The sequence below is a fragment of the Dromiciops gliroides genome, chromosome 5 (assembly GCF_019393635.1).
Source record: "Dromiciops gliroides isolate mDroGli1 chromosome 5, mDroGli1.pri, whole genome shotgun sequence".
Lineage (NCBI taxonomy): Eukaryota > Metazoa > Chordata > Mammalia > Microbiotheria > Microbiotheriidae > Dromiciops > Dromiciops gliroides.
In genome coordinates, this window is record NC_057865.1 from 201635361 (window position 1) to 201923718 (window position 288358).

Here is a 288358-nt window from a genome sequence, read left to right on the forward strand (position 1 = left end):
GTAAAGAATGAAACATGCAAGTACCACACACTGTTTCAATTTTGCACAAAGGAGACTGTAGGTGAGAACCTTACTACAAGTAATGTATTGGTGGTATCAAGGTGCCTCTCCAAAGCCTCGAATACCTTGGGCTGTATTGGGACAGAGGCTATGGCAGGCCCAGCCTGGTAGTCTAACGATTATTCTTGTACCTGGAATTCTTGGGGCAGTGAACTAGAGGGTTATTGTATGTGTTTTTTTAGTGGGAGTAATATATCAACGGACAAGGGAGTGTGAAAAGGTCCAGAAGTGCCCATCTTCACAAAGTTTGGATGCTTCTGTGGGATCTTGCTTTCTTGTCTTAGCAGATGTTGTTAGTGACACTTCTAAGAACTAGAAATCACCTCTTTGAGAAAAGGTCTGCACGAAAGCAGTATATGCAGGGGCTGTAGGAGATGATGGGGAAGAAAAACTTTGGATTTAGCACTGGGGCAACGTGAGTACTTTCCTGGCAGCCTGTCTGATTTTTGTGGTGTTGCTTATCTTTGGATGGTGAGCTGCATCAGTTTCCTATATCCTTTTTCTGGGATCTCTGTGACACTTAAAAAACCCTTCTGTGTGGAAATCACCACTCTAGTCCTACCTTTTTTCCCACTGAGAGAATGAGTACTTCTCCCTGGTGTCTTGGTTGACGGAATAAAACCAGTCATCAAACCAGGATTTATTTTGTCCTGGTGCCTCTTAAACTCATTTGCATAAATGGTGAATGCCCTTCAATTTATAAAGATGGTTTTTTTTAACCTTTGGCATACTCCCTTCCTGAGCCCTTTTCTTGAAGAGGAATATCAGCCATACCATCTTAAATCCAAGTTAATATTCACCTTCCCTTCTCTGGAAAACAGCCTGGCCCTCTGTCTTTAACACTTGTTAAACCTCTGTTTTTAGGGAAACGTTCTAGGGAGATTATATAGGATCCTTGAGATAATGTCCTAAAAAGGAATCTTAAAATAGAAAAAAAAAATGTATGGTTCCTGTTCTGGCATGGGTAGTGTCAAGGAGAGTAGGTGAAGTTTTATAAAAACTGGGGCTTCTGTTTCAAATAAATTCTCAAGTGGCTTGTTTAACAGGTAGAAATCTTAAGTTGCTTAGAACTTTGGGATCATGGGTATTGGAACCAAATGATTAGGCACCAAGCAGAACAGCTAACTTACTGTAGTAATGTTCAGTGAAGCAGGAAAGACTTATTTGGTAGAAAGGTTTTTTTCTGTGTGATTTTGCTCTCCTCTCCCCTTCTGACTCCTGGATCTCTGAAGATGCCTTACATAAAGTGAGCAGAAACTGGAGGCCAAGGAGAGTGGATCCATGGTAGGACCTGGGAGAAGATTAAAAGTATTTGGTTCTGAACAAGGTCATTGCCCTGGGCACCACCAGGACTGAGCACAGAAAGCTCAGGTGAATGGCGTATGTCCTGAGGGGATGAAGAGCAGTATTAATCCCTTTGAGGAAATGGGGTCTGTGAGGACAAGAACCACCTGGAAAGAAGCTCATTCAATTCCACAGAAGCAACAGTACATGACAGAAACCCAATTCTTCTGTAATGCACTTTGAGTTACAGTATAACAGGCCCCTGTGTCACATAGTCACTGGTGCCAGTCACCCTGTGCACCTTAAAGGAGGGAGGTGAGCCTGGTCTGATAGAGCACAAACCCCTGGGGGAAAGAAATTCAAATTCTACCTATCCACAATCCAGTGGAAGCTGGCTCCCCCTTTAGGGTGTGTGTCAGTGTGTGTGTGTGTGTGTGTGTGTGTGTGTGTGTGTGTGTGTTACCAAGAGCCTCCATGTGCATTTTGTTCTACTGTGCTAGCTGAGAACTCTCACCAGGTTGGCACCTGAATGCCTTACTCTCAGCAATCAGAGGCTTCCTTGCTCTGTGTGAATTTTAATTTAATTTAATTTTGGTCATAGATTAGGACCTCTAAAATGTCTTTCTTTTCCCCATTAAATAGTGGCCTTGTTCAGTATGTTCCCCATCCCTTTAAATTACTGAAGCCACAAAGCACATTCTTGGGGATCATGGAGGGTGGGGGTTCCAGAGCGGCGTCTGTGATGTTTCCATTCACCATGGGATCTCTCAACTTGCTGTATTCTTCATTTCTGCTAATAAAAGAATAAAATGAAAATGTACTCAGTCCTGTGTATTCTACCCCTTCCTCCTCACTTGTCTTTTTGTGAGTTCCTTATTCTGAGACACTGCAGACTTCAAATTTTCACAGACTTTCTGCTCTATTGAACACTGCAGTTATAAGTGCACATGTGCTTCCCTGGGCTTATCTCTGTGTGTTAACTGGAAGTGTTAAGAGGCAAAGCAGGGCCTTCATTAGGGAAAAGAGGGAAACAAGTATCTATACAACACTTAGCATGTGTCAGTCACTGTGCTAAGCACTTCTACCAATAGTATCTCACTCCATCTCCGTAACCCTGCAAGGTCAGTACTTTTATTATACCCATTTTACAGTTGAGGAAACGATTAAGTGACCTGTGCAGGCAAGATCACACAGCTAATAAATGTCTGAGGTTGGATTTGAACCCAGGTCTTCCTGACTCCAAGCCCACGAGTCTCTAAACATAAGTGCCTCCTATTTTCAAGCCACCATATTACACTCTGGGAATTCAGACCAAAAAGAAACCCTCCTTTCAAGAAGCTTCCGTTCTGCTGAGGCAGCTTAACATACACAGATGAAGACAAAGGACAAAACCAGGCTCTCTGAGGAAGTAGAGGATACAAACAACTGGAAAGGTCAGGTAAGGCTTCATGGAAATGGTGTGATCTGAGCAGGACCTTCAAGGAAGATGGAGGATACTGCAAAGTTATGACTTGGTAAGGCTTGTACAGATGTGTGGAAGTGGGAGAGGTCAAGTTTGGGAATAGATGAAGGGCAGTAACATGAAGTAAGGCTGGAAGGGCCGATTGCAGACTATATGGGGAATGTGAACAAGAGTCCCCGTCAGTGAGACTGTAGAAGGGTTTAAATGCTGCGCTAGAGGAGATAGTACCCTTGGAGTGGAGAGAAGAAGATCTCTTAAGGGTCCTACAGTTTATTAATGTGTTCAGGTATTTTCACTGCCCACTAAGGTAGACTCGGTAGTTGTTTTATTTTTTAAGTCACCTGTTCAGGTTTGTCTGGTAAAAAGGTTAAGTATTTATTTTTTAAATACCTCTTCTGCTTATGTAGTTCCCCATTCCTGAGAATCAAAAATTCTCCTATACTTAGGTGAAAGTTTTTTTTAAATGGGGGGGTGTACCTCGTATCAGTGTAGCTCAGTCCCTATCTGGTTCCACTTATCTCTTTAGGTTTAGTTTCTCAAGGAGAAGGTTCTTTGATTACCCCAGAAACCTTCTGGGGTGGCCTGGGCCCATAGCATTTGGATACAGATAAGGGCAAAAACATGGTCCCTGTCCTCAAGGGGCTCCCATTCCAATGAGAGAAAGACTACATGTAAAAAAAAAAAAAACGTGTCTGTGGAAACCATAAGCAGGTGATAGGGGGAAAGACGTTCTGTAAAAATGGCATTTGAGCTGAGTCCTTGAAGGAAGTCAGGAGTCTGAGAGGAAGGGGTTCATTCTAGTCATGGGCATCAGCCAGTGAGATGGTGTGGATTTAAGAAAGTATGGTATATGAAGGTCAGTAAGGTAAGAGGCCAAAGGGGATCCTTTATATTTGATCCTGGAAGTAATAAGGAGTTCCTGGAGTTTGAAAAAGGCAAAGGTCACATGATCAGACCAGTGCTTTGGCACTTGAGTAGAGGATGGAGTGGGGACTCGACAATGAGATCAATCAGAGGGTCGTTTCGGTTGTGAGTAGAGACAAGGTATATATGAGATTTAAAGGTAAAAGGGACAACACTTGGCCACAGATTAGATATGTGTGGTGACTGCAAGTGAGTCAAGGATGGCATCGTTTGCAAGCCTGAGTGACAAGAAGATGGTGGTGCTTTCAATAGCAATAAAGTAGTTTGGAAGAGATGGGGGTGGGGTGGCGGGTAAGATAATGAGTTCTTTTAGGCGTGAGTTTGAAATGTCAACAGGGTCAAATATTCAAAAGACTGATGTAGCACCTACTCAGAATAGAGAATAGAGGCTGGGAATAGATATCTGGGGCTCACCTGCATAGAGATGACAATTGAATATGAGCTGATAGGATTGCCAGGGAGATAAAATGGAGAAGACCCAGGACAGAGCTTTGGGGCACACTGGTGTTTAGTGAGCTAATAGAGACAAACAACCAGCAAAGGGGAGATCAAAGAGTGGTTAGACAGGAGGAGAACTAGGAAGAGAAATGTTCCAAAAACCCGAGAGGAGAGAGTATCAAGAATTTGATAGTATCAAAGGTTGTAGAGAGGTAAAAAAAAGTTTTAAGACAGGCCTTTAAGTTTGGAGATGGTGTAGTCTTGGTAACTTTTGAGTTACCAAGAAGTTGAGTATCAGAAGCCAGATTGTAGGGGGTTAACAAGAATAAAAGGAAAAGTAGAAGTACCTAGTGTAGACAGCTTTCTCAGGTAGTTTAGCTGAGAAGGGAAGAAAATCTATAGGATGGGAGGGAATAGTAGTACTGAGTTTTTTAAGGATGAGGGGAGACATGAATTTGTAGGCAGCAGGGGAAGGAGCCAGGAGATAGGGAGAGACTGTCGGGATAATAATGGAGGAAATCTGAAGAAGATGGGAGGGGATAGGATCAAGAGTACATGTCAAGGGGTTTGCCTTAAGGAGACCTCTTCATTTGAGACAGCAGTAAAAGTAATAAGGAAAGTTTTTTGAGTGATTTGAGGGGAATAGAGGCAGCTCTAGCAAATGACCTCAGGTGTCCCCCCCTCCCTCCCCACACCCCCCAGTTAATATAGGTGCTCAGCTGAGAGAATTAAGGGAAGAAGAGGTCCCTGGTGAGGTGTAAGAAGAATGAAAAGGTTTGAAATAGGATCTGTGGTGAGTGGCAAAGTAAATCTATTAGGGAGGCAGAAAAGGATTGCTTAAAGGCTGAGTGGAGATCAGGTCACACGTTTGCAGGGGACCCCATCAGAATAATTTTGGGACTTTCTCCAACTCCTTTCAATACATTAATAGGAGTGAAAGCTGCTGCTGCTGGGGTTTGACAAGGCGTGACGAAATAGAAAAGACAAGGGACTTGAGTGTGTAAGATAGTTGAATGGTTAAACCACGGGGTTGGTTGAGATAAACCAGTATGGGAGGGATGGAGGGGTGGAAGGATTGGAGAGCATGAAGAACAGGGATAAGGGTTGTAAGGCAGAGGGAAATTTGGAAAGGTAAAAGATGATGAGAATGTGTGTGTGTGTGTGTGTGTGTATAAAACCCATATCAGATTACCTATCTAGGGGAGGGGGGAGGGAAGGGAGGGAGAAAAATTTGAAATTTGAAATCTTATCTAATGTTGAAAACTTAAATAAATTTAATTTTTAAAAAAAGATGATGAGAGATGAAAATTTTATAAAATGAAACATGGGAGTGGAACACTCGTGGGTGATGGCAAGATTAAGTGTATGACCATTCCGTGTCCACTGAAGCAGGGTGGGAGAAGTAGCTCATGGAAACTGAATAGATGGATGAAGTGAGAAATTAGTGTTTGAGGTAGTATGTTGAAATCCTCTAGTATGGGGGCAGAAGTTGGATTGTAGAGAAAAATGTTTTTTTCTTTGGTGGCAGCTTTAATATTTGTTATTTTGCAGCATTCATTTTTGATGATTTTACAGTGTTTGTTTTTTTCCTTTTACACCACTGTGGTCATGTGTGGTGTCTCCATAAATTCTTTTTGCCAGTGTAGACATGGTTGTTTGTGTCTCAGTCATTATAGGTCTACTCTGGATTCACAATCTAGTTTAGAAAGCCATAGTCTTGTCTAAAAGATAAGGCTCCTCCTCCTTCTCTAAATCTAGTCAGTCACAGGAAAAGATACTTGCTTCCCACCTATGAGGGCATTAATTTGGTGACTTTGCAAATCATAGAAAGTATGGATGGATTTTTACTTCATGAGGCCTGAAAAAAATGTGTGTGTATGTACCAATGGCTTCTAGCAGGACTGCCTTTAAATCATTCCAGAAAAAGAATGTATTTTTTCCTTAAAAATCTTCCTCAATTTAGCTTTCCTTCCCTCAGCAGACATTAACAGCTCACTATCATTTGTACCATACTGTGAAGCTTTTAAGATTCCCATTCCCTGTCTCCCATTCCCCACTTGTAATTTGGAGAACAAATTCAGTAAATTTAGTCTGTTCTTGCCACCCCCTCCAAAAAAAACCACACCAAAACCCCACCACCACACACATACCCAGCTCCCCTGACACTATTAATAGCTGACAATTTACAAGTTGCTTCATACTAATATGTTAACATACTAAACAACATTACTTAACATCTATAGTTGTTCCAACTGTGAAACATTTATGATCTGTGCATGTTTGGTTTCTGGTCACTATCTTCCTGGAGATGACTGAATTCCTGCTTCAGAGCTACTTCCCCCAAAGCTAAGGTTGATGTCACAGTGAGGAGCTGGTGCTACTGCTTTCTGGTGTCCCTTAGTGGCAGTTTATGAGCCCCTGAAGGCAAAAGGGAGAGAGCGCCTACTCAGATTCCAGCACTGAAGTGACTTCTCTTTTGGTTGTCCTGGGCCTGGGGCAAAGTGGGAAAGTAGTGAGTGCTTCCTGACCTTTTCCAGTTTCTAAATTTGCCTTTGACACCATGGGTGGGTGGGAAGAAATCAAAAGAAAACAGACTCCCAGATGAAAAAGAAGAGTGGCCATGGCTAGCGGGAACTCTGTGGGAGGCAAACCTTGAATTAAGTTTTTATTTGGGAAGCTTTAGACTGGAATGAGGATAGTTTATGCCAAGAGGAATTACTGCAAGAATTTTTAAATCATTTTTCAATGACACACCCAGTTAGGCCTTTGCAATGACTTGGTTAGGAAACAGTAAGCTAATGATAAAGTAGGCCTCTTTCTTCCTGGAGGCAAGCTACTTTTTACTTGGTATTTTTTTTAACATGTATTAAAAATAAATTTGGAAGGCAGCTAGGTGGCGCAATGGATAGAGCACCGGCCCTGGATTCAGGAGTACCAGAGTTCAAATTCGGCCTCAGACACTTAACACTTACTAGCTGTGTGACCCTGGGCAAGTCACTTAACCCCAATTGCCCTGAAAAAAAAAGTTTTTTTTTATTGATGTCTTGATTCTATGTTTCTATGATTGATGTCTATGATTTCTATGTCTATGATCCTAAGTTTCTCCAAGTAATCCCCCTCTTCTCTTCCAGAAGGCCAGCCTATATAACAATATATTTAAAAGAAAAAGGGAGAAGGGGAAAAAAATCTTTGCTTAATACTGATATCCTGCTTCTTTTTTCTGCCTTGCTACCCTTATAACTTGTAAGGTTGAATTAGCCTTAGGGGAGAATTGGGTTTTTGTTCAATGACTTTTTGGGCTAATGTGTCACTGCAACTTGGAGTCTTAAAGAGTTGCCTAGAACAGGGCTTCTTAAACTTTTTCCACTTACAACCCCTTTTTGCTTGAGAACTTTTATGTAACCCTGGGTATAAAGGTATATAAAATAAGCATACAAATCAAATACTCACTGCCAAATTTTTCACAACTTCCACATTCAGTTATGTGGCTCCATATGGGGTCTCGACCTACAGTTTAAGAACCTTTGTCCTGGAACACTAGTAATTTAAGTGACCTTTCCCTTGGTCATACTGCCAGTATGTGCCTGATGTGGTTCCCAAGTCAGCTTTCTATCCACCGTGCCATGCATGTGAATACACATACATATGTATGTATATATTATGTGTATGTAAAATGAGCTGGAGAAGGAAATGGCAAATCATTCCAGGATCTCTGCCAAGAAAACCCCAAACAGAGTCACCAGAGAGTCCAACAGGGCTGAAACCAATGGCTTAACAACAACAAAATGTATGTATGTGTCATATGTGCATATACATGCCCATGATTATAGACGTGCATATTCATTTACTGCTCTTCCACAGAAGTGGTTTTGATTGTTCCATAGAAATTGGGGCTACCAGTGGCTTCCAGTACTCTTGGGCAATAACTGTAGGCCCGGGGGCTTTTCTCAATTTACTTGCTGTGTGACCTACTGCAGTCATACCTCTGAGGTGTTTTCTCCAGCAAACATATTACAAGCAATTTCCTTTCTCAGGAGGCAGAATGAGGACACCTCTCTTGAAGATGGTGAAAAAATGCCCAGGGAGAGATCCTGGTGTAACCTGAGTTATAGATGAGGCTGGAACTATAGGCTTGACTAGGCCTAGAACTTGAGGAGCTTCACTTTTAGGACAGAGATGAATTAGTCTGTTAACAGGAGACAATGTCATAGACAAGGAGGAGCAGGACTATGGGACTGCACTGTGTATACAAATGTTCAATAAACCCAGCCACCTTCAGAATTGGTTCCTTTCCTTCAGTCATCATTTACCTGTCCGCCTGTCTCTGGGACAGGTCTCATTATATGAACTATTCCTGGGAGTCTTCCCAAGAGTCCGCCCTGCCTCTTACATACAAATATTTTGTGTTGGGGCACTGCAATCTGGACCCATGGCTATTCAATGATAATAATAAAATAAGTAATAATAATAGCCAGCATTTCTATATCACTGTGAGGACTGCAAAGTGCTTTATATATTTCACTCATTCGATCCTCCCAAAGACCCTGCGAAGTAGATGCTATTATTGCCATTTTATAGACTAGGAAACTGAGGCAAGCAGAGATGAGCTCACTGAAGAGTCACACAACTAGTCTGAAGAAGTGATGAAGGATTCAAACTCAGTTCTTCCCAACTTTATCCACTGCACAACCAAGCTGCCTGGGTAGGTTTTATGGTAGATTTGATAGAAAAGTATCTTTATTCAAGATAATTTTCTAAAACCCTCTCATTTATAGTGCAAAATGCTTTCCCTGAAGCAATTCTGTGGGATAGATGGTGCCAGTATTTCCAATACACACATGAAAAGATTGAGGTCTAGAGATTGTGACATGTTGGTGCAAACATGAATCAGTTTAAGCCTGGGTTTGGACTCCGGTGTTCTGACTTGGAGTTCAGGACTCTTTTCCACTATATCACACTGCCTCTTAGTGTCCTAATAAAACCAGTCAGGACCCAAGACTCATTATCTACCCTAGTGTCCATCTCCCTCCATACCAGCCAGTAGTTCAGGGCCAAAGACCCCTTCCCCTCCAGCCCTCCAGCCCTTTACCCCTCCCTTGCTGATAATCAAATCAGCATCACTGTTGTTTCTTTAAAGGATTTGACAATCAACTGCCTTATGATCTCTAACATTGTGAGTTGCAGACTGCCTAAACTGAAGCTTGTCTCAAGTGATATTCCCCTGGCCTTGTGCCCACAGCAGCTCTACCCTTTGTGTCTTCCTGCACCACTTGGCTCTGTCCTTCCACTGTGCTCTTTCTAGACCCCATGCTCCATATTAGATACATGCTCACCTCTTGGAAATTACTTTATGTATATTTTGTATTTATTTGGCTCCATATAGGCATTCTTCCTGCCTAACCACCCTTACCTAATTGTTACCCAAAGGCAGGGACTGTTTTATTTTTGTCTTTGTACCCCCAGACCCTTAGCACACAGTGAGCGCTTAATACATGTTTATTGATTTGAAGCTGTGTCATTGAAATTCTCTATTATACTCCGTCTTTTGTAGGTGTGTAGCCATTACCCAAAGGAATTTATGGTTTTGCCCTTCTCGGGTCTTCCTCACTTTCCCTTCAGTACCTACCCAAGTATATACCGATGTTCCATACCCATGTCTATCAGAGCTTGAGCAGGTCCCTGGGGAATGAGGTGTATCCCGCTGTGATCTTTACTTCCCTCCAAGTTTCTCTTCTTGTAGTATTTCTTCTGTGCATTCTGTATGCCCTTCCCAGGACCTGTCAACCTGTGATTTTCCTCTCTGAGCAACCTGTTAAATCAAAGTAGTCAGTTCTTCCCTTGACCAGGCCAGGAACCTGGCACCTATGGAGATGAATGGGAGTGAAATCTTCACTCGGATCAGGAAGGGGTGGTTGGGAATTAGCAGAGAACTGCTCTGAACCTTGAGGCAGGTAGGACTGGGCCACTGCAGAGTCTTTAGGAAGGGGTTTCTAGAATCAGAGTGGTCTTTTTCTCCCAGCCGGACAACCTCTTCAGAAAGTAATTCCCAACAGCTGAAAAAGGGAGGCTGCCATGGTGCCCGTGGAGAGGGTTGGAGCTCCAGTCAGTCCTAGCGTTCTGGAACATCTGCTTCGGGTCAGCCAGCATTGCCTACTGCACTGTAGTTGAGGTTGTACAGTCACTGAAACAGCTCCGGGGCTCCCAGCAGCAACAGGAGCAGGGCTACTGAGGCAGAGTTCTCAGCGGTGCCTCCACAGTCCTGGGCATTTTCCTATAAAAACAGGGGGAGAGATGGTCAGTGATACCCCCACTAGAGGATCCCCTATAATGGAAAATTGTCATTTGTATTTCGATAGAAGGCTTTGAATCTTCATTTAATACACGAGATCATAGGATCTACAGCTAGAAGGGACCTTTGCCCTTAGAAAATTGATGATAATAAATATCCATATGCCATGGAAAGTAGAACTTTCTACTTTATACATACATACTCTTAAAAAAAAATTATAGGGGGGCAGCTAGGGGGCGCAGTGGATAGAGCACCGGCCCTGGAGTCAGGAGTACCTGAGTTCAAATCCGGCCTCAGACACTTGACACTTACTAGCTGTGTGACCCTGGGCAAGTCACTTAACCCCCATTGCCTGCAAAAAAAAAAACACACACACACACACACACAAACATATCTACATACACGCCCTCCTTCCCAGGCAGTAGTGTATTCCAAAGCCAAATAAGAGAAGACTTAGCAGGAACTTGATGTCTATGTTCAAGTACATACTGTTTATCTCTTAGAGGAAAAAATTGGGGAAAATGGATGGAAATGACTGAAGAATGGATTTTGACTCCGTTCAAGGAAAAACTTACTATCAGAGCTGTCCAAAAGTAGAATAGTTTGCTTTTAATTTTTTAATTTTTTTGGGTCCCAAGCTGTGATTTCACTGTGTAGGGTATGAGGCACTCAGTTGCAAATCAGCAATTGTTCTTCATTTTTCTTAAGAGCCTTAGCATTGCTTTGGGACACTGAGAGATTAAGTGATATTGGCCCATGGTCACACAGCAAGGATGTTTGGTGATGCTTGAACCCGGCTCTTCTTGATTCCTAAGCCCCTCTCTAAGCCTTGTTGTCTTTCATGGGATAGAAATTCTAGAGAAGTGAATTCTATGAAGTGAATTTTGGAGTCTTCCAGTGGAGTTTGGGTGGTGGCTTCTAATGGATGTGGGGCTCGGGGGAGCTCATGTTCAAGTATTTATTGGACTAGATAGCCTTGGAAATTCCTTCTAACTGAGCCTGATGATAGGATTTCTGAAATAGAAATTCTGTTTGGATTATCAGTAATTTTGAGTTATTAATACTCCTGACCCTCCTAATGACTGCAGAGATAAACAGCTGAGTGTAGCAGGGACCAGGAAAGCCCTGAGGCAGTTGATTTCTTGCTAACTTCAGGATCAGGCCCAGGGAGACTTGGTGAATTATGTACCAGCACACCTTCTGACCCTTCTTTTTCATATACTTATATGGGAATACAGGTATACTGATATGCACAAATAATCATGGACAAATGCATGCACATACATATGCATGCATATACATTTGTTCTTCACAAGTTCACACACATCCATGAATGCATGTGCATGACCATCTGACATCCAACATCACACTCCTAACTGAGAATTCCCTCAGCAAACAGGGCATTTGGTGGAAAAAAGAATTACAAGATCCTACCCACCTGTCTCCTAGCTTCTGTTGGCCCTACCCCAGGGCCTTACCCAGCACTGGGCCCTGCTTTGCACCACTGTCTCCTGATTGAGCTCCCATACTTCTTTTTTTTTTTTTTTTTTTTTTTTAGTGAGGCAATTGGGGTCAAGTGACTTGCCTAAGGTCACACAGCTAGTAAGTGTTAAGTGTCTGAGGCCGGATTTGAACTCAGGTACTCCTGACTCCAGGGCCAGTGCTCTATCCACTGCGCCACCTAGCTGCCCCAAGCTCCCATACTTCTTGCTCCTGCCTTGAGGGAGGACCTTGAACAATCTAATGACCTATCACTTTCAGTAGTTCTCTCCAGCTGCTAATATTCTTCCTGGACTCCCTCCTTTATAGTTAGCATGCTCCTATCTTCCTTCTTTCATTCTGCCCATCCCAGTGATTCTGGACTGCTAATATTCAAATGCTGGTCCTTATCTCCAAGTGCCTGCTCCCTTCTATCTCCATTAACCCTACCTAATCAATGTGCCACTCCTGATGTGCCCCATCTTTCCCCTATTCTCTCTGGAATTCATTTCATCATAAACTTCTTCCTTTCTTACTCCTTCTAACTCCTGGCAAGATCAAGAGGATACTTTCCCATGTGACCTTTCTAGTTCTGGGTTCCTTTCTATACCCCCTGATTCAGTAATTAAAGTAGGAGACTTGGAATATTCCTTGTTCCCTATTTCCATTTACAGATTCTTCCCCCATTGCTATCACTCAGTAACTTCTCTTTTGAGGTTCATGCAATACCTAAACCAGAGCCTAGTAGCTATTGTCTGCCAACCCCTAAAACATTCTCCTTCCTTCTTCATTGAAGACTACTCAGTATTCTCTCTGCCACAATTTCTGCTCTCATACTAAGGAATTTCAACATACATTTTGATGCTCCCTCAAGTACCCTAACTTCCCAGTTCCTCAATTTGATTGATTAGTTGCCATGAGTGTCTGATACACACAGAGATGAATATACTCTTTTTTTTTTTTTTTTTTTTTTTGTGAGGCAATTGGGGTTAAGTGACTTGCCCAGGGTCACACAGCTAGTAAATGTTACATGTCTGAGGCCGTATTTGAACTCAGGTCCTCCTGACTCCAGGGCCGGTGCTCTATCCACTGTACCACCTAGCTGCCCCCGATGAATATACTCTTGATCTTGTTGCAACCCACAAGTGCTCCTCTTTGTGTTCATAATCTTTTATGGTTAAATATTTCCCTATGCCACATATTATTTCCCTTAACCATGTTCTTCATTCTCACTGTGACCTCCATTTCTTCTACCCCTCAGTTCTTTCCCAAGCATCCCCAGTACAGTGGTTGCACTTTCTTCCTTTATAATTCTCAGCCCCTTAATACAATATTACAAGGGACAGCTAGGTGGCGCAGTGGATAGAGCACCGGCCCTGGATTCAGGAGGACCTGAGTTCAAATCCAGCCTCAGATACTTTACACTTATTAGCTATGTGACCCTAGGCAAGTCACTTAACCCCAATTGCCTCACCCAAAAAAAAAAATAATAATAATACAATATTACACTATCTTCTGGTATAGAATCTCTTGCTGCCCCCCCCCCACACATTTTTTATCACCAACCATACTTTACCAGATCCCACCACTGAATTATTTCCTATCTTGTGCTACTAAACAGAACTGGAGAAAGTCATTAAATGATTGAGTATTCTACAGATTTATGGTATCTAATCTCAATGCAGCAAGGCAATTCTACAGCTCTCTAATTGATTCTCTCTTCCACTCTCCACAGTGACTCTTCCAAACCTTTTTGTGTCTAGTCAAGTCTCCTTAGACTCCTTTTCCTGACCCCTTGCTTCAGATTTTACTCATACTTCATTGATAACATTGAGGTCATTAGTTGGTACCTCCCTCTTCTCTCTTCCTCTCATTTCAAATCACTCAAGATATCTTTCCCTATTATTGTTTCCTTTACTCAATTCTTGAATGAAGAGCTTTCCCTTCTTGCCAAGGCAAATAAATCCCTTGATATGCCCCCTTGATCCCATCTCTTCCCATCTTCTCCAGCAGATTGCCCCCACTCTATAATTTTCCATCTCTCTCTCTGCTGACTCGTTTGCTTCTATCTACAATGCACCCATGTCTTTTCCATCCTTAAAAAGTCCTCTTGTGCTCCTACCATCCCTGCTAAGTGACCATTCTATATCTGTCCTTCCCTTCTCAGCTGAAAGCCATGTACATTAGGGGGCCCCACTTCTATTTGCACTTTTCCTCTTCCTCTTTTATAATCTGGCTTCCACCCTTATTGTTCAACTTAACTTACTCTTGCCAAAGTTGCCAATGATCTCTCTCTCTTTTTTTACTTTAAAAATATTGTAGCAAATGTTTTAATTTCACTTTTATTTGCATGCTCATTTCACATTTACTCCCGTGCCATAAGCTTTTGTTTCTTCAGTCTCTTTTGAGCAACCTCCTCTTTTTTTTTTTTTTTTTTTTGCAGGGCAATAGGGGTTAGGTAACTTGCCCAAGGTCACACAGCTAGTAAGTGTCAAGTATCTGAGGCTAGATTTGAACTCAGGTCCTCCTGAATCAAGGGCCGGTGCTTTATCCAGTGTGTCACCTAGCTGCCCCCTCCAATGATCTCTTTTTTTGTTGTTTTTTTGTTTGGTTTTTTTAATTTTTGGTGAGGCAGTTGGGGTTAAGTGACTTGCCCAGGGTCACATAGCTAGTAAGTGTCGAGCGTCTGAGGCCGGATTTGAACTCGGGTCCTCCTGAATCCAGGGCCGGTGCTCTATCCACTGTGCTACCTAGCTGCCCCTAATGATCTCTTAATTGCTGATTCTAATGGCAGCCTCAATCCTCATCCTCCTTGACATGTCTATAGCATTTGACACTATTAAGTTGTAGAAACTTTCTACTCTTTGGTTGTCATACCTATCTGACTTTTCCTTAATCTTCTTGGACAGTTCTTCGTTCGTGTTAGCCCACTAATTATGGATCCCACGGCTCTGTCCTGGGTTCTCTTATCTTTTCCCTCTATGGTATCAACTCCCAAGGATCCAAATATAATCTCTGTGAAGATGAGTCCCAGAGCTCTATACACGGTTCTCTCCTTAGCTATGGGCCTGTGAGTACCAAGTGGATAGAGTTGGATAGACCATAGGTATATCAAATTTGACATGTCCAAGACAAAAGTAATTTACCCTTTCCAACTCCCACCCCAATCTCTGCTCCTTTTTCAGATATTCCTTATTACTGTTGAGGGTTTCACCATCCTTCTTGTTAGCTAGGGTCATAACCTTGGATTCCTATGTGATTCCTCCCTCTCACTCACCCACATATCCTGTCCATTGCAAAATCTTCTTGTTTTACCTCCAGAACGACTCTCATGTATATCCTCATCTCTACTTATACAGCCACTGTATAATGTAATTCAGACCCTTGTCACCTCTTGCCTGGACTTCTACTTGGTCCTCCCTGCTTTGTCTCTCCTCACTCCAATCCATTTTCCATTCAGCTACCAAAGTGATTTTCCTAAAACTTCAGAAAGTAGAAGTGCCCACGTCACCCACTTCTTCCCCTGCCCCCAATAAACTCTTTATTAACTCCTTGACCAAGTATAAAGTCTGCTTTTTGGCATTTAAAGCTCTTCACCACCTGGCTCCATTCTCCCCTTCTGTTTTCTTTACTCCCCTCCATTAACTCTAGTTAGCTACACTGGCTGACTTATTTTTGCTTGGACACAACACTCCATCCCTCATTTCTGTACTTTTGCACTGGCTGTCCCCCATACCTAGAATGCTGTCCCTCATGAGGGACTATCCCTGGCTTCCCTCAAGGCTCAGTTCAAATCCCAGTTCTTTCAGGAGGCCTTTTACAGTCTCCTCAGCTGCTAGTAGTGTCTTCCTCAGATACTCTCAGATACTTTCCATTTACTTTGTTCTGTTTTTTGTTTTGTTTTGTTTTTGTTTAAGTGAGGCAATTGGGGTTAAGTGACTTGCCCAGGGTCACACAGCTAGTAAGTGTTAAGTGTCTGAGGCCAGATTTGAACTCAGGTACTCCTGAATCCAGGGCCGGTGCTTTATCCACTTCGCCACCTAGCCGCCCCTTTCCATTTACTTTGGATGTATCTTGTATGTACCTGGTTATTTATATGTTTTATCCCCCATTAGAATTACTTTCTTCAGGGTAGGGATTATTTTTGCCTTTCTTTGCATCCTCAATGCTTAATGCTTAGTGAGTGCTTAATAAATGCTTGTTGACTGACTGATCAGCTCTACATCTCCCCAGGATACATACCTCTGGATGAAATGCATGGCAGGTATCTGGTCGCCTTCGGAGCTTCTGGGAGCGCATCCTGTCACACTTGACAGATGCATTATGTATACCAATGTTAAGGTCAATAGTAGGAGCCCAGAGGCTGGGGATAGACAGGGAGTCTAAATTTAGTACTGAAGATAAGGGCCCAGAAGAGCACTGACTCCTCTGGTGACAGTTTTGCTTTCTGAAGCAGCAGAGGGTAGCCAGAGGAAGGGGTACCAAAGAGGGAGTGCATGAATCCAGGGAAGAGGTTGGAACTCAATGACCTAATGTGGGAAAAGAAGACACAGGAAGGAAGGAGGTATTCAGCACCAGGAATATGGAACATTCCAGGTCACATATGCCCGTTTCTGCCTCCATTCCACCTCAGACCAGCATAGGAAGAATAGAAGGATATATTTGACTTCCCTGGCCTCTTGAAGGACAGGTGGGAACATGCTGCAGTCACAGGTGGAGTCAGTCACTACAAGAAGGAGGTTACTATTGGGAATCCGCTGAATCACAAACATCCTGTAGAAAGAGTGACAATGTAGTCAAATGCACAAATTGCCAGGACACTGGATTGGACTTGTAGGGTATAAGAAATAAGTAGTCATTTGTGAACTTTGTAGGTGATTCATATGTTGGCTTGAATTCTGACTTTGGGGGCCTGTTTTGTATTTCATTCTTTTTCCTTGGTTGGGGGAAGGAAGAGGACAGGTTAACTCAAAACATACTGTGCCATCAGTAGCTTTTCTGATTGGTTGAGTGCATTTTGTGTCATTGAATGGGCGAATAAAGTTGGCCCATAGTTCCTATGTGGCCAAATCCCCAAAACATCCTGGGGAAGGGTTGGGGAGAAGAGTTATTCAGGGGCAGAGAGCACCATTATCATTTGAGGGAAGCCACAAAAGCGTGAAATCTCCAGAGTAGAAAGATAACGAAAAGAGGCTTGGGGAACTTAGGTTCTCTTCCTTATATACCTCTTAAAGGGTTCAGGTAGAAGTGAAAAGAGGCCACCAGAAATCTAGAAGACCTCACCATCTCCAAATACCCCCATAAGAAGCACCCTAGTTTGGAAGGGTGAAAAATCATATCTCATTGGTGCTTCCATCTATCCCCTAGATTTTCTAGAGCAGGGAATCTGAAGGGTACCCCTCCTCCCACCCACTTGCCTGGCAGATAAAGCTCTGCATCCCCACCTCCCTTCCGTGGTCTTACTTCCTACAACCTCCACACTCCATGATCCCATTGGTCTCCTGGACAGCTTCCTGGTAAATGAAGACAGGGTACTCTGTGTCACAGGGTTGCAATACATCCAGCTTCTTGTGCTTGTGGGCTATGGAGAGAGACACAGAGATAAGATACATACCCAAACAAACCCAAGGAAGATGACAAGGCAATGTAGGAGCTGAGGCAAAAAGGTAGGAAGAGAAGAGGGAGGGGAGGAATTGGGGGGGGGGATTTGGAAAGAGAGGGCAATTGAAACAGTGCAATAAAAATATAATAAAAGAAGGGAGTTAAGAGACCTAGGTTTTCATCTTTCCTCTACAAACGAATTAGTTAATTAGTTTGTGTGACCTTGGGCAAGTCATTTTACTTCTTTGGGGCCCAGTTTCCTAATATGTGTAAAAGGTATTGAGGAGGGCTGTAGAGGGAGCATGTTTGTGTTTGGAGGTGAAGAATCCTATTATGGAGGGAGAATCTTTGAGAAAGAAGAGCCTTAGAAAGTAAACCTTCATGGTAACACCCAATATATAGTTGGGAAGGGATGGGGCTTGTGAAGCCTTGCTCTCTGCAAGGAATAAAATGGAGTAGAAAAATAGAAAGGATCTCCTTCTGTGACTGTGATATCTGATTCCAGGCTGACATGGAGTAAGTTGAGAAATGCTGAATGGTTAAATTTTCCTCTTCCGTACCAGCCCTGCATGCAGAGCACAGGGAAAATGGGGCTTTGCCCTAGAGTAATGGCATCTTTGGAGGGATAGTATGCTTCCTCCCCAAAGCAACTGCCACCCCAAAGTCCTCCAGAAGTGTGGGCAATTTTGCCCCCCCTCCCTGATTTCTGTGCTGCAGTGCACCTCTCCCCCAATAAATAAATTTGTCCCAAGTGCAGTTTCACTTAATTATGTTTCTTTCTATCAGCATGATAGAAATGCTCTTCTACCTGTGGTGTGGATCTTCTTGAGCATTAGATTTTTAGGGTTTCCCCTCTTGTTGTCTGGGAGAGAATACAAACTTTGCTAATTGTTTTCATTCTCATCTAAAATTTATTTTTAAAATATCTGATCTAATGACTTGAAGCAAATGGGAAATCAGGTGACTTTACAGGTTTCCAGTTGATCTGGGCTGGAGACTGAGCTGATTAAGGAACACGTTTTGCCAAAAATCTGCACGTTGAACCCAATAATCTATGAGTACTCCAGAATGGGGTGAAGTGGGCTGAAATGTGGGTAAAAAGTAAAATGAGGCATTAAATGATATTTAAAGTCCCTCCCAGCTAACTCTAAGGGTGGTGGAGAAGGGTTTGTTTGTTTGTTTGTTTTTCCAGTTATGAGTTAGTTCAGGTGAGCATTGAGGTCCCTTTGACTCCTAAATTCTGTGATGACGATTCTTTGGTTTTATGAAAAGAGCTGAAAGCAGAATGGAGTAGCCAGTAGGTGGCAGGGGAGAATCACCAGAGTAATCCCCACGGGTAAGGCAGGACACTTTTCAGGAACAGCTGATCACAGTTCTATGCCTCAGGGTCCTCTTGAGTTAGAACCATGGAGAGAGAGAGAGAGGGAGAGGGCTCCTTGATTAGTGTTGGTAAGACACTCTTTATCCTTCATAGGAAAGCGCCAAACTGTAATATGTGGAGGCATAATATGGAGGAAAAGTGCCATACATATAGGGACCATTTTACTCGAGCAACCCTGCAAATCAGCAGGCTGAAAAAAAAATAATGAAAATGTTATTAATATTAATTCTCTGGTGAAGTTCTATGCTGGCGCCTCATCATAGTACAGAGGTGAGCCTGGATTCTCAAATGCTATCAGAACTTCTTGTTAAGTCGTTTTTGAGACCTGTCTGATTCCGACCCCCATTTGGAGTTTTCTTGGCAAAAGTACCTGGGTGGTTTGCCATTTCCTTCTCCAGCTCATTTTACAGAGGAGGAACTGAGGCAAATAGGGTGAAGTGACTTGCCCAGGGTCACACAGCTAGTAAGTAGCTGAGGCCACATTTGAACTCGGGAAAATGAGTCTTCCTGACTTCAGGCCTGTTGCTCTAGCTACTGTGCCACCCAACTTAGCACGCTAGAAAGGCTTTAAATATGTCTTTTCAAAGACCAGCTTAACTAGGTTAGGAGAAATCTATCAGAAGATTGGCCCTAGGTTGAGGCCCTAGGTTTAGCTCCTGCATTGGTAAAGTGCCCATTTTAGGGAAAAAATGAATCCTCAAAATTAACATCATCACCTTTGTTAATCTTATTCTTCTCTTTTAAAAATTGGGTTCAGATAGAAATAAGCCCCACTTTTTATTTCTCTAACCATATCTGAAAGACAATGACTTAACCATTTGTTCATTTCTTCTTTGTTAACCTATTATTGGTTGAATTCATGGATCTTAACTACTCCATAGGATCCACCCACAGATAAATTGCTTTTAGTCACATTTTATTATTCTGTATACCTGTTGTCAGACTTTTTGAAGTGAGGTGTATTTGTTCCAAAAGTATTTTGGTATATTTTAAGTTTGTTTATTGTATGTTCTAAGAACATTTATCAATCATTCTCCTTTTTGATAAGCAAGTATTACTTTTTCTATAGCTGTCAGTATTTCATTAATGTTGTATACATTTTAGTTTCTATACCTTCTTAGATCTGTCATCCATTTGCCATGCTAAATGTGTACAGAAAGACTATAGGTTTTGCATAGGTATTAATTGTTCTTTGTTTCTCCCATTAAGCTTTTACTACAAGTTGACAATCGGTCTCAACATACACAACATTAGTTTTCTGTTGGATGGTCTTATGCTCAATGTATCTTGCCTAGTGAAGAACAAGCTATTTTTAAGTATCATTACGAATATATCAGCTCAGTTTGACTTCCAGATTCAAGCTCAAAGCCTTTATTTTCTATTCTTACTTCTGTAGCCAATATTAGGTATTCCTGAAGGTCAGGGAGAAGGTCCTTCTGGTGGATGTAGTCTTTTCAGTCCTGGAGGACTGGGGAGCTATCTTGGATTGTAAGCTAGAGTGTGGAGTTTCTTGATGCAGTGGTTACTTTTGAATCTTCTTTGAGAGGTAGTCAGAGGTAGCATGGGCAGTAGCAGCATTCCTCTGGCAAGGAACTATGACCAAAGAGGAATGGGGGTGGGAGGGATAGTAGTGGCAACTGGAACTCTTGCAGGAATCTTGCATTATGAGTCCCTGGATTAGAGAGGAAGCAGATTTTGGCTTCAGCAGCCCAACTTTTGTTTGTTTGTTTGTTTGTTTTTTTTTTCCGGTAAGGCAATTGGGGTTGACTTGCCCAGGGTCACACAGCTAGTAAGTGTTAAGTGTCTGAGGCCGGATTTGAACTCAGGTACTCCTGACTTCAGGGCCGGTGCTTTATCCACTGCGCCACCTAGCTGCCCCCAGCAGCCCAACTTTTGCCAAATGGAGCAAAGAACTTAAGACTTCCAGGCTACCCAGCCTTTAAGAATTGAGAAAGGCTGTATTTTCTCCCTCTCTCCCTTCCACTTCTGTCCAAAAGGATGGATGTTTCCATTTTAAGTTCCCAGTTTCCTTAAAACCACTTATTTGCTATTTTCAAAGTATTTTAAAAGCTGGCTAATCTGAATAAAGGTAAAGGCGATCTTAACTGCTCTGGGGTCCAGGTGGTTTTTAATTGAATACAGTGAGTGTCAATGGAGGTTGTAGGGGACATACTAGTTGCTGGCTTGAATACATAAGAAGTTAAATAGGTCACAGTTCTAGACCCATTCTGGTGATGAGACTTCAGAATCTGATCTGGTGACTTAACAAGGTGAGATTATGATTTATTAAGAACACGTATTAAAAACACTCTAGAATTACCAAGAAAGGATTCAAGTTTTCCTTTGCCCTAAGATAAATGGGCTATGATTGTTAGGTTTGGCTGATATCTGAATGCATGAGCTCTGGGCAACACCTTCATCCTCTGATATAAAGAGAAGGGAAGTGGAGGGAGTGATGACCAAAGGAAAAAGCAAATCCCTGAGCCAGCTCAATAGAAGGAAAGAGGCTCTTTCGGAGAGAAATCTGCACTGCCCCTTTCTGTGAGGGAAGGGGGTTTTAAAAAATAAAAGTAAAAAAGAGCAAGTACTCCCTTGCTAACCAGCTGCTTCACAGCAACATCTACTGGTTATACTTTAATTAAGAATTTTACACTTATTAAGTCCAAACAGTATCTTAATACCACTGGAGAAAGTTTTCATAAGATAGCTCTTTAATATGCTTTCAGCTTGCTATGCCATTAACTTGATGCTTTCTATGCATATCAAGTATTTAATATGATATTTTGGCATGGAAAAACCTATACTTATTTATCGTATCTGATTTAAAAGACTCAGTTGTATTCAGAAGTGATACAATAAATTATAGGTTTGGGGCTGGGAAGAATGGTAGTGAGCTACACTTGTTTTCCTGGAAGATGCCACATTTTAGATAATTTGTTTCTGACTTTATCCTGCTGTTGACATATTTTAAGTATAGGTAATTTTCCATGTGGACATCATATACTTTAGTATAGTTCCAATTTAGTGCTAACTTTGCTTAGCAAGCAAAGTTATACTTAAGCAGTGAATGCACATAAACATTTTGTTGTTGTTAAGTTGTTTTGGGAGACTAGCACACTTTGTGATCGCATTTGGGCTTGTTTTGGCAGAGATAATGTAGTGGTTTGCCATGTCCTCCTCCAGCTCATTTTACAGATGAGGAAACTGAGGCAAACAGGTTAAGTGACTTGCTCAGAGTCTCACAGCTAGTAAATGTCTGAAATTTTAACTCAGGAAGACTTATCTTCCTGACTTCAGGCCTGGCACTCCAATCCATCTTACCACCAAATGCCCTCACATAAACATGTAATTGCCTATATTTGAATGGGTCTCTGATGTTCTCATCTTTCAGTAATAAACATATAATTATCTATAAATATCAATACAAATATAAATATATAAATAAATGTGATAGCTATATAAAGGTGAGAACAAGCTTACACCAGAGAGAAACTTGGTAAAATGCTTTGCTAATAGTTCATATACAATTATGAAGCATCTGAGTTAATGATTAGGATCTTACTGGACTCCCTTCCCTTTTCCAGTTTTTCAGAAAAGCTAGCATTTTAGTAATCCCTCTTGATATAAACATCCTGTCATTCATTATATATCTTTATGCAAACTTTGTTTCACATTTTATTAAAATTGAGCTTTTAGTTTTTGTACTTCTCTTAATGACCTGAAATTTTCCATATCCTCCTTCTTTAGGGGTTCTCTCTTCTAATTTATTTGCTTCCCAAGTCTTTATAGCATAGTTTTTGATCACTACTTACTTGTGTATTTTGCTCCTTGTTCTGTATGACTCCATGTATCACCTTAACCTTTTGGCTTTCACTTTTAATTGTTTATAAGGCTATCAAGAATTTCCTATATACCTTTGTATTCTGAATTCTATTCTGCATATTTCTTTTTTTTTTTTTTTTGGTGAGGCAATTGGGGTTAAGTGACTTGCCCAGGGTCACACAGCTAGTAAGTGTTAAGTGTCTGAGGCTGGATTTGAACTCAGGTACTCCTGAATCCAGGGCCAGTGCTTTATCCACTGCGCCATCTAGCTGCCCCTATATTTCTTCTTTATTGCCTTTATTTGGGTGATAAGGTGTTCAGGTTTTCTATTACACATACCAGCTTGATATTGATTTAATTTTTCAATGTCTTTCCATAGCTTGTCAGAGCTTTCTAAAAATGCTTCTTCCATGGTAGTATTTGACCCCTGTCCTTAAGACTATTCCTAGAGAGAGCTGTCATTCTTCCCATGATCCTTCCCATGGCAACAACCACAGCATATTCTGTTATGCGCACTTGTTTTACACTTGCTGTCCAATATTGGAAAACGCATTTGCTTATGATAATAAAAATAATGAAATATAATAAAATGATAATAAAATAGCAGATAGCTATTTTTAAAAAATTACTTCATGTTGCTATAGTTTGTCTATTAGATGAATTTGTGTCATTAAACTCAAAAAGGATTTTTTGAAATTCCAGTCTAAATAGGCCCACTTTCTTTCAAAATAATTTAAGACAATGGCATTTCTCATATGTTTTGTTATTAGTGTTTCTGGAGTAGAAATATAGATTCTCAAAGGCATTAGGTTCTTTAGCTTCTTCCTTCTTTAATCAGCTCCTCAATTTCTACTTGTATTTTATCTAATCTGATTTTAGGAAGGAAAATGTTTCTTGCAAAGCATTGCTGTGTAACTTGTAGCTTAGTATATTGTTGACAATAATTAGTATGAAGTCTTTGCCTGTAACTGGTAAGATCAGATTCCAATTTTATTGATGTAGTTTTGAAACATTTTTTTAAAAAAGCATTCAAATCTTCAATTAATTTTATTCATACTAGTGGTTTGCCCACATTTGTGGATTTCAGTCATGTGATACTGAAGCAATTCTAGCAGGTTAGGTATTGGTATTTCAGTTTTGTTATTAGTTTTCTTGCATCTTTGTGACACCAGAACATTAGGGAGCACCACTCACTTCAGTATCAAGCTAATTATCATATTGGTCCCAAGTAGGTTCAGCTGAAACTCCATGTCACTCTATCTCATAGTCATAGGAATATTTATATGACCCTATCACCCTGTTGGATATTTAAGGGTTTTTTCAAAGCCTTCCCAGCTATGGTAGTGGTTTTACGGCACATCACCCCACCTGGTGGTACCCTCTTATTTTGCCCTTCCTACAATCCCAACTGAGACCTTGGATTGGACTTTCACAGAGTTGTTGTTGTTATGGTTATTAGTAACAATAATGGTGATGCCCCTTTGCATTTGTACAACCCTTTACTTTCTTGGTATCCTTTTTATCTTTAATCTCAATTTATATTCATTGCATATCTAAGATAGGCATTTTATTGAAAGGGAAGCAAGGACTTCCTTTCTTTAGATGTGACTTCTAATGACAGAGCTGGGTCTTCTAATACCTAGTCCAGGCTCTTTCCAATAAAACCATGAACCCAAGAGAGGATGTCAAGGTGCAGTCATGTAAGGTACTAATTACAAGTTTAAAATGCATCCATCAGCAGTAGGATCTATCCTTCAGCTAACCAACAGCTTGATTGTCAGGTGTAGAAGTATAAGGGTGTTCCCTTTACAGATAAAATCATAGGTCCAGACAAAATAATAATAGCTGGAGATAATTCTAGACTCTCTCCTGTCCCCAGCACTTGTTAATCCATAAGTAATTGCTTCAGATGTGGACTGAGGAAGCATCAGGTCATGTTTGTTTCTCAGACTTTTTTTTTTTTTTTGGTATTCCCCAACAGTGCCTAGTAACAGTATAGTGGGAAAAGCACTGAACTTGGAGTCAAGAAAACCTATACAGTAGAAAGAGGACCTATGTTCAGACTCTGACACTTGCTATCTGTGTGACTTTGGGTGAGTCACCTAACTTCTCTGGAATGGTTTGCTCATGTATTAGATGAAGGAGTTATAGCAGGTAAGCTTCTTACATTTCTGTCAGTTCTAAATTCATGATTCTATGACACTGCCACTTCCTCGCTCTGGAGGCAAATTGAAAACTCGTTGGGTTTCAGTTCCTCTGTAAAATGGGGATGAAGGATGGTATCTGCTTTGCTTCATTCACTCTCCGGCAACATTATGAGGTAATGGTTGTGGAAATGCTGTGAGGAGTGGAAGGTGTTATTACTAATATATGCTCTTTACACAGTATATGCTGATATCAGCTCCTTGCTGATAGAAGAAGACAGGGAGGGCAAGAATGACCTTCCAGGAAGGGAACTATTAGGGAAAGCTTTGGTGAGGAAATCAGTCTGAATGTGCCCGATGTCATTTTTGGTGTGGTGGGGATGGTGGGGATGGTGGAGATGGGGGTGATGTTGGGGATGGTGGGGTTGATGAAAGCTGACATTTACACAGTGCTTTAAAGTTTTCTGCAAAGCACTTTGCAACCAGGATTGTGTTTGATCCTCACAAAAATCCTGTGAGGTAGGCACTATGTATTATTATTCCTATTTTACAGAGGAAGAAATTGAGGCTCAGAGGAATGTTGACTTGTCCATAATAGCATAGCTAACTCTAAGTGTCAGAGGAAGGATTGGAAGCTAGGTCTTCTTTCCAGTCCAGTGCTCTTTCTTCCTGTCTTGATGGTGGTGATTGCAGAGAGAGAAATGGAGTGATCTGGTCTTTAACTATGGTACAGTGGAAAGAACAGTGGATTTGGAGTTAGAAGAACTAGATTTTAACTCTGAGCTCTGCCTCTTACTAGCTATGTATCTATGTGCAAATCACATCATTTTTATGAGTCAGATTCCCTATCTGTTAAAAAAAATGGGGATAATACTTGCAACATTCCAGGGAGTTGCTACAAGAGCCTTAGGGAACCTTCCAATCTGCCTAGGGTTGTGGTGTATTTGTGTGATACCACTTAGAACTTCTCTTAATTCTAGTGCCTTCCCTCTTCTAACTTTTTCCTATTAATGGTGTTTATACCTTGTTTGTACATCTTGTTTGTTTGTTGTCTCCCCCATTAGACTGTGAGCTCTTTGAGGGCAGGGACAGTCTTTTGCCTCTTTTGGTATCCCCAGTGCTTAGCACAGTACCAGGCACTAGTGGGTGCTTAATAAATGTTTGTTGCCTACTGAATGCTTCTCTACAGTTTGAGCTAAGGGCACGCTCATCTCCTGACAGGATGTGCTAAAGTGGTAGATGGGCAGGGCTCTTGAATGGGGAATATCTCAAGACTTCAGCCTTTCCTTCTGCAAGCTTGTAGTCAGTATGAGACAAGCTTTTAATATCTCATTAGTTGGTTTTACTTACAGTGATGGAAGATGGCTTTGGCTGCTTGGGTCATGTGACCAGCACAAAGTGGAGATGGAATCATGGAGTCACATTTCACAAGATGATGGAACAGGAAGGGGGCAAAGTCAGGTAGAATGAGGGTGTCACAGGATGCAGTGATGACAGGATGCAGTGATATCACATGGTGATGATCCAAAGTAGTAGAGAGATGATGTCACACAGGGAGGTGATAGGTTTAGGAGTTGGGAGGAAGGTAGGAGAAAAGTCTATGAGGGATATGATATAAAGCATGGTTTAGTGGTCCCTGTCCCCATGGAATTCCACCTCAGTAAATTGCCAGCAAACATTCCATTAACCTCAAAGCAGAAAGCTTCTACTTCCATATTTCTGGCATTGAATTCTCCCCTGAACGCCAGCACTTTTAGCTTAATATGTCCCAAATTGAACACAGCAGTCCTATGACCTGTAAGGTCCCTCCAAAATTCACTATCCTCTTAACTTCTTTATTTCTTTTAGACTGCCATCCTCCCAGTGCTCAAAGCATTGATTCCCCCCTCCCCTACCCCAGATTCCCCAGGTTCACTCAGTTACCAAACCCTGGTAATTTTGCCCCTTAAGTAAATCTAGAATATGTCTCTTTCTTTCCATTGCCAATGCCATCACCCTAGGTCAAGTATGACTTGCATCTGAGCTGTGCAGTATATACACACACATACACATGTATATGTATATATCTATAAATATACAATATTATATAGACATATAAATGATATGGCACGATATGATATAACAGTTTAGCAGACACCAACACATAAAAGTCTGATGCTCCACACACATGTATGGTGTCATGCACATATACATGCATGTTATATATGTATCTGCATCTTTACATGTAGGCACAAATATATGTGCATGTGTATGCATATACTACATATATGTAGATATCACACATATATAGACACACATATATACATATATGTATATACACACATATATTCCCCACTTCTATCAAGAACTAACCTTAAACTTCTAGAAAAAAGTGTCTTCACTTGCCCAACACTCAATCAATTCCTTGCTACTGTACTTCCACCCCTACTAGAAAACTGCTTTCTTAAAGGTCCTATGTCCTATGATGTGGTTTTTTTTCAGTTCTCACCCTGTTTGACCTCTTTTTAATATTTATTGACATATATTTTTCTCCCTCATGACTCCTGAGTTGCATTGTTCTCTTAGTTCTCTTTCCTCTCTAGTCGTTTCTTCTCTGTCTCCTTCACTGACTCCTTCAGTAAGTGTATGTTCTCAAAGGTTCTGTTCTGTGTCCTTTTCCCTTCTCTTTCTCTACACTCACTTCCTTGGCAGATAATTCCCAAAGGTATAGTATATTTCCAGTCCTTTCTTCTGCATTCCAGACTTGCATCTCCACCTGCCTGCAGGGCATCTTTGTCTGTCTGGACATACCATTGGCAACATGTCCAAAACCAAGCTCATCTTTCTTTGATTATAAGAGATTAGTGTACAGGCCCTCATTATTGCTATCTATTTGGGCCATTGCCATCCCTACCTAGGAGTTCTTCAGGCCTTCACTCCCTTCCTCCTTTTATTCCATTCTTAATACCACTGCCAGGTTAATCTTTATGTACAGACTTGGCCATATCAGTACTCTGTTGAAAAATCTTCAGTGTCTCCTTTTAGTCTCTTGGGTAAATGTTCTGTTCCTTAGATTCAAAACCCTGGCCTCCAGAGCCCTTTTTCATTTGGCATCACCTTATTTTTACAGCTTTATTTCACATAAAACCCAACTCAAATGTTATATCTCCTAGGAAGTCTTTCCTTGACCTCAGATAGCATTGTTCATACCTTTTAAAATAGACTTAACATAAGTTTGTGTATGTGTCAAGCCCCCAAGCTCCATGAGGGCAAGGATCCTATCAAAACTTCACATCTTCCCTATTGCCTAACACAATACTCCTTCCAGAGGAGATGCTTAATGCACATTGGTTGTATCCCCATTGCCCAGCATTGCACCCTTCTATGTAGATAATTAATAAATGTTTGTTGACTTTAACTGAAATTCAGGCACTTGATGCAGTTCCTGCAAAATGCCTGTGATTATCCTGTCCTGGCATGGTCTTCCCCAACCCCTGAAAATGCTGTGTACTCACCCTCTGCCCTGCTCTCCCACTGCCAGCAGCCCCATGTACCCCACTCTAAGAAGAACCTGTAAGAAAAAATATAGGAGGTGTGTGTGTGTGTGTGTGTGTGTGTGTGTGTGTGTGTGTGAGATGGGGATGGGGGGTGGTAATGGATAGGAAGTTTTAGCTGCTTTCTCTCACCCTCTTTACAGTTTCTTTCTGTAGCTTGACAGGAAATAGGGGGCGAGGAGTCTCACCTGCTCCACGGAAAAGGAAGTAGACAGCTCTGTACCAAATACCAGTGGCTGGCAGCCAGTCCTTTTCTCCTCTTTTCCTTGGATACTCATTGGTCTCTACCCCATGTTGGCTAAGATCTAGGTTACAGCAATGCACAATGTTCCTTGGTTGCATCCTTGGACCTTGGGCAGAGCAGCCTGCTTTGGATGCTGCGCATATTGTGGGAATGCCATCTATATAGCTCTGATTACCACATAACTGGGTTCTCTCCTCCCCATTGTGTGTATGAATGAGTGCTCTGGATAGAGCCAGAATTCCCAGGAAAGGGTCCCGATTGTGATCCCAACCCGGTATAATCTCCCTCCCTTGCCCCCAAAGAAATCCTTCAGACACCCACACTCACATGAAGAGCTCACTCATCAGCCATTTGGCAGCAGTCACAATCGAATTGATGGGCTAGAATGGTAGAGTACATCATTAAGATCCAAGGCCAGATTCCCCCTTAGCCTCTAGACCTTAACAGCCAAAGCACCCCAAAGACTGTGTATTTTAAATAATATGCAAATTACCCAAATACCCGCCACCTCAGCTTCTATTTCACCCTTAAGGAACAGTTAGTTACTCAACACCACTTTCCTGTAGGAGACATTTGAGGAGGCAGTGTGATATAGTAGAAGGAACACTGGGGAGTCAGGAAACGAGTTCAAGTACCAGCACTGCTACTCAATAGAAGTAACTAAACCTTTACTGATAAAATGCTGGTGGTGGTAGAGTGAGGAACAGAAGATGCCGGCCTAAATGGCCTTTAAAGTTTTTTCTAACATTCTTGAATCTCCTGAGTAATTCCTATTGTAGGTTAGATACTTGTCGGAAGCTAGGACAATTTCCATATTGACTATTAATTGGAACTTCTAGGGGATATGGCAACTGCTACTGTAGATTTGGGACATTTGGTCTCATATTACCAGGAAGGTGGTGGGCAGGGAGGGGTTTAGAACAGGGAGGAGATAAATCTGCTGGTGAACACTGACTCGGGAAAAAGCACTAAGGGCTTAGGAGGCCTCTCTGATCTGAATCAATGAGTCTTGTATGGAGCAATGTGGCCAGAGAAGTATTTAAAGTAGTATTTAGTAGTAAGGGGAGAGAATCGTTAGGTAAATGGATTTAATTAGACTAAAAACCTTTCTGAGTAATTGTTTTCCTGCTTGAGGCCCTCACACAGTACAGCTAAGAGCAACTGTTTGCATTAGGACTTGGCAGGAATCTGGAAATGGCTAATCAAACAACTCATCATTGAGCTAGCATTCCATCACAAAAAGGCTGGAAACCTAAGAGAAATAAAACAATTAGTCAGTTAATCAGTTAAATCTTGACTCAGCTGCCCCTCAGTAAAAGAAGAGGATTGGCCAACAGCAATTGACTTAGGGACTAGAGCTACCAATGTAACAAAAGATTGAGAGGATTTTGTTTCCAGCAAGTATGAAGGGCAAGTTGAATTTTATAGTGATTGAAGAGACTGTGCTATTTTTGTCTTTTTTAGTGCAACACTGTCACTTGATGACCATATAGCTTTCATTCTCTCTCCCCCCCCCCATTTTCCCTGTCTCATGGTTTGCCCCTCCTTAGGCAACCTAGTAGCCTGCTCCCAGGGGGATTCACTATATAGCTGCTAGCCTTACTATGGCCACCAAATGGCTTTTAGCCCATTCTACCTCAGAGCTCAAAAGATCTATCAGCCTCAGCCCTCCCCCAGTAAGCATGCCCACTTCTGGTTTTAATTTGATAATTATTTCTATGAGATGACTTCTAGCTCTTTTCAGTCTTTTCTTCTGAGCTCCTGTCTTGTTTTTACCTACTGCTTACTGAACATTTCAAACCGGATGTCCTATAGATATCTCCAATTCAATATCTAAAACAGAATTCATTGTATTTTCCTGCAAACCAACCTCTCTACCCAAATTCCTCATTTCTGTCACAGATACCACCATTCTTCCAGTTTCTCAGGTTCGAAATCTCAGTTGGCCTTGACTCCTCACTAGACAAATCCATTCAGTTACCAAATCTTGTCATTCTACCTCCATAACATCTCTCACATCTGACTCCTTCTCTACTCCCATTTTTGGGCCAGGCCTCCAATCACTTCTCACCTGGACTACTGCAGTAACCTCCTAATTGTTTTCCCTTCTTCAAGTGTTTCCCCACTCCAATCCATGTTCCAGGCTTCCCAAGTGATTTTCCTAAAATGCAGGTCTGACCATATCACTTCCCTACTCCGTAAACATTAGGCCTCTAGGATAAAATGTAAATTCCTTTGGCTTTTAAAGCCTTTCACAACCTAGCTCCATTCACTTTACTTTATTTTGACTTATCTTTCCACAAATTAGGCCACTGTCACCTTACATACCCCTTCTCCCCACCCCCCAATTCCAACTGCCCTTTATGCGTTGTGTTCCTCCTAGGAGGAAGGGCAAGGGCTGTGCTTGCTTGTATGTATATCCCTAATTGCCAACATTTTCTAGATGATGGAGAAAGCAAGGGAGTTCAAGAAAAACATGTACTTCTGCTTCATTGACTACACTAAAGCCTTTGTGTGGATTATAACAAAGTGTGGCAAGTCCTGGAAGATATGGGCATATAAGATTATTTTACTGGTTTCCTGAGGCACCTGTACGTGGGTAAAGAAGCAACAGTTAGAAAGAACCAAACATGGAATAGCTGATTGGTTTAAGATTAGAAAAGAAGTATGACAATGCTGTATATTGTCACCTTATTTATTTAACTTATATGCAGAGTACCTCATAAGAAATGCCACACTGGATGAATTAAAAGCTGGAATTAAGGTTGTTAGGAGAAATAGCAACAATCTCAGATATTCAGACAATACCACTGTGATGGCAGAAAGTGAAGAATTAAGAAGCCTTTTGATGAGGGTGAAAGAGGAGAGTATAAAAGCTGGCTTGAAACTTAACATCAAACAAACAAACAAAAAGATCATGGCAACTGGTCCCATCACTTTCTGGCATATAAAGGGAGAAGAAATGGAAGCAGTGTCAGATTTTATATTCTTGGGCTCAAAGATCCCTGCGTACAGTGAATGCAGAGTCATGAAATTAAAAGATGCTTGCTCCTTAGAAGGAAAGCTATTGTTGTTTTGTCCTTTGTTTTAGAAAAGGACCAATGCCATCATTGGGTGATGTCTAAATTTAATTTAAGTGAGGCAGAGTTGCACAAAGTTGTCAGCCTTGCTCTCTCCTCCAGAGTCACTTAAGTCTAGTGGCAAGACAAAAGTCAGGATGACTGGCAATGGCCAGAGAGACAGCACATGACCTTGGCATCTTCAGTGTCTGACCAAGCTCTCAGGGCTCCCTGCTTCAACCATTTTTGTGGCCATTGAACAAATCGTTCTCATCTGCTTATTCCAATGCAGGGAAGTCTTCACATACTTGGGGTAGACACCCCCCAATTCACTGATGGGTTTGAGGTCCATTGGTTTCCTTCAACCTGGTTGCCTGTCTGCTAGGTTGTGGCCGCTGTGAATGCTATAGCTTCTTGGAGTCACAAGTGAGAGTTAGACACCAAAGGTAGATGAACAGCCCTGAAAAGGACTTGGCAAATCCTCACACCAGATGTGCTAGTCTTCCTTGAACACCTACAAATCTGGACAGCACACCAAAAAAACAGACATCATTCTGCTGACAAAAGACTGTATAGTCAAAGCTATGGTTTTTCTAGTAGTGGCTGTGAGAGTTGGACTATAAGGAAAGCTGTACATTACAGAATCAACACTTTTGAATTGTGGTGCTGGCAAAGACTTTAGAGAATCCCTTGGACAGCAAGAGGATCAATCGGTCAATACTTAAAGAAATTAATTCAGACTATTCATTGGAAGGTCAAATACTGAAGCTAAAGGGTAAATACTTGGGTGACATAATGAGAAGATAAGATTCATTGGAAAAGACCTTGATATTGGGAAAGATTGAAAGCCAAAGGAGAAGGGGGTCACAGAGGACAAGATAGATAAAGATGGAAGCAACCAACAAGAGCCTGGACAGACTTGGGGAGACAGTGGAGGACAGAGGGGCCTGGAGTGCCATGGTCCATGGGGTCCTGAAGAGTTGGACACGACTGAATGACTAAACAACATCAGCACTTAGCAAAGTGCCCAACCCATAGTAAGCTTTTTTTTTTTTTCAGGGCAATGAGGGTTAAGTGACTTGCCCAGGGTCACACAGATAGTAAGTGTCAAGTGTCTGAGGCCACATTTGAACTCAGGTACTCCTGAATCCAGGGCTGGTGCTTTATCCACTGCGCCACCTAGCTGCCCTCCATAGTAAGCTTTTAAGAAATGTTCTAGCTATCTTATTATACATTACTTCTGTTCACACGTACACTATGGTCCAGCCAAACTGGCTTGTTGCAGTTCTTCACACATAATGCTCCATTTCCCACTCCCTGCCTTTTGCATTAGTTATTTCCCGTGTCTGGAGTGTTCTCTTCTCACCTCTGCCTTTTAAAAACTCTTGTTTTCTTTAAGACTCAGCTCAACAACCACGTTCTACATGAAATCTTTCCAGATTTCTCCAATTATTTGTGTCTGTATGTGTATTTCAATATATATTCTGTATAAGGGGGAATAGGGACTGAATGTGTTATTTCATTGGCACAGGGAAATCCCTCTCAGTAACTTTACTGCACCTAGATGTCAGGAGCACTGAGAAGTTAAGTGACTTTCCCAGAGTCGGTGGTGGAACTTGATTCAAATCTTCCTGACCTCTAGATCAGCTCTCTACATCATGCTGTCTTCCATATGTAGTTCATATATACTTATATATGTATCTGCTGTCTTTCTGATAGAATGAGGTACTTGGGGGTAGGTACTGCATTCTTCGAGTACAATTGTCTGCCTGACACATGCATCCCGCTGGCCTTTCTCTAAGGTAAGCTGGAAGAAAACTTTTTTGGATTATCAGAAAAAAATGAGGTCTTCTTTGAAGGTGTAGAAAGAAAAGTGGGGAGGAGAGAGGAAGGAGTTGAAGTGGCAGGAAGGTTAAGGGTAGAAAAGATGCCGGAGGAGGTAGGAAAAGGACCATGAGACCAGTTTCAAGACAGATCGGGAGAAAACAGCTTTATGTGCTCTGAGAATAAACATTTTACAACCACTGGCACCATCAAAAATGTGGCCAGGCGGTGATGCTGAGGAAGGAGATTCCCACTGTTGTCTTGACTTTTCAAACTTGATGACAACTGCCCTCTTCTGGTGATTAACCAGAAGCAACCCAGGAAGTATTGCTTGATTCTGGAATCTTGGGCAAGAAACTGAAGGAAGACTTGGGGGGGGGGGGGGGAGGGACTGGTGTTTTGTTTTATTTTAATTTTAAATGCTATTTAAATTCTTTGTTTTCTTAAAGTTGTTGCTGATTGACGCTGCGGGCTTCAGAAGAAGCAGATTTGGTAACTGAAGAAGACAGCATCTATAAAAGAAAGGATTTGAATTTCTGAGCCCAAGAAGGGCTGGTCAAAAATGTTTTCTTGGATGGAGTCTGATCAAGAAAAGAGAAAGAAAGGGGTGGGGGGCGGACTCCATCCTCTAAGGGTCAACAAGCCAGATGCCACAGAGAGTAAAAAGAGGCAAGGAGACCACATCCCAGACGGGAGCCCGCAGTGATGCCCCTAGCTTCGGGGAGCTCGCCATCCTAAGCTTCACAGGCATCGCTGGGACGGGACTCATGACCGGTGTGAGGGCTCTGCAAGTGTAATGACGAATTCAGAGGGAAGAGACGAGACCAGAGTGGTGAGGAAGGCTGAGGAGATCCAGGGACTTGCTGGAGAGGGGAGAGCTTGGTGAAGGGAATTTGTCTGGAGGAGCATCGTGAACGCAGCATCCCCGCCCCCTCCCAAGCGCCGCGGTCATAGAGAGGGTGGAGGACTACAGGGCTAAATGGTGCACAGAGTGCCCACGCCAGCCCGGTTCCGGTAGCCGTCAGAGGAAATTCCGGCCAAGTTCTGGGGGACCTATGAGCCATGCTGGTGCACCTGCTTCTCCGGCAAGGAGACTCTGTCCCTGCGGCCCCTGGCACGCACGCGGCAGAAAGGAGCCAAAGTGGAAATGAGCGAAGCCCAGCCTAAAGCTTCGCGGAAGGAAGCACGGGGACCAGCGAAGCCTGCAGGCCTCTGCCTACTCGCTTCCTCATGACGTCATCCGCAAACCAAGCCTCGGCGGAAGTTCCTCTCAAAGACTTCCCCCCTCCCCGGGCGCTCTAGCCCTGTGGTCTTCCACGGCCTCCGTGGCAATATTTAAATAACAGATATGGGGGAGGGGACATTGTGCTTCAATAATCTGACCACACACAAGTCATTCTCCCAGTAAAATGCGGAAGGGCTGGTCGTGATAATCTCATTATTCCAAAAATGGAGGAAGTGACAGAATTATTAGTCGGGCCCCAATTGTGACCGACAAACGGGGAACATCAATTTTCTATTGAACTGAAGTAGAAATGGGTTGGGGCGGGGGATGGCATCTTAGAATTTGTGACAAGCACAATTCAGGTGCCATCCCCAGCACGAGGCCCTTCCGGTAGATCGCCGGCAACCATTGCTTTGTATTTACATAATAAAGTATTCTTAGAAAGGTCTCAGTCCTTCCCGACCCTTCCTGGACTCGTGAGCCCGGGCAACTGGCTTCACGTCCCAATATTGCCTCTAAAACCAAATTACAGACACATCTGGAACCTGCATTTACTGCATCGAAGGACTTCCTTGTGCCAGTCGGTCAATCAGCATTTACTAAGCACCTGCTTTGTCCGTTGTCAATCACAGGTCTAATCCCTAACCCTATACTTTGTATTAACTTAATTGCTTTCCTGTTGTATTATTCTCTTTCTTCCTTTCCACCCCCATGTAAACTTCTCCAGGGCAGGGACTATTTCATTTTTGTCCTTGTATATCTAACAAGGTCCTTTGAATGCAACTAAGTAGCGTAGTGGACAGAGAGTCCTGGGCTTGGAGACCTGAGTTCAATTCCTATCTTAGCAGGAACTAGCTATGCCACCCTGGGCAAGTCACTTAATTTGTCTCAGCCTCAGTTTCCTCATCTGTAAAGGGGCAGGTTTTAAAAGGTGGTGGTGGTGAACTCAGTGGCCATTAAGGTGCCTCCAAGCTCTAAAGTTATGATTCTATGATCCTATTAAGTTGTCATGACAATGACTTTGGGAATAGTCTGGTTGGCATAGAGTAGATTTTTAAAGGTTCAAAGGGGAGATTTTACTGGAGAAACCTCCCTAAGACAGTGGAAGCTTTCAAAAATGGAATTCTGAAGGAAGAACCAAAAAATGTAGATAAAGAAAGGGGACATTGCCTAAAGAGATCAGCATTAAAACAGGGAACTCAACATTTTTTGTTATTTTTCAGTTACTTCTGACTTTTCATGACTTCCTTTAGGGTTCTTTTGACAAAGGAAATGGCAAACCACTCCAGTATCTTTGTATTTCCAGCTCATTTGACAGATGAGGGAACTGAGGCAAACAGGGTTAAGTAATTTGTCCGGGATGACACAGCTAGTAAGTGTCTGAGGTCAAATTTGAACTCAGGAACATGAGTCTTCCTGACCTCAGGCCTGGCACCCTGTGCCCTATGGTGCTGCCCCCATTGATGTATTAAAAAGACATATTAGACAATGTAGGGTGGTATGACATAGTAGAAAGAGAGCTAGCTTTGGGGAAAGGGAGAACTGGGTTCCAGTTCTGTTTCTCTGACACAGAAGCTGTTTGACCAAAGTCCCTTTAGCTTCTGTTTGCCACCAGGCAGCTTTCTAAGAATTTCTAAAATGACAGATTTGTTGCTAATCTTCATCACTTCTGGGCACTCCCACCCAGGAGACCCCTACACTCATAAAATCATAGTTTGCAAGTCAAAACAAAAGGTGTGTGTTGGGGGGAGTAGAAACAAGGATAGGTAATAGAGGATGAATAAAAAAACCTGCCTGTACTATGAGAAATATCAGGAGTGCCTAAGATTGGAATGAGCTGACTGATAGTGAATGAATACTAAGGACAACAAAAAGGTTTTCTTAAACTAAATTGAAAGGAAGAGAATGAAGGGATGGGACCATCGGTTGGAATAGGTAGATAGGGAAAAACTAACTATATTTAGCTTCTGTCTTTTCCACCAAGGACAATGCTCCTCACAGAGAAGGATTAAACATAAATGATTAAATTGGACTTTAAGATCACGATGGAGATAGTAAGAGAGCACTATCCTCCTCAGTGAGTTGTTACCAGGACTAAACTAACTGCAACCCAGAGACCTGAAAGAACTAGTAGAAGTGAATATTTAGTAATTGGACCTTTGAGAATTGTGGATGATGGAAGCAGTGTCACAGGACATAAGGGCAAGTGCTGTCCTGAGTATTTTAAAAGAGAAGAGGATGGCATTTGGAAACTATATTTAGGCCAATGAGTTTGGACCATATTAGAGACAGGGCTTAGGAGCATTTAGAAAAGGTATTGATGATTGCTAAGAGGAGCGTCATTGAGAAGAGTTTGTGCCAGATTAACCTCATTTCCTTTTGTGACCGTGTTAGGGGAATGCCACAGACATAGTAAACCTAGATTTCAATGAAGCATTTGACAGAGTTTCTTGTGTTCTCTTTGTGGGCAAGATGGAGTGCTGTGGCCTAGATAACAGTACCGTTAAATGAATTTACAATTGGTTGGATGACAGAAACAAAAGACGACATCTCATAACTAGGATCTCTGGTAGATTGCCCCCAAAGAATACCTCAGTAGAAAATAACCTCTTTGAAGACAAGAAGTTTTTCACTGTTTCACAGGGTGGTCTAAACCGTCATTGTTACACAGATGATTCTCAAATCTACTCTTCCAGCTCTAACCTCCCTCCTGTTTTCCATTCTCCCAAGCCCAACTGCCTTTTAGACATCTTAAACTGGATGTCCTGTAGACATCTTAAGCACAATATGTCCAGAACTGAACTCTTTATCTTTTCCCTGAAACCCTCTCCTCTTCTTAATTTCCCTATTACTGTAGCGGGCAACATCATCCTCCTAGTTACAAAGGCTGTTATCTTCAATTCCTCATTCTCCCCACCTACTCTCCATATTCAACCATTTCCCAAGTCCTGTCATTTCTACCTTTGTAACATCTCAAGTGGACTTTGAACACTCTGGAAGAGAGAGTGAGGCTGACAACTTTGCATAGCTCTGCCTCACTTAAATTCAATTCACATGTAAGTCAAGACTTTACCCTTGTAATGTCATTGGTCCTCTTCAAGAAGGATGGACAAAGAACATCTCGTACGTGTCCCCTTCCTGTCTGTCACTGGCACCACTCTGGTTCAGGCCTTCATTGCCTCATACCTGATGTCTCCCTGCATCAAGTCTCTCCCCACTCCTATCTATCCTCCACTCTTGTCAAACTGGACTTCCTAAAATGTGGGTCAAGTATAAAATCCTTGATGATCTAGTCCCATCTACCTTTCTAGTCTTTTTACACTTTACTTTTCCCCCCACTTTCTATCAACTCTCATAGCCAATAACCTTCATGCCAATAACCTCAATATCCCAACATTGTCTCCTGATGGTGCATTTTTACTGGCTGTCCCCCATACCTGGAACTCTCCCTGCCTTCCTTCGAATCTCAGCCATAGTCCCACCTTCTGCAAAAAAGCCTTTCCCAGCCCACCTTAGTCTTCAGTCTGCCCTCTGAGTTTATTTTCAGCTTATCATGTATAAATCTTGTTTGTATGTTGTCTCTGCTCATTAAGCTGTGAGCTCCTTGAGAGCAGGAATTGTCTTCCCCCCCCTTTTTAAAATCTCCAATACTTAGCACAATGCCTGGCACATGGTAGGTGCTTAATAGATGTTTATTGATTTGATGACTTTTATTTTTGTCTTGTGGATATTTGTTGAATTCTTGCTAAATCTGCCCTTGGATTATTTTATTTGTAGAATATATCATCAGGAGAGACAGCTGACATGATAGCTCATTATATCCATGTTAGAACAGTGGAATGCCTGAGATGAAATTTGATAGGGGCAAATATCATGTCATAACCTTGAGTTCAAGGAATCAGTTGCACAAAATGGGGGGGGGAGGCTTGGCTAGATTGTTTTCCTGTGAAAATGACCTGTGTGGTTTAGTACACTACCTGAATGGTGTTTATGAAGAGTGTGGCACAGGAATCACAAAAGCCAACGGCATCCGGAATGAGGGGGGCACTGATCATCAAGCATTTTTCTCTGGTCAGTTTACATCTGTACTATTGTGTTTAGTTCTGAGCACAACAGTTTGTAAAGGACACTATGGGATTCATATGGAAGAAGATGACTGGGATGGTGAGAGGACTGAACTTCATTCCATTGCCTATAAGAGTCACCTGAAGGATCTTTAGCTTAAAAAGAAGATCTGGGTTGGGGGTTGGGGGATAGAAGGGCAGAGAGCCATGGAGGAAACTTCAAATATTTGAAAAGTTGTCATGTGAAAGCGGAATTAAACTTTCAATCACTGTTAGTCCCCATGGGTGTAAGTTTCAGAGAGACGGATTTAGGATTGATGTAAGGAAAATTGAGAACTGGCCCAAAGTGGAATGTGCTGCCTTGGTAGGTGGCATGCCCTCCCTCAGTGGAGATCTTTTGTCAGGGATGCTGCAAAAGGGGCTTCTTGTTTGGGTGCAGACTGGACTGATGGTTTCTGAGATCTCTTCTCACTGGCTTTTTTGTATTTTGTGCAGAGGGGGTAGATGGGACTAGTTGCTAAGGGAGTCTATGGGCTCTGTTCCTTGTCCACATGTGGAGGCACTAGTGAAATAAAACTGGAGCCAGCCTAATCCCTCTATGAGTGTGTTAATGCAGAGAGCACTTTTCCCGGAGTGAATTGGGCTAGCCATTTCTTCTGTCTGGGCTTCAGTTTCTTCATCTGTGAAATGAGCTATTGGTCTAGATTAGAGGTGTCAAACCCAACCTGGGCAAAACTCTTCAGTACATCCCCCAAAATATTAAAATGTAACTAGGAAAGGTTTAACAAAATAAATAAAAATACAACACAACATAGATAATGTTAATCTGTGGCTTTCTAAGACAGTCAGCCTGCAGGCATATGTTTCTGTTTGAGTTTGATACCACTGGTCTACATTATCTCTAAGGTCCCTTTATACTCTGCCTATAAAACTTGTATAATCTATAGGTCCAGGACCTCCTGGATGAGATTGTCCTAAAGCTGTTACCTTCATTTGGAGAGAGTGACTGAAAAGGGGAAGGGATGATGTGATACTCACACTGAGAAGGTGCCGTCCCCCGCTGTGGTGGTGGTGGGACATCTTGCACATGGCCTGGTAGTCATACATGGTCACTCTGTAAAACAAGAGAGCCTCGTGTGAAGAAGCAAATGGTGAACTCCTGTGGCTCAAATGTAGGATGCTGTACTTGACATTTAAAGCCCTTTACAGGCCGGCATCTTCCTAGCTTTTCAGTCTTTTTACATTTTCCTCTTCTTATACACTCTTCTATCCAGTTCCACTGGCCTTGACCATAACATTTAAATCTCCTCTTCTCATTTGATACCTTTTTGTTGGTTTTACCCCAGACCTGGAATGCTCTTCCTCCTCACTGCCACCTCCTGGCTTCCTGGCCTCCTTCACAACTGCTTCCAAAACTAGTTTCTGCAAGAGCCTTTTCCTGATTCCTGCCACTGCTAGCGCCTTCCCTCTGAGATGATTTTCCATGTATAATGGGTATAGCTCATATGTATAATAGGGGTCTGCCACATACACAGAACTGATTGGCTTGCTTAAGTGACATCATTCATTCACATTTTTATTCTGGGTTCAGGGAAGGGAATCTTGATCAGGAGGGCCAGCCACAGGAATCCAAGCATCAGAGTCCATACTGGGGGTTGCCTCCAGCCCAGCATCAATACCTCAAGGAGATCTTCAGGGAAGACTTTCTAGCTCCACGTCCAAGAAAGTTGAAACTAGGGTGTGATGCCACCTATGGCTGTGAACTTAGTGGGATCAGTACTATGTAGGAACTGAGCTAAGTTTTGAGCCTACTCCAGAGACTGAAATGGAATGAAAGAGACAATTTCATCAAATTATTGGGGGAAATATTTGTGCATTTGTTCTTATTATATATGTGAAATAAATGCCCCTTTTTAAAGCTATCCAGTGTTAGGTTTGGGGGTGATAGTTACTGGCCCCCTAACAAAGGGTAGGAACACAATGGTTGAGGGTTTGAGCTGATGAAAAATGCCCCATAAACTCATTGTGGGATCTTGAAACCCTGAGGGAGGAGAAGTTCTATTGCAGGCATAGCCCTGAGAAAGTAAGGCCTGAGTAGACATGCTATAGAGCACATAGTTATTTGCATGTTATCTGTACCATTCATTACATGTGAGCTTGAATGTAGGGATCATGTTTTTTCCATTCTTTGTATCCCCAAACTTTTTTGGGGGGTGTGTGTGAGGGAATTGGGGTTAAGTGACTTGCCCGGGGTCACACAGCTAGTAAGTGTTAAGTGTTTGAGTCTGGATTTGAACTCAGGTCCTCCTGACTCCAGGGCCGGTGCTCTATCCACTGCATCACCTAGCTGCGCAATCCCCAAGCTTTTAACACAGTCCCTGGCACAGGGAGATGCTTGTTGACCAGCTGATACCCAGCCTGTTTTTTTGTTTGTTTGTTTTTAATACTAGCTCTGGTTGAACTTACCCTGCTGCTTTGAGAGGAAAGCATATAATCCCCCTGAACTCTACCCTAGAGGAACTTTTCAGCCCACCCTTCTCCCTCCACAGAATGTAGGTTCCTTTAGGAAACAGTTTATTTTTGTCGTTGTCTTCCTAGTCCCTAGAAGTGCTTTGTAGCAGTCATTTAAATGCTTGTTGAATTGAATTGACTAGAGGTAGCACATCCATTCTAGGCAAACAAGAAGAAAGCAAATGTTTAAAGTGGCATTTCGGTAAACCCCAGGCAGGGGAATGGAGAAATTAAGTTACAGAAAACAATTTAGATTTGAGTAATTTTGGGAAAAATGAATAAGTAAATATAGGTCTTGGCAGACATCCATAGCAAAGTAGGTTAAAGTGCTTTTGTAAACCTTAAAGTGCTATATAAATGTGAGTTTAGTAATAACTAGAGAGATCTGGAGGATTCTACACCAGTTCAGTGATTCCCTCCCCCCCCCCCCCCCCGCCCCACATGCCTATTCCCTGATGTGTAAAAGGGAATTTTTGCATTCTTTTGGGGCTTTCATCACTGGCTCCCCATGCCAGGCTTTTTGTTTTGTTTTTTTTTTTTTTGCGGGGCAATGGGGGTTAAGTGACTTGCCCAAGGTCACACAGCCAGTAAGTGTCAAGTGTCTGAGGCCGGATTTGAACTCAGGAACTCCTGAATCCAGGGCCGGTGCTTTATCCACTGCGCCACCTAGCCACCCCCCCCCCCATGCCAGGCTTTTGAGAGCCATCTGGGCTCTTTTTTTTGAGGGTCAATGAGGGTTAAGTGACTTGCTCAGGGTCACACAGCTAGTAAGTGTCAAGTGTCTGAGGCCAGATTTGAACTCAGGTCCTCCTGAATCCAGGGCTGATGCTTTATCCACTGCGCCACCTAGCTGCCCCCCATCTGGGCTCTTAAATACCATACTTGCCCATGTCTGTAACCCAGGATGAGAGAAAGAGACCTCAGGGTTAAGGGGGTTCCCTACTTACTGGCTGAATACTCCCATGTTGAGCAGGTAGGTCATGACTGAACCATCCACTTCCCCCAGGAATCTTCCAGTCTGCAAAAAGAGAAGAGAGAAAATACTAAGAAAGCAGGAGAGGAGGATGTATTTGGAGGCGTAAGTAAACGCTTGCTGAGTTTCCCTGCAGAGCTGTTCTCCACGGGCCTCAGGCTCTGTCCTAAAATTAATTTCTGAATAGGAGGGCCCCATTTCCCTATAGGGGTGAAGCAGGTCCTGAGAGGAGAAGGCTTAAATGAGGAAATCAAAGCAACAAGGAGGCATGAAACATACTTAATTATTATCTTTCCTCCACAAACTCTTTATTTACCTGTAAATGCTGATGATACTGACACTATCTACCTCAAAGGTTCCTGAGCAAAGACCCTTGTAGACTAGAATAATAAATATAAATGAGAGTTATTATCATTAAAAAACCTTGGAGTATGGAAACAATCTAGCTAAGTTCAGAGAGGCTTATCCCTAGAAGACTGGTTACTAGGTGAGAATTAGGTCATTTGGGGGCCCATTTGGGTGATAGCAACTACACTTTGTTAACCATTCACTTGATTATTATAACTCAAGCTAGTGGTGGCTTACTGGACAGAAGAAATCCAGGCTCTTTTGAAATATCCTACCATAGTAGCATTATAATGGTAAGCATTATTGTAATAGTGGTGGTGACTGCTACTACCACCGCTACTACTATGCCTATCAGTACTAATTATTACTACTATTATTACTAAGACATGGGTCCCTGGCAGAGAAATAAATGTAGCAAATAGAGGCTATACTAGGGAAGGCAATGAGTATCTGGGTTCCTTAGGAGGTATCCCACGTGCTAACCACACACTTAAGAATGTAAGGATTCGGGGCAGCTAGATGGCGAAGTGGATAGAGCACCGGCCCTGGAGTCAGGAGTACCTGAGTTCAAATCCGGCCTCAGACACTTAATACTTAACTAGCTGTGTGACCCTGGGCAAGTCACTTAACCCCAATTACCTCACTAAAAAAAAAAAAAGAATGTAAGGATTCATTACACACTGGTGTAAAACCAAAATGGCAAGGAAATTTGTCTTTTGAGGATAGAGGATGGTTGTCCACTAGGTTAATAATGTCCATGGTGTTGACATCCTAACATCTCACACTTGTAAAGAACAAATAAACACAGAGGATAAAGCATGGGTTTGGGGTCAGGAAGACAGGGGGTCATTTGACAGGGGGTCAAGGAGCTGTAAACAAGGTGTCCATCTGTGTCAGAGGAGGGAGTTTTTATAATTGGAATTCTCTAGGTGGGATGACTTAAGTAGCTTGAGCCTTGAATACCAGAGCTACATCCACCCCTAGCCCTGAACTTGATAGAACCTACTGAAGCTTTTGTTCTTTTGGCACAACCATGGTTACCCTCATGCCACGATGAGGGTGCTATAGCAGAGGGCCCCAGGTTGCATAACTAGTAAACACTGCAGCCAAAATAAAGACCCAAGTCTTTGGCTCCTAGGCTGGGATTCTTTCCACTAGACCATGTTTCCTTTTCTATAATATATCTTATAGTCAGTGGATAGAGGACTTGTATCTGAAAATCTACATGTGAGGTCAGGAAATGTCACCCTCTGAAAGCAAAGCTAGCATGAATCAAAGGCTAATGGAAAAAAGTAGTTGTGATTTGAAGATCGACTATTCATTTAAGATTAAGGTGCTAGGAAGTAACTACCCCAAAATGTAACCGTAAAGTCATAGTAATCATCTGAATATTTTACATTTTTTAGTACATTATCTCATTTGGGTCTCATAACCCCATGAAATAGGTAATCTATTATTCTCATTTTACAAATGATGAAACAGTGTAGGTAAGATGAAGTAGTTTGTCCACTATCACACAGTGGCAAGTGGTACTTTCCAATTCCAACTCTAATATTTTTGCACTCTACTTCATTTTTTCTATTAAAAATTATAAAATTCATAGACATATTTTACTTATATAGTTATAAAACACAGCAGCTCTCTATGTGGTGGCAGAGAACTGCAAATTGAGGAGATGCCCATCAACTGGGGAATGGCTGAATAAGTTGTGGTAACTGATTGTGATGGAATACTGCTGTGTAGTAAGAAATGGGGAGCAGGTTGATTTTTGGAAAGACTTTCATGAAATGATACAGAATGAAATGAGCAGAACCAAGAGAACATTATATATAGTAACGACAATATTTTTTGAAGAGTAACTGAATGATGAAGTTATTTCAAATCAACCCCAAAGGACTTATGAAGGAAAATGCCTTCCACCTGCAGAGAAAGAACTGATGTATGAAAGCATGTATCGTATTGTTCCATGCATGCACACGACACACACACGCAGGGTTGGGAGGGAACTCAAAATGTAACAAAAATAAATATATTTTTTAAAAGTCTTCATTTATGGAATGTTTTTTTGTTTTTGTTTTTGTTTTTTTTTAGTGAGGCAATCAGGGTGAAGTGACTTGCCCAGGGTCACACAGCTAGTAAGTGTCAAGTGTCTGAGGCTGGATTTGAACTCAGGTACTCCTGATTCCAGGGCCAGTGCTCTATCCACTGTGCCACCTAGCTGCCCCTGGAATGTTTTTAAAGTTTATTTTTATGTCTTTTATTTTTATGTTACCTTCATTTCAAAATGTATTTTCCCCACCCATCCAGGTACCTAGCTATCCCTAATAATAAAGAAGAAAAAAAAAAAAGGAAAAAAACCCCAGTTCAGTGAAACTAACAAACATGGAGACCAAGTCTGACAACATGCAATGCTCTATACCCACAGGCACCTCTTCAAAGAAGGGACATACTTCTCTGCTTCACAAACTATAACTTTGAAATTTGGGATACATCAAAGATAAAAGCCAATAAGTTCCAAGGAAGCTAGGAGAGGGAAATTGGAAAGTATCACTTTATCACTGTTTCTTCAGCACTGTCCAATTGAGAGAGCCTGTCTTTGTGGTATACTGAAGTCTCTAGAGAGGTAGATCCTATGATAGTCAAGGGACTCTCTAGCACAATCTGCATGATATCTCTTCCAAGACCATCTAACTCCCTTTGTGGGTGCTGGGGCATCTAAGCTTTCTATTCACTATTACCAGGTGACTAGCCTACTTCATTTTCTAGACACACATGTCCTAGAAGTGTCACTTTCCTCACCTATGAATTGAGAGGTCTAAGATCTCTTTCAGCTCTACATCCAAAGATCTTGTGCCATTTCTGCATTCAAGTCATCTTTGGCAATAGTCTTTGTCTTTCTTAGACCCATGGTGACACATCTTTCCATTGTTCTTTGGGTCATTAAGAAGACACTAAAGGGGCAGCTAGGTGGTGCCTTGGATAAACCACTGGCCCTGGAGTCAGGAGTACCTGAGTTCAAATCCAGCCTCAGACACTTAACACTTACTAGCTGTGTGACCCTGGGCAAGTCACTTAACCCCAATTGCCTCACCAAAAAAAAAAAAAGACACTAAAGTAAAATACAAAAAACATGGCATGTTTTCATATCACAAGGAATCCAAAAGGTTCCAGAGAAGGCTCTGTTATTGGGAGCTTCCAGATAGATCTATGCCAGAAGGACCCAGGGAAAGGGGCCTAATCATGCTGCCCTCAATCCTCTCCTCAGTTGGAAATGACCAACTGAGTAAATGAATTATAAGTGGATTGGATAAAGAGGATCCTAGGGGCAGCTAGGAGGCGCAGTGGATAGAGCACTGGCCCCGGAGTCAGGAGTACCTGAGTTCAAATCTGGCCTCAGACACTTAACACTTACTAGCTGTGTGACCCTGGGCAAGTCACTTAACCCCAATTGCCTCACTAAAAAAAAAAAAAGAGGATCCTAGATTATATTTATATATGACATATATTTAGTCTAAAGAAAGGTAGCCAGGATTTGGGATGGCCGTGGGGCAAGAAAGGGGGTAACATGAGGATGTCTGACAGAAGCTCTACACAAACAACCAGAGGCTGGGAGCAGATGGAGAAGAAGTCAAAACTTATTAGCATTTTGCTGTCCCACTGCCTATTTCCCTTTAGGCCCCGGGGATGGGCTAATTTGCCTGCCTATGCTAGGTAGCTTCTCTTTAATAGGTTGTGGTGAAGCCCATTTAGAAAAGAAGGGAATCCTGATGTGGGCTAGCAAAGCCAGTGTCCCATTGCTCCTTGATCCAGGGATAGCTTTAGGTCTGTTGACTTCACTCCGTTTCACATTTGCAAACTAAACTGCCTGGTCAACTGCCTGAAAATAAGTGTCTGTGACTACAAGCCAGAGCATAAGAGAGGATGTGAATAAAAGCTCAGTGCAAACCCATCACCACTCTTGGAAAGAGCAAAGCTCATGTCCTCCTGCAAGATGGCTTTTTTATTTTTTGAGACAGACCAGTGATAGTTTAGTCTATAGTAGTCATCATGATGATAATAGTCAAACTTCAGTGAAGTCATGATTCATCGAAGTGGACATTCTGTTGGTAGAGATCACAGCCCATCCAGACTTCTCATATGGTCAAACTTTTAGTAGTCACATCTCTCCAACATGCTGGAGACCTTTCTCTGAGTCCCTTAACATTCTATGAGTACCAGTTGTGTATCTATCTGTTAACTTTTGCTCTCACCCCCTAATTGGCCTACCTTCTTTTCCAATAAGTACATATCCTCCGTGATGTCTTTTATGCTAATTCTTGTTCCAAAGATCACTTTGTATACCACAGTCGGCTTGCATCCACCATGTATCTCTGTTGCTTTTTGAGTTATCCATCATTTTATTTATGATGGCGATATGACATGATTTGTAGGAAAATACTGGTGTTAAAGAGATAGGCCTTAACTTCATCTACAGGCACTCAAAAGAGATCAGCCTAGCAATCCATACAGGAAAAAAATAATGTAGATGAAGAATATATATTGTCCAGATTAAAAGAGGAAGTTGGACAGACATCCCACTTAGTTACTTAGGCACAGATATCCTGGACAAATAAAGAGAAGAGAACAGGTTGGATTGCATTTGGAAAATCTTTCATAACTTTCAATTATTCCAAGCTCCTCTTTCAATATAAAATAGTAATATTAGCTTAAATTCCGTAACACTTTGTAGCTTACAGTATACTTTTTCTACAACAAACCTGTGAGGTAGACAATGCATATATTATTATCCCCATTTTATAGAAAAAAACTGAGCCCAAAGTCATACAGCCAGGAAACGAGCTAAAGTCACACAAATAAAATAATGTGTGTGATAGGGTTAAAAAATATAGGAGGCAATGGACTAGAGATGCAGAATGAGATATACACACTCAAATGCAGCCATGTTCATTTGTTTTGATTGACTACACATTTGTAAGCATCTACGGGGAGAAAGAAAGGTGATAGGTTAGAAAGTAGTGATAGATATGAATAAAAGAGCGTCCAAAACCCCCCCAAGAAACAAAAACCAAAAAAGGAGCATCAATAAAACTTTTTTTTTTTTTTAAGTGAGGCAATTGGGGTTAAGTGACTTGCCCAGGGTCACACAGCTAGTAAGTGTTAAGTGTCTGAGGCCGGATTTGAACTCAGGTACTCCTGACTCCAGGGCCGGTGCTCTATCCACTGCGCAATCCAGCTGCCCCAAGCTTTTTTTCAATACACAGAAGAAAACAAGTAAAGAAGGGAAGGAATATGGAGCTAATTTGTATCATGTATGGTATATAGACTTCTTAAAAAAAAAAACAAACAAGTTCACAGTTTCTTATACAATTCTCTTTCCCTTTGTATATTGAAATAATAAATATCAAGATGATAATGAAAAAGAAAGTGTAATTAATTGTTAAAAGCGTAGGTGGCATTGGGGGAGGCCCTTGAAGAGATAGATATCAGTTCTTAATAAAATTGTCTAGAATTGGAGGAGGTGGAAAGGGAGCATATGACGCAACATAGCTTGGGGTGGAAGAAGGTCTTTTCCAGGTACCTAGCGTGATATGAATGACAGAATGAAATGATGAGTGGGAGGAAAAGACAAAGAGAACTGGGGAAAAGGTGAGGTAAGGGAAAGGATGGGGGTGGAGCAACCAAAACTAGAACAGTCACAAAGTTAGGAAGCCTAAGGAAAGCTCTGGTCCTAGAGATGTGTAATCAGAGGGGAGGGCTTCAAGGTCCAGCTTTCTATAGCATATTCATTGACTGCAGTCAAGTCACAACCTCCCTAAATATCAGTTTCTTCAGTTTTAAAATGGGGATAGCCATGTTAATTATAGTAACAACAGTCACGCTAGTACTTCCGCTCTACTTTTCAGGGTTATTATAGGGAATGCTTGAACAGATAGGAGAAAACCTCAGGGTGGGGATTTCTCCCCATGGTGCAGATTATCTTTCATCCACATCTTCTCATCCTAGGAGATTCCTGTCCACGTTCTCACATAAATCCCCCAGAGAGGTTCTCTCTAATGTGATGGAGACCTTTCTCCAGAGATTTAACATTTCATGGGACATATAGACCGTCTACACAGTACCAGCCCACCTTTTCTGGTCATTCATTTCTTGAATGATGCTTTTACATCACTTCTTACACAGGAGGAAGAGAGCCGGCTGGAATGCATTTGGGAAGATCCATGGCACTGTTTGCCCTCTCGAGCTGCTGTTTGACATAAAAATCGAGCACCAACATTCTTCAGGAATGTTGGGTGTAACTTTTGTGGAGAAGCTATGGAGGAATATAGACAAGAGGACCCAGAAGGCCTACAAGTTGGACAGGAGCTAGAATTTTTGTTAATTAGGCTTGGGTATGTCCTCCCCACCCACAACCTGGCTCCTTGGTTGGCTGGTCAGCATCAGCATTTACTTTGGAAAGCAGGGAGGTAGACAAGATGGCCAAAGGGATCTGACTCAACTTTGGCCACCTCTGGGAAGCTCTAAGTAATCCCAGGTTCAGAGTAGCACACCATCACTTGTGTGTCACAGTCACTGCTGCATCTGTCCTTTGATTCCTCCTTGCTGAGATGGCTATTATTATACCTGCTTGCCCAGCGCTGCTTGAACTTGTGTACCCTTTGGGACAATAGGAAAGTGGACTAGGTGGCGGTGCTGAGAAACCCAGGTCAGGTCAGCCAGGAAGGCACCAAATTTTGTGGTCTTGGCTGGGTGGTATGTTGCCAACTAGGCAGAGACTCATAAGTCTACAAGAACATGTGAATTAAAGGTTAGGGCAAGACCCTGTAAGAATCCAAATGACAAATCAAAGGCATGCATTGGATATTGGGGAGCACCATGGCATGGAAATCAGGAAGGAAAATGAGAAACAGGAGAGCCCAGGTAATAAAAAGCAAGGCAAGACAGTCAAAGGCTGGGAAGGAAGTTAGACATCAAAAGGTAGGAGATCGACAAAGGCAGGATCAGACAGTCAAGAAAACAAACATCCCAGGGAAGGAGACCTTGATATAGGGGTCATCCCCTGTCTCAGTCAGGGTCAGGTCAGGAACCAGTCTCAGGCTTATCCCACTAGGTTAGGGTCTGTATGGAGAAGCAGGTAAACACCTTACTGGAACAGGGAGCTTGAGGGTGGGATGGGGAAGGAGGTGGGAATCAAGGCAGAGGACAGCACTAGGTCCTTTCTATGCCCTCTGGAATGGTGGCCTTTGTCAAGCTACAAAGGGGCAGAGCAGGAAGGAGATAGAATCTTCTGCTGAAGCAGAGATGTTTAGCTTGGAGAAGAGGAGACACCAGGAGGATTGATGATGCTCTTCAAGTATTTGAAGGGCTGTCTCATGGGAGAAAGATTAGCCTTGTTTTGTTTAACTCAAGAAGGTAGAACTAAGAGCAATGCTGAAGTTGCTAAGAAGCAGACTTAGGAAAAATGTCCTGACCACTAGGACTATCTGGTACCTCTGGAGCTGGGATGCTTTTCCTTGGCCATTGCTTGATGACCATTTGTTGGCTATGTCATAGTGGGGACTCCTTTCAGGTATGGGTTGGACTGCATTGTTAAGGCTGTATAAGGAAATTGTCATTACCACCCTTGTCGTTGTTCAGTTGTTTCAGTTGTATCTGACTCTTTGTGATACCATTTGGGGTATTTTTGGCAAAGATGCTTGGAGTGGTTTTCTATTTCCTTCTCCAGCTCATTTTGCAACTGAGGCAAACAGGGTTAAGTGACTTGCCTGGGGTTACAGAGATAGTAAAAGTGTCTGAGGCTGAATTTGAACTCTGGTCCTCCTACTTCTGGGCTGGCCTGCCACCTAGTTGCCCAATTATCACCTACCCATATACAGGGTGAGCCAGAAGACATGAAGGGGTTTCAATATTTAATAACGTCTTTGTTTTTTGCTTTTAATGTGTAATACCATAGAATCTTATAGAGTATATATAGAAAATAAATTTACATTATGTGTGAAAAATCAAATCTCATAAATGGTAGAAAATAAAGAAAAAATAATTTTCAAAAAGTTATTAAAACATTGTGACTTTTGGCCCACCCTGTACAATAGTATCCAGACTGATTTTCTGGTCATGTCACTTCTCTTCTCAGATCTCTCCAATAGTTCCTTGTTGTCTAACAAACACAGTGTGAACTCCTTAACATGACATTCAAGACCATGTCAAATTTCCTATCACCTTTTACCTTCCTAGCCTTTTGTCATACTGCTTCTCTCCATGTATACTATACTCTGATAAAGTTGGACAAGCTCTCTCTTGCAAATGTCCCTGCTCACAGTTTGCTATGTTTGAAACATTCTCTCTTCTGCTTGTTAAATTCCTTTCTTTTCCTTATGCTTGCTCCTCCAAGATGTAATTGCCTTTCTCCTTTGTACCTCTCACAATACTTTGTTTACCCCTCATGTGTGATTTTCTATTACCTGTGAAATTTATCCTGCATTGTAAACTCTGGGAAGGAAGAAATCATATCTTACCTAACCATTTTATCTTCCCTCTGCCTAACACAGTGCTCTGCACAGATGCTTAATAACTGTTTGTTGAATTGAACTATACCGGTACAGTTAGGGGGTTGGACTAGGTGATGTTGAGGATACTATAGAGAAAAGAGTGCTTGATTTAGAGTCAGTGAACTCTAAATCTTGGCTCTTCTACTTACTATCTGAGGTACAAAATGAGAGGGTTGGAATAAGTAGTTTCTAAGTTTCCTTTCAACTCTAAATCTGTGATTCCAAATCAACCAGTATGTGGAAAAGAAGGAAGAAAACAAGCATTTCTTTTTTTTACAAGCTTTTCTATAACACTTATTAGGTGCCAGGCACTCTGCCAAATGCTTTACTGATATTACCTCATTTGATCCCCACAATAACCCCTTTTATAAGTTGGGGAAACTGAGGCAAACAGAGCTTAAGTGACTTGTCCAGGGTCACACACCTGGTGTTTGAGGCAGGATTTGAACTCATCTTTTCACCTAGCTGCCTCTCGTGCTCTTTGTAACTGTCAAGAAAATATAAATGTCCGCTATTATTCCTTGCTTCTGGTTCTCCTCATTAGCTACCTGACAATCTATTCTTACTCCGCAAGTAGTATCTCTCTCCTAGCATTTCACAAAGGGTTTTATCAGCTTTTGCATTTGATACTGTAGACAGCTGCCTCTTTCAGGGAGGCCATAACTGTTAATTACAGGATTAGTCACAGATGTTGGATCAGATGTTAATTGCATTCTTTGCTATCACCACCTGTGCAGCCCCTCTCATCTTCTTCACTACAACCCTTTGGGGGGTAGATGGCGCTGGCATTATTATTCCCCACCTTATATAAGAGGAAACAGGCTCAGAAAAGCTAGGTGATTTGACCAAGGACAAGAGCTAAAAAGTAACTAAACCACCAGAGGTCAGCCATCTAGAAAGAACCTTCACGTGCATTTTGGAAGAGGATGAAGAAGGAGCAGACAGAAGACTGATTTAATTGTTAAGACAGAGCAGACCAGGTAACAAAAGAGAACTTGTAATGTTACCATATCTGCCTGAATAAAGACCACACTTTTTATGCCGGTTTTCTGGCAATGAAATAAGCGATATGGCTGCCACTGTCAAGAAACTTCCAGTGGACAATGAACTGTGTGTTTGCAACCAGGGAACACCTGGCAGCAGGTAATGAAGAGGAGAGAGCAGAGAATGTGGTGGGAGGTGGAAGTAATGATGATAAAATGAGAATAAAAATGGCAAGAGGTAGAAGACATGGGAAGGTGGAAAGGAAACATTTTCTGGCTTAATAAACACACTTATTCAACCTCTTCTCTTGTCATTTTTTTTCCACCCAACTCCCAAATAAGAATATGGCAATGATGTAAGAGTGATTGTTATACCAGTAAATATAGGGTGTCTAGAAAAGAGTCAAAAAATCATAGAATCATGAAGTTGGAAGGCACCTAAATGATCTCTTACTCCAATTGCCACTCAAAACCATGATCCCCATCCTTGACAGTGATTATCCATCCTCTCGGTGACAGAGAACTTACTCCCCTTAGAGACATGTCATTCTGTTTTTGGACAACTTTCATTGTTAGAAGTTTCTTTATTACATTGAGTTAAAATCAGAAATCCATTTCCCATAATATACAAAGGGCTTTGCTAGGGTAGGGCCCCCTGATACCCCAGTGAATTGTGAATTTGCCAAATCAAAATGGGTCCTGCCCTTCTCTCTCTTTTCCAGATTGGATTCAGAAGGCTAGATCAGTGACATTCAAACCACTGCTGTCCATCAATGTTTCAGTTTCTCCATCTTAAGTTTCCTCTACCCATAGAGTTTTATGCTCATTGGGACCTAGGATAATAATGATGATAATAGTCACATAATAACAGTGCTTTGTGGTACTGTAATGATTGGAATGATGCTACCTACTGGAGACTTGCTGTGGGAAAGCTCCGCCATGAGGAAAATGCCTCAGAGGCATTGTGGCTTTTCCTTGGCGTCAGGAAATGACGTTTACTCATGGGTGCTATCAAGGCTACTAGCCAATCAACTTGAGGAGCTTCCTATTTTCTGGGAGGAGACAGGAAGGAGGAAAGGGAGCCTGCTCGGAGAGCTCTCGCACTTTTGGGTTCCTGACTTGATGGTGGTGGCGGCAGAGGACTTCACAGGAAATTTGAGGAAAGATAGGAATGCCAGGCTGTTGGAATTCTGTTCTCAATCTTTTTCTTTCTATTTTTCAATAAACCCTTAAAAACCTAAACTTGTCTTATCAGTGATTTTAGTCAGTTTCCCCCAAAACTGGGGGAACAGATTAGAATCCACATTTAGAATTTTTAATTACACAGTACTTTTAAAATTTATTCTATTTTAATTATTTTATAATACATAGTGCTTTATGGTTTGCAGAGTGCTTAAATATATCATTTGATCCTCACAGCAGTCCTGTGAAGTAGTTATTGTTACAGGCATTATTAGTTCCATTTTACAAATGAGAAAACTGAGGTTCTGAAAAGTTAAGTAAGTTGCTCAAATTCATCCAACCAGTCTACACTTGAGGTAGGCTTCCACTACATCGCACACCTATAAGAAACCTAAATCATAGAATCTGGAAGTGACTTTAGAGATTATCTAATCTGAGCCACTTGTTTTACAGATGGGGAAAATGAGGCTCAGAGGATCAAAGTGGCTCAACCAAGGTCTCATAACTAGTATGTAGTAGAGCCAGGATTTGAACACAAGATCTCTGCTTTTAATTCCAGTAATTTATCTGCTTCCATATAGTCTCTCTATGAAAGACAGCCCCCATAATAGTCTAAATATTGATAATTTTAATAATAATAATAATTTGGTTTGATCCTCAAAATAGTCTAGTAAGGTAAATAGGGCAGATTATTATCACCCTCATTTCACTGACGAGGAAATGATGCTTTTGATTGGGTCATGGATTCAGAGCCAGAAGAGATATTAGGGGTCATCTGCTCCAACCTAAGACATCGAGGAATTGATGCTAAGAGAGGTTAAAGTGACTTGTTTAGGGCAGCTAGGTGGCGCAGAGGATAGAGCACCGCCTCTGGATTCAGGACCGGAGTTCAAATCCTGCCTCAGACCCTTGATACTAGCTGTGTGACCCTGGGCAAGTCACTTAACCCCAATTGCCTCACCTCCCCCCCCCCAAAAGTGACTTGCTCAGGGTCAAACAAAGCTAGTCTGAGGAGGGATTTGAACACAGATCTTCTTGACTTCAAGTACAACACTCCATAGATATGCAGTGCTTTCCTCTCAAATAGGGAGAGTAAGGACTCAGTTTAGAAATGAGGAAACCAAAGGTCCTAAGAAGAGATCAAAAGACTATTAATGACTAAAATCACTAGATAACTGTAATGTTAGGTAGGGTGTGCCAGGTGTAGACTTCATTAAGGTTGAAGGTCTTAAGAGGCAGAAACAAGAACAGTCAAGGAAACTTTCAGATGCAAAGAAAACATTTCATACTCAAGAAAAGTTGGAGGCTTGACTAGCTCAACTGCATATGAAGAGATCAGCAAAGACAATGGGTTCATGCTTGGGCATAGACGACTTCAATAGCACCTTTCTGCTAGAGCTATTAACCAGCACGAAGATGGACTGATGACTTTATTTCCTGTGCCCTCCCCCCCTTTTTTTTGCAGGGCAATGAGGGTTAAATGACTTGCCCAGGGTCACACAGCTAGTAAGTGTCAAGTGTCTGAGGCCGGATTTGAACTCAGGTACTCCTGAATCCAGGGCCGGTGCTTTATCCACTGTACCGCCTAGCTGCCCCCATCCTGTGCCCTCTTAAAGAGTAGGGAAGAAAATGAAGAGAAAAGGCAAAGAATCACAGAATCGGTGATTTTTGTTCAGATGGGTACCAATGGGTATAAGGCAGGGTGTGGGCAGCACAGTGTTTTAGAAAGAATACAATGACTTTAAGCCATTGACAAAAAGTGTTAAACACCATTCAACATCAGAGCCAGGATATCTATATTTGAACCTAGCTCTGTCACTTCTCAATGGTGTGATTCTGTGTGTCTTTTAAACTTCCCTGAACTTCAATTTCTTCATCTATGAAACCTCCCCCGTCCTTTCTCTCTCTTCCTCTCCCTCTCCCTCCCCTCCTCCTCATTTTTTCCCTGCTCACCTTCTTCCCTCCCTCCCTCTGTCTTTGCCTTTGTCTCTGTCTGTCTCTCTGTCTCTGTCTCTTTCTCTTTCTCCCTCTCTCTCCTCTTTCCCTGCTTTGGTTTTTCAACATGTCCTGGTTCACCTCTCCAAAGGCAGCCTAGTATTCTTCCATTCCCAAGGGATTGCCATATTCAAGGACTTGTAGGACTCACTTGCAGACACTTGACTGAGTTTACCTACTGTAACTCAAAATTCTGGAACTCAAGGGATCCACTAGCCTCAGCATCCTTCAGTAGCATTTTCCACTACCAGGCCTGGCCTAAAAGGGATCTCCTAGAGATTCATGAGAGTTCAGCCTAAATAGCTACGAAGGAAAAGCCAAGTGGATGAAGAGATAAAGAATGCAGACCTGTATTATTGGAGAACATACCCACATTAGTGAAATCCCAGCTCCATTGAGTTATCCACATATAAAACAAGGATGACAATACTTGCCTTATCTGCCTCTCAGGATTATAGTGGGGGAAAAGACTTTGTAAATGCTAAAGTGCAGTTTGAATGAGTGTTATTATTATTTTCTCCACTTCTACCAAATGACTTTGCTACTTGGTGGCAGGTAGGTGGGCTGGGTAGGTATTTTTTTGTTTGTTTGCAAAAAGATTGGGGGGGGGGTGACTTGCTAAGAAGAGGGTGGAAAGGGGTAGAAGATTTGTTCAAAGGAAAGATGAGTAAACTAGGTCCAGGAGTAATAAGAAATCAGTAGGACAGTGATTGGAGTTTATTTCCCTGTCACATTCTGCTTTTATGTCTATACTGGGCCATGACTTCTTTAAAGAGACCCAAGCTAGATAGACCTCTTTTGGCTAGGCCAGAGTATTGGCTCAACCAGCACAAAGTTGATACTTGGTCAAGACTTTGATACACATAAAGGGGTGCTTCTCTACAGTTCTCTCCATGCTAGGCCACCAATAGAATGAACCCAGAAAAGCTCCTTACCTAGACCTCACCCCAGTTTGGTTTGTGTCCAGAGAATATTTTGGTGCTCTGATTTTTGTCATATTCAGTGGTTTTAGAGAATGCAGAGTTTGGGTTGGTATGGTTGATTAGGTGCAGGGGGTTTACTTTTTTCTTGTGGGGGAAAGTATGGCTCCAAGTTTAGATCAAGTCCCTGCTCCATCCCTGTAGTCCCAAGAAGGGAATTCACATTTTTAATCATTTCTGGAGTGAACCAAAAGGTATTTTTAGTGCTTCCTTTGAATATGCCTAAGCTGGTGAATACCTCTTTTTGCCCCATAACCCACTTTCTACTTCCCTCCTCCTTTCAGGTTCTTGCTTCCTCCTCTTGCTTACCTCTTGGGATCTCTTGGAGATAAGAATGAATCCATTGTTGTCTATGACAAAGCAGTCCAGATCCTGGGGGAGGGAGAAGAAATGCACAGAGATGGTCAGATTTGGCTAGGAGAATTCTAATTTCCCAATTCCTTCTACCCTGGTATGCATTTAGAGCTCTGGAAATGAGTTATACCCCTCTCACCTCATCCCCCTAACCAGCTGTACAGCTTTGGAGTGGATGCAGGGGGATTCAAAGAGGGAACTTGGCCTCTTGTGGATGTTTGCATCTATGTAACTCATAGCAATTCTATGAAGAGTTCTACTCCATACAGCTCTGGAAAATTCACAGGAAGAACTTACACTGTCCTGACAGCTCAGGGGGCAGATCCCATCCACTTGGCTGCACTAGAAGAAAAAAAAAGGAGGCGTGTATGTTGTGTGTGCTTGTATCTCTTCAAGTGTTATACATGTGCTATATTAGGGAGATGTGGTAAAATGAGGCAAAGGACTCTCCCTGTGGAAGTCAGCCCAATTCTTGAGAACCAGCCTTATCTTAAACCACTGTGGCCCATCCTGAGAGATGATGGATGGTTTCCACTAATGAGCTATTCTCATTCGCCAAGGACACCCTGCCATCAAGGTGACAATCCATGATGTGAAACTTGTAGGATTAAGGCACTTCCCCTGCTATTCAAGGCTGATGGGATGAGTATATCTCAGTTAAAATAGGCTGTTTCATTTCCTTATCTTATCCTCTTCCCCCTCCACACCTTTGACCATTTATTTCTCTATAACACAAGAGTCTCTTAAACCTTCCCAAAATGAGGGCTAAAAGCAAATACCTCCAGAATCTTTGGAGCAAATGGAAGAGGAGAGGGAGAAAACTGATGGGGAAAGACACAAGGGCTAAGAGGAAGCTGGAGATGGAAGGAGCCCTGATGTGTTGAAGGAAGATGAGACTCATATGAAGGTTGAGGGGAAATAAAAATAGGAAAATAGGTGGACTGATAATGGATTGTGGGGAACATCAGAAAGGGTGGGACACATGAATCCATGGAAGGCTAAAGGGAACATTTTTACTGTCACCATCCTTTGGTAAGACACTTGGTTTTCAGGCATGGAGATGAACTCAGGGCAGGATTAACACCTCGTCTTTAATGTACAGAGCAGTGATGGGACGTGTTGGATGCTTATAAATGACATATGGAAAAGATCTGGATGCGTTCTAAAGCAGAAAAGAGAGGGGAATTCAGTCCTTAACTCTGTATACTTACATCCAAGTTACTGGACTGGGTAAGAATAAAAGGATTCAAGGAACCAGAGGCCAGGACCAGAGAGAGCCAGAGAGATGGGAGAGAGAAAACTCATTAGTCACTCTCCAGGGAGCACCTGTCTGAAAAGCACTGGGAGAGAATAAAGGTCATTCTTTTGACAAGAGCTATTGACTATGACAAGTGAAGAGTGGAACTGGGGGAAGGAATAACAATAAAACCTGAAAGTGGACTTTGTCCCCAAGGCATACCCTGCTCTCCCCATTCTAGTACTTTTGGAGATCATGATGGTTGGCTTTCAGATGAGGGGAAGATCCCCACAACATTGAAAGACAACACAATTACTTTCTACACAGTGACTCTGAGGTGGCACAGTTTGGGCTAGACCAAGCTATCTATGTATGGCCTGTGTTTTCATCAGACCTGGAGCTGATTCCTATTAGGTATCACATTTCCTCCCAACAGGTTACATGAGTATCTGCTCTTTTTGTTGTTGTTGTTCAGTTGTATCTGACTCTTTGTGACCCCATTTGGGGTTTTCTTGGCAGAGATCCTGGAGTGGTTTGCCATTTCCTTCTCCAGCTCATTTTACAGATGAGGAAACAGGCAAAGAGGGGTAAGTGACTTGCCCAGGGTCACACAGCTAGTAAGGGTCTGTGGCCAGATTTGGACTCAGGAAGCTGAGTCTTCCTGCCTCCAGGCCTGGTGCTCTATCTATGACACCCCACTGTCATCTTCACTTAGGAGTGTCTTTCACCATCATTCAGAGTTCATCAGCAGAATGAAATAGCAACAAAGCTATCTGAGACTTCTGAGACATAGAATTGAGGAATCTCTATCACTCTTTCTTTCTTTCTTTTTTTTTTTTGGTGAGGCAATTGGGGTTAAGTGACTTGCCCAGGGACACACAGCTAGTAAGTGTTAAGTGTCTGAGGTCGAATTTGAACTCAGGTCCTCCTGAATCCAGGGCCGGCGCTCTATCCACTATGCCACCTAGCTGCCCCGAGGAATCTCATAGTACAAAGGGATCTCAGAAGCCATTGACATGGGGCTAAATTAGAATATTAGGATAAATTAGGACATTAAGAAAACTCATAATTTTTCTCCTTGAGAAGCAAAACTAAAGGACAGACACACCTAAGAATTAAGGGGAGATAAGTCCATTAGGCATGGCTACTATTTGAGCAGCGCCAGGGACAGAGATAACTCCAGAAGTCAGGACTACCATCCCTCATTCAAGCTTTCCCCACCCCACCCCCAAAAGGAACTTGTTGTCAGGTGGTCACCCCATCTATCCTCTATAAAAGTTTTGGCTTCCCTTCTGTTCTGGGAGGAGAAAGATGTCTCAGACATCTCCTCCCCTTAAGGCTAAGTCTTCCACTTCCCTCTCTGTCCCTTTCTCTAGTGCCAAATAAAAGATAATTTTAATTCTAATTGAACTGTGTGCGAGAGTATAATTCTTTACAGAGGAATACCTAAGGACCCACCTCTCCCCCACTACTTCTCCCCCCCCCACCCCGCCACCCCTTAACACCATCTAGTCCAATTCCTATCTGAATAGGAACCCTCTCTACAACATCTAGACATCCCAGTTCCTGGGATTTTGCTTCTCAATTTAGAAAACAGAGACCATCCTTCATGAGCTTCCTCTTCTCCCCTATCCTACACTCAAACCCTCTAACAGCATCCACCATTCTCTTTCTTTGTTCTAGTTTCTGAGAAAGATGTGGCTCTTGACCTTGGCAAGAACAAACTTTCCATTACAGTCTTGTTCCTACTTTCCTCCCTGCGTCTCTGGGAGTTTGCTTCTTTTATCATGCTCCCATCACACTCCTCCAAACAATCCATCTCTTTTTATATACAGGCTCCCCCTTGTTGCCTACAAACACACCCAGATCTCTCTTACCCTTGAGAGCCCTTCCCTATATCCTACCATCCCCTCAATCTGTCTTCCTTTTGCTCTCCCTTTCATAGTCTGGGTCCACAGATGCTCACTCTGAGCTTTTTTTCCCTTCTCCCTCCCATTCCTCAACCCTGGCGCTCTGGTTTCTGACCACTATCATTCCACAGAAACCACTCTCCCCAAGGTTACCAACAATTTAGTTTAAATGGCCAATGATGGCATTTTCTTAGTACTCATCCTTCTAGGCCTTTCTGTAGATGTTGGTCCTACTTTTTCCTCTTTACTTTCATGATATTGTTGGACTTCCTCCTATCTTTCTTCTAGCTTCTCATTTTCTTTGCTAAATATCACCCAAGTCTTGTCCCATGGGTATGGGTATCCCCTAAGGACTTATCTCAGACTGCCTTCCCTCTATACTTTCTTCCTTGGTGCTCCGTGATTTCTCACCAATTAAATTATCATCGCTATGTAGATGACTCCCAGATCTATATATCCAGTGCTAATCTCTTCCCTGATCTACTCTTCTGTACATCTCCATGTAGATGTCCTGTAAGCACCTTAAACTCATATGTCCAAAGAGAGCCCATCGAATTTCACCTTAAACTCACCCTATCTCTAGACCTTCTTCCTTCTGCCCCCAACCCCACTTCTACTCCTTGAGTAAGGTTATATATCTAACTATTGCTAAACCCAAGTCTAGTCCCTGGGACCATAGTACTTACCTGGTTCACTACTGCCCAGAATTTTCTTTGCAGTAATTCTAACTTCATTTGCACACCCACCGCTATAGGAGCAACAGGAAGAAGGAGGGAGGACAAGAGGTAAATATGGGTGTAGTTGAGGATTGGGGGCAGGAAAGGGAAGATTAGGAGGTTTAGGGTCAGGTAGAACAAGGAAGGATGAGAGAGAAAAAAAGAAATGTAAAGTAAGAAAGGGGGTGACTCAAAAGGAAATTCTAGGACAGTTCATATTCCTAGAAGAAATATTATGAGGAAAAGCTGAGTCAGACTGTTGAGTAAAAAGTCAAGTTGGTGCTTATGGGTAGGGAGAAGGCAGAAAAAAACCCTCTAGTTACAGTCTTCCTCCAGCTGAAAAGGGATGAGCAGGAAATTTTCTCCAAGAAGATAGTTGCCAAAATTTTAATTAACATGATGTGAATCTTTTCATCATTCTGGTAGTACCTGACTAAAAATTAGCATCTCAGAGCTTTAAAGCTGGAAGGGCCATTACATATCATCTAATATACCTCCCTCCTCCTGAATTATACCATTGAAGAAACTGAGGTCCCTATACGTTATGTGACATTGTAATTTATATATTTCACTCAGGTTCACAACCTTGGAGTCATCCTCAACTCTTCATTATTTCTTTTTTTTAATTTTGTTTTGTTTTGTTTTTATTTTTTTGGTGAGGCAATTGGAGTTAAGTGACTTGCCTAGGGTCACACAGCTAGTAAGTATTAAGTGTCTTGAGGCCGGGTTTGAACTCAGGTCCTCCTGAATCTCAGGCCGGTGCTCTATCCACTGCGCCACCTCACTGCCCCCATTCTTTCTCTTTCTCTTTCTTTTCTTTTCTTTTCTTTATTTTTTGGTTGGGCAATGAGGGTTAAGTGACTTGCCCAGGGTCACACAGCTAGTAAGTGTCAAGTGTCTGAGGCACTGTGCCTAAATCTTTTTTTTTGTTTTGTTTTTGTTTTTTTGCGGGGCAATGAGGGTTAAGTGACTTGCCCAGGGTCACACAGCTAGTAAGTGTCAAGTATCTGAGGCTGGATTTGAACTCAGGCACTCCTGAATTCAAGGCCGGTGCTTTATCCACTGTGCTACCTAGCTGCCCTGTGCCTGAATCTTGTTGCAGCAGTCCAGTCTTCTTTGCCTCAACTGTCCTTGGATGATTGGTGGCAAGAACAGATACATGATGAAGGAATCCAAGAAATAAAGGCAAAGGTGGATCCTCAGAGCTTACGTTTCATTCCTTGGAAGGAATGTTATGATGGCAGAAATTGGAGCTGCCCAATGGAGGGCAGTACTAAACTGTCACTGATCCTTCACATAATACCAGGAAGCAATCAGTACTGTCTCGTACACTTTATGTGTGTCCATGAAAGCTTTGCATGACATTTGGTGAAACAATGGTGGCAGACATGAATAAGATGGGTGCAGCTTCTGCTCAGTCTATCCAAAGGAAATTCTATTCATTCATACAGTTATTGTTTCTCCTTTGTTTTCAAAAAGGACCAATGACATCATGGGGTGATGCTTTGACTCGTGCATGAATTGGATTTAAGTGAGGTAGAATTGTGCAAAGTCATCAGCCTCATTTTCTCTTTCAGTCATCGAAGTCCAGTGGCAAGACAAAAGTTGGGATGACCTTGGCACTCTCAATGTCTGACCAAGCTCTCAGCATTCCACAGCACCTGCTTCAGCTGTCTTCATGGGAGCGGTAACAAATTATTTTTATCTGCCCATTCTGCCAGAGGAAGTCTTCACATGCTTGGGGTTAGACATCCCCCCAATTCGCTGATGGGTTTGAAGCCTGCTGGTTTTGACCCATCTTTTGAGACAGTTTTACTGGGGTCTGGCCACGGTGCATGCTACAGCTTCTTGGAGCCACGGGTGAGAGTTGGGTGACAGGTAGACCCAAAAGGTAGATGAACAGCCCTGGAAAGAGCATGGCAAACTCTCACAGCAGAGGTGTTAGTCGTCCCTTAACACCCATATATACTTTGAGAACATAAACACAAGTAAATTGTCGGACTTTGTGTGCATTGCCTTTTTGTCCATGGAATGAGACAGAGTGTGAGCCATATCCTTGTGGATATAACTTTACTGCTATGGTGGTAATTTCTTAGTATTTGGGCAGGTGGGTAGTGGAATGGGTAGAGAAGTGGGCAGTAGATTAAGGCAAACAGAGGTTAAATGACTTGTCCAGGGTCACACAGCTAGTAGATGTCTAAGGCCAGATTTGAACTCAAGTCTTCCTCACTCCAGGCCCTAGTTGCCTTTGTTCTCTACCACATGAGTGGGTGTAGCCTCCTTCGATTGGCTGTGTAACCAGAACAGGCTTTTTTCTTTTTTTTTTAAGTGGGGCAATGAGGGTTAAGTGACTTGCCCAGGGTCACACAGCTAGTAAGTGTCAAGTGTCTGAGGCCGGATTTGAACTCAGGTACTCCTGAATCCAGGGCCGGTGCTTTACCCACTGAGCCACCTAGCTGCCCTAGGCTTTGTCTTTAAAACTGATGAGACTGAAAGGATCCCCAATATTTTCTTCTGTCCTTTCCATTTGTCCAGAAGGTAAAGATCCCAGTTCACCCATACTGCCGAAGCCGTGACCTGAACTGCTGGGAAGGGAAAGAACTTAGTTCTCCTGCTCTGAGGAATGGGCCTGGGTTGTTTGTTTTTGTCCTCTGCTGCTCGTTCTTGTTTTTAGGTGCCAGAAGTGATCCGTAGGGGACCTAGGAGTACAAGCAGTGATGATTTGGAGCCAGGATTCCAGGCAGGATGCTGCAGCCCAGCATGGAAGCCCTGAGAAGTCAGGGTGCCTGGGACTTGAACTCAAGCAATCTTGGGACTTGAAACTGGGACTGTGCTCTATAGGAAATGAGCTAAACTACCAATCTAATCTCCTTTCCCTTCTCAGAGACTGAGATGATGCAAGGCATTGGGCAGATTATGCCTTTCACCTATTGGGGGAGTAAGTTTGTATGTTTGTGATGATACTTTTGTTTTGTTTTGTTTTGTTTGGTGGGGCAATGAGGGTTAAGTGACTTGCCCAGGGTCACACAGCTAGTAAGTGTAAGTGTCTGAATCTGGATTTGAACTCAGGTCCTCCTGAATCCAGGGCTGGTGCTTTATCCACTGGGTCACCTAGCTGCCCCCTGATGATACTTTTGGAAATAAATATTTCTCAGTAAAAGCTCATTCAACTGTTAGTGGTTAATGTAAGTGGAATGCAGGGGCCGACTTCCTGCAATGGAGGGAACAGAATTGTTGGGGACTGGGGCTTTTTGCACACAGCCTAGAGATACCCCAATCCCCCTCAAGGGTAGTGAAGAATCCTGGAGGGAGGGGTAAATGTAAACCATCTGACCTTCTAGGTCATGAGGCCCACAGTAGTCAGTGTTACACTGGTGTCTTCTAAACTTCTCTGACTTTGTCATTTACGGGATCTGCCTTAATGAATGCAGAAGGGCCCTCTTCTTACTGAATGACAATTAATACAGCACTGCATGTAGTTTGTAATTTACATTCTTTTTTTTTTGTGTGTGAGGCAATTGGGGTTAAGTGACTTGCCCAGGGTCACACAGCTAGTAAGTGTCAAGTGTCTGAGGTTGGATTTGAACTCAGGTCCTCCTGACTCCAGGGCCGGTGCTCTATTCACTGCACCACCTAGCTGCCCCTTGTAATTTACATTCTACTTGACCCTACTCACCATTGCCACCCAACTCTCTTCTACTGTCTTTCACACATCTATCTATTGTGTACAGACACAATAGGAAATGTGTCTACAATGAGCCCCAGGAAAATATGGGAACAGGATGGAAAAACTAAGTGGGATTTTTTGCTTTTTTGGTGGGGCAATGAGGGTGACTTGCCCAGGGTCACACAGCTAGAAAGTGTCAAGGGTCTGAGGCTGGATTTGAACTCAGGTCCTCCTGAATCCAGGGCCTGTGCTTTATCCACTGTGCCATCTAGCTACTCCCCCATCTTTTTACAATTGAAAAAACTGAGGCCCAGAGAGGTTATTTGCCCAGGGTCTAATAGTTAGACGATGTCTGGGGCAGATCGTTATTCCAAGTCCAGTGACCTACTACCAGCCCACGTCTGTAGCTCTTGGGCCCCTCTCAGTTCCATCTTTCTAGGCTTCCCTTTAGCTACTAGCCAGATGGATCCATACTCATCTTTGTGGGTAAACTGGAGTTAATAGCATGTGGAGAATAATTACAACTTATGTTCTTGTAGCATTTTAAGGTTTACAAAGCACTTTCTTTATAATAGTTCTGTGAGGTAAAGAGTACAAATTTCCCTATTTTACAAATGACAAAATTGAGCTCCAGATATGTGACATGTGACATGTCCATCAACATAGAACTAGCAGGTTTTAGAGATGAGATTTGAACCCAAGTCACGGCTTGGGATCCAACATTTTCTGCTACACCAAAAAGCCTTGTTTGTAGTAATCGGAAGCTATGGGAGGGTAAAAAAATGAAGAGAATTTCCAAAGTTAGGGAACATATGGCCATGGACCATGCTCTCCTTATAGGGTGTTCTTTGTCCTACCTCTTGCCTAGAGTCAGTTCCCCTAAGACAGATGTCAGATCTAGTAACATGTAGGGGATTTCTTAGAGAAGGACAGGTGGTAGTAATGATGCCAGACGTCCTTGTTGTTCCTTGAACAAGACCCTCCAACTCCCAACTCTGAGCATTTTCACTGGCTGTCCCTTTTTGCCTGGTCTCCCTCATCATCTCTCTCTTCTGACTTCCTTCAAGTCCCAGCTAAATTCTTACCTTCTACAGGAGGTATTTTCCAATCCTCAGCACTAGAATAAATTTTAGTGCCCTTTCTTTCTTTCTTTCCTTCCTTCTTTCTTTCTTTCTTTCTTTCTTTCTTTCTTTCTTTCTTTCTTTCTTTCTTTCTTTCTTTCTTTCTTTCTTTCTTTCTTTCTTTTTCTTTTCTTTTTTTTTGCGGGGCAACGAGGGTTAAGTGACTTGCTCAGAGTCACACAGGTAGTAAGTGTCAAGTGTCCAAGACCAAATTTGAACTCAGGTCCTCCTGAATCCAGGGCTGGTGTCTTATCCACTGCGCCACCTAGCTGCCCCCTGTAGTGCCTTTTCTGTTGATTATCTACCATTTATCCCACATATAACAATATATAGTACATAGTGGTTTGTATTGTTGTCTCCCCCATTAGACTGGGCTTTTTGAGAACATGGATTGTCTCTTGCCTCCTTTGTATTCCCAGTGTTTATTTAGTATGGTAACTAGTGCCTAGAAGATGCTTCATAAATGTTTTTTTGACTGACTGACTAAAAACATTAAACAGCTAGGGACCAAATATAGATACCTATGGTACTCTACTAGGGACCTCCTGCCAAACCAACACTGCACTATTAATAACTACTCTTTGAGTCCTGCTATCCAATCAGTCCATTCAATTGTATTATCATTCAATGCAAATCTTTCTGTCATCTTCACAAGGATAGTAGGAGGTAATTTATCAAAATATTTGCTAAAATCCAGTTAAACTGTATCCATAGCATTCCCCTCATCTACTAGTTGAGTAATTCTGTCAAAAAAAAAAAGAAATGAAGTTAGTTCAGCATGACTTGTTCTTGACAAAACCATGCTTTCTCTTTGTAATCACTACTTCCCTTTCTAGGTACTTGTCAACCACCTCTTTATATGATCCTTTCTGGAGTTTTCTTATGAGTCAAAGTCAAGTTCATGGGACTATAGTTTTTGAATCTGTTCTCTTCCCATTTTTTTGAAAACTAGGATATTTGCCCTTCTATAATCTTAGGGTACTTTTCCCGTTTTCCAATGATCTGTTAAAACATCACTAAATCTATATACATACATACATATAGAATCATATGGAAAGTGCTCTGAATCATTATTGATCAAAGAAATGCAAATTAAAACAACTTTGAGATATCATCTCATACCCATCATACTGGCTAAAACGATAGAAGAAAACGACAAATGTTGGAGGGGAAGTGGAAAAATTGGGACATTAATACAACTGTTGGTGGAACTGGGAACTGACCCAACCATTTTGGAGAGCAATCTGGAATTGTGACCAGAGTCAGACCCAGCAAGACCATTATTAGATCTGTTTTCCAAGGTGATCAGGGAAGAAAGAAAATAACTTATATGTCCTAAAGTATTTATAGCAGCCCTCTTCGTGGTGGCAAAGAACTCAAAAATGCGGGGATGCTCATCAATTGGGGAATGGTTGAACAAGTTGCGGTATGATGGTGATGGAATACTATAATGCTATAAGACAAGATAGTTCATTTTAGAAAAATATGGAAAGACTTGCATTAAATAATGAAGAGTGAAATGAGAAGAATCAAGAGAATGTTATATTATAGTAACAGCAATATTGTCCAAAGAATAATTGTGAACAACCAAGTTATTCTGTATATTATAAATAACTCAAATCAACTACAAAGGACCTATGAAGGAAGATGCTATTCACCTCCAGAGAAAGAACTGATAAATAGTAGTATGCATAGTATGATTTTACATATATATAAATATAAATATATACACATACATACATATATGTGTCAAAATTCTCTAGTGTGGGGTGGGGAGGGAGGAGACAGCGTGGAACTTAAAATGTAACAAAAAATAGAATAGATTATAATTTTTAAAATATGTAACTCATTCAACTGTCAAAAGGCAGAAAACAAAACAAAAAACTACATAGGGAATAAGGAGGGATTAAAAATGGATACCTGGCAACAACTCTTCCTCCAACCTTCCACTGAAAACCCTCAGGCTGCATCACCTCTTATGACCTCTCATTACTTTCAAGGCTGCTTTTTATATTATTTTTTTTAATAAACTTTATTTTCTGGGGCAATGAGGGTTAAGTTACTTGCCCAGGGTCACACAGCTAGTAAATGTCAAGTGTCTGAGGCCAGATTTGAACTCAGGCCCTCCTGAATCCAGGGCCAGTGCTTTATCCACCTAGCTTCCCCCTTTTTATATTAATTTTAAACAGTTTTTACTCTATATTTTGGAGTAGAATGTGTGTGTGTGTGTGTGTGTGTGTGTGTGTGTGTGTGTGTGTGTGTGTGTGTAGCACAAAATGTGATTTGTTACAAGTCAGAATTTTTGCTAGGAATTTCTCTGACCATCTGTCAACCACTCTTTTCTGGATTCTCCATCTGCCCTTATCTTCCATGACACCGTTCTCTGTTGGCATTCCTTCCATCTTACCACTCCTTCTACCTTCTTCCTAGATGCCCTTCTCTGCTCTCTTTGCCCTCTTTCCCTTGGTGATGTCATCAGCTCCCATAGTTTTGGTTATCATATCTATGCAGGTGGCTTCTAAATTCAAATTTACATAGAAAGTCTTGAATCTTCTCCTGAACTCCAGTTGTATAGCACTAACTGCCTGCTACATATACCTGAATTCCCATAGGCACCTCAAACTTTCACAATAGAACTCATTATATTCCTGCCTAAATCATCCCTCATTCAAACTTTTTGGTTTCTATTGAGGATACGATCACTTTCCAATCACTCAGGTTCAAAGAATCATCCTAGCCTGATTGGTGAGTATGTCACATGACCCACTATATTTAGCTAGTCCCAAGCCATGCTTTGTATTTTGTCTTGGATATTTTCTTGCTATTTGCCCTGCTTGTTACTGTGTCTTTCCTCCAACTCTGACCCATTTCCCCCACTCTTGAAAGAGAATATTGGGGGCAGCTAGATGGCTCAGTAGATAGAGCACTGGCCCTGGAGTCAGGAGTACCTGAGTTCAAATCCGGCCTCAGACACTTAACACTTACTAGCTGTGTGACCTTGGGCAAGTCACTTAACCCCAATTGCCTCACTAAAAACAAACCAAAAAAAAAAAAAGAGAGTATCAATCAACTTTCCTATGGTCCCATTTTATCATACCTTTCCAAATCAAAATACTCCTCCCTGACCACCATTGCCCTATTTGTAATTTTCCCCTTTTCTCTTCAAGGAGGATTGGATCTCTTTGTTTTTGTATAGCTAGACCTTAGTACAGTACTTGGTACATAGTAGATGCCTAATAAATGCTTTTTCATTGATTCATTTTTTTTCTCCAGACTTCTCCATCATGACTCAATTGTCTTTTCCCTTTGCTCTAGTGGTCCCTTTCTCCCATTGGTGAGTTCTTTTCAGAAGCTCCATTTCGAGGAAGGGCCAGAGACAGCCATTCATCATACTCTACACTTCACCACCATGACCTCTGAATGGTACCACCTTCCCCTTTCCAGCTCTCTTTTACTTGTTGTCTTCCCCCATTAGAAAGTAAGTTACTTGAGGGCAAAGACTGTTTTCCTTTTTGCTTCTATTGTTATCTCCAGCACTTAGAAAGAACGATGCTTGTCACATATCAGAAACTGACTGAATTAACACATGCTTGAATCTCCCCTTCCCTCTTTCTCACCTCTCAGATCTAATCAGTTGCCAGGTCTTATTGATTCTACCTGTACGATATCTCTTTAATCATTGTTAGGAGCCTAGTATAATAGATGGCCCAGTGGATAGAGCACTGGCCCTGAAGCTGAGAGGACCTGAGTTCAAATCTCACCTCAGACACTTACCCTGGGCAAGTCATTTAACCCCCATTGCCTTAAATATCTTGGGCCATCTCCAGTCATCCCGATATATATCTTGCCACTGGACCCAGATGGCTCTGGAGGAGAGAGTAAGGTTTATGACCTTGCACAGCCCTCCCTCACTTAAATCCAACTCACTGCAAGTCATGGCCTTACCCTCCCGATGTCATGGTCCTCTTTGAGAACAATATAATAGATTTAAGGTTAAAAGAAACCTTAATCGTCATTTATTCCAACACCCTCTTTATTTTATTTTATTTTTTTGTGGGGCAATGAGGGTTAAGTGACTTGCTCAGAGTCACACAGGTAGTAAGTGTCAAGTGTCTGAGACCAAATTTGAACTCAGGTTCTCCTGAATCCAGGGCCGGTGCTTTATCCACTGCGTACCCTAGCTGCATATGACACTGTCCCTTACCTCCCTATTGCAAGGCACTAGGTTTTATTATTTATTCTCTAGGAGCTTCATTGTTTTTTTTGGTTATTTAGAGTTAGATTTCCTTTTAGTGATTTAAAAATTCACATCTTTGTAGTCATTGTCTATATTGTTCTATTGCTTCTGTATGTTTCACCCAGAATTACTTCTTCTTCTTCTTCTTCTTCTTCTTTTTTTTTTTTTGGTGAGGCAATTGGGGTTAAGTGACTTGCCCAGGGTCACACAGCTAGTAAGTGTCAATTGTCCGAGGCTGGATTTGAACTCAGGTCCTCCTGGATCCAGGGCTGGTGCTTTATCCACTGTGCCCCACATCACTTTTGAAAAACTGTTCATATCCTTTGACTGACTGGGGAATGGTCCTTAGTGTTTGGATATCAGACTTTTATACTTTCCCCACCTTATTCTTCTAGTTCTGTTTATTGATTTTATTCATGCAAAAGATTCTTACTTGTATGTAGCCAAAATTGTCTATTTTATCTTATATAATCTCCTTTATCCCTTGTTTGGTTAATAACTCTTTACCTTGCCATAGTTGTTAAAGGTACCTGTTCTCATTCTCTTATAATTTTTTTTTTAAATGATGTGACCTTTGACATTTAGGTCACATCTATTTTGAGTTTATTGTGTTATATGCTGGAAGCTGTTGATTTAAAATCAACTTCTTTACAGTTTTCCCAGAAGTTGTTGTCAAAAAAGAAATCTATCCCCCAGTAATTTATGTTCTGTGAAAAATTGGGCTACTATTATTGATTGTTTCCCTTTCTTGTTTATCTAGCCTATTCTACTGATGATGTACTTTTTTGATTTTTAAACAGGTAGCAAATAGTTTTGATGACTATTGCTTTATTTCATTTTATTTTTTTTTTTTGGTGAGACAATGGGGGTTAAATGACTTGCTTAGGGTCACACAGCTAATAAGTGTTAAGTGTCTGAGGCTGAATTTGAACTCAGGTCCTCCTGACTCCAGGGCCAGTGCTATCTGCGCCACCTAGCTGCCCCTGACTATTGCTTTATAATGTGATTTGGGGTCTGGCAATGCTATTCCATCTTCATCTTTTTCTCTTTTCTCATTGTGTCTCTTGGGATGCTAGAGATTTTGCTCTTCTAAATGTATTTTGTTATTCTTTTTTCAAATTTTAAAAAGCACGACATAAATAATTTGATTAGAAACATGTACAAATTAATTTAGGCAATATTGTAATTTTTATTGTGTAGGCATAACCCAACCATAAATAAATGAATATTTCTCCAATTATTTAAGTGTCCTTATATTTCTGTAAACACTGTCATATCTGTCTAAATCTAGTGTGTATCTTAAAAGGTTAACTCTGATGGTTTTTTTTTTTTTGCATTTTGTAGTTATTTTTTAATGGAATTTATTTTATTGTTTCTACTTGGTTATTTTTAGCACATATAATTGTCCTTCTGGAGAGTCTTAGCCTAGCTACCTTGCTAAGAGGCCCAAGTACCCATAGACCCTGGGAGTTGTATTTCTTCCTAGCATAAGAAGAGATGATTCTTATGGTAGCAGTGGGATCAGAACTGCAGGAACAAGTAGAGGGGAAGTTTAAAACATCTCTCTGCAGTAGGACAAGAGAGAAGAGTTGGAGATGGAGAACTCTTACCAGGAAATTAACTCTGTCCCTTATAGTGTTGGAGTCTTTCCCTGGTTATTAGTTCAGCTTATTGAGAAAATCCAGCAGTGACTAAGTTCTGCCTTCTCGAAGAAAGTGTGGGAACAATGGTAAATCCATTTCACTCTGTTTTTCCCTTTTATTTTATTGCTATGAGTTGAAGCAGGGCTTCCTGGGAAAGCTCTGGAATGAAGAGGGCAGGGATGGATCGCCTACCCAACTGATATTCCTAAAGGGCAGAATTGACCATCTCACTCACTACTCAAGAAGCTTCAGTGGTCTCCTTTTGCCTCTAGAATAAAATAAAAAATTCTCAGCCTGGCTCTAGCAATCTAGTCCCCACCTTCCTTTCTAGTATAAATTCATGAGTCATTTGATTGCAGTCAAACAGGCCCACTCTTTTCCATGCAGGAGATTCCATCTTTTACTCTCTCACCTTTGCAGGTGTCCTCAGTGTCTGGAGACAGAAATACTCCCTTCTTTCCTTTACCTTTTAGAAACCCTAATTTCTTTCAAAGCACAGGTCAGGGGTCACCTTCTACATGAAGTTTTTCCTGATCCCTCTAGTTCTTAGCTTCTCTTCTTCTTGAAATTACTTCAAGATATTTTTTAGTGTATTTATCTGGATACATGTTTTATTCCCCTAGCAGAATGTAAGCTTCTTTTTTTTTTTTTTTTTTTTTTTTTTTTTTTGCGGGCCAATGGGGGTTAAGTGACTTGCCCAGGGTCACACAGCTAGTAAGTGTCAAGTGTCTGAGGCCGGATTTGAACTCAGGTACTCCTGAATCCAGGGCCGGTGCTTTATCCACTGTGCCACCTAGCCGCCCCAGAATGTAAGCTTCTTGAGGGTAGGAACTGTTTCACTTTTGTTTTTGTATGCCTAGCTCCTTGTTGGTACTTAATAAATATTTGTTGTTTATTCAGTCACAGTCAAATTACAGAATTATATAATTTAGGGGCTAAAAGGAACCTGATAGAAATAATTTAATTCATTGCTCTATTTCATTTACAACTATATTCACATTATGATAGAAAGAAGCCAAGTTTATTTCTCTTGGTATTTTAGCTTCAAATGCCCACAGAATCAGTGTTAGAGCTGCAAAGGACCTCAGATAGGTTCTAGTCCAGTTTCCTTATTTTACAGAGAAAGAGAGAGACACAGAGAGAGAGAGAGAAACAGAGACAGAGAGAGAGACAGAGAGAGACAGAGAGACAGAGAAAGAACCAGAGACACAGAGAGACAGAGACACAGAGAGAGACAGAGAGAGACAGAGACACAGAGACACAGAGAGAGGAAGAGACAGAGACAGACAGACAGAGAGAGAGAGAATGACTTTCCCAGGGTCACATAGCTAGTTTATAGGAGCAGAACTAGAAGCAATCTGACTGCAAATTTAGTCTCTTTTGATTATAGCTCTCTTCTTGATACCATCATGGGAATGTGGAAACTGAGGCATAAAGAAGAGTCTGCAGCTTATCTGGATCATCTATATTTATCCACTGAGAGGCAATGCACCTGAGATGCTGGGATAGCTGCACTCTTTTCTCTCCCCCAAGAGCTAAACAAACAACAACATGATCCAATGAAAAATGGGGTGGAGTGGTCCAGGGGTTTATGAAGATATCATTTTTTTTTGGCCTTTTAAAAAAATTTGTAATAAAGTCTTTTATTTTTTCCCATTACATGTAAAGATAGTTCCCAACTTTTGTTTATACAAGCTTTCCAATTTCAGATTTTTCTCCCCCCTCCCCTCTCTCCCCCTCCCCTAGACAGCAGGTAATCTGATATAGGTTTTATATATATATATATATATATATATATATATATATATATATATATATGCACACATAATAACATTAAACATATTTCTGCATGGATATTACCTTTTAAAATAAGATGCATGGTAGAGTGGGCATACTTTAGAGGGTGGTCTTTCTAAAGGAAAGGTGTTAGAAGAGAGACAGTGGGGTTCCCTGGAAAGATACCTACATTGGAAATTAAGGGACTTGGGTTCTAGTTCAACCTTTATCACTTTATTATTAATTGATTGACCTTGGGGAAGTCATTTAACCACTCTGGGCCTCAATTTCCTCATATGTAAAAACCTATCTGTGGTTTTGAACTAGATGACCCCTAAAGTCCTTCCCAGCTCTGAGATTCTGTGACCCCTAGGAGAAAACTTCCTATCTTGGGGTTTTCTCCATTCCTTTGGAATATAAAAGTCTCACACTCTCATCTCACACTCCAAATCTTAATTTCCCGTCACAGAAACAGAGACAAGTCAGCTGTTTGTGCCAACACCCAACACCATGGTCTCCGGACCATGTCAGCTTAGGAGTTTGCCCTGCTTCATGTTCTGTTCCGGTCATTTTCAGACTTTTGATAGCGCCAACCACCTTGGTGGAATCCAAGGTTGTGCGTAGCCCTTCCTCCCGTGTGTTTGCTGTGCAGAGTAAAGATGGAATACATCATTTGATTATCTTCAGAGACAGGCTAATAACTCTCAGTGCAAGAGAAATCGAGTTTCTTTGGCAAAAGGGCTTTGGGGATCACGAGGCACCTCTCTTTCTGGACTCTGTTTTCTCCCTACCCCCCGGTGGGTTGTTAAGAGAGACTGATCTCTCCAGCCTGGGCATGCTGGTGGTGGGCTGTCAGTACTCCAACACCACTTCCCAGCCTGTCAGCGTGCTGCTGCAGGAAGACAAACATCTGAGATTCTTTCTCCTCTCCTTCCTCTCCCCAGCTTGCTCCCCTGGCATTTGCTCCCCCTGCCTGCCCTCACCCTTCGGCCTCTCTCTGATGGTTCTCATTCCTTCATTTGAAGCCACTTTCCCTTAAGATTTCATCCCACTCCCTGACAACCTAACAAAAGGCTCCGTAAGACCAGAGGCGGCAGACTGCTTATCAAGATGTGCTTCTTTGCCGTGTTCCGGCTGTCACCTCTCTCCTCCGTTGTCATTGCAGATGGCAAAACAACACAGCTGGGCTTGCACCAGCAGAAATGACTTCTGTCAGAGGTGATCACCAGGAGGAGTCAGTCAGCTCTATTTATCTCCCTCTTCTCCTTTCATTTCCCTTGGTCTTCCCAGTCATTGTTTGTGGATAAACCAGTTCAACAAGATTATAGTCTAATTAGTCTCCTTATAAGCCTAGATTGTCTTTTTATATCCTCTCAGGTACCCATCCTGTGTGCTCAGCACACAGTCCATACTTAATGGATAAGTATTGTTCATTCATTCCCTTAATAAACATTTATTGAATACTTACTATGTTCAAGGCACTGTTAGGCGTTGTGAGGAATATAAAGGTGTCCCTGCTCTCAAGAATCTTATGTTAGCAAGGGAATAAAATATATCCACCACTGCATGCAAAGCTAAACACACTAAGTGTCATTGATTATATAAACAAAGTTCTGTGGGAGTTCAGAGAAAGGTGGGTCACTTCTGGACTGGGATGATTAGGAAAGGCTTTAACTGAGGAGTTGACATTTGAATCAGGTCTTAAAGAATGAGATAGGTGAGGAGAGTATTGTGTTTGGAGCACGTAAGGAGCCGAAGAAGGAGAACTATGAAAAAAGAGATTTAAGATGGTTTCAGAAATAGGAAAAAGGCCAAAGATTGAAATTTGGCAGTGGGGATGGCGGATTTAGAAGGACCTAAGGGGAAAAAAATGGAGAAAGAAAAGAAGGAAGAGAATTCAGATATAGTTTACCCAAGTCTTAGCAAAGCATTTGACAAAGTCAAATGAAAAATAGTGAAAATAGAAGGATTGCCTTGCTATAATGAGGGCTTATTTGAGATTAAATAAGGAGCTATTCTTGTGAACAAGATAGAGAGAAATAGGTTGAACAATAGTACAGTTAGATAGACTCAGACATGGCTGGCCCGCTAGAATGTTGGTGTAAATAAGCCTCTTCCCCTCTTACTAATTCCTAATAATTACTTGATTTTTGTTTAGAGGAATTGGTGCTCAGGTCTGGAGAATTTTAAAAGCTAATGGCTCAGGGGCAGCTAGGTGGCGCAATGGATAAAGCACTGGCCCTGGATTCAGGAGGACCTGAGTTCAAATGCGACCTCAGAGACTGGACACTTACTAGCTGTGTGACCCTGGGCAAGTCACTTAACTCTCATAGCTCCACTGCCCCCCCCCCCCAAATGGTTCAATACTGACTTGGAAGAAGATCTCTAGTGGACCAATCCAGGATCTTCTTTGTCCTTGTGTTGGTGAACCTTTTTTTAAGCCGATGACTTGGTAAAGACATAGAATATTTTTCATAATTACAGATGACACAAACCTAGGAAGGATGGCTATATTGTTGGATGACAAAGTCAGGATCCAAAATAATCTCAACATTAAAATGTTGGAGTGAATCTAATGAGATGAAATTTGATGGTGATAAATGTAAAATCTTACACATGGATTTAAACAATCATCTTCACAACAAGATGAAGGGAATGATTCGATGATAATTCATCTGAACAAAATCTGAAAGTCTGTATGAATTGCGAGATCACTATGTGCCAACAATGAGTTATGGCAGCTAAAATGATTAATGCAATCTTAGGCCAACTTCAGAGAGATGTAGTATCTATGATTTAGGGAAATGACGATCAATCTGATGGAGAAGGCTAAAAGGGTTAATAGATAACCTATCAATAGTAGGGTTTTGTTTTTTTTTTGGCAGGGCAATGGGGGTTAAGTGACTTGCCCAGGGTCACACAGCTAGTAAGTGTCAAGTGTCCGAGGCCGGATTTGAACTCAGGTACTTCTGAATCCAGGGCTGGTGCTTTATCGACTATGCCACCTAGCTGCCCCCAATAGTAGTTTTCTATAGTACCTAAAAGGGTTACAGAGAAACTAAGGTTTGTGTTCTTTTCTTTTTTCTTTTTTTTTGGTTTGTGTTCTTACTGTAACTAAGAGGGTTTGTGCCTATCAACCCTCACTATCAACAGACAGTAACCAGGGACCATTAACCATTAATAGCCATTAATATTCCTAGATGACAGGACACCTAGAAACCAGACCCTCTGAGATTGACTAGTTTAAGCATGCCTTTAGGAGCATGCACAGAAAAGGCCAAATTTGTCTTGAAGTTCACCTTATGACGTGTGAACCCCAAAAACACACCTCCAAGGTACAAGGTACCTGCCTTGGAGGTTATCTTAGGAACCCAGGAAGTCCAAATCAGGATAAGACCTCCCATGAACCTTCAACAAGGAGAAGATTAAGATAATGAAGAGATAACCTACTTTTTCTTATTATAAATATAACCATTTTCCTCTCCCAATTGCAGACAACTCTTTCCTTGGGTGATTCTTCCTGTGGTCAGCACAGTATTTCAATAAAACTTGGGAAACTGAGTCACTGAGCCTTGTAATTCTTTGGGATGTCTCACGAGCAATCCGATCAATTACCCCCCCCCATACACACACATATCAAATCCACTGACAAAGTAAAATTTAGACTGTTTCCAGAGCTAAGGCCCAGCAAGCAAGCTGCATCCTGAGCTTGGCAGGACAACAATCCTTTGTGATCACCCTCTGGATTATCTCACCCTTTGGGCTAGTCACACAATTCACCAGGTGTTCTCTGGTCAAAGACAAACATTGGACAAAGTCGGAACATCCTGCAGTGAATCAAACTTGTCACATGCTTGCTGCTCCCTCATTGTTAGGGCTACAACTCCCTGAGTAGTCACTAGTGTAAGTATTGAGATTTCCCAACACTGTCCCGGCCCCCCTCCCTAGGGTTGGGGCCCTGTCACATGTGTCTATAGCTCCACCTTGTTTGCAAACCTTTTTCCTCACTTAGAAAATAAACTTTCTCTCTAATTCCTGACACCTGTCTTTGGCCTATTCCATTCATCTCTGGCCATACATAGGTTAGAGACTGGTTCTGGAAAAGTCCAGTCGAAACCACCAACAAGAATTCATTAAATTCTTGTTATGTGCCAGGAAGTGTGCTAAGCACTATGGGATATTCAATTTGAAAAGTATATTTATAGATATGGATATACATACATATACATATATGATATACATTTTACACACACACACAACATCTATGAGATCACTGAGAGAGTTTAGAGAGGAAAGAGATCCTAGGAAAAAGCCTTGGGTTATACCAACAGTTGGTGGGCATGACAAGAATGAAGATCCAGCAAAGGAGGTTGAAGAGTGACTAGACAGGTAGGAAGACAATCAAGAATGAGCAGTGTTACAAAACTGCAGAGAGGAGAGAATATCTTGAAGGAAGAGATCATCAACAGTGTCAAATTGCAGCAAAGAAGTCAAGTATGAAGACCAAGAAAAGACCATTAGATTTGCCACTCGATAGTTTATAACTTTGTAAAGAGCAGTTTCGGTTGAATGATAAGGTTAGAAGCCAGATTGCAGAGGGTTTATAAGAAGATAGAAGAGCTACTGAGACAGATGACACTTTTTTTCTAGGAGTTTAATTAAGAAGGGGAAGAGACATATGTGTTTGTATGCATGTATATATGTATGTTAGCTAGTGGGTATGATGAGGGTTTTCTCCCCCTGAGGATGAGGGAGAATTGGGTGTATTTGTAGGCAGCAGGGAAGAGACTAGTGAATAGGGAGAGATTAAAGCTTGGAGACAGAGAAAGGGAATAATAGAGGCAACCTGCTGGAGAAAACAGGAGGGCATAAGATCAGTGGTACTTGTAGAGAGTTTGGCCTTGACAAGGAGTAAGGGTCACCTCTTCTGAGAATGGAATAAAGGAGGAAATAGTGGGGAATGATGTCAGCAGGGTCAGATGAGGAGAGGAAGAGAAGACAGAGCTTTCAGCAAATGGCCTCATTTTGTTTTGTGACGTATGAGACAAAATCCCCAGGTGAGAAGGTAAGGGCAGGTGGTACAGTGAGAGGGTTAAGGAGAGAAGCGAAGCTTTGGAATAGCTGTTGTTTTGAGTGGTATAAAGACTCAGGGAAAAATAGGATTGCCTTGGTACAGTGAGGGCTCATTTGCAATTAAATAACAGATTTATAGCAGACCTAGTCAGCAGGGTTGCATGGTTTCCTCCGGCTCTATCCAAAAGCACATAAATAGAAGCAAAGGAGGCAGATGATGGGAACAAGCCAGAACTGGATTGTGGCAAGGCATGAGGAATGATAGGATAAGAAAGAGAAGAATTCAAGAGTAAGGGATAGTTTACAATGAACCAGTTCCCCAAGGAATCAAGGTTGGGATGATAACCTGAGACTCATTGATGGAGAGAGTGGAGGCCATGACAAGAATGAGCAAAGAATCTCACAGTATAGTCTCACTGGACTCTGTCCCACATCCAGGGTTTAATTCTGGACATCACATTTTAGAAAAGACATTGGTAAGTTGGAGCATGTCCAAAGGTGAACAACCAGAGTAGTGAAGTGCCTCCACATCATGCTATATGAGGATTCATTGAAGCATGAGGGAATATTTAACCCAAAGAAGAGTATATTTAGGGGAAATAATGATCTGTGTTCAGGTATTTTAGAGGCCCCATCTGGGTCTGACATTCTGTGAAGAGCATAAGCAAAGACACTGAGGTAGGGCACTTCAAGACTTCTTCAGGGATATAAGATGGTAGATGTATAGGACATGATTAATTCAGAAAGGACTGATAGACATGCCAAGAAGCAGACAAGACTGAGAAGAGATCCCTTGTATCCCTCCATTATCTACCCTTCTTTTGTCCAGCCAAGTTATAAACCGCTAAATTACACAGTTCAATAGAGAGCATGGAGTGGTGGAATATCTTAGTTTAGGGGGAGCACAGTCCTCCCAGTTCCCATCTTCCTTCTTCTCTCCACTCAGGTGAGATATCTGCTTCACATTTCACTGAAAAAAAATTGAGACCATTCACTGAGAGCTCCCTCTTCTCCCCTCTTGTGTATCTCACTTCACTCAGATGCTCTTTCTCCACTATCTCTTCCTTCACCCCTGTCTCACAATGAAGAGGAGGTGGTCCTTCTTGCTAAAGTTGACTCCTTTACATTCTCAAGTGATCTTATCTTATTCTATCTTCTCTAGCAGATTTTCTCCTCCCTCATTTGTTTTCCCCTCACTCTCTCCCACTCTTTCATTTGTTTTCAATCTTTCCCTATGTGTTGGCTGCTTTCCTGTTACCTACAAACATTTTTGTGTCTCCCTCAAACTCAAAAAAATTACTTACTTGATCCATCCATCCCCAATACCTATCATCCCATACATCTCTTCCCTTTTGTAACTATTCTCCTTGAGGCCAGCCCACAATTGATACTTACACTTCCTTTCCTCTCAGTCTCTTCTTAACTCTCTACAAACTGTCTTCCAAGTTCATTCAACCAAAATTGCTCTCTCTACAGTTACCAATGATCTCTTAATTCCCACATCCTCAATCCTCATCCTTCCTGACCTCTCTGCAGCCTCTGACACTGTCAATCACCCCCTTCTCCTTGATACTCTCTTCTCTCTAGGTTTTTGTGACACTTACCTATCCTGGTTCCCTCCTACCTGTCTCACTGCTCCTCCTCAGTCTCCTTTGCTGGATCTTTATCTAGGTCACATCTGCTAACAGTGTTCTCCAGGGCTCTGCCCTGGGCCCTCTTCTCTTCTTTGTCTATGCTAGTTGACTGGATGATCTCAATAGGTCCTATGATCTCAATAGCTCACCTCTTTGCCGATGATTCTCAGATCAACATACTTCTCTGCCCTAACCTTTCATCCCCAGCTGCTCATTGAACCCCTCAAATTGGATCTCCCATAGACATCTTGAACTCAACATATCTGGAACTGGACTCATTATCTTTCCCCCAAAATCGGCTCCCCTTTAGAACTTCATTATTACTCTTGAGTCCCCTTCTGGGCCCCTCAGGCTGACAACCTAGACGTCATCCTTGACTCCTCCCTCTCTCTCATTCCCATTCTGCTCCTTCTCTATTTAATCTGTTGTCAAGTGCTGTTGATTCTACCCTCAAAGTATCTTCTATATATGCTCCCTTCTCTCCTCTGATATTGCCACCATCCTGGTTAGGCTCTCATTACTTCACATCTGGACTATTCTAATATCCTGTTTGATTTCCCTGCCACAAACCTCTCCCCACTCCAGTTCATCCTCCACTCAGCTGTCAAATTAATCTTCCTAATTGCAGTTCTGACAATGTCACCTGCCCTATTCAATAAACTCTAGTGGTTTCCTATTACCTCCAGAATCAAACATAAAATCCTTTGTTTGGCTTCCTACCCTTCCAGTCTCCTCATACCTTACTACCCACCTTCCCCCTTCAGCCCTCCCTCTCACCCCCGGCTTGAAATGCTTTGATCCAGTGACACTAACCTGGCTGTTGCTCACATGTGACACTCCGTGTCCTGCCTCGGGGCATTTTCTCTAGCTGTCCCCAAGGCTGGGTATTTTCTCCCTCCTCATCTCTGCCTCCTGATTTTCCTGGCTTACTTCAAGACTTAGCTAAAATCCTACTTTCTTCAAGAAGCCTTTCTTGATCCCCTGTAATGTTAGCTCCTTCCCTCTGTGGATTATCTTCAATTTGTCCTGTATATTGCTTGTTGGTACATATTTGCTTGCCTGTTGTCTCACCCATTAGACTGTGAACTCCTTGAGAGAAGGGACTGTTTTTGTCTTTCCTTGTATCCCCAACATTAGCACAGTGTCTGACACATTTTAAAGTCATTTTTAAGTCGTGTCCAACTCTCTGTGGCCCCATTTGGGGTTTTCTGCCTGGCAGAAATACTGGAGTGGTTTGCCATTTGCTTCTCCAGCTTATTTTACAGATGAGGAAACTGAAGTAAACAGGGTTGAGGGCCTTGCCCAGGGTCACATAGCTAGTAAGTATCTGAAGTTGTATTTGAACTCAACTCACGAAGTTTTCCTGACTCCAAGCCTGGTACTCTCTTTACTGTGCCACCTAGCTGCCCCTTGGCACATAGTAGGCACTTCATAAATGCTTATTGACTGACATCTCCAGATAATAATAGCTAACTTTTATGTAAGCATTTGATCCTCACAACAACCCTGTGAAGTAGATGCCCCTACTTTACAAACAAGGAAAAGAGAGGTTAAGTCACTTGCCAAGGGTCACAGACCTAGTAAATGTCTAAGACAAGATTTGAACTCAGGTCTTCCTGACTCCAAGACTCATAAGACAAAAACTAAGAGATATGGAGAACTGGAGTAGGAGAGAGACTCAGTGATGCCAATATATAACACTGATTGTATTAAAAAGGAGAAAAAGGGCACCTCTTAAAGATCAGTGCCCCAGAATGGGAGGCAGAACTCTGGAGTTACATTTCTGGTTTATTCACTGATTTATTTTGACCTTGCAGAAGTATACTTTAATCTTTCCATTTCTAAATTTCCCAGACCTGTGTCATGATAATTGAGATTCTTGGATCAAAATATTTCTTCTCCCTTTTGTTCACTATCCTCCCCCTTACCCCCTTTCTCCACCATAGAGCCTGTTTATGGATGGAGGCAAATTGGAATTACAATACATGAAGGAATCTACCACCATTTCTGGAGCTTTCTAGTAACCCAGAACTCTGTGTGGCTGCCATTTTGCCAGACTCACCCATGAGAAGCATATCGTAGCACACCTGTCCTCTGTCCAAAGTCCACAGCTCTAATCTCATCATCAATAACAGCCACAGTGGTCCCTGCCACAAAATCCAGATCCTAGAATTGTGGTGCAATGGAAAGAGCCTTGGATTTGAGGTCAGAAGGCTCAGGTTTGTATCCTGTCTCTGCCACCTACCACCTGTATGTGACCTTGGGCAAGTCACAACACTTCTGGGCCTCAGTTTCCTTAACTGTGAAATTAATGGGTTGGGCTCCATGATTTCTCTAGAGCCTTCCAGCTCTCACTCCATGATCCTCTAGGTGGTCATATTTTGGAGTAGTTGGATCTATGGATGTCTTATAACCTTTGTCTGCCAGGTTCAGGGGCCTTTGCCTGTTGTCCACACATCAATGCTACTTTCCTTATCTTCTTATTTCCCCTTACTTCTCTGTGACTTACCCTAATTAGAATTCTGTGGAAAGATGATCTTGCTTTGTCCAAGAGAGGAAAATAAATGTTGGGTTCAGGCTTTTCCTCCCTCCTGCATGTCTCTGCAATTAGCTCCTCCCCAAAACAGATTAAATGTGTACTAAAGTCAGCCCCTTGGGTCTGTTCTTTGTGGCTTGGTCACCTTTCTCCCAAATTAGCAGGGTGGAGGGATTAGAAGGAGAGCAGGAAGAAAGAAGAGATGAAGGGGGTAGAAGAGCGTGGAGAGGGGAGGGGAAACAAAATGAAAGGTAAAACTGCTCCTTTTTTTCCTGGGCTTGGAAATAATTGCGATGTATCAGGGCTCATTTCTACCGAAAATATGGATATTTTAAGGCTGAGCCTTGGATGCCTCCGGGGTGTGTGTGTTTGTGTGTGTGTGTGTGTGTGTGTGTGTGTGCATGCGCGCGCATGTGTGTGTGTGTGTGTGTGTGTGTGTGTCTGCGCGTGCCTGTGTGTGCTGCTGTTGCTGTCATCACAGATGTACCCCCAGCTGTCACTCCATTGCCCGGTCTCTTTCGCTTGAGCACACGCTTCTCTCACTCTCCCTCTCTCTCTGTTTGTTATTGACCCAGGAGCCCCATCCCCCTTGCATGCTGAAAGACTGTCATTGCATCTTCCCTGTGCTGCGTGCTGGGAGCCAGTGTCCCGCTCTTGTGGCAAGGGTGGTGAGAAAGGCTGGTGGGTCAGGGAAGACCCTGGCATTAATTCTGCCGAGGCTCTGTCCGCCGGTGCCATTCGGATTTTTCCAGGGATCCGGGCAAGGTTTCATTCGAAGGTTTAGCTGTGTGATCTGATGAGACCGCAGGCCAGTTGGAGGACCGTAAGTGCTGGGAGGCAGTGGAGAAGGCTGTCTGGTGGGGTGAGGGGTGGGGATGACCGCCTCTCCTGTGTATTCATACTCTGCTGCTTATGTCTCTTGTGGCTTCTGCCTGCCCTTGGACACCTGCTGGGACCGCTGAAATCCAAGGCCACTGGACACCCAGAGGGCAGAGGGAGGGTGGACACCTCAGGGAGGGGAAAGGGGAATGGGCACCACAGGTCTGGGAATGCATGTTCGTGGTGGCAGTGGTGGCTGTGGGAGGTGAGGAGGGGGGAGAGCAGGGGAGATGGCAGCAATCCCTGCCTGCCCTGGGTGGCATAGAAACCAGTCTCTGCAGCACAGAGCTCAGAGCCAAGAGCTGTCACAGAGCGCACACTAGGTTCCAGCACAGATGAGCCCTGAGGACCCAGGTGCTGTTGAGATGGATGTGGAGGTGGGGGGCTATGGGGTAATAAGACTGGTAACGAGAATACCAAGGGAACTGGGAGAGACTTGGGGTCAGGGTGGGGAGAGAGGACAGCTGAAGAACAGGATAGGGAGACAAGACCATAGAACTCTAAGGATCCCTGGAGGCTGCACTGGGTATGGGACTTTGGTTTCTGAATGGTCTGAATTTGGGCTCTGGAAGCAGGAGGAATCCTCCCCTGGCAAGACATGACCCATATGGCCATGCCATTGGAAAAGCCTCAAACAGATAGGGCATGGCTATAAAGGGATCCAGGAAACAAAATCAAGGCTCTCTGCTCTCAAGTCTTAGTCCACCAGGAGAGGGAGATATGAGGGATGTATATAGGACTCTGTTCAAAGGGGCACAAAACTTGATCCCAATTAGGCTTTTCATCTACGGGCCAGCCCACCTTTAGGCTGGGAAGACAACTCAGTGGGCCCATATTGGTGTATGAAGTCAAACCATGCCCAACCTTATGTCCCAGCAGACCAAGAAGGATTGGAAAACCAGTGCCAGGAGACAGTTTCTGCCAGGGTTATTTGGCTCTTTGGGAACTGTGCAGAAGAGAGAGTGGGCCAATACTGATTTCTCTGATTCAGATTCCTCACTTTCCCCTTGACTTTAGGTTGGGTTCTATTCCAGTTGGCCACTGAGTCCTCATTTCCCCTGAAGTGGTTTTGTTTCGATGGTAACATCCATCTGGCACAGTTCATTGGATAATGCCTGGGTGTCTCTGATCATGTATATACACTTCTCTGGGGAGCAAGGAGGAAAGGTAGAGGGTGGGGCTGAGGGTTATTGATATGGAGAAATAAAGATGAGGTGGGAGAAGTCTAGCTGGCAGAGAAACTCAGTAGCAGCTTCTGCCTCAAATTCTACTACATCACAGAGGGCCTGGGTCCTCCATTTGGCAGGGAGCTCTCTGGAGCTGCCAAATGAGAGAAGCCAAGAAAGCTGGGGATGGGGGTGGAGAAATAGGGTTTTCTCAAGCAGCAGAGCCGGCTTCTCTTGAGATTTGGCTGGGAACCATCTCTGGGGCCCAGGATGAGGAAACCCCTCATCCCATCTCCTCAGCTCTGGTTCTGTGTAAGTAAGCAGCCTGATGGGGCTTGGGGATGGGGGATGCTATGGGCACCGGTTGTATGCAGTCAGGAAGGAAGGTGGGGAAGGCAGTTGTCTTTTCACCTGACATCAATGGGGTAACATTTCAGCGGTGAGCAAGGGAGTCAGTGGAAGAAATCTTCTCTTCTTGCTGGCCTCTCATCCACCTTCCATAAGGATCTTTCCAACTCTAGCCTTAGTCCCTCCCTCCTGAACATAGGACTCAGGTAGTGAGTGAGTGGGAGTAGTGTCTGAGCTGCCTTAATGAACACATGGAGTTCATTCATAACAGAGCTGCTCCCCACCAGCAGTTAGTGACTCAGGGGGACTTTCCCCTTCACTCCTTCTGGGACTGGCTTGTGTGGGACAAGAAGAACTGAAGGAGGGCTTGAGATAGAGGGAGCTGGAGTTGGGTGGTAAGTGGTAGTTTCAAGGAGGTGTCACTGAGGAAGTTACTTGTTCTTTCCAAGCCACAGAGATGCTTTTTTTTTTTAAACAAGAAGTTTTCCAACTGCTCAAGAACTGGGATGTATTTTGAGGTGAGGATGAGGAAGAGATTTTGGAGGTATCCTGGTATGAGGCCTGTGATATACATCTTAGTTCTTGATGAGTGCCAGGGCTCAACTTCAGGAAAGCCATTTCAATCTCATCTCTGGGCTTCAGGCAACCCAAGTGTGATGCAGGGTCCCATTTCCCCTGGAGAGCAAAAACTCTCCTGTTGCTTAATCAGCCCAGCTCTCCCCCATACCCTGGCCTTGGCACAGAGACCCCCACCTGATCCAGAAACATCTGACCAATGTAAAAAAAAACCAGTGGGGAAACAGAACACACTAAGAGCAGTGGGAGTCAAGGGAGAAACTGCTGCACTGCGGTGGGAGTCAGCAGATGGGGCACCCCACTTCTTTGGGGCTCCATTTCCTCATTTGTAAATTGAGAATTGTAGAAGATTCTAAATTCTATGATTCTATATCTACTGCATTTATGTTGGGAGAGAGGAAGAGAGTCTTGGCTCCCCCCTTTCAGACTGAGGGTCTGAAAGGCTGTGAGCCAATCTTGACCCCAGGATTAACCTGGCAGAAAGAAATTAAATCAGAGGGAGAGGAGGTTGGGAAATAAGAGTGTGGTGATGGGAAGGCCAAGAACAAAGCAACCTTGCTCTCTTTTCTTTCTATACATAAATGAGAAAATGTATCCCATCCTTACCCTCTGCCTGGGCTGGGAGCAGGAGGTTTTGCTAGGAAATCTGTCTCCTGGTCCTCTTTCCTCCTAGATCTGTAGGGAATTGTATAGTCTATCCAACTTCAGGTACATTAGAGATCTCTTCTGGACTCCCCTTCCTCTTGCTCCCCACCCCCAACCTCACCATTTCAGTTCCCATTTCTCTTAGGTGTACCCTGGGAAGTCCCCATGATCTCTAAGGTCCCTTCTAGCTCAAAGTCCTATGATTTTGTTTCTTCCAGCTGCCACCTTCCAACATCTCCTTTCCCCTCTTCTCTATATTTTTTCCCTGTAGCCGCAGTCATTCTAGAGCTCTTCTATTTTTGCTTCCCCTCCAGAATTGATGGGCTTCCCTAACCTTCCTCTTCTCTACCCTTCTCTTTGATCTCTCCCATTCTCAACCCCTAAACAGAAGGAAGTTTTCTAGAAAACACTCATTATTGACATCACTAATGCTGGGAGGGTGAGAGGGGGTGCATTTTTCATTTTAATCTCAGTAATTCCTCAACCTTCCTCTTCCCATAACTCTGAGACCCCCAAAGGGAAGTCAGTTTAGGAGCAGAGTAAGACTAGGAGCCTGCCTCCCTTCCCAGAGTACTCCTTGGCACCCCACTGTAGGTTCCAAACAGCTTGGTAGGCTCCCTCCACGTCAAGTCTATGACACATTATTAAGGTCATATCAGGGGTTTTAGAAGATGCTTCAGGTTCCAGAGCTGGAGGAAGGCACCTCACCTGCCTAAAGCTACTTAATCTTTCCATCACTGTGCCTTCCCATAGGCTATCATTCATGCCTGGAGTGCTCTCCCTCCTCATCTCCACTCCTCAGAATCTTTATTCTCATTCATGGCTTTCTAAGGCACTATTTTCTAAGTGAAGCTTTTCATGATTTTCTTCTCTCTCTTTAGTTGTTAGCACTTTGTCCATCCTCAAATTACTCTGTGTTTCTTGTCTAGTTATATGTGTGATCTCTTTTGCAGAACGTAAGCTCTTTGAGGACAGAGATTGTATTAGTTTTGTCTGGATGTCCCCAGCATATACATAGTACCTTTTATGTAGCAGTTAAATAAATGTTGAATTGAATTGAACTGATTCAACCAGTCAGCCCTTATGCAAGCCCAACTGAAGTAGGCACAGAATCAATATTGGGGTCACAATCCTCCCCCATCTTTCATAATTCCTGGAAGCCAGGTGCAGAGAGTTAGGTATTTTGACATGCCTGAGGACTGGAAGTAGTTAAAACATCTTGGAGCCGAAGGATTTGAAGGGAATTGAGAGGAGAGACTCTTCTAACAGTAGCCCTCTGATCCTGTGCCTTAATCCCCACCCTGGCTGTGGATTTCCCCTTCAGACTGTTCATTTATTTCAGCAGCTGGTCAGCGCCTGCTGCAGCAGCTGCTCTCCAAGCCTCCCCAATGTAGGTCACCCCCTTTACTAATGAGGCTGGATGATATTGGGGCAGGGAGGGTCCTCTAGCAGGAGGCATGAGGGTGGGCAGCCATGGATTTCTGGGTTCTATTCCTCTATCTCTCCAAGGGACTTTTAGATAATGTCGTCCCCTGGCATTACCCCAGTTGGAGAGTAGTGTTAAATTAAATCCTTTACCATTTCCCCTCACCAGAAAAGCCTAGACATCTCATATTAGTTTACACAAGGTATGGGAGTTAGACTACATCAGAGGGTAACTGGATATTTTCCCAGGGGTTTGTGGAGGCATTTTTAATTTTTCACATCTTTCCAAAGAAAGGAAAGGTTAAAAGTCTACCCTGCTGGGTAGCTAGGTGGCGCAGTGGATAGAGTACCGGCCCTGGAGTCAGGAGGATGTGAGTTCAAATCTGTCCTCAAACACTTGACACTTACTATCTGTGTGACCCTGAGCAAGTCACTTAACCCCAATTGCATCACCAAAACAAAACAAAACAAAACAAAAACCCAAAACAAAACCAAAGAAAGGAAAGGTTAAAAATCTACCTGCTGAGCAGCTAGGCAGCTCAGTGGATAGAGCACCGGCCCTGAATTCAGGAGGACCTGAGTTCAAATCTGGACTCAGACACTTAACACTTACTAGCTGTATGACTCTGGGCAAGTCACCAATTGCCTCACCAAAAAAGAAAAAAGTCTACCTGCCACTTCTTGAAAGAATGTTCTAAAGGTTTGGCATCAAGGCTACTGTATGTAGGTTTTCACACCCAATGTATGGATGGAGAGAAGAGGGAGGAATGTTAACAGGAATTACTCTAGTGGCATGCCCTCTGTTCAAGCCCTTTGGGTTTCTTTCCACATGGTACCTTACCAGGATCATGGGGGAGACTGGTTGAAGGTTTGACATTTCTCAGGTGGATAGAACAGACCAGGAAGAGGGAATAATTCCAAATTTGCTTGTAGGGGATGCCTTCCTACTACAGCAATTATTCCATTACCTGGACCTGAGCTTGAAGTCGGGAAGAGTGGGAAGGGAAGTTGAATGAGAGAGAAGAATATGCTTAGTAGCTCCAGTCTGAGCTAAGAGATTTTCTCTGGCTTCTGACAACCTGTGGGGGTTTTCTTTGGACCTCTTTTGCCTGGTAGTCTGCTGATTCCTTCCTTACTGAACTCTGGGCTGGAGCTGGCCCTGGACACCTGCCTGCTGAGAGGATTTAGAAAACTGGGAAGCTCCTTTCTTTGCTGTCTAAGTGTTGTCATCTAAGGGTGGGTGTTAGAAACTAGCTAGCAAGCTTCTGTGTGTGTGTGTGTGTGTGTGTGTGTGTATCTGTAGCTTTGTGTGGGTGTGTGTTTGTGTCACGTGCTTATGTACAGAGCTGCAAGCACGTGTCTGGGGAGGCCCATGTGTGCACCCCACTCTGCACAGATTTTGCAGATGCCAGTAAATGATGATAGGCACAGGGGGCATATGCTAAGCTGTGTCATATGTCATTGTGGAGGGGCTCTCTGGCTCTGTGTCCTGGAACTCACTTCCAGTCCCATCCTCTTGAAATGGAAAGGATGATGAACTGCAAGTTAATATACCTGATTTCTGTTCCCAGCTCTTCCACTAACCAGCTGTGTGAGCTGGTTGGCAGCTTAGTCTCTCTGGGTCTTAATCTCCTCATCTGCAAAATGAGGGAGTTGAACTCTTTCATGTACCTTCTAGCTAAAAAAATTATATGAGACACTTTAACTTCCTGTATAACTGCAGATAATTTACCAGGTGTTTTCTGAGGTCAGCTTTAACACAATGATTCAAGTTAATATTCTCAAGGTGCGTTGGGCCCTTGGGCCAAAAATTCCTGCAGGAACCGTAGATTTTTGATCACTCTCAGTGTCTGACAGATGAAGTAAACATAGATGTTTGTCTCTGAGAAGTAAACATATCAAAAGACCTTGTATTCTCATCTACTTGGACAAACATGCATTAAGGTGACCTTGATGTGTGTATGGCACACGTCTGTGAATGTCTTTCACAATTTCCTGTAGAGTGCACGTTATGCCAGGAGGCCAGGTATGGGGAGAGAGGTGAGCCCATGTTTTGTGCACATGTCCCTGAGCTTTAAATTTCTCTGTCCAGAAAGAATGTCTTAACAACCTGCTGCAATTTAGGGCAGAGGGCTAAAGCTTTCCTGTGGCTCTTGGTACAGAGCATCCTCAGAGGAAGATGAGCCATGGTGTTTCTGGGTGCTATGGGAGGGGAAGGTCGATAAGCTCAGATATTTTCCTAAATCTTCTGTTCTGTGCTTGCTGGGAGGAGGCAGCAGGCTGTGCTGAATGGAGCTCAGCATCTGGACCCCACACCTCACGCCAGGATGTGGACAGTAAGGGTCATAGGCTTGGGGAACATATCTCATTGTCATTGTTACCCATGAGGCTCCCTCTGCAGGGAGAACAGATGTTGGGAGATTGTTTCTACCGCTCTCCAGGAGGGGAGAGGGCAAAAAATAAGAGAAGGGAAAGAAAGAAAAGGGGAAAAATAAGAGAAGGGGCAATAGTTGGGTCCTGGAGCCTCTCTTTCCTAGTCCTAATTAAGGGCTTCCTCTCTAGAGCAACATAAAGCTATCCAGGTAAGATTGTTCTCAGCCAAACCACTGGTGGCAGGCAAAGGCAGTGATATTAACAGTAAAGGCAGCTACACTAGAGGTTCAAGGAGCAGAGCTATCTGTATAACTTGGCAGAGGGAGAGAGGGGAGGAGAACAGGGAGGGAGAGAGCTACAGGAAGATCCTAATGCCTGGGGGAGAGACAGGCTTGCTAGATGTCGGGATTTCTAAGACAAGGCCTCAAGCTTCCTGGCTACTGGATCCACCTCCTTCCTTGGCTGTGAGCTTAACTCTGTTGTTGGCTCTTCAGGGGGAGAGAATTAAATGGGGCTGGAAGGAGAAGTAAAAGGAACAGGAGCTGGAGCTTGAGAGGGGAAGCAGCAGCCAGGCATAACCCAGGGATGTATATACCAGGCGAGCAGGGAAGATAGGACCCCTCTGGGTAAGTGCCCACCTGCCTCCTTTTCTGATGCCTGAGCTATTTTTTTTACTGAGATTTGGAGGGGAGATGGGAGAACTAACCAGAAGGAAGTCAACCTATGTTCATGTGACATTATGAAGTTATTTTACTTCAGGCTGGACTTTTATTTGGGCAGAACAATAAGAGGTGTGGGAGAATTTTGGTATCATCTCGATTCTTTCCTCCCTATAGCTCACTTTACACACACACACACACACACACACACACACACACACACACACACACACACACCTGTAGTTGTTCATCCTTGCCACATCCCTGCAGGACAACCGTTCTTGGCCACAACTAGGAGGAAAGGGGGAGCGCAGCAGTAATGGGGTACCTGTTATTCCTCTAACTCAGCTGTTATTGATGGGGCTAGTGGTGGGGTATATCTTTGACTCTCTAGAAAAATTGAGAAAGGCACTCCCCCCCCTTTTCCCTATTTGAAATGGAAATATTGCCTCTCTGCCTTCCCCTTCCCCCATTTCCTCCTCTTCTCTTTGCCCTGAGACTTATTCTTTTACTCTGTGTGTTTCTCCCTCTTTAGAGTGTGCAGCTGCTGCAGCATGAACCCCTAAGCTGATGAGCCTTATTATAGACTTGTTTGCGGAAGACAGCACATTCCAGTTCACCTCCAAAGAGACAAGGGGAGCTAGAGGCTGTCCCTGGGGCACGCCTCTGCCCCCCTCTTTTCAGCTGAAGCCCTGGGAAGGGCTGAATCACTGCCACCTCAGTGCACATGGTAGGAGGGCCATTCCAGTGGGGAAAAAAATGTGAGGGGTGGGGGTGAGGAAGTGGGGGAGGGTTGTGCCTGGATACCGCAGAGATTTTAGTTTGTTTTTCCCTTTAAAATGGGGATGCTCCAAACCCCGAAGCATTATGTAAAATCCAGAATATATTTTATTGGTGAGTTCTCAGATTGAGAACTAGTTAGCAAAGACAGGGTTTAGGGGATACACTGGGGGTGGGGGAGTTTCTAAAGGGCCTGCACAATGCCACATGCATTATTTGTCCTCTTTGGGTTTGTAAGCATCTCAGAAAGCCCTGATACAAAGTCAGGGCACTTCCTCAGTGACGTGGACAGTGAGTGAGTAGCCTCTCCCCCCACCCCCAACAGCACTGTCCTACAGTGGCCTAGAGATTCTGATGCGCCAAACACAATCACTCTTGCTTTCCTAGATTTCTCTACTCTCAACCATCATTCTTCATTCTATACACAGTGCTATACTTGCCCACCCCCCCATACTTTATCTCTTGGAGCGGAGATCTAATAAATGGTTCTTTGAATAGAGCCTGATCAATGAAACATCCCCCTTGGCTGTTGAGCTTTGCCCAGCCTCCTCTGAGACACCTGAGAGAGCTTAGGCACTGCTTCCTTATACTCCCCATCCCCACCACCTAGCAAATGAATAACGAATTAGTGGGGAGTGTAAAAAGACACCAGGGTCCTCTCCTTAACCCCTCATGCATCAGTGCTAGGAAGACGACTCAAATACCCTTCTCTTCCTTCCTCTCTTTCAGGACTGACAAGGCAGGACAAATCGGGGCTCCACTGTCTCCCAAGAGATCAGGGGCCAAGAGAAGCTGTAGGGTTCAGCACCATGCTGGCACTGGGCATTGGGCAGTGCTGGAGAAGCAAGCTTTCCCTGAGGTGGAGACAGCTCTCCTGTGAGTACAGTCCTTATCTGATGGAGGGGATGGGTGGGTAGGGGCACCAGGTTTGGCATGGTGTGACATTCTGGACCTTAGTGAAGTCTAAGCAAGAGCCACCTCGAATGCACTAGGTATTGCTCTGGGCATTAGGAGCCCTGCCAATCTCCCTCTTTTCTTAGAGCCCATCATGACTAACATACCCCAACTCTACGTCAGGTGTGGTACCTCTGCCTTACTATCTAAGTCTGAATAAATCCATTCCCTTTTCTGTGCCTCAACTCTCTACTTATGCATAGTAGGGAGAATGACTTTGCCAGTCTCTCCTCCACGAATGACTGCACCATACCACACAATCATGGGTCCTCTTCTGGGCTAGACTCGTGGAGTTTAACAGAGCAGAGATACAACTGAGTGGGATTATACAGTTCCCCTCCTCATTCTGGTTTATACCCCAACCATGCTAAATCCTCAGTTTTAGGATTCAAACATCCTTGTTTGATTGGGAGTTCAGAGACTTCCAGAACTAAGATAGTTCTGTTTTAACTACTAACCAGAGAACTTTTTTTGTGAGGCAATTGGGGTTAAGTGACTTGCCTAGGGTCACACAGCTAGTAATTGTTAAGTGTCTGAGGCCGGATTTGAACTCAGGTCCTCCTGACTCCAGGGCTGGTGCTCTATCCACTGCACCACTTAGCTGCCCCAACTAGAGAACTTTTAACCACTTTGTACCTCACACGTTCCAACTGTAAAGTGCAAGAAGATGGTAATATGATTTTAGATGGATAGGATCTCAGAGATTTTATTTTACAGATAAATAGAAATAATATAATATGCCTCATTTTATAGTTGAGCAACCTGAGGTCTAGAGAAATTAAGTGACTTACCTACCCATGTATCTCCCTCTTGGTCCCTACCTCACAAAGCACAGTAAAAACAAAGATATATACCTGTGAGTTCTCTGGGGGAGAAAGAAATCTTAGGGGGTCATGTTAGGTGACCAAGGATATGAGTATGGTGGGGGGGGGTTGTCTCAGGTAAAAAACAACAGTCTACACATGTTCACAACTTAATAAATTACAAAGTGCTTTCCCTTCACAACAGCCCTCTGTGGTGGGTGCTGCCAAGACTATTTCCCCCATTTTACAGATGAGTGAACTGAGGTTCAGTTGGCTCAAAGACGTCTGTCTCTACAGTGTCTCTGCTTGGGCTGAGGAGTGGCGGGTTCTCTCAAACCCAGGTCTTCTGGCTCCACGACAGGGATGTCTCCTGAGTTACAGATGGGTATGGGAGGTTCTGGGTGTTGCCTTTCTGGCCTCTGCAGTTCATCTTCATTGCTCCACAAACGGCCTGAATTATTCACTGAGGGATGGTTGTTGATCTCTGAGCCACCCAGATCCTCTTTCATTCTCATTTTAGTTGCATCATGTTTTCCCGACCCCACAGCATGAGACACCTGGTCCGCTGCCCTGCCCTTCTAGGGAAGGGTCATGGGGAAGGTTCAAGGCACATTCAGCCCCCTGCCTGGGAAGTGGCTTGGGGGGATGAACACTCAAGCTTCGGCCTGTGCTCACTTCTCAGGGGCTCAATTTTTCCTGAGGTTGAGCTGATTTCCAAGGGTTACAGTAACAATATCAGAAGAGGAGATGGAGTCAAAGGCATGAAGGTAAATTGATCCAGCAGCACCAGAGATGAGGTGATTTCTAGAGATGCTTGATCTGTCTAGAAGGGTGTAATAAGGTGGGGGTGGGAAACAGGTGACCCTAGATGGTCTAAAGAAGGCCTCCACCTGGCTAACATTACCCCTGCCTGCTCTTACCTACTTCCTGCTCAGGACAAAGAGACTCAGGTGTCAGCCTCCCACTGTGGCATCCAGGCTGTCATCAAGCCTGCCTGTTACACAGACAGGAGAGGGAGCAGGTCCTATCCTCCTTCTAATCCACCCTCCACCCTGATCCACCCTCTACATGATGTCAAGACAGCCAGTCTCCTTCTGGCAAGGGCTTGTTGTATCATCCCCACCTACACACACAGGCTAAAAGGGTTAATCACTCCTCTTTGGGTGGGGTCAGGGAGGAATGAAGGCTCACCTCCTTGCACCTCCCATCTCCTTTCCCCTTGGCTCTGTGCTTCTGATTGGCAATTATCAGCCAACATGGCTTGTAGAGGAAGAACATGGGGACCAGTTGTGGGTCTATGCTCAGTGCAGGGAAAGAAACAGAGGTTGTGATGAAGAGATTTAGGCAGATGGCTTTGATTTCGGTGGTGTGTGTGTGTGTGTGTGTGTGTGTGTGTGATTCTTTTACACATTTATCATCCTTTGGTATTATAGATTATTCCAGAGGATCCAAAACTAGGACCAATAGGTTATGGTTGAGTGGATGTACACTTTGGTTCTACATAAACATTCTAGTCATGAATGCAGACCAATTGTGGTCAGCTGTATGAAGTAATGAGCTTCCCTGCTACTGAAAGTATTTGAGCAAAGACTAGATGACTATGTCAGGGATGTGTGGGAGATCCATTTTGAGTCTGAGAATCTATGGTTTCAAGAGTTTGTACTACTTCCCAGCCTAATCCCTCTCTTTATCCCATCATTACTCACTTATATAGCATCTGAGAGTTCTTACCAGACAATTCTGTAAGGTGGAGAATGCAAATATTATCACTCCCATTTTACAGATAAGGAAATTGAGACTCAGAAATGTTTAGTGACTTAATAACAAGGTGCCACAACTTGTTGGAGCAGTTTTGAACACAGACCTCTGAGCCTTGCACTCTTCCAGGCTCCTCTATGGCTGCTCAACATTATGGACCTCTCATGGTTGAGTGAGATATGGAGAGTGGAAATGACAGAAACTTCATCAATGGTCCACTATTGGGAAATTCCTCCCCTTTTTCTGGGCTGCCTGAATTGTAGGATGTTGAAAAAAGCACTGGGGTTGGAGTCAGAAGACTTGGATTTGAATCACAGCTCTACTAGTTATATACTAACTGTGTCATCTTGGCCAAGTCACTTTATTTCTGGCCTCAGTTTCCTAAATGAAGGCGTTAGACTCTATGATCCCTAAGGTCTCTTCACAGATCTAAGTCCTGTGATTTACAAGAATCTCATCCTCCAAGCATTATTTGCTTGGTGAAGCACTATGCATCTCACATGCCCCACTCTCATGATGCCCAAGGACATCTTCTGTTAGAGGTTGGGCTTTACCTATACATGAGTAAATAAGGCAATTGGCCTCTCAGTTGGGTCTTTGGCAAGTTTATCAGTGGTGGGGTGAGTATTATGTAAACCTTAACTTAGCTTCCCATTCTTTGCATGGCTCGCCTCTAGGTAACTATGGGGGAGGGGCCAGGCAAAATGGCAAGGAGACAGGAATTTTCTTTTAAGCAAGTATCCCCTTCTTGGCAGTGATTTCTGAATGGCATTGGGGAAATAAGCAAGAAGAGAATTTTCTGACACCTTTAAGTGCTTTTCTTTGCAGACAGCTGTAGCTCCCTGCAAAAGGTGACTCTCACGGAGCTCAACTTAAATGAGTTTTCATGAGGCTGGTCCCACATCCTCTGGGGCAGTTTTGATATTCCTCCATGGCATAGCAAGATTCTGCATTAGTCACTGCTTGCTTCAAGCTTCCCTTTTGCCTTTGTGAGGCAGTTCACCCTGCCCGTAACTCTTCAGTGCCATATGGGAGATGGTACTGCTTGGACTTTAAAGGGACCGTTCCCTGTTAGACCTTGGGCACTAGAGACTTTGTAAGGAACTATTGAGCTACTTGATGCCAGTCAAAGGGGAAAATCATGACAAGTTGATTCTTCCTTTGAATATTTCCTTCATCTATAGTGAAGAGTCAAAGGATCTGGGTTCAAATCCTGGTTCTGCTACTTGCTATTTCTGTAATCTTGGGCAAATCTTTTAATCTCTTCGGACCTCAGTTTCCTCTACTGTAAAATGAGGAAGTTGAGCTAGTTGTCTCCAATGTCCCTTCTAGCTCCATATATATGACCCTCAGGTAGTCTATGGTCATTTTCCCCTCATTTCCTGACCCCCTCCCCCATAGTCCAGGTCCTTATCTCACTCTTCGACTAGAACTACTATCTAATTGGTTTCCCACTTGAATGAATCCTACACACACCAGTCCTAAAACAATGTCACTCCCCTGCTCAAAAACTCTCAATGACTCCCCTTTGCCTACAGGATAATGTTCATATTTTTTTTAGCTTAACATTCAAGACCCTTCACAACCTGGTCCCTAACCTGGCTCACTAGTCCCCAAATGAACCATTTGGTCTAGTCAGACTAATTTGTTCACTGTCCATATTCCCTTGTTGTACCTTTATTCACACCAGGGCCTCTCCTTGAAATGCACTACTTCCTTCTCTCCTAGCCCACTGCAGAGCACATAGTATGTAATCAATAAATATTTACTCATTGATTAAGGTTGATGCCACTGGGAGGTAGGTATGGTGCAGTGAGAGAACACTAGATTTGGAGTTAAGAGTTTCTGCTTTTGAATTGCAATTCTGCCACTTAACTGTTATCTTAGGCAAGTTACTTAGCTACATAGAGAACTCAGTTTCCTTATCTATAAAATAGGTGCAATAATACTTGTACTACTTACCTTACCCGATCATCATGGGGATCAAATAAAATGATGAATGTAAAGCACTTCGTAAAATAAAAAGAAATATTTAAAATCCACAAATTAGGATTACCTAGAGGAAACACCAAGGGCAATGAGCCTATTAACTAGGGAGACAACACTTTCCAGGTATTTCTCAGGTTCTCTTTCTGTTTCTGACTCTGTTTCTCTATTTTCTTCCCCTGTCACTTACTTTCTAGAACTTCCCATTTCACTTTTCTGTCCTCTCCTTTCCTTAGGGATTGCCTGCTGGATTTCCCTGTATGCAGCAGAGACTCTCCCCACCTGCCCTTTCTCCTGTAAATGTGACAGCCAAAGTCTGGAAGTGGATTGCAGTGGCTTGGGGCTCTCCACAGTGCCTCCAGACGTGCCTGCTGCTACCCGTACCCTTTTACTCTTGAACAACAAGTTGAACATTCTGCCTAGTTGGGTTTTCTCCAATCTGTCAAGCCTTCAGAGGCTCGATCTGTCCAACAACTTCCTGGACCAGCTGCCTCACTCTGTATTTGGGGACCTGGTGAACCTAACTGAGCTTCAACTTCGCAATAACAGCATAAGGACCCTGGACAGGGATCTCCTGCAGCACGCACCCCTCCTCCGACACCTGGACCTGTCCATCAATGGCCTGGCACAACTGCCCCCTGGCCTCTTTGATGGACTCCTGGCCCTGCGTTCTCTCTCACTCCGCTCCAACCGCTTGCAAAACCTTGACCGGGTGACATTTGAACCACTAGTGAGCCTACAGCTGCTTCAGGTTGGGGACAACCCTTGGGAATGTGACTGTAACTTGCGAGAGTTCAAGCACTGGATGGAATGGTTCTCCTATCGCGGTAAGCAGAGCTGTCTTTAGGATACATCAAATTAGGACTAATGCCACACGTTTCCAACTTCCCTCTCTCCTGAGCTAGGTTCAGTTACTCGGGGAAGCAGCCGTCAGGGAGGAGGTGGTTTTGCCAGCTGGTGCTAAAAAAGATCTGAGGCTCATCTCTATACACTCAGCCTCTCTTACCTCCCCACCCCCTTGTCCGCCTCCCCAGCCATACATCAGTGAGACAAAGGAGTGGGACTGCCCTTCTGCCTTTCTCCCCTACCCATTTCAGGCTGCTGTTTTGTTACTTTTTTCCCTCTTGAAGGTTTCCCTTGAAGTTAATTTTAACCTGATTTTACCTATATGAGAATGTTTGTCAGAGGTAGTGGTAGGAAGCTGTGAGTAGAGGCAGCTTAGTGTGGTAGAAAGAACAGTTGACCATGGATAGATAATTCATCTTTCTGGGGCTCCATTTCCTTGTCTCTAAAACAAGGGGACTTAGCTGGATGACCTCTATGGTCCCTTTTGGCTCTAAATCCTATGAAACTGAGGCTTCCAGGGAAGGGAAGTGACTTGCCTATGGTCACACAGCTAGTTAGTGGCAGTGTAATCTTCTTTCCATAACACCTTAGTTGTCCTCTTTGGGGGAAGGGGCAAGGAAATGATCCTGAGGATTTGTGGGGGAAGAAGGTGTTTTTTTTCTTGGTAGGCGAATAAAGCTATGGTAGAATGCAAAAGGGAGGCAAAGAGGAAGGACAACCTGCCTCTACTTTATAAACAACTGCATCAATTTCTCAGTTATCCATAATAACAGGGAAAAAGGGATTAAAATTCCATAGCCAACAGCTACAACCTTCTCTCCCAACACACTTTATATCAGATCTATAATAAGGAATCAAATGGCTTAAATTTTACCTCCTTTTGCATACCTTTCCCATATTTTGAGCTTAGAGGAAGGAAAACTAACACTTCCCAGGAAAAAATTCTAACATATTTTAAAATGATCTAAAGGAAAGAAGAAAGAAAGGAAAGAAGTTCCTGATACCAGTGAAATTACAGATCCAGTCCCTACCCATATTCTAATAATTGGGAAAGATGTTCAGACCTACTCCTCAACTCCCATAGTCCCTCAAAGAGCCTAAATTGGCATTCACACCACCAGTTTAGAGAAAGAATGATGTCTATTGTTTAGGACACCATTAGCAGCTGGGCTTGGGGAGGGGGAATGCCCAGGACCTGAACCTGGACCTGGAATCTACTGCAAGTTGTTCATTATATAGGTGTAGAACTTGACTGGAAGTATGAAGAGGGAAAATGATCATATCCTAGAATTTTCAAATCAAAAGAACCTCAGCAGCCCAAACAATGCATAGAAGGAATTCCCACCATGACATACTCAAGAAATGTTTGTTCAGCCTCTGCTTGAAGATCTTCAGAGAGGGCCCCTTCTGCATTTGGTCAGTTAGGAAGCTTTCCCTAACACCAAGCTCAGTTTACCCCTTTGCAACTTCCTTATTGATCCTGGTTCTGCCCATTTGGGCCAAATAGAACAAATCTGGTTCCTCCTTCACATGCCTTATATACTTGAACACAGCAATCATGCCCTCCCCACCCCAGCCTTTCTTTTCCAGGCTAACTATATCAAGTTCTTTCAACTGATCCTTGTGTAAAGTGGTTTGAGGTTTGAGGAGGGTGGCATATAGTGGAGCTATCACCTCCCTATTCTTAAAGCTATAGCCCTCTTAATGCAGTCCAAGATTAAATGAGCATTTTTGGCTGTCACATCCCATTGCTGACTCCTATTGACATTTAAGTCCACTACCCCCCCCCAGATCTTTTCAGTACTATTGCTATCTTTGCATCCCTCCTTTATCTTATATTTGTGAAATTGATTTTTTGTACCCAAGTGCATAACTTTACATTATCTCTGTTGAATTAGATCTTATTAGATTCCCCCATTGCCCCAGCCTGTCAAGATTCTTTTGGAGCCCGACTCAGTCATCCACTGTGATTGTCATGCCCTCCAGCATTATAACATCTCTCATGGAGTATCCAAGCATATATTCTCACTACCCACACTGTCCTCTACCCACTTTATTTATAGCCTTTGTATGTCTTCATAATCATCATCCTACCTCTGACACAGACTGGCTTAATTACCTTGGGCAAGTCACTTAACCTCTCAGTTGGGGCACTAACTAAGATTATACATTGTAGAACAGGTAAGGATCTGCATTGGTAGGGGGAATTTCCTCAGTGGAAGTTCCTCAGATTTGGTTTCCTTCACTCTATCCCCCCCCAATACCCTCATCATCAATGAACCTCTATCAGCCACCTGATACCCACGTCTATCCAAAAAATGGCACTCCTCCCATTTGGAAGCACCCACTCATAACTACAGGACTTTCTATCAAAGTGCCTCTGAGCCAAATACTTTGGTAGGGACACAGGAATAAACTTGGGAAGGAGAAGAAAACTAAGGCTAGAAAGCTCCTCTCCTGTTCTCAAACTCTTAGGAAGAGCTAGTATGCAATAACTGTGCCAAAAGGTCAATGTGTCATTACATATTGACCTTTTCCTTTTGCTTCAGGAGGTAGTTCCCTGGCAGGGGAGGTCACTTTTTTTTTGGTGAGGTAATTGGGGTTAAGTGACTTGCCCAGGGTCACACAGCTAGTAAGTGTCAAGCATCTGAGGCCAGATTTGAACTCAGGTCCTCCTGAATCCAGGGCCGGTGCTTTATCCACTGTGCCACCTAGCTGCCCTCCCCCCCCCCAGGTCACTTCAAGAGGAATAATGCCCAGCAGCTAAAGGCAGAAATTAAGCAGCCAATTGGGGAAAACAACAAGAGCAACAACCACAATAACAAAGTCTTTGAGAAAGAGGTTACAAAGGAGAGAGTCCCCACTAAGCCTTTTCTACCTGGGTGAAAGTCTCATTCATTCAAAGAGTACTTATTAAGGACCTACTATGTGCATAGCACTGTGTGAGGTGCTGTGTTATGTCCTCTGGCCCAAGCTGACTATAAATCTGGCTTTCTCAATGTGTCTAGATTAACCAATTGTCTCTTCCCAAGATGACACTTCTAGGGCTGCCACAGTGTTGGTTGGCAATTGTACCTTTTGGATCTCTCATTCTGGGAACTTTGGAGCAGGGAGAGGGGTTTCTTGGGCATGGAAAGATGAGCACCCCATTCTTTTCTCTCCCTTTGGCACAGGGGGACGCCTAGACCAGCTGGCCTGCACGATGCCCAAAGAGCTGAGAGGGAAAGACATGCGGATGGTTCCCATGGAGATGTTCAACTATTGCTCTCAACTGGGGGAGAGCAGCTCAGCTGGGTTGGAAGTGTCTGGGCCTCCCTGTACCAAGGCCAGCCTAGAGCCTGTTAAGCCCAAGCCTGGGGCTGAGCCAGAACCAGAGCCCAGCACAGCCTGCCCCCAGAAACAGCGATATCGGCCAGTTAGTGTCCGTCGGGCCATTGGTACTGTCATTATTGCTGGTGTGGTCTGTGGCATTGTCTGTATCATGATGGTGGTGGCTGCCGCTTATGGATGCATTTATGCCTCCCTCATGGCCAAGTATCACCGGGAGTTAAAGAAGCGCCAGCCCCTGATGGGTGACCCAGAGGGTGAGCATGAAGATCAGAAGCAGATCTCCTCTGTGGCATGAGACCTCCCCACCCCCATCTGGCCTTAGTAGGAAGAGCTGGGAAAGAAAGCCAGGGACTTTAGCAAGCCCCTCTCTTAGGCAACTCTCCAGCACCCCTTCCTCTCTATCCCGAGTTTCTGTTGTTCAGTTCCTGTCTCAGTCTGATCACAGAACACTGCTTTCCTGGATCCCACCTTCCTCCCGTGCCCAACCAGGCAAAGAAACCACAGCCCAGCTGCCTCAACGAACCAGAGTCCTTGGAATTTCTCTGGAAACTCTCTCAATTTACTCCCTCATCAGACATTTGTGTGTAATTTCCAAAGGTTCTGCCTAATAGGAAGAACAGATGAGGGCAGAGGGGAAACCTCTGGTGAAGAAGGGAGGTTTTTGCAATCATGTTTTACCCTTCCTCTCACTCTCCTCTGGGTGGAATCATGGCTGTGATTCTTCCAGCATTTTGCCTTCAAGATGCTAGAGGAAGGGAGTCATGGGAATGGGGGGAGGAGGGGCTCAGAGGAATATTTCTGCTAATCTGTCTTTTAGGTTTGGAAAGATACGTTTAACCTTCCTTCAGGGCAAAAGATGGTTCCATTTTTTAGGCTCTGGTACAGCCACAGGAATAAAACCTACCCTACTCTTATCAATACAGCTATATGAGTATATACATCCTTCTTACACTGCAAATGTAGTTATGACCCTAAATCTGGCATAATCTTCAAATACTCCCTGCCCTCATTGCCCCCGAATTCACAAAGACAAACTCACATGCTCATAGCAATATGAACAAAACTCTGTTGATTTAGGAGTCTTCACACGGGACAGATTCATGCATACACCTTCACACAAAGATACAGTGTAGCTGAGATGTCACTTTCCCCACAACAGAGAGTCATCTGTTCAACCAATGGGGGAGAGAAACCCAAATCCAACAGCACAAGGATTCTTTTGCTATCTGCTAAAGTGGGATAAAGTATTGTTTCTGGACCAGACTGCCTATCACCATGGTAACCAACTCAAACCTAGCATGTTGGATATTCTGGGGACACCTGCCCCAGAGGCCTCAAAGCTATAGTGCTTGTGGCTGGTGCAATATTAGGAACTCAGACTCATATCACAGAATACTTAATCAGTTCAGACTACACAGATCAGCACTGCTAGGCACAGTTAGGACACTCACCTCTGCATACTGCAACCCAGTTTCTCCTCTAGAGTCTGAGTTCTGAAAAAGGAAACTAGCATGCCTCTTACTTCACCTATGCTCCGATGTGTGATTTTGGGCAAAGGAGCAGAGCTGGATCATCCTTGGATAATGCTGTTTGGCCTGGTGATGCCCCTTTGTGGGGGAAGCAGGGACATGGAACTGGGAAAGTGAGTGTCAGGTAGAGAGAATAATGTTCCTCACTGAAGCTCACTGCCAACCTGAGTGCCCAAGGGGGATATTCCCCTACAATCCCTTCTGGTGCTTGGAGAAGGGTGCGTTCCTCTTCCAGGCATAGGTAAGCATGGGTCCACTGGGGAATCTGACTGTTTGGTCTTGTTCCTCAGAGTCTTTAATTACAGCTAAACTAAGGACCAGAATCTGAGCCAGGAGGCTATAGATTTGGATTCTTAATGTAGCCAATAGTAATGGGATACATAATATACTAAGAATGTATGAGTAGAGTGGGGATGGAAGAAGAAGGTCGTGGAGGAATTATGGGAACCCTAGTATTTCTCCCTGCTTTTCCTCTTCTTCCTCCTTTATTCTTCTTCCTTCTCATTATGAGTTTGATGCCTGGTGATGTTTTTCATCATTCCCTGGGAATACCTTGATCTTCTCTTTTCAGGTCAGTGGTTTCCCAAGGAACATCTGAGGGGCTAGAAGGCACCCAACTGGTTAATGGGGTGTCTTAGGAGGATAATATAAGGAAAAAGTGCATCTAAAGCACAGGCAAGAAGAGGGATGGGGGAAGATGGCAGGGTATGACTGGGCTGGTCCTGGTTGCCTTTCACCCACTCCCCCAAATCTGCATATGTAGGCTATGGGGAAAAAAGGGAATGAGATGTAAGGTGGGCATAGTGGGGGAGGCATGTTTGAGAAGGTGCTTCCCCCAGCTAAACTGGGGAGTGGATACCATTGGCATAAGCTCAATCAACCCTTCCCTTGGGTAGGTGGGCCTTCCCTCTTCTATATGGGTTGGCAGTAGACCTGATTGTTGTTATTATTGTTTTTAATAGGGGTGGAGGGGTGGGGGAGGGGATTAAAAATGGCGGTGTCTTCAGCACAAGGCAGGAGATTTTTAAAGGCAAAATTATATTTCTTGTTTGTTGTTTCAGAAGAACAATAAAGACTGTATTTTCCTATAGCCTTCCTAGTTTTATTGGCTAGGGAGGGAACGTGGTCACTGGAAGGACTGATGGACATACAATTTGGCCTCCCCTACCTTCTTTTTCTCCTTCCTTTACCTCATTTTCTGCTCCTTCATTTCCTCCAAGGCATTTAGGTATAGTAGCTAAGGTATATCATACCAAAATATGAGACAAATGGAAATCCTAAGGTTCACAATGTTCCCAATCCTGGAGCACATGTAGGGTATTCAAATAAACATTTGTTGAGTCTCTCAGGTATTATGCTCAATGGAAGGAATCCAAAGGCCAGAAACAAAATAGTCCCTGCCTTCAAGCAGCTTACATTCTACTGGGAAACTTGGTGAAGAGTCCTGGATTTAGACCAGGTAGCAGAGGCAAGTTGATGGGAACAGTTCCCAGGTTTGGTAGAACTTGGGGTGATAGTCTCGAAATAGCTCACTCCTCCTTCCTGTAAGCACACATGGTTTTCCTGGGCTATGGCATGGGTTTCCTGGTGCAGATGCTGGTTTAGGGACTGACAAAAATAGAGCTGGGGGCCTAGGCAGCGCTCTGAAGCCTGAAATTTAATTGGATTTACCCTGGCAGTCAAGATCTGACAGGCCCACAGGACAAGAAGGCATTCATTTACTTAGGAATATATTTCCTTCCCTATCATGGAATTTGGGTTACTTCTAAGACAAGCCCAAATACCTTCACTACAGGAAGGGATGCCTCTGGCCAGATCATATTCCTCCTAAGGGGAGCCTGTCAACAAAATATGGGTGGCATCTGATGATCCTGGAGGACCCAGGGGGGAAACCAGCGAGAAAAGGTAATTGTGAGACACATAAACATCCAGCATTTTAGAGGCTGTGTTCTGGGTTCAGCACAGTGGACAGAGCCAGAATGTGAAGGGAAAGAGGAGGAGCCCCTCATAAACCCTCACACAAGCCCCGCCTAGATTGTCTGGCTCCCTGATTAAATAGTGCCGGTAGCCTAATAGGCTAGGATTGGCCTCCAACTGCTCCTGTCTGGGCTGCCTTTGCTGCCTCACGTGTTGCCTTCTTTTTTTGTTTGCTTGTTTCTATTTCTAGAAGAGCAACTTTCATGTGAAAGTCCAGAGGCAGAGGCAGAACCCAGGAAAAGGCAGGAAGGGACTTAATCACCGAGGATATTCCTCGAGGAAACAATGCTTTTCACAGTTGAATTTGAGTGTTCTCATTTTTCAAAGCCTTCCCTGCTCTTATTGCTTGGTAATGATTCCAGATGGCATCAGACGATTCTAAAGGGCAGCTTTCTCTGAGCCCTGCTGAAGAAGCAAAACAGTTACTTCCCATACACTCCACAAATCTGTATAAATTGTGCCTATAGTGTGCAGACCAGGCATGCGTAAAGGCAACCCCAGACCTAGCCGAAGACTGCTATATGGTAGGATGAGGAGCACATCTCCATCTTGGCAAGAATCAGGGGCCAAATGTGGAGAATTTCCAGTCGATGCAGCTCATTTGCTGGTAGAGGATGACTCACACTTGATAGCACTTTCAAATTCACAATTTACTGACCCCGTACTCTTTTCATAACAGCCCTGTGAAGGTGACTATTAGCATCATCAGAGGCTATTGTCTTATTTCACAGATAAGGAAACTGAGGTATAGAGAGGGTTAATGGCCTTCACCAAGGTCACAAAGTTAGTAAGTGCCAAAGTTGGAGCTCCAACTTAAGTCTTAGATGCTAAGACCAGTGTTCTTTCCCTTGAACAACGTTGTCATAGGGCCACAATGTAAGAGTATGTGTGAAAACACACCTGTAGATATAACAGCAAACACATTCTGTACTTCTGAGTGACACTGCTGTTATTGCCTGGGCACGGGCCATTCCTTGGAGCTAGGGATCATAGGAGCTAGGGACTCCCTACTCTGTTTTTTACAGTTGAGGAGACTGGAGCCCAGAGAGGGGAACAGGATGGCTTGAAAATGGATCTGCACAAGCCCAGAAATTCCACACAAAGCAGGTACCCCTGTCCCTGGCCTTGGTACCCTCTCCCACTCCAGACAGACCCGCTGTGCTTCCCGTCCTTGGGCCAACAAAGGAGTGAACAAAGCCAAAGGCAGTAGGAAGGCAGCGATGGGCTGGAAGATAGAATGTAAGAAGGCAGGGTGTGTGGGGGGGGGAAAGATAAGTTGAAAGTGGCCAACACATGATCCTTCCCCTGTCACATCCAGGAACCCTAGAGTCAAGAGCGATTGTCTGCAGTGAGTCAGACCAGAGGGACTAGGGACACTGTTTCCATGGCAACCTCCCATGGCTCGTCTTCAGTTCTGAGTTATAAAACATCCCCAAATACTTGAAGAGTGCAGAAGCCTGACCCTGGAGGACTCTGCCTATCTTACACCCTTTCCTTCTCAGGCACCACAGAAGACTGAGGGGAGATGAGGAAGGAGCAGCTCGAAGGAGCAGGTTGGGGCAACCTCTGAGCAACTGAGCCCTTTGAGGTCAAATTCTGTTCTGGGAATTAGGTGGGACTGGCTTGTGATGGCTTAGGGGGGAAAAGGTGGGGAGGGGCAGTCCAGAGACACTGAATCAACCTTCTAGTCCTCTGCTGTGCTTTGCTGTGCCATCCCTTCTTCATATCCCAGGATACAGAGCAGCTCAAGATTGTGACTCATGAAAAGAAGTGGTCATCCAGCACATTTGGCACCTCTTTTTTAGGCTTAGATGATTTCATCTCTCTCTGTTCCCTTAACTCACAACTCTGAATGAGCCCAGATGGAGCAAGGAACAGAGTACTGACTCTCAACTTCCCTTCATCTAGAAGCCCTCCAGCTTGATGAATGTCCACCATGGAGGCTAGTCAAGCCTTCCTTACCCTTTCCTGATCCCTCTTCAGAAAAAAGTGCAAGATACTCCCTAAGTCACTGGGCCAATGCCAGCTTGTCTTCGGGAGTAATTTAACCTTGGCTATATGAAGGCTGTGACACAGTTTTGCTGTGACCAAATCTTTCTCCCTTGCCAGACCCGAGTACTTGGCAAGATTCTTTCTCTATCCTACTCAGCCAGGACTCCATTGATTCCCACAAGGTTCTGTAGTCTAGGGCACTCTTTATGAACTCAGAGATGGTGAAGCTGCTGTGCTAACCTTAGCATATCACTTCTGGGGTTAAGTCAAGAGAGAAACACAAAATATGTTAAACATGATTGGGCTGTATAACCTATATTGGATCGCTTGCTGTCTTGGGGAGGAAAGGGAGAAAGGGAAAAAAATTTGGAACTCAAATCCCTACAGAAATCAATGTTGAAAACTATCTTCACATGTAATTGGAAAAATAAAGTAAAATACTATTAAGGAAAAAAAGGAGGGGCAGGAGGCCCCCCACCAAAAAGAACCACAAATGACAGAGAATTGTAGAGGGTGTTTTCACTTTCTCTTCCAGCATTTGGACCACAAATCAGGTTTGACCTTCAGGTAGCAAGACCCTCATCTCCTCCTTGAGTATGTCATTAGATACTTGATTTGATGTCTATGTCCTTGCAGAGAGACTGCCAGATCAGTGTTCAGAGCAGTAGGGCAGGGTGTGGGTTAGTAGGCATGGTGTAGCCAGGGCAGTGGCTGGAAGTCAGGACATCTGATTTCTAGTAATGACTATTGCCAACTAGCTGTGTAATCACAGTCATTACTTGACCTCTCTGGGCCTCAGTTTCCTTCTCCTGAGAAACAGGAGGGCTGGGTTGAATGAGGTGCCCAGGACCCTACTGAATCCAGGATTTTCTAGTTCTGGAAACAGTCACCTCTACTCAGACCTAAAGGAAAGCAGCACAGGGTCTTTCAACATTCATTTTCATAAGATTTAGAGTTCCAAATTTTTCTCCCTCCCTCCCTTTCTCCCCCCCCCCACAAGACAGCAACTAGGTTATATATGTACAATCCACAAGTGCTATCTTTATCAGTTTTTTCTATGGGTGTGGATAGTATGCTTCATCATCAGTTCCTTAGGATTGTCTTAGATCATTGTATTGTTGAGAGTAGTTAAGTCATTCACAATTGCTCACAGAACAATACTGCTGTCACTATGCACAATGTTCTCCTGGTTCTGCTCACTTCACTATACATCAGTTCATGAGTTTTTCCAGGATTTTCTGGGATCATCCTGTTTGTCATTTCCTATAGCACAATACCATTCCAGTACAAACATATACCACAGCTTCTTCAGTCATTCCTCAATTGATGGACATTCCCTTGATTCTCAATTCTTATCCACCACAAAGAGTTGCTATAAATATTTTTTGTATGATTTTTTCCCTTTTCTCTTTTTCATGATTACTATTGTTAACTGTTTCCCTTCTACCCTATTCCTTTTCCCATGATATTTATTCTATTATCCATCTTCTTTCATCTTATCCCTCTTCAAAAGGGATTTGCTTCTGTCTGTCCCCTCCCCCACTCTGCCCTTCCTTCTTTTGCTCCTCTCTCTTTATCCCCTTTCCCTCCTATTTTCCTGCAGGGTTAGAGAGATTACTCCACTCAATTGAGTGTGTATGTTATTCCTTCCTTGAGCCAATTCTAATGAGATTGAGGTCTTTGAGCCAATTCTGATGAGTGTTAGGCTCATTTACTGCCCAGATTAAATAGATTACTCCATGCAATTGGGTGCAGCACAGGGTCTTGAGCCCAAGAACCCTGTGGATAGCAAGACCTCCCAGACCACCATTGCTGCTTCCAGTCCAGCCCCTGCGGCCAGCTATGGTAGAGGTGAAACATGACAATTTGGCAGGAGCTAAGGCCCTGCCTTCTCAGCAGGCACAACTACTGAAGACCCGGAAAAGAAAGTATTTGCCACCAAAGCCCTTGGCATTGTCAAATGGTTTAACATCAAGCACAGGTAAGAGTTTTTATCAATGGAAATAGCATTACAGAAAGTGCCTTTGAATGGGACCTCTTATATATGTTCACTTTCCCTTCCCTACTCCTCCTTTCCCACTTAGAATGTGAGCTCCTTGAGACAAGGGACTGTCTTGGGTTTAATTTTTAAAAAAAAATTTGTATCCTTTAGCAGAATACATTGAACATTGTTGTTGTTCAGTTATTTCACAAAGAGTCCAACTCTGAGACTCCATTTGGGGGTTTCTTGGCAGAGATACTGGACTAGTTTGCCATTTCCTTTTCCAGTTCATTTTACAGGTGAGGAAACTGAGGCAAACAGGGTTAAGTGACTTTCCCAGGATCACACAACTAGTAAGGGTTTGAGGCTAGATTTGAACTCAGGAAGATGAGTCCTACTGATTCCAAGACCAGTGTTCTATTCACTACACCGCCTAGCTGCCCTACATTGAATATGATAAATGCATAATAAATGCTTCATTCATTCATTCATTCATTCATTCATTCATTCATTCATTCATTCATTCATTTTCCTCTGTCTGAAAAAGCTTTTCATTAGGTGGCTAAAAAAGGCACCAAATTAAGGAGAAGGGAAAGTGATTTGCACCCAGGGAGTCAGATAAAGAGGTGGGATTCTAATTCCAGTATCCCAGTTCCACCCAGAATCCTACAGAGCTCTCCATAGTATCCTCCAGACACAAGTCTAAGGCCCAGAGAAGGAGAAGAATTAGGGTGGAGCAGGGGATTAGGACAATAATTTCCAGGACACACCATTAAGTTCTCCATGGAAATTTCAGTCCCTTACACTAAGGAGCCTGGAGACTTTTCCCACCTTAGAAACTGCAACCAGAGAATATGTACCACATAGACTCTGGCCAGCTCCCTTGTGTGCCATGCCCCTCTCCCCCCACATGCTCTGTTGACTTTGGCTCTCGTCTTTGTAGGCCTCATGAAGGCAGCTCCTACCTGCAGCAATGGCTGTCTTCTTGTCCACAGTCACAGCCACAGTGGTGCTCACCGTCACAGATCCTGGGGAAACACAAAGGCATCACTTAGTCAAGTTTTCAGCAACTGGGAAGGAGGGGGAAAGTTTGAAGTCGGCCTGAGATGTTTTGCTACTTCATGCTCCTTCCGGGTTCAGTGATGGATATAACGCTATGCCCATGTTTGGAGTCTAAAACCCATATTGGGACAACATGGGATGGTTTGGGGAACACTGAGTTTTTAAAGTTGTCCTTCAGTCCAGCTATCAAATATACTCAAGTATACACATCAGTCAAGTCCTCCCCATCACCCCCATTCCATGTTAGTTCAACAGAGCCACAGCTTAGGTTTCCTGATGTCCCCCATCCTCTGCATATGTCCTGCCCTGAGGACTCTGTTTCCTTTGATTGCTTGCTATACTCCAGGGCCTAGTGGTTGGTGAACCTATGATGTCTTTTAAAATCAAGTGCAAATGTTATGCAATGCTGTCCAAACCATAGGAAGAAATCAGAACTGATCTCTCTTGACAGGTTCAGATCTTAACAGCTGAAAAGAAGGCTGTATAGAATTCTACATTAGTAGAATGTTCTCAATGAATGTTCACTAGTGAAGATGACGAACATGACAACCAATCAATAATGCCTATAACTTGACTTGAAGCCTGATACCATCGTCTCCCTGCCAGCCTTGTTGATAGGAATGGGGATTCTTCTTGTTTTTTCCCCTACATCTTTGTTCATCATTAAGCTAGGTTGCTAAGTTTCTATCAATGTTTTTTTAAGAGCAGAATTCAAGTGATAACTCCAAGCTCTTCATTGCCACAGAAAACCTGTGTGTGTGTGTGTGTGTGTGTGTGTGTGTGTGTGTGTCTCCTGTTGACCATGGTCTTCATCAGGCATTACAAAGCAATTAATAATCTCTTGTCTACACATCAGATCAGAATATGATGAATTCCAAGGAACTCCAAGATTCTTTTGTTATATGGAAATTTTGTTGCATCCAATTGTTGCCCAAAACAAACAGGTCCAAGATATCTTTATTGTTATGCTGAATATAGGTTTTATAGTGTGGCACACAGGAAGGTTGGACCACAATTTTACTGCATCTTCTGTGTTGCTAGACTACTGCCCAATGTATCACCTTATGAGGAGGCAGGAGAGTGTTCTAGTTAGAGTTCTGAAAGCGGGATCAGGAAGACCTGGGTTCAAATCCTGCCCTTGACATTAACTAACTGTGTAAGACAAACAAGTCAAGTCATTTAATCTCTGAGACTGAATTTCTTTATCTATAAAGTGAGGATAATGATAGAGGTAGTATCTACTTAATGGGGTTGTAGTGCTCAAAAAGGCATACTTTAAGGTGGCATAAAAATGTCAAATTATTATTTAATATCAATATCATTATTAATATTTTTAATGAGCTAAAGACAGCCTTGTAATCTAAAACACTGTGATTCTAGGAGCTCACAATGAACAAAGTTGGTGCAGAAGGTCTCCATCCAGGACCTTGTCATTAATGAAGAGCTCATTCCATAGAATTCCATGGTATATCCTGAAAGTGGCATTTTTGAAATCAGCTGGCCTTGGCCTGGTGGTTCCTAAATTGCCTTTCACAACAAGCTGTGTACACATGTTTTGCGTGACATAGCCATTTAGGATATGTTAAAAGAAGAAAATAAGAAATTCCTGGGAAAACGCTATCTCTAAGGATCTTGGGGATTTCAGGTCCTCCAGCCGGGCCCATCATTTTTTAGGTACCGAAAGTGTTTAAGTGACTATTGAAACATTGGTGTGCTTGATGCTGTTGTGGGGCTGCTGCTTCCCAGATGAGAGGGATAAGAGATGAATTAAGGAGGGAGAGTAAAAGGCCCCCAAGAGCCTTCTGAGTGTTTAGCATCAGCAGCAAAAGATAGTGCAATGAGAGTAGAAGCCCCTTCCCCAGCCCCACCCCATTGCAAAGAGCAATGGTTTAGATGTTCAGAGGCATCAGAGGATGTCTCTTTCAAACCTAGGGCCATGCTCCTCTCTGCAATTTTCTTTTGTACGTGCTAATCTTTTCCTCTTTCTGGATCTGAATTCGACAAGCATTTATTATCAAGGTAAGTGTATACCAGATTTAGACTCTAGGGTTCATCTAGTCAAACTCTCATTTTACAGATGAAGAAACTGAGGCCCCAGGGTCACAGAACTTGCCAATGACCAAGGTAGGCTCTGAAGTCTTGGCATTCTTTCCACTGTCCCACAGTGAACATGCATGTGCATGAGTTATGGAGATGTGCAAATACCCAGGTAAAGAGAGAATTAATCTCTTCTTAGCTTTGCCATTCCCCACTGGCCCATTTTTGGGTTGCCAAGCCTCATTCTCTTTTCCTTGCTGCTCAGTTCCCCACCCACCTGCCCTCCTACCTCAATGCCACAAAAAGCTTCCCAGGCAGTCAGCAGGCAGAGTCCTGGTGACAAAGCGCAGGTGGAGAGCTGGTTTCGGGGACAGCATCTGGGGTGGGGTAGGGGAGAGTAAGAGACCCAGTGCTGTGGCTAGGAAAACCCCCAGGGGACACTATTTTGAACCATCCTTTCCTCATGAAGCCTCCACAACATTATAGGAGGCTGCCCCAGGGGGATGGTTACAATGTTGGTCTTCTGACTCAGGAACAGTAAAGGGGATCCTTAAGGAGTAAGAGGAATTCATAGGGAATTGAGGCAATATGACCAAGAATCCTTTGACGTACCTGGGAAAGAGTCCTTAGTTCCAACCCTTACTTTTTTTTTTTCAATTAGAAACTCTTTTATTTAGTAAGCCCAACCCTTACTTTTGATGGATGGAGCAGGGCAAAGGGAGGGAAGAGGGAGACTTAGGTGCAGAACATCTGAAGGTAGAAGGGATTTGGGGTAGAGAGAAGTGGGGAGGCTCATGTGGGGACCCCACTGGTACAAAGTAGTCTTAGACCTACTTTTCCTAACCTATGAATGGAATTCCTATGAAATTGCTATGAATTTCTTTGATATACAATCTCTACCACCTTCACCAGACAGCAACTTTATTTTGAAAAAAAAAAATAGCAAGACTGAGTAACTTCTTGCTGTCTCAGATTCCTGAGTTAGCCCAAGAGGCCAACTGGAGTCTCCTAGAAGCTGGGCCTCTTCCATGTGTTGTCTCCTTGTAAGAGGCTAAAATTCTAGCTATACTATCTAAAATATCTAATGAGTGGTCACCAATAAATTATAAGCTTTAGCAAGAGTTTAGACTTTTAAGCATTTATTAAGGAGAATAAGAATTTGGTGGAGAGAGAGAGAAAGGCCTAGATTCATCTATCTATCTCGAGGAGCTACAGTTCTACTCCTAGCGAAAGAGAGCAAGAGAGCCAGCCTCACCCCTTCTTCCTCCCACAAGCAAACGTCACTTCCTGATGCCAAAGAAAAGCCACATGGCTTGCCCTCAGACGCCTTCTCCTCATGGTGGAACTTTCCTACAGTAGTCTCCAGCAGGGGGCATCATTCCAATCATTACATCCTTGAACATTTTGCCTTTGACTGCCCCTAGGGTTACTTGAAGAGTAACTCGGTAGCAGTGGTTAGTAGGAGAGATCCAAACTAGGGTGCATTGTAGTTTTTCCCTCCTTGTCCCTGACTCTGACAAGCCACTTTCATTCATTTGCTGGTGCAAAATTAGTTGTAAAAGCTCCTTTGGTTAATTCCATCCATCCTGCCTCAGTCTTAGCCCCTGCACACTTCAGTCCTGATTCCTAGCTGCCTCTTTCCTCATTCCAAGAACTTTTTGGCCATCTGTGATTAGTGTTGAACTAAGGAGAGAGAGAGAGAGAGAGAGAGAGAGAGAGAGAGAGAGAGAGAGAATAAGAAGAAAGAATATCTCACAACAATGAGATATCAGCAGAGTGACTGCTGGTAATTTTTCAAGGAATCCTCAGTTAGAAAAATACAGCCCTACTAACCAGCTGTGTGACCTTAAGCAAGTCAGTTCACCTCTATAGACTCCATTTCCTTATCTGTAAGAGAAGGGGATTAGACTTGATCTCTGAAGTCCCTTCCAGCTTTGACTGTGGGGATACCCTGATTTTGGTCATTTTCTCAGGCTAAGGGAGCACCAGTGATCTACCAGCTCTAGAAACTGCTCTACTGCTTGACATATAGGAACTGACGCTATGGAGGTCCAACTCTGCCTCTGTCAGTAGACTTTGCCGGGGTCCTTAATATTCCTTAGGTTAGGTAGCCTACTTAACAATTAGATTCACAGGATCATGTATTCAGGGTTGGTAAGATCACTGAGTTTAACACACTTGTTTTCCAGATGAGAAAACTGGGGGCTAGGGCAGTCAGCGTGACCTAGGAAGCTAAGGTTCCTGAGCTCATCAGTGGTAGAGCTGGCCCAGGTGTCCTGACCCACAGTCTCATGCGCTTTCCACTAAGCCGTCTGCCTTTCCAGATGATCGCTTTAGGCATTTGCAGAATGATGTTGAGGAAAGAATGCAAGACCTGAAGAAGACCTTGCTTCAGATGTTGGCTCTACCCCTCATTCCCTAGGCGATCTTGAGCAATTAATTTACTCAGTCTCTCTGGGTCTTCGTTTTTCTTCTGTGAAACGAGGGAGTTAGACTAGATGACCTCTAAGGTGCCTTCCTTTCCTAAATCTTTGATACTGTGATCTGGGGGAGCATGATTATCTTTTCATTTTATGGCCACTAGATGGCACCATAGTGCATAGAGTGCAGGCCCTGAAGTCGGGAAGCTCATCTTCCTGAGTTCAAATTTGGCCTCAGACTGGTACTAGCTGTGTGACCCTGGGTAAGTCACTTAACCCTATTTGCCTTTGTTCTTCATCTGCAAAATGAGCTGGAGAGGGAAATGGCAATAACTCAATAACAACTAACCACAAAATAGGCATGGTACAGAGTTGAATCATCTGTGTTAAATCATAAAGTGTCCAAAGCAGAGTTGAGAAGAGGATCCAAGAATTCTAGATGCTTTCCCTTAGGGTTTGTTAACTTTCTCATGCTTTCTGTGGAATAAGAAAAAAGGAAGGGCAGCTAGATGGCGCAGTGGATAGAGCACCAGCCCTGGAGTCAGGAGTACCTGAGTTCAAATCCGGCCTCAGACACTTAACACTTACTAGCTGTGTGACCCTGGGCAAGTCACTTAACCCCAACTGCCTCACTTAAAAAAAAAAAAGAATTAAAAAAAAAAAAGAAAAAAGGAAGAAATCCTCTGGTCACACCCTTAATAGTGGTACTAGGATCTGAGTTACCTGCTTCCCCACCAGAAGGGATGCTGAAGACAAAGCTACCTTCTGGATGCTCTGCAGCCTGTCGGTACCAAAGCGGGAAGTGGTCCATGGTGAAGATGCTTGATTTTTCTTCTAGGGTCAGGAACTTCCTGCAATGAGAGCATCTTTTCAGAAATCTGTGAGTCTCTCATCAGTCAATCAAGAAACATCTATTATGTGCCAGGGACCTTGCTCAGTGCTGGAAATACAAAGAAAGACAAAAAAAGTCCCTGCTCCCAAGCTGTTCATAGTCTAATGGTGAAGATAACATGCGAGTGATATACAGGATAAATTAGGGATAATTTCAGAGGGAGGATTAAGGAGGGGTAGGAAAGGCTTCTTGAGGAAGGTAGAACTTCTTCTGAGATTTTTTTTTTTTAGTGAGGCAATTGGGGTTAAGTGACTTGCCCAGGGTCACACAGCTAGTAAGTCTTAAGTGTCTGAGGCCGGATTTGAACTCAGGTCCTCCTGAATCCAGGGCCCGTGCTCTATCCACTGCACCATCTAGCTGTCCCCTTCTTCTGAGATTTGAAGGAAACAGTTTGTTATGAAAATCTTTTCAAATTTCCATTTTTATCTGTTTTATTGTCCTATTTTTATCGTTAAATGATCCTGGGATGAATTTACTTAGTTGGATCTCTTAGGGTCTTAGATGGATTTTAGTTAGGATTCTATATGGTAAATATTTAAATTGGAAAGCTTCATACATATAGAATCTCAGAAACAGAAGAGAATTTATATTCCAGCCTCTGTTGGAATAAGAATCCCCTCTACAATGTTCCTGACAAATGGTCATCTGGCCTCTAATTAAAGACCTCCAATGATGAGAAATCCACTGTCTCTTGAGCCGCTTTTGGACACTGACATTTCCTCCTTTATATACCTGTGAGGCCAAGCAGAACAAACTAATTCCTATTCCAAATCACGGCCCCTCAAACATTCAAAGATAGTTTCCCATCTTCCCTAGGTTGAACAATGGTTAGCTTTTAAAAGCTGTTTCTCATATGGCATGGCTTCTAATCCTCACATTCCATTGAAGGATTAGTTGAAGAAACTTGGGTTAGAACTGCCTGATGTTGGATATTACATATTCAACACTGTTTCCCACACTGATAGAGGGGAACACTGGCAATGATAAATTCAAATAGTGGTTAATTTGTTAACTTCTCCCTCTCTCTCTGTCTTGCTGTCTCTTTTTCTCTCTCCCCCATCTGTCTGTTTTGTCTCTTTATCTATCTCTGCTTCTCTCATCAGATATTGTGCTAGAGATCTTTCTTCAAAATTGCCCATCTATACCAAATGAGAGCAGGGAAGTCTAACCTAATAGTCCCGTGTAGAGGCAGAGAGAAATTGACATGAGATTTTTAAAAAGGTCTATGGAGAGGCTACCAGATGGATGCATGAGAGTTTATGATGAACTCACATGACAGAAAGGGCTTAGGCTTCCTCAGAAATAGTTTAGGTGAATAGTTAGTTTAGTTTAGCATCGAGATTTTATCCCTTCCTTGGACAGCAATGGTGGCAAAAAATTGGCAATACCAAGAATTTATGTACCTCCCTTTATAACATCCACAATTCCTGTGCAGCTATCCAGCTTGGCCTCAGTTATTCAGTGATTGCCCAGTGCCCTTCCTAGTTTGATCAGAAGTGGAAAGGAATCCAGGACAAAACCTTCACCACTTTAGCTTCGTCATCCATAAAACGAAGGGGTTGGATTAAATGATATCTCAGATCTCTCCCTGCTCAAAAATTCTAGGATCTATGACTGTGGGTCAAGTTAAAGGATGGGCTGGAGATAGGGGAAAGGGAAGATTAGGGTTGGAGCAGTCAGCAGTTCAGCGACTGTACTGAGACCTGGTCCAGAGAAACCAGTTGCTGACTTTCCGATCTCATTCTCAAAAATGGCACACTGTCAGGAAATTCCTCCAGGAATTCTTGCTCTGTTATTTATTCCCTTTCCAATTAGGCTATAGAGTAGAGCACCCTTTTGTTGTTTATCATCTCTCACCAAGATGGGAGGAAGGAGTGAGGTTGTCAGTGTGTGATACAACTAAAGTTGGTTATATAGGACTCTTCAGTTTTGCTTAGATAGTGTGAGTTCTGTCTTTGGGCATATTAGCAATGGAGCTCCATAGCTAAATGGATCCTAAAGTAAAAGGAAAAATAGGGGTGGGTGTAGTGACCATAGAAGTGAAGGGAAACAGTGTCAGATTGACCTAACAGCCATCTTACTGCTTTCTCCTGAAATTCTCTAAAATTTATGGGTCTCATGTTTCTGATGCAAAGCCACCAGGTGGTGCTGTTTCCCACAGCACTCTCCACATTTGACTTGGACCTTTTCATTACTATGGCAACAGTCATGGAAAGCCACTGGGACAATGGCATTATTAAATCTTCAAGCCATTTGGAGGACATTGATCCTTAAGCCCACAACATGATCCACTGATGATGGGTTCTGGGAATCCTTTAAAGGTCCATTAGACCAGAGAAAAAACTCCCTAAGCTCCATATATATGTGTATATGTATATATGTGTATGTGTATATATATATATATTTCTTTCTTCCTTTCCTTCTTCCTTTCCTTCTTCCTTTCCTTCTTCCTTTCCTTCTTTCTTTCTTTCTCTTTCTTTCTTTCTTTCTTTCTTTCTTTCTTTCTTTCTTTCTTTCTTTCTTTCTTTCTTTCTTTCTTCCTTCCTTCCTTCCTTCCTTCCTTCCTTCCTTCCTTTCTTCCTTCAGGGCAATGAGGGTTAAGTGACTTGCCCAGGGTCACACAGCTAGTAAGTGTCAAGTGTCTGAGGCCAGATTTGAACTCAGGTCCTCCTGACTCCAGGGCTGGTGCTCTATCCACTGCACCACCTAGCTGCCCCCTCCAGATATATCTTAGGAGAAGGGATTGTATGATTACCACAGGGCTTGAAAGATACACTCTGAGAAAGCTCAGATCATAAGATTTTGTAGAAATTTCCCCTTCCAGGGCCTGGGAATAGTTCATAATAATGAAGTAGAGGACCTTGACCTACATCTTTGGTGGCCATATTTTTCAAACCAACAATTGGGACACATAGTCTAATATTAAAGTCTTTTAAAAACTTTTTGGTCATTTGGCTTAGAACATCAATAGGACATTTGGATGCTGTTTGTCCCTTAGGCACAGCCCTCGACTTCTTAACACATAGCTTGTCACTTTGAGGTAAATACACTTAGACCCAAAAGGGAAAATCTCTTTACTGTTTCCACACATGACCTTCCTCATTCCTTTCTCTCCTTGTTATTTTCACCTCCCAGCTATGTCTGTTACAGGGTTCTTAGGTTCTTATTCCTTTGTTCATAAGGAGAGTCTTCATCCTGACTTGAATCAAAGTCCACTTTTTGTTACCACCCCTATTTAACCTAGGAACAAGGTCTTGGTCTCTTCTGTAGTTCTCTGATCTCTGAGGTTGGTCAACCGAGCTCACCTGTTAGAGACTCTCTCAGGGCTCACAAAGAGGCTGCTTCTCATGAGGCCAGCCCGGGTCCCCAGGAAGGCCATGTCCACCACATCCTCAGATTTACTGTGGAAGAACCAGGGAAGGAAAAAGGTTAATTCTTGAAGCTGGGACACAGTCGTTGCTGTTGCTTCCTTGGTTTATGAAAGTGGGCAGAAAAGAATATGGTGCAGGCATGAATGCCTTTTTGGGCCATCTCTTTTACTCTTAGTCTCCAGATCTGACTTTTGGGAAGGCTCTTTGGGTAAGCTTCATTCCCAAAGAGTTGACACTGCAAACTGCCCACACTAAGTACTACTTCAGGTAGGTCCAGGCTTTTTTATGAAATTCTTTGCCTTCCTTATTCATCCCACTCACTCTCTATACTTTCTTCCACAGCTTACCCTTACCCTTCCTTACCCTGCTCACTTGGCTGCTGGGGAGTTGGGACTTTAAGAGATAGTATTCAAGGGAATTCATTATGGGATACTCTACTCCAGGTTTTAGGCGAATGAAAGATGAAGAGGCAATGACTTGTTACCAAAATGTAAAAACACCTTCTAATAGAGCACATTTTCAAAATATTTCTCATGTTACCACAATAATCCCTACGGGGAAGAAGTATGGTGCCAGGTCTGAGAGCCACCACTTCTAATTTCAATCAACATTCTTCTTTGACTAAAGTCTAATATTGTTTAGGTTTTGCCAACTTCTTTCTAGACTGATGGGTCCAAGTAAATCAACACCACTGTCTTTAAGAAGATTTTATCACTAGAACCCTACATGTTTGGGATGTTTAGGGCTATTCCAAAGGTGGCATTGCCTTCTGTCATAATATGGCATCATGAAAGCACTGGTAATTGTCCTTGCAATGTCAATTATCTCTGACATGGCCCAGTTCTTACCCTCAGGGATTAAGGAGATGAGTTTGTTTCTGCAGCCTCCTTAAGCAATTCTATGGGGAAGGTTGCTCAATATGCAGAAGCACCAAATAATACCATCTGGTGGTAATGAAGTGTATTGGGGCAGGAGTAAAATTAAAACCTATCAGCCTGAAAACTGGGAGAAGTGATATAGGGTGAACCAGGAGGGATTCTCTACTCTCCTACTCTCTATGTCCAGCCTTCTGTCTATCTGCTTTAATCTCTCTCTCTCTTTCTAGCTCTATTCACACACACACACACACACACACACACACACACACACACACACACAGATAGCCATTTTCCTCCTTTTCTCTAGTACTGCTACCACCACCATCTTCAGATACTATTCCTCTGGTCAAAATTGTCAAATTTTTCTGAGGAAACCTAGAGTGCCAAGGCATGCCAAAGACATCTTCACAACTTATTGAAGAGCCCTTCATATTTTTTTTGGAACTTCTTTAGGCTGCTTAGATTGACCTTTCTGGGGCCCTGTGACTAAAGGAACTCTTATGATTGGTTCAGGAGTATGATTCTATTTTTAGATAGAATCACCCACAGGTTGTTTGGGCATGTGGTCTGTGGGGGGGCAATGTGCCTTTTAACATTGTTAAAGGGTAGGGATGGTTGCACCTGAGAACCTTGTCTGGAGGCCTGAAATCCTAGAGAATTGCTCGGCCTGCTATGTAGAAGAAAATTCCACCCTCTACTGCCTCTATCATTTTACATAATGGAGGAGCCAAGAGGAGATGTATAATTTTCTGAACAACCAGTTAAGTAGGAAGCCCAATTCTAAGGCATGCTTGGTTTTGGGAACCTGAATATCCCCAACTTCTTGCTTGGATCTTCACATCTCTTCCCACAACATACTCAGATATGTTAAGGGCTAACGCTGTCCAGTAGGCTTCCATTGGGGCGGTCACCACGGCATCAAACAGGACCTCTTGTACCAGTTCTTCATCACCTACAGTAAGTAAAATCACTATTTCACAAAGTAAAAGGAGACTAGAGCACTCTCGTTCTCACCCACCATCCTGCCCATCCCACCCAAAGGCATAGTCTCTGTTTGCTCTTTCAGGGGTCTTCCCTTAATTTAGGAAGTAAGAAAAGAATGGGCTAGGCTAAGTTAGTCTAGAATTGTCTCAACTCTACCTTACTAGAATAGAATAGAATAGAATAGAATAGAATAGAATAGAATAGAATAGAATAGAATAGAATAGAATAGAATAGAATAGAATAGGATAGAATAGGATGGAGTAGAACAGAACAGAACAGAACAGAACGGAATAGAATAGAATAGAATAGAATAGAATAGAATAGAATAGAATAGAATAGAATAGAATAGAATAGAATAGAATAGAATAGAATAGAATAGAATAGAATAGAACAGAACAGAACAGAACAGAATAGAAAACCTTATAGATCATTTAGGCAAATGTACTCATTTTACTAGGTAGATGAAGAGCTTTGCCCAACATCATGCAGCAAGCTATTGGTAGAAAAGGGACTGAAAACCAGGATTTCCCATTCTAATGGACTTTTCATATAGTATAGGGGTGTGTGTGGTTGACTGGGATGTCCCTAATCAATTAATTTCACCCCCCCCAGCTTAGTTGATGACATGATGGATAGACCAGGTGATAGAGACAGAGAGGAGTTAGTATTTCATAGGAAGGGCACATAAGGCTTTTCACATTGTTATTCCTTTATATATCTTCCTCAATGAAATTAGGACAGTTGGCCATAGGCTAGCCAAAGACTGGCCGTGTCCTGCATGACTTTTAAAAAGCTAGCTTGCCAACCCTTGAGAGAGAAAGCAGCATCAAGGAATGTGACAGCTGGCAATCTAAAGAGAACTACCTGTGGAGGAAAACCCCCCTTTTTTGCCTTTCCTTTTGTGTCTTCTTTACCATAGAGCAACAGGTAAGGAGGGAAACACGTGTTTCCTATATGTGTGCCTCTTTACCTAGCTTATTCCATGTACATTATCATTTTTTAAAAATTGATGCTGTATGTATTTGTTGGAAAATTCACCTTAGGTTTACGTATGTGTGCATGTTCATGGCCCTTTTGGTAACTAGTCATTCAGGAAGCATTTATTAAGTGTCTACTTTGTTCCAGGCACTGTGCTAAGGATACCAAGAAAGGCAAAAGATAGTCCCTGCCCACAAGGAGCTCACAGTCTAATGTAAGAGACAATTAAACAAGTATATACAAACAAGCTACATACAGGATAAATAGGAAATAATTAACTGAGGGAAGCTATTGTTCTTATTAGGCCATCTTAGTAAATATCTTTGTTTTGAGCCAATGTGATCTATTGGCTGACTATTATCACTACTGGGGGTCTCATGATCCATAGTTTTGGAGTGTTGACCCACAGAGTACTTTGAACCTGAGGTAGTAGTTAGCCCCCTGAGGATGCAACTTGTAAATGCGAACGAGAGGTTGTGTGGGTCTGAGTAAGATTTCCTATTTCCTAGCATTTCCTCCCATTTCCTAAAACTGGGAGGCCTCAGTGAAAGTAACTAGTATGGAGTATGGGGTGTGGAGCTACTTAAGAAATTGGGGAGGGGAGGCGGCTAGGTGGCACAGTGGATAGAGCACCGGCCCTGGAGTCAGGAGTACCTGAGTTCAAATTCGGCCTCAGACACTTGACACTTACTAGCTGTGTGACTTTGGGCAAGTCACTTAACCCCCATTGCCACCCCCCACACAAAAAATCCTTCCTTCTACAGGAAACATTCCCCACCCCCTCTAAAAAAGAAAGAAAGAAAGAAATTGGGGAGGGGCTGCTGCTTTTGAGAGGTGACAGAAAGACCTAATAGTTCTTTTGTTTCTCAGCAGATGACTTTACTGACAAAATGGGGACCAGGTCTCATAAGCTCTTTGATTTTCCCTATTCCATGCCTCAAGTCCCTCTCTATTTCTCTCTCTGAGAAAGAAGGGTTCCTTTTCCTTGCCAAAGACAAACTCTTTATTTGTACCTTTAATCCTATCCCCTCCTATCCTCCTCCTATCTTCAGGAACTCAGTTTATCTCTTCATCTCCCACTCACTTCTCAACCCCATACAATCTAGTTACTAAATCTAAAAGTTACTACATCTTAATTGTCATCCTGCATGATCTCTCGTGGCTTTGGCTATTGTTGATCACCCACTTCTCCTGGATACTTATTTATCCTTTGTTTTTTTCAACACTGTTCTATGTTGTTTCTCTTTCTGTCTTACTGACTGTTCCTTCTTAGTCTCCTTTGCTGAATCACCATTTATTTCTCAACCCCTAAGTGTGGGCATCCCCTCAAAGTTCTGTCCTTGGCCCTATACTCTTCTTTCTTTATATACTCTCCCTTGGTGATCTCATCACCTCTAACCATCACTATCAATGATTCCCAGATATATATTGTTGTACAAATAGGGGGTCATTTCCAGTTGTCCTGATCTATATCTTGCCACTGGACCCAGATGACTCTGGAGGAGACTGATGAGGCTGGTGACTTTGCACAGTCCTGCCTCATTTAAATCCAATTCACTACAAGTCATGACACCAACTCCCCAGTGTTATGGTCCTCTTCATGAACGAAGGACTAACAACAACAACAACAACAAGCAATTGTACAAATGATTTGGGACAAGGCATAATTTTGATAGTGTTTCATTTTGTGAAACCAGTGGTTCTCCATGTGTGCTTCTAAATGCCAGTGGCTGCCTATTATGTTTGGGACCAAATATAGAGTCCTCTTTTTGGCATCTGAAGTCCTTCACAATGTGGTTCCAGCCTCCCCTTCCATCCTCCCTCTCATGCACACACACAGTCCAGATAAACTGGTTCTCACAGATGACACTCCATCTCTCATCTCTGCCTTTGAAATGACTCTCCTCTGTATCTGGAATGCATAGAATTTCTCTTCTCCTGCAAGACTCAGATCACATGATACCCTTTGCAGGAAGCCTTTCCTCATCCCCTAGTCCCCTCCCCCACCCCTCACTGCTACCTCTACGCCCCCCAATTATCTTTTGTTCATTTTGTATATGGTACCAGTTTTGACACATACTAGCAGCGTGACTTAGGCCAAGCCACTAACCTATTATTTTGAGCTCTAGGCGACTCTAAATTGTAGAGAAGCTGTCAACATGCATTGGTAGAAGAAATGTCCTCATCTGGAAGTTCTCTAAAACAATAAAAGTACAGGTCTAATCTCTATTCCTGTATTTTATGTGTCTGTTTATGTGCACATTTCTCCTCGAATAGAATGTAAGTTGCTTGAGAGCAGGGACTTTTTTGTGTCTTTCTTTGTACCTCCAGCACCTAACACAATGTCTGGAACATAGTAATTTGTTTCCATGGGCTTCAGTTTCCTTAACTGTAAAATGGGCACAAATAATTCATTTTGCAATCTAACAAGGATTTTGGGGAGCAGAGTACTTTGTAAATTGTGAAATGCTACAGAAATGGGAGGGATTACCATTCTCTGTTTTCAGTATGGTTCTTAGCACTCACATTCTAGGTCAGGCTCTTTTCTGGTCAGAAACTGAACCACAGCATCCATCTGGCTAAGCTTCCGATGAGCTGGATCAATATCTGTGATGCAGTAAATCCTGGAATACAGGAAAGTGGGGCTTGCCCAGAGAAATGCCATCTTCTCCCCTTTCTTCCTCCAGCCCCACGGTACTCAGTACCCTCACCAGCAATATGTCTCCTACTTACCACTCATTGGCCAGAGTCAGGTCTGGTTGTAATAAGTCATGCAGTCCTGAAACGAGAATTTACACACAGGATAAGAAAAGGGAAAAGGAAGACGGGGAAGGAAACAAATTGTTTTATGAAAATAATTCCACTAACCCACTCACTGATTCAAGGAATGCTTATTAAGGATCTGTTAAACAGTTCAAGGCATAATGGGGATAAAAAGGAAAAAAAGACACAGCTTGTTCCTTCAAGGGACTTACATATACTGGGGTAGAGGATGCTGAGCAACACATACACAACAAAGTAGAATACAAAGTAGGGAGTGATGAGGGCAGAGGAGACAGCGAGACAAAGCGTTCCAGGAAAATCTGAAGAGGAACAAAACATTCTTTTGCTTCAGGTTTCAGTGTAAGCGTAATGCTCATGATGGTGATAATAGCTTCAAGCTTGAATTTGGATGTCCCACAGAATAAATAAACATTTGTTAAGGGCATCATCTTATGTACACTAAGTGCCAGGGATACAAAGACAAATGTGAAGCAGTCCCTGTCCTTATAGGATTTACTTTCTAATACGCATTGAATCAATGGATAAAGGCCATTCCTATAAAAACATGGTATCCTTTAAGCACCTGGAACATAAAGTTCTGAAGGAGAAAGCTGTGGTTTAATTAAGAGACTTACAAGATCCCTGAAATCAAGGCTTAATGGGATGAACTCTTTTAAATCAATTACCACCAATCTTAAGGTATACTTTTGTTGTGTTTTTTTAAATTTATTTTTTAAGGTATACTTTTGAAAGTGCAAAATGGGCCATAAAAGATTTCTAAAGTATCCTAACAAAAATCTATATAACATCAACTTATAGAACAACTAATATTTAGTTGCCAAAAAGGAAAAAGAGTATTGACAGACATTCTTAGATAACGATAGCCAGTTAAAACCCTACAGAAATTCTTTTGGAACAAGCATACATAGTTTTACTGAAAATTAGACTTTTGGATAAAAGCCTTTGTTGTATTTGTGAAATATAACCAAGAAATATAACCTCTAGAAGAAGCCTATAAAATGGCTAAGGCCCAAGAGTGGACAACATTCATTGGACAACTCAAAATTTGCAAAGAAGCATCTCGTGTGTGTGTGTGTGTGTGTGTGTGTGTGTGTGTGTGTGTGTGTGTGTAGTATAAGTGTATACATTTTATATATGTATGTATATATGTGTATATATTCTTATAAAATGTACATGTACATATATATATATTTCTATATCTCTCACTTTACAAAGCTGTATATCATTGGAATTATCAAATGTAACTCAATTGGTAAGTGAGTGAGCAGAAATTCATCTAGGGGCAGCTAGGTGGCGCAGTGGATAAAGCACGAGCCCTGGATTCAGGAGTACCTGAGTTCAAATCTAACCTCAGACACTTGACACTTACTAGCTGTGTGACCCTGGGCAAGTCACTTAACCCCCACTCCCCCGCAAAAAAAAAAAGAAAAGAAAAGAAAAGAAATTCATCTAACTCAATTTATCAAGCCGATCCTAGACTGTTTTCATATCCCATCCAGTAAACCAAGGGTTTCCTAGCATCTGGTCATCTACCTAGCTACTTCTCTGCCTATCTCTGGAAAAGTCAGTCCACTTCACACACACACACACACACACACACACACACACACACACACACACACTTCCTGGACAGAGTTGTTACATTTAGCTTTGGGAATGGCACTAGCTCATATATTTAGACCAAGACCAGACTATTTCCATCTGAACTCTATAAGATGAGAATTAGAGATTAATAATAATAATAGCAACAACTGTCATTTATATAGTACTTTAAATTTTGCAAAATATTTAATATATAGTATCTCATCGAAGTCTTGTATCAATTCTCTGTGGGCAAGCTTCATAGAACAGATGACATCTGAACCATCACTCTAGGTACTGTATACATTTTGTAGGTTCATATAAATGTACATATTCTTTCCCCCAGATGATTTGTAAAGTCCTTGAGGATGGTATCTGTCATATAGTAGGTGCTTAATAAATGTATGCTGATTGATTAAATTGAATCTTGCCTTTCTTTGTATCCCCAGTGCTTAGCACAATGCCTGGTACATAGTAGGTGCTTAATAACTATTTATTGATTGTCTGACTGATAAGGATTCTAACAGGCACAAATGAAGAGACCATATGAGGCATGAGGAAAACCACCACAAATGCACAGAGGCACAGTTTAAGGAATGGTTAGTAACCTAGTTTACCTGAAGCATGGAATGTGTGAGAGAGATTAATGTTATATAAGGCTGGAGAGTTTAGATTGGTTCCCTTCCAGTGTACTATAATATATTAGAATTGACACATGGGCAATTAAATGAATTTACAGATTATGTTATGCAATTTAAACTAAACTAACCCTCATAAAATGAACGAGTAGCTTAAAAAGATTCTAGAAGAAAAACCATACATCAATAATGACATAATGATATAAATGACATAAACAGCACACAAACAATAACAAAATGGCAGAGATCATACTTTCCCTACTTTCACCCAAGTTGGCGGCTGAAAGGATGATGGAACTTTCAACAGAAATAAGGAAGATTAGAAGAGAAGAAGGTTTTTGGGGAGAAAGATAAGATCAGTTTTGGGCATGTGAAGAGGTCTCCAGGATACCCAGTTTGACAATCCAATAAGTAATTGGTGTTCTATGTTAAAACTCTGCATAAAGATGATGAGGGCTGGTGAAGTTACCAGTAGTAAGTGGAGAGGGAGAAGAGGAGAGGACCTAGGATGGAACCTCGGGGAACAACTACAGTTAGGAGATAAGATATGGATGATGAACTATTAAAGGAGAGAGAATAAAAGATGTCACACAGGACTAGAAGAAAACCAGAAGGGAGTAGTGTCACAAAACCCCAGAAAGGAGAATATTTGGGAGGAAAGGTTGACCAAAAGTGTCAAATGCTGGAGATAAGCCAAAGAGGATGAAGACTTAAAAAAAAAGACCACCATATTCAACAATTTAGATTATACTGGTAACTTTGGGGATGCAAATTTCAATTTAGTTATGAGGATGGATGGCAGATTGCAAAGGGTTTAGGAGTGAGTGGGAGGAGAGAAAATGGAGGCTATCTATAGCCTGTTCAAGTAGCTTGGCTAAGAAAAGGAGGAAGGATATAGGGTGATAATTTGAGGGAAAGATTGGGTCTAATGAAGGTTTTCTGTCTCCAAGAAGATGGAAAAGGATGGGATCAATTGCATATGTAGAATGGTTGATTTTGGCAAGTAGAATGGCTATCTTTTGTCACAGAAATTGGAAAAGATTTGCACAAATCATCAAAACATACTTTATTCTCCATTGAAGACAGTGGAATCACTAAACTTGGACCCCAACATTATATTCCTGGATATGCTTATAGTGGAGATTTTAAAAGTCGCTAAAGAGAACAAAGATGGAAAAAGCAGATGGATTGGACCAAGTGTATGTAGCGGTGATCTGGATACTATATTTTAGAGAAAATCTATGATAGAGAGGACACAATTGTATTAGCATTGAAGGACTAATATATAGGGGAAAATATACCCAAAATGTGGGGAAAATATCATTCCTTAATACTTTAAAATGTGACTAAGAAAACAATATCAATAACTACTGATTTCTATGCTTACTCTTCAAGTTATGTGGAATCTTCTACGACAGCCGAATCAAGGAAGTAGTTAGTACATGAAGGTAAGACAGTGGATTAAATATTTATCACTTCACAATTAACAAAGATGCATATATTTTAAGATCCTATTTTGCTCATTGGTTATTTTTAAAAATTGTTTTGGTAGAACAAAGCCCCACCTTACATTTCAAACTAGATGTCCTACAGACATCTTAAACTCAACATGTCTTGAATTCTTTTTTTCCCCAAATCCCTTCCCTCTTCCAAACCTCTTTATTTCTATTGAAGGAACCACCATCCTTCCAATTTCCAAGCTTTATAATATTTTACTTGACTCCTCACTCTTCTCCACTTCATGTATATAGTTGGTTGCCAAATCATCCCATTTTTACTACAACAGCATTTCTTGCATCCCACCCCTTATCTCCTCTCAAACAGCAACCATCTAAGTGTAGGACCTCATATCTTCTCATCTGGATTATTGCTACAGCTTCCTGCTTGACAAGTAGTAGGTGCTTAATTAATGCTTCTTGATTGATTACAGGTGCTTTTACAACAAAGTGTCTTCCATCTAAACACTGAAATCATTCAAGATTCCTCTAGAAGAAACGACTCCATCAATTATGACAAACATTAGGAGAAGCATAACACAGAAAGATGTATTCTCTCTTTACCACTTTAATAAAAGACATTCAGCACAGTCCAGGTGGAAAAGGACTTCCCTGTGGATAGTGATGTATTCTAGATACATACTCCTATTTGCATATAAAATACTCCAGTGCCTACTGGAAAAGAATTGTAATCCTTCAAAGGAGTTTGGCTTGCCTACACACACAGGAAAGACCAAGTAGACGAAGAATAGCTATTGCCCAGATTTCATCATGGATTTGGCCTAAAAGTTTACTGTATATATATCTGGAGTAGACAGATAACAGATTTGGCCCAAAGCTGAACAAGAGGAAGAGGAGATTGAGTTGTATTGTGTTTGGGAAAAGACAATGATCTACATTTCTTCTTCTCCTTCTCCTTCTTCTCCTTCTTCTCCTTCTTCTCCTTCTCCTTCTCCTTCTCCTTCTCCTTCTCCTTCTCCTTCTCCTTCTCCTCCTCCTCCTCCTCCTCCTCCTCCTCCTTCTTCTTCAGGGCAATGAGGGTTAAGTGACTTGCCCAGGGTCACACAGCTAGTAAGTGTCAAGTGTCTGAAGCTGGATTTGAACTCAGGTCCTCCTGAATCCAGGGCCAGTGCTTTATCCACTGCACCACCTAGATGCCCCCAATGATCTACATTTCTAATACAAACATTCTATTGGTGTTATTATAAGGCAATGAGACATGGTGTACAAAGGTCTCTAAATAATTAAAAATGAGTATTACACTCATGGAGAAGATCATGTTAGGTGTGAGCAGGTCATAATATATAACCACTGACTAACTCCCAAGAAAAGGAGTAAAAGATATCATCAAGGAACTGTACAATAGGAAGAGAAGACAGGTTGTTCATGTGCAAGAAGTGATGACAGACAGAACCAGACTGTTCCACTGCTACCTTTTCAATATCAAAGGTGAAAGTGAGGAAGATCTCTAGCATGGTGAGTAGATCCTCTGTGATGAACTGATGGGAGGGTATGCAGGGTGGTTAGGAATGGATAGCTTGCATTCTGCATCATTGGAGGGAACTCCTGAACTGATGAGATCATTGATCTATTTGAGTATTCTTTTTAAATACTATTTATTTCTTTATCTCATCCTTTAAGATATACATTTTGATTTGTACAGTTTAGAATGACCGTCATATATTTTAATACAGTAATAGTAATTCTACTATCATTACTGCTAATTCTAGTAATGATAAAGCATAGTAATAATAATAATTTTACTGATGGGGTGCGAGATCAAACAAAGTTTGGAGAACAGTGTTCTGAGAGGCTCCTGGTCCTAGCATATATGTATTTTTTTGGTAATACCAGGGGCCAGCATGACCAGTGCCACATAAGAGGAGATGGGATTCTAGGGGTGGTGACACTAGCCTGAAGACGGTTCTTCCTTGTCTCCTAGGTTATGCACTATAATTAATTCTCTCTCCCTTTCTCTCTGTCTCCCCCCATCTGTCTCTCTCTCTGTCTCCCTCTCCCTCCTCTGCCTCTCTCTCTGTGTCTGTCTCTTTCTTCTCCCACTTTTCCTTTCCTCTCTGCCTATTTCTCCCTCTGCTTCTTTCTCTATCTCTCCCTCTATTACTCTTTATTTATCTCTTTCCCCCTTCTTGCCTCTCTCTTTTCTATCTCCTTTTCCCCATTTGTCTCAGACCCCCAAATTTGGGATAATGGGTTTAAATGATGGAATAGGAACTTTATTCCATCAAAGCTCAGAGGAAGGAATTCTCCTTCAATAATTAACTTCTCATATGTAACATTCTGTCTTCCTCAAATTTTGTAGAATTGGACTATTGACAGTTGGCAAACCTAGTGCTTAATCAATTGTGTTGCCTGGCTGGCTGACTGATTCTTCGTGTCCTGGTAACCCAGATATCATGAAGCTTGCAGACACCTCCTCACCAGGCAGTCACTGTTCTTAGAATCTGTTCCAAAGCAGAGAATTCTGGGGGGCTGCCAAATCTGTTTACCTCAGGGCTAGCCCTGTCCATTATTCCAGAAATGAAGGAAAGAAAGAAATAAACATTGCTTTGACCCACCTTCCTCCACTGAAGTATTTCCCAGGAGGATGTACTCCCCATGACCTCTGGACAGCACCATTCCTAGACTGCATCAAAGAACAAAGGAAATTATTAATTGTCAGCATCAAATAGCCTCTAGTGTTCCATGCCTACTTCATGGAAACTCAGAGTTGGAAGCAACATAATAGGCCATCTAGTCTAACTCACACTTTTTTTTCTGCTCAGGACATGTGACTTCATCCATGTGGGGAACTCCAAATGTAGAAACTACCACCCCCAGTGAAGATCAGCAACTCCTCCATCACTTCTGATGTTAGAGTTTCCTGGGTTAAAGGACTTTGCCAGAGCATGTCTCAGAAGCATGACTTGCATGACGGTTGTTCGGACTCCAAGACTGGCCTTCTATCCTCCATGTTATGAGACCTCTCCCCTTCTTTTCTCACTCTATGAGTTTTCCATACCTTTGGCTCTAGCATTAAAGGCTTTTCCTACTAGAACTAAAGTGGCCAACTCCAAATACTTAACACTTCCTGTTTAGTGTTCTCTTTTCCTACATCATTCTGCATTGCTAAGTCAGGAATCCTTCAAATCCCACTTCAGCCCATTACAGAGACACCTGTCCAGTTCAGGAGAGGGTTGGCAGTCATGCTTCCTCCCTAACTTGGGTCACTCAACTCACCTGAATGGTGTTTCACTGATGTCTGTAAAGAAGTAGTCATTGGTGAGGAAGAGGACCCTCCTCTGAAACAAGAAAGTAGAAAATGGCGTTTGTTTCGGTGTTGATATAAGCTGATTTATTGAAATGATTTCTCTTCACGAAATACCCAGAGGATTTTGTCCACTGAAGAGTTTGGAAAATCCTGTTTTCTCATCTTCCCCTGCCCCCCGCCCCATTATACTAATTTCTCCAACTTCCATCCCTTATTGGAATTGATCATCTAGAAATTGCATAGCCAGAAACTATCTCATGATCCAACAAATTGGAGCCCTCACTCCAATCCCTTATTAGGAAGGGATATTTTTTGAGACTAGCCAACTAAGCAGTGAGATGGAACACAGGGTTAGGATCAGCAAATGAAGTGGATCCTATCTGATGCTAAAAATACCTGGGGCTTATATCCACATAACCAGCTTGTAAATACACTTCTATACACAGTCACCAAGGGAAACTGGTTGAATGGATTCTTTGTCCTGCTAGACACCCATCTTGAGCAGGTTGTCCTTTTGAGATTTTTTTTTTTTCATTCAAAGCTTCTTGTCTTTGATAATCAATTTGACCATATTTTCCCTACATAAAAATTCTGGGAGAGAGAATTATCAGGAGGCAGTGAGATTTGCTCCATGCATTGTGCCCCAAAATTCTTGTTCAATAAAATAACCCTTTTTGGTATACATTTGTGATTGGCTTAGTGGGAAATGATGCAGAGAGCAAAACCCTGAAGCTTATTCAGGAACTGTTCTCTCTCCTCTACACAATTCCACAATTCACCCCATGGTGTTACTTTCCTCTGGTCCTTCCTCTCTCTCTTATTCCCTGGGACAAAGTTCTAGAAAGGACCCAGAGGAAGAGGAAGAAAGAGAAGGAGGAGGAAGTTTCAGTCTGTTAAATTTAGATTTCTGGGAAATTGGCTTCAGATAAAGCCAGAATCAAATTTGTATAAGATTTGCAGTCTTGCATTCTTCGGGTTTTTTAATTGGTTCATCTATTGATTGGTTCATCTATTCATTTTTCTCTTCTTGATTTATCTATCCCAGTATTTCTCCTCACCAGATGGAGTGGGAGAAGTGAGAGGAACAGGGAAGGGGGTGATCCTATCATATGCCACAGGGGAGTGACTGAGTCCTGTTTTAAATATTATTTGAAAATGGAAAAAGAAAGACAAAAGAATCACTCAGAGAAAGGGGGTGTTGGGAAGCTGGGTCAGGCTGAGGGTGAAATAAGGGGATCCACTGGAATTATTGGGATAGTCCCAGAACTCCTTGATCATTTGACAGTACCCAAACCAGCTCTGGCTACAGGACAGCAACTTTAGGGAATTCTGGGTGGTTCCAGCTTGGCACTCCCTGCCTGAGCCAAATATCACTGGAGCCCTTGGCTGGCTGCCTGAGTCCATTTACAACCAGAGCCAAATAGAGCCTGGGGCTGGCTCAATCCCAACAGCAGCTTAATGCATCCCTAACCTAGCAAAGAGAGCATCTTTGGGGTGTTCTAGGCATGCCCCATCACTGCATCAGTGCCCTGAGCCATAGAAAGATCCCAGAAAAAAACAGCCCTGACAGTCTCTGAAGCACTGGTGAGAGCTTGGCACTGGGAGTAGCCTCTTAGCTCAGCAGTGGGAGAAAGGACTGCAAACAGAATCTTTATCAGGGAGAAGTCCTAGAGCCCTGGGCCTCCAGAAAAAATCTAGCCCTGGGCTGCTAACAGAACTTTTAAGTGGGAGCCTGGTCTGGCCCACTATACTCAGGACCATACAAGCTCTGCCAATACTCATTTGGGGACACAGATAGGGTCCTTGATGAGCAAACCAAGGAAAACTTTGGCCACCAGGAGGACATTCTTTGGTTTGAGAGATAGTTAGAGATAATCCCCTAAAGAGGATAGCAACTGCACAACAAGTCCAGTAAACAGTAAAGAATCAGAAAAAAATGCCCTGGCCAACAGGTACCACAGGAATACCTGGAGGAAATGAAACAAGAAATATAGAATGGAAAAACTAGGGAGGAAAAACTGGTAAGGAAAACTGACACCTTAAAACAGATGATAGAAAGCCTCACTCAAAAACTGAATGCCCTAAAAATTAGAATAATCCAGTTATAAATAGATTCAATAAGACAACAAGAAATATTAAAATAAAATGAAAGATTGAAAAATGGAAGAAAACTAAGAATAATAATAAAAAAACTGACTTGGAAAACAAGCCAAGGAGAGACTATCAGACTATCTGGAAATTATGATCAGAAAAAGTCTGGATACTACATTTTAGGAAATTATAAATGGCAATTTCCCAGAACTTTTAGACCCAAAAAGGCAAAATGAAAATAGGAATAATCTACCAGTCATTCTCAGAAAGAAAATCCAAAATAAAAACTCCCAGAAACATCAGAGTCAAAACCCAGAGCTTCTAGGTCAAAGAAAAAAAATGCTATAAACTGCAAAGCAGTTTAAATACTAAGGAGCCACAATAAGGATTATGCAAGACCCAGATTCTGCCACTGAAAAGATGAGGAGAGCTTGGAATATGATATTGCAAAAGGCAAGAGATAGAGATTTACAACCAAAGTGTACCCATCTGGCAAAACTAAGCATAATCTTATAGGGGGGAAAATGGCTTTTAATAGAAGATAGTTTCCAAGTGTGGTAAAAATTATTTGTGGTAAAAAATTATTGGAGTTTTAGCTGACTCATTTGGGAGGGGCCACACCTGGCCCACCCTGAAGTTGCGTATGCTGCTGAGGTCAGAAGGAGAACTCTCCAAAAGCAGTTTTTGAAGGACCTCCCTGAGGGGAGGCAGAGGCACTTCCGGAATGCTAGCGCGCTCTCGCTCTCTCTCTCTCTCTCTCTCTCTCTCTCTCTCTCTCTCTCTCTCTCTCTCTCTCTGTTGATTGCCCTTCTGGTGGCACAAGCAACTGTAGACTTTCTAGGTTTTGGTGAGTGAACACAGAAAACCCTAAATTCCTTTGAATTAGCTTAATTGGAAACGATCTGGGGATTGCATAGGCTAAGTTTAAAGTTAAGAGAATTTATCTGTATTTCTTTTTCCTATTTCCTTATCTTTGATTTTTATAAGTTTCACCTTTGTTGTTTAATTAATTCCCAAGTAATAAAATCTGATCCTTCTATGAATTAAAGCTGTAAGGCTCCTTTCTTATTGGCCTGGGAGAAATATCTAAAAGGGCAGTTCAAAGGGGAGGGTGAACCTAAAGGTCCCTCATATTTCCGGGACCCCAATATTTTGGGGAGTCACCCAATTAATGCTCTGTATATTAAATTTTGGCCCTCACACAAGCATTCTGGTCAGAACTGAATAGACATTTTATTTGATTTTGTTTTGTTTTTTTGTTGGGCAATTGGGGTTAAGTGACTTGCCCAGGGTCACACAACTAGTAAGTGTCAAGTGTCTGAGGCCAGATTTGAACTCAGGTCCTCCTGAATCCAGGGCTGGTGCTTATCCACTGCGCCACCTAGCTGCCCCTGAATAGACATTTTAAAATGGAAATGTGTATACCAAGAGAAACAAAGAAAGACACATATATTTGTTTAACCAAACAGAAATATGTGGGGATGAATTGTTTCTATGTTAATAAGGAGATAAAGAGAACCCTAATATCAAGAGGAAGCAGACTGTTTCACTTATGAGATCACAAGTATCAGTCAAGGGCAGCTAGGTGGTGCAGTGGATAGAGCACTGGCCCTGGATTCAGGAGGACCTGAGTTCAAATCCAGTCTCAGACACTTGACACTTACTAGCTGTGTGATCCTGGGCAAGTCACTTAACCCCAATTGCCTCACCAAAAACAAAACAAAACAAAACAAAAAACCCAAGTATCAGACAAACTCTCTTCCACCACTTTCTTATTTATAAAGAGGGAGGTGGGAGCAAAGAGAGGAAAAAGCACAACGGGACAGGATGGAGGGTCATATACAATTAATAATCATAACTATGAATGTGAATGGGATGAACTCACCCATAGCATGGAAGAAGATAATAGATTAAAAGGATTTGAAAAAAGTTAGTAGAATGGATTAGAAAGCAGAATTTTAAAATACATTGCTTATAAGAAACCTCTCAAAACACAAAGGGTCATATAAAGTTCATATGAGGGGTTGGAATAAAATCTATTATGTTTCAGCTGAACTCAAAAAAGTGAGATAGACAAAGTGACTATGCAACTATGCATTTAAGCTTTTATTTTTATATTTTAAAAAATTGTTCAATGGGGGTGGTAGTGGAAGGGAAGGCAATAAGTATTTATATAGCACCTAATATGTACCAGGCACTGTGCTAAGTGCTTTATAAATATCATTTTATTTGATCTGCACAATAGCCCTATAAGGTAGGTGCTATTATCATTCCTATTTTGCAGTTGTGGAAATTGAGACAAGCAGAGGTTAAGTGACTTGCCCAGGGTCACTTAGCAAGTAAGTGTCTGAGGCTGGATTTGAACTCGTCTTGACAAATTAAATTTTTTAAAAACCATGCTCACAAAGTGAAAAAAAAAATAAATTATTTTTAAATTAAAGGAATAATTTTGCCAAAACCTTGACTTAAAAAATAGAAATGGGTATAACGGATTGATGAAATAAAGAGATTGACCTGTTCTTTCAACGGTTCCTCATACATTGCTGACAATTCTCCACAGGTATTTGGGTATGAGTGAAAGGCTATGGACTCTAATCCCTTGTATCCTTGCTATCTAGCTGGAAATTGAATTCATAGGCACAGAAGGTAGGATTGTCTAGGCTAGCTTTCTGTGGGGGAACCCAAAGCAGCTGGTCTGAGACACATGGAAATCAGACACTTGGAGAACTCAGCTTCTTGGAGAAGAATTTCTCCAACCTACCTGGTGTTGGTAGAGGTAAGAGTTTGCCGATTTCAGATGCTAGACCAAGTAAAAATCAAGGCATAGATCTAAAAAGAATGTCTCTTCTCCCTATTATTTTTTTGTTTGCCTTCCATGAAAATCTGTTTGTGGAGGAACTTTGAGTCTAATTGTTGCAGGCAGATGCTTGTGCTCTTTTAGCTTAGTCAGATGGGAAACAGGAGGAGGAGGAGACAAGAATAGCTCTGGGGGGAGGGGTGATATTGGGAAGGACCAATGCAGATTCTGTGGGCTGAGTAGATTAAAAGAAAGAAAAGAAGAGGTAAAAGCAGAGCCTAATGATTTCTTTAAATGATGTTCAATACTACCAAAATGATAATATATCAATCATTCACATTTATATAGTGCTTGAAGTTCAAAAAGTGCTTTCCCACCAATGATACCGTGTTGTGGGTGTTAATAGAAAGGTTGATTCCTAATTCTCTATGGTTAAAGTGGATAAATAGCATAAGGCTAAAGTTCCATTCCGATGCCTCATCACGATATATTAGTGACCCTAGTCACTAGTTGCAGAATTTCATAATTGGAATGTACTTCAGAGTAAAGCTAGTCCTAACCAATAACAATATAGAAATACCTTCTATAACATTCTTCATATATGGTCAAGTAGCCTGTTCTTAAAGAACTCCAGTGAGAGGGAAACTGCTACCTACCAAGGCAACCCATCTGATTTTTAGACAGCTCTAACTGTTAGCCAGAACAGTGGATAGAATGTCAGGCCTGGAGTCAGGGGGACTTAGTTCAAATCTGGCCTCAGACACTGACTAGCTGTGTGACCCTGGACAGGTCACTTTGCCCTGTTTGCCTCAGTTTCCTCATCTATAAAATGAGCTGAAGAAGGAAATGGCAAACTACTCCAGAAAACCCCAAATAGGGTCACAAAGAGTCAGACTCGGCTGAAAATTACTAAACCACCACCACCAGCAGCACAACAGTTAGGAACTTTATCTTTAAATTAAATCTATGTGGCTCTCTGCAGCCCCTGTGTACTGCTTCTAGTTCTGCCCTCTGAGCAAAGTCGAACAAGTTTAATTTCTTTTTCACATGACAACCTTTCAAATATTTGAAGGCAGTTATCATGTCTCCCTTAATTCATATCTTTTCTATATTAAACTTCCCTTGATACTTCAATTCATCATCATGTGGCATGGTATTCATCATTGGGATTGCTTTACATTGGTCATGTTCTGGCTTGTCAACATATCCTTTTAAAATGTGGTACCCAGATCTTGACACAGTATTGTGGTTGGAATCTAATCAGAACAATAGAATAAGAGATAATTACTACTACATAGATACTAGCTCCAGGTACAGTCTCCAGGTCACGGCCCTCTGGCTGCTTTCTGGCTCACCAACATCCTTGTTAAAGTATGATGACCATTACTGCAAATGCTGACTGAGCAGAAAAGAGGACAGCTGAACTATTGCCTACCTAGTCCTGGCATCTGTATCATTTCATCTGCCAATCACACTGACTCAGACTGAGCTTTCAGTTCACCAGAATCCCCAGGTCTTAATGGCTCTCTAGCCACACTTGTAATTGAAGAACTGATTTTTCGAACCCAAGTAAGACTTACATTTAACCCTATTAAGATTTATTTGATTAGATTCATTCTAGCCTATCAAAATCTTTTTGGATACTGACTGTCATGAAACATTAACTATCCCTTTTGGCTTTGTTCTATCTACAAATTTGATGGACATACCATCTGTGATTTTATTCAAGTCATTGATAAAAATGTTAAATAAAGCTAAGGTGAGGTACCCAAAGCAACTCCTCCCTAGTTGATACTGAACATCTCTGAATCTATTCAACCCATTTTGATTCAGCTTAACTCTACTAACATCTAGCCTACATCTTTTCATCTTGACCCCCAAAACAGCACTCAAGGCTTTGTCAGATTTAAGTAAATTATGTCTATACATTTTCCTATCCTACCAGTCTAGTATCTCTTTTTAAAAAATGCAAATAAGGGCAGTCTAGAATAACCTCAGTTATTTTCTTTTGAGTAACATGTTTTTTTGTTTGTCTTAATTTTTTTGGTGGGGCAATGAGAGTTAAGTGACTTGCCCAGGATCACACAGCTAAGCAGGTGTCAAGTGTCTGAGGCTGGATTTGAACTCAGGTCCTCCTGAATCCAGGGCTGGTGCCCCCTAAATGACATGTTTTTGATGAAATTGTGCTGGTGTATGTGTGTGTGTGTGTGTGTGTGATCACTGCTTCCTTTTTTCCTCCAAACCCATTGGCAAAACCCTCCTTGAAATCTATAATTTTAAAGGTTTTTTTTGCTATAACACAGTCATTTTGGAAAGATAACCTCTTTCCTGTCCACCCCATTATAAGACTTTCCTTGCAGAGAAAGGCAAATCCAACTAACAGAGACTTTTCTTGACTATTGCTTTCTTTTCAAGATGTTCAGCAACTACTCCTTTAATTCTAATATTTTATCAAAAATTTAAGTAAAGGGGGCAGCTAGGTAGAGCAGTGGATAAAACACTGGCCCTGAATTTAGGAGGACCTGAGTTCAAACCCAGCCTCAGACACTTGACACTTACTATCTGTGTGACCTTGGGCAAGTCAGTTAACCCTCATTGCCCTGTTCCCCCACCCAAATTAAGTAAAATTCACCAGCCAATAATTTTCATCTTTTTTTTTTAAATCAGGATAATATTTTCCTTTTTCCAGTCTGGTAACAAGCACCACTTCTACTCTCTGTGATCTTTGAAAGCTCTCTGACAATGTATGACTTAGCAATAACATTTGTTAGTTCTTTCAGTACCCTAGAATGTAGTTTGTCTGGATTTGGTGACAAATTTATTAAGGGCATCTGGCCTGCTCCTTTCCATCTTGACTACAAGAACAGTATCAGAGTTTTTGCCAAATTTAGGTAAACTATATCTACCACATTCTCCTGTCCTAACAGCCTATTTTAAAAAGGGGAAAAAAAGGGAGGGGAGTCTGGAAAGATCTGGATTGTTACTATATTATTTCTTTCTTTCTTTTTTGGGGGGTGGGGCAATGAGGGGTAAGTGACTTGCCCGGGGTCATACAGCTAATAGGTGTCAAGTGTCTGAGGCCAGATTTGAACTCAGGTCCTCCTGAATCCAGGGCCGGTGCTTTATCCACTGCTCCACCTAGCTGCCCCCTACTATATTATTTCTTAATAACTGTTTTTCTTATTTTTGATTTAAACTCCTTATTAGTTATTTTTACTTTGTTTGTACCAGTATAAAGATTATTTTCTTTGGCAGAGAAAATAGAAGCAAAATAAAGAATTGAGTTCTTCTTCCTTCTGTTTCTCTAATAATAGTTCTATCAATGCCAAGCAGTCATCCTGTACCTTTTAAAATATTTCTCTTATCCCTAATATAATCAATTTTTTAGCATTCCTTAGCATTCCTTGACATTCTGATCTATTCTCCAAAATAAACATCTCCAGTTCCTTCTACAAATCTTCATTGAGCAATTTCCTTCTGATCCTGGCCACCCTCATCAGCATGTCAATATCCCTTCTAAAATATGGAGTCTGGATTGGGACACAATACTCTAAAAGTGTTCTGATTTGAGCACAGTAGAACCTGGTTCTTCTATTTCCCAGTCCAGTTTTATTCCCATTACCCAAGACCAGTAGGGAAAGATTCCCCATCACATCTGGGGGACTCTAAGTCTCTGCCTATACCACCTTACCCCTTTGTCCACAGGGACTTTCACATCCATAGTGAGAGATCCAGTTTCCCCATTGATCATGGCTGTTCTCAGCTGCAAGGAGAAGAGAAGCATTGGAATTTATCCCCTGGATCATACTGGAGCATCAGAGAGGATGGAGGATAGTAGCCATCCCAGTTTAGTAGAGGTGAAGGTGAACATTTGCTGTCTGTTTTCTGTAATCCGGGCAGACTGCACACATGGAATCCAGAATCAATTCTAGAGTTCTTGGAGTATATTGAAATCATTCAACTCAATTCAACTGATATTTATGAAGTGCTTGCTACATGTCACACTGGTGGTATGAAAACAAAAAAGACCGTATCCTTGAAAAGCTTATGGTGCAAATGTGCTGAACACACAAATAATTATGGCGCAAGGTAAAGGCTTGTGAAGGGGGAAAAGGAGAAATTTGCATGAGGTTCTGGAAAAATCGGAGGTGGGAGGGATCACTTTAAACTTTTTTTTTTTGGTGAGGCAATTGGGGTTAAGTGACTTGCCCAGGGTCACACAGCTAGTAAGTGTCAAGTGTCTGAGGCTGGATTTGAATTCCGGTCCTCCTGAATCTAGGGCCAGTGCTCTATCCACTGCTCCACCTAGCTGCCCCTTAGGGAGGGATCACTTTAAACTGGGGGTATGTGACATAGGGTACCAAGGAAGAGGGGATATAGCTGACCCATGTCATGAACAGAAAGGATTGCAAGAGGAAGAAGAGATCTGCTTCAGGGTAGATTGATGTATGGCATATTTTTGTTTGTTTTCATTGTTGTAATAAGCTCCTACTGTTGTTGAGTTGTTTCAGTCATGTCTGACTCTCCATGACCCCATTTGGGGTTTTTTTGGACAAAGATACTGGAGTGGTTTGCCATTTCATTCTCCAGCTCATTTTACAGATGAGGAAACTGAGGCAAACAGGGTTAAGTGACTTGCCCAGGGTCACACAGCTAGGAAGTGTCTGCTAGGAAGAGTCTGCTAGGAAGAGTCTTAGAAGGCTGCCTTAGGCATTTAGAGATTAAATTTGCTAGGGTCACCCGGCTAGTATATATCAGAGGCAGGGTTTGAATGCAGGTCTTCTGGCCCCTAAGGGCAGCCTTGTATCCCCTCTACCGTTGTAACAATACATGTTATCATGATTAAGACGAGAGAGGACAACAGAAGCTCTCACTTGGATGGCATCTTAAACGTGCTTTCCTCACAACAGTCCTGAGGTAGATTAAGTGATGTTATTCCTATTTTATAGATGGAAAAACTGAGGCTCAGAGAGTATGTGATGTGCCTATTGCTAGTACATGTCCTCTTGTCTTGAACCCAATCCGACCACAGATTTTGTGCTCTTTCTACTATTCCACCCCCTATCTCATACATCCCCTTTTAGATCACTGAGCTGCCAAAGCTAAGTGAGCGAGACCAACGTATGGTCTAAAAAGAAATGAAGAGAGGTTCCTTTCCTCTGTAACTGGATCCAGTAATAACCACAACAATGGCTGAGGATGGGTCCAAGGATTGTAACTGGGAAAAGCATTTTGACAGACTCAAGGTCGATCACTTTGCTCTCAGGGAAATGCCTTGTGTCAGGGAAATGGGCTATTTATAATCACGGGAATGAAGAGCACTGTAGGCTTTTATCATTCTTTTCCTTTAAAAGGCTCACATACGTCCTGTCATTCATTCTCTGGGTGATTCTTATCTCCGTATGACAGCTGGTCAAGCCAAGAAATGAAGTGATGAGAAAGTCATGAGAAATGTCTGTGGCAGAATCAGTCCTTTGGTATCGAGGTGTCCTCACTCTCATCATCATGTCCCTTTCCTCACTGCAACCCTGTGACAGGGGTGGTTCGAGTGTGGTTACTCTGATTTTACAAATGAGAAAGCAGAGGGTTGGAGAAATTAAGGACTTGCCTTGGATTCCCAAGCTAGTAAGCATCTAAGGTAGGATTTGAATCCAAGTTTTTTTTTGACTCCAAGTTCAGAGCTCTAGCCCCCATATACTTATTCCTTTTGAATTTCCACTCCTAAACTCAGCATTTTTTTTCTGTGAGATTTTATTCAGACTACCTAGAACCCCTTTGCCTTAAAGTGGAAAAATCAAGGACTTGCTGCCTGCCTGTCCTCCCACATGGGTTTGTAAGAGGAGGAGATTGAACACAAAGCTTGTGTGCATGTGAATAAGATGTCTGTATGTTTAGGAGCAGCAAGGCGGTGCAGTGGATAAGAGCAGTAGGCCTGGAGTCAGGAAGCCCTGAATTCAAATCTAACTAGGTTTGTAACTGTGGACAAATCACTTCACCACTTTTTGCCTCAGTTTCCTCATCTGTAAAATGGAGATAATAATAAATAGCACCTACCTCCCAGGGTTGTTGTGAAGATGAAATGAATAATATTTATAAAACACAATGCCTGGCACATAAGTTATATATAAATATTATTATTATTATAAAGCTTGTATGTATGTGAACAAGATGGTTTGTGGATGTTTAGGGGCAGCTAGGTTGTACAGGTAGATTGTTGGCTCTGGAGTCAGGAAACCCTGAGTTCGAATTTGACCATAGATACTAGCTGTGTGACCCTGTAATAATCTCCATTTGCCTCAGTTTCCTCATCTGTAAAATGGGGATAATGACAGCATATACCTCCCAGGGTGGTTGTAAGGATCAAATGAGATAATCATTGTAAAGCGCTTAGCACAGTGCCTGACACACAGTAAGTGCTACATAAATGTTAGCTATCATCATTGCTAGCATTGTTATTGTAATAACAATAGCTGCTCTACCCTCTCCCTCCCTTTCCCTCACTCACAATTTCATCTTGGTCTTCCCATTCCACTTCAGAGAGATCCACGCTGTTGTAGTTGGGCTTGGGTTTCCACTTCTTTCCATCTTTGTACTGAAGTGGGCAGCAAGAAAAAAAAAAATATAAGTAAATGAAGTCCCCCCTCCCTGGAGCCTCCCTAGCTGCTCATAAAAGAAGAGATTCCAAAACTCTGAGAGGCCAACAATTTGACAAGTATTTATTCAGTATCTACCTTGTACAGGACACTATGTGAAGTACTGAAGGGGTCTTTCAGTTAGTCAATAAACATTTAGTAAGCATTTATTAAGCACTTACTATATGCCTGGGACTCTGCTAAGTGCAGAGGAGGTGAAAGGCATTCTATGCCTTCAAATGTTTAAATAAGAAATGGTCCCTCACAGCTTTAAGAATTTGCCATTTTGGGGACAGCTAGGTGGTGCAGTGGATAGAGCACTGCCCTGGAGTCAGGAGGACCTGAGTTCAATTCTGGCCTAAGACACTTACCACTTACTAGCTGTGTGACCCTGAGCAAGTCACTTAAACCCAACTGCCTCACCTCCCAGCCCCCCCCCCCCAAAAGAATTTGTCATTTATTTGGTAAGGAATAGGGAACCATTAAAAGCTTTTGTTTTAGAGAACTGAAACGAGGCTCTTTTCATGGTGGCAAAAAACTGGAAGCTAAGAGGGTGGCCATCAGTTGGGGAATGGGTGAACAAATAATGGCCTATGAATATAATGGAATTACATAAGAAATGATGAAAGGGGCTCTCTCAAGGAAACCTGGGAAGTTCATTTGAACCGATCCAATGAAATGAGAAGAATCAAGAGAACAATTTACACAATAACTACAACATTGTAAAAACAAACAACTTTGGAAGAGTTAATGTTGCTCAATGCAATGATCAACCATGATTCCAGAGCGCTAATGATGAAAAATATGTCCCTTCCTCCTGACAGAGAGGTTGTGAACTCAGTATGGAGGTTGAGATACACATTTTTATATTGACCACATGGGAATTTATTTTGCTTATGAGGGTTTTGTTTTTGTTTTGTTTTGTTTTGTTTTTCAATTGCATAAGGGTAGTCTATGGGGGTGGGTGGGAAATTCTTGCTAATTGAAATTAAAAGAAATTCTATACACAGGGAAGATTGATAAAAATGAACGATAAAAACCTCATCATCTTAGAGAGCTGATTAGAGCATTGAGAGATTAAGTGACTTGTCTTGGGTCGCACAGCATGTATCAGAGGCAGGAGTTGAACCCAGATGTTCCTGGCTTTGAGACTAGCTCTCTTTCCAACATGCTGTCTCTCAAATTTAATAAGATAAAATTTAATAGGGATCAATGCCAAGTCTTGAATTAAAAAACCTTACCTTTATAAGTCAAAGGTGGGGTAGACATGGCTAGGCTGAAATTCAGTGAGAAAGATTTAGTGTTTGGTAGCCTGCAAACTCAATATGTAGTTGTTGTTCAGTCATTTTTCAGTTGTGTTTGATTCTTTGTGACCCCATTTTGGGTTTTCTTGGCAAAGATATTGGAGTGATTTCCCATTTCCTTCTCCAGCTCATTTTACAGATGAGAAAACTGAGGCAAACAGGGTTAAATGACTTGCCCAGGGTCACACAGCTAGTAAGTGTCTGAGGCCAGATTTGAACTCAGGAATACGAGTCTTCCAGACTCCGTGCCTGGTGCTCTGTCCACCAGACCACCTAGCTCTCCAACTATGCAGTAGGTTAATGCAGTTGCAGGAAGCATTGAGAGAGGAAGAACATCTTGCAGTAAGGACAATTTCACTGCTTGCTTTCCTGGTCAGACCGTAGCTAACATATTATGTTCCGTTGCGTTATGGGAGCCATATTTTAGCAAGGAGAACTGCAATGGGAAAGATGGAGGCCTGTGCCATGTAATTATCCGGTGAGCCTTATAAAATGAGAAAAGAAGACTAGGTATAGGTGGAAAGGGCTTATATTTGTTCTGTTTGACCCTGGAGGGAGGCCAGAGCTAGGAGCAAAGAGTGAAAGCTGGAAAACAAAATTTAGGTTTGATAGCAGGAAAAACTTCCTAACCATTGGAGCTACTTAGAAGCAGGATGAGCTAGCCCATCGTTGTCCCTTATTCGAGGTCTTTAAGGAAAGGCTGAATGCCCTTCTGTCAGGCAGGCTGCGGAGGGAATCCTTTTTTAGGAATTGAAGGTACTCAATGACCTCTGGGGTTCCTTCAGTGATTCTGTGAATTTTCAGTCTCTCCAAACTTCCATTTCTTTCTGTTATGGGCTGCTTGCAGACAAGTCCATGTAGACTGAATATTCATGAAATACGAACATTTCACATACAAAACGGTGGTCCTCCCAGGGCATGTTCTGGTTATATAATTGCTACATTCCCAGTGGGAAGTACAGTGATGTAAGTAGGTTATAGAAATAGAAGCATGGAGAGCCTGGGGACTTCATGCTATGGGATTTCTCTATCTCACAATTTAGCACTTAGGCATATATTCTCTTGGAAGCTTCATTTTTTGTTTCTCATGCTCTAGTCTTGGCAAGTAGGTTATAAGTTTGCAGAGGGAAGGAAGGGATGGTGCTTTACATTTTCTTATATCCCTTACAATGCTTAATTCAGTATTGGGGACATGACAGGTGTTCAGAAAACACTGACTGATTTCATGAACTACCCCAATTGCCCACATATGGGTCTCAAAGCATGTGTACCTACCAAGGGTCGGAGGTCAGGATGTGAGAGGATGTAACCATTGTTGGTATTCAGAAAAGCGTAACCATGCACCCCCAGCTGTAAAAGAAAGGAGGGAAATACATTTTTCTTGCTTTATCTATTGTGTAGTTGGGATGGGAGTGGAGTTCATATATGATAGTGTTATCATAGTTGGGAAAGGGGAAATTGGGCAAAGATGGAATTCCATTAAGAGTTTTCTCCCTATCCCTAGCCTCTTTCATATGAATGTTTTGATATGTTCCATGCCAGGCTCTTCTTTGGATAAGCAGATGGAGAGGGTCTCAACCTTTCTCTAGATCTGGTTGCATCTGCTTACAGGTATCAATGGCTACAGGTAATCAATGCAAAGTCAGAATGAGGCAATTTGCATAATAGTTGGGTGTTTCCCCTATGGGGAGAGCCAGCACTTTGCCCCAGACCAGAAGCTTACCTTGTATCGGGGAGCCAGCTTCAGCAGCTCTCTAAGAGGTACATCAGAACCCACCACACCCAGGAGAATACCATGAGATCTCTGAAAGGGTAAGCACTAGATTTCAGTTTTGATTCAGTTCATCAAACACTTGTTAAATCCCTACTATGTATAGAGCGCTGTGCAAGTGGAGCCTGGGGGAGATACAAAATTTAGATGGGACACAGTCCCTGCCTTCAGGGAACTTACGGTCTAGTCATCCTCTGCACAAAGACCATTCTGAAAATTTGGCTTCTCTAAGTTATAGAAGAGGCACACACCTTTGGAGACACTTTCTTTGTATGTAATTTTGAACTCTACTTTCCCAGAATTCAATCTAGGGCCATGAGTAGGATTAGCAGGGTGAGCTTGTCTCTTATGAAGATGGAGAGAAAGTTACACATAAGGATGCATTTCCTGGTTGGTGGAAAGGCAGGTGAGAGAGGATGTGGAATCTCCCTCTTTAGAGGGCCTTCAAAACAGAATCTGAGCGTGAGCTCTCTTGGTTATTGGTTCTGCCCAAAGTCAGGCATGGAGACATCTAATAGGACTTTTAAATCTGTCCAAGGGGTTGAGTGACTAGCTGTAAAATCTGACCAGGAATCCACTATGGTCATTTCAGTAGACCCGCCTTCCCCCGCCCCCCCCCCCCCCTCCCGTCCATCTTGTGGGAATCCTGGGGCTGCTACTTACGGTCTCATTCTTTTTGCTGAAGACCGGCATGGCTACTGTGGTCATGAGCAATAGGCTCTGGGGCTGCAATGCAAAGAGCTGCAGGGAGGAGAGAGCAAAAAACAAGATGTTGGGACTGAGAAATTTCATAGGTGCCCAAATTCAAAACACTGGTGTTAGCAGAGGATATGACACTGATAGTTACGTGGGTATCTCTTCTACCATGGATAAGGAGGATAGGAAGTAGATCTGATTCAAAGAGGCTGTCATCCTGCTGCCTGGGGGTGGTGGAACCAAGACTGCTTCTCAAACGAAAGTCTAAGTTCTTAGTGAGGGCATGCCAATGAATCTGAGATTCTAGTGTGGCTCACTTAGCATCCGCTTTAGTCAAAGCAAATCTCAGAATCCCAGTACTCTCGGCCAAGCTCCCATTCAGACTGCTGAAAGCCTTCTGACGTACTGGCAACATATAAATGATTCTTGTGACTGTGGAATATAGATGTAACACGTATGTCCAGAAAACAACAAAGACATACCACCATGTGAGCACAGAGAGAATTCCACATTGAGGTGGAGATCAAACACATTCTGCAGGTACAAACCACAGCACAGACACGATCAAAGGGAAAGCAGCACTCACACTTGACTTTTGATAGACACCTACTCATATGTTAAGCCACAGCACCACAAATACATGCCACTAGACAGTCAAGTGTGCCACTGATCATTCAGTCATGAGACATACACATACACATACACATATACCATCTCTCTCCCTCAGTCAGGACCCAAGATCTGGGATCTTCCTCAACAAACCAGTCCAGGTCATGAAATCTCACCTGCCTCACCAACACCAACTCTGCTACCCAGAGAAAGGAATTTGCATTTTCTTTTCTCTCTCTCTCTCTCCCTCTCCCTCTCCCTCTCCCTCTCCCTCTCCCTCTCCCTCTCCCTCTCCCTCTCCCTCTCCCTCTCCCTCTCCCTCTCCCTCTTTCTTTCTTTCTTTCTTTCTTTGTTTCTTTGTTTCTTTGTGTCTTTCTTTCTTTCTTTCTTTCTTTCTTTCTTTCTTTCTTTCTTTCTTTCTTTCTTTCTTTCTTTTTTCAATAGAAAGGTTCCTAGAAAGTTGTATGCTGGTTGATCTTTTGCAAATTGAATCACATTCTGAATTCACTAGTAGAGTTAGCTCTTTAAGGAAGCTGTGGTGAGAGCTTTTGGAAGGTTAAAAATACTTTGTGAAGTGTCCCCTTCATCTGTCGGTTTTGTAAATGAATATTTTACATGCCTGGCTTTGTTTTTAATTTGTTGGCACATCTGTATTTCATATACGCTGGCCTGATGGCAAGATACTGGACCATGAGTCTATGAAAAGGAAGCACTTCTCTCCTTGTTCAGGTATTGAAGCATTTCTCCAGACAATATCAACCTTGTTCTTGCCTGTCCCTTTCTAATGGGATTAGGTATAAGAATCCAGGTTCACCAGCACTCTGTACCTGATGCAAAATTCTAACCAATTCCCTTTTCTGTTGTCTGTAGACATCTGCCAAGGTGGGTTAAGGCTGACTATGGGCACATGCATGCCTCACATTTGTGATTACAGAGGCTTGGCCCTAGATTTGCATTAGCTAAGGACACTTCCAAAGTTTACAAAGAAGCCCCAGGAAAGGAAGGCAAAACCAAGGGAAAGAATGGAGAGAGTAAAGTTTTCTGGGAATGTTGGCTTTCTCATGTTTTTTTTTTAATTGTGGAGAGTGAAAGGATAAGATGTTTAAGATAAAGGTGAAGGTACATCAGCCAAGGTGGTAGAAGGAAAAAGAAGAAACATTGATGAGGAATCTGCAAAATGCCAAGAATAAGCTGAGGCAGAAAAAGTCTGGCACCATTTCTATAAAAGCAAGATGGTTTCCCTCTCTGCCATCAGCCCTGGTTTTCCCAGATTCCTGCTAAAAGCTTCCTCTTAGAGCTGGCCACCAGCTGTTAAAGGCCCCTGAGTTCCAGCTTCCATACTCTGCTCGTCTTAGTCCTTCTCTGACTCCATTATTCATGAGCCCAGCAACAGCCATCTCCTTGATAGCTCCCCCATCATGCAGACAGACAGACAGACGTTCACACAGGAAGGAAAACCACACTTAGTGCACCAAAGAGGCTGTTACCTCCTCAGACTGTGGCAGCTTAGGTACAGCATGGATGAAGGGAGGAGCAAATAATGTCAGAGAATGGAAAGCATGAGACATGGTGGCCAAGGGAGGCAGGAGCAAAATGAAGACGCATTCATTCGCTCAATAAGTGTTTATGACACACCTACTGTGGAGCAAAACCTTGCATTAAACATCAAAGGAACATGAACAATTTAAGGAGAAATCAGTCCAGATGAAGCAAGGGTCTCCCCATCTTAAGTAAGAGTGCACCATGGCAGGGCAGCTAGGTGGTGCAGTGGATAAAGCAATGGCCCTGGATTCAGGAGGACATGAGTTCAAATCCAGCCTCAGAGACTTGACACTTACTAGCTGTGTGACCCTGGGCAAGTCACTTAACCCTCATTGCCTCGTAAAAAAAAAAAAAAGAGTGCACCATGGGAGCAGCAGATGAACAATGTTAGGAAAACATCTTGGTTGAGTTTCTTAAAGGTAGGTTAATACGACTATGGGCAGATCAAACAACTTTATTATTCCCAATTAATAAATAAGAAGCAAGAGTAACTCTGCCTTTGGTCAATTAGTCAAGTATTTATTAAATACCCTCTATGGACCAGGTACTGTGCTAGGAATTCAAGTATAATACAATGTACTGACAAGGAACTTAGATCTAGCAAGTCATAAACAAAACTGGATGGACAACCTTGCAATCTTCTCTTTCACTAAGAAATCCTGGGCACGACTCTGCTTTTTGATAACCGTGTTAACACAACATGTTAAGTTAGTTTCTTTCTCTCAGGAGGAGGCTTTCAGTTTGCTAGGTATGATTTGAGGGGAGCTAAGAAGCTACCTCCTCTCAGCCCCCAAATCTCTCCTTCACACCACCTGAAATTTCAGCAATAAAAATGATTTTTTAACCTTCTAGGGAAAGAGGAAGGAGCCTCTTTCAAAATGCAAATTTATCTAGAAAGAGTAGCCCATTAAACTAACATCTGCCACTAACACTTGAATGCCAATGAATGTATCTAAACATGAGAGAATTACTAGGGGAATATGAATTTTGATGTGGGGAAGTAGAAAAAATTTCAGAGCAAGACATAGCCCAGAAAGGATTGGCCTGAGTGGTATGCTAGGGTTATAGACTCCAAGTAGCTAGGGAGCAGCATTGGGGTACCTAGGAGCTCGGGGTGGGATGAGATATCAGGAAGCAGAAAAGGGGTATGGGTGAGGGAAATTGGAGAGCAATGATGACAAACTTCAAAACTTTGTCCAGGGCAAACCCTGCTTACCCACTTCTTGTCTTGGGAATGCACACTTCCTGTGTGTGGCTATTTAAGATTCATCCATTAAGGAGAAGGGGGGATAATGAGACTAGGTTTTCCCCAACTTCTTTCAACTGGGCTCTGAACCCATAGTCTGTATCCCACAAGTCCCCTTACCTTGCTGTCCATGTATGCCTCAGTCCAGATGATGTCATGGTCATGATTAATGACCATGGGGCGGCTGAGCACATGCAAGTACTCCATCACATTCTCCTGGACGTCTGCCAGGGTGGAGATCTGTGTGTAGTAGCCTAAGCAGAAGAGAGGAGGACTTGAATCACCCTTCAGACTCCCTGTCTCCCTGCACATTATCTTTTCATGCCTCTGGTCGGGGATTAGTCTGGACATAGGATGGAGCAGGAGGAATTCAAGGATAATTGGACTCCAGGCAATCTCCAGGTTAGTTCCCTTGCTCCAGAGATGGCAAAGGCAAAGGTTGCATATAAAAGGTAATTATAAACAGAATGGAGACTTGCTGCCCTTCCTATTGAGTTCTGAACCAGAGAAAGTGGAATAAATTATATTAATCAATCAAACAGCAAACATTTATTAGGCATCTGCCAGGGGCAGCTAGGTGGTGCAAGTGGATAGAGTTACAGGTCTAGAGTCAGGAAGACTCATCTTTCTGAGTTCAAATACAGCCTTAGACACTTACTAGCTGTGTGACCTTGGGCAAGTCACTTAACCCTGTTTGCCCCAGTTTCCTGGCAAACCACTCCAGTATCTCTGTCAAGAAAACCCCAAATGGAATCTTTTTTTTTTAAATTTTTTTGGTGAGGCAATTGGGGTTAAGTGACTTGCCCAGGGTCACACAGCCAAATGGAATCTCAAAAGAGTCAGATAGGACTGAAAAGACTTAACAACAACAACAACAAAATGATCTTAGAGCTGGAAGGGACTTTAAAGATCAATTTAGCCTAGTCCTTTTGTAATGTTCCCATCTATAAATAAGGGATTAGACTAGATAATTGTTAAGTTTCCTTCCAGCTCCAAGACTTACTGATTGTGTGACATTGGATGAGTCCTTTAACCTCTCTGTCTTGGTTTTAGTAAAATGGGGATGATTATATTGGTAAAATGGAGAGAGTTCTGGAGTCAGAGGACACAGGCCTAGACCCTTCCTCTGTTGTTCGCTACTTGTATGGCTTTGGGGAAGACAACCTCCCTAGGCCTTGGTTTCCTCAGCTAAAAACCAAGAGGATTAGACTAGATGGACCCCGATGTCACTTTTAACTCTAGATCTACATCCCAAGGGACTTGCTCAAGGTCATACTACTTGTCAGGTATACTGAATATTCTTTTTTGCTTTATTGTGCTGCTTCCCTCTTCAGCATGTTAGAATGGCTGGAGAACATTTGGCAGATGAGGACATTGCTGGCCAGAAGACATTTCAAACTTGACAGCTGCTAAGGTGGTGGGGAGTAATATAGAACTGGCCTTTTCCAGAAGAGAGAGGAAGAGAGACCACAATGGCTCCTGCTAAACTCCACCCGTTCCCAGCCCCCGATGATGGAAGATCTGTTCTTAGCATTTCTGTCTAGAAAGCCGATATCACGGCTGGTACCATGTTGGGTCTCTGGTCAAAACTAGTCTTCTTTTGTTGCACATGTTGACTTGGGGATGCTCCAATAATAGGCTATGTACCTTTGTTGTTGCATGCAATCCACTTCATCCTGTCAGCAAAGGTGACCTCTCTCCCAATGAGGTAAGTAAAAACTCGGACCTGGTCAAAAAAGGAAGGAAGGAAGGAATGAAGGAAGGAAGGAGGGAGGGAGAGAGGGAGGGAAGGAAGGAAGGAAGGAAGGAAGGAAGGAGGGAGGGAGGGAGGGAGGGAGGGAGGGAGGGAAGGAAGGAAGGAAGGAAGGAAGGAAGGAAGGAAGGAAGGAAGGAAGGAAGGAAGGAAGGAAGGAAGGAAGGAAGGAAGGAAGGAAGGAAGGAAGGAAGGAAGGAAGGAAGGAAGGAAGGAAGGAAGGAAGGAGGGAGGGAGGGAGGGAGGAAGGAAAGTAGGAAGGAAGGAGGGAGGGAGGGAAGGTCGGGAGGGAGGGAGGGAGGGAGGGAGGGAGGGAGGGAGGGAGGGAAGGAGGGAAGGAAGGAAGGAGGGAGGGAAGGAAGAAAGGAAGGAAGGAAGACCTAGATTAATTCAGAAAACCCATGCAATCAGTCAGCCAGGAGGTAACTTCTGGCTTCATCATTAATGTTACTTACTTGGCTCTCACATAGTAAGTGCTTTATAATTTCTAAACTCTCAATGCTTCTCTCCTGCTCTTCCTCCTGTCCCCCTCCCCCATTTCCCCAACATGGAAAGCAGAAAACTGAGACATTGAAAAGGCCCGTGATCTGATTAAAGAAGAGGTTGAGGACAGAGGCAGAGAGAGCAGAGCTGGGAACACATTTATGGCCCTTTGATTTCTGAGCCTTTTACCACAATCCTTTCCTGGTCCATCTTCTAGACGAGCGCCCTCCAGATCAATGGTGGCAATTATCACCATAGCCCTTCCCCATTCAGAAATTAACCTTTCGGTCAGGCCAGTTATACTTCTCAAATACAATCTCATAGTCCTCCACTGCCCCATCAGTGATCAGCATGATGGCTTGGTTACAGAGACCTCCTCGTCCATCCTGTCGGAACTGGAAGGACAAGGGAGAGAGAAGGAAATGGAGAACACAACAGTACTATGCTCCCTTTGTTCTTCTCCCTGGCCCCTCCTCCATGCCCCACCCCCAGCCTGCTACATAGTGCTCTAACCTGCTTCAGGATCCTGAAGGCTTCACTCAGGGCCTTGTTCACAATCCCCACACCCTTGACCATTAACTCTTCCACAAGCTGCTTGAAATGCTGGCAAAGGAAGAGAGAGATGGAAAAAACACACAAAGTTCAATCATATAGATATACCATGAGCCTAGGGCAGGAGGATGCAGCTGCCTCCTGTTAGCTTGGGTGATTGGTTAGACCAAACTGGTATTGAGGCTAAGGTTTGATCAGTTAAGCACTTTGATTTATGATCATACTCAAAGAGATGTTTCCCAAATACACACCACTGGTTTTAAGAGTGAGGAGTGAGGGTATGAATGGCTCATTACAAATGCTTCTCTAAGAAATGATCGGCCAGAGCCAGCATCTTCTCAGCCTTTAAGTCTTTTTAAGTCAATGATAATCATGAAATCTCAAGAGCACTTTCTGTAATTATGGCCTGTTGTTATTAGGGGAATCTCCTGAGATATCAAAGGGTTCAATGATGGACCCAAGTGAGAAACAAAGATACAAGGAGGGGTAAAACTCAAATATTTTGTCCTGTAGTTCACTGTTTTCACTACCAAACATGTATACAAGCTTGCATTTGGGAATCAACCCAAAGTCTCATATACCATGTACCACCCAAAGTCTTTAAAATTTTAAATGGCACTAATACTTTTGGGACAACATACATACACACACACACACACACATATATATATATATACACATACATATATGCATATACATATACACATACACACATCTGTAGGTATACAATACACACATAAACACACAGATATAAAAGTATGTGCATAAGGTGGTACAGTGGATAAAGCCCTAGATTCAGGAGGACCTGAGTTCAAATCCAGCCTCAGACACTTGACATTTACTAGCTGTGTGACCCTGGGCAAGTCACTTAACCCTCATTGCCCCACAAAAAACAGAAAACAGAAAACAAAAAGACCCAAAGTATGTGCATATATTCAGGTATACCCATGCATACCCATACACAAATACATGTACACATACATGCATATATATACATTTTTACTAGTTCATTCTGCCTCTGAGACATGACAAAACAAAGTTAAGTTTAAATCCTATATGGTCACTGATAAGATACATGACCTTCAAAATTGTACTTTACTTAATTTCTTTTTTAAAAGTTTGGTTTATGCATTGTTTTAACCACAGACATTTTCCTTTTTCTCACCACCATAAGCCTCTCTTGCCACAAACAGATAAGTAAAGATGGCACAGAGACCATGTCTGACAGAGTATTCAACATTCAGCATCTACAATCCCTCCCACCCTTTTTTTTTTTTTTTTTTGCAGGGCAATGAGAATTAAGTGACTTGCCCAGGGTCACACAGCTAGTAAATGTCAAGTCTCTGAGGCCGGATTTGAACTCAGGTCCTCCTGAATTCAGGGTCAGTGCTTTATCCACTGTGCCACCTAGCTGCCCCTATGCTTCCACCCTTCTTTCAAGAAGAATAGCCAATAGTTCATCTCTCCACCCTTAGCTAACATTTTAAAGAGCTTCTCTCAAGGGCCCAAATTAATTGGTTGTAATTTCTCCTCCTCTCTTTTGCTCTAAGGTGCCCTTATTTAAAGATTTATAGGGTCTCGAAAGCTGGAAGAGACCACCAATTACCATCTAGTTTACCCTCTTCATTTTATAAATGAGGAACCTGAAGGCCAGAGACTTGGACAAGGTTACACTGAGGGTGGCAGAAATGGGACTAGAATACACTTCTCTTTGCATTTTAGTTCAGTGTTTGGTTTTTTGAGCCCCACCCCATGTAAATAGAACTGAAATGGTCCAAAAACCCAGAGCAGGAGGGAAGGGGTGGGGCAGGGGTAAGGGCTACCCAGATAATCCACAAACTGGATAATCAGCCCCTGAGTTCACTGGATTATTTAACAAATATTGAATATCAAAATACTCTGCTGGACACTTCAAAATATGTATCATTTCATAGGGAGTGTGGATACTTTCTCCAACCTTGCCTTCTATGCACCAAATGTACAGACCCTCATAATATCTATTATTTCATGGGGACAGGTGGGTGCTTTCTCTCCCCACCCTACCCATACACAGGGCACACAGACCCTATAGGGCTCGAAGATGTTCTTCATGAGTTGCTGAGACCAAAAAATTCATCATCTGGGGTGACAAGGTCCTGGAACAACAGAGTTTGTCACTGTGCCCATACTCAGAGCCTGTCAGGAGCTTGGGGCCTCACTTTGAGAGTACAGCTGGGGGAGATGTAAGATTAAACAAGAGTCCACACCTGCCTCCACAGAGGTTACAACCACATAAGTCAACTAGTAATTCTTACAAATTGACTAATTATTCTAATTAAGAATTGACTGAGTGAGGGGCAGCTAGGTGGCGCAGTGGATAGAGCACCGGCCCTGGAATCAGGAGCACCTGAGTTCAAATCCGGCCTCAGACACTTAACACTTACTAGCTGTGTGACCCTGGGCAAGTCACTTAACCCCAATTGCCTCACTAAAAAAAAAAAAAAGAAGAAAAAGAATTGACTGAGTGAAATTAGTCTTTTCTTCTTCCCTTGAAAAGCATTTGCTATTTGCTCTGGGCAAGTGGTTCAGTCATGCTGTATATATTTACATAGAATTGTGCATCCTTCATTGTCAATGCAAGTTCAAGAGAGAAGCAGATTCTCCACTAATCCAGCGCCAAGGAGAAACCATGCATCTTGGTGTGGACACTGTGGGTATCCGAGAAAACTAAAACAACTTCGTTTTGTGTGGAGTTCCACTCTCTTGCCCCTGACTGGCCCATACACCCTGTTTGTACTACAACCCCCATCCTGGCGGTGACCTTCCTTACTGCTCAAAGGGCATTCAGTCCTATCTATTTATTGGGCGGAATTACAAGAAAAAGCTAACCTGAAGAAGAGCCTTTCCTGTTACTGGCCCAGCTATAGGCCCTCTCCAATCAAAGGTGACACCTCCCCTATTCCTACCCAGCAAAGCCCACCAGAAACAGCCTTGCCCGATCTTTGAGTACCCCATACTCAATTCACCTTCTGCTCAAATTGAAACCTATATAAGCTTTGTCCTTTGGTTCCTTTGGAGAGTCTCTGTGTGGGTGGGGCTTCCTTGATGGTCAACTCAATAAACCTTCATTGGTCCCCAAATTTATGGTAGTGAGTTTGCTTTTGGTTTTGGATTTGGGGGTTCTGGTTCTGGTTTGGGATGGTCCTGACAATTTTACCCACAACACTCACCTCTCGATTATCTCTGTCAGCCTGGACAAGGATCCCTTTAAAACAAGGTTCCACATAATGAACATAATCATTGTACTGTAGCCAGTAGGAGGGAGAAGGAGAGAATGAAACAGGGTCAGGTTAGATAGTCGATCTCCGATGAAGCTCAGGCAGGAGGCCTGCAGGGTTAGGCTCATCCAAGGAGCCTGTGAACACTTGTGCCATGGTCAGGAGAAGGAACTTATACATGTCAGACTTTGCTAGGATGGCACAGGTGAGCCCTGAGTGTTCTGTCTCTACTCTTCTGACATCATGGAAATTTGACCTGATACAGATGTCATCCCACCTTGAAAGAACTGAGAAAAATAACTCCTGCTGAGAAAACTCACTTGGTCTTCTTAGCAATGACTTGAGCAGGTACAATGTAGCAAATAGATGACTAACCTTAGAGTCAAAAAGACTGGAGTTCAAATCGTGACTTGGACACTTAGTGATATTGGACAAATTACTTAACCTCTCAATGTTCCTGGAAACTTCTAAGACTATAAACTGCAGCTGACTTTTTCATCTACAACAATGGGGAAATTTTTCTACACTAATGAAATCACATAGCTGAACTGAAAGGGAAAAAACAGGCAAATTACTTGAGTAGCATTTAACATTAATGGTAAAGTGCTCTTCAATTAGCAATCACTTAGCATCATGTATTAAGAGCTAGAAGAGACCTTGGGGTCATCTAGTGCAGTGGTATTAAACTCAAATAGAAACAGGGCCACTAAACCATACCCAAGGATCCCTCAGCCACATATTTATTTACTTAGGAAACCATATACTTATACCATCTATGTTCTCTTGCAGTTTTTCTATCTTATCTATCTAAATATATCCTATTACATTTTCATGTAGTTCTGCATCTATCTTGCCCTCATGTTTGATGCCTCTGGTCTACTCCAACCCCATCATTTTTCAGATGTGGAAACTGAGGCCAGACATTTGCCCAAAGTCACACAGATAGTAACTGGCTGGGACAGCATACAAACCCCAGTCCTCCGACTTCAAATCCAGAGCTCTTTCCACCACACCTCAATTTCAAAGCATTTTATGTGCAACATTCCCATTATACCTCTGTGGGCTAAGATATAGTTGGCAGCGTGTGACCTCCCTATTTCTGCTTCTGCCTTGCCTTGAGGAGAACCTTCAGACACGTCCCTCCTTAGCACTCTTCTTTGTCATTCCTCAAAGGCTAGAGATGCTGCTTCAGGTGGCTGATGTAGCTCTGGCACAATAGGGGAGATGATGGGGCAGTTAGGTGGCCCTGGATTCAGGAGGACCTGAATTCAAATCTGGCCTTGACACTTGACACTTACTAGCTGTGTGACTCTGGGCAAGTCACTTAACCCTCATTGCCCCACAATAAACCAAAAAAACATAATAGGGGAGATGACTTCTCATCCCCTTCCTACCTCCCCAGTCTTCCGTCTGTCCTTTTTTTCATTGCTACAGGCTGGGAGAATATCTTTTCTTTATCAAGTGGGGAAAAGAATGTGACTTAACCTCTTCTTATACAATAAAAAGTTAAGTTCTTGGAGTTAATTTGATATTTTTCATTTACTTTTGGCCTGAGTCAGAAAAGGGGTGATATCCAGATAGAGCACGATGGGATAGCATTGATTCTAACTCGCATCAGCAAGGATAATAAGGACACAGACTTCCCCCATGTGCTGCTCTTCCAAGTAGAAAAAGGATGGGGGTGAGGGGAGACCCCCTGAATCTCTGCGATAGGAGGAGTATGTTCATTTATTTCTAGTGAATGTCAGAGACCTGTTGAGAGTGTCTCTTCCATTAGTACTACAGTCACAAATACAATGAGGGTATGGAGGTTACGACTTAAGAATGATAGGAGGGGCACCTAGGTAGTGCAATGGATAGAGCACCAGTCCTGGGTTCAAGAGGACCTGAGTTCAAATCTGGCCTCAGACACTTGACACTTATTAGCTGTGTGACCTTGGGCAAGTCACTTAGCCCTCATTGCCTTGCCCCCCCCCCCAAAAAAAAAGAATGATAGGAGACTGGAAAAGGTGAGGAGTGAGGAGAATGTGATAGAATTGGGGGAATTTATTCATGTCCTATCCTATCATTCATGGGCTGACTGGTAGGAAGATTTTGAAGTCAGCAAGATTTGATGATATTCGCACTCTCTTCCCTCACTTACTATGATACTAATAATAACTATTGGGGCAGCTAGGTGGCGCAATGGATAGAGGACTGGCCCTGGAGTCAGAAGGACCTGAGTTCAAATCTGATCTCAGGCACTTGACACTTACTAGCTGCGTGACCCTGGGCAAGTCACTTAACCCCAATTGCCTCACACACACACACAAAAAAACCTATTATTAGCATTTTTCTAATTAGTACTTAGTTATTAGTATCTAACATTAATAATATCTATTATTAGTATTACAGAAACACAGGGTATTTTGTGAGTCAATTTAAAGAGAGCTTTCTTCATTATTGCCTCTATTGGGTGTGAAGGCAATGGGGTTATGACTTATGACTTGCCCGGGGGTCACACAGCTAGTAAGTGTCTGAGGCTGGATTTGAATTTGGGCTTTCCTGACTCCAGGGCTGGTCCTCTATTCTCTCATTATTGCCCTTTGAGGTGGGTAGAACAAGATGCTCCTGAGCTTCCTAGTGGTATCCTACCTAGGGATGATTCCTCTTGTAGAACCCCTCTCTTTAAATATTTCTACTCCCACTCCCACTCCTACTCCCACTGTTTGTCTCTTGCTCCCTCTTGCTGATATAAGTAAGAACAAACAATGGTATTAATGAGTTAATGTCTCATTCCTCCTGGGCAATATATTTACGTTTCATCAGAAGCCTTTTGGAAATTGCCTTTTGGAAATAACCTCTTGGTGCTTTCAGAAATTGTGGCTGGCTGGTGTGGTAAGGCCTTCTAGTGGATCTTTGTTAAAGGAATGGCCATCTACATGCAAGGCTCATCTAGGTCCCAGTCCTTTGAACACATATCAATATTCCTCTGTAACTCTTCCCTTTATTTTCTTTTTTGTCTCTCTATGAATGAAGCTCCTTAGTCATGAGATCACTGCGAAGCTCTAAAACACAGGAATCTTTGAAGTTTTACCTCCTATATGCTCCTTATTCCAGGGTGACTAGACCAGATAAATGGTAAAGGAAATAGGGGTAGAGTAGAAATTGTTTTAAAGGTGGGAGTGAGGAATCATTCTAAATCAGGAACATAGAGGATCACTTTACAGGACAAGGGACAGGAAACTGGGAGTGAGCTAGGGTCTATTGTGGAAGGTGTCAGGAAACATGCTAGAATAAATGGGTTCGTACCTAGCCTAGATAGCAGTCTAGAGCAGGTAGGATAGGACTGTTCTAGAGTCATTGGGTGAGGGTAGTTCTAGAACAGGAGGGTATATTCACCGCAATGATATTGACAAAGTCATTCTCCCCCAGGGTGTCCAAGATAGTAGAGATGGTATGCTTGGCGATGGCTATCTGTAGCCCCTTCATGCTACCACTCACATCCACCAGAATCACAATATCCTTGGGAGAAGTGGCAGCTTGGATGTACCTTTGGAAAGAAGGCAAAGGGAAAAAGAAGGGGAAAGATAGAGGAAAGGACACAGAGCTATATGAATCAGCTGAGAAAAGGCTATGAATTGTCCCTGCTCAGACGCTGTCCTGGTCCAGAGCACATATAGGCCAGATGCTGAATGCCTGCACCAGAAGTCACCCTCCAGAGCCACCAGCATGGACATCCTAGCTTGGAGTCATTGGGAACGTGGGAATGGGCTAAACCAATCGGTCTAGAGAATGGGAGAAAGGACAAACCCAAGTGATAGTCCTGTCTGGCTTAGACGGGTTGTAATTCCACTGAGGCCCCCATATATAGTATGGTAGGGGGAACTTTTAGAAAGAAAATTGTTAACTCTACTCTTGCCTATGTTTAAGAGTAAAATCATGTCCAAAGATTCTTGTCCTAAGAATCCTGTCTATTCCTTTGAGCCTGAATCTGATAGCCTCATCACAAGGCACAAAAAAGGTGGCGATGGGGTGCTGGAGAAGTGAGCCATGTAGTGAGATGATTCAGGTCCAGCTAGAGAAGATTCTAAGGGAGACAGTGTAGGTGGAGATTTTGGATTGAGACCAAACCTTGTAAGTGAGGGGAGGCTACAGCAAGAAGAATCTCATTGGTGAGAGGAGGCAGCTGGACAGGAACTCTGCCTCCCTCTCATCTTTCCCAGCTCAGGCACCATTCAAATAAAAACTCATTAAGAGCAAGGTCCAAGAATGTTGCCTTTCTCTTTGAGTCCCCAAAGCACAGTTGACATTTGTTGCTCAATAAATGTTTGTTGATTAGTTGACCAAGGGACCCAAGACAATTGTTGTTGTTTGTCCTTCATTCTTGAAGAGGACCATGATATGGGGGTGATGTCACAACTTGCACTGAATTGGATTTAAGTAAGGGAGGGCTGTGCAAAGTCACCAAACTCACTCTTTCCTCCAGAGCCATCTGGATCCAGTGATAAGACATATATCAGGATGACTGGAGATGACCCCGGATGTTTTTAAGGCAATTGGGGTTAAGTGACTTCTCCAGGGTCACACAGCTAGTAAATGTCTGAAGTGAGACAATTAGGGAAAAGCTAGAAGGAGAATAGACACCTCTCCCAGGAAATAAGTTCTCACCATCCTCGGTTCCGACAATCGAAGGTAATGACTCCACTTTCATCAGGGGTCCACTTTATACCTGGAAAGAAGAAAACTGGAGCTCTTTCATCTGTTCAAGGAAGTGTAACGATTGGAATGACGCCACCTGCTGGAGACTTACTGTAGAAGAGTTTCACCCATGAAGCGAAGGTCTTTGAGGGCAAGACCAGGAGTCTTTTCTTTGGCGTCACTTCCTGACGCGGGCTAGTGGGAGGAGGAAGGAAGAGACTGGCGCTGAGTCTCGGGCTCTCTTTCCTCTGGACTCTGGTGGAGAAGGGAGCTAGAAATGCGCTCTCCCTTTAATAGATAGGAATCTAGACCTTTCTCTCTCTCTTTACCAAATTCTTATTCTCCTTAATAAATGCTTAAAAGTCTAACTCTTGCTAAAGCTTATAATTTATTGGCGACCACTCATTAAATATTTTAGACAGTTTAGCTAGAATTTTAGCCCTTAAACAGATGGCTGACCACGAAGAGGAAAGCTAAACCTGTCTTCTGATCTTCTGGTTGGGTAAGAAATCTCCCCTCCCTCTCCCTTTAACTGCTAAGTACTGGCGTACTGGCTGTGTTTTCCCTTTAATTTTTTTCGAATGGACCTTTTAAACTCCCTAATTATCCTATTTTTTATTTTAGTCTGTTTAACCAGACAAATGGGAGATAAGATCATGTTAATGCTTTGTTTTTGTGGATTTTCTATTTTTCTTTTTTTTTTTGTTAAAAGAGCCAGCAACTTACTCACACAAGGAAATATCTCTCCCTCTCCCAACCATGCTTTTTCAGAGAAACCTGAAGAGATTCCCGCAGCTTTTCCCAGTTCTAACAGTAATTGTTGCTTTAATTTTGCATGCCTGGAGGCAATGACCCACCCTCTAGCAGCTTTTAATCCCCTAGCACCTGGAGGCAAAGTGGGGGAAGAGGAATCCAGGCCTGAGTTCAAAATCAAGTCTGATTCAAATTGCTCTGGTCCCTCCCCTCCTCTCCAGACCCCACCCTCTACTCCTCCTATGGCCAAGCCCATAGCTTCCCCTGCCTGGGAAGTCCAGAGATCTGATGCACATGCTCAACTTTCTCTAACTACATTTGCAGTTTCAGGCTCAGCCCTTCCCCAGCCTGGCTGTGCTTCTGAGACAACCTTAGAAAACCCTTTAAATTCCAGATATGCTCGTTTTGTTCATAATTTTGCTAACCTGCTTTTGTCTTTAATTAGTAATCTTATAAAGCGTTTGTATGGTGAAAAGCCCGACAGACAATATAGAGGGGTTAAAGAAGAAAAACTTAAGCTGAATAAGAATGACAATCATCACCATAGTTCAAGACTCCGCTTCTTTTGCCATGGAAGGGTACATATTTTACAGAAATGTAGAAGTAAGCAGCAAGGTATTGATATGAGTATTGGGGATTTTAGATATCGGAATCAAAAGTGTTCTGAATTCACTCAGATTATTAATGTCAGTTCAGAGGTTACATAGGATTTCTATGCTATTACATATACATTTTGAAATTAATGGTATGGGTTTATTTTCATAGAGATTTTCATGCTTTTGAGATTGTGTCTTATACTTAGTTTCTAAAACAAGGAGAATATTTGTAAAAGCTTTTTATAGTCATGTGATCAAGTTTATATTTTATAATACTCTTATTGATATTAAGTTCATATTCATTTAAATTTCCTTAGTTTGAATTTCACTGTATTTTATTGTTCCATGTGTATTTTCTTCTATTCATTTGTCTATCTAATTTTGAAACATTGCAAGATGGTTTTGATTTTATTATACAATGTTAATTCTAGGAGTATTGTGCTCCCATATTCTGAGTTGTTTGTTTTTGTTATTTTTTCTCAACTGATTATTTGATCAAACTCTTTAAAGCATTTCCCTGGCAAATTGTTTGCCATGGCAAGTGTAAATTGATTCTAGAAGTATTATTTTTGATAAGCATATTCCAAAAAAAAAAAAAAGAGGGGAACATTTGTAAAAGTTGTCTTTGAGATTGTGTTGTGCTTTAACTTGTATTTAAATATGTTCAGATTTTTCAAAAAAGTAATTGTATGCTAAGTAAAAAAAAAGGTATTATTTGAAATTGTTGCATAATTATATATTATATTCTGAGTCAAGATGTATTCACATTTTTTGCAATCATTTATTATCCTCAATTTTTAAATCCATATGAGACTTGGATTATGGGAACTTATCATTTAAGACATTAATTGCCTTTATTCTGAGTTATCAGATGCCAGTTGGCCAAGGTGCCATCCAATCACAAGAGGAATACATGCAAGAGCAGACACTGAACTGTCACATGAGGGGAGACATGCATGAAGTCAAGGTATGGCTGAGAGAACGGCTTTTGACAAATGTTGAGGTTGGATTCTCTTGGTTTAATATTTTATTTTATTTTTCCCCACAATATTGTACAGATGGCTGGAAGTATTCATCCCACCCATCTCACTCCTACACCTGGCTTCTATGCTCCCTCCTATATGCCTGATGCCATGGACATCTCAATCCCATGCATCTGATTAAGTCTGACTCAGTTTCTTCCAATATGTTCGGTGGCATGGACATATATTCCATCCACCTATTTTAAGCCCTTTTGTGAATGATGGCACAAGCAGTATACCTTCAAAAACTGTATAGTAGCCTGGCATACTGTATGGGCAGTACATATTGCTCAAGTGTGGGAATGCTCATATCCCATCATTTCTCTGTTCTTTTATGGTAACCCCCATAATTATCTCAGGTGTCATGATAAATACAGTGTTGAATTTGGCCTTGACACCTGTTACCAATTATATTAGATTTTTTAATTTCTCATAATGGCATGAGGATAATTAGGCAGATGATGCAAAAAGTGATGAAACAAAGATAAAAATTATTTTTAAAAATTAATATCGCAGCAATTGTCTTCTCAAATACCCTCCATAAGGGGGGACTATAGTAATACTATAATTTTAAAGAATGTTTCAATTTTTGTTTTATTATATGTTTCATGTGTAACAACTAAGATTCTGAATTCCCTTAGACATGTTTTTGAGAACTTTCATTGTTTGATTTGATTATTGATAAAGCTATTTTAAAGTTGTGTTAAGCTCAATTTTGTAGGAAATTTTCCTGGCTGATTACCAGCATCCACACATCAACCCCTGAAAAGACTTCCATTCCACGATTACACCTAGAGGACATCTGAGAAAAGACTTTCAGAGACTTTAAATGAACAGTTTTGATTTGTTCTTTTTGTTGGTTTTTTTCTCTTTCTGTTATAATATACACCATCTGTAACATGTATTCTCTGCAGAGGCCCTCCCTTTGCAAGACTAATGTCAAAGCGTCGGTTCATGAGGACAAAAAAAAAAAATCGCCCCTCTGGACAAAACTTTCCTCTCTTCCTTTTCTATATTGTTGTTCACATATTATTAGTTAGCAATAGTTATTATATTCTTTTTACTGTTCCGTCAAGGAAACATTTTGTTTCTTGAGGAACAACAGGGGGAACTGTAACGATTGGAATGACGCCACCTGCTGGAGACTTACTGTAGAAGAGTTTCACCCATGAAGCGAAGGTCTTTGAGGGCAAGACCAGGAGTCTTTTCTTTGGCGTCACTTCCTGACACGGGCTAGTGGGAGGAGGAAGGAAGAGACTGGCGCTGAGTCTCGGGCTCTCTTTCCTCTGGACTCTGGTGGAGAAGGGAGCTAGAAATGCGCTCTCCCTTTAATAGATAGGAATCTAGACCTTTCTCTCTCTCTTTACCAAATTCTTATTCTCCTTAATAAATGCTTAAAAGTCTAACTCTTGCTAAAGCTTATAATTTATTGGCGACCACTCATTAAATATTTTAGACAGACTAGCTAGAATTTTAGCCCTTAACAGAAGCAGACTCAGAACCATAGCTCATGTAATGACATTCATATCCATGATCTCCTTTATTTAGCAATCATCAAACTCATACAAGAACATTCTTTGAATGGCAAGGGTCCACAGGTGGTAGCCCTGTGGAGAATGGCAATGAGGTAGATGAAATGAAGACTTCTTCCTTCACTGCTGACTTTTCCTTCTCCCAAACACCAGACTCAACATCCTGCATGATCTGCTGCATCATAAGCAGAGAACTAGAAGACCCCCAAATTTGGGAGCCAGGGCCCTTACTTCTACTCAACTCATAGGCAGATTATAAATATGAGCTTAGGACAGACACATAAACACAAATTGGAATGGACCTCAATGGCTATCTAGTATAACTCATACATAAAAGGAATTTATGCTATACTATGCCTGACAAGTAGTCATCCAGCCTCTGCATGAAGGGGGAACCCACCCCTTCCAGAGGCAGCTCATTCCACTGGCAAAGAACTCTAACTGTTAGCAAATGTTTCTTTACATCAAGTCTAAATGTGCTTATTTGCACCTTCCACCTTTTGCTCTCATCCCTTCCTTCTGGGGCAAAATAAAACAAGTCGAATTTTTCTTTTACATGATACCCCTTCCAATACTTGAAGGCAATTATCATGTCCCCCAAGTCTTCTCTTTTCCAAAGTAAACACCCCCAGTTCCTTCATATGACACAAGCTCAAGATTCTTGGTTGCTCTCCTTCTTAACATGTGGTATTCAAAACTGATCATGATACTCCAGATATGACCTGAACATTGTGGGACTAACACTGTTCTAACTCAAGATCAAATTAACTTTTTTGGCTGCTCTATCAATTTGTTGATTCATAATGAGCTTGTAGTTCCTTTGTACCCCTCTATCTTTTTCAGATGAACCCTTACCTAGCCATGCTTCTTCCATTTTATAGTTTTGAAATTGACTATTTAAACCCACTTATAAGACTTTGCATTTGTTTTAACTAAATTTCATCTTTTAAAAATTTGTCTCAACAGTCCAGCCTCTCAAGATCTTTTATGGATCTTAACTCTGTCATCCAATGTAATATCTCTCTCTCTACTAGCTTTATAGTTTTTGAAAATCTGATAAATATCACATCTATGCATTTCCAAGACAATGACAAAACAGCAAGGGTCCAAGCACAAATCCCTGGGGAGTTCCATAGGACACCTCCTTCCAGGCTGCCACTGAACCATTTTAACAACTATTTTTTTAAAGTCTTGTCTTTCAACTAGTTCTGAATCCTCACCACTATGCTATCATCTAGTAGACGTTTCTCATTTTTTCCCATGAGGAGACTATGAGATGCTTTAGTGAATGCATTATTCAATTTAGATAAACTATGCAGCATTAACTTGATCAGCTAATCTAGTAATACCGTCAAAAAGAGAGATGAGGTTAGTCTAGCACGATTTGTTCTTGGAGCTATATAAGGCTTTCTATGTTGCCTTCTCTAGATATTCACTTAGCATCCCTTTAAGGATATGTTCCTGTTAGGAACTGATGTCAAACTCACTTATAGTTCAAAAACTCTATTTTATTTTATTCATTTTTAAAAAAATTATAGCAACATTTTCCTAAAATAATCCTAATATCTGCTAAAAAATGATAGGCCTAATTTTTTTTTTTTTTTTTTTTTGGTATGGGACCTGTGATTTTACCAGAGTAAGAAGCTTCTGATAAGGCTCTGTCTTGGCTCTCCTTTTCTTTCTCTGTGCTCTTTGGTGACCTCATCAGCTTCTATGAATTGTTATTACTTCTATTCAAATCTATCTACCCAGCCTTAGTCTTTCTCCTGAGATCCATTCTCACATCGCCAATTGCCTAGTGGACATTTCAAACTGGATATCCTGCAGGCTTGTCAAACCCAACATTATTATTATTATTATTATTAGAACTCATTATGCTCCCCGCCCCCAAACTCACTCCTCTTCTAAACTTTCCCATTACTGTTGAGGGCGTCATCATCTTCCTGGTCACCCAGGTTCCCACTTCAATGTGTATTCTCCTCCTCATACTCTCCCCTCTCTATATCCAATCACTCACCCAATCTTTTCATGTCTATCTCCACAATGCCTCCTTCTCTCATAGCCACGACCATAATTGAGGCCTTTCTATAAACTTCTTTGGCTCCCTATTACTTGTAGAATCATATCCTCACCCTCCCTCCAACCTTATGTACCTAATTTCTGTCCCTCATACATGAACTTCCATCTCCTTTCTTTATGCCTTTGAAAGGCCTGTTCCTCATACCTGGAATTCTGTCCATTCATGCCTCTGCCTCACAGAAGCCTTGGTTTTCTTTTAAGACTCAGCACAAGCAATGTTCGGAGGAGTTTTCTGTGGTAGGGCTTTTCTGGCCCCTCCCCCCCCCCACCTGCCATGGCTACCTTGTGGGAGAAGTGCTATCTTTTTGCTTACACTATACGTTGTCTTCTCCAATAATATGCAATATCCACGAGGGAAGGAATCCTTATACTTTTGTCTTTGTATCACCAGTACTTAGAATAGTGCCTAGTACTCAGTAGGCACTTAGAAAATGCTAAGTGATTGATTGATCCTTTTTTTTTTTTTTTTTTTTTGGTGAGGCAATTGGGGTTAAGTGACTTGCCCAGGGTCACACAGCTAGTAAGTGTCAAGCATCTGAGGCCGGATTTGAACTCAGGTCCTCCTGGATCCAGGGCCGGTGCTTTATCCACTGCTCCACCTAGCTGCCCCTTGATTGATCCATTTTTATAGTTACTGAAAAAGTTAATGCCTTCTTGGGTAGGATTAATACCTATATGGTAGGGGCAGCATGGAGGTACAGTGGATAAAGCACCAGCCCTGGAGTCAGGAGGATCTGAGTTTAAATCAGGCCTCAGACACTTGACATTTACTAGCTGTCAAGTCACCTTACCCCAGTTGCCTTGCAAAAAAAAAAAAAAAAAAAAGATATGGTGTCCTGATCGAGGGGCTGTAGACTCATTATACTTTGTCCTTATCAGACCTTTCTAAATTATGCTGCGTTTTAGGAGTAACATTTATGAACTGGACGGAGGACAGAGAAGGTCAATGAGGATGATGATAAAATGGGATTAACAAGGCATACTTACTACTATGGCTATCCCCTCCACATTGTGGGAGTTAGGGGCACTGTGCCCCTGCAATCTGCAAAATCCATGTAAAAAATTTTGGCCTTCCCTTTGTACCAGAGTAGAAGTCTGAATTATTATGATATTAAAATATACAATATGCTGATATTATACAATACTATACATGTATTTTATGCATTTGTTTCTAAACTTTTTCTGTGTCTTTTGCTGGCCTTTGCCCATTGTCTGGCTTCCACAAAACTCCCCCCCGACAAATTTCCATTTAATTTCTTATGCCGATCACTGATAAATTGAAACTGTGATGGGGAAAGTGACAATGTGGAAGGGATAACGGGACCGCAGCTGTGTGTGTTTAGGGTACCTACTTCACAGGACGATTGTGAGGATCACATGGGATAATGTAGGCAAAGCGTTTTGTTAACTTTAAAGTGCTATATAAATGTCAATGATTGTTATCATTCCACGTGGGCACCCAGCATGGACGGCCCTGGGCAATGCTTTTTGTTTCGGGTTTTGGCCTGGCTTAGGTGTGCCTGAACGCCAGGGATTTGTCTTTGCTGCTCATGTTCCCGTGACTTCATAGGAGAATCACCCCGCAGGAGCACGATGGAGAAAACCCATTTCCACACCTCCTCCCCGCCTCACCATTGTCATACCTGGATAGAGTCTGAAGAATCCGGATGAACTGCCAAAATACTGCCAGGTCAGAGTTGGATCTCTTTGGAAATTCGCCACAAAAATGGGGTTTAAGGCTTCCGACATGTAGACTCCATTCAAAATATTTGGATCTGAGGGGCAAGATAAAGAGGGAGGAACGTGACCCCAGGATACACTGCAGGGCTCGGATTGGAGACAGGCTAATTAAGCACATATGACCAATCAATGAATCAATCCGCCAACAAGTACTCAGTGCCGGGTTTTTGCTAGGCTCGGTGCTGGTGTTAGAGATAGAACACAAACCTCTCCCTAGTCTCGGAGAGAACACATTTAGCCCAGTGCTTGACCCCCTCAGGCTGTCCTCTGCCTTGTTTCCATTACATCTGGAGGGCTGTGTTCATTTCTGGGCACCATGGATTAGGAAGGGCTGTGGAAGAGGGTGAGAAGCATGGGAAAGGCATCAATATCAGCATATGCAGACCAGGTGTAAGAACTAGGGCTGTTTATGCTGAAGAACAGAAGACTTAGGGGGAGGGGAGGACATCGTGGTTGTCTTGCGGCATCTGAAGTGCTCACATGGGAAGGAGGAATTACATTTGTTCTCTTTGGCCCTAGAACCAAGAACAATGGGTTGAATCGAAGAGTCAGATTTAAGGTTTGATGTTAGGAAAAGCTTCCTAATAATTAGAGTTATCCAAAAGTGGAATGGGCTTCCTTGAGAGGAAGTGATTCCCCCTCCTTGGAGATCCTCAATCAGACCATTTTTCTGGTAAGTAATGGGCTTAGATACATAGCTGAGATTCTACAGTTCTACCGTGGCTGCTCCTTGATAGCGGTGAGAGGATTTGAGTGGAAAATGGAAAGATTAGTTACCGCTCCTGAAGAATTCGCTTCCCTCTCTCTGCGCTGATTTTTTGGGGACACCTAAATTCAGAAAATTTCACTCAAAGATGAAGAGGGTGATATCAGCCTGGTCAAACATAGAGTGATCTGAGTGCAAGGTGAGGAGAATAGAAGAGAAAGCTCATTTCCAACCCTAGTCTTAAAGTAGGACAAACCCTTTTTATTCTCCATATCTATCTTAGGACAATGGGACAAGTTTTTTTTGTTTTTGTTTTAAATCAATACAGGGGTGAGATAATGAGATTATGTAAGTCTGTGGTTGTTCAGTTGTGTCCGACTCTTCGTGACCCCATTTGGGGCTTTCTTGGCAAAGATACTGCAGTGGTTTGCCATTTCCAGCTCATTTTACAGATGAGGAAAGTGAGGCAAACAGGGTTAAGTGACTTCCCCAGGGTTGTGCAGCTAATGAGCATCAGAGGCTGAATTTGAACTATAGGTCTTCCTGATTCCAGGTCACATGCTCTATCCACTGTGCCACCCAGCTACCCACCGTAAATTTAGAGATTTGCAAACCTTAAAGTGCAATATAAATGTGAGTTATTATGATGGTATTATTTGGTACCCACTTTTTGATGGAGTTCAGATAGAAACAGTCTGTTGAAAAGGCTATTACTTGCTATTACTCCTTTATATTTCATGATCTGTGAATCATTGCACTGGAGGATGAAATGACTACTTTGGTGATTGAATAAAATTATTGTAATATAAGTTCATCTTCTGGAGACTTGCTGAAAGCAAAACTCCAGTAGCAAAGTGGATGACAGAAATGAAAATGTGTATTGTCATATTTACTCAAGGTTTGTATTTTTCTGCTAGGTAGGTCTTTATATTTTGAAGGATTTAAATTCTACGTAGTTTAGGAAGTATGAGTATTTGTTATGGCAACATCTGTAAAACTAGTCTTTATTTTTATGGCTCAGTGTTTTGTCTGGGAGGCAGCAGCTCTGCATAGTGATGCTCCAGTTGCAGTAGTTCTCAAGTAAATTTTGGGGTTTGTGTTTGTAGGATGGACAATAAGTCTATCAGTTTATTTTTTATTTTTTTGGTGAGGCAATTGGGGTTAAGTGACTTGCCCAGGGTTACACAGTTAGTGTCAAGTGTCTGAGGTCGGATTTGAACTCAGGTCCTCCTGACTCCAGGGCCGGTGCTCTATCCCCTGCACCACCTAGCTGCCCCAAGTCTATCAGTTTATAAAGGATAGAGAGCTTCTGGTGTCTAACTCTAGCCACTTGAATGTGTCTTTCTGAGTATCTTGTACCCTGCAGTGATATGTTGCAGTTTTCTCTGTTTCAGTACATATTTTATATTAAACAATAAGCTCAGGTTCCTTAAGAATAACATTTCTATAATTTCTGGTGAGTATTATTATTGTTCTTATTATTAAGAAAAGTAGGGGCAGCTAGGTGGCGCAGTGGATAGAGCACCGGCCCTGGAGTCAGGAGGACCTGAGTTCAAATCCAGCCTCAGTCAGACATTTGATACTTACCAGTTGTGTGACCCTGGGCAAGTCACTTAACCCTCATTGCCCCCCACAAAAAACAAAAACAAAAAACCAAACAAAAAACCCCCCAAACAAACACAAAAGAGAAGTAGGAGGATCCATCTGTTAAAAAACAGAATGAAGAAGATACCCAAGCTTGGTTCCGTGAAAGGATTTTTTAATGAAGAGAACTGCAGAAGAGAGATTTTCCACAAAAATGTACAAACTTCACATTAATTAATTCAAGCAATTACTCATTAATTAATTAATTCAAGTTACCTTTGTTGTAGACATTGGTGGGAAGCTGCACATTACTGATGGATGTGTTCACCCACAGGTTGTTGAAGTGTTCATTGAGATCCAGAATAAATTCATCCCCAAGCTCCACATAATTGCCATTTTCGTCTTTCTCATTGATGAGAACTGAATTGTAATAGTTAAACTAGAGAAAAAGAAAAATGAGAGAGCCGGAGATGGACCAGACATGGATGGAAATACACAATGTGAAGGGAGAAAGAGAGAGAGAGAGAAATGACCTAGATCAGAGGATTCAAAGATGAACGGACAAACTGTGGCTATGTCCACATACACAAAATGAAGTGGACAATTCAGACTAGATGATGAATGGCCAAATTTTATTTATTTAATAGTTATATTTTTAAAATTTATTTTACAATACTCAGGGTTGTAACAAATACAATTAAATCATTGGGGGGTGGGGTGGCTCTGAAAGGAAGGTGAGCAAGTGGTGGACAATTTTGGCTTGAATTACCCACATGACCTCACTTTTCCACTTTGCTGAATGTATGTAAACATAGCCAGAGAGAGACAGAGAGTCAGACACATTTTCATGGAGAGATAAACAGACAAAGACAAAGAGTACATCATCAGTACTACCAGTTTCTCCTCAAGTGACATGGTTCACTTTTCATTTTTAAGAAATAGACCTTATCCTATCTGGGAATGACCTGCATGAAGTGTCTGCCTCAGATTGGACAATGACCACAGACCCTTCACCGATGCAAACTTCCCTCTCTGCTGACACAGACACCATTCCTTTTTTTCCTTCTTTTTCTCTACCTCTACCCACTGGACACAGTCATCAGAGGGAGTAAAAGTGTTCCCAGGAAGACGCTACAGCCTCAGTCGGGGTTATGTTTAGATCTTTCTGAGACCGTGTTTCTCCTCCGGCAATAAGCCCTGGCATTCCTGGGATTTGGCTCTCTGTCCTTTGCTTAGCTCCCAAAGTGCATGGGGTTAGACATTTTTAAATGAACTAATGTGGGTTCAGGAAAAACCTCATAGTCCCTTTTAAAACCCTGACAAAAGTATTTTTAGAAATCACCTATGTCGGGGCAGCGAGGTGGTGCAGTGGATAGAGCACCGGCCCTGGAGTCAGGAGTACCTGAGTTCAAACCCGGCCTCAGACACTTAACACTTAACTAGCTGTGTGACCCTGGGCAAGTCACTTAACTCCAATTGCCTCACTAAAAAAAAAAAAGAAAAAGAAATCACCTATGTCTATAGCTAATGCACGGACACTTGGAGGACGCTTAAGGTCACATTAGCCATACCTTTGGCACAGCTTTGGACATAGACTATTTTTTGGTGAGGCAATTGGGGTTAAGTGACTTGCCCAGGGTCACACAGCTAGTGTTAAGTGTCTGAGGCTGGATTTGAACTCAGGTCCTCCTGACTCCAGGGCCGGCGCTCTATCCACTGTCCTGGACAGAGACTATTGAAGGCACAGTAACACGAAGGGTTTGTAGCTCCTGTCCCTCCAACTGTTCAGCCACCTCCAATCTGCCTCTTACAGGAACAGTGTTGGAAACAGGGGGACTTACCACCAGAGAAGCATTGTATTCATGGTTGAGGTCGGCCTCTTCAGCTGCTTCTACGAGTCTCTAAGGCACAAAGACACAACACGCTGGGGATAAAGGACTGGTGTTTGGACAAACTCTTATATAATCAGTTAGAATCCCATTGTCCTCTGACCTGGTCATGCAAGAGGACATTGATATGCTGGGGATCATACAGAGGAAAAGGGACTGGGATGTTTATAAGGGACCTCAAGACATGCCATAGTAAGGTTGGCTGGACCTGTAGACTTAGTGGAGATATGACAGCTGTATTCAAGTATTTGAAGGGCTGCTGGAAAAGAGTGATTTGTTATATTCTGCTTGGACCCAGAAGGAAGAACTAGGAGCAACGGATGAAAGGAAGGAAGGAAGCACTCCTTACTATATGCCAGGCACTGTGCCAAGCACTCCACAAATATTATCTCATTCTTTTTTATTATTCTTTTATTATTATTCTTTTTTATTTTTTGCGGGGCAATGAGGGTTAAGTGATTTGCCCAGGGTCACACAGCTAGTAAGTGTCAAGTGTCTGAGGCTGGATTTGAACTCAGGTCCTCCTGAATCCAGGGCCGGTGCTTTATCCACTGCGCCACCTAGCTACCCCTATCTCATTCTTTCCTCACACCAGTCCTCAGAGGTAGACGCTATTATTATCTCCATTTTATAATTAAAGAAACTGAGGAAAACAGAGTGACTTGATCAGGGTCACAAGTGTCTGAAAGCTAGACTGGACTCAGGTCTTCTTGATTCTAGGCCCACTATCTACTGAGCTACCTAGAAAACATAGAAATAAACAATCATAAATAAAAGTCAGAAGGAAGTGGATCTATCTCCAAATAGATGCATGATTTAGATATTTAAATCACATCATAAGCAAATTGGAGGAACAAGGAAGAAATTACCTTTCAGATCTGGAAATAGGGAAAGAATGAAACGGATATGTTTGGACATGGCCGATGTAGGGATTTATTTGGCTTAAGTATGCACTTTTTTTATGCAAGGGCTTTAATTTTCTTCCTCTTCTTAGGGAGAGGGGAGGTGGAGGGAAGGAGGGAACGTTTGGTAATTGGAAAATAAAATAAAATGAAAGGTAGAGACAAATGTGGCTTATTTTTATTGGAACAGCATGGCTCCGAAAGAACAGCTCAGCCTTTAGAAAAAGTCAGTTGGGAATAAAGAATCATGCTTGGAACATTCCAAGAGGCAATTAATCGTTTATCTTGTAGCCTAGGGGAAATTTTCCATTTCCTCCCCGACTTTTGGGAGTAGGAGAAAGAGACAGTATTGAGTGAGCCCTAGTATACTATCTGATAATGTAGGGATTTATTAGATTGGATTTATTCATTATATTAGATGGAATTATTAGATGAATCAAAGCACTTTCCTTATCTGCTGGTTAATTCCTGAAATTCCTCTAATAGAAGCTTCATTTAAGTATTAGAAATATGGCTTTAAGATTGGTAACATTAGTACCTCAAGGACTTGTGACTTCATCTTTGTGGGAGCTCCCTCCACCAAAATAGCCTTATAGGATTGATTACCTAAAGACTCAGAGTTTTAGTAATATAAATAACAATAGAGAACATTTTATAGTGCTTTAAGGTTTGCAAAGCACTTTATACATTTTATCAATTTTATCTTCACAACGATCTTGGGAGGTGAGTACTATAATTATCCCCATTTAAGCAACCAACTGATAGTAACACATGGACCATGGAAGTGTCAGAGGCAGGATTTGAACCCAGGCCTACTAGATGCCAGTTCCAGTATGTGGTTCAGTGCCTCTCTAAGAGGAGTAACACAGTGACTCCACTTTAGGCTAACGTGTAAGTGACTGATTATACATCTTTAAGTAAGATTTTGAAAGTAGGACTGGAGTAGGAGTTCAAACAGAGAAAGGAATGTCAAGCTTTGCTTGCTTTATGATTTTACCTGGGGCTGACCAGTTTTTATCAAACACTGGGGGAATACAGTCTGCTTGTTTCACCATTGATCCCACCATTGATCTTGGTGCACAACGGTCTACCAAGCATATCTTGGCCTTTCTCTGTCAGGTCATATTCTCTGAATGTCTCCATGTTGGATCTGAGTCATGCCCTATTGGTTATCCATAGTTCTCCCATATTTAATTATTGACTAGGTTGTCTGCCTTTGTCAATACTGTTTGTCTTACACTGTCTCACTCTACCCTGAGGGTGGAGGCTGTGTCTACATCATTTAGTTTCTATGGTACCTAGCATAGGGCCATGGAGAGACACTTAAATGAATATTGTGCATTTGGATGCTCTGAGGCCCCAGGGGGATTTACAGCTCTTATGCATCTTGACTAATTTGGTCTGAACACAGTCATAAACACAGCTCTTGTGCCCTGCCAGCCCTCCCCCTCCACCATTGTCTACAAACACTTGGAAGTCCATGAAAGGAAAGAGTTTTGGGTGGAAGAGAGCTTTTTATAACATTCTGCTTACTTTGCATTCATTCATTTATATTAATATATAATATTATAATAGAATATATAATAAGCATCTATTGTATGTTATAGGCACTGAATGTAAGCTTATGCCATGGGAATCTTTGCTGATACCCCAGAGTAACCCTACAGTACCTGAAGCCAACACTTTGTCTTCTATATTCTTTTTTTTTTTTTTTTTAGTGAGGCAATTGGGGTTAAGTGACTTGCCCAGGGTCACACAGCTAGTAAGTGTTAAGTGTCTGAGTCCGGATTTGAACTCAGGTCCTTCTGAATCCAGGGCCGGTGCTCTATCCACTGCGCCACCTAGCTGCCCCTTTTATATTCTTAAGTAGCTATTTTTCAGAGAAAAAAAGCCAGGCAGGACTAATGGAATTCAAGTAAGTCCTATACACTTCTGATTATATTTGAGACAGTAACATTATTTCCATGTAAGGAACAAGAAGAGGAGGATGGGGCTGGAGGAGACAGAGCTTAGTATTACCTTCACAGCCTCCACCTTCCTTCGAAGCATACTTTCCATCTCCTCAGAGAACTTCTTCACCAGCTCCAAACCGTCCACCTCCTTAATCTTCAGACTGGACTCCACATCCTTGTACTTCTATCCAGAGAAAAGTCAAGAAGATGGTTGTGATACGAGAATTCTTGTGGCAGATGGGGCTCCAACTTAAGTCTTCCTGACTTAAGTTCAATTGGGCCTCAGACATTTACTATCTGGGTGACCCTGGGCAAGTCACTTAACCATTGTTTGCCTCAGTTTCTTTAACTGTAAGATGGGGTTAAATAGCATTTACTTTGGAGGGTTGTTGTGAGGATCAAAAAAGATATTTTTTTTTCTCTTTTTTCTTTTCTTTTCTTTTTTTTTAAAGGCAATTGGGGTTAAGTGACTTGCCCAGGGTCATACAGCTAGTAAGTATTAAGTGTCTGAGGTCAGATTTGAACTCAAGTCCTCCCGACTCCAGGGCCAGTGCTCTATCCACTGCGTTACCTAGCTGCCCCAAAAAAGATATTTTTTTTCAAAAGTTCCTTTTAGCACAGTGCCCAGAGCAATAGTAGGTGATATATACATGCTTATTCCTAGCCATCAGCACTCTGGTTTGTTGGAATAATTCCCTAATTGGGGATGTCTAGGCTCCAAATGGGAGCACCCACCTTGGTGACTAAGATTTAGATGTGCTCCCTAATTATTTCTTAGACTCCATTAGTATAAAGCCCTAAATTTAGCACTTAATTATACACATGCTATCCCTATGCTTAAAAAAAGAGGCTCTCCCCTCACTCTTGTGTTTCTCTGTAAAGTCCTTTTCCTTTCAGGCCTAAATCACATACCACCTCCTCCATGACCAAATTGTTTGGGCTATTTTTCTGGACTGAGCCTTTGAACAGCTAGCTCCTCAGGAAAGCTGTGAAGGGAGGTGAATTTGACCTAATGATTGTAGAATCATAAATTGAGAGCCGTAAGAGGCCTCAGAGATTAATGAATCCTGCCTGTCTCTGCATTTAATCATTCCATTTCCTAAGGCTATGTTCAAGTGCAATTATGACTTTAAACACAAAAATTTGTTTAAAAAGATTGAACCAGAATTTTTTAAAAAGAGAGAGAATCATTTCTCCTGACTCAAAGTTTTGAAAGCACTTTGTCGGAACCTCTCTTTTGCCCTCATCACATTCTATCTTGTATCATATTCATTTGTGTTCAGCTTGCATTGATTAGGCCCCATTAGACTAAATGTACCTCAAGGACAATTTTTCATCTTTGTATCTTTAATCCTTTGAGGTGGCATTCCAGAGAAGCTTGGAGTCAGGACTGACTCAGCAGTGTGCCTCTGGGAGCACTCTGCCCCAGTGGAGGGAGTTGATGCACTAGGAATTCTCTTTGTTTATGAAATTACAGATCCCTCTTGAGACAAATATCCCTAATGCCCAGAATGTTTAACACTGCCTTGTGGACGATTCTTTAATTGCTTCACATATGAAAAAAGTCTTATCTCCTAACGAAGTTATAAGCTCCCAGAGGGCAAAGATTATCTTCTCAGTTTTTAAAGCTTTCTCACAATACACTATCTTAGGGGCAGCTAGGTGGCGCAGTGGATAGAGCACCAACCCTGGAGTCAGGAGGACCTGAGTTCAAATTCGACCTCAGACACTTAACACTTACTAGCTGTGTGACCCTGGGCAAGTCACTTAACCCCAATTGCCTCACTAAAAAAAACAAACCAACCAACCAAACAACAACAATACACTATGTTATAGGGACTGAGCTTAGACCCATGATTTCTTTGGTACACAGAAGTCCTTAATGAGAAACCTCTCTCTCTGAGGTAGATTGCCACCTTTTTTGTAACTTATAGTCTTATAGAGTTGCCTGGAGCACTGATCTGAAGTGATTAATTGCCCAAGGTTACATAGCCTAGATATGTCAGAGGCCTACTTGAACCTAGATTTTTCTGGTTCTGTGATTAGCTCTTTAACCACTATACCATGCTGTCTGTCCCTCTACATAGTACATTATATATAATAATGAAAGCTCAATAAACATAATTTAATTTTTCTCTAATGATTTCAGAAGGAGGGACAGCTAGGTGGCACAGTGGATAAAGCACCAGCCCTGAATTCAGGAGGACCAGGGTTCAAATCCGGCCTCGATCTGCTGTGTGACCCTGGGCAAGTCACTTAACCCTTATTACCCCCCCCCAATTAAATAAATAAAATAACCAAAAAAAAAAAATTTCAGAAGGCATTTTAGAGTCCTAGAGTCTCGGGATTTAGACTTGGAAGCAACCTTAGCTTAGCATGGCACTAAATCTGGAAATTAATTTAGGTAATATTATAATTTTCATATAATAATGGCAAATCCCAACCATGAGCATTGACCATCCAATTATTTAAATTGTTTCCTTTTCATATAAACAAGTTCCTTGGCAGATTGACTTCCAGATATTTTGTGCATTTTGTAGATATTTTGAATGGGACTTCTCTTTCTTTTACTTTCTCCTTGGTTTTGTTATTAAATACTATTGATTTTTGTGAATATATTTTGTATCTTGCCATTTTGCTGAAGCTATTCAATGGTTTTACAAAGTTTCTTTGCTGATTTGCTAAGGTTTTCTAGTTAAATCGTCATATTGGCATCTCTCCCTTTTTTTGCCTACATTTATACCTTTAGTTTACTTTTGTTATTCTTGTTGCTATTTCTACAACTATGTAAGATACTTTAGTCTTTATTTTATTGAGAAAACTTTTAGTGCAATGGTCTTTCACTTTTTAGTATCATAGATTGCTTTGGTAGTCTGGTAAAACTTATTGATCCTTTCTCAAAATAAGATTGCAAAGGAAACCAATCATACTGAAATACAGTTGTCAAAATATTAAAAAAACAAACAAACAAGTTCACAGACCCCAAGTTAAGAAACCTTCTTCTAGGATATCTGTGTTGAAAATAATGCTAACTTTTGTTTTTTTGATATATGTTTTTAATCATTTTAAAAAAAATGAACAGAAAAGAACCTTAGAGATCATCTAGTCTAATCCCCTCACTTTTATGGATAAAGAAACTGAGGCCTAGAGAGGTTAGTAGCACACCTAAGGCCACATAGGGAGTAACAGAGCCAGGATTTAAACACTTTCTAATTCAAACACAGATTTTCCAATGTACTTTCCACAACTTTCTGCTACTTCTATTCGTTTTTATCAGCATCAGTTCTCACTGGACTGTGCAAGGGTAAAAGTGCTATTTTTTTCCTTTTTTTTTTTTTGGTGGGGCAATGAGGGTTAAGTGACTTGCCCAGGGTCACACAGCTAGTAAGTGTCAACTGTCTGAGGCTGGATTTGAACTCAGGTTCTCCTGAATCCAAGGCCAGTGCTTTATCCACTGCGCCACCTACCTGCCCCTAGAAGTGCTATTTAATAGAGATATGTATTTAAGGACATCCCAGCTAAGCCAGCATTACTGTGACCTATTGATAAGAGTATGCCAATTAGGACAAAGCACACCGTGTGCTTCACAACTCCCTCTACCCTCCAATGTTACAAAAAGGAAACCTGAAGGTGATTTTGAGGAAAGCAGTTTTGTATGTTTTAACATCATGCTCCATACCCGTTGACTTCTTGCCCCCAAACTGCCTCTCTGAATCATTGTCCAGCAGTCATCAGCAAGCTAGGGTCTGCTGTACCTTAGGGATACCTTTTGGACACAGAATAGTCAGTACATGAATAATCTGGCTTTCTTCCTCTCTGTCAGGGTGACATGTTTCCTTCAAGAAGATGTATCTTGTGCATCTCGTATCTTGAAAACATCTTTTTTTTAATTAATAAAGTATTTTATTTTTTTTCCATTACATGTAAAGATAGTTCTCAACTTTTGTTTATACAAGCTTTACAATTTCAGATTTTTCTTCCTCCCTCCCCCTCCCCTAGACAGCAGGTAATCTGATATAGGATATATATATATATATATATATATATATATATATATATATATATATATATATATACACACATAATAACATTAAACATATTTCTGCATTAGTCATGTTATAAGAGAAAAAATCAGAGCAATGATGAAGAACCTCAAAATAGAAAAAAACAACAGCATCAAAAACAAAAGAAATAGTATGGTTCATTCAGCATCTATACTCCGCAGTTCTTTTTTTTTTTTTTTTCTTGGATTTGGAGATCCTCTTCCATCTTGAAAACATCTTAATGGAAAAACATTCTCCCCCTTCTCAGATTGTCATGAATTTCAGCCTCCCAACCACAGGTGTTGCTGTTGCCAACAAAGCTTGTGTAGGGAGGATCCTGGGTTATCAGGAAAGAGTGGGAAGGTTCTCCTGCTGTGCCATGGTATTTAGTGAGTGCTCTTTTTGTATAGTTTTACTCAGGGACCAAGAAGTCAAGCCGAAAGCTTTGATTTCCAAACCTAGCAATGTGCTATAAGCTCTGGATTTGGAGTCAGAGGACCTGGGTTTGAATTTAACCTCTGTTCCTTACCTGGTCATGACCATTAGCAAGCCACTTAATTCTCTGAGCTGCCAAATGACAGAACAGTAGAGTTAGAAGGGACCTCACAAACTATCAAGTCTAACCTGTAGCTGGTTGAGTCCTTTTTACAAGCTCTCCAGCCACCATCTGGCCATACTGTTCCCATATCCTACTTAGAAGAGTGGTTTTTTTCGAACTCAAGTATAGAATTTTACATTTATCCCCACTAAATATAATATTTCCTTATCTAACAGGGTAAAACTAGATGGTGTCTAAGGTCCCTTCTAGCCCTAAATCCCAGGATCCTGCCAGCTCCTGACCTGCCTCTAGGGGAGAGGATAATGCTTCACCAAAGTACCAAGGACAGGGAACAGGTCTTACACAGGATTCATAGTGTAAGGAGACAATGCTCTGTGTGGTATGTTTTAAAGACCAACAGTAACTACCCTTCCCCTAAGTGAAAACAAAACATCCCCTACTCAAGTGTGAAATTCCACAATTAGAGATTCATTCTTTTAAGAGAAAGATGTAAGCAGTTAAGCAGTTGTCCATCATGTGCCAGGCAAAGTGCTAAGAACTTTACAAATACTCCCTTATTTGATCCTCCCTACAACAACCCTTGCAGAATAGATGCTATTAGTATGCTCATATTAAAGTTTAGGAAACTGAGACAAACAAAAGGTTAAGTGACTTGCCCAAGGTCATACAGGTACTAACTATCCGAGGTCAGATTTTTTTGTTGTTGTTGTTTCCACACTAGCCCTATTGTAAAAAGAAAAGGCAATAAATAAAGTTTTTAAAAATCTGCTTCAATCTTCATTTCGGGTTCATCAGTTCTCTCTTTGGAGGTGGTTAGCATTTTCCAGATTTGAACTCAGGTCTTCTTGACTCCAAGTCCAGTATATTACTAAGCTGCCATGTGTTTCTCTTTCACTGTGGGCTTTGCAGCCATGACTAGATACCCCACATCCCTTGATGCCCTTTGTGAATGCTATTTGGGAAAGCCAGGCAAAGACTCCAGAATGTATTTCTCAAACATTCTCATCCTAACAACTTTCAGTCGTCCTTTTATATGCTTACTTTCTAGAATACTTTCATCAATCACCTCCATACCCACTCTTTTTTAAAAAAAAACACATTGATTATTTCTTTATGTAAACATTCATTTTTTTTTTGGGTGAGCAACGAGGGTTAAGTGACTTGGCCAAGGTCACACAGCTAGTAAGTGTCAAGTGTCTGAGGCCGGATTTGAACTCATATCCTCCTGAATCCAGGGCCAGTGCTTTATCCACTGTGCCACCTAGCTGCCCCTCCATACCCAATCTTATGAATTGGTCTGGGGTGGTGTTACCTTCTTTAGCAGGAGTGATCCAGAGTATTTTGTCACTAAGGCATAGAGGTCCCCACCAAATGTATCTGCCCAGAACTTCACCCTGCCAGGGAAGAGGGACATACTCACATTCACATAAATATGCTTTACCACCCCAGAAAGAATGGCCCATGTCAAGGAAATGTCAGCCATAGTCTGCAGACAAGTCTCATATAAAGCAGGAGGGGAATGATACCCAAGATACAAGTAATTATCATCTGTTACAGAGTCCAGGTACTGGAAAGTTAGAACACGAGTGGCATCTATTTGATGGGAATAACAACAACAACACCATCAATATCAATAACAATAATATCTCATATTTCCATTGTGCTTTGAGGTTTACCAAGTGCTTTCCCCACAGTAATGTTGTGAGGTAAATAGTATATATACATATATACATTTTAAATTTAGACCTGTGATTACACAGGTATAGAGTATTCCCAGGGTAGCCAGGTGGTGCCATAATGCAGAGTGCTGGACCTGGAGTCAGAAAGACTCATCTTCCTGAGTTCAAATCTGGCCTCAGACACCTAGTAGCTGTGTGACCCTGGGCAAGTCACTTGACCCTGTTTGCCTCCGTTTTCTTATCTGTAAAAGAGTTGGAGAAGAAAATGGCAAACCACTGCAGTATCTTTGCTAAGAAAACCCCAAATGGGGTTACAAAGAATTAGAAATGAATGAACAACAATAATGGAGTATTCCCAGTATGGAAACTATCATATAATGATGGAGATTTGGAGATTGTCAACTTTTAAAAAACTTTTTGTATTAGAGGGCTGTATTAGACACTGAGATGTTAAGTGACTTGCCCAGAGTCATATATACCCAGGGAATGTCCAAGCCAAGATTCCAGTCTGAAAGTCTTTCCATTATACCATGATTCTTCTGTTGACTTTGGATTCAGAAATGAGAATGGAGTCCTGGGGAAGGAGAGAACAAGGGAAATGAGGATAATAAGAGGACAGAATGTTGAAGCTGAAAGGAGCCTCACAGATCATCCAGTTCAGCCCTCATTTTATAGGTGAAGAAACTGTGGCCTAGAAAGGACAACTCATGGAGTCACAAAATCTCAGAGCCGGAAATACACCTTATACCTGAACAAGAATTTCCATTGTAGCATTTCCAAAGAGAGGACTCAAATCCAGAGCAATGATAGAGGCTTTGGACAGCACAACAAAGGGGGTAAGTGACTGAGCTGGAGACTTTTGGGAGAGGGGAAGCCTTGGGCTAAAGGCAATCTCAAAAATTCCTTTGGTCACGGTCCCAGAGTTTGCTTTTGTACTAGGTTCTATTGGTGGTGGTGCAGAGGGCTGAGGGGAGGGGTGGGGAAGTCACTAGGAAGTAGGATTTCAAAAAGAAATGCATCAGGGGGCAGCTAGGTGGCGCAGTGGATAAAGCACTGGCCTTGGATTCAGGAGGACCTGAGTTCAAATCCAGTCTCAGACACTTGACACTTACTAGCTGTGTGACCTTGGGCAAGTCACTTAACCCTCATTGCCCCACAAAAAAAAAAATTAAAAAAAAAAAAAAGAAATGCATCAGCTAAACATTTTAAAAAGAGGAAAAAGAAGCCAACTAGTCCATTCTCCAGAACTTCAGCCAACATATGCTGGTCTGTAATCAATGGATAATTGTATGAGCTTTAAAAATACCTGCTGGACCTGTATGTCACCATTGATATGCAAGGATGGACTTCTAGTCAGGCCTAATGAGAAGCTGACTACAGAGCTGGGTTTACCATTCCTTTAACAAGGGACAATTGGGGTTAAGCACAAATACTTTTGAGATTCACATGATTGATTATATCCTTCCCTGAGAACAGATTTTGGGAAGAAGTGAGAGAGTTCAAGATACCTGGAGGGAAAACTGGGGGAGGGATGTCAGGTAGGACAAACTGGTGTAGATTTTGAGAACCCAGGCTCACCTCCATACCATGAGGGACAAAAGGGAGAGGAGTACTTTATTTTGGACTATTAACCATAACCAAACTATTTTTAAAAATTCAATAAATATTTATTTTTTTAACATTCCATATTTAATGCCATTACAGAATGAATGAATGAATGAAAAAGTATTTAAGCACTTACTATGTACAGAACTCTCTAGGGATATATATATATATATATATATGTATATACACACATACACACATACATACATACATATACATATATATATATATAAGCAAGCCAATCCCTGGTGTCAGGGACCTCACATTTTAATGGAGGAGACAACACTTATGGAAGGTTTCAGCTGCAAGTCAGATAGAAGGGTACCATGGTACTTAGGGTGTAGCAGTAAAGCAGATGATAACCAAATTATTTTTAAAAACCTAACCAGTAACTCAAGGTGCTCTATGATTATAGAGATTAAATAGGTAGACAGCTTTGGGTGATGGAAAGTTGGCCACCCATTTCTGACCCTTATGGGCTGGCTCAGTGCTCTACTCTCTGGAACTATAAATTGTGGAAGAGGTGCCAACCTGTATACATAGAGGGGGTCTCATCATGTGGGAATTCTCCATGCTAGTGAAATCTCAAGTCCAGTCTGCTATCTCTAAGTGATTGTAGTTACAATGTGCCCTCTCCTTTATTATCTAATAAGGACGCCATTACTCCTGAACATCACTCTAAATGAGCTTAAGATAAGATAGATGTGAGTCATAGTAATATGGAAATATGGACTATTGGTCCTGGGGATTAGTGACGCCTAATGCCATTTGTTGAGAAGGATTCCAAATGTTTGCAGCTGTGACTTCAAAACTGATGAAATTTTGAAGAAAAGGGGAGATCAGAGCGCTGAGTGGGGAGCTTTAAAACAGATTGGGGAAGAGGAGCAAAGATAACTTGGGGGAAATAGCGTATATATTGGGATGAGGCAGGAATAGATCTTGGAGATTTTTAGAAACTATCTATTACAAATCCTCATTTCACAAGCAAAGAAACCGGGAGGATGGAAGAGAATTGAGATAACGTGGGCAGAATTTGATTTAGAAGGTTGTGCACTGATAGGAAATATAGACTAGGGGATTTCTCAGATCCTTCCTATGAGTCTATGAAAACAGAAATGATCTGTCCCAAGGTTACACGTTAGAAATCCTGGAGCTGGGCCTACATAGAGTAAAAAGGGGAAGATGATGGGGAGATGAAGACTTACGTTTCCAGAGGTATCTTCTTTTGGCTCTGGGCGAAAGGCAGAAAGAGGCTGATGAGCAAATAAAGAAAAAACACCCTCTTCTGCAGGAAGGTCCGGGTCACCAGCATTGGAAGGGAGCGAATTCTGGAGGAATCATTGTCTGGATGAAAACTCAGGATCCCAGGCATAGTGTCCCTCCTGGGGTGACAGGAGGAGAGAGCAGGGGGGCCCATCTAGGTCCACATTCTGTTATCTATGCTAAGTGTACCAGTCCCACCTTCTCCAGTGGGCAGCTTCTAAAAGGACTCAGAGCTTCTCAGCTGTGACCCAGAGCAGCAAAGTTCATAGCAGTGAACCACAGGCCAGGACGGTTTAGAGAAAAGATTCTCTTGTCTTCATTTGGCACTAGTCAGCCAAGGAGTAGTGCGTAGGGGAGGGAAGGGGAAATAGCAGGGGTCAGTGAGTGAAGCTCGGTGATGACGAAAGCCTCTTAATCCTCCACTCCAATCTGCTAATCCCCAAAGAAACAGCAGGGATGGGGGAGGGATGAGATCACTCAGGACTGCCCTGATTTCAGGAGACAGGATTTCTTCCTTCAGTCAGGGGTCAGAACCAGGCCTCCCACAGCCTGGTTTAAAAGTCATGGTCTTGTTTCTGCAGAATGGTCTCCCTAGAGAGCTGCCCTGGTGGTCAGGAAAACCTAGGCTGTAGTTCTATCTCTAACATATCCTGGCCATTTGACTTTGGTAAATCACAGAACATCTGAGGGACCTACTCAGCTCTTGAAGACTCTTAATTGCAGAGGAATTGCCAGTATGTATTCAAAAAAGTTTCTTCACCTATACCAATGGAATCACAGGTCCAAACCAAAAATTATATTCTTTGAAAGACAGATATGACAATGTGAATGCCTTTTAAACAATCAGCAATATAGTGGGGGGAAATTTATCATTATCTAAAATTTATTTTGACTTTTGTTGATAATAGGGATGAACAGTGGATCCCTCACTCAGTCAGGGAAGCTATTTACACTTTAGCAGAATATGTCTAACTGTGTGACCATTGTTGTCATTTCATTTCTCTAAATCTCAGTTCTCTCATCTGTATGTAACTGAAGATTTAGCCAATGAGGGCCCAGATCTGGGAGCATGGGCAATAGGGGTATAGGCTCTGCACCCTCTTGGATGCTTGGAGAGTATGCTTTTAGATATGCACAATGGAGAGCTCTACCCTCCAGGGCATGTGTGTGGATTTTTCACTTATTATATGACAATGAAAAGCCTTCCAATTGTCTGTGGAGACAGAACTCTGAATACAAAGGCTCCAGGAGTGTGGCAAGCCTCTGGTTAGGCTGGATGGTAGTGCCAGGGGGCTACTCACCCCACCTGGGCCAACATGAAGGCATGAATACATGGCGAAGCTGTTTGTTGCACGGAATTATTTCTTGATCTTAAGTGAATGAGTGATGGAAGAGCTTCTAAAGACTGGAAGAACAACCAGAGGTTTAGGAACTGGAAACCATATCAGAGTGTTCTAGTGAGGATAGCCCGAAAAACAACCTGTTGGGTTCTTGCATAACACTGGATGCCAAGAGGCCATGTCCTGAAGCAACAGAGTGATTGTGTTTATCAGCTATTCTAGCTTCCGAAATGAACTAGTGGTATGAATGCCATTGGGCTAATTTTCCCCAGGGACTGAATGGTAGAGGGAAGAATGTACCCATTTCAGGGGACTTACTATATTTGACTATATCTTTGAGTCTTACTATTATATCTTCTTAGTAAAAGCTAAGTGATGATGTGGGGCTATCCGTTGTTTAAATGATACTGGGAGATATTAACTGGCACTGGGGATTTATCTTGGTGAGAACACAGCATGATAGGGGCTTGAGACAATAGCAGAATATAGTCAGTGACAAAAGCCCCTCCCTCCACCATTTCTGTTGTTGATGGGACAGTGAGTTGTACGGGATGAGCAGACATGGATAAATTGTAATGTACTTAGCAAGTCTCATATTATCTCCACCCCTCCAAACCACTCTTCTTTCAAACTTCCTTATTTCTGTTAAGAACACCACCACCTTTTCAGTCATCCAGGTTACAGATCTTGGTTTGATTCTCAGATCCACAGTCTTCCTCATCCCACATATTTAATCACTTGCCAAACCTTATTATTTCTATCTCTACAACATCTCTCAGGTTTTTTTCTTCTACTCACTTAGTTAACACCCTGGTTTAGGACCTTACCACCTCTTACCAGGGCTATTTCAATAGCTTCCTAATTAGTTCGCCCACCTCAAATTTCTCCCCACTCTATCCTCCATATAACTGCCAAAGCGATATTCCTAAAGTGAAGATCTGACCATGTTTCTCTATTCCATAAGCTAGAGTGACTTTCTCTTGACTTTAGAATAAAATCTCATTTCATCTTTTAAAAATGTCTGTTTTTGTAAGTTTTTGTTTTGTTTTGTGAGGCATTTGGGGTTAAGTGACTTGCCCAGGGTCACACAACCAGTAAGTGTTAAGTGTCTGAGGCAGGATTTGAACTCAGGTCCTCCTAAATCCAAGGCTGGTGCTTTATCCACTGAGCCACCTAGCTGCTCTATTTTTGTAACTTTTTAATGTATGTAATAATTGGTTATACTGCTAATAATAATTGTACTACTGTACATGTATATACATTATAAACAACTTTTTACTAATAGGGGTGGGCAATCAAAGGAGTTTGCAGAGCACTGGTGGAGAAGGTAGCTAGAGATTCTGTGAGGTAGAAATGAAGAGAGAATACATTTTAGGCATGGGGGGTGACCAGTGTAAAGGTAAGAAGACAGAAATGTCATTTTTAAGGAACAGAGTCCAGTTTAGCTGGACTGTAGGATTTGGGAAGGGGAACAATATGTAGTGAGACTAGACAGGTAGGTCACATTGTACAGGATTTAAAAAGTCAGAGATTATATTTGACCTCAAGGGAAATAGGAAGCTATTGGAATTTTTTTTTTTTTTTTAGTGAGGCAATTGGGGTTAAGTGACTTGCCCAGGGTCACACAGCTAGTAAGTGTTAGAAGCTATTGGAATTTAAGTAGGTGAATTGGGAGGTAACATGGTCAAATCTTTTTTTTTTTGGTGAGGTAATTGGGGTTAAGTGACTTGCCCAGGGTCACACAGCTAGTAAGTGTTAGAAGCTATTGGAATTTAAGTAGGGGAATTGGGAGGTAACATGGTCAAATCTTTTTTTTTTTGGTGAGGTAATTGGGGTTAAGTGACTTGCCCAGGGTCACACAGATAGTAAGTGTTAAGTGTCTGATGCCAGATTTGAACTCAGGTCCTCCTGAATCCAGGGCCAGTGCTCTATCCACTGATCCACCTAGCTGCTCCTAACATCGTCAAATCTTAATCTTAGTCTTTGGCATCTATAAAGAGGATAGATTAAAGTGTGTGTGGGGAAACATTTGAGGAAGAGAGACCAATTAGGAGCCTATTGCAATAGCCCAGGCAAGAAGTGATAAGGGCTTGAAGGTTTGGGTGTTAGCTGTGTGAACAGAGAAGGGTTGGTTGTGAAAGATGTTGCATTGATGGAAATGGCAAGTTTTGGGAAATTATTAGATATGTAGGTTGAGGGACAGTTAGGAGTCTAGGATAATGTTTTGCTTATAATCCTGTGAAATTGGAAAAATTGTAGTGCTTTGGACACAGAGGAGAGAGGTTGTTTTTTTAGGGGAAAGATAGTTCTGTTTTGAACATGTTGAGTTTGAGATGTCTGGGATATCCATTTTAAAAATCATAGAACCTGGGGGCAGCTAGGTGGCGCAGTGGATAAAGCACCAGCCCTGGATTCAGGAGGACCTGAGTTCAAATGCAAGCCTCAGACACTTGTCACTTACTAGCTGTGTGACCCTGGGCAAGTCACTTAACCCTCATTGCCCTACAAGAAAAAAAAATAAATGAAAAATCATAGAACCTAGAATTATAGAATCCTTAGAAGTCATCTGATAAACATTTATTAAGCCTGTACTCAATGCAAGGTAAAATCTTCCATCTCTCTCCATGATCTCTTGAAAATAGGCCTGTACTTTATATGTGTGTTCCCATGGAGGCACATCTTTTGCCTTAGCAAGGGGCTAGTAAAAATCAAATATTTGCTAGTTCAAGCAGTTTCTGGACTCTTCTGGTCTCCCTTTTGTGGTACTGCTTTATATCAGTTGAACTTCTTTAAGATATAATAAAGTTTGCAGACATCTCAGAGGCTTTGTGCTGGTATGTGGTAAGTGTTTACTTGAAGATGTTCAGAAGGCACTAGACAAGGCAAACAGTAAACAACATCAAAAATACATTTGGATTTTTTGATGTCAATTGATGTTTCCCTTGTTTAGCATTCATGCTATATCAGCCTGAAGCTTCTATACAAGGAAACTTTCATTGTTTTTTTTTTTGTTGTTGTTGTTGTTGTTTTGGAGGGGCAGTGAGGGTTAAGTGATTTGCCCAAGGTCACACAGCTAGTAAGTGTCAAGTGTCTGAGGCCGGATTTGAACTCAGGTCCTCCTAAATCCAGGGCTGGTGTTCCATCCACTGCGCCACCTAGCTGCCCCCGGAAGCTTTCATTTCATTTCCTTTTTTTTTTTTTTTTTTTAGTGAGGCAATTGGGGTTAAGTGACTTGCCCAGGGTCACACAGCTAGTAAGTGTTAAGTGTCTGAGGCCGGATTTGAACTCAGGTACTCCTGAATCCAGGAATCCTAGCTGCCACCATTTCTTAATCCCAAACATAGTTCTTCCTAACATATTTTTCACCATCTTCACTGTATCTATTTGCAAGTTGAAGTTATCACCAACTATGTTTCTTGGTTTGAACTAGAGGATCTTTGGGGATTCTTCCCCAAATTTCCCTTCTTTGTCATCCACATCAGATGTTGGTGTATAGATTGATGTTTTCTTTACGGTCTTTTTGCCTATGTTGATAATGACTATAAGGTGACATGACCACATGCCCTATGAAATGATTTTTTGTGGGCTTTGGGTCAAAACTGGTTCCAGCAACTTCTTTATTTGCCTTAGATGAAAATTCTTTGTTTTCTGGCTTTCTTTTTTTTTTTTAGTAAAGAGGATATATTCAACTCTTTCAGAAACATTTCAATTCCTCTGTCCATTAGACCAAGAACTCAAGTTTACAGTACGAATAGTTAAATGAATGTTTATTGGAAAGAGAAGACAGGCAGTCTAGTATAGAATTCTGGATGTGAATAGAAGATGTGGGTTCAAATCCTGAAGCTGCTCTTACTCTTACATATGTCATTGTGTGACCCTGGGCAAACCCTGTTTGCCTCAGATCTTCATCTGTAAAATGAACTGGAGAAGGAAATGACAAATCACTCCAGCATCTTTGCCAAGAAAACCCCAAATGATTAAGCAACAACAAAAAGTGATTATATGCAAATTACGTTTTCAGTTTCATCCTCTATAAAATGGTCTCAGTTTCCTCATCTGTAAAATGAAGATTTTGAATAGATTACATATAGGTCATCTTAACCCTTCCATGTGTAAATTTAAAGACTGATCCTTGGTACCATCTGCTCTCTTTTTGGTTCACTGTCTCTGAATTGAATTGCTAAATTTAGCCACTATATATCTTGGAGTATGCAGCTTTTTTTTTTCTTTTCTTTTTTTCTTTTCCCTGGAGGCGATCTGTGAATTCCTTTAATTGGAATCCCATCTTCTATGTTTGGAAATTTTGAATAGTTCTTTTATTATTTCCTACATTATGGTGTTAAGATTTTTTGTCCTGTCATGTTTTTCTGGGAGATCTATGATCCTTAGGTTGCTTCTATGTATCTTGTTTTCAAGATCCGTATGTTTTATTTGTATATTAAGCATATTTTCTTTTAATGTTGTTGTTTTTTACATCTCTTCTTCTAGACTGTCCTTCATTTCTGTGTATTTTCATTCTCAATCTATTATTCTTTCTTTTATTTCTTTGCTGAAGCTTGCCATTGTAGATTCCAGATTTTCTATTCTACCTATTATTTTTGCTGTGTAAGACATAAATTCTGCTCTCATAATTCTCATTTCCCTTTTGAACTGCTCAGTAATAGTGTTGTGGAATTTTAGAACATGGAATCACAACATACTGAGATAGCAGAAGTTGTTTTATCTTTGGTACATAATTTCTCTTTTGGAGAGGTTTGAGAGGTCATGGGGATCAGAGAAAATGTCTAGTTCTCAATCTTGTTGCTCACATGACCCAGATATTTTTTTTTCAGGGCAGTGAGGGTTAAGTGACTTGCTCAGGGTCACAGAGCTAGTAAGTGTTAAGTGTCTGAGGCCAGATTTGAACTCAGGTCCTCCTGAATCCAAGGCTTTATCCACTGTGCCACCTAGCTGCCCCTCCACCTAACTTTTAAAGCCCAGTTTTTATCTCATGTTCCCTAGGAACTGACTTATTTACTCCTCAGAACTCAACTTGCTTGCACTTTTTTAATGTACCTTTGAAACCTGTGGATTGCCTATGACACTTTCTGTTTACAGAGGTCTGTCACATCTAAATTTCTAAAATTCCATTCTTGGTTTGTTTTTGCTAGATTTTATCTAGGTGTGAAAGGGATATATTGTGGTCCAAACTATGAGTTTTGTCATCTGTTTCTCTTATAGCTTGATTAGTTTTAACTGTAGGTACTTAGGTGTTAGGTGTTAGGTGTTTGGTGCATATACAGTAAGTATTGATATTATTTCATTTTCTATGGTGCTTTTAAGCATAATATAGCTTCCCCTCCAACTCTTTTAACCACTTTTAAAAATTGTTGTCTTGTCTGAGATTATGATCGTCACTCCTGCTTTTCGGGAATTTGCCTGAGGTATAATAAACTATGTTCTAGTCCTCATTTTGAATCTGTGTAAATGTTTCAAGTGTTTCTTTTAAACAGCATATAGTTGGAATGTTTTCTAATCCAGTCTGCCATCCTCCATTTAATGTAAATTCTTTTCATTTACATTCATGGTTATGATTACTAAATGTTTTTTCTCCACCATATCCTCTTATAACTTTTTCTTTGCCCCTCACTTCCTTCTTTACAAAGAAAAAGAGTGGTGAAAGAAAAGGAATTGTTTCAGTATTAGTAATTTATAATTAAAATGGTGGGTTCCCACTCCTTTGCTCCTCTTCTCCATACCCATACCAGACCCTGAGCAATGATTCTTATACTTTTATAAATATCCCCTTTATGATTTTGAGTTAATGTTCCTTTTGCTTGTGACTATTCAATCCTTTTCTTCCCCTACCCTACCTCTTAAGCACCTCCTCCACATCCCCATCTATTTCCCTGGTATATTCCTATGGTATTTCCACACCAGAATCTTTGTGTACGTATGTCCCACTCTCCTTTGTCCAGTCCAGATAAGTAATATCTATGATATGCTTTCTCCCCCATCCTTCCTCCAGTTTCATATATATTTTTCTTCTGCTACACAGCAGTTACGAGAAACATTAAGTTTGTCTCCCTTTTTAATTTCCTAGCTAGTGTATTCCTTTTTCTCTTGCTTCCTTTGTTTGCATTTCGAAAATTCTATTCAGCCCTGCTATTTAAACATTAAACATATTTTAAAGCCATCTATTTTGTTTAAAAATCATTCTTATTCTTGTAGGGATATACTCAATTTTTCAGGATAAGTTATTCTTGGATGTAAACCTTTTTCTTTTGCCTGCTGGTATTTTATGTTGCAAGATTTCTTGCCTTTTAATAGTTGTGGTAGAGTCCTGTGTGATACTGACTGTGGTTCGTTAGTACTGCATGTCCTTTTTTCTGGCTGCCTGCCATATTTTTTTCTTTGATTTTTCAAGCCCTAGATTGTGGCTATGGCATATAGGGATATTTTCAAATTGGGGCTTTGTTCAGGAAGTAATCCTTTCTATTTTCTCTTTGCCTTCTGGTTCTGATAGTTCTAGGCAGTTTTTAAAATGATTTCATAAATATGTTATCTAGGCTTTTTGTTTGGTTATGTTTTTCATGGAGTCTGGTAAATTGCCTCTCCTTATCCTATTTTCCAGTTCACTTGTCTTTGATAATACTTTTGTCGTTCAGTAGTATTCGACTCTTTGTGACCTGATTATGGGGTTTTCTTGGTTTGTGAGTGGTTTGCCATTTCCTTCTCCAGTAGATTAAAACAAATAGGGGTTAAGTGACTTAACCAGAGTCACAAAGCTGGCAAGTGTCTGAGGCTACATTTGAACTCAGGTCTTCCTGACTCCAGGCCTAGAGTTCTATTCACTGAACCACCTAGCTGCCTCCAATAGATATTTACATGTTCTTATAATCTTTTGATTTTGTTCTAAATTTTTGTTTATTTCATTGAATCACTGAGTTCTCTTTATTCCAGTCTATCCCCACCCCCCCTGCCAAAAGTTTTCCACTACTTGGGTATTGTTTTCTACTTCCTATTATAAACTATTTTTTATTCCAATTTTTTTCCTCAGAAGATCTATTAAAAATTTCTTGTTGCATTTTTTTTCATCCATGCATGTAATCCCTTGTGGCCAATCCATTCTTTTATTGTAACTTCTTGTGAAGTTACAAGTTTTATTGTAACTTCTTGTACTTATTGTGAAATTAATTATTCTTTTCTTTTGAGTTTACCTTTAATGGAATAGAGCATTTTCAAGCATTTTTTTTTTTGGGATGAAAAGACCAGCGCTGAGTATGAATTCTGAAATTACAAACACACACAAGAGTCCAGAGAAACCTGGAAAGGTAAATATATGTGAGCAAAGAAGAAATAAATGTCCTTTCAGAAACTTAATGGCTTCAAAAGATATCATAAGAAAAACAGAGGATTTAGGATTGGATTAGTGTTATTTTGAGGGTATTAAAATTAAGAGGATGTGGGGGGTTGGTGTAAAAAGAATATACTAGTGTATACAGGAGAAAAAAGAAGGTGGAACTTGCCATTTCTCATAATTAGGGTACATGAGAAGAAGAGTATAAAAACATGAAGGAAGAAGTTTGGGGAGTGGATAAGGATCGAACAACTACACACATACACATATATACATACAAAGAATTTGGTGCAGAAATATATCAACTTCAACAGGGAAACAGGTAAGCATTGAGTAGGTGTTGAAGGAGGATAATAAAACAATCTTACTGATACTAAAAGGTGGAGAATTAAAATGAAAAAGAAAAGAACTGGAAACAAAGGGGGCAGCCATTAATTGAGGAATGGCTGAAAAAAAAAAAAACACCAAACCTGTGGTATATGAATGTAATGGCATTTTGTAAGAAATGTAAGAAATGATGAAAGAGAAGATTTCCCGAGAATCCTAGGTAGTATGAACACTGTGACAAGATCAGAACTGGGAGAACAATTTATATAGTGACAACAATACTGTAAAGAAAAAAAAAACCCTCTGAAAGGATTAAAACTCTGTTCAACCATGTCTCCAGAGGACCTATGATTAAGGATGTTATCTGCCTCTTGATAGAGAAGTAATGGTCTCAAGGTGCATAAATAGACAAGCATTTTGGAAATAGTCACTATGTGGATTTGTTTTGCTTGAATGTGTAAACAAGGATCCCACCCCCCCTTTATGTTCAATTTTGACATTATTGGGAGGAGGGGTAGCAATAGTGATAACAAAAAAGAGGATTTTAAGCACTGCATTCCAGAATGCATTCCAGAAACATTTTCAACTGGATAGAACAGAAAAATTCACTGATTAGCTGGACAGTTTTGAAAGTGACATTGCATTTATTTCATACTTTTAAATTTAAAAAATTCAATTTTATTTTCAGTCCCATATTCTCTCCCTCCCTCTTAACCATCTCTCACTGATTGAGGCTAGAAAAACAAAATTGGTTACAAATACGTAAAGTCGTGCAAAACAAATTCCCATATTAGTCACGGCCTACAAAAAGGACAATATGCTTCCATTTGAAGTGAGTTCATTAGCTCTCCATCTGGAGGTGGATAGCATGTTTCATCAAGAGTCATTCAGAACTGTGGTTGGTCATTGTGTTGATCAGTCACTAAATCTTTCAGAATTGATTATCTTTACAATATTGATGTTATTGTTCTCTTGATTCTGCTCATTTCACTTTATATCAGTTCACACAAGTCTTCCAAGTTTTTCCCAAAACCATCCCCCTCCTCAATCCTATTTGGGGACCATATCTGTAGTAGCTGGAGCCTGATCTTCGTCCTAGTAAAGTATGAACATGTGTATAGATACCCATGTACACACACACATATATACATACATGTACACATATATATGTAACTATAAAGCTTTATATGTTGTATATATTATATTTTATTAAACAGATTTATAAGAAGATATAGCAAGAACAGGAGTAGAAACATTTCCTCCCAATACCCTGGTGTATACCCTTCCCTATACAACCTTGGTTCCTAACTTAAGTCAGTTGCTACAAAGCATTTGTCTCACCAGTTTCACTTCCAGATGCAGCACAGCCCAGGGACAAAATGGCTCCCTTGGTGATAGGACCTGCCAACTTGGCTTTGGGATTAATGAACTGTTGTGCTGGCTAACTGCAAATTCTGGCCTGGTCTCTGGCTCCTGGGCCTTTCTTTGGTGACTCTCTTGATTTTTTTTGAAGCTCACAATGTCATAGCATAGTCTGTTTTATCTCTAATACTCCTTTACTTGAGACAGGAAAGAATAGACACAATAGGGATAGAAGCAATAACCAACCCATGTGCTCATGGCTTCGTACCCATTCAGATGGGGAAGGTGGGCTGCTGGAACTCGCTTTCTTTCCTCACTTAGAAGATTGTAGCAGTCAGGTGAGAGAGAGGGGGTGGGGGGCAACTTTCTCTTGTGAAATGTAGTGGTTCCTCTTCATTGGACACCACGGTCTCCGGTAAGTCACGTAGACAGGAGTGGAGAATGTTCCTTTTTGTCCATGGATGGGGTTGTCCCCCCTTCCCTCCACCAATCCCCGGATTTGTTAAATGCCTCCTTGCCGGCAGAGCTTCCACTGTGGAGAAAGAAGAAGCGCAGCCATGGGTTCTATGAGGAAGTTTCATTTTTAGAATTATGTAACCAGATTTGGCTGATGTTGTAGGTGTGGTTTTAGACTCTGCTGGACTCTTTATACTTGACCTTGCTTCCTTGTAGGCAGCCACAAGGGAGCAGTCACTTGACTTTGCTCCCATCTTCTCCTCTGGGGTTGGGGTTGGGGAGCAGTTCTTAAGAAGGTTAGCTGGGCTCTACAGAATGCAGACTGAGCTATGGTAGAAGAGCACAGTAGACAGTGAGTCATCAGAAGTTACTTTTGGAGGGAGTGCCCAGCAGTAACCCAGTTCAAGAAGTGAGCATGGAAGAGTGAGTAAAGAGGTGTGTGTGTGCGCGTGCGCGTGCACAAGGGCATGTGCTTGTTCTGAAGAGATTCTGTCTGAATGTTTTTGGACACTACAACACCAGCACATTAGGGTAATATAACCCAGAGATAAGACTCTTGTGAAGGAGACCAGTGGGCAGTTAGACACAGGCCTAGGGAGTTGTATGTTATAAAAAGGCCTGAGGAGAAAGTGAAAGAATTGAGAAGGGAAGCACAGCAGGAAAAAACTATCCTTTTAATAAATTTTCCTCATTTATCTCAAACATATTTTCTCAAGCTACTACTTTGTTTAATGTCCTGAAAATGCCTTGAGATTCTCCAGGGGGAAGCAGCAGCTATATAAATAAATACTGACTTCTAAAGGTTGACTAATGCCTGAGCCCCTGGGAGAAATCTGAAGACTGCTTGGTTGTATGAGGAGATGAGATGATGGAAGGAGCCATGGCCTTTAGGTGGGCCCAAAGAACTTTGACCAAGGTCAGTAGACAAGTCTGGCTGGGCACAGAAGTCTCTGAAGGATAATAGGAAGGGATTAGCCCAGCTCCATGATTATGTGAACTACAAAACAGTTTTTATTGAAATACTGACCTAAATAACTGGAAAGATATTTACATTGTTCATAGCTGGGCTGCACCAGCATAAGAAAAATAATGATACTACCAAACAGATCTACAGAGGCACAATACCAGACACTAAAGAGGATAACATAAATAATGGAAAAAAGAGAAATTTAGGAGGCCTAGCATTACCAGATCCTAAAATTATATTTCAAAGCAGTTATAATAAAACTATTTGGGACTGGCTAAAAAACAGAGAAGTACATCAGTTGAATAAATTAGATGAATAATACCTTCAAGCAAATAAATATGGGAGCCCAGTGTTTGAAAAACCCCAAAAGACAAACTATTGGGGAGGGATTTTTTTATTTAACAAAAAAAAAAACTGCTGGGGAAAATAGAAAATTGGTTTAGATCAACATCTTAAACTATATACCACAGTAAATTCCAAATAGATAAATGATTTAAATATAAAAGGTCATAGTATAAAAGAAATTAAAGAATGCAAGATTATATCTCTTACAACTATAGTTAGGGAGAAAATTCATAATCAGCAGACAAGGACATTATAAAAGATGAAGTAGAAAATTTAATTACATAAAATTAGAAAGCTTTTATACAAACAAAATCAATTCTCTAGAATAGAAAGAAAAGGTTAGATTAGGAAAAATATTTTTGCATCTCTGACAAAATTCTAACATCCAAAATCTCTAGGGAAGTGACAGAATGAAGTGAATATCATGAGATATTCATGATTACAGAATTAGAGGTGGGATCCCTAAAACATTCTTTCTCCTCATTGTGACCTCCATTCCTTCCACCCCTCATTTGTTTCCTAGGTCATCATGCTTTCCCTGGCTACATTATTCTTCCTTCCCTATCTTGACCCGTTGGTGAATCAAGTCAACTTTATAACATCCTTCACCCTTGATTCCTTTGCCTCTCATGTCCTATCACCAATAACACCTTGCCAAGCCCAAGCTTGGATTAATCTACCATCTGCATCTTTTACTCCTAAAACTGCTCAACGGACCTGGGAGCAATGACAAAATCATCCTGTTTGAGCCCACTACAACTTTGTTAAGTTCAAATGGTACAGCAAGGTAAAGATTCTATTTGTGTCTAATTGATTTGCTATTCTATTTTCTACAGCAGCTGTTCCTTTTTACCTTGCCCCAAGCCTCCCATGGTAACCCACCCTCTCTGCTGAGGGCCTCACCTTCACTGAAAAAATTGAGGCGTTGTTGGAGAGCTCCTCCTTTTCCCCTCCTCTTCATTTTACATCACTCAGATATTTCCTTCTGCTCTCTTCACTCAAGTCTCAGAGAAAGATGTCTACAAACATGACTAGGTTTCCCCATCCTTAAAAAAACCCAAACTTTACCTACCCCCATCATACCCACTAATGCTTTAACTTCTCTCCTCTCCCTATGTGGCTAAATTCCTCTAGAAAACTATCTACAGTAGGTACTTCCACTTCCTCTCTTCTCATTGTTTTCTAAACCCACAATAATCTGTTTTTTAACCTTGTAATTCAAACAGGAACTACCCTCTCCAGAGTTACTTATGGTATCTTAATTGCCAGATTTTACAGTCTTTTCTCAATCTGGATCCCTCTTGATTTCTCCAGCATCTAAGCTTCTCCTTCTGGGTACTTTCTCCTCTATAGGTTTTCCTGAAATTGCTTTCTCCTGCTGCTGCTTCTCTCTGTCCTTTCCTCATACTCTTTTGCTGGATCTTCATCCATGCCACATCCACTAACCCTAGCTGTTTCCCAAGGTTCTACCCTAATCATTCCCCTTCTCTTTTCATTTTCTATTATTTCACTTGGTCATCTCATCAGCTCCCAGGGGTTCAATTATCATCTCTCTGCAGCTGATTCCCAGATCTGTATATCCAGTCCTAGCTTCTCTGCTGAGCTTTAGTCACTGCTACTCTCCTAAACTGCCTCTTGGATGCTTATAAGCTTTTTGTGAGTAGAAATTGTTTTACTCATTTTGCCTAACACAATGCCTGGCATATACATAACAAATGCTTAATAAATACTTGTTGATTAACTGATTGATTATCCAAGGTCACATAGACAGAAAATGTCAGGCAGGATTTGAACTATGCCATACTGTCTTAATAGATAGGTAAGTAGTCAAATGGCATGAACAAAGCTTTAAAAATAAAGCAAGTCATCAATAATTATATGAAAAATATCCATATCACTAATAATAAGATAAATGCAAATTAAGAAAACACTGAGGAATCATCCAAACATCAATCTGGCAAAGGTGATAAGAGGTGGATATTTAGTTAATGATGGAAATGCTTTGGGAAAACAGGCACAATAATATACTACTGGTGGAACTGTAAACTGGACCAAACATTCTGGAAAATAATTTAGAATAATGCAAGAAATATTACTAAACTTTTCATATTCTTTGACTTAACAATCCTACCACTGAGTTTATGCTTCAAGAAAATCAATGACAGAAACAAAGGTCCCATATATACCAAAATATCTGTGACATTATTATTTATAGTGATGAAAAACTGGAGACAAATTAGATGTTAATCAATTGGGACATGGTTGAGCAAAGTATGGTGTATGAATATAATGTATAATTATTTCTCTTTAAGGAATGACTAGTATTAATTCAGAGATATATGGGAAATTTTGCACACTTTTTAAAGCAGAGCTTAAAAAAACCCCAATACAATATAATAACTATAATAATACAAATGAAGACAACATTAGAAGACAATAGAATTCAGGTAAAATACAATGGACAAGGCTGATTACTGATGTTAAAATAAACTTATTTCCTTTCTGTTAAGAAAATTGAAACTAAAAGAGTAGAAAGTTTCATGTGCTATCTGTCCAACAACTATTTTAGATAGCTTTGCTTATTTTTCAAAAGAAAGTACTAGGGGGTGGCTAGGTGGCGCAGTAGATAAAGCACCAGCCCTGGATTCAGGAATACCTGGGTTCAAATCCGGCCTCAGACACTTACTAGCTGTGTGACCCTGGGCAAGTCACTTAACCCCCATTGCCCTGCAAAAAAAGAAAAAAAGTACTATTTTTGGGGGGGGTTCTTTATTTGGAAGTGACAATTGTGTCAAAACAATAATAAAAAACACACAAGACAGAAACAAGGACATATAAAAAAGGATGAACACAAAAGTGTGGCATGGTCCTATAAGTAGAGTGTCAAGAGTGCTAAATCTCAGAAAAAGCTGAGGCTGGCAAGGAAATCTATGGAAAAAAAAAAAGGTTTGTCAAAAGCTGCATCGAGGAAAAGAGGATTATGTGAGCAGAGACTGCTCTGTGTGAGTAGGGTGATGATCATGGATGATAGGCAGAAGAGTACCTAAATCTTATTTTATTACCATTTTCTCTGTCGCATTATAGCGGCGTGGAATGAACACGGGAATTAGAGTCAGAGGATCTGGGTCTGAATCTTGGTTCTGTAACTCACCATCCATGTGACCTTGGCCAAGTCACTTCATATATTTGGGCTCCAATTTCTTTATCAATGAGATGAGGGGGTTAGGTTCCTTCCAATTCTACAATTCTTTGATCTTTGGACTGGAAAGAACAAAATAAAACTGTGCAATAGGGATTTGGATACTCCAGATAAGCAGAAGACTCCTAGCTGCCCTTGATGAGTTACTCTAGTCTGGAAGAATTACATTCCAAGGGATTGGGGAAGGGGAAAGGGCACCTACTCTATGACAGGCACTGTGTAAGCACTTTACAAATTTCATCCCTCTTGATACTTTGTTTTAGGTATGTAGCACATCTACATTTCAGGCACAGAGCACAACTAGGTGTAAAACTAAACAACATAATGAACATTGAATGATGCTCTTCCATTGTGTTCTATTGCTTCTACCAGAAGCAACTAAAGGAAAACAGTAAACATTATGGTCTAGTGACAAAGGGTACAGTGGGAAGCAGGAGGCCTGGGTTCTAGTCTTGACTCTCCTAGCTGAATGACTTGAGCAAATGACTCAGCTTCCATATCTGTAATTTCACGGAAATCCAAATCCTGCGTTTGGATTAGGTAATTTCTAAGGTCCTTGAGTTTATAACTAGAAGAACTGTGTGATGTCAGAGGAAAGGAAGATCAATGTGGGTTGCTGTGAGCACAAAAGTTGAGCCAGAATGGGTATGGCTGCAAGGAAAAAGGAAAGAAAGGGAAGGCGTTTTAGGTTGAGGGGACAACACTGTGGGTACCCTGTACCCTGGAGGCTGTCCCATTCAATTTAGCACATTCTGACTTGCCATCTTTTGCTCTTGTATTTTCTATTCTCCTACGCTATCGTACAGTGCTAAGTATACTCAATAAATTCATTAGACTGAACTACAACCCTACCACACATCTTTAATGACAGAAATATAAGCAGCAGTATGGGTTAGTGGATGGAGGACCACACTTGAATTTGGAAAAGACTGAGTTCAAGTCTTGTCTTTCTTCTTTCCAGCTATGTAACTGTGGGCAAATCATGTGACCTCTCACTGATACTCCCTTCCCTTCCTCCCACCAACTCTCAAACTATAAGTCACAAATGAGCTGCCAATCTTCATTAGAAGAGAGAATTTGCATCCTGGGAGTTTTCTCTATAGATCCAGATTCACCCTCCTCCATCCCCCCCAAAGACACAAATGGCCTCGTTCTAAGAACTTTGCTTTGTCTAATTCATCCTTACACTTTCCTTATAAGAAAGGAGATCATTATTTCCACTTTACTGACACAAGAAGAGGCTCTGGGTCTCATGTCAACATGAGAAGAAAAAGAAACCTCTTGCCCTTTGCTATAGGACATCTCCAGAGCTGCTTCTCCGCTAGACTTTCCTATGTATGTTTTTTTCTTAGTAGGCAATCAAGGTTAGGTGATTTGCCCAGGGTCACACTGCTAGTACATGTCTGAGACCGAATTTGATCTCAGGTCCTCCTGACTCCAGGTGCAGTGCTCTATCCACTGCATCATCTAGCTACCCCAGCCTTTTGTCAAAAGAAGGGCGGGATCTGTTTGTCCATAAAGTATGGTGGCTGTACCTTTAAGACTGATCTTCACCGAAATGGAATTAAAGGATCTTATAACTCTATCTTGATTCTTGATTCTCTCTCTTACAAGCCTTCGGTACAGATCGTGTTTCATGCTGGAGCAGGGCTGACATCTAGCATGACATACATAAGTGGGCCGCACCTGAGCCCAGTTATCACAGGATACTTTAAAATTACTTTCTTTAGTTTGACATTACCTATTCCATGGATATAATCAAGTCTCTTAGAAGCTTGAGAGAAAGCTGAACACTAATATCATCATAATGCCAGAAACTTCTTAGGAAAATAAAAAGCAGAATTCCTAAGTGGGAGAGCCAATATTCCTCATTCCTATGCTTCATACCCAACAGAAATAGGATCACCTATAATTCTGATATAAGTGAATGCCCATTATAATCAATAGATACATACTAGAAACCAACACTGGCCTGGGACTCTTGCCATTTTTTTCTTTTTTTTTTTAAAGTTGGCAAATTTGGGTGGATGAGCTTGAACTCTAAGCAGGGATCATGTCCAACTCATTTTGTATTATGTGGAGCACAAAGCTTAATGGGTGGTGGTTACAGTGCAGAAAAAGTTGACTATATTTCACTCACTAGGGCCCAATAAATAAAGTGAGGCTGCTTCACCTCAAGCGTCTTTTGAACATCCATCCAGTGCAAAGTACTATACTTATTCTGATCTCCCTCTTCATCCAGGAACAAGGAAAAGTTTATTTTAGAAGTTCAAGACAAAACAGTTCATCTTAATTGTGACCAAAGGATGAATGAATTTGTTGAATATAAAACATTTTTACCTTCATGACAAAGATGACCTTGTTTCTGATTCTGTCTGTGGAAAGGCTTTTTGTAGTTAGGAGCGACATATAAGTAGTTACCAAAAGAGGATTCGATTAATGTTGATTGGCTTTCTTAGTCCCCAATTAGTAGGATCACAAGACCACTTGTTGGAAGGAACTTTAGAGGGGTCTTTGGGTGTCTGTGGCTATATGTCGTGTGAATTGGGCTAATGACAGGGCATGAAAGCCTGGACAGGGATAGGATCTCTGATATTTAACTTTGGGTGCCCCAAACGAGCGTCGCTTGTATGTGACTGGGGGGTGTGAGTTATCTAGACCGATCCCCTTATTTTACAGATGGAGAATCAGCCTAGAAAGAAGTGATTTTTCTCATGACGACACAGGTAGAAAGTGGAAAAGTCAAGATTTGCACATTGGTCCAATGATTTCAAACCCAAGTGCTCTTTCCATTGTATCACACTAACTGTGATCTGTATGGAGAAAGAATATATTTTCTAGTGGAGGAAAAATATACCTAGAATATAATCTATTCAATAATATAGCATTCTATTTGAAATTTAAATGGTGCTTTCCTCATGAATATGGAAGGCAGATGGATGGTGCTGGGCAGATAGTTATTTAGGAGGGGAATTTACTAGGTTGTCATTAGGCTACTTCAGTGCCTTTTCGGTAACTCATAATACTTATCTATTAATTTAATTGTAGGGAGAGGCAGGTGTCACCACCTTTATTGATGGAGAATAGAGGGGTAAAGTAGTTTGGCCAAAAGCAGAGAGAGAAGGGACTGCTGCCCATCTCGTGTGTGTGTGTGTGTGTGTGTGTGTGTGTGTGTGTGTGTGTGTGTGTGTGTGTGTATTTTAAGTTCTCTGACATAAAGTGTCACTAATGAGCATCTATTCCATCCCTTCCAAATGACTGGAGTCCTAGGATGTAAAAACGGTGTACAAAGTTTTCACCATCTTAAAAATGTTGAAGTCCACTGCACTGGACTATGGTGCTCTTAGCAAATGAGCATTCTACTTCTTTTTTAAAGGCAAAGGCCAAGTAGCCTGAAAGTAGTACAAGGCAAACAGCCACCAACGGGTCAACAACACCTATCTGGGTAAAGGGAATTGGGCTAATGGCAGAGCAAGCATAGTGATGGGGTCAGAAACGTTCGTCTTTGATATCTAACTTTGGGCACCCCCAACAAGATTTTCGATCTAAGCTCTAAGCCCCATTATGCTGTGTACTCAAATGTTCTTGCCTGCTTTGCTAGATATAAGGAATAACCTCTTAATCACCTCCAGACCTTCGAAAAGAAAAAAAGTCTTTGGCCTAAATGAATCAGTGCTGACACTTTTAAAGTGATTCATCCCAGTAAAAGATGGAGAATTTATGATTTAAAAAACAGACTGCTGGAGTGCTGACCTAAAAAAGCCCAAGTACAGCACAGAATGTAGGTCTGAGGAAGCTGTGCCCATAGTCTTTTATCTTCACCTTGCATACAGGCATCTTTTAGGAAAGGTACTGCAGCTAAGATTTTTTTGGTTCACTTATTCAATGCTTATAAAAAAAAATTCTGCGGATACATTTTATTTATGCCTAACTTTTTCACTGAGTTGAGTACCTAGCTCATGATGTTTATCTCTATCCTATCCCCTTTCCTCATCCTTGGAGACTTTAATATTCATGTTAATGGTCCCTCTAGCAACACGGTCTCTTAATTTCTCAACCCCCTCAAGTTCAAAAACCTCCTCTACTCTGCTTCAGGCACATGAGATACATTTTAGATCTAACAGTTTCTTAGAATTTGTACCACTTTGAAGATGTAGAAGCTATAAAGTTCCATTCTTTGTTTTGTTTTGTTTGTTTTTGCAGGGCAATGAGGGTTAAGTGACTTGCCCAGGGTCACACAGCTGGTAAGTGTCAAGTATCTGAGGCCAAATTTGAACTCCTGAATCCAGGGCCGGTGCTTTATCCACTGCGCCACCTAGCTGCCCTTTATAAAGTTCCATTCTACCCACAACTTCTTACCCTTCTAATCTCTCTCAGTCTCACATTAAACCTGTTCTTCATCCTTGCTATAAACCACCCCTATTCTTCTAGTCTATCTTCTGATTCTGGTTTTACTTGCTTCCATACCCACCCTTGACTCTCATGATTTGCCCTTTTTATGTCTCACTAGCAACTGTCTTGGAATATACCTTTAGCTGAGCCCTGGTGGCTGTTCAGTAATCCTATTTTTTTTATCCTTATCAACCCCTTATTTCATTCCCACTCGCAACTTATTTCAATCCTTTTCATGTCTCCTCTTGTTATTTAAATGTACCCCTAGAACTCCTACTTATTGGAAGTGACCTACCCTTCAAATTTACCAAGATTGAAGACATTCAACAGTAGCTTCCTCTACTCTACCGCATGTCTCCCATTTCCCCTTTTTCAGTAGGAGTACAGTCAGAGGGCCAGGTTTCAAATCCTCATTCTGCCACCTACTACCCATGTGCCCTTGGGTGAGAAACTTAACTTCTCTTAGATAGCCTATCAGATCCCTTCTAGCTCTAAATGTAGCTCTAGCCTGTGTGAGAGGGAAAGCTCCCTACTGGATTCTTTCCTCCTTGTGGTCATAGATATTTCTACTATTCATTAAGTGGTACCTTTAACTTTTCTAAGGCTAATCCCTTTTCTTGTATATCTTTATCCCATTTCTTCCCACCTCCTCCAGAACTCTGGTTCATTAGTTATCCTCTCCCTTACTTCTCACATCAAATCAATAACCAAGTCCTGATCATTCTAGTTCCATAATATTTCTTGCAATTATATCCTGATCCCAATGGATTCCGCCCCTTTTCGATGTCACCCACACTACTGCATTATTATTGCACTTCTCAAATGAAATAATAAATAGAACTTTGAAAACCATAAAGTGATATTTGTGTCATCTCTTATAAAGAATTTGTTTACATCTTCCCACTTCCACTCTCCTCCTGTTTCAATCCAATCTTTTTTTTTTTTTAAAGTGAGGTAATTGGGGTTAAGTGACTTGCCCAGGGTCACACAGCTAGTAAGTGTTAAGTGTCTGAGGCCAGATTTGAACTCAGGTACTCCTGACTCCAGGGCTGGTGCTCTATCCACTGCGCCACGTAGCCGCCCCTCAATCCAATCTTAATACTACTGCCAGAATAGGTCTGATTATGCTACTCTGCTAAAAAATCTTCGGTAATTCCCTATGTATCCCAAGTTTCTTCTTGTCTGACTTCAAGGCCCTCTTCAAGGCCCTCTATAACCTGGAGCCACCCTACCTTTATAGCGCCCTCCATTCATGCTACAGTTCAGCTAAACCAGACAACTTTGTTTCTTGAACACACAGTGAATCCTTATGAATACAAGGCTTTGATCAGGTTATGTGCTAAGCCACCAGGCTATGGGTCTCTACAAGTCTCTTGGTTTCTGCATCCTGAAAACGGGGTTCTTCATGCTTTCTCCACACTACTTTATGCATGGAATGCCCTCCCCCCTCCCCCCTCATCATCTCCATCTGTTGTACTCCTACCTAATCTCTAAAACCCAACTGAAACACTATCTCCTAAGGAAGTTTTCTTTCATCTCCCCTACCCCCCCACCCCAAGTTGGTAAAGACCTCTCTTAGATTTCACATAGCCCTTTGTTTTGTGACTTTTTAAACAGACTTTTGTTATACTATTGTATATTTCAGTGTATTAATGAATGATCCATCTACTAGCCCCTCAAGGATAGGGACCATATTTTATTTAAACTTGGCATCTCCTCCAGTACCTAGGAAACTGCACAGCAGGGCCCTAGTCAATGTTTGTTGACTGAGATTGAAGCACACAAGCTAAGGAAATTAGGTGGAAAAGGGATATCAAAATAAGGTCATCAGAAGTAAATGAAGACATACTTTTACAAATAGTCTATCAAAACAATGATGGACTAGAATAAATACCCCTGACTGTGGGCCTGTGATTCAGTTTCTACATACAGAAAACAGGTTTCATCATATGTTCTCACCAACATCCTTTCTGGAAATGGTAGAGGTACAAGAGATGGTACATATTCAGCAATCAACTAATTAATCAACAAGTTATGATCTCAGCATTATAATATAGAATCTAGTCTCCATTAGCTTGCATTTTGAGCATCTCAGAAGAACAGCACCTGACATCATATAATGCTCTTCGTTTTCATAAAATATTTTACATTCTTTACTTATTGGAGCCTCACAACAATCCTATGAGGTAGGTACGCTGATATTATCTATCCTGGATTATTACCTCCATTTTACAGATCAGGAAACTAAGGCTCAAGAGATACAGTATTAAAATTCAGGCAATATGGCTGGTATTACTGCTGATCTGACCAAGTAAAGGCCCAAGACTTCAAGTTCAAGATTATGAGTCACAAGTTGTTAGAAACGTTAATACCCTTTTATTCTTTACCACCAGTAAGATGTGAAAGTCTGGTTGTTGTTCGGTAATATCCAAAGTTTATTTCATAGTTCTAGAAGAAAAACGTCTATAAATGCAAAATTTTATTACTAATGACCAAAAGGGACCAATTTTTCTGACATACTCTGTGGGCTTAAACAAACTGACAAGGGCTCTCTCAACTTCTTCCAAGAATAAGCTTCCAATTTCTGTGGAAATAAAGGTAATTTTGTTACATGGTTTAGAGAAAGGGTTCTTAAATATTTTTTATGTCATGAACCCCTGTGGCAGACTAGTGAAGCTATGCTTCTAAATACATAAAATACAAAAGGTTACAAAGGAAACCAATTATATTGAAACAGAGCTATCAAAATACATATTTTTTAAAGTTCATGAACCACAGGCTAAGGACCCTTGGTTTATTCTGTTATTGTTTAATTCCTAAAATTATCATCATCTGTTTATTCTAGGAAACTAAGAAAATGGTTTAGAAAACTCTATAGTCTTTTTCTCATTTGATTTTTATATTGCTTAAAATGATAAAATGTTTGGAAGAACAGACAAGCAAATCTTGCTCTTTAGACACCTTAAAAATGATGAAAGCTGGGGGAAAAAATGAGACATTGCTGGAAATTTAGTCCAGAAAGCTTTTATAAATACCATTTTGTTTAAAAGGAAATAATTTTCCTTCAAAGTCTGGGTAAAGTTGGTCCTAATCCTTACAAATGAAAGATTTGCTGTATTAGAAGAAGCTAGACCATTACTTCAAGTTCATTAGGGTCAATCTGTGGAATAACACTGCCATCTGGTGGCTAGTCACTCCACAGCATGCTATATAAAAGGGGTGCAAGCAATGGGTTATTGGTTATGCACCCTCCATGTGGAAATTACTATTTGATGAATAGCTAATTCTACATATAAAATGGAAACTAAACTCATAGAACAACCCTTCCTACAGAGAGGCTTGTTCTAACAGTGGCCTCATATTGGGGGAAAAAATTAACATGTAAGTTGAATAAAAGATATTTCCTACCTACTCATTTCTCTGTACAGTGTGTACTACATTATGCAATGAAAAAATTGACTGTGCATAAAAAGTCCAGGACATTTTATTTCATAATAGTATACACACTTTAAAAAATGCACAAACATTTTAATGTAATAACACTTGACATTAGGAGAACCTTGGTTTGCTGGAATTCTGAAAGTCCCTTGGAAATCATCAGTTAAGAAAGCTTTCTTTTTACATCGTAGTCTTTTTCATGGCTGCTTGTGTGACACTGAAGAGATAAGCTTCATAGATTATATTTAGGAAATTGTCATCATTCTGAAAGACAAGAATCACAAAACACAATGGAATTAGTTTCTAGGGGCAGAAAGGCTTCTCCTTTTCAGGGCCGAGTAGGCTTCGGCTTCAAAAAGAGAAGATCTACACTGGCATCCACGTCTAGACACTAAGATGCTCGTCTCTCTGTCTCTCCTATCCAGCCAGAAGTTTTAATTGCATAAGTAAATGCTAAAGTGCAGTTAGAAACTGTGCTGAGCAGAGTCAGGTTCTGCTTGTCACTGTGCAGTGTGACAAGTAATAAGAGAATTCTCTGTGTAATACAGTCACACAGCAACATTAAACCAGAGTAACTCACTGAAAGCTTCAGTTTGTTGTATGAAATAGATGGATGAGTTGAGATGAAATGATTGAGGTCAATAAGAAGAATCTGGGGACTGTTGGTGCTGACTGTCTCCCAGGGAATTCACACATTGGATTCTTAAAACAGCCATGTTCATAATATGGCATATAGATGTTTGTTTCTGGTAGGAATGAATCATTTAGCTTTGCTCCCCATTGGGATCTTATAAAAAACAGCACTACCCTTTGCATTCATTCTGGTAAACTAGGTAGGCGTAGAGTGAGTGGCTGGATTGTGGGTCTTCTGCCCACCTGAGGCTCTCCTAAGTTTTCGTTTGGGGATCCCTTCCCCCCCTCACAATCTCTTTAAGACTTAACTTTAGGGGCAGCTAGATGGCGCAGTGGATAGAGCACCGGCCCTGGATTCAGGAGTACCTGAGTTCAAATCCGGCCTCAGACACTTAACACTTACTAGCTGTGTGACCCTGGGCAAGTCACTTAACCCCAATTGCCCCTCAAAAAAAAACCCAAACAAACAAACAAACAAAAAAACCCAAGACTTAACTTTACTCCAAAACAAAAAAATGTGCTAGTTTTGATGCAATTAAGCAGAGCAAGAATCTTTAGTTTTTCTGATTTAAAAAATGATTAGATTTTCATTTGTCCATTCAATTTAGTATATGTGCTGCCAAAGTGAGCACTGTCCATTCAATTTAAAGAAATAGAGAGAAGGGAGGTGCTAACGGTAGAGGGAGGCAGGGGAAAGGGGCAGAGGTATTTGAAAGAGCAGGAAACAACACCGAGTATTTTGTTGGATGTCAGAAAGGATGTTATGCACTATACGCTGGTCTAGATCTCAAACATTTTAGGAGTTTTGGGTTCTGCAATGAGATGTTCCTTAGGCTAATGTGATCTCAATGGAGTGAATCAGAATGGCATATAAATAATTTTATTTCAAAGTTAGTTCTCATTATTTATCTTTCTTTCATTTAAACAATCTGGTTGTCAACAGAAATCTCCCTTCCTACATTCCTGTGTGTCCTTCATGAATGGATTACACAAGGTGATAATATTTTAAACCTGATATTTAAGTAAAGAGTCTATAAAGCATAATTAACTCCTTAGTTTCTAATTAGTTATATAAAATTACATTTCTATTTCTGCCCTCAACTGCAACCTCCTTTTTTTCTGATTTCAGAGCCCAAATTCTCTTATCCTCTTTAAAATGTTTCTGTGTATTTCCAAAGAATCACTACTAATACAAAGATCATTAGAAAAAATAAAACTATTTTGCCAATTTAGTAGGAAAGGAAAAATATAGCAATACTACAGTCAGGATATAAATCCCCCTAAGAATCATTTGCTATTTAGATAAATTACTACAACAAATCAATATATTAAAATCATCTGGGGCAGCTAGGTGGTACAGTGGATAGAGTACTGGCCCTGGAGTCAGGAGGACCTGAGTTCAAATCCAGCCTTAGACACAACACTTACTAGCTGTGTGACCCTGGGCAAGTCACTTAACCCTGATTGCCTCACACCCCCTCCCCAAATCATCTAAACATCTTGCATTAAATATGTGAATCTGAAATCAGTAGTCAAAAGAATTCAACTTCCCAAGCCTAATTCTATCTTCTCAGTTTCCTATTTCTTTTGACAATATAACTTTTCTTCCAATAACCCAGGTTCAAAACCTGAGGAATCTTTTATTATTTCTTTTCTCCTGGGAGCTCCATAACCAAACAGTTTCCAAATCCACTTGATTTTACCTCTATAAGTATCTTGCAACTGTCCCTACTCTTTTTTTTTTAATAGCGTTTTTTTTTTTTTGAGGCAATTGGGGTTAAGTGACTTGTCCAGGGTCACACAGCTAGTAAGTGTTAAGTGTCTGAGGCCGCATTTGAACTCAGGTCCTCCTGAATCCAGGGCCAGTGCTCTATCCACTGTGCCACCTAGCTACCCCCCCCCACACTCTTTATTCATGTAGTTTCCCACTCTAGTTCAGCTCTTGATTGTCACTTCTCCTAACTGCCTCCTGACTAAAGTCTCTCCTCTCTCACAGAGCTACCAAAATAATCTTCCTGATGAACAGATTTCATGATATCACTTCCCTGCTCAAAAATTGTCAGTGGCTCCCGACTGCCTATGGGATAAAATATAAACTCCTCAATCTGGCTCCAATTCTAGTCTTATTTCACATTACTGTACCCCTTTATACACGGTTTTCCAAATACACTGGATTAGCTGTTTAGCATTCTCACTCCGCCATGTAATAAATCTGCAAATTCAAGTAGTCAATGTGTCATTCTATACCTGGAATGTACTCTATCTTTCATCTCCTTCATATTAAAATTCTCTTTCTTCAAAGTTCAGCTCAGGGGCCACTTACTCTTTCACTGATCATACACAGTTCAAATTTTCTGATAGTACTGTGAAGCTCTTCTTTGCCCTATTCCATTTTATAATATTTCTCCACCTACAAAACAGCAGGCTGAAAGCTCCAAGGAGGGAGATACTTTTTTTTTTTTTAAGTGAGGCAATTGGGGTTAAGTGACTTGCCCAGGGTCACACAGCCAGTTAAGTAGTAAGTGTCTGAGGCCGGATTTGAACTCAGGTACTCCTGACTCCAATGCTGGTGCTCTATCCATTGCACCATCTAGATGCTCCGAGATATATTTTTTACTATTTGTATCCTTAGCACTTAGCAGAGCTCGTAGTTAATAAATGTCTGCTAAGTTAAATGGAATTGTTCTCAGAAACTATTTGGAATTATTTGAGAAAGGTTCCTAAACTGTTTATACCTTTTGATCCTGCTATCCCACTGACTGAGTTTATACCCCAAGGTCAATGACAGAAAGGTCCCCCATGAACTAAACTATTCATGACAACATTACTTCTGATAACAAAAAACTGGAATAAATTATGTTTTCAACAATTAGGAAGTGGTTGAACAAAATGTGGTATATGAAAGTAATGGCATATCAGAATGAGCACTTGAAAATAGTAATCTTCCCAGTGACTTTCAATTTGGGAGTGGACAAGGAAATGGATACTTTACAAATGCTCCCCAAGGTAAAAGACAACTACACAGAGAGTTTTTTCCTGTTGTGATACATGACATTTAGCTGCTTTGTGATGCGTCTCTCACAGCCTTAATTTGCTGGTTCCTTTTCCTTGCCCTTGTTTTCTTTAGCTATTCCTTTTCCCTTTCCTTGAACATCAAAAATCAGAGACACAAATGCAGTCAATTTAAAATACTGGCATCATCCTCTTGCCTTTCCCACAACTTTCTACAAAAGAAAGAAGTAACGTCTGGAGGTGGTGGGGAGGATGGAGAAGCCACACAAATAGAAAAGGGATTACCTATCCATGGCAATGTTCTCCAGATGCTCCTTTTTCCAGATAACATTGTGCTGATTGCATCAAACCCCCGACCACCACATGGCTTCCTCAATGAGATCCACAGTCACTCAGAAGAGATTGGCCTAGTCATCCACACTGGAAAAATAAAGTGGATGAAGAAAGCGTATTGCCCAGATGATGACATGCACTTCGGTGGCCATTCTACTGAATTAGCCCATTAGTATATCTAGCTTGGACAGATGGGAAGTCACCCAGCCCCAGAACTGAACACTAGAAAGAAAAGAGGTTGGGTCACATTTGGGAAAATATACAGCCCTTTCACTCATTCCAAGCTGCTGCTAACTCCAAGTTCATCTCTATTATCAATATGGACTTGGAGTTAGAAGTCAAAGTGTTCAAATCATGGCTGTGTCACCTGTGACCAACGACAAGTTGTTTCACCTTTCTGTGCCTCAGTGTTCTGATCTGTAAAATGAGGGGGCTGTACTAGATGAACTCCAAGGCCCCTAAAATCCTGTGATTACAATAAGATGAAGACTTCAGAGAAACATAGGAAGGCTTTTATAAACTGAAGCAGAACAAAAGGACGATGACTACAGTAACACAAAGGAAAGAAACACTAAAGTGTCCCACAGAATTCCAGTCAAATATAATGGCCAATGGGGATTCCAGATGACTGAGGTTACAATATATTTTTCTCCTTTCTATTAAGAAATGGTAAAATATAAGTGGAAAGATACATGTACTGTCAGTCATAGCTGCACAGTTATGTCTAACATTTTTTTAATAAGAAAGGCATTAGGGGAACGAGTTGTTCATTGGAAAGTGACTGGTGTACCAGACAAAATGTATCAAGAGTTATTTTTTTAAACAAATTGAGCATTTTTTTTGAGGGAGGTAACAGGAGGCAAAGTCGTAGGGTCAGTTATTTGTACGATGACATAGAAAATCATACAAATACACAAATATACACAAATCCTTGAATCGATACTATACAAGGGTGAAGCCCCTTAGTATCTTCTATGGCATCATTAAACCAGGTCCATAATAAAGCACAAAATGCATAGTTAGAGGTATGACCAAAAAAAAAAAAACATTTTTAATTTAAAAGAGGAGTTAGATAACCCTTGCTTTCTTTAGCTATTTCTTTTCCCTTTACTTATATCTCAAAGGTAGTAGAAATAAGTGCAGGAAAATATTGGAATATTCCTCTTGTCTTTCCCACAACTTTCTACAAAAGAAATTGGTAGTGTCTAAAGGTGATTGGGAGACAAAATAGCAAAATAACGTCTTACCCTGGCACTGGTTGTCATGAATAGCACATAGAAATTTGGGAAGGAACTCTATAACCTATAAGCAACTAAGTTAAAAAAAAAAGTGAACGACAATTTCTGCGAGGCTTTATATGGCATTTGACTCACTCCATTTAGGATCACACTAGTCTAAGGAAACCCCCAGGGTATAGGGGGATATTTACTTATTTCTTATCTGTTCAACAACCTACCACTTCCCTCAGCTTACTACTTATAAAGTAGATGTTACCTCATTTCTTTCTCATTCATGAACTCAAGTACCCTCTGAAAATGAGAATCATGTCAGTAACTATTTCTTGGCCAACCTCAATATCTTTTTGTTCTTTTTTGAAGGCTTTCATCATTCTCTATAGTCTAAAATGTCCTTTGTGAACTGGGATACCCCAAGACAATAACAACTTTAAATACCATTATTCCCTATGAGGAATATCATCTTTTGGGTCTGACAGGCCTCATTTCCAAAGAATTGTCGAGTAGGTTTTGGCTAACTCTCTTTTCTGTCAAGTAAACTGGGTCTAAGAAAACAAACCACACAATTAATATGGTTATGATGTTTTAGATATTAGAAATATGGCAGAAGCTCTGGCCCTCTTCTTACCTGGATGAGGTGCAGAAGGGTTTCCTGAAGCTGTAGTTTGGTCAGCAAGTTGTTGTGAATCACAGACATCTCTGGGTTCTGGATAGGCAGAAGAAGGCTGGGAGCAGCAGCGCTGGGTTCTTTGCTTCCTAGTGGCAACAACCCACTCTCACTGACCTTGGTTGAGGAAGGTGTAGGCTGAGTGAACACCATTGGGGACATCAGCAGGGAAGGAGCCACGGTAGCAGGAATGCGTTGAGGTGAGATGACCTGTATATGCCGAAACACACACAAAGGGCATGGATTAGGCAATGAACAGAGACAAAGAGTTCTTTAGCCTTTGCAAGCCTTTTTTTTTTTTTTTTTAACTTTTTTTTTTTTTTTTTAAGTGAGGCAATTGGGGTTAAGTGACTTGCCCAGGGTCACACAGCCAGTAAGTGTTAAGTGTCCGAGGCCGGATTTGAACTCAGGTACTCCTGACTCCAGGGCCGGTGCTCCATCCACTGTACCACCTAGCTGCCCCTTTGCAAGCCTTTTAATGAAAGATTCTGAGTATTCTTTCCTCAGGGAAGCTAGGTGGTGCAGTGCAGTGGTTAGAGTGCTGGGCCTGGACTCTGGCAGACTCATCTTTCTGAGTTCAAATTTGGCCCCAGATACTTAATAGCTGTAATACCTTGGGTAAGTCACTTTACCTTGTTTACCAGTTTCTTCATGAGCAAACCACTCTAGTATCTGCCAAGAAAATCCCTAAATGGGTCATGAAGAATCAGACACGACTGAACAATAACAAAATTTTTGCTCACTGGATGAGAAAAAAAAATGAACGAACCATGGTTCTGGAGCTGAATGTTACCTGAGAGGCCATCTAGCCCTTAGCACCCCATAATTTTTACAGATGAGGAAACTGAGGCCCAGGAGGTTAAGTGACTTGCCAGAGGTCTCATCCAGGTCCTCTGACTCAGGAGTCCACACACTTCCCCCTGTGTCGGTTTCCTCCTCTATTTAGTACCGTCTTGTAGGAAGGTGGTTGTGTTTCCTGCTTTAGTTGGCAGAACAGCACTCTAGAAACAGAGTTTAAATCCTTATAACATAAGAGGGGCAGGGTGGCTCTCTTCAAGGAGCTAAAGGGCTGCTTCATGAGAGTGAGAAGAGATTTATTCTATTTAGCCCCAGAGAACAAACCACAGAGCAACGAAGGGGTGATGGCTGCAGATTAGCAAATGTTGCCTTAATTAGAGTAATGAACTCTTCTTCACTGTGAGAAGCTGACCAGAAGCATACCCAGCGGCCTTCCCTGTTCTAGCAGAGGCTGGGTATTCCTGTTCTCCTATGGGCTGAACTAAATGACTTTTTCTGAGGGCCCTTATAGCTTGGAAATTTGGTGATTCTGTAGCATTCATGCCAGTGCAGGACAATGAGAATGACAATCCCCCGATGTCCCAGCTGGTGGGTGAATGGGAGTATTTTTTAAAAATGGGGTATGACGATACTGAAATTTTATACTTCCTCATACAGCTTCTTCTTAGCAGGGCATGGATCCTCAACCTTTAATTGGTAATACTGAGAGAAAAGAAATAAATATCTCTAAAGGTTAGAGTTACAGCTCTATTTAGAGTATAAGCTGACAAAGTATAAGCTTTCCTTAATCAATTGTTTATATTGTGGATACCAGGGAGAATGACTAGGGAGGATCTGTGCTATTTTAGTAAGGGGACTGCTACATAACTACAAAACATAACCCACAGTCCACCAGTTGCTAATGAAATAAGAATTAGGCATTGAAAAATTTAAGTCAAATAAGTAATCTCAATTTTCCCCAACTCATAAAGAGAAAGCAAGCACAAATTTAAAGGGAAACAATTATACCACAATTAGGATCAAGGTGAGTTAGAATTGTTTTTACAGATTCAGACATTCAGATTTTAATAAGTAGCAATATGAAAAGCTCTTAAAAAGGACTTAAATTTTCACGTCTGTGACTTTAATTTTCAAAGGTAGAAAGGTTTTTAAGGAAACTTTTGGTACAAATTCCAAGAAGTTACAAATGGACCTGTGAAACATTGGTTATCACCAAGAAGAAAAAAAAATCTTCTGATTTTTAAACTTGGTTGGATCTTATGGTGTTCAAAGTGCAATATGTTATTTATTTCACCTACAGGAGGTATATTTATTTCTGCTCTTGAAAAAATAGTAAACATTATACTATTAAGGAAAAAACCAAAAAAAGTAAACATTTGTGGACTATGAAGTTTATTAGACACTACATCATTTACTTTCATGAACCTTCACAGAATCTTCTTTCACATAGAATTTTTAAGAATAGGACATTATTTTAAATGCCATTGTGCTAATATCTTAAAATTTACTTACTTGTGTGTCTTAGACTTCAGGCCCTGTAAAAATAGCAACATCCAGCTTTTCTACCTTGTTTAAAATTATTTGGAAAAGAGAAAAAGCTCCAAGGTTGTTGGGCAGAGTCCCTTTCAGGATACGTGTTAGGCAGATAGTAGGTATGAAAAAAGCTTTTGCAAGTCTATCTTCAATAAGTAGAAATCGTATGTGAGGTGTTATAGTATAAGTAGAAAGCATGCTGGACCTGGAATTATAGAGACCTGGGTTCAAATCCTACCTATGACATTTCCTAGCTTTGTGACCATCACAAAATATTTCAACTTCCTGAACTTCAATTTTCCTATCTGTAAATATCTGAGTAATAGAGGCGTACTTAACCTACAGAATTGTAAATATTATATGAGATAATATATAAAGAAACACTCTACAAACCTTAATGCCAATTACATCATTGTTATTGATGTTTTGTGTTGCACACAGTGCCTTATAGTATGGAATCTTCTAACAATAGTAAGATTTAGGGAACCATCAATTAGCCTTTTTATTAAATTATACATTTCACTGCACTGCGTTTTAACAGCTCTCCAACGCTGCACTTGCACAGTAGGTCCTTTAACCCAATCTATTTACCTGAAAAAGAGGGGTCTGTCTTTCTGCACTAGATGTCTTGTCAATCCAGGATTCCAAGGGTTTCAGAGTCCTAGCATTCTGAGTAACTACAGGAAACTTAGCGGCTAAGGCAGGTCTGTTAGACGCCTGCAGCTGCTGCTCCTGCTGTACAAGTTGGAGCTTTTTCAGCAGCTCTTGAGGGGAGATCACTCCAGAGCTGCTTGCTTGGTTGCCAGAGAGGGGAAGGGTTTGCCTCGAAACTTTAGACTCATCTTTTCTAAGAGTCTGAGGCTCCACAGTCTGAGGTGGAAGAGAGCCATTGAAGTACACCAGCTGTGGCTGGCCCACACCCTTCATCTGTGCCGCAGGGGCAGCAGGAGCAGAAGTCCTGCTGAAAATTGGTGCAGTTGAACTAGCAGGCACAGCTGTACTGGGCTCTAACTTGCTCACTGATCCAGGGGTGCCTTGAAGTTTCTCTAAGAGGCTCTGAGCTCCAGATGTACTTTGTACTCTGTGAGATGTCCCAATGCTATGTGGGCTCACTGGTTGGAAAAGACCAGTGAAAACCTCTCCTACAGGGTGAATGCTGCCATTTTCACATAGCCGGGTTTCTGGCAGCTCTGACACCGGATGGAGATCTGTGCCCCTGACCATGAGTTTCTGAATGGCCGGACAAAGCTGCTTCTCTGGGGTTGGTGAATTTCTTTTGGGTTCTTCATAGGACAGGGAACGTACTACCCCTTGCCTGATGAGAGGTTTCTCTTGTTGGTGCTGTGGTGCTGTTATTGTTGGTTGCAGCAGTTGTGATTTCTGCTCTGTAACTTCCTGATAACTGGATTTCTCTGGTTTTCCAAAGAGTGTAGTCAAGGATAAGTGTTGTGGTTCAGGATCTAAATTCTACAGAAAAAAAAAAAGATAGCAATTATTAAGAATGGTTATATATACTCTGAATATATGGTAGCTACAAAAAAGAATCCAGTTATTATATCTAATTGTGAAGAGTTAGGAAGAAGAAAAGGTTTTATTTTACCATAATACTATAAACATCAAAGGAAACAACTATGTAAATAGTAAAATCACCCAAAGCTTTCAGAGGGAAATGAGAAAGCTACTGCCATGTTTAGGAACTCTGCAACTCCCAGAATTACCAGAAACATTTTTTCTTCCCATATTTTAATGTGCCTGTGAATTTATACGTCTTGGTGCCTCCTCCATCACTGCAAATCGCAACTCTTCTAATGCTTTAGTCCAGTGGTTTAACATAGGACCTTTAAAGATCAAAACATTTTGTAGACTTTCACTTGATGGTAGTTGTGATAAAAACTGCCTATGAATTTAGCAATGCTTTTAAGTGCATCTTCATTTTACTTATCACAATAGTATAAGAAGTGGCAAGTGTACAGAATTTTAAAGTTTGCTATTTGCACATACAATCTCATTTGAGCCTCACTTGTGAGGGAGCTCATCTCCTTACTTTACAGATGAGAAGCTCAGAGAGGTGATGTAACTTCCCCATGGATTTCACTCATCCATTAAATCATGCTCGCTTAGTATTTGCATATACTTGCAAAATGTATAAGTATATGTGCAATATCATTTAATTGTTCTATCAAAGGATGAGAGATAACAAGTCACTTAACCTCTCAGTGCTCTAGGCAACTTTCTAAGACCTTGAGTGGCAAAGATACTGACTTGCACCGAGTGAATTCATAGTCAGTCCCCATCCCCTACAGAGGATTTGCTTTCTTTTTGATTTTATGAGTCAGATTTTGTTGAAGCTAAAGCTAGATCAAAATTTTGGTTCTTGGTGCTCATAATATGATTCATGCATCTCTTACAATAACTGCGCAGCTTCTCTGCGATTCTCAGTCCATAGACCTTAGCAGATGATCTTGATGAGATGCTATGGCTGTTGTCCTTCAGTGAACCTGGTGATGAGCTTCTCTGTACTCAAACTGGTCCTTCAGATTAAAGTCATGTAGACAATATTTATAATTTTGTACAGTGCCTGGCACATAGTAGCTTAAAATGCTTGATCCCTCTTCTTCCCTCTGTTACTTGAAACCTTACTAGCTCAGTAGGTCTTTTCAGAGCCTACATTAAAGAGTGGCAGACCTTCAAGATATCACTAAGAGGTATCAGAAAACTTTAGTGGACAACTTTTAGTTTCAAGCAATGATCCTTTTTATAATTCACAAATAGTTTTAAAAACACATTGGCTGGACTACAATGAGAATGTCATTACATTCCTCTCTCCATTATTCCTCCCCTTTTTCTACTGCTTCCCATATCAGTAAAGAAAGACAGTTCAATCTGGAGTCAACACATATTTGGATTTCTCGACCAACTGAATTTGCTAATTGCACTGCTTGTCCTCCTTTCCTATCTCTTTTCTTTTCTTTTTTTTTTGAGAGGCATTGGGGGTTAAGAGACTTGCCCAGGGTCACACAGCTAGAAAGTGTTAAGTGTCTGAGGCCAGCTTTGAACTCAGGTCCTCCTGAATCCAGGACCGGTGCTTTATCCACTGCGCCACCTAGCTGCCCCTGTTTCTTTTCTTAAATAAAAAGAACTGTTCTTTCATTATTAATATGCTATTTCCATCCTACTTAAAGGGGTAGAAAAGACAGAGCAATATTTCTCTATGTGACAGACGAGTAGCAGTGAGCACAAAATAAACGCCTCGTTGATTGATGATGTTACAATCTTCTAAAGCAAACAATAGCAGAGGCTACCTAATCTGCTACTCACATCAATTTCTTTGACTGGTTTGAATAGATTACTTATCCTTCTCTACATTATAGAGTGAATTAAGGTTCACTAAAGTAAATCAAGTTTTAGAGGACTTTTTGGTTAAAAAAAGGTAGCAAACTCAAAATATAAAGACCTTTCACTGTATTGATGCTACTTTTGTGTTTTACCTTTTACATAAAACAAGATATTATTAGTAAGAAAATATTTTAATGTACTAATTTGAACCTCTTTCCCCTTCTTTTAACTCAAAGCATTCTTATAAAGTCTTAGTTTGGGGCCTTGGCCATTCTCTGGGTACAAATATTATGTGAGTACAAAGTATACTGCAGTCACTTAGTTTAGGAACCATGAAATAGTGTACCTGGCCTTGTTGAGGGACGCGCTGGTGCTGGCCTTCACTAGGCTTCACTGGAATTGGCTTTATCAGATTGGGGTTGTCATAGATGGCAGATGAACTGGTTATCTGCTTTGGCTCAGAACAGGTTTTACACTGAAATGGAAACAACACATTTTGGTGTTAAATAATCTGTAGTCTTTCTGCAAGAGTGTCTATACTTCATTCTCAAATTTATCGACTATGAAAGAAGCCATGTCAAAAGTTGTTTCATATAGAGGAGACACTGTCATGTCTATGACAATAATATAAATATAAGGAGAATGTTAAAATTTCTTCAACTTTTCAATTTAGTACCCTGAAAACTTTTCAGCAGAGGAACTAGTCATGGCTATATTATTTCTTGGATCAACAGACTTGGTCCCAGAAGTTAGTTAAATAGTTAAATTAAAATTAAATTAAAATACTAAAGGTAGTTAAATCCCACACAGATTTTTTAATATGCACAAGCACTAATAATTTTATCTTTAACATACAGCCTCATGTTTTCATATAATTGTTAAGCAATGATGGAAGTAATTCATAAAATATCGTATCTTTTTATGAGAAAACTATCTGTCTGGATTGAAAGGTTTTGTGGTGTTTTTTTTTGTTTGTTTGTTTTTTAGAAACAACTCTAGAGGTGTATAGCTTGTTTCATTAACCAAAACTTTCTGTCCCAGGAGCCAAGATAGTAAGTGGATTCAAGTTAGTGATTTTAAAACAACTAATGTCATTTTAATGTAACAATTCTTTGTAAAAATAGAGTAATTCAAATAGCTTGCTAAAAATAAGAATTTCTGAGACAAACCCTATTAGTTCAATGTGCTGAATCGATGTCATACCTTAATCAACCTATGTAACTGCTATCACAGTAGGATTCAAGATATATAAAACAACAATAGTTTACTTAATTAAAATACCAAATAAAACAACATAGAAATGCTACCATGGCAGCCCCCAACTTAGCTTCTACTGTGTATTCTGGCTTTGGGCCAGATTTTGTTTTACAACATACCTATCCTAAGACAAATTCTGTGATCCTCAACCTATGAGGTTGTTGGGGTTTTTTTGTTTTTTTTACTTTTTTTTTTTTTAATACATGCTACATTAGAGTTATTACAAGAGACCCAGAAATTGGTATGGTACCCCAATGACCAAATCACCAGGGTTGTTTTCTGTTCCCTCTGAGGTTTCAGAACCAAAAACAATCCTAAGCCTCAGGGTGCCAAAGGCCTATACTTCAGAAATGGAACTGGGTGCTTTTTCACATGCAGTATGTCTCTTGGGTGTGCATCTTGGGACAAGTCTACTGAGCTGGTACCAAGATAAAATTTAGTCTGGTCAGGCAAGCTGGTTTTCTACTGATCCAGATGTCTAGGTAGAGCTCCCTTTAACCATCATTCCTAGTTTCTCATTTTATGGAGGAATAAGCTATAGAAGCAAAAGCTTCCACTGCCTCTTCATTTTAGTTTTGAAATCATAGGAATTGGGAAAGGGTGGGGGTGGGAGGGGTCTCTATCCAAAGTCAGTAAACTCATTCCTGCTGATTCCTTTACAACTGCTATAGTGAACTTTCCCCCTTATTGTGGATTTGGGCTGGTCCCTTGGTAGTTTAAGTACTAGATAAGACATTTGTAGGTCATTTAATAGTAAACTAAGAGGAGGCCAGGAAGGTGACACTTAACTCAGGGGCAGAGACTTATATGGTCAGCAGGACAGGATGTGAAGACTTGAAGGGCCTTAGAACTTCTGCCAAATCTTAAAAGCCTGGACTCCATGTGCATAGGCCTTTTTAAGTGACCTGAAAGCCATATAAACACACCCAGAGACCATGAAGAAGCTAAGCCAAGTGCAACAAGACTTTAACCCCCAGATCAATCAAATCTTAGGTAAAGTTTTAAGGGAAAAGACCTAGCCTTTTAAGGGAAAGAACTAGCCAACCTAATTAGGGGGGAGGAAGACCGAGGCTGGTAGATATTAATACTACCAACATTTCACTTCCCAGAGATGATGGCCTAAAGGTCTTCTGGAAGACTTTCCAGCATTGACTTTAGGCTCATTACAGGGATGTGAGGAACCTGGAATAAGCATTATTGAAGGATTAAAAAAAACAACCAAACAACTCTAAATTTAAAAAGATCACAAAAGCAAAATAAACAAATAAACAAAAAACTGTATGACCTTTTGGATTGACCAAATGCAGAAGAGAAAGAAGACCAGAAATCCTTAGCTTCACCTGTACTAGCAATCTGGTTCTTGTGCTAAGTGATGTCAAATCTTTGTAGTTTACAATGTAAAGGTGTAAGGTGGTGACAAGAACAAGAGAAGCACTTGGACCATGAGGGTCTCGGGACATTTCTGGTTTAGTCACCTATTCTCTGTCACAGGTCTGTAGTAAAAAAACTGTAGTAAAACAGCAAAGAGGTTGCATGCAACCTGTCCCAGGATCTGAACTTCCCTGACTTCAAGTGTTTCCTGACCCAAGACCTCCCACCTTGGAGTCCAATTAAAGGGATGATACCAAATCTTTGCTCCTTTAGAAGATTCTGCTGAAGGGTTGCCCTTTTCTTCCACAGAAACTGAAGATATATTCTCCTTCATCTTGATCTACATTTAGGATTGCCATCATGCTGGCAACTAGTGGCAAAGTGGATGGTGCAGTGGGCCTGGAGTCAGGAAGAACTGAATTCAAATCCAGCCCCAGATACTTATTAGCTATGTGACTTTGGGGAAGTCACTTCACCTGTTTATCTCAGTTTCCTCAACTATAAAATGAGGATAATGATAGCATTTATCTCATAGGGTTGTTGTGAGATAATATTTGTTTTTGTTTTTTTTTCTGGGCAATGGGGGTTAAGTGACTTGCCCAGGGTCACACAGCTAGTAAGTCAAGTGTCTGAGGCCAGATTTGAACTCAGGTACTCCTGAATCCAAGGTCGGTGCTTTATCCACTGCACCACCTAGCCGCCCCTATGAGATAATATTTGTAAAAAGTGCTTATCCCAGTGTCTGATACATAGCAGGCAGTATGTAGAAGCATAATGGGAACAGCTAGGTGGCGCAGTGGATAAAGCATTGGCACTGGATTCAGGAGAACTTGAGTTCAAATCCAACCTCAGGCACTTGATACTTACTAGCTGTGTGACCCTGGGCAATTTGCTTAACCCTCATTGCCCCCCCCCCCCAAAAAGCATATCCCCTTCCTTCTGTTCCTAGATAAGTTCATAATTATGACAGTTATACAGTAAGTTTCACCTCTTCTGTGTCATTATAAATAAGGTACCCCCTAACAATTCTCTCCTTAGCTTCTCAAACTCTCTAGGCAGATGATTCTTTTTAAAAATTATATTGAATTTTTCTCAAATTACATGTAAAATTTTTTAAATTTTATTTTTAAAAATCTGAATTCCAAATTTTCTTCCTCCCTCCCCTTCCTTGAGAAGGCAAGCAAATTGATAGATTATAACATTTCTATATTAGTCATGTTGTGAAAGAAATTGTAGACCAAAAAACCAAAACAAAACAACAAACAAACCTCCAATAAAAATAAAGCAAGTCAAAAAAAGTGTGCTTTGACCTGCATTCAGATAGATACTTATCTTTTTAAGGAAAGCTCCATTTATTCCCATGCTTTCAAGTGGTTTTTTTTTTAAAGGAATGAGTGTTATATTTTGTCAAAAGCTTTTTCAGCAATTATTAATATAAAATGATTTTTGTTGTTTTTGCTATTGATATGGTCAATTATGCTGATAGTTTTCCTAATACTGAACCAACTCTGCATTTCTGATATAAATGCCACCTGGTCACAGTGTATGATCTTTGTGATATGTTGCTATAATCTCCTTGCTAGTATTTTATTTAAATTATTTGTTTAAATTTATTTAAAATTTTTGCATCGATATTCATTAGGGAAATTGGTCTTGAGTTTTCTGTTTTTGCTCTTCCTAGTTTAGGTACCAGCACTTTATTTGTGTCATAAAAGGAATCTGGTAGGGTTCCTTCTTTGCCTATTTTTTCCAAATACTTTATGTAGCATTAGAATTAAGTGTTCTTTAAATGTTTGGAAGAATTCACTTGTAAATCCATCTAGTCCCAGGGATTTTTTCTTTTTCTTTCTTTCTTTTTTAATCAGAAAAGTATTTTATTATTTTCCAGTTACATGGAAAGATAGTTTTCAACATTTATTTTTATAAAATTTGTAGTTCCAAATTTTTTTCTCACCATCCCTTCCCCAAGACAAAAAGCAATCTGATATAGGTTTTATATATATATATATAGATATAGAAAAATATATAAATATATAAATCACATTAAACACATTTCTGCTTTAGTTATGTTGTGAAAGAAGAATCAGAACAAAAGGGAGAAACCTCAAAAAAGAAAAAAACAAGAACAAAAGTGGAAACAATATGGTTCAATCTGCATTCATATTCCACAGTTCTTTTTTCTGGATGTGGAGAGCATAAAAATGCATCATGAGTCCTTTGGAATTGTGCTGGATCATTGTATTGCTGAGAAGAGCTAAGTCTATCACAGTTGATCATTACACAGTGTTGCTCTTACTGTGCACAATGTTCTCCTGGTTCTGCTCACTTCACTCAGCATCAGTTCATGTTAAGTCTTTCCAGGTTTTTCTGAAATCTGCCTGCTCATCATTTTTTATAACACAATAATATTCCATTACACTCATATACCACAACTTGTTCAGCCATTCCCGGGAAAGATCATTTATCGCTTGTTAAATTTATTTGTTCAAGGCAGGGTTATTTAAGGCTATCTTCTCTTCTGTTAATCAGGGCAACTTATATTTTTGTAAATATTCATTCATTTCACTTAGATTATCAGATTTATTGGCATATAATTGGGCAGAACAGTTCCTAATAATTGGCTTAATTTCCTCTTCTTTGGGGGGGGGTCATTTTTGATGCTGATAATTTGGTTAGACAGATGGTTTTTAACCTGGGGTTTGTGAACTTAGGGAAAAAAAGTGTGTGTGTGTGTGTGTGTGTGTGTGTGTGTGTGTGTGTAACTATTTCAATAAAATCAGCTTCCTTTGTAACCCTATGTATTTTATTTTATGCCTTCAAAAATATTCTGAGTTTATACACTTCAGACTGCTAAAGGGAGGGAATTAGTTGTCTGAACCATATTAAGAGAAATAAGACCATTATTCAGTTAAGGAGAGCCTGAATCATTTTCCCAGGTTGTTCAGAGACACCTAATGGAGAAAGAACCTTAGAGATCAGGTGACTGAATGCAGAGAATTAAACAAGGGTAGGCCTAAGGTCAACTGGCACCACGTCCACCTTATCAGGTGAGTCTTCCTAACGGACAGAACCAAAAAACTGCTAGAATGAACCCTTCCTTGAGATGGAACTGACTTGTTGAGAACAGAGGCTCTGGGAGTTGTGACATTTGGCTATGAAGATTGAGAGCATGACTAAGCTGTCCAACAACGTTAACTGCCTGAAGATGGATGACATGGATGATAGAAAACCCAGTGGACATGATGGTGGTGAACCCAATCTCGGATCTTTCTTGGTCAAGCTGACTCCTTGATTAGAGGCAATGGTTCAGGGCTGGGGGTAAGGATCAGGAAAGATCATATGCTCTGTGGCTTCTACACTGGTGGTCTTGAATAACATAGCAATATCATGTCTAAAATAGGTATCAACTACAATAAGGGTAAATCTTTTGCTCTGAGAAGGGGAAAGTGAGTGAATATAATCAGTTTGCCAGCTTGAGGCAGAATGGGAACCACATAGGATCATGGTATACTTCAGAGGTATACTTCATGGTATACTTCAAAGAATACTACTGGCCAGAAGTAGCTGCCTCATTCCTTACTGAGTGTTATCATATGATCTCATGCTAACTGTAGTACAGCATTATATCCTCTAAGACTAGATTGGCAATGTACCTATTAACCAATCTCTGTTGTTTTTGTAAGGTCATCAATACTGTTAATCAGTCAGGCTGAGGGTATTTAATATCTCTGTTGGGGCAATGAAATACCCTATGAACAATTGTATGCAGGGGAACGAATTACAGATATTTATTGGTACTCATCCCAAAGGAAGGGGTTTTGATTTTGAGAATCCAGTTTCCAGATCACTCATCTAGGCTTATTCATTGCCCAGGAATCAGTACAGACAACAAGTACAACAATCAGTACAGCCTCAAGGCTTTCCCATATGCTGGCCATGCAATCCACAGTTCACCCCACTGGGGGGCCTTGTCAGAACCATCATCCCCCAGAGTATCCCAGCTATCAGATTAATGTGTACTTGGAGACCAATTACTGAATATGCCCCTCGTGCAGTCAGAACAGCTACAAGGCAAATGGCGTACCTCAGGAGCTAGATTTTCATAGGCAAGAACAGTGGAGGCTGCTTGGATTAGGAGCCTTAGTCTCTGGCACAGTTTTGGTTTTGTGAAGGGCACTTATACCTAAGCATAAGCAAACATGATCTTGAATGTATCTGCCATTTAATAAGAGAGTCCTTCCATGAACTGCGTACTTTGTGAGAGGTACCGTTTTGTATCACTCAACTCTTAATAGACAACTCTGGGCAAAGGTGATGGTATAATCTTGTGTCATGTATTCAGCAGCCTGGTAGCATGTAAGCAACTGCTTTGTTTCCTCCTAAATTTTTTTGTCTTCAGTTAACAAGTATTTCTCTCCCTCCCATTTTTTCTTCATCCCCATCTCCACAACTGAAAAAGCAACATTAAAAAAAGTAAAGCAAAAGCCTTATAACAACTATGCATAGTTGAGTCAAACAAACTCCCCTGCTGGCTGTTTCTAAAACACACACACACACACACACACACACACACACACACACATATATAGATATGCATATACACACATACATAAAGATACACACACATGTCTTATATGTCTTATCTTGCGTCCATCCATTTATCCATCCATCCATCCACTCATCCATCCATTTATCTATCTCTCATCCTGTATCTTGAGTCAATCAATTTTCTATCATGAGGTAGAACATCACTAGTCTAAACTGTGGTTAGTCATTTGCATTGATTAGATTTCTTAAGTTTTTCAAAGCTGTTTGTTTGTACAATATTATTGTAAAAATTGCTCTCTTGGTCTTGTTTACTTCATTTCATTCTGTATTGGTTGATGCAAGTCTTCCAAGGTTTTCTGAAACTGTCCCTTTCATCACAATAGTATTTTTATACATTCATACACCACAATTTGTTCAGCCATGCTTTGTTGGGCATTCCTTTAGTTCCCAGTTCATTTCCACTACCAAAGGAGCTGCTATTTTTTTTTTTTTGGTACATCATAAAGGTCCTTTTCTTCTTTCTTTGAACTCTTTAGGGTTATAGGCCTAGTAATGGAATCGCTGGATGAAAGCAAGTGTACACACAGTTTAATATAATTTTTGGGGCATAGTTCCAAATTGCTCTCCAGAAGAGCTGGACCAATCTATAGATCCATAAACAGTGTATCGGTGGGCCTATTTTCCTGCAGCTTTTCCAACATTTGCCATTTTCTACTTTTTTCAACTTCTTCGATCTGATAGATAAGATGTGTCACATCAGGTGTTCTTTAGTATGCACTTTTCTATTTGGAGTATTATTTTCTTTCTTTTTTTTGGTAAACATTTTTATTTAAACTTTTGAGTTCCAAATTCTATCTCCCCCTCCCTTCCTCCCCTCCCCTCTCCCTGGAGTGGTAAGTAATCAGATATAGGTTGTACATGTGCAATTATATAAAACATTACCATATCAGTCATTTTATATAAGAAGACCCAAATAAAAGAAAAAAATGAAACAATGAAAGTGAAAATAGCATGCTTCAGTCTGTATTCAATCAATATCACTCTGGAGGTGGCTAGTATGTGTTATTTTAGTCCTTTAGGATTGTCTTGGATCACTGTATTGCTGAGAAGAGCTAAATCATTCACAGTTTCTCATCAAACAATATTGCTTTCACTGTGTACAATGTTCTGGTTCTGTTCACTTTATTATTGGAGTATTATTTTCAATTTGATTGTTATTATCTGGAGTTCTTCCTTTGGAAACTGCCCATTCTTATTCTTTGACCATATGCAAATTGGATTAGTTCCTTTTATATCTTAGAAATGTGAGACCTTCATCAGACATACTTGCTATGAAGTTTTCTCCCCCAGTAGTGAAATGTTTACCTTCTAATTTTAGCTATATTTGTTTTGTTTCTGCAAAATATTCTGAATTTTATGTAATCAAAATTGTTTTATCTTCTATGATCCTTTTAAATCGTTCGTTTGGTCATGACATCTTCCCTTATCCATAGATCCAAAAGTTCTTTTTTTCCCTTGCTCCTCTAATTTATTTATAACATGACCTTTTAGAAGTTACCTTGGCACACAGTGTGAGGTGCTGGTCTAAACCTAATTTATGACTTACTCCTTTTCAGTTTTCCCAGCAATTTTCTGTCAAAGTAGTAACTTCTCCCAAGGAGCTAGGGTCTTTGGGTTTATCAAACATGCTTCTGAATGTGGTACACTTAATTTGTCCCACTGACTAACCTATTTCTTTAACAGTATGAAATTATTTTGATAACTACTACTTTGTAGTATGGAAATATGGTGCTACCAGGCTCCTTTCCTTACCTCTTTCTTCCCCATAGTTTTCCTGGAAATTCTTGATCTTTTGTTCCTCCAGATGAATTTTACTTTTCTAGCTCCATAAAATAATCCTTTGATAATGGTGAATAAGTAAATTAATTTAAGTAGCACTGTCATTTTAATTATACTGGCTCAGTCTACACATCAGCAATTAATATTACTTCAATTATCTAGGTCTGTCTTTATTTCCATAAAAGGTATCCTATAGTTGTATTCATATAGTTCCAATGTGTTTTTCAATGGGCAGACAATACTATTAATTTTCATATGCTTCAGTTGTTTTAAATATAATTTCTTTATCTTTTCTAGCTGGGTTGTATTAGTAGCCTATAGAGTTAGTGATTTAACATTTTGCTTCTCTGCTGAAGTTATTGTTTTAATTTTTATTTGACTTCTATTTTTTAAAAAAAGTCTTTTGATTTTGTTTTAATGTTTTTGTCTAAAAGAATCATTAACTTCCATTTGATCTGTATTAATTTTTGAGGAGTAGGTTACTTGGGATAAGGTTTTGTACTTCTTACTGTGCTATTAATTTTCTCTACAGTTTTTCCTCTAAAGCTCTCATTTCTTGACAATTATTTCATTTCTAGCTATACCAGAGTCTTAGCCCTGTCTTGTGACAATGGAATTTTTTAATATATAGTATGCAATTTTACTGTTATAAGTACTCCTTCCAGGGCAAATCACCATCTTTCTCTGTCTTTTTATCCTATGCATTTCAGTTCTTTTAATATTTCAGGGATGCTGTCACTCTCACTGCATCACCAACCTGTCTCCTTTTCTAGTCACATACACCCTTGATGATGCCTTGTATGTGACTTCTCCCACAAAAATCTTCACTGGTAATATGTTGCTGTGAACCACGGAACACCATGTATCATTCCATTTACTCTTTTATTATTATTTGCTATTTTGATTCCTCTCAGATTATGGTGTTCCATGGTTCACAGCCATATAGCACTACATTTAAATATGGAAAGGACACTGGAGGTCATCTAATTTAACCCCCTCATTTTATAGATAGGGAAACTGAGGCCCAGAGAATTTAAGTGACTTGTCCTACATTACACAACTAATGATCAGCACAAATAGGATTTGGAATTAGGTCCTCTGACTACAAGACCATACTGTAAGAAACAAGGTGAGCCTGGGGTAGCAAACAGCTTGGGATCATTCAAAATGTTCATTTCCTAAATGTGAAACAGTGGAATTTCTTTCCTCTTCAATTACTATACCAAGTCACTCTCTATCTGCAACAGCTGTCCAAACAGGAAATACTAATGAACTAATTCAACAGAATGGCTTTCTAATTGCATATCAAAGGGGCAATACACTTTCCCCATCCATCTTATTTTTTCAATATGGTTGACTAGGCTAATCTCTTCTGATGGTTATTATTATGATTGATGATGATGATAGCTCACTGAGGAATCCCCATCATGTTCTGGGGACTGATAACCATCAGCACAATGTTATCAAGAATAGGGGCATCTTGAAAACCTTGCTATGGATAAGTAATTTCTTTTCTCTTTGTGTGGTTGATCTATTCTTCCTAGGACTTCCAATTCCACCTTTTTTTTTTTTTCTTGGTAGAAGGTTGTGGGGATGAAGATAAAGGTTATCTCAACATTTAAAATTTCTCTATTTGTTTTTAGAAGTTTTGAGGTCCTGGGAAAGGAAAAGACTATCTAAGGAAAGGAAAAGGAAGCAGAAAATTAGGATGAGGGTTATGAAAGGTGAGAACATAAAACAAACAAAACTATCCAGCATGGATCACAGACAGGAAAAAACTCACCTTGGTATATTCATCTTTGGCCTTGGTGAGCATTCGTAAGATATCAACTTCCTTGCCCTCTCCTGAATTGAGGATCATTGGGGAGATTCCTGCTCTAGCCCCCTGATGTGCTTTCAGTTGCTCATATTGAGTCAGGCTAGAAAATGAGGGGTATAGAAATAAATAGAAAGAAAAACTAGAAAAAATAAATAATAGTATAATGAAAATATCAATGGATTTGGAGCCAGAGGACCTGAGTTTGAATCCTAACTGTTATTACCTTTGACAAGTCACTACCTTTCTAGGCTTCAGGCTCCTCACATTTAAAATAAGGTTATTTCCATAGATCCCTAAAGTCCCTCTGAGTTCTCCTTATATCAAACTACAGGCTGAAATTATTTAAAAAAAAACCAACACTTTTAAAAGGGTAGTTTAAAAACCAAATTCTTGAATTATTTTCAGCTGCTTTTCCTTACATTAGAGATGAAACTAATTAGGAGTCCAAGGAAGGAGAAAGAATGAGACAAATTACAGGCACACTAACTGCAAATTGAAGTCATAAACAAAGGTAATGGGGACTCTAAAGGTTCCTCTCAAGGTAGGACCTGCAAACTCAGAAAAGCCCTGAAGACACTGCAAAGGAATGTGAAATTGGGTTCCTTACCATGAGCTTGGAGCCAACAAAGAAGGCCGATCTCCAATTCAGCTGCTGGACATGTCACCCTAGAGAAGCCCTGCCTCCTACTTCTATGGCTGAGTCTCAGTGGGACCATTCAAAACAGTGAGGAGTCCTTTTTTTTTTTTTTTTTTTGGTAAGCCTGACAACATAAAGACAGGCCCAACCTGCTCATATCCTGAAGCTACATAATCCTGAAAAGGGCATTTTTACTTGTAGTGATCTGGGTCTTGAAGTAGGTCAGATCATAAGAAGTGATTGGTTACTCACCTAAAATTAATGAAGCCTGTAAGTCACACTAGGAACAGAATTCCTAACAATCTTGCTAGCAAATATCCCCCAGACTGCTATGTTAGGTAATGAAACAGCTCTGAGGTAAATGACTGGTGCCTGGGAGAGAAGGCTAAATAAACCATACCAGCTTCAGGGCACAGTGCCCAGCTATGCACACTGGCCAACTTTTCTTTTCTGGACATACCTCCATGAAGTCTTGGGATCCCTGGGGAGCTTTGTCCAACTCATGCCCGGTACCCTGAAACCTGCATCCCCAAACTGCTTCTGTTTCCTTTCAGAGAGCTAAGTCAACTTATTTTCAACTTAATATTTCTATGTGTATGCATTTCATTTTCTGGCATTTCTCTTGGTCCTACAGCAGCTCCAGGCATTACTGAGCTAGTGGAGTAGCCTAACTTTTACCTGGCCTAAAAGAAGTATTAACTCTAATACCTTGAATTCTATGGTGGACAAGGCCAGAGATTTTACCGAGGAACCTTAGCTGAGGTGACAAAGAGCTATGAACCTACAAAAATCAACCATTAACTGCTCTAATTATTTAGTGATTACCTAGAATGCTGACATATATCAAAAACTACTATTATAAAATGACTACACAATTTACAAAAGCATGGATATTCTGAAAATTGGTCAATAACATACTTTAGCTAGTTTACTAAAATGACCAATTACAAGCTAGTTTATCAGGAACTAATGATTATTAATGAAAAGGAAACTCCATTTATATATCATGTCTCTTGGCCACATTTGCTTTGTCATTTCTATGTGATCAGCAATGAACAAGTCATCTTTGATAAACACAGGAACAAGCAAACTCATTTCACTCAGAGGCTGTTATTTATTCATCACCATGAATAGCATAGAAATAACTGCCTCAGAATAAACAGATCTGAGAGTTTGGAAACTGACTAAACGGGTAACTAACTGAAAAGGAGGCAGAAATAAACTCATCCGGGTCTTGGACAGTGATGAAAGCACAATCAAAATAGAAGTGGGCATGTTTCACTGCACATTCATAGAGACTTGCTAGGACTGGACTTAAGGTTTTCTTGGCACTGGTAACTCTCTTTAAATTCTACCAAACCCAGACCTTTTCTTCCACTTAACGCATGAGAGTTGCTGAGGCCAAGACTGTCAAACTCAGACTTCTGTGGGCTGCATAATAATTTAGAAAACTACAAATTAGATTATCCATGTTGTATCATATTTATATCATTAAACATTCCCACTTACATTTTAATTTGTGTGACATTTGGCAATTTTGCCTCACACGCAGCCAGAGTTGGACACTTCTGGCCTAGAGCACAGAGAGCTAAGTGATTTGACTTCACCCTACAAGCCAATATGTGTCAGAGGCAAGATTTGAACCCAGGTCTTCCTGGCTCCAAGGCCAGCACTCTATACACTATGCCATGCTGCCTCTCATGGGCACTATTAGAATTTAAAAAAGGGGGGGTGCCTAATATCCATGTTAGCACGAGATTGTATAATGATCAATAATATAAACAATCCCAAGAGATGAAAAAGAAAAAAAAAACTGCATTAGCCCATGCAGTTTGATTACTGAAAAAAATAAAAATCTACCAGGAAGTGGTAAAGGAAAACCAAGTCAGAAAATCTGGCAGAGGAATAGGGCAACCAAATTCGGTGCAGAAAAGATCCCAGGAAATGTGAGCCTTTCAGTATTTCTCTCAAAAACTTTGCTTTTTCCTTTTCTCTTTACTGACATATGGGCTACCTGTTTTCTAAAGCAAAAGAACCCTGCATTTATAAAAGGAAAAATAACTATTTCACTACAGAAGGTATACTCCTATTTGGGAATCACTGATATTTTACACAGTACCTGAAAAGATAGGCTGAATTATTAGTTTATATATTACACAAAAGCAAATGTAGCAGGTAGCTACATTTGTGGCTATTTTTTGTAAAATTTCTAATGTCAAGTATTTCTAATGTTAAGTATCACTATTTAATTTCTTGATCATTATAAAGTGTTTTCAAAGAGAGAGATATTCTACTAACATTAAATATATATTTATATTAATATATGTATGTACATATGCATGTATAAATAAAAATAGCAGCTTATCATTACTCACCTTTTCATGAGTTCTGCAATTCTTTGGCATTCTTCTTTATCATAAAACCAAATTCCATAAATGGACACTGAAAAACAAATGTAAATTGTGAGCAACTTCTCAACCACAAAATAGTGGGAAGTTCCTTTTCTCTTCTTCAAAGATATATTTAATGAATGAAAAGTCATAGGAATCAAAAGCTTAAAAAAAATAATCCTTGAATTTGGGTGTATATCCACAGAGAAATTTGCAATGATTATGAACATGTAGACTTAAATGATATAAATCCTATAAAACACTTTATTTACTTGAAAATACAGTGATTAACAAGATGTCTTCAAAACTACAGGTGCTCAAAAAGTGTTTACTGAGTAAGTTAAAATAAAGGAATCGGGGCAGCTAGGTGGCGCAGTGGATAAAGCACTGGCCCTGGATTCAGGAGGACCCGAGTTCAAATCCAACCTCAGACACTTAACACTTACTAGCTGTGTGACCCTGGGCGAGTCACTTAACCCCAATTGCCTCACCAAAAAAAAAAAAAAACAAACAAACCAAAACCAAACAAAAATAGAGGGATCGAGGAATTTGAATTCTAAGATTCTTTTTTTTTTTTTAAGTGAGGCAATTGGGGTTAAGTGACTTGCCCAGGGTCACACAGCTAGTAAGTGTTAAGTGTCTGAGGCTGGATTTGAACTCAGGAACTCCTGATTCCAGCGCCAGTGCTCTATCCACTGCGCCACCTAGCTGTTCCGAATTCTAAGATTCTTGACTTTGTATAATGTAGGAACACATTGTATCTTTATTTTTTGTGTTCAGAAAAACTGATATGGGAATTATTCCCAGGAAAATTGTTCCCTTCCCCCCAATGAAAATGGTAATAAAAATTGGCATAGCTTTACATTTATAGGAGACTGCAAAAAACAAAAAGAAACTCTTAAAAAACCGAATTCATTTTTTCTTAATGTATATCTCTTGAGATGATTAGACATGATAACTTAATAGTTTATTATGTGAGGGAAAATTGCAGGATAACCACAGTTACTGGTTTTCTTATGCATTTGAAAATAAACTCCAAACTTTATCATTTGCTCAACTACATCCTCTTTATAAACACAAGATGGAAACATTTCCAAAATACATTTCAGATATCCAATTGAAAGATCTGATTGCATGAATTCAACAAATACAAATATGCACTTTTCCCTAAGGCAAAAGGAATAATGAAACAGCATCATAAGTAGCATTAGAACATTCTCTCCAGAAGCACTATTTTCTTTTTTTTTTTTTTACTCTTTAAATTAATATTTATTTTCTCTTTGTGGCCCTCCGGAAATAAAGGACTGCTGCTGCCACCACCACCACCCACCAATTTTCTGTCTTGCCCTTCCCTCAGGCCCCAAACCCAGTAATAATTATGCAGTCAATCAAAACAAATTCCTACTGTGGCTATATCTAAAAACTCGTGTCTCATTCTTTAAGTCCCTCTGGCATCCTGGTGGCCCAAAACTACTGGATTTGGGTTGCCATCACCTCCCACTTTCTGGATTATGTTCTCCCTCCACTAGCTTTGGTTTTTTGTTTTCACAAGCTCTTTTCAAAAAAAAGAATCCATAACATTTGTTTTTGTTTTACAAGGGAAAATGCAATTGTTCATACAGATAAAGTTGTAATAACAAATCAATGGGGATATTACAAAATTTTTTAAAGCCTTATCTGTAAATTGTGGTCTTTCCCTATAATAGACCTCATTTATTCTTAGTTTCTCTTTTCTTGCAGACTGACTGACTTCTATAAGGTCTTATCTTTGAAATTAGCTTGCCCAATTCTGTCTGGGATGGAAGCTGGGTTAGTCCTCAGTTTCTAGCAAATGAATTTACGTCATTCTAAAATTTTTCTGCTTTAACTCTAGGAATTTCTGGTCTTAAGGATCATCCACTTCTCTGCAAAATAGAACGGGAGGAATTAAGAAAGTAGGACCTTATACTTGCCTTTGATTACCAGATGGTAAAGACCCATACTTCTCTGGCCACTCTAATATTCTTCCTTCCATGTTACAGGTTTTAAGTCATCTCCCTTAGAAAGAAATTGTTTCTTGAATGTAACCTTTGACTCAAAGGGTCAGTTGTATGGAACTTTCTCCTCCTTAATGGAGACTGATTAGTCAGTGGTCTATATCTGCCTGGGTACAGAGTTGGTGGGCGTTGTAGACAGGAGAGATCCAGGATTTGGGAGCTTCCAGCCATCCTCATCTACAAAATAGGGATACTAATATCTACCTTCCTGGATTGTTGTGAAAGTCATTATGACATCATTTAATGTAATATATGAATTGATATAAATACATAAACACATAAAATAAATAAATAAATATGAAGTACTTAGCACAGTGTCTGGCATGTATTAGGTGCTATATACATGTTAGCTATTATTTATTCGCTATTTGTCAGAGAGGGCAGGTAGGTGGCACAGAAGGTAAGAATGCTGAGTTTGCAGGAAGAAAGACCTGAGTTCAAATCTGGCCTCAGATATGTACTACCTGTGTAATCGTGGGCAAGTCACAGCCCTGTTGGCCTCAGGTTTCCTTATCTGTAAAATGACTGGAGAAAGAAATGACCAACCACTCCAGTATTTTTGCCAAGAAAATGCAAAATAGGACCACAAAGTGTTAAATGTGACTGAAATGACTGACCGATAAACGGTGAATTGACTCACAGTTAAGCAAACCTGGGGAAGAGGACTCCAAAAGAAAAGAATTCTGATCAAAACACTGACCGGCTCTATCTCCAGGAGACCCATGATGAAATGAATTACCTGCTTCCTGGCTGCAAGGTGATATACTTAAGGGTGGAACAAGACATAAAATTTGGACATGGTAACTGTGCTTTGTACAAATAGGTCCTTTCCCCTTATTTTGGATGTCTCTGGGATATAAACCTAGCAGTGGCATTGCTGGATCAAAGGGTATACAGAGTTTTCTAGGCCTTTGGGCATAGTTCCAAATTGCTCTCCAGAAAGGTTGGATCAGTTCACAACTCCAGCAGTGGATTAGTGTCCCAGTTTTCCCACATCCCCTTCAACATCCAGCATTTTCCTTTTTTGTCATATTAGCCATCCTGATTGGTATGAGATGGCACCTCAGAGTTGTTTTAATTTGCATTTCTCTGATGAATAGTGATTTAAAGCATTTTTTCATGTGATTATAGATAGCTTTGATTTCTTAGTCTGAAAACTGCCTGTTCATATCCTCTGACCATTAATCAATTAGGGAATGTAGCCTGGATTTTTAAAAAATTCAGCTGACACAAAAGATTTTGTTCCAGGCTTTCATCTGAACTTATCACAGGTTCTGATCATCTTTTTCTTTCCTTTTGATGCTCTTTGTTAACATTTGTTTTGCTTATAACAAATCTCTCCCTGAATCTACCCTCCTTTTTCATTACCAGTTCCATCCTGCATCCTTGTTGAGTTTCTACAATAAATTCTTAGTGTGTTTGTATGGGATATACCCTCCTTTGACTGGTTAGGGTGAGGATCAAGTAATGCCAATTCTCCACCTCGTTTGTGTAGTCTTCTACTTTCACATACTTATTTTAATATTGTCTTATGGATTCAGTGAATTTTCTTTGTACCATTCTGATTTTCAGAGAACCTATTACTTGGAGAAGGGTTTCCTTCTCCTCCTCCTCTTCCATCATCATCATCACCACCACCACCATCATATTTATATAGTGCCAACTATGTGTCAGGCACTGTGCTAAGTGTTTTACAATTATTATCTCATTTTATCTTCAAAACAACCTTGAGAGGTAAGTGCTATTTGAAGCAAACGTAAGTTAAGTAACTTTTCTAGAGCCACATAGCTAGTGTCTGAGGCTGGATTTGAACTTAGATTTTCTTGATTCCAGGCCTTAGCACTCTATCCACTGTACCACATAGTTTCCCCATAGTGTGTTCTAAGTTATTTATTCTTCTAATTCTTTCCTCCAGGGTTTTTATTTCACTTATAATTTTATTCTTTATCTCATGTAATTTCTTCCAGATACTCTTTTAGTATTTGGGGCCAAACCAACTCTGAGCCTTTGCTTGCAGCTGTTATAGCGTTATTCATTTTGGGTTTATCTATTGCACATTTCCTGACCCATAATATTTCTCCATAGTGTTTTGGGTCATCTGTTTATTCTTATCTTTATTTTCAGTTGCCGATTTGAGATGTTGTGCCAGGCTTAGATGCTACACCCTCCCAAACTCTGGGATGATCAGGCCTTACTTATTCTTGACCTCAGTTTCCTGGAGTGCTGCCATTGACTTCCATCTCCCCTTGTGCATCTGTCCTCAGAGTCCTGGGAGTTAGTTTTCCCCATGTTCCTTCCTCTAACACCAAGACTGAGTGCTTTCAGAGTACTTTGGTCATCAGGGCCCTTATGTGATCATCTTCCCTACAAAAACTTCATTTCCCTATTTCTCTTGATCCTTCCAACACTTTGTCAGTTACAGACTTATAATCTCCATTTTCTTTAGCTTTTTCCTTTTACTATCCCTCCCCCATCCAATCAGTTACTCAAGTCCTACCAATTCTATTTTAGCAATATATTTCATGTCACTCCTCTCCACTCTCTTCTCCAAATGGCTACCACACAGGTTCATTACCTCTGGCATGTACTATAAGAGTCTCCTAACTGCTCTTCCTTCTTCCCTCACCAAATCAATCCTTTATACTGACTGCTGCCCGAATAATATTTTCTAGTACCATCATATTATATAAACTCTCTAATTAAAACTTTTCAAGGGCTCCCAAATAGCTACTGAATAAAAAATAAACTGCTCACACTGTCCTTCAAAAGGAATACTACAATTTGTTCCAATCAAATACTGATCAACTCCAAACTCTCTTTGCATTGTATTTAATATCCTCTCTTCTTCATATATATATTATTCCAGAAAAATTGGAATATTTTCTGCTCTTCCCCTTTTCCCAATTCTTGCTCTATCCTTTCCTGTCTCTAGCCCTTTGTCTATGTTATCTTCCATGCCTAGAAAAGTCCCCAAACTTTTCTTCTCTATCTGTTAAGAGTCCCTCCCTTCCCTCAAGGTCCAAATCAGGAGGTGATTCCAGTATGAAGCCTTCCTCAATCCTCCAGCTACAAATGATTTCAGCCTTACTTTTAATACATTCTACCTTGAATAAATTATTTGTACAAAGGCTTTATCCTTGCCCTCCACATCGACCTATTAGTTTGTGAGTTCCTAGAGGAATGGGGGCAGCAAAGATGCAGTGGATAGAGAACTAGGCCTGAAATCAGGAAGACTCATCTTTGTGAGTTCAAATCTGACCTCAGACACTTACTAGCTGTGTGACCCTGGGCAAATCACTTAAACTGTTTGCCTCAGTTTCCTCATCCATAAAATGAGCTGGAGAAGGAAATGGCAAACCCCTCCATTATCTTTACCAAGAAAACCCAAAAATGGGCTCACAAAGAGTCAGACACAACTCAAAATGACTGACAAAAAAGGAATAGTATCCGTGTTATCTTTATCTTTTGTGTGTGTGCGTGGAGGGGGGGGGGAATGAGGGTTAAGTGACTTGCCCAGGGTCACACAGCTAGTAAGTATCAAGTGTCTGAGGTTGGATTTGAACTCAAGTCCTCCTGAATCCAGGGCTAGTGCTTTATCCACTGAGCCACCTAGCTTCCTTCCCCCTATATTTATCTTTGTAGCCCTGAGTCTAGCCTAATAATGCCTTGTACATGGAAGGTACTTAAATGTTTGTTAAAATGAATTGAATTATAAGTTTTAGACTACTACTATTTGTGGCATTTGACATGAGGAACTAGGTCTTTAGCAGGGGAAGGTACCAAGAAAACTGTTAATATATACTAGCAAGGCAATTTGACATTGTCAGTAGCATGGAATAACTGAAATGAAGATTTGGGAAAGGAAAGTGCTAGGAAGACATCAGAGGGAAAAACAAGATTCCTAGAAATCATGTTAAGATGTAAGAGACTTCTCCACATCAGAAAATATTTTCAGGTTATTCAGCCACACAAGAGAGCTGTTTAGCTGTTTAGCAACAGGGCTGTAATAGTAAAATGAACTAATCTAAAATAATCCTTTAAATCCTGAGTTTAATATGAATGTCATTAAAGTATCAGGAAATGGTTACTCAAACTGCTGGCCCAGTGCTAGGTAATGAAACATATTATAGTACAAAATAAAGAAATGAAATGACACAGATCACCCAACTCCCCCAAATATTTTCATGACTTGAGCAAAATCCCATCAGGACCAAGGCAGTGAATTTCATTAATGTCAAAAAAATTGCAACTGAAGTTTTCTGCCAAGGCAGCCACACCTCTAGACAAATTTCTTGCTCTTCCACACAAGAGGCTATATCAAACTAGCTAGTGGTGGTGTATAAAAACCAGAGCTCCTCATGCCTCAGGAAGGTGAGGAGCTGACAGGCTGACACAGACCATAATTTCATACTTCAATCCAAGTTTTCTTTGGATAAAATCGATCTGACTTGGGCTAGACAGTGGTCACTACAACAAAGAAGGAAAAGGACGATGCTGTAAAAGGATAAGAATGAAAAGATATCTTTTAGTTTAAAAATTATTTAAAATCTTTTTTTATTGAAGATTTTTTACAGCAGAAAATGGCAATGTTTACAGAAACATAAGGAAAGTGATCATGGAAACTTTTGCAGATTAAGATGCGACAGACATGTTTTCTATGTTTTTAAATTTTAAAATCAGGAAAGTTCCAAAACAAGACTTAATTATTTTTCTGGAATCCCAACAAAGCAACCACTCATACAGACAAATATTTGGACATTTACAATGCTTCAAGCCTTTAAGTCAACTACTCCTGCATATCAAACGCTACCTAGTCACCTCCCAGCAGAAACAGAGGGGAAGTTTAAGGGCACTTTGGTGCATGAAGCTCAACTCAACTGTTTCTATCTTTCACATGAAGGTAAGAAAGTAAATAATGACATAAAGAAAAAGAAAGACTTGCTGAATTTTATTGTAACATATCTTATTGATATTTAAACATATAAATAGTACATTCAATCACTATACAGACATTTCTTTGGCATTGACCTTGGTATCTAACGCAGACTTTCAATAATATTAATGTTCAGGCTTGAGGTACTATTATCTAAAGAAGTTTTGCCTATAAACAGGTGCCTTTGTAATAGGTTATGCTACAGAAATTCCCAATTCGAAGGTGTTAGGCTGGTAGCCTTAACAGGTGATATAATATTAAGCATCTATTTAAATTAAAATACTGCTTCTACTCTTTTAATTATTAGGCAGAGGAAATGGAAATTTTAGAATGTGTTCAGGGAAATTTTAGAATTAACTTCAAGTGTGAATTCACAACAAATCAAGTCAGTTATGACTAGGCTGGTGATTTTGTTGTTGTTTTTCAATTTCTTCTGTTGAAAAGATAAAAATATTCAATTGTAAGATGCCAAAAGAATGTGAAATTGATCTTTAAAATGTTTTTTAATAAACATTTTTATTTAAAGTTTTGAGTTCCAAAGTCTATTTCTCCCTCCCCTTCTCCCACCCTGAGCAAGTAAGAAAAGAGATACAGGTTATACATGGTGCAATTGATTTTTAAAGATCCTATAATCATAAGCTTTCATTTTTCATCATCTGATTCTCTGTAGTGGAACACAGAATTTAATTGAAAGGGTTCTTGGAAATTTATTTATCTAGTGTATGCTCCTTATGAGTATTTCTACACAATCAGATCTTTTAAAACGTCTTTGAATCCCCATTACTTAGTATAGTGCTTGACACATTGTAAGCACTGACTACTCTGTTTTAAATTGAACACCTTTCAGTTCCCAGTCTCTAAAATGAATCTTTAAAGTAGTTTGTTGGTTACTTTAAAAAGACCAATGTTGTTGTTTATATAATTTTAAAAGATCAGGACATGTTCCCCTGTACTTAGGCAATGGATAAAATACACATACTAGAAAAGGGAAAAAATTTACAAGATATCACAGGTGGTTGTATTTTGTGATGCTCTTTTCTTTTTTTGACAATATTGCCAAAAGCAACTGGAAAAAAAAGGATTCTTGGTTGGCAAAAGGCATCAGTTATATTTTTGTGGTTCCTTTTTTTTAAAAAAAAAAACTGAGAACATGGCAGTTAAATTTAAGATTCTTTAGGTCTCTGAGATAGCAGCTAGGAAATGTCTTTAAAACTTGGGTTTTTTCCATGAGGAAAAAAATGGAGACATCTCAATATAAGAACAAGGAATGCAAAGTCATGGATATACACACATCCATATTTGTGTGTATGTATCTATGTAGAGGGAGAGCATACTCTTGTATTATTTCTTAGTTTGTTTCATCTGTTTTAAAAGTGTGAATATGCAGAGGGCAGTCATTGTATACACACACACACACACACACACACACACACACACACACACACACACACATAGAGAGAGATACGCTGTGCTTATAAATATTTAAGTGCTTAATAAACACTGCTGACAAATGTTAATAACAGTACAATACCATTATTCCAAAAGGTTACAAAGTATTTTAGAAAGTTCATGATGGACGGTGGAATGGAGAATCACATTTTTAAATGAATATAGCTTCCTTAAAATTGACTAGGATCTATTTATATAACTTGTCATCTTGAAGGAAACTTACATTACTTCTAAAAAAAAAAGAAAAACTAAATAAGTTTCTATTAATCTGCCTCTGCCTTCTTGCTACATATGCCTATCTTATCTTAAAGGATGTCTGGAATTCCCAGTGTTGGCAGTACACTTGCAGCAGTAAATGCTGAGGTCAATTGTTACGTTGCCCATGCACTGACAGCCATAGATGGGAAATGAAAGCTAGGCTGGGCTGGTGGAATGCTGAATTTGTACTACCAGCCCATTCTGAATGCTTTGTACTGAGTGCTTTCCCTTCAGCACGTTTTAACTAATGCCTTTAATGTATCATTCTTTCACTTCTCTTCTGCCTTAGTCTTACTGACCAAAGAGGGGCATAATCTAATAAGATATAAAACCTTTACTGGCCAGTGGCAAGCAACATAGCACTGTTATCTTTGGTCTCCTAGTCTGTTTCTTTTCACATGACATAAAGTTTTACTAAGTCTGACAAATCGACATTCTCATGATCTTGAAATATCACAAGGTTAACAGTAGATGCAGTAGTTGCTGTTTTAAGGATAACTCATATCCATGAAAATTTTATTTTAAAAAGTGGTAGAAGTTGAATATATAAAGAGCATCCTTTCCCTTTCTAAATTGGCTCTCAAAAAAGTAAGTATAAGAACAAAACTACCAGCTTAGGTATTTTACTAATTGGACTAAATTAGCATTTACTTTAAACTCTAAAAGATAGAATTCTCAAAGTAAAACATGGATTTATTAAACATTTAAAATTTATACCAAATACAAATCATGCCACTGAGCCTACCTACTCCATATAAGAATCCTTGGTCCTCCAAAATTGAAAACTCATTGTTTGACAATATCCTCAAGTTTAGGAGGTCAGATTCTTCATCTTTTAACACCTCTATACTATATTTGATAATAATCTTTTAATTTCTATAAATTTCCAGGGAAAGCCCCAAATAAGAGTGTTCAGCAATAATCTTGACATCTAATTTTTAAAAATGTGATATAAAAAGTAAGTTAGATAAAAGCAATCTATCTCCCATATCTCCTACCTAAATTATTTTATTTTATCCATAAATGTATTGACCACTTGACTAAAAAAATCATTCATATATAGAAAAATCTTCTGGACTACTAATAACTCACACTTAGTGCTTAAAATTTTACAAAATACTTTTCTGAACAATAACCCTAAGATAGAAGTTATTATGTATTATTATTATTCCCTTTAAGATATGGAAACTGAGAGTCAGAAAGGGCTTTCAAAACCAGTGGCTGAATGGCAGTTATTCATAAGACTATGATATATAACTAAAACTTTAACATAGAGTGAATTATTTTATAGACCTTTAACTTCAAAATGGATTTTATCAAAACTTTCTGAACAAGGAGGCCAGCTAAAATACAGATGGGAACTGCTCTTCCTTTTTAGTTCTAAAAAATTCCAGACAAAACACTCCCTGACTACCCCCCCACCCCGTCACTAGAAACCAAAAAGTGATCTATTGATCTACTGACTACAGGTGGAAGATTCCTTTACATAATTATTGATGGTTATCATGGAATCTAAGAATTGAAAAGGACCATCTAGTCCAACCCAAGAATACTTTCTGTAAAAAAAAAAAAATTTTTTTCTAATTGATAAATGGTCCATTAGCTTTTGTTTAAGATCTCCAGGGAGGGAGAATATTCAACCTATTCCACTTCTGGATAACTCTAGGTAGGTGTTAAGAGATTTTTTCCCCTTAAAACAATCCTATATTTGTTCCTTATTCCTATGCAAAGTAATTTCCAGAAGAAGGGCCCCAGTGAATACATTCCAGGAATAGTGGACAGTGTATGCAAAAGCATGGGAATGGAGATAGAAGGTTGTATGCAGGGAACAGCAAGCAGGCCAGTTTTCCTAGAATGAAGAATATGTGAAGGAGACTAATGTGCAATAAACCTAAAAAGGGATAAGGCATGATCTAGCTATAGTACTCTAAGTGCTTTCCTTCCTATGATGTGGTACCCAAAACTGAATGCAATCTTTCAGGGAACACAATTCTGGTCAGACTTGGGCAGAGTAAAGAAAGACTACTACCTTCCTACTCCTAGACATTATGTAGCTCTTAATTTAGATGGTGTCTTGTATACAGTAGGTACTTAATAAATGCTGTTGAGTTTACTTGAATTCATTATGCCAGGTGACAAAGTGGATAAAAGTGCAGCACTTGGCATCAAAACAAATAAGCATTTATTAAATGCTTCTTATGTGCCAAGCACTATGGTAAACTCTGGGAGGACCTTGCTTCAAATACTGCCTCAGATGTTAGCTGTGTAACTCTAGACAAGTCACTTAATTGTTCTTTGTCTCATTTTTATGATCTGTAAAATAAGGGATTTGGGCTCAGATTGCCTACCAGGATCCTTCCAGTTCTAAATCTACAATTCTATTCATGAGAATTCATGTATGCTACATCTTTGTAATGTGAATGAAGAAAATAACAAGGATATTAATCTTATAAAGATAAATATTATAATAAACTTCATATAACCATCAGAAGGCTTAAAGAATATTTCAAAGTATCATGCTGTTAGGAATCTAGTCTATTCTACATGAAAATAGAACAACAAAATCTAAAATAGAGAATTCAAATCATTTAGAAAACATGAAACTGGTGAGTGGAAACAGTAAATAAAACTTTTCAGTGTAGATTCAATCTTTTAAACATATGATGAATTAAAGGTGAAAATGTCACAAAAATATATGGTTTCCCAAACTATAAAATCAATGTTTTGGTCCAAACAAATCAGATTTCTATTGAACATTCCCCAAGCATGTCTAAGCTTTCTTTGCCTTCTGAAATATCATATTCTAAGTCCTGCATTCCTTTAAAGTGATAGCTGCTATAGTTTGTGTGATCCTGACTGTGATTCCAACAGTATTTGAATTATTTCTTTCTGGCTGCTTATAGTATTTTCTCCTTGACCTGGTAGCACTAGAATTTGGACGGCTCTAAGATATTTGGGCAGTTTTCCTTTATGATTTCTTGAAATATATTTAGGCTTTTTTTAAAAATCATGGCATCCAGGTAGTCCAATAATTCTTAAATTATCTCTCCTCAATCTGTTTTCTGAGTCAGTTGTTTTTCCTATGGGATTGATTTTTTAAATATTTTCTTCTTCTTCATGGAGTCATTAACTTCTATTTGACCAATTTTTATTTTTAAGGAGTTATTTTCTTCAGTATTTTTTGTTCCTCCTTTACTAAACTGTTAAATTCTCTTTTCATAATTTTCTTGCATTTGCTCTTTTTTTCTTTTCCCAATTTTTCCTCTACCACTTTTATTTGATTTTTTTCTCTTTAGCTTTTTTTTAAAAGCACTTTTAGAAGTTCTTATTTGGCTTGTGTCCAATTTGCATTTTTCTTGGAGGTTTTGCTGAAAGATGTTTTCAAGTCATTGTCTTCTGATTTGTGTCTGGAGCTTCCCTGTCACCACAGTAGCTTTTTATGTTTAGATTCCCTTTTTATTGTTTGCTCATTTTTTCCTACCTATTTCTAAACTTTTGACTTTACATTAGAATTAGGCTCTGCTCACCTCTGGGAGTAAGGGAGAGGTCTGATCTAATCTTCTGACTTTTATTTACTATTTTTTTTTTCAATTAAGTCTCAGGGACTGCAAGATTTCAGTGCTTCCAAGGTTATGTGATCTAGGGAGAGTTCTAGTCATAGTCTGGTCCTTACCTAGGTAGGGCCTCTTTTCCTTTGCAATCACAACTTCTCCTCTTTGGCCTGGAAATACAACTGGGAACTGAGTAATGGGTGATGGAGCTGCCAAATGACATTTCATTTGTGCCCAGTAGTAGCACAGTGGTCCCCTGGAATCTCTGTCTGACGAGGTATTCGGTTCCTTTACCACCTCTGAGTTGCAGGTGTTCCTGGAACCACTGCCACTGGTACCACTGCTTCCTCCAAAGCCCAGAGCCCGTGCTGCTTCCACCTCACTGTGCTACTGCCCAGCCTCCTCCCCCACCCCCAGTGTCTACAAACCTTCTTCTGTCTTCCTGGCTATCCTGTAAAAATTCCTCATTATAGCTTTTTCTTGGTTTTCTCACTTAGAATTCAGTTTGACACGCTTCTTAAAGTTGTTTAGAGGGGTATGTTGGGAATGCTAGACAAAAGCTCAATTCATTCTGCTATCCTGGCTCTGCCCCCATATTTAAGTTTTTATTATTTCTGTGCCTTTACTCATACTATTCTGCTGAAATACTTTCTTCTCAGTTCAAAATGCATTTATTCTTTAATCTCACTTCATATTACCCAATCTGAGTTTAGTTGTTTTTTTGTTTTTGTTTTTGGGTGGGGCAATGAGGTTTAAGTGACTTGCCCAAGGTCATACAGCTAGGAAGTGTCAAGTGTCCGAGACCAGATTTGAACTCAGGTCCTCCTGAATCCAGGGCTGGTCCTTTATCCACTGCTCCACCTAACTGCCTCCAGAGTTTAGGAGTTTTAAAGCACAGAATTTTAAATTATTCAAATGTCTAATCACTTAGTCATATTTGAACTCAGTCAGAAAATCTGGGTTTAAATTCCAGCTCTGCCACTTACTAATTGTTTCCTTATCTGTACGACAAAGGCATTGGACTAAGGTTTCTTTTCTCTCTAAAATAGAAGACTTTAGTTCTCATAGATGTAATATTATTCCTTAACTCTAATTTCCAAACTTTATGCTAACATCCTTAATAGTGATGAAGGCATACAAAGATAGGATGTGGAAGTTGTTACCCAAGAAAAACATGATTTAGGCTTGACCTCTTAAAAAAGCAGTAAAATAAATTATCTATAATAGGAAGGATGGTGCAGTGGAAAGATTGCTTGACTTAGACTCATAGGGTTTAGAGTAAAATCTTATACTAACCAATGTCTTGTATGACCTAATCCAAGACACCAAGCTTCTCTGGGTCTCAGTTTTCTTATGTCTAAAATTAAGAGGTTGTATTTAGATGACAGGGAAGGTCCTTTTTAACTATAAATAAATAATCCTAGAATTCTATGTATTTGACATCAGAGTTTTCTTTTCCAAAAAAGTTGTATTCATAGTAAATGCTTAATAAATGTCATTGGTTCAAACCATACTATTTCTGTTGTTTTTCTTTTTTGAGATTTTTCCTTTTTTGCTCTGATTCATATTCATAAATATGTTTAATGTGATTGTACATATATGACCTATATCAGATTACTTGCTGTCTTGGGGAGGGCTGAGGGAGGGAGAAAAATTTGAAACTAGAAATCTTATAAAAACAAATGTTGAAAAATATAAATGTAACTGGAAAATAAAATATTTATATGAAAAAAATGTCATTGGTTAATTAATGTAGTGACAACAATGACAAGGAAATAGATGAAGTAAAAATCTTTTGACTTGGAATTTAAGTATTCTTTTTTTTTTTAAATTTAAAATCTTTAACACTGATTTGCAAGGGTAGGAAAGGAGTGAGGTTTCTACAGGGCCAGCCTTTGCTTACATATTAAAATGAATCTGTGGTTCCATCAATTCAGGAATTTCCTCCCATGATGCAAATCACAATCTATCCAAGCCTATCCATCCTACATTTCTTTTCCATGTCCTCCCAAAGGTTTATCACAGGAGACCTACCCAATAGGTTACATACTGACGGCCTTCTTTACTTTCTCCCAAAGTCACAAAGGTGCCAGTGGAGTGCCCTGGATGTCCACTTGCCACGTGTCCAGACCATCTTCTTTTTCTGTCATGCAGTTCTTGAATAATATATTTTACTCCTGCTCTTCTTTAGAGTTCTTCATTGGTTACATGTTACACCTTGCATACATCTACCTTTCTCTTCAAAGGCAGTAGTTTTTTAGGTCTTGTTGCCACACAACTATACTGATAAAAAGTGTTGAAAAGATGTTGTTGTTGTTCAGTTGGGTCTGACTGTTTGTGACCCCATTTTGGTTTGTTTGTAGTTGTTTTTTTGGCAAAGATTCTAGAGTGGTTTGCCATTTCCTTCTCCAGCTCATTTTATAGATGAGGAACTGAGGCAAACAGGGTTATGTGACTTTCCCAGTGCCACAAAGCTAGTAAGTGTCTGAGGCCAGATTTAAATTCAGGAAGATTAATCTTCCTGACCTCAGACCTATCCACTGTGCCACCTAGGCTCTGCTTAATATGGGAAAAGTGTTTTCAAATTTCCCAAAAGCAATCCAGGCCATTTTCTTCTTCCTTTTCAATACTAGGCTCAGCTCACTGTCCATCTACACTGTATACTCCTACAGGATGTCATATTGAAAGCTGGGAAACAGGCATTCTTCATCTATTTGGTCTCTCTAGTGTAGATGGACAAGCCAAATTTCTTTGAGTCATTACAAATCTCTTCCAGAAAGTTCTGTGATTTCTTGGGGTTTAATGTAATCAACACAATGTTATCCACAAACAGTAGCATCTGGAGGACTTCTTCATACACTGAGAATCCCTCCTCAGTCAACAAGTATTTATTAAGTATTTAATATGTGCCAGGTACTGGGCTTAGCACTAACATGGACTCTATACTTCATCACTTCAATCATAGTTGAGAATACTTTGGTGAGCATATATCTCCTGGTTTAATGCCTCACCTAATGTTTATTATCACAGGTGATTAAATAGGGTTATTTATATTGTTACGGTTTCCAAGGAATCTTAAATGAACTTGATATATGGAAGGAACGCATCTTGTAAAAGAGCTTGTAAGGTTGTGTTTTGTTATATAAAGTCGTATGTTTTGTAGTTAACAAACAATAAGTACAATGGGATCTTATACACTCTATATCTTTCAGTCATCTGTGAAATGGTAAAGATGTCCACCATTAAATATAATTCACAAAAGTCTGCTTGTTCCTTACTAAAACCCTTATCAAGTAAGCTCTCGATTCATGTATGGATGATTCTCACTAAAATTTTGTATAAATGGGTTAGTAGGCATAAAGACTGATAGTAGATGAGGTTTTCATCATCACCTTTTATTTTAACATAAAAGATCCAAGAGTTTTTCCATACCTTCATATTCTTTTCTACTTTTGATACTTTGTAAGCCAGTCACTTAATGCTCTCATAATCTTGTTGCCTCCACCATGGATTTCTCTATGGAATTGGTTGAGAGAGAGTGTGTTGGATCCGACAGTGGCAAGAACTTCAATGTGCATGTGTGCGCCAGAGAAACAGAAGCAGGGAGAGACAGACAGAGGGGAGGGGTTGGGGGGGGCAGTGTAGAGAAGCGGGTAGGGACAGATGGAGGGTGAATGGGATAGAGCGTGCACGCTTCTGTTCATGCACCAGTGGGAGAGGGAATTGGGGGGGTGCACGCACATTTCAGGAATTTTGATGTTAGAGTCTAAGTGTAGTGGTTCCACTAGCCTTAATGGAGAAAAGAGTGTGTTGATATAACTTCTGAAAATTATTTTTATTTTTTTTCTGTTTGTTGTCCTCTTTCTGTTTTCATCCTTGAATGCCCTTGGGATGACTTTGCATGGTCAGATAGATACTGTACCAGGCTTTCTTTAGACTGGGTTTACACACTAATGCTCCTTTCTGCACATAATCATTGATTAAAATCTTTTTGAGATTTTAGACAAGTTTATGTTGTAACTTGGTGTTGCTTTTGGTATCCATCCACTCATCTAAACTCCTTTTTGCTAAGTCAAATGTTTATTGACTAAGGCACATGCTATTTGTTTGGTTTTGTTTTATTTGGGGGGGGGTCTTCTTGTAGCAATTAATTTACACTAATTTAATTTCTGAATGAAATTATTATAGATTGTAACAATGTCATTTCTGTTGTCCATTTCCCATTAAATTTTTTTTTCTCATTGCTATTCTTCTTGCATGTTATAAATATGGATTTTAGTTTTGGTGAAGTGATAGTCTGACTTCACAAAGAGTAGTGTAAATTCAAGATAATTCTTACATTTATGATAAAACCTTTTCTGTCTGTTAATATATGTTGATATATTAAATTAAAATGCAATCAATTTAATTCTCTGTGATACTATTTGGTACTTGCCATGTCCATGGCCTATCAAACTTTTTTTTTTTTTGCAGGGCAATGAGGGTTAAGTGACTTGCTCAGGGTCACACAGCTAGTAAGTGTCAAGTGTCTGAGGTCATATTTGATCTCAGGACCTCCTGAATCCAGGGCCTGTGCTATATCCTCTCTGCCATTTGGCTGCCCTCCCAAACCTTTTAAAAAGAAAGCATTTATGATATAGAAATATTAGGTTTCTGTAACATCTATAAGTCTTTCTTCTTTCTCCCATCTTTCTACTTTTCCATATATTTCTCCACATCTTCACTTTTTCCTGCCTTTAAAATGAAGTAACAAAGCATCAGAGTGTGTGCTTTTTTGACTTGGAGCATCTTATCAAATTCTTCATAGAATTTCTTTTGTCTTTAGCAACTGATGTTACATAAACTTCAAATGTTTTTATAATGGTCTTTCTGCAAAATCTTATCATTAGCACTGTGATATATAATGACTATATGTCCCATGAAATAATGGGTTTCAGGAAAAAAACTTTTTTTTTCTTCTGAAGACCAGCCTAAATGATGCAACATAACTCTGAAGGACTTATGAAAATTGCAATACACCTGAGAAAGAACTGATAGTATCTGAAAACAGACTGAAAAACATTTTGGGGGGGGACAACTCCTTAATCTGAAGTCTTGTTTTTATCTGTTTTCTCTCACAACCTAGCTAATGTAGAGATGTTTTCCATGACTACTCATGTATAACTTATGTTGAATTGCTTGAGTTCTTGGGGTGGGGGGTGGGAAGGGAGGGAGGAAGAGAAGTTGGAACACAAAGTTTTAAAAAATTGATGTCAAAATTTGCTTTTACATGTAATTTGGAAAATAAAATTATAAACTGAAAAAAAATACTATATAAAAAAAATGAAGACAAGCCTAGCTAATCACATAAAAACATATCACCAGTAGGCTGGCCAAACTGTAATGAAACCTTTTTTTGGTCACGGAAACCTATAAAACAAAAAAAAAATAGTCATTGGTTTTATGTGGCCCTCTTTCACATCTATAGCAATGGTAGGAAGAATGGTGGGAGGGGGAATTGGGGCTAAAATCTGCGGGCATACAGTGTTTAGCCTGTCAACAAACTTTATTATTTTATTTATTTATTCTTTTTTTGGTAAGGCAATTGGGGTTAAGTGACTTGCCCAGGATCACACAGCTAATAAATGTTAAGTGTCTGAGGCCAGATTGAACTCAGGTCCTCCTGAATCCTGGGCTGGTGCTCTATCCACTGTGCCACCTAGCCACCCCTGTCAACAAACTTTAATTAGATTGTTGGTACTCTCAATGAGAAATCTTTGTCCAATGGCAAGAGGGATTCTGCTAGAGGATCTGAATCCTATGAATGCTGACAAGTAAAAGGATGTAAGAAGTTACAGCTTACAAGAAATATTACTTCATAGATTATATGGTCATTGTGTTTTATAGCTCTTGCTAAATCTTTAACTAGATCTTTTGTTGGATAAAAAGTAATATCAATAAGTCTAGCTCTATGTCTTAGACATAAAATAACATACAACTATACCTACATTGTTGGCAGTTCAGTCCCTTATTCCCCCTATTTCCTAGTTGATACCTCATAAATTATTTAAAAGAACCCTACAAAACTATTTTCATAACCACTATTAATCTAGATCCTCAGAAGAAAACTAACACGAACATATAAACATACACTAATGTCAACTGGGTATGCAGGGGAATATGTGTGTGTGTGTGTGTGTGTATTCTTAAGCTGCCCCAGCAGTACTTTTGACATCATGTATCTCAAATGAGTCTTAACTCAGATAAATAAATCCAGTCATATAGCCTCAAACTCTGATTGGAAGACTAGACATCGAAAGAATGAAAGCTTGCTCTCTTTAAAATGCAAAATTTGCTCAAATGAAAATTAGACTTTCCAGTGTTTAAGCCAGAAAATGCAGTCAAGTGCATTAATCAATCAATTTCCTAAAATATTGTAGGCGATCATGAACACACGATCACTGAAAATGCCTAAAAACTTAAAGAACTATTTCATGGCAGCAGTCTAGTCAATGAAAGCACCTCACCCTGACAGGCTAAAGGAAAGGCAGCCCAAAGTGTTGAATTTTGGTCCTACTGCCACATGTTCAGTAATAACCTGGCACAGCTGGAGAGAGAGCATTGGTCCTAGGGTCAGGACAACCACAGTTCAAATCATGCCTCAGACACTTAAGGGCTGTGACCTGGTTAAGGTACTTGAACTCTCCATGCTTTTTTCATCTGTTAAATGAGGACACTGCCTTCTGATGTCCCTTCTAGCACTAAGTCTAAGATCATCTAAAGGTAGCTGGTGGTAAACCAGATAAAATGTTGGGCTTGGAGACCTCAATTCAAATCCAGTCTCAGACACACACTTGCTGTGTTACCCTGGAAAAGTCACTTCACTTGTGTGCTCAGTTTCCTCATCTATAAAACGGGGATAACAGGGTCTAACTCCCAGGGCCCTTGTAAGGATCAAATGACATATTTGTAAAAAGTGTTTAGCACAGAGTAGGTGTATATATACCCCATAGTAGGTACAATTTAAAAGCTTATTCTCTTCTCGCCCTCTATGAATGCAGATCAGCAATTGCTGTGAAACTTGATTCTCAAGAGAGCTGAGGCACTGAAAGGTTAAGAGAGGTATTTAGGGTGACAGAATTGGTAAAGATGAGTGATAGGAGTTCAGCCTATCTTCTTGACTCTGACTCTATCCACTATTATAACATTATTTTCAATTTTGTATGTCATAATATCCAAGAGAAGGATATTAATGTCTAAGGATATCCCAAAAGATTTCTGAGAAAGTGTGGCATTTTAGTTGGACTTTAAAAAGATAGAAAGAAATTTAAGACATCTCCTGGTCAGGATGGAAGAATGAATGGCAGCAGAGTAGCCTAATTCTTTTTTGGGGGGGGGGGGCGGGGGGAATGAGGGTTAAGTGACTTGCCCAGGGTCACACAGCTAGTAAGTGTTAAGTGTCTGAGGCCAGATTTCAACTCTGGTCCTCTGAATCCAGGGCCAGTGCTTTAACCACTGCGCCACCTAGCTGCCCTCAGAGCAGCCTAATTCTTACAGAAAGACCAGCAAAGACCAAAAAAATGCAAGAGATAAATAATGATTAAGAAATAATTAAAAAAGAAAAGTACAGTAAATATCTTCATCTTGCCAAGTTGGTACAAGGGAACACCCTGGAACCTGTAGAAAATAAGGATGAGATCTGTCCAGAGAAGTCGAGGCAAATGCAGTGTTTTGAGGCCATCTGGACATTAGGAACCTTAAGCAGCACTGTGAACCAACATTCTTAGTATCTATGGACTCTTTTCATCTCTGTTCTCTCTGGGGTACAGACCTAGTAGTGGTATCACTGGGCCAAAGAGTATTAGTTTAGTCATTTTTGGTCAAAGTTCCAAATTTCTTTCCAGAATGGCTAAACCAGTTCAGAGTTCCACTAAGTACACATTAATGTACTTGTTTTTCCCACAGCCCCTTGAACATTTGCTATTTTCCTTTTTTTTTTTTTTTGGTCAGTTTTACCAAAATAATGGACATGATGCGAAACTTCAGTTGTTTTAATTTGCATTTCTTTAATTATCAGTTATTTGGAACTTTTTCGATATGGCTATTTATAGTTTTGATTTCTTCTTCTGAAAATTGTCTGATCATATCCTTTTACAAATTATTAACCAAATATCTTTTGATCATAATCTTTGGTGAATTAAGGAATGGCTTTTATTTTTATAAATTTGAATCGGTTCCAAGTATATCATGGAAATAAGAACTTTATGAGGGAAATAAGCTGTAAAAATTTTTATTCCCATTTACCTGCTTCCCTTTAAATTATAGCTAAATTAGTTTTATTTGTACACAAATCTATTTGTTTATAGCTCTCTGAAGTAATTTTGTGATAGTCTGATATGTCACTGATTTAGTAAATTAATTTAGGTGGTACTGACATTTTTATCATATTGGTTCAGTCTACCTATTTTTGTTAAAGAGTGTTTTGTGATTGTATTCATTTGGTTCCTCGCAGGTAGACTCACAAGTATTTTATCCATTCTTATAGTTATTTCTCTTTTGCTCCTGCTAGATTTTGCTAATAATGTACAGAAATATTTGTGTGGGTTTATTTTATGTCCTGCAACTTTGGATATATTATTTAAGTTATTGTTTCAATTAATTTTTTTAGTTGAGGCTCTAGATTTTTCTAAATAAACCCATCATATCAGCTACAAAAAGTGATCATTTCATTTTCCCTTTGACAATGATTATTCCCTCAATTTTTTCCTTGCTTTATATAGCTATAGCTAATATTTCTAGTACTTTATCTATTCATCTAAATAGAAATTTTGAAATTAAAACACAAGAGTAAGGAGAAACCTAAAAGGCAAATAAATATATTTGAGAAATTGAAAGGGACTATATGATGAAGAGAGGGCAGCTAGATGGCACAGTGGAAAAAATCAGGAAAGCCTGGAGTCAGGAAGACCTGGGTTCAAATCTAGCCTCAAATACTTATAGCTATGTGAGTCTGGGCAAGTCACTTGACCCTGTTTGTCTCAGTTTTTCTCATCTATAAAATGAACTGCAGAAGGAAATGATAAACCACTCTGGTGACTTGGCCCAGAAAACCCCCAAAAGGGATCGAAGTGTCATACATGTCTGAAAATGACTAAACAACAATAACATGATGAGGAAGTGTTTGCATCCTAATAGGAAAAGAAGAAACAAGTATTCCCTTAGACCTCTAATGTCTTTAAGTGTCACAAAGGTAGGTAAATAAAATATCAGATGTTGTCAGGATGGTTTTGTTCTATTTTAATTATTTTAAAAGTAGAAATAAAGAAGATGGGAAAAGGAATACTTATTTCACAGAATCAGGGTATTCAGGAAGACAGCTATATAAACACAGGGGAAGGTGGGTGTCATAAGAACCTTACTTTCATCTGAACTCGACCTACACAGAAAGAATTTGGTTTAGAAATAGGTAGGAAGAAGGGAAGGGGAGGAGGTTATGAGGGAAGGGAGAATCTGGATGTAATTTGACATAAGCAAAATAAACCCTAACCTTTGAGAGCAGATTATGAAGGGAGGCTTAAAAGGCTTTTTGACTTTTTATGTTCTTCTAGGAAGCCTATAATCCTTAGGTTGCCCTGATGTCTCCTGTCTTCAAGATCAATATGTTTTGCTTGTACGGAAATCACATTACTGCTTCTTCTTCTCTTCTATTTTTTATTTATTACATTATTTATTATTATTATTCTTTTATTTCTCTATCCTTCATTTTTGTGCATTTGCACAGATCAGTTATTCTGACACCATGGATTCAATGTTTTCAATTCTGTCAATTATTTCTGTCATGTAGGCCATACATTCTATTTTCACAATTCTTATTTCTCTTTTAAGTCATTTAAGAACACTATGTTGTGGTTCTGTCCTTTCTTGGGAATACAGAAGGTCCTTGGCCCCATCAAGTCTCATTCATTTTCCTTTGTTTTGCAATATGTATTTATAACTGTCTGGATGCCATTTGCTGTTATGTTATGAAAATCCTCCCTGTTGGTTTATCTATTTATGTTCCAAGTCTTAAAGTGAGTTTTCTTCTTCTTGAAGGCTTTGGCAATTTGTCTTTTTTCATTAGAATCTCCTACTGCTCTGTATCTGACTCCTTCCTCTTTTATTATGCATTCCTTGGAGGCTGGAACTCAAGGCCATCTCACCCTCTTCCTGCTCTGTATAATTCATGTTTCCCTGGCCTCTGTCTCTGGTCCAAGTGACTTCTGGGAGACAGAATTGGACTCAGCTGGATTCTGGGCCCTTTTCCTAAAGCTCAGTGGAATGTAATACGACCATACACAATGATGTCCTATCCCAGTTTCCTCTGTTTCTGTTTTTAGTTCTCTTTGCTGAGCTTTGTTTTAGGACAAAGCATGGCCTCGTCACTGTCCCCATCAGAACAAGTTTCTGCCGTTTAGTTTTCTAAGGCACTGAGGAGGATGGTGGTAGAGTTAAGTTCCATTGTAAGCCTCTGAGTTAGCCTGTGCAGCTTACCCCAGCATTGTGGATGGTGGGGAGAGGGTAACGAGTGTGTTAGGAGTTAAGGATTAGCATTCTCTGATGTTAGTTCATCAAATTTTTACCTCAGTGGGGGTTCTTGGTGTCTTAGACCATTGAGAAACTGTTTTATCTCTTGTACATAATTCCTATTTTGGGCATGTTTGAGAAGTCATGAGAATCACAGAAAATGTCTAGTCCTCCATCTTGTTTGGTCATCTGACCCAGAAAGGGGAGATTAAAAAGAAAGAAAAAAGGTTAAATATTGTTGATCAGAGTATTGAGGAAGGGACAGCGAAGTAGATTGTTTCAATTATAGAAGACTAGTGTTGAATGCACTCATTACCTTCTTTGTAAAAAGGAGGGTAGGAAGAAGGGAAGAGATAGGAGTCTGAGAATAGAATGGAAGAAAATACCCAATTAACAATAATAAACACAAATGCTAAATGAGATCATCTATAAAATTGAAGCAGATATGCAAAATGGATTAAAAAGCAGAATCCATCAGTATGTTGTTTATAAGAAACAACATTTGAATTAAATGGAGTAGAAGAGGAAAAGGACAGAATATTTAATATTTCAAGTGAACTAAAAAAAGTAGGAATAGCAATCATGATTTGAGACAACAGGAAAATTATACATGATTGATATAAACTACATTATGTTTAAAGGCACCATATATAATGAAATGATATCAATACAAAAAATAAATGTGCTGAATGGCATAGCATCTAATGTATTAAAGGAAGAAAAACTAAATAATTTACAGAAAAGGTAGGTAATATTATAGTTAGAGATTTGAATGGACCTCTTTCAGACAGATAAATCTAGAAAAAAGATAAAACAAGAAAGGAGTTAAGGTCTTGAATATAATTTTAGAAAAGTAGATAAGACAGATCTCTAACAATTACTGAATGGAATATTTCTCATTACACATCTCTAAAAACTGATCATGTATGAGGATATCAAAACCTAACAAAAATTCCCATTAGTAGAAAGGTTAGAACATATACTTGACTGACTATACCCAATAAAATGATATTCAATGAAGGGCCTATGAAGATAGTATTAAAAATTAAAAATTAAATTTGTGAGTCAAAGAATAAACCACAGAAACTGAAAATTTCATCAAAGAAAATGACAAGAAAATAATATAGCAAAGCTTTTGGGATGTGGCCAAAGCAGTCTCAGGGGGATTGTGTATCCTAGATTCTCTGAAAACATTCTGGGGATTAGAGATGCACAACTCAAAATCACGTCAAGCCACCCAATCCAGGATTCCAGAAAGGGAACCCCGCAGGTCTAAAGAGATGCTATGAAAGACAAACCAGCAGGTAGATAGCCAAGTACAAAGGGAAAAACATATTCTGGACTCTAAGAACTCCTTGTCTGAGCTTAGCAGTGCCCAAGCCCAGTCTGAATCTGCTTTTGAGGGTGGCTGCAGAAGAGCCACTTTGGGGATATTCTGGGTAGACCCAGTATGGCACTTTCTGCCCAGGCAGAAACCCATGACTGTGACTTGAACTCTGCTCTGGAGAGAATGGCCTTGGGGCATTCCAAGTTCCTGCAAAGCCCTCTAGGAAACAGAGCCTGTGGCCAGCTTTGACTTAGATGGGGAAGCAGCCACAGGGACCTCTAGGCATGGTCCAATGAAACACCACAGGTCCAGTCCAAAATGTGGAAGGAAGGCAAAATCAAGCCTGAACAGTCTCTGAAATCTATAGTGGGAACCCAGTCCAAGAGTATCCCTAAGCCTAGCATCAGGGGAGGAATCCCAGGTTTTCCTACAGCAGAGAGAGCCTGTGATAAGAGGGAGACTCCAGGCAGAGCTCTGGAATCCCCTTAAAGGTTGATCTAGTCTGGAACACTCTACTAAGGAACTGTGCACAAAATTCAGTTTAGAGCTTAACAAAAAAGAAGGCCTCCCATGAGCACCATGAAGAAATACTTTAGTTTGAGAAATACTCAAGGGGTCAACCCCAACGACCATAGCAACTTCCTAAGTCCAGGGAAAGTCTCAGAAAAAAAAATGTCCTATTTAAAGGGACTTCAGGAGTACCTGGAAGAAATTAAATAAGAGATTCAGAATGGAAGAGCTAAAGAGGAAAGAAAGACAGAAAAATGACAGCTTACAACAAGCATTAGAAAAATTCACTATTAAGCTTAGATGTTAAATTGCTTACCATCTGAACCACATGAAGCAGCAAAAGTTACTATAATACAATTTAAAATACACAATACAATGTCAGAAGAAACAACAACTACATGGTGCATTTAGAGAATTACTCACATCTGGCATTCCTATAAAGAAGAAAAGGATCCTGAAGTTGGAAATCCAGGTCTTTAGTGATGGGTTCAGTCCTGTTTTCCATACTCAGCCTATTCATAATGGTGAATCCATGCTTCGGAGAAGCTGACCTGAAAATCACCAGAAGAAAAAGTTGTTCAAATGTTATTATAGTACAGTTCTACTTTGGTAAGTCACAACCCTTTTGCTTCTATTCCTATAACTTAACTATAGACCAGGAGTTCTTAACTTTTCTCTGTGTTATAGACTCTTTGGCCATCTGGTGAAGCCTATGTACTCCTCAGAATTGTTTTTACATGTATAAAATAATATATACAGGATTACAAAGGGAATGAATTATTTTGAAGAAATGATATAATTCTCCCCATTCAACTTTAAAGAGCCCTGAAATCTATCCACAGACTCCAAGATAAGATCAGATTAAAATTGAAAGATGTGAAATTTCTTTGAGGAAAGATGTATAAGAAGTTACTGAATTTGCCAACAAGCTTTATAAAATTAAAGCATAAGTAGTCTAATCCAAATATCATCAGGAACTAAATTTCCCACAATGTAAAATAAAGAAAAATCTGAATTATTTGAAAAGGTGGCTCTCCTGTAATTAAAGGTAATTGTTTTTGAGAAGAGACTCAAATTAAACAGAATTCAAACTTTACCAACTTCATATGCATTTTTCTGTCCCTAGGTTGTAGTCATAATAATTCCACTGTGGACCTTCTGGTTGCAAGTAAAAATACCACATAATTACAACATGATAATAGAAAAGATCCACTTTAGCCATGATACCAAATTCTAAAAAATTATTAGCCAAAGAATAAAGAAGTTTTAATTATTAATGAATGAGCCATTAGCTTAATATCTGAAAAACAAATCTAGCAATTCTGTTCTTATATAAGAATAAGTATAGCCCTTCATATCATTATCACTTTGCCCTAATGAGCTCTCATTTTAATAATGATCTAAGTCAAGCTTATTTTTTCAGAGGCATCAACTTTACTGGTGGGTGTCTCTATATATTCTGCATTATGAGAAAGAAATCACAAGATGAAATAACAAAGAGCCAAAAAAGAGAAAAGAATTGGATTAACTTTTTTCTCTATAAAAGTCAGGATTTGATTTCTCCAAGTATTTGAAGAAAAGCAAGATATTTTCTCTTCAGATATTATAAACAGCTTAATTTTTTTTCTTCAACTAATAAACACATTTTCTTTCCCTCTCCCCTCCACACTTTAAAAGAAGAAAAAATCTTGTAACAACAATGCATAGTGAAGCAACACTGATTTCCACACTGGCCATGAGTTCATTATTTCTCTGTCAGGAGGTGGGTAGCATGCTTCATCACCAGTCCTCTGGAATCATGGATGGACATTACACTAACCAGAGTCTTTCAAAGTTATTTGTCTTAACAAAGTTGTGTTACTGTAAATATTTTTTTCCTGGCTCTATTCACATCACTCTGAATCAGTTCATACAAGTCTTCCTGGATTTCTATGAAATCATCCTTTTTGTAACTTCTTATGGCACAATTGTATTTCATTACATTCATATCTCATGATTTTTTCAGCTACTCCTCAATTGACAGATACCTCCTTGGCTTCCAATTCTTTGACATATTAAATTTATAGCAGGGGGCAGCTAGGTGGCACAGTGGATAGAGCACCAGCCTTGAAGTCAGGAGGACCTGAGTTCAAATCTGGCCTCAGACACTTAACACTTACTAACTGTATGACCCTGGGCAAGTCACTTAACCCCAAATGCCTCACTAAAAATAAAAAATTATAGCAGCTATAAATATTTCTGTATCATTTTCTTTTTGTGTCATTTTCTTTTATCTTAATGTAGCAATTGAGATAGTGATAAAAAAGACATAACTGATAACTACAGTTGAACAATGGGGTCAGGTGAAGGAGCCAGTAGATAAGGTAAAGATAAGAGAGAATGGGAATAATTGGGGGACAATTTACTGGAAAGGCTAGGAAATCCATACAGAAGGGTTTGTCTTGGTAAGGAAACAGGTAACTTCTTAATCTAAGATTGAGTGAAGGAGATGATAGTGGAGAGTTAGAGATGTCTGAGTGATGTAAGGTGAAGAAGGAAGAAATGGGAGTCTTCAATAAATGGTGTCAATTTTTTGTTTTTTAGGCAAGTTCCTAAGGTAAATGGGTGGATGGAGATGATGCTATGAAAGGTTTGAGAAGAGAGAATAGTTGCCATGAAGAGTAGGACTGAGGGGCAGCTAGGTGGCGCAATGGATAAAGTACCGGCCCTGGAATCAGGAGGATCTGAGTTCAAATCCAGCCTCAGACACTTGACACCTACTAGCTGTGTGACCCTGGGCAAGTCACTGAACCCTCACTGTCCAACCCCCCCCAAAAAAAGAGTAGGACTGAGCAAACTGATTAGACAAGAGCAGAAGCACTAACTTGCTGAAGCAAAGATTGGATAATGCTGAATTGACTTAACAAGGTAGACAATGGAAAAGGAAAAGAATGTAGCCAGTGCAGGGGCAATGGCCTAGGAAAGAACCAGGAGTGGAGGAAATGGAAGTCATGATGAAGAACAGTTAGGGGGCATGAAAACCTAAAGGAGAGAAGGTATACTCTATATATGTGTGTATGTATGTATGTATGCATGTATATATATGTATATAGGTGATATTCAATGCTGTTAAATTGTGTAGAAGAGTCAAGATGCACTGAGGAAAGTTCCTTAGATTTAGCGATTTATAGATTAACAGCTTTGGAAGATGCATTTTCAGTTGAATGATAAGGTCAGAAACCAGACTGTGGAGGATTCAGAAAAGAGTGAGAAGAGAGCAAACAAAGGCACCAAGTATAAATGGCTTTCTCAAGGAATGTAGCTGAGAAAGGAAGGAGAGAGATAGGATGATCGCTAATGAGTACAGCAGGGTCAAGAAGGAGTCTGAAGCATGGGGGAGGCAGGGGAATGTTTCTAGGAAGCAAGGAAGGGTCAGTAGATAGAGATGAAAGATTAGAAATGGAGTGTGGATGGTAATAGAGACAATCTGCTGGAGAAGACAGCAGGTGTATATGTAGAACAACAGGTTTTAGCAAGAAGAAAAGTCACCTCTTCATTTGATACAGAGTAGAGGAAGAGACAGCAAGAAAAGATGCCTTGACATGCTCATTTCTTTTCTGTGTGTGAGCTGCATAATGCATAGCATTGTTAGCAGAAGAGTGCAGGTATAAAAAGTTGATCCTCATTCCCTACTTGCTAAAATCTGTAACCCCAAATCAGTACTCATGGTGCTTTTGCTTCATTCACTGTCATGTACAGGGTAGCAAAAAAATCTGAGTCACATGACATACATGTTTCCAGCTGAGGCCGCACAAGGCCAGAGCATTCTCTGCCTTCTTGTTTCAGCTTTTCTACTGTAAGCAAGTATCCTTTTTATGGTCTATTTAGTGCTGCCACTTTTTTTTCTTCTTCTTTTTCTTTTTTTTTTTTTTTTTGCATTTTTGTGCTTTTTGTTGGGTGATTTTCCTGTTTAAAATGGCCCACAAGAGTAGTGTTGTCTAGTGTTCCTCAGTGCAAGAAGGCTGTGATGTTAATAAATGTTAGATGAGCTTTGTTTATGCAAGACTTTCAGTGCTGTTGGCCATGAGTTCAAAATTAATAAACAAGCAATATCTGTCCAGAAAAGGGAAGAGGGAATTTACCAATCTCTACATCAGGCAGTTATGGAAAGTGCTAATTCTTATTTCCTCAAGGATGAATGATTCAGTATTCATTAATTCAGTGTTCAAGGAGACTTTATAGAAAATAACTACCATAAATGATGATAATTAACATAATTTATAAATAAGTAAATGTAAGCATATTATGAATGCATGATCTAAATTGTTTTTACTTATAGGGGTTTGGAGACCACTCACCTAGAGAATAAAATCCAAACTAAGCCTAACCTCCAAGACCTCCATAATCTGATCTCTATTTTTCTAGTCTTTTCCCCATCTACCCTCCTACAGGAAACCATGGTTCCAACGAAATTCACTATTCCTGAACATACACATATGTTCCTATTCTATCTCTTGTCAATCCTAACAAAAATGCTTTCCCCCTACTTCTCTGGTTTTGTAAGTTTTACACATCCCTCAAGGTATAACTTAAGTCCCACTTCATCCGACCCACAATGATTTCTTCCTTCACTGAACTTTATACAACCTACCTCAAAGGACTGCTGTGAGGATCAAAAGAAATGACCTATGGAAAGCATTTTAAAAACTTTTAGTTGCACCACTTCAAGATAAGATAACACTATCTTGGATTCTTAATTTATCTCCTCATATACATGTACGGCTCTCCCCTCCCCCATGAACTAGAATGTAAGTTCCTTGAAAGTACAGAACATTCTATTCAATCCAATAAACATTTAAGTGTCTTTACAATATGCAGAGAACTTTTCTAGGCCCTGGGAAAGAAACAGAGTTTAGCTAAGACATGGTCTATCCTTATGGAGTTTATAGTCTAGTAAGTGGATGACACATATAAAAGTAACTAATACAAAATGATACAAAAAGTGCTATGTGAAATCCAAAGCAGGGAAGATCACACTGATTATGAGGATATGGGAAGTCTTTTTGGAAAAGGTGGCATAAGATTTAAAAGGATGTGCAGAGATTCAATCAATAGATGAAAGGAAGGACATGACAAACACTGTGAACTGCAAGACCAAAGGTATATATGGGAAAAAGTTTGTTTTTGTTTTAAATTTTTTTTAGTGAGGCAACTGGGGTTAAGTGACTTGCCCAGGGTCACACAGCTAGTAAGTGTTAAGTGTCTGAGGCCGGATTTGAACTCAGGTACTCCTGACTCCAGGGCCGGTGCTCTATCCACTGCGCCATTTAGCTGCACCGGAAAAAGTTTGAATATGTATATGAGGTAGCAAATAATTCAGTTTGGCTGAGGTATTGACTAAATGTTAGGAAATAAAGTAAGATAAGGCTGGGTTAACACCATATTATAGTAGACCATGAATGCCAAACAATGTGGAATATTGCTTAGTAGGCAATGAGAACCATGTTGTGGTTATTCATTCTTCATTTTCAAAGATGACCAGTGACATCATGGGGTCATGTCTGTGACTTGAGAATAAATCTAGTTGTGCAAGGTCATCAACCTCACTCAACAATTACATCAATAAAATAGAGAAAGAAGAGATAAACAAATTGGGCATGCAACTAAAAATGTTAGTTAGAAAACCAACAAATTAAAACCCTCCAATGAAACACCAAAATATAAATACTAACAAATCAAAGGAGAATCAAACTGAAAGTAAAAAACAACTAATTAATAAATTAGAAACTAATTTTCTGGAAAAAAGAAAAAATAGACAATCTGGTTAAAAAATAAAGAAGAAAACCAAATTAGCAATATCAAAATTTTTTTAAAAAGAGAATTCACAACTAATGATGATGAGATAAAAGCAATCATTAGGAGTGATGTCACCCAATTCTATGTCAATATAACTGACAATCTTAATGGAATGGAAGAATATTTACAAAAATTGCCCAGATTAGCAGAACAGTAAATAAAATATTTCAATAAGCCTTTCTTGGAAAAAAACTGAACAAGCTACAAATAAACTACCTATGGAAAAAAAACAGAAGACCAGAAAGATTTACAAGTTAATTCTATCAAAGCATTTAAAGAATAATTAATTCCAACAGTTTATGTAGATAAACTGTTTGAAAAAATAAGTAAAGAAGGAATCCTACCAAATTCATTCTATAATATAAACACAGTCTTGATGCCTAAACCAGAAAGTCAGAACAGAAAAATAAAACTACAGATCAATTTCCCTAATGAATACTGATGCAAAAAAATGTAAATACTCAAAGCACATTACAGCAATATATAACAAACATTATACACCATGACCAGGCTGGATTTATATTAGGAATAAAAACATGGTTCAATATTAGGAAAACTATAAACTGACCATATTAAAAATAAAAACATGATTGTTTCTACAGATACAGAAATTAAAAAAAAATACAATGCCCATTCCTGTTAAAAATATTAGAAAGCTGGGGGCAGCTAGGTGGCACAGTAGATAAAGCACCAGCCCTGGATTCAGGAGGACTTGAGTTCAAATCCTACCTCAGACACTTGATACTTATTAGCTATGTGACCCTGGGCGAGTCACTTAACCCCCATTACCCCACAAAAAACAAACAAATAAACAAAAAATATTAGAAAGTATAGTGATCTATCTTAAGCTAAGAGCAAGCATTATCTGTAATGAGGATAACCTAGAAGCCTTTCCAATATGATCAGGGGTGAAGCAAGTATGCCCATTATCACCATTACTATTCACCATTGTACTAGAGATCCGAGTTATAACAATGGAATAAGAAAAAGCTATTGAAAGAATAACCATAGGCAATAAGGCAACAAAATTAACATAAATGAAGATGATATGATGGTTTACTTAGAAAAACCTAGAGTCAACCAATCAAAACATTTAACTTCTGCAAACTTGCAGGATACAAAATAAACTGACACAACTCATCAGCATTTCTATATACTGCCAACAAAACTCAGTAGAAGGATATAGAAAGAGAAATTACATTCAAAATAACTATAGACAATAAAAGATATTTGGGTGTCTAACTTCCCAGGCATACCTAGGAACTATATGAACACAATTACAAAACATTCTTCATATGAATAAAGAGAGATTTAAACAATTAAAGAAATACTCATTGTTCTTGGGTAGGCTAAGATGGCTAGCTGGCTCAGTGGATGGAGCACCAGGTCTGGAATCAGGAAACCCTGATTTCAAATCCAGCCTCAGGCACTTAATTAGCTATGTGACCCTGGGCAAGTCACTTCACCCTGTTTGCCAGAACTTCCTCATAGGTAAAATGAGCTGAAGAAGGAAATGGCAAACCACTCCCGTATCTGTGCCAAGAAAACCCCAAAAGGGGTCAGGAAGAGTTAGTCAGTCACAACTGAAAACAACTGAACAACAAAGAATGAACCAATAAAATGAAAATGAAAACACTACCTAAATTATTCAGTACCATAGTAATCAAATTACCAAAGAATTTCTTTAAATAGATAGAAAAATCATCTGCAGGAACAAAAGGTCAAGAATATCATGGGAATTAATGAAAACAAGGGAAAGGAAGGGGAAAAGGGAATAGCACTAAAATCGCCAGATCTTTTCTAGATCAACAATGTAATCTTCTCTATCTTCTACCTTTGAAGTTGATTTTTTTTAACCCAAGGATAAGACTTTACATTTAACTCTATTAATTATCATTTTATTAGAGTTTGCCCAATAATTTACTGTTCAGATCTCTTGTGATCATGATTCAATAAGTGTGGAAGCATTTATGAAGCACTGTGTTGTTGCTAGAGATACAAAAATAAAAACAAAGGAAATTACATTTTAAAATAGGGATTGGCAAATTTTTCTGTAAAGATTCAGATAGTAAATATTTTAGGTTTTGTGGGCCAAGAGGCAAAATCAAGGCTATTATGAAGGTATATAACAGGATAGCAATCAAATTTCCATAATGTTTACTGATGAAACTCGATATATTAATAACTGAGCACAATTATTTTTAATACAGGTATATTCAGGTGAAGAAAGGAATTCTTTTGGAGGGGATATTTTACTTAATTGAGGTTTAAAGTTAGTATCCTCTATCATAAAAATACATTTGCAAATGTTCACCTGTTAATCTAATGTATAATTAAATTTTATATACTTTTTTTTTTTAAGTGAGGCAATTGGGGTTAAGTGACTTGCCCAGGGTCACACAGGTAGTAAGTATTAAGATTTGAACTCAGGTACTCCTGACTCCAGGGCTGGTGCTCTATCCACTGCTCCACCTAGCTGCCCCCTATATACTTCATTTTTGAACATGTAATGGTAGCCATCTCTAGAACAGGTGTGGGGAGAGGGGAAAATGGAAAAAAAAATTACATAACTTTAGTATATGTTTAAAAGCAATAACAAATTGTGCACAACAGATTTGCTATTTCATATATACTCATCTTTTAAAAATTACACTATGTTATGGAAATGCTTATTTCCTTTCATAAATTAAAAATAAAATTAAAAAAACCTATTTTCTCACAGATAGGCACTGCTAAATATTAATATCAATCCATGAGCATTTAATTTTAAATGAACATATTGCTTAGAAGTCATTTACAGAATTCTATTAAATTTTTCTCTTGATATTTTGTCTTTTAGCATGGCATTACATTGCAGATTAATCACTTCTAGTTGAAGGTTAAGTGGAAAATCCTCAATAGCAGCTAAATGGATTTAAAAGTATAGAAATTTCTTTTGCACCTATATTAAGGTCAGAAAAAATATTGCTGGAACTGTAGTTTGAGCTCAGAAAATAAATGCATTATAAATTTGTGCAGGAATAGAGATCTTGTTTTAACTTATGACAGCATGGAATATATATAAAAGATAACCCGACATTGTTTGAGATTCAAACATGAGTTGTCATTGAATTGACTTTACCAAAGCATAAAATTTACATATATAGACTATTTTGCCTTGAAATTTTAAGATTATTTCATTCATAAATTTTATCAAGGCTACAGCAAAAGCTCTCCCAATTTACATATGTGAACAATTTTGTAACAATCATTTAAAAAAGTTTTGGGGCTTCAAACTCTCTCCTCTCCCCTCCCCGTTCCTTGAGAAGGCAAGGAATTTTATGTTGATTATACATGTGAAATCATGCAAGACATACGTCCATAATGTTGCAAAAAACAACACAAGCATTTAAAAATCAAAATAAAGAGAGTATCAGCGTTTATCAGTTCTCTCTCTGGAGATGGATAGCATTTTTCGTTATGGGTCCTTTGGAATTGTGTGGAATCATTGTCTTGATTGAGTAGTTAAGTCTTTCATAGGGGCAGGTTAGCAGCACAGTGGATAGAGCACTGGCCCTGAAGTTGGGAGGACCTGAGTTCAAATCTCAATTCAGACACTTATTAGCTGTATGACCCTGGACAAGTCACTTAATCCCAACTGCCTTAAACATGGGGGCGGGGGTGGGGGGAGAAGAGGATCTCCAGTCATGCTGATACATGTCTTGCTACTGGATACAGATGGCTCTGGAGGAGACAGTGAGGTTGGTGACCCTACACAGCCCTCCCTCACTTAAATACAACTCAGTGCAAGCCATCACGTCATTCGGATGTTATTGTCATCTTTGAGAATGAAGGGCAAACAAGTCTTTCATCCTTACAATACTGCTGTTACTATGTAACACTCTCTGCAATAGAGTCTGAATGACAATTTAGCTCAAGAAAAGACCTCAGTGTCCAGTACCTTATCTTGCCAGGTGATCTTCAGAATCTTCCTAAAATAATTCAAATGGAAGCATTTCAGTTTCCTAGCATGGCTCTGGTAGACCGTGCAGGTTTCAAAGGCATACAAGAATGAGGTCAGTATAACAGCTCTGCAGACCTTCAGTAGACATTCAGTTTGGTAAGCAGTCTAATACATCTTCTCTCCCACACTTTCCTTTGGAATCTCCCTGGTATTTCATGCATCAACCGCATTATCTATGTGTAACTTCCTAGAAAGCATACTGCTAAGGTAAGTGAACTTATTCACAGACTTCAAAATTTCTCCATTTTCTATAACCAATGGTTCCATGGATGGATGGTGGCCACATTGTTCAAATGACAAATACACATTTGCCTAAAAGACTATTTTACAGAGAAGTCATGCAAGAAAGGCACTCACATCGTAGTCAAAAGAAACAATACAAGGAAACTCTCAAGGTCTCTCTGAAGAATTTTTAAATTGATTGCATGACCTGAAAGACTGGCAAAGAACCACCTTGATGTTCACATCAAAGAAAGCACTGTGTTTTACAAGTGAAGCATAATTGCAGTAGCACAAAAGAAATATGAGAAGGGGCAGCTAGGTGGCGCAGTGGATAGAGCACTGGCCCTGGATTCAGTTGGACCTGAGTTCAAACCCAGCCTCAGACACAACACTTACTAGCTGTGTGACTGTGGGCAAGTCACTTAACCCCAATTGCCTCACCAAAAAAAAAAAAGAAAGAAAGAAAGAAAGAAAAGAAATATGAGAGGCGCGGGCAGCTAGGTGGTACAGCGGATAAAGCACCAGCTTGGATTCAGGAGGACCAGAGTTCAAATCTAGCCTCAGACCCTTGACACTTACTAGCTGTGTGACCCTGGGCAAGTCACTTAACCCTCAGTGCCCCGCCCCCCCCCAACAAAAAGGGAAATGAGAGGCACAAATTTAGAGACATCTCCATTCCAAATGTAAATATGAACTATTTGTGCCTGATCTGTGGTAGAGCTCTCCATGCTCACATTAGTCTCATCAGCTACAGTGAGACACAGCATGGCTTGATTCCAACAGTGATGTAATTTTGGTCCCCTTTGAGAATGAAGGACAATAACCAACTAAAAACCAACTACTGTGGACAATATTCTCCTGGTTCTGCTCAATTCACTCTGTGGCATAAGTCCTACCAGGTTTTTCTGAAAGCAGTCTGCTCATCATTTCTTATACCACAATAGTATTCTATAATAATCATATAGTACAACTTGTTTAGCCATTCCATAACTGATGAGTATCCCCTCAATTTCTAATTCTTTGCCACTACAAAAAAGAGCTGCGGGGCAGCTAGATGGCGCAGTAGATAGAGCACCGGCCCTTGATTCAGGAGTACCTGAGTTCAAATCCGGCCTCAGACACTTAACACTTACTAGCTGTATGACCCTGGGCAAGTCACTTAACCCCAATTGCCTTACTTAAAAAAAAAAAAAAAAGAGCTGCTATAAATATTTTTGTACAAATAAGTCCTTTTCCCTTTTCTTTGATCTTTTTGGATACAAACCTAGTAGTGGCATTGCTGGGTCAAAGAGCATGCAGATTTATAACCCTTTAGACATAGTTCCAAATTGTATTCCAGAAATGGCTGGACCAGTTCACAACTCCCCCAATAATGCATCAGTGTCCCAATTTTCCTACATCCTCTCCAACATTTATGATTTTCCTTTTCTGTCATGTTAGTCAATATAATAGGTATGAGGTGGTATCTGAGAGTTGTTTTAATTTGCATTTTTCTAATCGGTAGTGATTTAAAATTATTTTTTCATGTGACTATTGAGAGCTTTGATTTCTTCTTCTGAAAACTGCCTGTTCATATCCCTTGACCATCAACTGGGGAATGTCTCTTATATTTATAAATTTGACTCAGTTCCCTATATATTTGAAAAATGAGGCCTTTATCAGAGAAATTTACAATAAAATCCCCCCACCCCAGCCAGTTTTGTTTTTCTTCTAATTTTGGCTGCATTAGTTTCATTTGTTCAAAACCTTTTAATTTCATGCAATCCATATTATCCATTTTATGTTATCCACATTCAGAGAAAGAACTATGGAATCTGAATGCAAATGGAGGCATACTCTTTTCACATTGTTTTTTGTTTTTCCCCTTTTGTTCTGATTTTTCTCTTACAACAAAACTAATGTGGAAATATGTTTAACATGATTGCTCTTTATAACCTATATCAGATTGCTTGTTGTCTTGGGGAGTGGGGAGGGGAGAAAAATTTGGAACTCAAAATCTTACAAAAATGAATGTTGAAAACTATCTTTACATGTAATTGGGAAAATACTATTAAGTGAAAAAAAATTATCCATTTTACATCCTGTGATGCTCTCTCTTGTTTAGTTATAAACTCTTCTTTTATCCATAAGTCTAACAGGCATATTTTTCCATGCCTATTTACCTATGACATCAGCCTTTATGTTTAAGTCATTTATCCATTTTGACCTTATCTTGGTATACAGTGTGAAATATTAGTCTATGCATTGTTTCTGTCAAAATGCTTTCCAGTTTCCCCAAGCAATTTTTGTCCAATGTTGAGTTCTTACCCCAAAAGCTTAGATCTTTGGGTTTATGAAACACTAGTTTATTATGGTCTTTTGCTACTGTGTATTGCGTACCTAATCTATTCCATGGTTCTACCACTCTATTTCTTAGCGAGTACCAGATTGTTTTAATTACTACTTTGTACTATAGTTTGAAATCTGGAACTGCTAGGCTGTCTTCTTTGTGATGGGCTTTAAATGCCTAACAGTTTGAATTTTACTCTAGATAAAAACGTTAAACAGAATAGAATCAAACACAGCTCCTTGGAGTACTGCACTAGAGACCTTCTAAGCTGATATCAAATCATGGTTGTCTACTTTTGGGTCTAACCAGTCAATAAACCATGAATATATTTCCATGTTTTCCATAAGAAAAATATGAGCAACTTTGTTAAATCCTGTTAAAAAAATATAGATAAACTACATTTATACAATGCTCTGGACCAGTGTGGTAGTCCTTACAAAAAAGAAAAATGAGTTAGTTTGTTATGATCTGTTCCTAATGTAGCCATGATCTTTATGATAATTTTCTTTACTTTAAGTTCTTTAACCATGCCTTTAATGACTACATTCTAGAATTTTAGCAAGATTCAAAATCAAGCTGACTAGTCTACAATCAGACTATTCTATTTCCAAATAGACAGTTGCCATTCTCTAGTCCTATACCTTTTCTTCTTCTCTGAGATTTTTCAAAGATCAACAATGACTCAGTAACCACATCTGCCAATTTATTCAGTACCAGGATGTAGTATATCTGGGCTTGGTAAAATGAATTTATCACAGTTAGTTAAAAAGCTGTTTTCCAATCCCTATTTGCCTTCGGTTATCAATTCCCTATATCCATCTTTCTCCTATTCTTTTCAGCCCAAATATTATTCTCCTTGGCAGAGGAATTAGAAGTAAAATAAGACTTGAACACCTCCCTCTTTTCTTTGATCATAGTCCCAACCACCCCAAGCAGTGCTCTTATCATTTCTCTGAACTTCAAGTTCCTCAACAAATCTTTTCTTTTTCTCTGTCTCTCTCTCTGCTGTCCTTAGCATTCTTTACCTCCTTCAGCTCATTCTAAGCTTTCGTACTACTGACACTGTTCTTACAAGACAAACCTGCACTATGCTTCTGAGTTCATCTCCCACTTATATTCCTTCCTTTGTATATCTTTTGAAAAATCTAAGTTGGTTAAGAAGTTTATTGTGAATACCCTGCCCTCTTTTTTATAAATCTTCCTCCAAAATCTTTTCTTGTTCCTTTTTATATCTTCAGAATTTCATTCTTGATATCTTAACATCTTCCTTTTGCTGACTTCCCTAGAAATATTTTAGGCCATGGAATACTACCCATTTCCCCCAGAATTCTTTAAATTTTGCTTTCCCCAAACATAAGGTACATATGAAACCATGTGCAACATACCTATTCTTTTCTACCACAAATTCTAGGAGAGAACAATTGCCTTCTTTGAGGTTCCCATCATTTCCACCTCTTTAGGTCCAGAGCAGCAATTTTGTTCATGAATTTTTCTAGCTTTGAGGAATGAAATCACTATTAAAGCAAGCCAGGAAACTGCGCTGCCTTAGGCAGAGAGGAAGAATGGTTCAACACATATCCAAATGGTCAAAATCCTGAAGATTTTGCTATCATGTCTCTGTGCCAGGCTTGTGAATTATTTCTCACATTATACTTCCATGACAATATAGTTTCTATTTCTGTCTCTATTATCTTTACCTAAATGTTTTCCTCTCCTCTGGATTTCCTCACACTAGTATATGTTGTAGTATGTTGCTCTATCCCTCCCCGCTGATTAATCTTTTCTGCTCCTGTAGAATAATGTGGGTCTCATTTCACATGATATGTATGAAGTCAAACTGGCCTCCTTGTGTGAGGAATTCTAATTTACCTAATTTTTTTGCCCATAATTTGTGTATGAGTTTTACTGCAGGGTCCTTCTTTGGATGTTTTCTTCTGTTAAGTTGTAGGCTATTTTTGTCACACTGTATATACTCCCTATGGTCAGTCAGTCAACAAACATTTCTTTAGTATATTCCATGTGCCAGGCACTGTGCTAAGCACTGGGGATACAAAAAAAGCTGAAACACAGTCTTGATCCTCAAGGACATCATCTTTTAATAGGCGAGACAACATGAAAACAACTATACAAATAAAATATATACAGAATATAGGAGATGATCCCCAGAGGGAAGGCATTAGCAGTAAGGGGATTAGAAGAGCCTTCCTGGGAAGCCAGGTAGAGCAGGAAGGAGAAATGAGGAGGCGGAGAATTGCAGGCAGAGGGAGAGCCAATGAAAATGCATCTTATTTGAGGAACGGTGTGGAGGCCTGGATCACAAAGTAAATGAGGAAGAGTACTGGAAAGGGAAGAAGTACTAGAAAGGAGGCCAAGTCATAAAGGGCTTTGAATGCCACAAAGAGGATTTTCTATTTGGTAGGGAAACACTGATGTTTATTGTATAGGAAGACAAGTCAGACCTAATAAAGTTTAGGAAGAGCAATCTGAAAGATGAGCGGATGACAGACTGGAGCGGGGAGAGATCTGAGCAGGGACACCAACCAGAAAGCTATTACAACAATTCAGGTGTAAGGTAATGAGATCCTGTACCATGGTGCTAGTATTGTCAGAGGAAAAAAGGGGAAATACACAAGAGATGGTATGAAACTAAAAATGACAAGACTTAGCAACATACGGGATATGGGGAGTAAAAGAATGTGAAGAGCTGAGGATTATACCTATGTTCTGAGCGTGGATACCTGGATAGTACTAGGAAAATTAGGAAGCGGGTAGGGCTTGAAGGGAAAGAAAATTAGTTGAATTCAAAAAATATGTTGAATTCAAGCTGGCTGTGGCACATCTAGTTTAAGATGTCCAGTAGGCATTTAGGAGATGCATGACTTGATGGAGGTCATGAGAGATATTAGGGCTGGGTAAGTAGATCTGGGAATCATCAGCATAGAGATGATAACTGAATCCATGGGAGTTAATAAGATCAGCAAGGGAAACCGCATAGAGGGGAAAAAAGAAAAGGGCCCAGGACAGACCCTTATGCGACACCCACAGTTAGTGAGCAACTGAAAGGAGAAGAACCAGGAGAGAGTCAATCCTGTAGTGAGTGTGTATGTGTGTATATATGCGGTTTTTCCCTCTCCCTTTCTAGTTTAAAGCCATTTTGATTAGATTTTCAAGATTCCATAAAAATAATTTTATCATTCTTTAATTTTTTTTCCCTTCTCTTCCAAGTGTCAATGTCAAACTAACTTTTATTCTTTCTTTTCCCTGTGGAATAAGCTGACTCTCAGAGAGGTGACAATATTAAAAAGAATCATTCTGCCTAAAAGAATCCTGCTTAAATACTGTCCATTTTCTATGTAAAAGCATAATTATTCCTACCTTGTGTAAACAAACAGGGTTCCTTCTACATCAGTCTTCTCCTGAAAAAAACATACAACAAAAATAAATATATTCTCTCCATTTAAGCAGAGTCATGTATTTAGAGACCATAATCTTATTATGAAATAGAATAAGCAGACCTGACATCCAGTATGAAGATTAATCAACTAATATGTATTTATTAAGCACGCCCGATATGCAGGTACTTACTAAGAGTTGGCAATACAAAACCAAAAAGAAATAGTCTCTGCTCTCGAGGAGCTTGCAATCTAGCCAGGAAAAAAAAAAAGCATCTATATATCTATAGGTATATACAAAATAGGTATAAGGTATAGCTGGGGAAGGGGAGTCAAGAAAGGCTTCTTGCCAAAAGTAGAAAGGTAGACTGGGTCCAGGTTGTGAAAGGCTTCAAAAGTCAAGAAAAAGTTTGTAATTGATCCTGAAGGTGGTAGGGAGTCACTAGAGTTTGAATGGGGGTGGGGGGGGGGTGACATGGGCAGAATGGTATTTTAGGAAAATTAACTTTGACATCTGAGTAGAAAATGGATTGGAGTAGGGAGCTACTTGAGACAATTAGGAGTCTACTATAATAATCTAAATGAGAGTTAATAAGATCTTGAACCAGGGTGGTGGCTATGAGAGTAGAGAGAAGGAGGCTGATGATGTTGTGAATGTACAAATAAGATTTAGGGACTAATTGGAGATCGCAGGTGAGTGAGAGCAAGAAATCAAGGATGATAAATCTAAAATGGATCAAATATTAGTAATAGAAACACAGGGACAATTACTCTTAGAAAGCATAGAAAAGCATATCTCCTGCCATAATCATGTACTACAGATTAATAAGCTAGAGTCAGCTATTTTGCTTTTACCAATCAAATAAATTGTCATTAGCTCTCTTTACCAAATACAGAAATAATAATTCAACTCTGGCTAAAACAACAGAAAATAACTAATTCTGTTCCAGGGATTCATTAGAAAAAAGAGATTAAAAAATGCACTGCCCCTTCTCTCCTCTACACTGAGTATTTATACTGCTGTATTTCTTTTGCTGTCCACCTATTTCCTATGTACATTTTTCTATTGCCAAATCCTGTCACCTGGGAGAATTGATAACCTTCTGGTGCCTCTACTTGACTTTTTGAAAGAATGTGAAAACTTCCAAAAAATTTAAACATCTACATTATGTTTGGAATATTTACTTATTATGTTTGGAATATTTACTGATTCAATGATAAATTCTAAGCCAAGGAGCCTTTAAAATAAAATTTCACACAAATAATCACCAAGCTAAAACTCTATTTTAGAAGTATGGCTGAAAATGGGTATTTTGGCTAAACTCAATCCTGGTCACTTCCCCAAAGACTGCAAATCCTAAATTCAAAATAGGATATTAAAACTTTAAATTAACCAGAAAACCATGATAGAATTAATGAAGTTATCGCCAAAGGCCATAATGATATGTTTTAAAGAAAAAACAACAACCTTCTGCTGTGATTAATACAAGGGTGCTATAAAATCATAAGAATAAGGTACTTGCTTGAATAACTAGAAATCAAATAGCTAAAATTTGGAATTTAAGAGCAATTTAACTTTTAAAAGCATTTAAGCAACTTAATTTTGTTTTTGTTGGGACAATGGGGGTTAAGTGACTTGCCCAGGGTCACACAGTAAGTGTCAAGTGTCTGAGGCTGGATTTGAACTCAGGTACTCCTGAATCCAGGGCCGGTGCTTTACCACTGTGCCATCTAGCTGCCCCAGCAATTTAATTTTAATACTCTATTATAATAAACTAATAAAATCCAATTGATTCATTTCTAATTAAGTTGTTCCCCAATTTCTTTCATTTCATGCATGCTTGTAAACTTGCAGAAAAATCATCATCACATTCTTCACATATTTTCTATCCAAACTTTTGCATATACACTTTCCTCCAATTACATAATTGCATGTCATATGAATACACATAAGCCACTTTTCCTCCTCTCTTCACAACCATCACAATCTCTACTCTAGAGATAAAGGTCATGCACAATAGGAATGATAAAGATCAAGACTATCAAGATGCCTTTCAGGGCCGCAAAATGTCTATTATTATTATTATTATATTGGCTGAGAAATAGCCAATTAACTTAAAGGTTATCATACAGTTAATCCATAGGTCTTTTCTTGTGAAATTTTTAGCATTTCAAGTTCCTAAGAAGCTACCGGAGACATTTTTTTTCAAAATGTCACTCCTCCTTGTTCCCCGCCTTCCCCCACCCCAAATAAAATAACCCCATGATATGTTATCACTAACATTATCATTTGGAACTTGGCTATTCTGTACTTTCAGGAAGGACTACACTCTTTAAAGGGAAAGCTGTATTAATGGTAATAATAAAGCCATTAAAAAGTTTTATGTTGCATTTGAAAGGTTTCTTTTAGCACTGTTTCAATATTTCTCTTCAGTCATTTTCATCCAATTCTCAATTCTCAATTCTAAGCAAATGCAGATATTCTAGGGAGCTTGAAAACAGAAGGCAGTATTTCTCAAATTGTGCATATACATTACCAAACACTTCTAATTTATTCTTTTTTGTGTGCGTGTGAGGCAGTTGGGGTTAAGTGACTTGCCCAGGGTCACACAGCTAGTAAGTGTTAGTGTCTGAGGCCGGATTTGAACTCAGGTACTCCTGACTCCAGGGCCGGTGCTCTAGCCACTGCGCCACCTAGCTGCCCCTAATTTATTCTTAATATTTATTGCATGAGTATAAAGTACATTGTTGGGGCAGCTAGGTGGCGCAGTGGATAGAGCACCGGCCTTGGATTCAGGAGTACCTGAGTTCAAATCCGACCTCAGACACTTAACACTTACTAGCTGTGTGATCCTGGGCAAGTCACTTAACCCCAATTGCCTCACTAAAAAAAAAAAAAGATTATAAAGTACATTGTTGCATGTTTGGGAAAAAGTTTCTTCAACCTTAAGATGTTTGGTTATTGTTGCAGAATATGCAATTTGGCAATGAAGAACTTTATAAATACTAAACATTCAGTTAGTCATTCTTTTCATGTTGTAAGCATAGTGTAAAGAATTGTTATTTGAGGTTTTTATGCCCCGGGCACACACTTGGTCCTGGGGCTCTGCAAACCACAGGGTGCTTCACCCACTGGTTGTAGCCATTGCCATGGCGCTGGCACCTCACATCATCACCACTCACAGATGCCTACATGGGCCTGGCAAAATTATAATGATTGGAAGCCTAGTGAGGGCAGTCATGTGACTGTCAGAGCAGTCATCCCATTGGCTGGGGCTGTGTGGGGTTTTTCTGGGATTGGGGGAGGAGAATTGGGCATTCTAGCAGAATGCTGGAACAACAGTTCTGCTGCGAATTTTCAGCTGATTCCTGGGCGGTGGTATCTTTTCAGGTTGTATAATTCCCCTTTCCCCATTTTATTTCCGTTCCCTTGATCCTACTGATCCTGTTTGTGTTTTTTGTTTTTTAAGTTAGTTCTTGTTAAAATAAATCCTGTTCTGTTTTGAGGGAGGCTGCCAGTCTCCTTCCTTGCCCCAATATTGCAGCGGGACGCTTAGCTAACACTCCCCAATTAAAAACTGGTCCCCACAATAGGTATAGGGGTGAAGAATTCAGTCTTAAACTTGATTTACTATGTCATTTTGGATAAGACATTCCAATGGTTGTGCTCTTTCCTTAACTGTCAACTGGGGGTCATATAAGGCTAGCTTTATTTCACTATTGTGTTTTGGAAATAAGATTATATTTGTAAGGAAGTTTTTTTTTTTTAAAGCTCTGAGCCCTCAAGCTTAAAAAAAATTAAAGAAGAGAAATATCAGTTTTAATCTCTTTGGGAAAATTCATGGTTGTTAAGAAATTTCCTAAAAGTAAGCTAATTGTATAAATACATAAACTCAGGGCATTAAGATAGCATTTAGTAAGTTCCACTTAAGTAAATACTTTCCAAAGCTTGGCACAGTGCCTGCAACATTTGTTGTTCAGTAGGTTTTTTTCAGTACTGTCAGGCTCTTTGTTGACCCCATTTGAGATTTTCTTGGCAAAGATACTGGAGTGGTTAGACACTTCCTTCCCCAGTTCATTTTACAGATGAGGAAACTGAGGCAAACAGGGTGAAGTGACTTGTCCAGGGTCACACTGCTAGAAAGGGTCTGAGGCTAAAATTGACCTCAGGAAGCTGAATCTTCCTGACTCAGGCCTATCACTCTATCTACTAAGCCACCTAGCTGCCCCCCATGCCTAGAGCAAAGAAACACTTACTAAATGTTTATTACTGATTATTGATTAAAATTATCTGATTGCGTCCCAATGTCTCTTCAGTCCCCCTACAGATACCTACTACTATTCAATCACGAAGTCACTGGGCTAAAAATAGTTATTTATATCCGTTATGTAGCTAAGGGGTCTAAAGCAAGTAGGGAAGACTAGATAGCTAATAGAATTAAGATTAGAATGAGACCCTGTAAAATTCCACATCAGAACTACAGCTCCCAGGCCAAAAATATTTTTCTCAGCTCCGATATCTACCTTTTAGATATCTTATCACAGAAGAGCCAAAGCAAGGAAACCAGGATTTTTTTTTTACTTTTCTTTCACTTTTTATGAATAAAATTTTTAAAGCTGCTGTAATCATTCAACAAGCATTTATTAAATGCTTCCTACATGTACTGCAATATTAAGGGTTAAAAACTAATTAAAGAATCAGGAAATGCAAAAGTTAGGGTTCTTCTGGCAACATTTTCTTTCTCATGTTGTTATTCTGCATTATAAATATAACTGAGAATTTAACTGGCTTGATATATAGAAAGTGTGAGTAATACAAAACTGTTTCAGTAGCAAAGGTGGGTGATTTGCCAAGTTGGATTGAGCTGATTATTTTATTACTACATGCCTGTTTTTTTCCCCTCTATAGAGAGGGGAAAATAACTAATTTACATCACTCAGACCTTTAGAGATCTGAAGATGCAACATGTTTAAAGTACTGTGGGATACTTAGATAAAATGTCCTTTGGAAATGCAAATAGCTGTTCTATTCAGGTTCAAAGGACATAAATCTGCATACTTTTCAGAAGGCAAAATCTTCCTTTAGTGAACTTCCTGGCAAGGGGAAATATTTTGTTTAAAACAGGATTCTATACCATCTAGGAATAATATACCATCATTTCAATGGGTAAATCTGATTTCATGTTAAAATATGGCATCTAATTTTTTTAAATTGAACTTTATTATAAAGGCCAAATTGTGTTAAAATACCAAGAAATTCAAAATACAAATAATAAACTACAGAATAAAATGTTATGTTGTTTTGCAAACTATTAGGACTTATCAGACATCAAGACTGAAATACCTAAGACTTCACACAACTTCAATTTATGTCAATGGTCAGTGCAGACTCAAATGATGAGACACAGGGATTAAATTATTCCTCTGAGCAATAGGGCTAGTCCTAACAGAAAATTATCAGAACTGGGAAAAAAACAAACAAATAAGCAAACAGCATGTTATACCATTCAATGCTGCATAGATATTTGTATGATGCAGGCTTCCTTGGCAGATTTTGCCCTAAATATCCTATTGCAGTCATGACATTATCTTTTTTTAAAGTGAGGGAAATGGGGGTTAAGTGACTTGGTCATACAGCTAGTAAGTGTTAAGTGTCTGAGGCCACATTTGAACTCAGGTACTCCTGACTCCAGGGCCAATGCTCTATCCACTGCACCACCTAGCTGCCCCCCATGACATTATCTTTTAAGGGGGTTAGTGGGAAATTCCATGTTTTTAACAATGCCCAAGCATTCATTTCCTTCTCAAGCAGAAAAATTCTTTGCTCAGCCTTCCTACCCAATCCCTACTTCTATGCTAGTTTGGTTACGTCAGTTCTCATTTATTCTGATTATAGCAGTAACTGGCCCTCTGGTCATCCGCACATTTTCCTGAAAACTTCATCTCTCAAATATTTTCTCCATAGTTTCCCTAGCTTCATACTCAAAAGATTCAAAGGTTCCACAATGGCAAAAGTTGGTGACAGTAGTGGCAACTGTTATGAACTCCCATTGATCATATGCACAGATCATTTTACAGCTAAATTATTTTTTCTTTTTGTTGCAAGAGTTTTGAATACTTTAAGAGAATGGCCATTTCCTATATGAATTATGTATTACCTGAAGGCAATTTGTTAAAAAAGCAGAAAAGCACAACTCTATGTTTCAACAAATGACACTTTAGTTATCTCATTCTATTTCCCAACTGTCAGGAAATTTGTATCCATTCAAGGAATACTTGGCACCCAAATTATTCAGTTCCAAAATGAAAATAAACAACTTGTCTCATTTAGACTAACTACCCCAGCATTAACCCATCCTCCACTTCAAATATCCAACTTTCTCCCCCTCTATATCTTATAAATCTTATACTCTTTTTTCCTATCTTCATTCTTCTACCTAGAAATACCTGTGGCATAATTGAAGAGCACTGACCTTAGTCAGAAGACAGCAACTACTGTATTAGACAAAGGTAGATTATATGCTGAAGGACAGGGGTAAAAAAATTTCACAGAACCTCAGAATCAGAAGGGACATTAGATGCTACCTAGTCCTTAACCATAACTAGAAAAAAAAATCTCCCCTACATCATATCTACCAAATGCTCATTCAGCCTTTATATAAAGACATCAAATCATGGGGAATCAACTCCTTTCCCTTATCTACACAGAATCCCACTGTAATTTTGCACAGTTCTCTAGTTACACCTCCTCCATCTTAAATTCTGAGGTTGTTTTTTGTAATCGAAATGCAAAACTTCACATTTATCCATATTAAATTTCATCTTATTAAATTCAGTCTTATGCTCTAGATCATCCAGTTCTTTTTGACTCCTGACCCTCATCCCGTGTTTAATTTCCAGTTTTGTCATCTGAAAATTTGTTAAGTGTGTCACCTATGCCTTTGTTAAGTCAGTGATAAACAATTTAAAGCACAGAACCAAGGACAGATCCCTGAAGCACTTCACTAAAGACTTTTTTCCCCCAAGTTGACATCAAAACATTAGGTCACGCCTAGACCGAATTTCTTCACCTTTTCCATAACAGCATGAGATATTGTGTGAAACACTTTACTAAATTTAAATAACCACACATCTACAAGAATTCACCTTATCAACCAGTCTAGTAACCCAGTAAAAAAATTAACAAATGCAAGAAATATTTATTGAATACCTACTGTACACTTTAAAGTCCTTTCTGACTCAGCCATGTACCCCCCAGTTTATAATGCTCAGACTTGGCTTCATGTATAAAAATAGATGATAATAATACTTGTCCTACCTACTTCATCTGATCGTTATTTGTCCCCAATTTATGGCTTGCCCAGGACCACACAGCTAGTAACTGTTCTTGTCGGAATCTGAAGCCAGAAATTGCTGACTTCAAGCCCTCTACCAGGCGCTTTTCACTCCTTTCCACCTGTCAGCTTCCTCGCCGGCATCGTTAGTTTCACAGCATCAAACTTTCAGAAAGTTTGATTTCTCCTGACCCCGGAAATAAAGACACGGTCCCAAGACCAGACTTCTACCCCAAATTTATCCTTCTCCTACTTGTACTATAAACTCTTTAGGGCTAGGATCCCGTCCAGTTCGTCTTTTTATACCCAAAGGAGCCTATGTAACTCAATAAATAATTTAGAAGTTAATTTTTTTTAATCCCCCTACCTCGCAGGGAGTTTTCGCTCTGCCTGAGGCTACTATACCGGCTTTCCAGCAATCGAACCCTTTTTAGGGGTTTCAGGCTGGGGTCCCCGTGCTAGGAGTGCTGGGTCCGCGCCCCCTCGGTTGGGAGGACCGCCCCTCCCCCCACCTGACACATCCGCCTTTCCCCCGCCTCCCCCCCGCCCCGGGGGGTCCAGGTGTCCGGCTAGCTCCCTCCTCTCCGCCGCGTCCCCGCCGGCCTCGGGCCTCTTTCTCTCTAGTCTCAGCGGGGATCCCGGCCCAGTTCAGGCCGCGCAAGCACAGCCCCTCCCCCAGCCCGAGTCGGCCTCAGCCGCCCCGTCGAGGCTTCACGCACCCACTCGTTGGCCCGATGGCCGAAAGTGTACAGGGCCACCTGGCTGGCCACGTCCACTATGCGGTTGATATAGGGGTCGTGGCGCTGCAGGGCCGCCAAACTGATGTCCCGTCCCTTGCCCACTAGGCCACCAGCAGCTACCGCCGCCATCTTCCCTCCCTCCCGGACATCAACACGGTGGACCGGACAGACACGGCCAATCGAGCGCCGAGAAGCGCGAACTTCCCCGCATCTAAAAAGAGAGAGAGGAAACCAGGCCCTCAATACACGGCTCCAGGGCAGGCGAAGCGAGGCCGGGGTCCTTCCCTCTCCTCAAGGATTCCCGCGGCAGGCATCGCTAATCGACACCGGCTTATTTTCCTCTGGGGATTTTGTATCCACGGGCAACAACAGGTCTAGACTCGGCTACATCATTCATCTATCCTTTAGGCTGACGGTTCAGCTCCGCGTTCAGCGTTGCTTCCTTCTTTCACGTTTAAAAGGCCTTTGCCCGGAGCTAGTTGGGACGCCCGTAATGAAGCCTCTTGTGACTATTTCAACTCATTTATTAGTGGCGACATAGAGAAAAGTGATTGTGAGTTCCGTATTTGTTACCAAATATATAACCTTCCCATGCATCATTGCGAAATCAAAACAGTATTGTTCCCATCTTTCATTAGCCTTTTTCATTAGTCTCCAATCAAAGTAGACAGCTGGGTTCCTTGGACCTACTCCTCTCCCCAACTAAATTTTCAAACAGCAAACAGTTGCTGTTCCCCAGCTCAGAAGTGAATTCATTTGCACCAACACTTGGTACTTTCATGTCCCTTGTGGACTCCACCCTTACCTCTGTCTTCAAAGTATTTTTATCTGCCTTCAAGCCTCATCTCAGTAGCCATCTTCCCAATGAAGTCATTATTCCTTTGGTACCTTGATGTTCTTCCTTAACTTTCCCTAAAACACTCGGGATAGGCTGAGGGAACTCTTGAGTTCTATTCTTTGAAGATGCTTTATGAGAAGACTGCCCAAGAGGCAAAGGCATGGATTTTTGAATGGCGGGCTAAAGATATAATTCTATTTCTACACCTCTTTTGAAAACTGGAGGAGAGATCATGCTGCCTCAGAGATTTTGGATCATGCCTGTCCCCTCTAGCTAGGCTGCTGGTGGTGTTGGCATAACTCTCATCCTACTCTCTGTAGAAGTGGTCCAGACTTCAGATCATAACCCACCCCTCAAATATCTCTAGCCTAGATGTACAAATCTGGGTTCTGAACGTAAGCTGCTTTCTTCTGATCACTCTCAAGGGGGAGGGTAATCCTTATCTTATACTCACCCACTTGGCCACTTCTCATAAAAGATTGGTCCCTTATCCTATGACACATCTTGTCCATCCAAACCTTAGCCTTGGATCACTCCCACTATTCTCTGCCTTTCCTCCTACACACATGCTGTATGATGCTGGAGAAAATCACAAAACTTGAAACGTTACCTGGGTCCACAACAAATACATGTTACACAACCTCAACTGGGCCCTCACTGCTTCTAGGCAATCCTTTTAGACCTTCCTTATTAACTCACTATCTCACTCACCACAGTGGCTCTTCCAAACCTTTTCAGCTTTTCTTAAACCTCCCATGATTTCTCCCCTCACCCCACTCTCTTAGCTAAGAACTTTGTCTTATATTTTACCCCCAAAATTGAGACCATTCACTGAGATTAGCTCCTCCTCCCATCCTCCTCATCTCACATCACCCAGATGCCTTCTGCCCCTATATCATCTACCTGTCTCACATGACAAGGTGATCCGTCTTCTTGCCAAGGTAAACTCCTTCTACGTGCACAAGTGACCCCATTTCTACCATCCCCACTGTCTCCCTTATCTTCAGTTTCTCCCTGACTGCTTCCTTGCTGTGTACAAACATGCCCGTGTTTCCCCTATCCTCAAAAAATCTTCCCGTAATCTATCCGTGCTAGCAGCTATTGTCTCAAATCTTTCTTTCCTTTTATGGCTAAACTTGAGAAGGTGTTCAAGATGCCTCTTCTTCCTCTCCTGTCTCCTTAACTCTCTACAATCTGCTTTTTGATAACAATCATTCCACTTAAACTTCCTAAAGTAACCAATGATCTCTTAGTTGCCAAATCCAATGACTTTTTCATTTTTCTTGACTTCTCTACAGCCTTTGACACTGTTGATCATTCTCTTCTCCTTCATGCTTTCTTCTAAAAATTTTTTTGTGTGAAATGCTCTCTCCTTTTTCTCCTTCTACCCTTCTGACTGTTTCTTCTCTATCTCTTTAGTTGGATCTTCATCTAGGTTTGCCTCCTAACAGTGGGTATTCCCTAGGCTCTCTTCTCTTCTCCTTTTACACTATTTCACCTCATCATCTCATCAGCCCCCATGGCTTCAATTATCATCTCTATGATAATGCTTCTCAAATCTGCTTAACTTGCCCTGACCTCCCTGCTGACCTCCAGTCATACATCTACAAATATCTACTAGATGTCTTAAATTGGATGTCCTATAGACATCTTAAACTCAACATGTTCAAACTGAATTCATTATCTTTTCCCAAAGCCTCTCCCTTTCCAAACTTTTCTGTTACTATTGAGGGCACCACTGTCCTCCCCGGGCTTTGTAACCTAGGTGTCATCCTTGACTCCTCACTACCTTTCATCATCCTCTGTCTCCCCTTATTCAATCTGTTGATCGGGCTTGTCAATTTCACCATTGCAACATCTCTCAAATATGCTTCATTCTTTCCTCTGATACTAGCACCACCCTGGTACAGGCCCTCATCACCTCACACTGGCTTGTTGGTTTCCCAGCTGCAAGTCATTCTCCTCTACTCCAATCCACCCTCCACTCAGCTATCAAAGTGATCTTACTATAGTGCAGTGCAGGTCTGATGATGTCACCCATTGAAGTGTTATTCAGTCAACCTCAGTGGTTCCCTATGACCTCCAGGATCAAATACAAAATATTGTTTGGCATTCAAAGTCCTTCAAAACCTGTCCCCTACCCTTTCAACTTTCCAGTGTTCTTATACATTATAATTCACCGTTTATTCAATTCAGTGACGCTGGCCCCATTGCAATTCCGAAACAGGTCACTCCTTATCTCAGCTCTGGGCATTTTCACTGGATATTGCCCTGCCAGGAATGTTATCCCTCTTCATCTCTACCATTTATTTTCTCTGACTTCCTTCAAGTCAAACCTACAATACCATCTTTGTGAGGATAATTTTGATACCCATACTCAGTTGTATCAATATTTATTCAGTTCATTGTGATTTATGGGTATCAATGATTGTTTATAAGTAAGATAAATAGGATAGAATTAAGTCTAATTGTTAGAATAATAATCATGTAGGTTGGAATTAGTTAACTCACTATGTATTGATAATAATATCTATGTATTGATGATTATGTGCGTTTAAATGATTCATAAGGTAGTTTTATACAATATAGATTTATAGCTTGTTATTTAGGCCTGTATTAACCTATGTCAGGGATAGAGATTTGCTATACTACCCTCCCCCACCCCTATGAATTCCCTCTGCAAGCTGCTGTGTTCCAGAAAACTGCAGTTTCCCCTTTTTGTTCTTTTGCACCTAATGTTCATAAGATGCTAAGGCAATTGTGGAAGGTCACAGAGCCTGATGCCAAATCACTGATGAAACACTGGTATCTGAGGGACATCTCCCTTGATCAAATATGAAACTTCCACTTTCCCTCCTTTACCAATCATGTGGGTCTCCCCTTTTGGAACTGACCAATCAAAGAATTGTACTGCATCATTCTGGTTCTGGTTCTCCCTCAATATCTGTAAAAGCATTTTTCCCCCAAGCAGAGGAGTTCTAGATTGCAGAGAGTCTTGGATACAACTAATTATGAACCATTGGTCTCCCTAATAAAATCACATGTTCTCAGAGCTCTGCCTCCGTTTCCCCTTATTATAGATAGTATTTTTTGTATGAGCCGTATCTTCTATAGAAAGCCTTTCTAATCCCTCAAAATTCTAGTGCCTTCCCTCTGTTGATCATTTCCTCTTTATCCTTTATATAGTTTGTGCATAATTGTTTGTATGTTTCCTCCCTCATTGGATGGTGAACTCCTTGAAGGTAAGGACTGTCTTTTGCCTTCCTTTGTATCCCCAGTACTATACCTGGCACATAACAGGTGCTTAATAATGTTTATTTTCTGATTGGCTGAGATAGAGGGGAGAATTGGCTTCTTTTTAAGGTTCACTGCGATGGTGGCTCTTTCTAGAAAGCTCACTGGCAGATTTGACATTGCCAAGTACAATTCCTTCAGTGCTGGGTTTTGTGATCATAGAAGTCCAGGGAAACTCCATGTGCGCTCTGTGGGATAACCTCTATAAGCCCATTACCATGCATGTTCCCAGGGTTATAGCTCTCCCTCAACCCTTTCCATTGACTGAGGTGTGGTTAGCACATTTGTCCATATCTCCAGTTCTGGAGAGTTCTCTGGGATCCTAGGGAGGTTCAAGTATTGTCTTTTTAAGTTCTTCCCACAGTTCCTCTCATTAGAGTCTCAACAAAGTCCAAGGGGCAGCTAGGTGGATAGAGCACTGGCCCTGGAGTTAAGAGGACCTGAGTTCAAATCTCACCTCAGATTCTTACTAGCTGTGTGACCCTTGACAAGTCACTTAACCCCAATTGGCTTAAACATCTGGGGCCATCTCCAGTCATCCTGATACATATCTTGCCACTGGACCCAGATGGATCTGGAGGAGAGAGTGAGGTTGGTGACCTTGCACAGCCCTCCCTCCCTTAAATCTAATTCACTATAAGTCATGACATCACCCGGATGTCACAGTCCTCTTTGAGAACAAAGTGTCTTGGGACTCAAGACTGTAAGAAACCCTAAGACCCTATCCCCTAAGGAATCCTTAAACTTTAGATGCTGAAGCCAAAGATTGCAGAAATGAAAAACAATCCCTGTTTCCCACCTCAGGAACGTGCGTTACCAGGACACATAGACCAGGGGTCACACAGACCCTGGGATGTCTAAGACAGTTTCATCTATGATGTAAGCACCAGTAAGCATATCAAGGTCTGCAAGGATGATAATGCAAGTTGCGTAGATTCAAGATATGAATTCCGTGTACATCAGCAGGATGTGTAACTGAAAGCTCATCACTCAACCCCCCCAAAACATCCCCTTCCCAGTCATTTTGCAATCTCCTTCACTTGGCATGGAGACTTTTTTGTCTGTAATTGCATATAAGGTCAACTCTCCTTCCATTCAGGAATGCAATCTCCATCTTACTACTGTCTCCCAGCCATGTAATCCTCTCTTCTAATAAACCTCTCTCTTTTACAAGATTTGCAGTGATCCTCCAATTCTTTGGGTGAGTTAGCCCCCTGACCCAGGTCCCAAGCTCTACCCACAACAGGACAAACAACAACAACTACAAAGTCCATGTAGCACAATTCTTAGTGACCTCCTAAATGCCATGTAAAGAGTCACAAACAATCCATTCAGCTTAGTTCTTAGACAAACCCCAAACCTCTGTGTGGAGGTACCAAGTTTACCAAAGCTGGTGGGTTTGTAGATTATAATCACCCCCAAACACAAAGCTATACAAATTCTACAAATATCATTTTATGAAATTATTAGAGATTACTGTTTGATTAGTACATATGAGGGCCTGTCCCAACACAATCAAATAGAAAAACAATTCAGATGAAAAAACCAACTAACAAAATGAAAAAAAGAGAAAAGGAAAAAAACAAACCCAAACTTCCCTTCTCAGAGGGAAACTCAAACCCCAAATAAACCCCTCGGATTATGTAGATATTTCTTCTTCAGAAGAAGTTAGGGACCTGGTATGGACTGTCAGTCTACAAGCATTTATTAAGAACCCACTTTCTGCTAAACATTGTGCTAATCTCTGACAAATATAAGCAAAAAGCCCACAAGGAGCTAATTCTAATGCTAATGGAAATTCTAAGGGAAGACAACACATAAAAAGGAAGCTGAAAAGTAGTAGGTGTGACAATGGCCAGGGCATCAAAGAGAAGGAGAAAGTCCTGAGTGCTTCTTGGAGAAGAATGAAAAACTCAACCCCCAACCTTCAGGTGAGGAACCAAACTGTCCTGGGTGAAAATTTCTCTGGGTTCCTCCTTGCCATACTTCTCCAAAGATCCCTCCCACACATTGGACGATCCAACTGGAGGCCTGGATAAAAAAAAAAAAATTCCTTTGGGTCCCTTGAACACATAAGACAATTAAAATTTCCCCAGTGGACCCCTGCCTATTCTTAGGACAATCAAAGGGTAATGCCAAAATCACAATCCTATGACCAAGTGGGCCTAGTTCAAAAGACAATTAAACACAAATAGTTAAGCTCAAAATATTCCACATGGAATTTGTTTTTAAAAAATGATTAATTGTGGGGCAACTAGGTGGCTCAGTGGATAGAGCACTAGTCCTGGATTCAGGAGGACCTGAGTTCAAATCCGGCCTCAGACACTTAACACTTACTAGCTGTGTGACCTTGGGCAAGTCACTTAACCCTCATTGCCTTACCCCCCCACCAAATAATTAATCATTGGAGATTGATTGGAATCAGTCTCCTAGATCCTGGATAAGATCCTCTAAGTGAAATAATATAAGCCTTTATTGCATCTGGCCCAAGGGAAAGAAGAATGCTCTCTTCACTAAAGAGACCCTTGCATCCAGATAGGGTTCAATTTTGGGGGAGCCTGGTTTCTATAGAGAAGTGCCAAGTTATTTTTTCTCATACTTTCTTACTTACTCCCCCACACTGGAGCCCCAAGAAAAACTATTTAAATCTTAGGTTTTTTACATGCCTAGGGTCTTGCCAAAAGGAGGGGAGGCTCACCTAAACACATATGTGCCTTAGCAGCCATATGTTCACAATTCGCCACTTCTGCTAGGCTGGGGGAACAGCAGTTCTTCCTCAGCCATAAGTCGGAAACAAAGGGAAGGAGAGTTACTTGACCCATGTTGAACCAAAGGAAAAGAAATCACCTCTTTTTAAGGTGTACTGAGTGAGTGGTTCTTCTCTGGAAGATGCCAGGGGAATTCAGCTCATGCTTCATGGGGTGCCCAGACCTCCCTTGGAGAGATACGTAATGCAAATATTCTTGTCTTCAGAGACTCCAAGAGCCCTTGTGTTTGCCTGCTTTAGTAGTTAACACTGTCTTCAGTGAAACCTTTCCAGCAGATGGAGTATTGGTATTTCTGATCTATTTTACCTTCTTGTGGTACCCAAACTTGAAAGTACACAACTCACTTAGCTATTCTTGCTGCCAAGCTGATCTTCCTAATGGGCCAACCTACCACCGTCAGCAGTGTTTTCTCTTTCTCAGAGTCATAGAAGCAGTTCCATGTGATTGGGGGACTAA

The 288358-nt window shown here is 40.6% G+C and overlaps 3 protein-coding genes across 6 annotated transcripts; 1 reads left to right on the plus strand and 2 right to left on the minus strand.

Moving 5' to 3' along the window:
• Positions 1–10340: 10340 nt before the first annotated feature.
• On the minus strand, positions 10341–185286 carry CACNA2D4 (calcium voltage-gated channel auxiliary subunit alpha2delta 4). Its single transcript, XM_043967622.1, has 40 exons — positions 185270–185286; positions 183911–184087; positions 180734–180815; positions 174887–175003; positions 171918–171977; positions 170353–170515; positions 167690–167821; positions 160035–160095; positions 158766–158916; positions 155337–155411; positions 152089–152178; positions 151857–151970; positions 150987–151065; positions 149460–149593; positions 145910–145987; positions 145199–145279; positions 144751–144825; positions 142045–142131; positions 139231–139302; positions 130621–130682; positions 129960–130027; positions 123618–123663; positions 123411–123508; positions 119781–119874; positions 117979–118074; positions 114505–114632; positions 109228–109290; positions 60539–60600; positions 57917–57931; positions 57003–57047; positions 56661–56723; positions 42292–42362; positions 39872–39947; positions 28989–29041; positions 28379–28434; positions 26235–26255; positions 17400–17517; positions 16597–16709; positions 16179–16261; positions 10341–10439 (listed from the first exon to the last, which is right to left on the minus strand). Exons 1-40 carry the CDS (start codon positions 185284–185286, stop codon positions 10347–10349), a joined length of 3369 nt encoding a protein of 1122 aa, XP_043823557.1. The 3' UTR covers positions 10341–10346.
• Positions 82375–103402, plus strand: LRTM2 (leucine rich repeats and transmembrane domains 2). 2 transcript variants are annotated; one of them, XM_043968684.1, is made up of 5 exons: positions 82375–82506; positions 90862–91056; positions 91836–91982; positions 96844–97434; positions 100627–103402. In XM_043968684.1, the coding sequence occupies exons 2-5, from the start codon at positions 90897–90899 to the stop codon at positions 101076–101078; spliced, it is 1350 nt and encodes a 449-aa protein (XP_043824619.1). In that variant the 5' UTR covers positions 82375–82506; positions 90862–90896; the 3' UTR covers positions 101079–103402. The 2 variants fall into 2 exon arrangements, with proteins under 2 accessions (XP_043824619.1, XP_043824618.1); XM_043968683.1 differs by lacking the exon at positions 82375–82506 and adding an exon at positions 82701–83078.
• A 20743-nt stretch (positions 185287–206029) lies between the features above and the next one.
• On the minus strand, positions 206030–281499 carry DCP1B (decapping mRNA 1B). Of its 3 annotated transcripts, XR_006353222.1 has the most exons (10): positions 280982–281499; positions 272912–272952; positions 257571–257698; positions 232527–232593; positions 229479–229614; positions 219027–219155; positions 215936–216811; positions 212975–213223; positions 211064–211198; positions 206030–207397 (listed from the first exon to the last, which is right to left on the minus strand). XR_006353222.1 is itself a non-coding variant. In XM_043965954.1 (9 exons), exons 1-9 carry the CDS (start codon positions 281129–281131, stop codon positions 207314–207316), a joined length of 1860 nt encoding a protein of 619 aa, XP_043821889.1. In that variant the 5' UTR covers positions 281132–281196; the 3' UTR covers positions 206034–207313. The 3 variants fall into 3 exon arrangements, 2 of the variants coding, with proteins under 2 accessions (XP_043821889.1, XP_043821890.1); XM_043965954.1 differs by lacking the exon at positions 211064–211198 and having other exon boundaries at positions 206034–207397; positions 280982–281196; XM_043965955.1 differs by lacking the exons at positions 211064–211198; positions 272912–272952 and having other exon boundaries at positions 206035–207397; positions 280982–281110.
• Between the last annotated feature and the right edge of the window lie 6859 nt (positions 281500–288358).

Bases quoted from the DNA above. Each gene is read 5' to 3' on its own strand.
- LRTM2 (XM_043968684.1), top strand. From the start codon at position 90,897: ATGAGCCTTATTATAGACTTGTTTGCGGAAGACAGCACATTCCAGTTC. The intron at 91,983-96,843 runs GTGAGTACAGTC...TCCTTTCCTTAG, and splicing joins GAGGTGGAGACAGCTCTCCT to GGATTGCCTGCTGGATTTCC. The intron at 97,435-100,626 runs GTAAGCAGAGCT...CCTTTGGCACAG, and splicing joins GGAATGGTTCTCCTATCGCG to GGGGACGCCTAGACCAGCTG.
- DCP1B (XM_043965954.1), bottom strand. From the start codon at position 281,131: ATGGCGGCGGTAGCTGCTGGTGGCCTAGTGGGCAAGGGACGGGACATC. The intron at 257,699-272,911 runs GTAGGAATAATT...GGTGATTTTCAG, and splicing joins ACCCTGTTTGTTTACACAAG to GTCAGCTTCTCCGAAGCATG. The intron at 232,594-257,570 runs GTGAGTAATTCT...TTTGTTTTTCAG, and splicing joins TCTTTATAGGAATGCCAGAT to TGTCCATTTATGGAATTTGG.
- CACNA2D4 (XM_043967622.1), bottom strand. The intron at 145,988-149,459 runs GTAAGGGGACTT...TCCTCCCTGCAG, and splicing joins AGGCATACATGGACAGCAAG to CTCTTTGCATTGCAGCCCCA. The intron at 114,633-117,978 runs GTGAGCTCGGTT...CTCTCATTGCAG, and splicing joins CCTGAGAGAGTCTCTAACAG to GAAGTTCCTGACCCTAGAAG.